General features: G+C 33.8%; 1 protein-coding gene across 3 annotated transcripts; it reads left to right on the top strand.

The window, feature by feature from the left end:
• Positions 1 to 17,493: 17,493 nt before the first annotated feature.
• Positions 17,494 to 191,053, top strand: LOC118193121 (uncharacterized). Of its 3 annotated transcripts, none has more exons than XM_085825060.1 (43): positions 17,494 to 17,734; positions 23,985 to 24,071; positions 25,699 to 25,853; positions 42,592 to 42,806; positions 43,597 to 43,874; positions 52,496 to 52,873; positions 55,951 to 56,035; positions 60,320 to 60,687; positions 63,153 to 63,382; positions 64,637 to 64,817; positions 75,630 to 76,187; positions 77,356 to 77,631; positions 81,687 to 81,850; positions 82,497 to 82,649; positions 83,634 to 83,799; positions 90,381 to 90,743; positions 93,654 to 93,786; positions 95,003 to 95,289; positions 99,290 to 99,529; positions 106,867 to 106,936; positions 113,139 to 113,392; positions 117,865 to 118,035; positions 120,242 to 120,358; positions 126,021 to 126,140; positions 127,662 to 127,784; positions 129,663 to 129,719; positions 133,995 to 134,530; positions 139,080 to 139,155; positions 143,397 to 143,549; positions 149,523 to 149,639; positions 157,711 to 157,827; positions 160,368 to 160,473; positions 162,237 to 162,305; positions 166,087 to 166,158; positions 169,788 to 169,859; positions 170,012 to 170,086; positions 173,730 to 173,801; positions 174,444 to 174,515; positions 175,218 to 175,289; positions 176,277 to 177,145; positions 179,977 to 180,150; positions 181,885 to 182,117; positions 190,647 to 191,053. In XM_085825060.1, the coding sequence occupies exons 2-43, from the start codon at positions 24,011 to 24,013 to the stop codon at positions 190,833 to 190,835; spliced, it is 8,277 nt and encodes a 2,758-aa protein (XP_085681186.1). In that variant the 5' UTR covers positions 17,494 to 17,734; positions 23,985 to 24,010; the 3' UTR covers positions 190,836 to 191,053. The 3 variants fall into 3 exon arrangements, 2 of the variants coding, with proteins under 2 accessions (XP_085681186.1, XP_085681187.1); XM_085825061.1 differs by lacking the exon at positions 17,494 to 17,734 and adding an exon at positions 17,930 to 17,992; XR_015043446.1 differs by lacking the exons at positions 179,977 to 180,150; positions 181,885 to 182,117; positions 190,647 to 191,053 and having other exon boundaries at positions 174,444 to 174,519; positions 176,277 to 176,341.
• Positions 191,054 to 234,897: the final 43,844 nt, after the last annotated feature.

The following is a 234,897-nucleotide window of genomic DNA, read 5'->3' as shown; positions in this document are numbered from 1 at the left end:
GGAAAATGCCTCTGAAACAATTGGAAAGATATCTCTCATTCTTAGTATTAAAAGCATTTTGACAAAATTCACCTGAATTGCCAAACCACTTCTCAAAATCATCTCGTCTGAGTATGATAATGTGTATGGGAAAGCTGTCATATATAAAGCGATTGATTGTCCCCTAAATAACACAGTTTAGTCCTAAAATGAAATGCTCAATCATTCATAATAAATTTGGTTAAAACAAATTGTGTAATATTTGTGATTATATGGTTTTATTCAAATAATCTCTTTCTTCTTACGTTTTTTTACCCGATTTTTCGAGTCTATTAATTTTTGACTCAGTTTGAAAAGCAAGATAAATTTGCATCTTTAGGAAACAACTCTGAATCATATGATCATTTATATTTGTTATTGTTTTTACTAATCTTACTTACCTGATGTAATCAGAGCAAGCTCACGAATTATTATCGTAACAAGGAGTGTAAGATTGCGTCTGTCTTTGGCCAGAGCCTTGAGCATCATACAGGTGACAGTCCAACTCTGTGATCTTAAAAGATAGCACCCCTTCCACTACCGCTAATCTCTTAAGAGGACTTTCGGGTGGACGATATTTTGGGTGCATGCCGCGCAGACGCTGTACATTTACAAACATCCATGCCTCCTCTGGGATTCAAACCCTGGGCATGTAATGGCAAACTGCACATTCAGTTGACCAATGCTAAACGAATTTCGCATACTGCACATTCCCAGAAGAGAATTTGGCGCAATTATGACTTTGGAATGATTTTAAAAGAAGATAAATACGGTGTGTGGTTGATATTCTGTTATCTGGGCGTAAACATTTCGGAGTTTTCAAACTTGTTAGGTTGTAAGTTGCTTCATTACTTAGAGTGTAAATATAAATTGTACAATAAGCTAGTTTTCGTTTAAAAATGATTACAAAATAGGAAACGTGATTGGATATTATTAGTTCAATCTTTATTGATAATACTTCTGAGGAATAAAAGCAATTGCGTATTTCCAAAAGTTCCATTCGTACATACTTTAACAAATTAAAGAATAAATTCAGTTAAAATTATTGAATTACAGTCAAGGATATTATTATAAATAACTGATACTAAATATGAAGTTTATGAACAAAATAAACCAAAATGAAATGAAGCAGAAGCAAATGCATTAAGCACAAACAAATTTCGGCAGTATTGCAATTGTAAACAGTCGATAAGACCTACATGATGAGCAGGCTTGTGTACGGTTGCTTATGCTTAATCGCCAGCATTTTCTCCCACACCAACGGTAGACCATTGAGCACGCGAAGTAAACGAAACTCGTTAACATTGATCAACTCAATGTGTTTTTTGCCATTACGCATCCTTCGGCTCACTTATTTTTAACCATGGATGAGAGAGGCATTCTATTTCCTAGTGTAAAACTCAAAATACATTGCCTTCAACAATGCGTATTTATAGTATATGTTTGTGCAGAGATATACGGCTTAAGATATAAGCGTCAGAGAGTTATTAAACAATAATTAATTAAAGATGGGATATAATTATTCCGTGGTTAAACATGGGATAGATAAAAAACTTGGCAGCTTGCATCAAAAAAGATTAACATACGTGGCACTGATAACTTGTAGGATTTGAATGATTAATTTGAATCCTAAGGCTACAAGACAAATCACCTATGCGTCTATTATTAGTTAGCGTAAATTTAGGGACTGCTTGTTTGGGAGGTGTAGGTGTATTTAATTCTGGCAAAGCACACGAGGGCTATCTGCCTAAGGGGAGGGATGCCTTTCGTGGAGGACTTTCTAAGGGAAACTGGCTCGTATACACGTTACACATGGGGAAAACCACGAAAACGCCCATGCAGCCAGCCCGTTCGCGGGATTCGAACCTCGGACCGAACTACCAGTGTTCAGCGACTTTACCGCTCGGCCGCTGGTGGGCGCTTGTTTGGGAGAAAACATAATAAACAAACTGCACTGTGGCCTGGAATCAAACCCAACACTTTCCAATTGCGATCTGTTGATCGCAATTCCAAAAGAACAAACTGGAAGAATGCCTTTAATTTTTACTTATTAAATTTAGTAATTCAACGCATAGTAGAAATTAATTTATGATCATAGCATGAATAAAAATGGATAATGATAAAAATACCTAATTTTGCAACGCTCATTGATTTGTTTTTTTTCTGAAACATTTTAACTTCTCAAAAATTTGTTATAGGATTTCTGAAAATTTTCTACAAATGTACTTTCATAAATTATTTGTCATTTTATAAGCATAAATAAAAGAAAGCTTTTAGTATGCGCACGCAATATATCCTTCCTATCTTAATAATATTACATTAATGAATAAATTAAACATTTTTACTCTGTTTAAATAAGAATAGTAACGTCTTAAAGCGTTATACTATATTTTATAGAAATTAGTCGTATATTGAACAAAAAAAAAATTATGTTTTTGTTAATACAGAGAATAAGCAAAACCAAAATATGTCATAAAATTAATTATTTTTTGTTTGATACGATATATTCAGATCATAAAAATTATCGGTACTTTTCCGTTTCGCCGGCGCAAATCTTGCCAAGCAGACTTTGTTGGCGACAGCATTCAGTATACACATAAAACATTTTAGTTCTAAGATTTTTTTTTTATTTTGATATGGCTTAAAATTCTGTAAAAAGCCAATAAATAAAGACAATAAATTTGTAAAAAGACATTAATTTAAGAATTTACTATGCTTTCATGGTTCAACATCCTGGTTCTCCGGTTCTTATCACGTGACCCCAAGTGATCTCATCTCACGTAAACTACGCTACAAAAATCTAATTCTCCCAGTAATTATCTACATTAATTTCAAGTTAAATCTTAATTTGGAATACAAGTTTAAATGCAAGAATTATTCAATTCTCACGAGTAGCTTACTCAGAAATTATGTAAAACCGCAGTGCTTTGCTTCGCTTGTGCATTCCATTAGAATGGATGAATTTAACCCTTGATTTTGCGTTTCTATATTTTCGCCTGTGAGTGGGGTGATTGCATCCTAATTGACTTAATTACCGCGAATGGTCTTAGGGCATAAAATTTAACTATCTTGTAAAATTACTATGTAATTGTATGCCAGTATTGAAAGAAATGTTAAGAAATGGCTGTGGCTTGTTTTGAAAATAAGGCGTAAAAGGTTACTAGCGAAGATATTCCGTTTGGCATCAGTTGTAGCATTATTGGCGACTTTATCGTTTGCGCCGGCAAAACGGAAAAGTACCAAATTATCTTATTAAAAGGCAGATAAATCACAGCTCGCAAATGATCCTTAATACAAATATGAAATATTAGAGACGTTATAGAGAAATGTTAAAATATTAATTGTCATTATGTACCCTAAATTACAGCATTAACAAAAAATTTTAATTTATATTAGGCTTGCAAACTTAAAAAATATATAAAAGGTGGCAATGATAAATACTAAAATTTTAAGAAGCATTATTATTAGAGTTAGAATCTTAATTTAATTTTAAATATGCATTTAAATTCAAATTAAGATTAAATAATTATTTAAATTTAATCTACGTCTATCAGAGTACAAAAGCTTACTCTCGATGGAACATTCTTAGAAAATCGGTTGGTATTTACTTAACACATATAAAGATAAAACCCCTATAAACTGGCTGTCCCATCAAGACCACCGAAACTCTGCACAGCCAGATTCTTCGTTTGGAATGCATAAAAATGTCCAGAAATGGTACCTGTACGATACTTTGATACTTTGTGGATAATTCTGACATGCATAGGGAGATGTGCTACTCCTGCTCTTTCCAGATTCCTGAATGAATCCCCTCAGGGTCCTGGCGTGTAATATAGTCCTAAGAAGAAGTTTTCCCAGTTGAGGTAGACCTGTAAGGAAAAAAGAGAGAAAAACTGAAGCCCTAACTTTCGATGATAAGTGTTGTGTAGAGAATTTGTCTGATAGCGTTATAAAAACTAGGTGAATGATTTTCTGATTTATGGAAATATTAATTTTATTTGATTCTGAATTATTTATTTTAATGCTTTGATTTTGGGGAAAAACAGATGCTTCTGGGAATATTATTTAGTTTAAAAGAACATATTTATTTTTCTTTTATTTGCAATTTTTGTACAAGCTTTGATTCATTGTGAAAAGAAGCAGGGAAAGGGAAGCAATTTTTGGCTAAGTCATGATTTCGCGCGCTTTGTCCTTTAGAATGTTCTAGAAGGAATTTCATTGTGTAGTTGACCTTAAGAGAGGAAGTACGTGACAAAGGGGTCAAAGGTTGCTACTTGACTTTCAATGTAAGTCATTCAGGTTTTTGGCGATTGAGGGTCCGGTTGTTGGCTAAGTGAAGAAGGGCGCGCATGCGCGATCACCCTTATTTCCGCATTCAGGGGTTGAAAACTCAAATTTTGCCAAAATTAAGGGGGCGATAAGTGAAGCCATAGTGGGAGCCCGCGTTTGTGAAGGAGACGAAGGAAATTCGAGTTGGAATCACTTACTGTTTGGCTGAACTTACTTTGGACGTTACTCTTGAAGCTTGCTCTTGGGATGATCAAGAACAGGCGAGCCGTAATTGCCTAGAAAAACGTTTCTGGCCGGGAGCTGCAAACATGCTCCCTTTCTGCGTTCTGGTAAAAAGGCGAAATTGAACCGGGCGAGTGACTTAAGACTTTCAAGACCAGGCGGATAGCCGTGCTGGGCAGCAGTGCTCCTGTTTCTGTTTTCCAGAGTTAAAATAGCTTCGTCATTATGAAAACCAGTTACCTGCGTGTTGACTTAAGACTTTCAAGACCAAGCGGATAGCCGTGCTGGGCAGCAGTGCTCCTGTTTCTGTTTTCCAGAGTTAAAATAGCTTCGTCATTATGAAAACCAGTTACCTGCGTGTGTGTTTCGCCAATAGTGCCAGGACAAGCGTCGCACGTGTCATGCACTTGCATGAGATCCGACTCATCATATCCCATTGATCTGTGAAAGGATCAATAGTGCCAGGACAGGACGATGTCTTCTGAAACTTCCATTTGTGACCGTAAAGATGAGCCCCGCCGTCGTCAACGCTTATTAGGATACGAGTCCTCCACTTCAAGACGTCCTGACCAGATAAGTCTATTTTTTGTGTTTGAACTTTAAGTAAGGTTTCAACGATTTCCTTGGAATGTAAAATAACAACGTCGAATCTTAATTTAATTCTCAGGCTTTCAATTGCTTCCCTTTCCCTTTTTAAATTACCAAGACAAACCTTAAAGATTTTTTTATATGAATTTAAATGTAAAAAAAAGTAAATGACAAATTGAAGAATTCCCCTTAGACTCTCTGATGAGGACAAGATTTTATTTTATTGGTGATGAATTCGAATAAACTGATATTTAATCTGGAAACCAATTTCAGTATGTTTCTTTATATATTTAATATGTTTTTCCTATATATCTTGTATATGTTTTCTTATGTTTACGATCCTCTCACGGCGCGGTCCCGGGATGCAATTTTTACAACGTAATGCATTAAAAATTCACTATACGATCACTAAAAGTTTGGTAATTAGAAAAATTCTTAAGAGTTTAGTTTCCTCCCTAAGAGGAAGTAGAAACCTCACGGCAAGTAGTTTCTTATTTAACAATGGTGCCGTAAAGTAGGCTTCATAACATAAGCAAACCGTATGTTCTTTAAGACCCATAGTTTTTAAAATAAATGCGAAAGAAATTATGGCGTCATATCTAGTATAGAACATCAGTATTTGCATATGTTTACATAGGAAGATGTTCAAAATGTCCTCCACTCATACCAAATGCATGTGCGTGCCACGGAATGTCTGGCTGCACACGTTCCAGCAGCACAGTGTCCACCAAAACACACACAGCCTGAAGACGAGCAATTAAGTCACTTTCTATAGTAACTAAGTCTTGATAGATTAATTCCTTCAGATGGCCTGAGAAGAAGAAAGCTAAAGCTGTCAGGTTTGACGATCGCGAAGGTTATAAAACCGGATCCCCAAGTCCATTCCAGAAGCCAGGGTATTCCATACCCAACCAATCACTCAACTGGAATACTGAAATGCGTTGGAGCTCCATTTTGCTAGAAAAATAGGCTATATGTCAGTTATACTATCCTAGGAAATTATTATATAATTAAAGATACTCTTTAAAATCTACAACAAAATAAGATACAAATTTCTAAGAATTTTTTTTTAAAATTGAAAGGTTTTGATAAATTATTAGTTAAAAATTTTTTATAAATTTTTCAAAGTGAAAATTCAAATATTATTAATATTACAACTATCAATAGTTTGAAATTCTTATTTTAATGCTTCAGATATGGAGCTTTCATGGAGCAATAATTTAAAACATTAGGAGCTGAACAACTAAAGAGTACTGAACTGACATTTCGTTCAAATCGACCTTTTTAAGAAAAGTTATTAAAAGGATAAAAGAATGAAAACTATTTCTATAAAATATTTACACTCAATCTCAAAATGAAGCAATTACGCTGAAGTAAAATCCCCTCTCAACAACAACAACTAATTTCAATTACAAAATTTAAACTGCAAATAAAACCTAGTTTAAACTCAGTTTTAAACACGTTTGTATACTGTGATAATACAACAGTTAATTTAACCGAAAAGTTTAAACTTACATAATTTTCTTAACGTAACCTATTTGCTAACCGGCTAAGATCCTAAAAACATTGTAGAAAAAAATACGTAGAAATTATGTAAGACTTTTAAATTCCATTCAAATCTACACATTAAAAGTGAAAATTGAAGAGTGCGGGAAACCTACTCGTAAACTAGAATAAAACCATAAGAAAACTTCCAGCATTTCTGAATGAAACAAAAGAAAACGATAAACTTAGCACCAAAATTAAAATGGCGCTCTTATTTTAGCTTCCGACGAAAGCTCAGGAAATGATAAGTGCAAGGTTCCCATTTCTGGTGCAAATCATTCTAGCGTTGAAATCGTCAAATTAAACAATGCAATTTGAACAAAAATCATGATAATGTAGTCTAAATAATGATGTAAGCGAAAACTTCGGCGGTCAAAAATACATATATTATATATATATTAGAATTTCCACTTTTAAATTATATATACATATGTTACAGTGAAACACCGAAATCTGGAGAATGTCGACTTTGACCGGTGAATGTCAACATTCACATAGTCGCTTGGTGTATGTCCGAAATATTTTCCAAATACTCTTATTTCTGACTTACACCGGTGAAAGTCGACATTCACCATGTACTAATGGTGAATGTTGAACATATAACAATATTATATTTCCTTCTCCGTAATTCACTCACGAAAAAACGCACTTGAGTCTCAGAATAAAAACTTAAGAACATAAGAACTTAACACACACAGTACATTCAAAATGAGAAAGGAAAATAATAGAAGTTATAAACTTACCAAATTATGTGATTCAAATCTTATTTATTGCAACAACTTAAACTATTATGACACTTTGAGTTGCACAAGAGGCCCTTGCTTTTACAACTGCATTTATTTGTGGAACACTTCCTTTTGGAATGGCAGCGTGTACATACACTCCTCTCTTTTCGACCCACACCAGAGCGTATCTGTGATTGTCAACATACACCGGTGAGGGTCCGAATGTACAAGAATGTAAAGAAATGTTCGATCTTTTACCGACGTATTTGGTGAATGTTGACATTCTCCGGTGAAAGTCGACATTTTCCAATTTCGGTCTTTCACGGTAACATGTTTACATAAACTCAAAAGTCAGTAGTCAAAGCTTCCTTATAAGATTTCTAAAACAATGTTTAAAAACTAAGAGATGATCTGTGCAACTGTTGAAGGTTCGAAAAAAATGAAACCTTTTTAAATAAAAGAAAATAGTTGGAGCTTGAATGCAAGTTCATAATTTCCATCCCATGAAGGTCTTAACCATTTTGTACCTCGAAGAAAGTTGTACCCAAAGGTAAACATTAAAATATGGAAAGCATTACATATTAAAATGAGAAAAAATTAAATATTGATCTCCTCAGGTCAACGATTCGAACAGATCTTATCAAGGGAAAAGTGTTTTGAAGCCCGGAACCAACTTGATCAATGAGTTCCGAATACAAATTTCGTTCCTCTTAGGCATTTGAAATTCAAGACCTTAAATTTTGAGATAAATTTGCAATTTAAAGTAACTTCCAATGGTTCTCAAATGCTCAGAGCTTTTCCTGACTTGGATTTGTAACTCTTAAGACAGCAAGAATTACAATACTCAAGAATAAAATTACAATACGCAAGCAGAAACAAAAAATTACAAAATTAGAATCAAAAATACATAAAAAGATTCAAATAAAAATCGCTAAAAACCGTGTGAGGCAGTAAACTGAACAACTAAAAAGCGAAAACGCCTGTAGAGGCCAAATGAACTAATTACAATCATTTACAAAAAGGGAAAACTTGAAACAAATAACAAATTAAAATTATCAGTATGTAAAACCTAAAAAATGGGCGGCTCGAAAGCTGTTAAATTAGCTTTAATCTGAATCGAAAAAAACAGATAAATCTGGAAATTAAAAGCCGCTGAGATAGCTCTTATATTTATATTAAAAGCCTAAAACGATACACAAGAAGTTACCGTGAAATACGAAGAAAGTTTTTAAAAACTAAAGAAAAGCCTCCAAGACTAAACGAAATCAAATTCAGAAGGTTGCTGAGAACCAACAAAGATTATAATCAAAAATTATACAAAACCATTTCCTAAAATTCAAGAAGAAAATCGGGGAGAACAAATGCAGTTACTTAAAAAGAATGAAGTTCCATATATAAATATATATAAGGTAAGATAAAAAAATATGTAAATTAGCTTTATAATTTAATTTAGTATTAGCCTCTTAATTTCTCATTTTTAATTTGGCTATTTTCTCTCTGTATTCTGAAAGTAGTAATAACTTTTCTGAGCTGCGCCATTTCTAGAATTAATCTATGTCACATGGCATGCGTAATGCTGATGACGTAGTTAATTCGAAACATGAACTCCAAATTTTGAGAACTGAAATCTTTTCAACCTAAACCAAAACCTTTCTTTGTAAATTTCCAAATTTCATGACTGTGCACTTAGCTTATGTCTCTCTTCTTAAAGACGCTGCTTCTGTGCTGTCTTCCTATCGAAATAGTATCAAAAATGTAAATATTCTGGAAACAGGCAGCACGATTAAAGTGCCAAGTATATTGTTGCCACAAATGTCAATTGAAATAAAGATGAATATTTAATCCTACTCGGCTGCAGAGTTTCCTAATCATTATTAGGGGCTCAATATTTTACTAATTTGAGCAATTAGAATTCTTCCTCTTCACTATGGATCTACGTTCTACGCTATCTACGTTCTGTGTTCCTACGTCTCAATGTTCGTACTTCATAATTTCTAAGTTTGTTTTTATTACATATATATAATCTAAATGTAGAAAGTCCAATTTAAGTAAGGAAGAATCGCTTAAAGCCGCTAATGTTTAGTAATCTTATTGATTGAACTTGTAAATAAGTAAAACATAAAAGTGGGCTTAGTAAATCAAACCCGCAGATACACATGCATTATTTTCAGATCTCACTACAATGAACCTTCAGTAAGATCCTTCGTTATGGATTCTGTTAAGGCTGGAATAAACTTTTATTTAGTTTGGAGAAGTCTCCAGTAGTTTTATATGTTGTCGGAACAGACATTTATGAAGATGTAGCATGGAAATCCTCAAGCGGTGGTGCCCAACCTCGTGCTCGCCGATCGTTTTGTATGAGCTCGCCAGTCCGATTAGGTACTATGACCAACAAATAGTCTAAAAATAACCCTTCATTTATATTTCTTAATTGTTAAAATATGGTAAGCATTTATAGTCATAAGAGATATATTGCAAGACGTTATAAAATAATTGATTGCTGACGGATGAACTTGATAGCGAACATGGAATCTTATTGGTTCATTCTGATGTCAGATGGCTCAGCAGGAGAAAAGTACTTCAAGGATTTGTAGAGCTTCTTTCGCCAATAAAGCAGTCTTGGGAATCCGGAAGCAAATGTTATAAAGAATTGGACGATAATAATTGGTTATCCCATCTTTATTTTCTCACGGATCAGATAAACTGAAAAAACTGAACGAAGATCTCCAGGGAAAAGAAAAAAAACCGCTTTTCAATAGACTGAAACTGTAACGGCTCTTCAGATAAAGTTAAATCTGTGGATGAATCAGATGAAAGAAAAACATTCACCCATTTTCAGAATTTATTAATCCATATTAATAACCACAAGGCACGGAAACGAATGTTATAAAGAATTGGTCAATAATAATTGGTTATCCGATTTGTATTTTCTCACGAATCAGCTAAACTGAACAAACTGAACGAAGATCTCCAGGGAAAAGAAAAAAATCCTTTTCAATTGACTGGGACTGTAACGGCTTTTCAGATAAAGTTAAATCTGCGGATGAACCAGATGAAAGAAACAAAATCACCCATTTCATAAATCACCCATAAGAATTTATCAAGCCATATTAATAACCACAAGGCAATTGAAGCAGAGAAATACTCGGAAAACCTAAATGCACTGAAAAATAATTTTGAAATCCGCTTCTCTGCTTTCCATAAAGTTCAACCAATATTATTATTCATCTCAAACTCATTTGCCGAAATTAATATTTCAGATGTATCGCATAAGATTGGAAATATGTTTAACAAAAATGTTGGTGTTTTGGAAATGTGCTCGCGTTAGGCCAAATGTTGGGCACCACTGCCCTAAAGTATCCTAACTACATTAATAACAGCAGAAACAAAGACGTGGGCCACCACTGCAGTAAATTCAATAAAATACGGAGTGATAGGGTACTATAGATAGGCTGTTGTATCTCTCAATAGAATTCTAAAAAGGTAAAAAGAAATCTCTTACCTTTTCTTTCACCCGGGAGCCGAGCTTGTTCCATTCCAAATTCTTATTCGATGAAATATCTAAATAGTTCCAAGCTTTTTCATAAAGACCGACACTTCTGTTTAAATAAAGATATTATATTTAGACACATTTATACATTTTATATACAATTATTAGGTTACATGAAAATTACTCGCTCTCCAGCTAACAGTCATTCAAGTTCGGGTTCAGAGTTCTAACTCCGTTCTTACGTAAGATTATTCTCGAGTTTAGATGTAATAGTGCTGATAGTTCGGAGTTTAGATGAGGAGACGTTGATAGTTTGGAGTTTAGATGTAACATCACCTCCCACCATTGAGATCCGACGATGCGGAGGAACTCAATACACACAGGTCCAGTCGATGAGGAGGCCGAACAACTCGTCCAGCTCTGATCATCACTCGAGGACTTGAAGCAGGTTCTGGAATACTAGCAGCCTGACCAGTTGCATGTTCGTTTCTATCTCGAGGTGCTCTGTCGGGGAACGGGTCACTGGACGAAGCAGAATTCCATTTCTTGTCTTGACCCTCGCTAGTCTAACTATTCCATCTTTACTGGGGAAAAGCTCGACTATTTTGGGTAAAGGCCAATGTATGCGTCGTCTCTGGCTGTCTTCCAATAGAACGACATCGCCTACTTGCAACTTTTGAAATTTTTCCTTCTTTATTGCCTGTTGTCTTAACTGACCAAGATATTCATTACGAAATCTGTTTCGTAGATCATGTCTTATTCTCTGTCGGTATTTGGCTCGACGGTTTAGTTCTTTGGAATCTACGTAATCCATATCAGGAACGCCTGATGAAGGCAATTCTTGCAGGAACATCATAGGGGTCAGTGGTGATGGATCTTGATTATCCTCTGATACGTATGAGATAGATCGCGAATTAATCACTTGTTCACAGTCACATAATATAGTATATAATTCTTCATAATTTAAGGACGTTCGACCTAATACTCGTCTTAAATTTTCTTTCACCATTCGCACAAGCCTCTCCCACCAACCTCCCCACCAGGCGGCGGTCGGAGGGTTGAACTTCCATCGTATCCTTTGGATAGAAGCAGCTGAACATATGGCGTTCCAATTAACTTTCTTAAGAACACTGTTAGTCCCTACAAAATTAGTTCCGTTGTCGGAATATATCACATAAGGTCTACCTCTTCTGGCAATGAATCTACGTAAAGATTGGATGAAAGTTTCTGTAGATAGAGAAGTAACTAGTTCGAGGTGAATGGCTCTATAAATGGTACACGTATACAATACTATCCACGCTTTAGACCCCTCACGGAGATAGAGAGGACCCGCTAGATCTACGCCGACGACTTCAAAAGTCGCCCCTTCTCTGACTCGATCTTCGGGTGGAAATCCTGGCTCGACTTCCACTCTTTGTGAAACAAATCTTTTACATCTTACACATTTTCTGATAATATTTCGAATACTTTTCCTGGATTTCAATATCCAAAAGTTTTCTCTAAGATTTGTCATTAAAGTGCTGACGCCAGCATGCTGGAGTTCTAGATGCTTCTCGTAAATTAGTCTCTCAACAAGAAGGTGTTTTGAAGGTAAAATGATAGGATATCGGAAATTTTCATTATCTTGACGCTGTAGGACGTTCGTTTTGGCTCTTAAAATTCCATTTTGGTCTACGATTGGTCTCAGCGCACAAATAGCGGGATCGTTTATGCCTGTAAATGATTCTTTCTGTACCAATCTACAAAGTGCCTTTTCAGCATTCTCCAATTCATCAACTGAGGCATCAGGAGTTACGTTTTTATCTTTGTTCTTTAAATTGTGATAAAACCTGAAAATCCAAGCGATCATTCTCACGGTTTTTCTATATGAAGAGAAGTATTTGTAGTACCGGTCCAAATTGTCTCCATGATCTAGAAGAGTCAGAATCGTTTTCCTTTTTTCCTTGTTTATAAGTTCCTCATCAGGCTTTTCTTCTACATGGGGCCACTCGTCTTCTGGTAAGTAAAGCCACGATGGGCCCTCCCATCATGCCAATTTCTGTAATTGCTCAGTAGTACATCCTCGCGATGGGAGATCCGCTGGGTTTAAACTTCCAGGTACATGCCTCCAGTCAGATATTCTGGTAAGCAATCTTATTTCTTGTACTCGATTATGAACAAACGTACCCCATGCTTGATCTCTTCTTATCCACCCCAAAGCTGTAGAAGAATCACTCCAGAACACTGTTCTACAATTCTTAAGTTTCAAATCTGATAGAATTGTTTTGGCAAGCCTGGCACCTATCAGACAGGAAAGAAGTTCAAGCCGTGGAATCGTAAGTTCCTTAATAGGGGCTATTCGACTTCTCGCGCTTACTAACTGAACCTTTACACCTTCGATGGTTTCAGCTCTTAAAAATGCACATGTGGCATAGGCTCTTTTACTAGCATTCGAAAAAACGTGGAGCACTACGGTATCTCCGTTTTCGTAATCAATATTTAACCAACGAGGAATTTCAATCTGAGATAGCAGAGGCAATTGGTTCAACCAAGTCCCAAACTGCTCACTTAGGGGAAGAGGAAGATCTTCATCCCACTTAATCTTCTGGTTCCATGTTTCTTGCAAAATTAGCTTAGGAATTACAGTTATCGGTGCAGTAAAGCCAATGGGATCAAAAATTTTCTGGGTAATTGACAAAACTTTTCTTTTGGTAATAGGTTCCCTCAAGTTAAATATTTCTTCGATCTTGCAACTCAAACAATCTTTTTCTAAATCCCATACTAATCCTAATACTGGGACAACTTTAGTCTTGCTCTCTATCTCATCGATTATGTCAATGCGAAAATTTGATCGCCAACATCTCAAATTGAAATGCCCTGAAGCCAAAATCAATCTTGCTTCTTGAACGAAATTTTCAGCTTCATCTATGTGATTTAAGCTAATTAACGAATTATCGAGGTAAAATGAATCCTTCAAAATATTAGAAGTTTCTACAAACTTTTCTGGGACTGTAGTTAAAAGGTGACTAAGTGTAGCGGCTAGCAGAAACGGACTTGATGTGAGTCCAAAAACAACTCGGTTATGTCTGTAAATTTTAAACTTATGTTGATTATCGAACCATAGAAACCTTAAAAAAATCTCTATCCTTTTCTGCTATTTTGATTTGACAAAAGGCCTTTTCGATATCCGATGACACTCCTATGCGATATTTTCGAAAACGATTCAATATACGTGGAATAATTTCTATTAAATTTGGTCCTTTACTCAAACAATCATTGCGAGAGGGTGAATTCTTAGAACGTGCAGATGCATTGAAAACAGGCCGTATCTTTGTAGTTTCACTAGACTCCTTTATTACAGGTCTGTGTGACAAGTAGTGCACTCCTTCCTCCTTTTCCTCCGTTACTACCTCAATAATGTCCTTCGCTTCCCACTCATCAAATATTTCTTCGTAATCTTTTCTTCTGCGTGTGCTAATTAGTTTACTTTCGCTTTTGACGAGGTGTCTTTCTGCCATAGTACAGTTACTGGATAAGACGGATTTATCTAAAATAAAGGGTAAGGTTACTTCATATCTCCCTGAACTATCTCGTTTTACACTTTTTAAGAAATGTTTTCGAGTTTCTTCTTCCAAGACACTTTTCGTTTTGTTTTCCTCGCTTGAAATCCCCAAGGTGTCTAAACGCCAAAGATTGGACAAATTTGCATCGGAAACATGTAAGGATAAAGAAAGAACGGACAGGGAACTCGACGTATTCGCATTCTCTTTAATCTTGCCCATTAATGTCCAGCCTAACTTGGTCTCAAAGGCTACGTAATCCCCCGCAAAATGTTCAATTCTTTCAGTGAACAATTGTGCTGCTGTGTCCGTTCCTAACAGCATATGAATCTCTTCCGGATTTTCTTGAAACAGACAGAGATTTCCATTCGCATGATTGTCGTTGATAAGGATTCCCCTTTTTTCCATTACTTTAATTAACTTTTCGTCTTTGGTCTTAGGTAGTGACGAACAAATTTTCCTCTGGTCTAGTGCTTCGATTTTACACCTGTACTTTCCATCTAAACTAGTTAAATCTATTTGTTAACGATTATGATCTTCCGAAACTTCTACACCCCCAAATAACCCATGTTTAATTCTTTCAGTTCCTATCTTTTCTAATTTCAACATTTTAGCAGCATATTGACTTATGTACGTGTTCTGACTTCCGGTGTCTATTAGCACTCTTAAATAACCCTTTAAGGTTTTCCCAGCTACCCCTATGACCAAAGTTTGTAAATAAACTTCAAAACGGTTGCTTTGATTCGAAAGTACTTTATTTTCAACTTCCTGGACAGTTTTGATCGTTCCCTTCCTACTCTCGGAATTAATTCTGTTGCATATAATCGTAGAATCCTTAGAGTGACAATGGGAGCAAAAAATGTTAGAATCACAAAATTTGCTGATGTGACCTTTATTTTGTAAACACCTAAAACAAGTGCTATTTTTGCGTAGTATTTCAATCTTTTCGTCATTCGTTAGTTTCTGGGCAATAGGACATTTATGGCTTGAATGGGAAAAATCTCTGCAAAAAACGCATGCCTTAATCAATTTTTCTTTAATACCTGTGGACACTAAATTAGAAGCAGAAGCTTTCGTTTCTAATTTATTGCTGTTTCCATCGCTGAAATGACGAGTGTTTATTTTCTGGACTGCATACGCAGACTGACGGCGCCCACTATTCGCTGTCGAATGCTCTGAATTCTTATTTATGACTTCCGCCCTTTCGCGTGAATCTAAACATTCAGCTATAATCAAGCACAGGCTTTTAATATTACAATACGCACTTCCATTACTCATTCTGTTAATCTCAAGCAAAATATCTTGGGGAAGTGATTTCAGAATTATTGGACATAACACACTTGATAAATTCTCGAGAGACTGACCCAAATTTTCTAAACATCTTAATTCGATAGAAATATTATCATAAAATTTTCTAAAGGCGCGAACATCATTCGAGATTTTCAACGGTTTAGTGTTCAAAATGTTATTTATGTGAGTGTAAATGAGTACATCTGTTTTCGCAAATCTTTCTTTTAGAAGATCAATTGCAGAATCGTAATTAGCAGCAGTAATCGGTAATCCTTCGACTGTATTTAAAGCAGAACCACCTAAATGAGCTTTCAAATAATTAAATTTGTCTATTTTATCTAATGAATCATTTTTATGAATGGCAGACTCGAAACTGTTCCAAAAGGTTAGCCAGTTGTTTATATCTCCGTAGAATTTCGTTAAAGTTAACTTAAGTAATTTAATTCGAACAGACTCGTTATGTTTTGGTTCGCTTTGACTGCCAGTACTGAACTGGTTATTTACTACCGTTTCAGTAGATTTTCGTTTTAATTCGTCGATTCTTTTGAAGGTACGGAAACTGCATTTAACGACCTTTTGACGATATTCTTCAGATTTTTTGGAATTCAGCATCAAATTCTTCGACTTTAAAAAGAGGTTCTAATTCTGTATCGACACTTTTAAGTGATTCGAAATTATTCTTTAATACTTCTAAATTTTCTTCCAAATCATGAATTTTTGGATCAATTTCCGAAAGCTGCGATTCTAAATCTTTAAGCGATTTCGTTACTGATGTTCGGAGAGCTGCGTGCTTCTTTTTTAATTTATTTAAAATCCCTTCAGACATGTTCTTAACAGTTCAAAAATTCAAAAAGTAATCAATAATTGTATTCTTAATCTTTATTGTCTAATTTAAATTCTTATTCTTAGCTCAGGTGTCCCGGCAGGGATGCCAAAAAATTGTTGTATCTCTCAATAGAATTCTAAAAAGGTAAAATGAAATCTCTTACCTTTTCTTTCACCCGGGAGCCGAGCTTGTTCCATTCCAAATTCTTATTCGATGAAATATCTAAATAGTTCCAAGCTTTTTCATAAAGACCGACACTTCTGTTTAAATAAAGATATTATATTTAGACACATTTATACATTTTATATACAATTATTAGGTTACATGAAAATTACGCGCTCTCCAGCTAACAGTCATTCAAGTTCGGGTTCAGAGTTCTAACTCCGTTCTTACGTAAGATTATTCTCGAGTTTAGATGTAATAGTGCTGATAGTTCGGAGTTTAGATGAGGAGACGTTGATAGTTTGGAGTTTAGATGTAACATAGGCATATTGTTTGCTGTCGAGGTATGCATCATAATCTATTGTTTAAATTAAGTTTAATCGAAATGAGAGGATATTATTTAAAACAATAATGATGATCTCGAAAAGTGGGAAAATCTAAGTTTAACAAGATTTTGACCTTTAATCGATTCCATTCATCATATCATTTTAAATGGTACATTTATACAGTTAGTACTTTCAAAGAGTTACTTTAACAACGTATTGACACAAGAGAAAATATCATTTTACGTTGAGCACGAATATCATAGTTTGGGAAATGTTTTTAAAGACAAGTTTGTGACCTTTTGACTAACGTTTTGAATTTTACTGCTCTTTATCGGCAATATATTGTTTGATTTCTTAAGTGGTGAAACACACAACACAACAGTAGTCTATCTAATCAGTGCCTGCTGATAAGCAATATTATTGGCATTCGATCTACAGACAGTGATAAGACCTCTTTTTTAGTATTGGTACAATCACTGGCATCTTGATCCAAGTTGTGAATCTCTGATACGACATTCCGGCATCTCATTTCTGTGACACAAGCTATACTCATGTTCATTTCTTGAGCCGGATGAAAACACCATTCATAACAAATAGCAAAGCAATAAATGAAAACAAATTAAGAACTAGTTTGTCTACATAGGACTTTGCGACTAGGAGCGTTCTCTTGCATGTTCCCTGCTGATACGGATTTCTTAAAGGGAAATTATAAGGTAGATATGAAACTAATTTATAATCTTTCTTTTATGTGTGAGTGAAAGAGAAATAATGAATTTGTTCATCAAAATTTATTTAATTTTTTTCCATGTTTTCTATTGTTTTAGGTAAAGCCTCTTAAGCTCCATTGCAGTTTATCACTTAATGTATTTTCATCTACGTCATTTATAGGGGATTGAATCTAGATTTAACTGAATTTCAGCTGTTTAAAAGTTTGCTGAATTTTGAGAATATAAGAATCTAAAACATTATTAGTAAGCATTTTAAAGTATTACCTTTGAAGATTATTATGTGGTAATTAATTACTATATAACATTAAGGTTAAAAAGTCCATAATATTACGAATACTTTTACGTCAGTTATGAAAAGTTACAAAAGCCAATGAAATTTTATCAATCTCATTGTTATTATAAATTTAATTTTAGTTGAACTGATTATGAGAAAATTTACATTTGAATTATGAAATATAAGAAAATATTAATAATCGAATATGAGATCTTTCGCTTAAGAGTTTTAAATCAGATCAATAATAAAACTACCAGTCCAGTTTAATTTAATAGGATTATTTTACTTCAATTCTAATTTTAATATTACAGCAAATTGTTTTTGAAAAACTACAATTTATGTTTATATGGATACTTTACTATGAAATTCTGTGCAAATTTTAAAAGTTTTAATTAAAAAAATGTAATTTTTATGAATTTATTTCGCCATATAGCAAGCATCTAAAAGGTCTGTCAAAAATTTTAAAATCTAAAAAAATACTTCTTTCTGAAGATATACTATAGACTTATCTTACTTTTCACTTATGGCGCAAATATTAAATGTTAGTAAAACCCCCAAACCTGTAAATTTAAACTTATTTCAAATCTGCATCATTTTCGGTTCATAATAAAAGGCTAATTTATTCTAACAAAAGCCTAAAAGATTTTAGTTCTTGCCCCGATAAGGAGCAGATTCAGAGATTTTTAATTTCTTTAACGTATGTGTAGTATGTGGGTGTATGCGTTATTGTTTATTTATACGTAACATTCTTATCAGGAATTTTATATTCACGCTGAATTTAAACACAGTTCCTAAAGAAACGTTTTTCACTGACATATAAGACTTTTGAGGATCAATATTTCTGCTTACATATATAATACACTAATTAATGGCAGTTTTTAAATATAGCGGATCAAATCATCTTAATTGGATACCTAAACGTCGTAGGAATTTACGTAAAAAATTTAAATTTCCAATTAGTTTTCACTGCAACACATTATGTCCGATGTTTCTCTCAATTAATTTTTCAGTTGATAGTAATTTTCCATTATCATATTTTTGAGCATATTTCTTTCTGACCATTGAAGGATAACATCTTGACCGTTAAGCCTTCCGGGCTTATATCATGATAAAATATGTTAATACGAGTATTATTTAAGAATTGGTCCGAGTGAGGAAAACAGCGCAAAAATGATAGCAGAAAATGATTTCAATGACCAGCACCAGGGCAATGATTTTCTGCTATCATAAAAATTATATAAATTTTCGGAAAGAAAACTTCCTTTATAATTTCTGCTTTTATATATGTACAGATACACACACACACAGCGATATTATATATATATATATGTGTGTAAAATATAAAAAATACGATGGCTTTGTTCTACGCGAACAGACAATCTCTAATTAACTTTCCACACTTTCAGAAACTTCCCCCTAGACCAGAACTTTTGAGAACATTCTGGCATGTTATGTAACTGCTACTATAAATGCAGAGTTCGTGCCATTTTTCGTCAGATCACACGTGACTATTGGTCACGCCCTTTACACCTCCTAGTTTGACCTCTGGACCCACTCTGAGCATTCAACTCACTGCATCGCTCGTAGTATAAGGTGATCAGATTTTAACATTGGTAAAGCGGGACACCATTGACCGGGGGGGGGAGAGATTCTTGATCTTGATTAAAAGTTTGGTCTATATGCAGCAACACAAATTTTCATAGCACGCAAAAATAGTATTGTAATATATATTTTTTTAATTTCATCATAAGTACAATTTACAAATATAATACATTAAACAATTATGTATAATATTATTTTATTCTTTGGCATACTTCTCATTTGAGTGAATTCTTTTAGTAGATTGCTGTCGTATTTTTTGTTGAATAACTTTTGGACAACTTGTGATGTGCAAGATCTGAAGGAATGATTGTTATTACCAGTATGAAAAGACATAAGTCCTTCTCCTAATGCTAATTTCTTTTCTTCGTCTCCATAAATTGTTTTCAGAAAGTCTTCCTGCATTTTGGAGGAAGATGCAGTAATATTTAAATATCTTTTATGTTTCTGTGCCCCCGTGCTTTGAAATAGCATTCTTCCAGCCGGGCGAAATAGCAAATTCGCCATTACATTTCTCACATTTTACCATGTGATTTTTTTTTTTAACAAAAATAAATTCACTTCTTAGATCATCTTTTTTAACATATTTTATTGTTAGTTTAAAAATTAATTTAATTTGTTTGCTATAAAGTAACTAAATTTTAAAAATTATTTAAATTTTTAATCCTATAATTTTTTTCTGAATAATAATAATAATAAGTAATAACTTATATTATTTTTTCTCTGAATTTGCCGTAACGTAGTCATAAGCGTCACATTCAAGACCGACGGTAGACCTTTTGCCGTCACTATAAAATATAAATAATAAGAGATGTCTGCTAAATTCAAGAAAATTTATGTGTTTGGGAAATAAACAAATAAATTACGTACCTAAATTACCTGAATAGCTGATTTGTTCACATCACTTGTTTAATTAGCACTAGAACGCAATACGATGTGTCGTCTGAGAGACAGTTACAAAATGTTTTCGTCAATGCCAATGCCAAAAAATGTCATTAAGTCCAAACAACGGTGGTCGAATTCTAACAACTGATCAACAATGCGAATTTTGATAAGCAGTTCTCAATAATCAGTTGTCAACAATTATTTGTAAGTATTAAAATTTAACATAAAATTAACAAAAAGAATATAAGACATATATCCTGGCGAAATAGCCACATGGCAGCCGAAAACCGTATTCTCTCGCAGTTCCCTAGCTGATCGTGCATTCTTTCCAAAAATCGGGACTTTTTTAAAACGTCGCAGGACGCGGGACAAATTGTTAAAAATCGGGACTGTCCCGCCAAAAGCGGGACGTCTGGTCACCTTATCGTAGTAGCAACTTATGTGACTGCAGCCGGAACAAAGCGACCAAATTTGCAAGCTACTCGCGGCTTAACACTGGAACTGCAACTAGAACTTTTTCATCAGACTGTTTTTCTCCTCTTGCCGCTATCAGACATTTGCTGCCGCTCTTCCGTTTGTCTTTTTTTGTTTGAATAGTATGACGCAGTATATTTAAAGTTAATCCTATTTAGTTTAAATGACTATTGCATATGTTATTTTTGAGAATCTAAAACAATAATGATCTGCCATTTGAACTGAATAAAGATGTGGAATCAAAACGGTTAACTTCTTCTCTGTCATCATTACATGTTAAGCTTAATTCATGTGCCCGACGGCCAAAATATGACATATATATACATCTTGGAATTGACATTCGAATAAAAATGTGTATATATAATATATATATATTGTCTTTGAATAAATATGCATATATATCTTAGAATTAACTTTTGAATAAAAAATGTAAGTCTTCGAAAGATTTGTTATATTAAAAAACAGGATTACATTAGAGCTTATTTTCCTGTTAATAGTAATAATAGTTCACATTTCTCTATTTTTATTCTGTTTGTTTAACTAATAAAGTTTATCTTTGTGCTGAGCAAATGCTTTGTATCTTCTGTGCTTGGAAAGAATATAAGAAATTAATCATCATTATTCGCTTATGGTGTTATGCTTATGGATTCATGGTGAGTACGAAAATGAGTGTTTTCAGAGTTTATAATTAATATCTCGGCTGATTAAAGTCGTACGAAGATGGGAATAGTCGAAGTGGCTTCCCAAGGATTTTTGGAATCGAGAAAAATGCATTTAATGTTTGGCCATGTTATATTTTTTCCGTTGTAAAACTTCGAAATTTGTTATTAACAAACTCTACAATTTGAAAGCGAGCTCCAGCAGTAGCGTAGCTAGGGTGCGGCAAGGGGGACATCTGTACTCGGGCGCAGCATCCAAGGGGCGACAAATTGATACTACGAAATTTTTTAATGAAATGTTTTCCATTGTTGGCACACAGAAAGGGGCGCAAATTCTTCAGTTGTTCCCGGGAGCTGGAAACTCGAGCTACGCCACTGATCTCCAGGATGCGAGACTGTTGCCACTCGGAAAAATGAGGGCGAAAATTAGCGTTTCTAATTAATATCTCTGATTTTAACTACTTTTTTTTTTGGAAAAAAGTGGACGTCGACCCTTTCCAAGACCCAGAAAAGAATTGTAGAAGTTTGGCGACGATAGCTATAGTAATGATTGTGTTACTAGCGAACAAACAAACAGATTGTCTTCTTTATATGAATAGATAAGTCTAATATAGAAAGATATATAGTTTACAGAATAGGTCTATATTGATATAATCCAAAAAGGTTAGACTAGATTTTCCATGGAAAAATGTCATGATATGGAGTTGAACAAAACAATGATCCATGTGTGTGAAGTGACATTGTATGCTTGTAAACGAGACATTACATGCTTGCGCTACGTGTTTGTGCGGAAGAACTAGTCCCGCCGCACAACATTTTCACCGCTGTACTAAGCTGTTGTTATTGTAACATTTTCCTGATAGACTCTTTTAGGCCAATCGATGCACATTATTGTTCAGTTCCTGCGACATGAAAAGATGTAGCTTGATCGACCCGCTAACATAGCATTGGACTACGAAATTTCGAATTAACCGCTACATTTCCGAAAGCTCTTCCATTGACAAATATCGTGCTTAAATATTACACCAATAAATTGCTGCTCAATTTCTCTAATAACAGACTTCTATTTCTGCGGGTGAACGGTACATTAGATTTAAATGAAATAAAGGTGAACAATTGGCTAAAGACATTTTTATAAAGCCGAATGAGATAACATAAAAATAATGAGATTTTCTTTTAAAGCTAGAATTCTACAGGAATGAAACATAAAATTTGCCTGATCATAGACATCTTCCATTTAGCCTCATCCGTGTTAAATATCTGGATGAATTTAAATGTCTGGATATTTCCAAACAAAATTTTTGAATTCTTAGCTCGTTTTGAAAAGGCCTGGGAAGATACCTCTCAGAATATTAGAACGAGCTTACTTTTGTGCAGGGCAGATGCTCTACACAAAGCCTTTTTTATTCTGTGTGTTTTAAAAGTATTTTAAAAACATCAATCTTAAAATATTCGATATAGAGCTAAACAGTGGTTTTATGTATATAACTTTAAAAATAGGCATTGAGTAAAGACGATTTTTAATGTAAAAATCATTATTCTAAAGTAATACCAATGTTGCAAAATATTTAAAATGAAAAAGATTGTAACAATCGCTTTTGCTTTGATATTTTTAAGTGAAAACTGCATTCCAAACACTGGCTACGTAAAATTTATGGCGTTTCTTAAAGAAGCCTGATTGACGAGTCCATGGAATGTATTCTTTTCAGAATAGAGAACACTGGAGTATAAGAAGATAAAAATGGAGGCATTTTAGTCAGACTGATCCAGAAATCCAGATTTTACCCATATATTTCATGTGTATTTAAAGGTTGTGTAAGTTGCAGTTCTGAGGGATTCCGTGTTTAGAGAAGTCCAAAATCATTAATTAATTTTTAAAATATGATAAACATACACTGCATCTTAAGATGAGAAACGTTCAAAAGGTGGATGCTTGTCACTTCATAAATCCGCCACTAACTTTGCTTTTGGGTGTCTACAAAGTACATAAAAGACGATTAGATCAATAATTTAATCATATTGATCCATAGTCATAATCATTATTGATACAAAGCTGTATTCTCTAGTATGCAAAAAACTGATGAAGAAAGTTGTCAAATTAATACGAAAAGAAAATTCGAAAACCAGTTGGAAACAAAAATAATTGGAAGATATTTTTTGAGGCAGGGGGTAATAAATTTATCATATGCAGCACAGTGCATATCTGTACACACTTTAAAAATTCTGAAATCACTAAACTTTTGATCACATGAAAGTATGTTAAATTACTTTTTATGATATTTGAGCTAAATAGGGGCGCATAAACACAAAAAAAATTAATTTACGTATTTTACTCTATTTTTAGAGCACATAACCATGGATAAATAGCGGATGTATGCAATGGATATATCCATCTTCTTTGGCCTTTTTATTTACCTTTTCACAGTTGTAGGTAAGTTATTGTGGTCGAAACTTAATTTATTAATGTGTGTACTTCTCCCGACTAATATATACGAGTTAGATATGTTTGATTAAAGTATAATATGAATTTTTACACTACATAGAATTTTCTTTGATGAATTTTTGTTTTCATGATTTATTCTAACACTGTGCTTTACATTAAGAATCTAATGAAGTGCGGACTAATTAGCTTCATAATTTAGTTAATTATAAAATATTATCATAATTCATAATTTAATTAATCATATCTTCTAATTAGCTTCATAATTTAGTTAATTAATTTGTCTTCTTTGACTAAAGCAAATATATCCAATGCCTTAGCTTCTTGGGACGGAATGAGTCAAAAAATATCGTTCTGAAACTGCAGATAAAATGTATTATATAGTTAAAGTGTATGAGTAAAGCAAAATCATTTACATCTTATGTATGCTTACAAGAAATGTGCAAGCGAAAAACTAGTGAAATGTTTGGTATTCTCATTTGTAAAACTGATCATTCAGTATCTAATGCGGCAATTCTTAGACTTTCACGGTTCTAGTAAAACATTTTCGCTTTAAATTCCCACAAATTTCAATCTACAAAAAGGTCTAAAGTATTTCAGTCTACAATATAGCTCTACGCAAATGATAATACTACCGGAAAGCCATGACATAAATATGGTCTGATTGAAAAGCGGAGGCTACATTTTATATAGCAAGATCGTTCTGAGGTCCAGATATATGATTCTTCAACACTTAACGATCAACTTCTAGAATCGTAAAGACATTTCGGCAGCTTATCGACCTGTCTTAAATCCTAAGTAGAGTAAAACAAGCTCGGATTAAATTTGAAAGTAAACTTTCTTATTTACTTGTCATCCTGACGATTGCACAAGCTATTCAACAACATAAAAATAAAATAAATACCATTGTCAACGGGAAAACATTGAAAAAATGTTCCAATCAAATGAAAATATTTTATTACAAAGCAACCCACTCTATTAAGCTTACCTTAGCTCATGCTAGTAAGCTTACCTAAGTTCGGCTTTAAGTTGAATATTTAATTATAACTACGCACATTCTATTTGAAATTTCCCAAGTAATATTCTTAAATCGAGTGAAGTTGGAAGCTCAAATATGCTAAAGTACTGATGACTTTTCGGGAAAATGTAGAACTTGCACTTAGACAACTGTATCAAAATAATACATATAAGGCTGCAGATATTTTTAACTTTTTCATTGGAATGTGTTAAGTTTAGTTAGAAAACGTGCACTGCAAACACCCAAAATATGATCTAATATCAATCGAGGGCATGCTGTCATTTGTTGCTTTGAAGGACATGCTATCATTTGTTGCTATGCCTAACAATTATTCAATTAAGCCTGTTGACAAGCGTGGATACCGAAAATGGATTAGCAAATACTAACGAAAACTGGCACGGTCATTAACACTGGCACGGTCTTGTAACCAGACTTGCTAGATGGGAGTTATACTGCATTGCGTTGTCATTGAATTCGGAACTACATTTGAAGTAAAACAATAAGATCGAACAGAAAGAGTGGAGTCAAAACAATAGAAATTACTTAATATGGCATTTATATCGTATGGGCTTTCTAATGTATTGCCTTGTCCTTCTATAGCTGGACGCTCGGTCCTAGAAAGAAACTGCCGTGACCTGTGGAATTACCAAAGCATCCGCCATTCAGGAAGCTACCAGATCGACGTCGATGGCGATGGTCCCCTGTCTCCCATCTGGGTCGAGTGCGAAATGGGAGATGGCAGAGATCCTCATCAGGTAAGAACAGCATAACTTTTACATACTTTTCAAGCAATTATTTTTAAATGAGAGATTTTAAACCGATCTGTATTTTACAAAGGAATTTTACTTTGTCAACACCATTACGATTATCACTAAACTTTTAATGCATTAATGATGCAAATAGTTGCATTTATTTTGCCTGCTTGTTTTTACAGAAAGTCTGCAATAGAAGTGTTTCGCAAGTCTATCAAAGTAGCATAAAAAATAATATGACATTATTTGATTATTTTTTTAAAGTTTTTTTAATAAACCGAAATCAAAATAAAAATATGTTTTCTTTAAAATCGATTTTTTTTAAATATTAAGCTAGAGCATTTTACAAAAATGTACATATAAGTAATGCATTATAAGTACATTAAAATTTTTGCATTTAAAATGTTTGTCTGCGACACATTAACCCACCGGGCGGCTCGCATTCAAATCTATTTACGTCTCGAAAACTGCAGTAAAATTTAACCATGTTTACAACTTTTTTTTCACTTAGAGTGAACCAAAATTGTCCTGAAAACGGCCTTTGTTAGATTTTCTTCCCCCCCTCCTTGTAGGGCGATCAACAAGTCGTTTCACTCAAGTGATGGCTTCCTACTGTCCTTTGATTACCGCCTAGAGGCGATTAAGCAGATGGGCTGCTTTTGCCCTTACGGAGGAAGGAACACGTTTTGTGTCCATGCTTTGGTTAGACGAAAAAAGATATTTTTTTTCTGGAAATCCAAAACAGAAAAGGAAGTTTTGTATTGCATTGTTACTAATTTTGTGCATATTTCTAATCTTAATTGCTTATCAGAGCCGTGCAAAGATATTTTTTAACCTGAGGCAGAGAGGTCAATGCGCGTCCATATAAATATAAAAATAGCTACACTTGTATTAAGCAAAAGTAATTGTATTAAATCAGAATGTCATAACTCTTATAGCATAATTATACCATAATTCTTAAAGTACTTTTTAATCGTAGTTTTATAAATTCAGAGAAATAATGTAGCCAATTATTTATAATTTTCAAATGAAAATGTTAAAAAATTCGTTTTTGATAAATAAGAAATGACACTGAAATGTATATTGCATTAATTTCCAGGTTTCCTTGCAATTTTTTTGGTTTGTTTTATTGATTTAAGTTTGACGAAGCTTATTTCCCCTAATAATTAAAGTAATTTTCGAAAGCGTATAGCCAATTTGGCGCCTCTTCTAGTGATTCACATGAGCCCGGCTTTGTTGCTTTTTAAGTATAAATGTTATTAATTTTTATTGCGTTTCGGTATTTTAATGTACGTTTATAGAATGTTAATTTGTTTTTATATGCATATTTCAGTAATATAATCTTACGACTAGTGAGACAGTGTAGTTTAACTAATTTTCTGCTTTTGATTCATGTTATCGAGCTTTAACGCTAAGAAAAAATTTATAAGAGGCTTAAAATACCTAATTCCTATTGAAAGCTACATGTAATTGTTAATTAAATTACTATTAAAATAACAAACACATGCTCAGTGTCAGTCATTTCGACATAATGTTTGTAATTCATTTTACCACAAATTTATTTCGTTTATCTTGTTTCATATTTATAAAAGGGGAATTTACCTTCATCGCATTTATTGGTTGATTGAATATTTTGAAACAAATTTCAGTTATAATAACCTTATTAAAAATTTTCTACATATAGACAAGATGTCACAGATACCTCTCAGTTTCCGAACTAAATTACATGGTTCTGAAATTCGGTGCATTTTCATATGATTATTTTTGACAGAAAGAGTTAACTTACGTAAATCACAAAAGAACATTGTTTTAATTCTTAATTAAATATAGCACTTGTATGAAATTGCTAAAATTCATTGTTAGGAAAATCTCGCTCTAAAAAATTAGACACTTTTACCTTTCAAAGTGGAATTTTTGTGGTTTTCTCTGTGTATAATGTTATCAGGTTCAATGTTTCTTCTAACCTTCTTCGGAAACGTACAATGACCTGACTAGGAACAGAGAGCTTACTAAAGCTATGTTCATTAATTGTAGTAAGTAGACAGGATACAGACGAAGGGTATACAAAACCCTTTATTTTTCTTTATATACAATGACTTCCGTACTTCGGAATACAATGACCCTCCACTCGGGGTCTAACGTAAAAGGTATAAAAATAAAACTAAACTCTAATTTAACTTTAGAATAACACACGTGGAAGATTGGCCTTATAATAACAGGAAGCGTATGTAGCACAGAGACTGTGAACACTACAATACGTTTAATTTATCAAGAGGATTAAAACCTCTGGCCTGGAAGGCAAATAGCAACTGCGTAACTTCTAAGGTAAGCGGCCTGCTTCGAACTCACTGCTTCCTCTCTCTTTCGCTTGGCAAAAAGGCCACACTTAAATACTTGGCGTTCGCCAGACAAACTTTGCATAAACTCCTTCACGCTTATAATTCTGGCCGGAAGTAGAAAATAAGAAGTGATAGTAAAGATTTAAAATAAAATAAACGTTAGTAAAACTTAAGATCCTTACATACTTCCCGCCAGAGTTAATTAGTTTGAAACTGAGGTCTAAAACGACCTTGTTGAAAACTTTTAGCTCTAGAATCTAACGCGAGGCCAACCTTTTACAACCATAACTTCTCTAGAAACTAGAAAATTTAAAAGAAAGAAATTTGTTACAATAGCAGCTCCCAGGATATACAACAATCTTTTTTTTTTCTCATCTGTACTGCATCTAACCAGGAGCTTTTATTCAATTCTGGTTCCTTCCAGAGATCTGGAAGGAAAACTAGTTTAATGAAATGTTACACAATGACATTGCAAATAACATATAGAATATACTTCTCTTAACATTCTTATTTCATTCATGACTATTTTAATTATCTCTCCCCGTGCTCTCTGACATGTGTTGTAAAAGAACACCAAACACGAATGTGTTTCTGTCTACGTGTGCCACACTTCCTCCTACAATCAAAACACTAACGTGTTAAAATTCAACATAACGAGACCTCTTAACACACCCTAATTTCAACTCTAAACCCTGAGGTACTATTCTAAAAGTGGCTAACTCTAAAGTGTAGCGTCAGAGAGCCTAACTACATCATTCAACCTTTACCACATATTCGTCATGATTTAATCTGTACAGTCACACGAATAACAAATTTTTAACATTACTTTCACTTTTACCATATCACGGTATTTCTTAACATTTAAAATAACAGTTCACATGTATATAAGAACATATCAACATGCCGTTAATTTTACACATTTGAAAACATACATTAGTAGTACATTGTTAACTTCTATTCTTTTCAAAGCAAGTGCCAATTCTTTCTACATTGAAATAATACTACATTTCAAAAAAAAAAAAAGTCTTTCAGACTAAAACTTCTTTCTTGCTAGAATGTTTTAAATAAAATTTATACAATAACTTTTTTTACAATATTTAAGTTTTTACACAACGCTATTATACATCAACTTTAGTTTTACGCGCGAGTAATTAAAAAACATAATAAGAAAATCGGTCACAACTCATTTCTCGCCCTTTTGGCGATAAAGGTAGACCTCGCATGAGGTAAAACTTCTTGAAATCTGCCACTTGCAGTAAGAATGAAAGATTAACTTAAGTTTGCAAAGTAGCATAAAATTTTACTTATCTTTGTAATATTCGGACATCCTTTTCTGGCCCCAGTCTTTAAAGGTACCGCAGACAGTAGCCTGGTTTATCCTCCTTCTTGTACGGGCTCGCCCTTCAGTGCTTTCCTCTGGAAGCTTCCGTTTTTCACCAGTACGGCCACCCTTGAACACCTTCCTTTTATCCTCTGCTTGTGGTCTTGGCCGTTTGAAGGCAGCTGGTCTTGGCGGAACCGGGAAACTTCTGTCGTGATCCTGCTTGGACCTCGTTGTTGGCCGTTCAAATTTTTCTTGTACTTTTTCCTCCGCCGCTGATGGCCCTTCCGCAGTTTGGCGACTTTTGCTGCGGAGAGTTCTGTCGGATGAGTCGATCTTCCGTTTTAAAGCCGGGTTATAGTTGCCGTCCTTTCTCCTGGTCCTCTTCACATACGTCGTCCTTCTCCCTTCTTCATTCTGGGGGTGTTCGTGAACTCTGTTTTCTGGACGGTGGAACGGCTTCTTTTTCTTTTTACCTTCAATTTTTCCGCGGGGCAATTTTCTTTTCACTTGCTTCCGTCTCTCATTGGCTTGCCCTTGTACTTGTCGTTTTCCCACCTCTGGAACTTGTACCTGCGGTGTCTGCCGTGCCGGATCCTGCAAAAGATCTGAAAAGATTTGCATTTTATTACGATCGAAGTAGGGCTTAATTTGATCAATGTTTGCGGAACAGGTTTCACCATTTCTGGCTTTTAACACTACTACAGCGTGAGTTATTTTTTCTATAACATATGGTCCTTCAAATCGTGGAAAAAATTTGGCAGTTTTATCTTCTGGTGCTGAAGAAAGTGAATGCTTAATTTTTAGTACTTCATCCCCTACTTTATAAGTTACTCCCCGTCGTTTCAAGTCATAATACAATTTTTGTTTTCTCTGTGCTACTTCAGTATTCTTCTTTGCCTCCTTAATTAGTTTTTCTATATCACCCATTTTAAATTCTGGGGCTCTTTGTTGCACATAAAATAATTTATCTAACGGTGTTATAATCTTTCTGCCTAGAAATAACTCAGCAGGAGTTTTTCCCGTTGTATCATGTTTTGCGGTCCTAAGGGCGAAAGCAAATTCATTGACATAGTTATCCCAGCTTTTATGAAAATTTTTAACATAACTACGGATAATTTTCACTATATTTCTGTTGACCCGTTCCGCTATATTTGATTGCGGCCGATACGGGACCATTTTTAAATGACGTATGCCCAGTTTTTGGCACATGTCTTCAAATATATTACTTACAAATTGAGGACCATTATCCGATATAACTTTTAGGGGCGCCCCGTATTTTAAAATATATTTATTTAAAATAGAATCAGTAACTAATTTCGCGGAGGCTCGTTTTAAGGGAACAATTTCGGTCCATTTACTAAAATGATCAACCATAACAAGGAGATAGCCACTTTTATTTAACTGACTTTTTGGGAAAGGGCCCAATAAATCGATGCCAATTATTTCATTTGGAAATTCGGATTTAATACTATTTAGAAACCCGGCCGGGCGGAAATTAATATAATTAACGGCTTGACATGTTGGGCAGGACTGGACATACGCCCTTGTTAACTTTTGCAGTTCAGGAAAGTAGACTGCCTCGCGTACGCGTTGGATAGTTTTTCGAATACCAGCATGAGAAGCTAAAGGGCTGTCATGGAGCTCTTGCAGGATATTTAATCTAAGACTAGCTGGGATAACAGGTCGAAATTCGTTGTTGGAATTCGTAGTTTTTGTGTAGAATAACAGACCATCTATTAGTTCGTAATGGGCCGCCCTATTTCTTATCGCCACAATATCTTGGTGGCTAAAATTTTCAGGATCCTTCAAATACTCATAAATACTTCCAAACTCAGGATCCTTACCCAGTTCTTTTATTACAGTTTCTCGGGAATTTATTGTACACGCTGTAAGCATTGCAACTTTTACGGTATTACTCTGTTCGTCTAATTGAATTCGTGATAGGGCATCTGCTACGATATTTTCCTTTCCGGGGGTATGCTTGATTACCAGATTAAATTCTTGCAGCTTGAGTGCCCATCTTATTAACCTTGGGGATAAATTTTTCCCTGAGTACAATCTAGTTACCGCCGCATGATCAGAATATACTGTTATCGGCGCCTTTCCAAAATAGACTCGGAACTTTTGCACTGCTAACAGAACTGCAAGTGCCTCTCTCTCGGTCGCGGAATAGTTTCTTTGTGTTTGATTTAAAGTTCGGCTAAAAAATGCCACGGGCTGCTGATTTTGCGAAAGTACCGCTCCTACCGCATAATCCGAAGCATCCGCTGAAATTTCTAAATTTTCATCCTTTTCAGGAAATTTCAACACAGGGGCTTGCGTTAATGCTTGTTTTAATTTTTCGAAAGCAATATTGGCTTCGGCCGTCCACGAGAATCTTGCCTTTTTCCTTTTTAATTTTAACAATGGCTCAGCGATAGCCGCAAAATCTTTTATAAAGGACCTATAATATGAACAAAGTCCTAGAAAAGAAGAGAGCTTCTTTGCCGTGTTTGGAGTCGGATACTTTTGTACAGCGATTATTTTTGATTCATCTGTCTCGATCCCTTTTTGCGATATTTTGTAACCTAAATATTTTAATTCAGGGGCTGCAAATTTGCACTTTTCGACATTAACTTTTAGACCGGCCTCATTTAATAAAGAAAACACCTGTCTTAAATCCTGTATATGTTGGTCGAGATTATCACTAGTAATAATGATATCGTCTAAATAGATAAATGTGGACTTTCCAAGAACAGGTCTTAACACAATGTCCATGCATCGCTGAAATGTTGCTGGGGCCCCAGAAAGGCCAAACGGCATACGCAAAAATGCATAAGTGCCAGACTTGGTTATAAAAGCAGTCTTAGGCACGTCCTCAGGCCTGACCCCTATTTGAAAATAACCATTCGTTAAGTCTAAAGTCGTCATAAATTTGGTTGATTTTATGTTCCTTAAAATTTCTTCTATGATCGGTAACGGATATACCGGATATTTCGTTATGGAATTTAATTTACGGTAATCAATAGCGAATCTCCACCTTTTTGGATGCTCCAAAGGATAATCATTATTTTTCTTACATAAAACCACCGGGCTAGCATAACTACTTGAGATGGGCGTTATGATCTTTTTACGTAGCATATCGGTAATATGCCATTCTATAATTTTTTCCTTATTCTTATCATACCGGTATGGTTTTTGACGAACTGGCAATGCATCTCCGGTGTCAATACTATGGTTAGTAACCTGAGTAAATCCTGGAATATCACTAAATAAGGAAGCAAATTCACTTACCACTTGTCGGATTCTATCTTGCTCGTCATTAGGCAGGTGGTCAAGATTTAACCTTGGCGGTTCAACCTTTTCTACACGCACTGGTTTCATTGTCAGCCTAAGGGACGCTTCATTAAAATCCAGTGTAGCTTGTGCGTCTGAAAGAAAGTCTATTCCTAGGATTAAATGTGCTTGCAAATTCTTTACTATAAAAAACATCACCTTTACTTGTTCGTCCTTGATACGGATATATAAAGGTACTTTACCTACGCACTTACATTCTTTTCCTTGCGCCGCTAATACTGTCGTATTATCCGCATTATATATGCGGTATTTGCGAAAATACTTTCTAAAAAAGACTTCTGCCACACAGGAACACTGCGCGCCGGTATCCAGGAGTGCGGTGGCCGGGATATTATTCACCAAGACTTCAATCTTCGGAAGAGTCAAATTTTTCACCATTACTGTATTTAACTTGTAGGAACAGGGGTTTTCGTGGCCTTCGGATTTCCGCACCCTCTCGTCAGCAGAAATCCGTTTTAGTTTAAATTATTTTTCCTTTCCGTGCTTTCCTTCTTTTTCCCCTGGCCTTGAGACTTTTTTCCTGGGTTGCTATTGAACTGTCGACGTTCGCCGGCTGTTTTTGAATGCTCGGGTTTCCTTGCCCACTGATTCGCTTTTTCTCCGTAGCCGTATGCTTGAGTTTGCTGTAGTCTTGGCGTACCAAATTGGTTTCGCTGTTGATATTGGCGTCTTCTTTCGACGTCCGCCGTTCTTCTACTTTCAAACTGGATTGCTAGCTCAAATAATTTTTCCAGTGTAGTCGGATTTCTCAATTCAATAAAGTCTTGCACTTGGGGTAGTAACCTCGGCAAAATCACGTGAATTATTTCAGGATCCGGACGGTTTCCATACAAGAGCTTGAAAACGTGAATTTTTCTTAAAATAAAGCTCGAGAGGTTTTCGATTCTTTGTTGATATATGCTAAAAAGTTCCGTTTCTAATTTCGCACGATCCCTTACAACAGGGAAGGCTTTTAGTAGGGCAGTCTTGAAATTTTCATAAGTATAGGTGGGACTTCCTGCTTGACCCAAGAGACTTCTTCCGATACATTTGAACCAGTTAAGCGCTTGGCCCCTCAAAGCGCTGGTAGATAAGGTAACTTTTTGAAACTCGTGCACGGGGTAGAGCATGAAGTGGTCATCCAATTTTTCCAAAAAACTGGTTACCGGTGAGTTTCCATTAAATGTTGCTTCTGGTTTCATCGAAGCGCGCATGGTCTGGACGATGTACCCAAATCCTTCCAGGGCGGCAGCTGGTATTTCTGGATTCTGAGCCGTTTCTGCAGGCAGCACAGGTTCTTCTTGAAACTCGGCCATGGTTATTCTTCTTCGTCGGGCGCCACTATCAGGTTCAATGTTTCTTCTAACCTTCTTCGGAAACATACAATGACCTGACTAGGAACAGAGAGCTTACTAAAGCTATGTTCACTAATTGTAGTAAGTAGACAGGATACAGACGAAGGGTATACAAAACCCTTTATTTTTCTTTATATACAATGACTTCCGTACTTCGGAATACAATGACCCTCCACTCGGGGTCTAACGTAAAAGGTATAAAAATAAAACTAAACTCTAATTTAACTTTAGAATAACACACGTGGAAGATTGGCCTTATAATAACAGGAAGCTTATGTAGCACAGAGACTGTGAACACTACAATACGTTTAATTTATCAAGAGGATTAAAACCTCTGGCCTGGAAGGCAAATAGCAACTGCGTAACTTCTAAGGTAAGCGGCCTGCTTCGAACTCACTGCTTCCTCTCTCTTTCGCTTGGCAAAAAGGCCACACTTAAATACTTGGCGTTCGCCAGACAAACTTTGCATAAATACCTTCACGCTTATAATTCTGGCCGGAAGTAGAAAATAAGAAGTGATAGTAAAGATTTAAAATAAAATAAACGTTAGTAAAACTTAAGATCCTTACAATGTGGGCGCGAGTAAGTTTTTCTTAGAATGTCCTCCACGGAGGCATTCCTTCCTTTAGGCAGATAGCTCTCTCTTGCTTTGAAGGAAAAATAAAGCAAACCAAAACAAAAGCTTCAAAATTGGTGTTTAAAATTTTTTTGTTTTCAAATACGCAAATTACTTAGAGATCTCAATTCACATTATCAAATGTTATTAGTTAAATAAATAAAAGCAAGCAGAGGATTTCCATTTAAATTGTTTGTTTTAAAATAAAAAATAAGAACAGTCAGTTTTGAATAAATCTTGTCAACATCAAGCAGGGACAGGAACATGCCAATGTAAAATTTAATATTAGGCCAAAAAGAAACGCTTTGACGTAGATTTTGGATAAAACTTAATCAAATTCGCAGGTAGTCAGAGACAGGCCTTTCTTCAGTAGAGAGAAAAAAATGTTTCTGAAGTATTTGTGTATTTATTACATAAATGTTTTAATGCTTCCATAGCACTGCTAATCGATAAAATTTATTTGATGAAAAGTAGGAAGTTTGTTTTTAAAATTCCGATATTTCAACCTTTTTCAGTGACATATGTGGCATCGAAAAGCACGTCTGGCCAGGAGGCAGATTAATGGCTGAAAAATTCTTAGAATTTAAAGAGGCATCGAACAAGAAAATTTAGGGATGGCGAAATTCTAAGAATTTGGCACTTGACAACGGCAAAAGTTTTAGAATGTAGAGAGCTACATAATTTAGGCAGGGCAAAATATTTTAAATTTATAGAACATCGGTCAGTAGAATTAAGATACCACAGCGATTGCACTGAGAAACAAATCGACCTGCTTCTCGATTATGCGGATGGACGCAGATTAACTTCCGAAAGCTCAGCGAAAGCAAGAGCTATACATAATGCAGCTATTTACGATTTCTGCTATAATAAACTGAAATTTAATATAATAATTTAACACTATATATCAGTTTACGAAAACATGATGATACTTTTGAGAAATTTTCTTTAATTCCCCAGTACACACACACAAAAAAAAAAAAAAAAAAAAAAAAAAAAGTACAAAATATTATATAATGATATTACTAACAAAATGATGCCGATGACGCTTTTATCTTTTTATTAATCTAAATAAATATGTCATTGAGTTTTCCATAGCTTATAGTTTTGCAAATTAAAAATGTTCAATAATATAATATGTGATTATGGTATTATCGGTATGGTACTATTCAAGGCAAAGCACACGAGGGTTATCTACCTAAATGGAGGGATGCCTTCGTGGAGGACTTTCTAAGGGAAACTGGCTCGTATACACGTTACACATGGGGAAAACCACGAAAACGACCATGCAGCCAGCCCGTTCGCGGGATTCGAACCACGGACCGAACTACCAGTGTTCAGCGTCTTTACCGCTCGGCCGCTGGTGGGTAATATGTGATTATGAAAGCTGTATAAAAGAAGAAAAATTCTTGCATATTCGTCAGGCAGCATACGATGGGCACCTGCTTGAGGAAAAGGATGCGTTTGTAGATGACTCTTTAAGGGAAACTGGTTTGGTATATTCAACCTAAAATTCACCAAAATACCAAGCAACGAACGCCTTCGCCGGAATTCAAACTTAGGCAAAACTACCAGTGTTCAGTTGCAAAAGAGAGTTAACAACATAAACAGGCAACATGTCTGAAATTAGTATTTATTGCATTCAACAGTGATATGATTTTCTGATATAATTTAATGGAATATCACTGTAAAAGAATGGGAATCTTTTTTTTTTTTTTTTTTCCTTTTGTAAAGAGATTTTTTTCCGCTCTGTTTTCAACATTTGGTTGAAATGCGAATTAAATAAATATTTACAAATGCAGAATATTGGATAGTTATTGATGATTTCGAGATTCAGTTTCTGAAATCCATTTCATGTGTCATTTCCTTAAAAAGGTGATACTGAAACCAACTTTCGAGGAGTAAAATGATTACTAGAAAAGAGTTTCCGATTTCTTTCATTCTTTTATTCCCATTATAAATTTATCCCGTAGTTCTTAGAACATTCTTCTATCCGTAAGTGATGATTTGCTTTCCGAGAAAATTTTCTGAAAGGAATAAATTACTTAGTCTTTCAAACCATGGGAAAATCTTGCCATCGCCGGTACTTAATTCCCTTCATTTACTGAGATAACCTGCTTTGTTATAAGTATGGTACTTGTTTTCTGATTTTTACTGAATTTGCATGCTCAAAGCTATCTAAATAAAGAAACGCTATTGTGAATATCAGAGTATGAGTGCGTATATGAAAGGGCTATATATTTTTCAGAATTCCCCTATGAGCTGTTTATTCTTAGGGCAGAAAGAGGAGAAAGCTTGCATACATCGCCATTCCCGGAAACTAGACAGTACCGAAAACATTACTAGACAGTCCGGTTTACCAAACAATAGAGTTTATCTGATTCCAAGTTGTAAAAGCTGACAGTTATAAATTGTTATGTTCATGGCGACCTTCAGAAGGCATCAAGTTACTTCAAAAGTTCCGCTGCTATAAATTTTCAGACTGCAATTTTTTTCCTTTAAATTTTCGAAAATACCTATTTTTTAAGTATTTTTCGGTACTTATATTAATATTGATACAAATAATACAGAAAGCACCAAACGTAGCTATGATGTATTTCAATTTGTCCTTAGTATTTTCTCACATATAAGTACTAACACTTTGTCTACACGTTTCTAATGTTTCACCATAGTAAGCCTTCTCTTTCTGAATGTATTCAGTTCTTTTTCGCTTTCGTTTTCTGCTTTTTTTTTTTTTATTTATTTATTTATTTAATGTTACCATATCCTGAGTTTTACTCTAGCTATTAGCTAGAGTAGCTACTAGGTAGCATTCATTATAGTACATTTATTATATTCATATAGCAACTAGCTAGCATTCATTATAGTACAAAAACTAATATAGCTTGTCAATATCAACACATTTTTATCTTCAATAAGTCCACTAATTCGATTGATGCTGTAAAAATTACAATTTAATACTTTAGCCAATTATTCTGATTATAGTGATTTAAATTCGATTTTAGGCAACATATGCATTCTTTCAGAAAACGCGATATATTGAGCACCGCTGTTACAAGTAAATACTGTACATTCAACCATTTCATAATATGTAAATGTAGCATAACTTCTTTTCGAGTGCTTGCACTGAGAGTCTCCTTCAAGTATACCTTAATGGAACTTTATTTCATGAAAATTAAAAGTATTATAAAAGCCTCAGAATTATTTCCATTGCAAACATTTATGAATTATGCAGAAAAATATATAAGAAAAACATCAATGAGAAACTATTATCGAATATACATTTCATGACAGTAGCAAAACATTTTTTCAGTACCGACGGTATTAAAAAGCTCAATATTGTGATAAGCTAAATAAAACGGTATTAAAAGTTTAATATTGTGATAAGTATACTAATCTATAACACTCATTTGATATTTTTGCCATTAGAACTAATTCTAACCATTAAAGTAACATTGTATTTGTATTAACTAGAATTATAATTGTAATTTCAATTAAATTTATCAGTACTCGTTGTTTCCTGCACCTTGAGGGAGACGCATTATTATTATTTTTTTTTCTATTATATAAAATACTGTCCTCAGAAAAAAATGTCTCTAGACATGATTCTGTCTCCAAAATTAATGGATGAGGTGAACAGAAATAATCTTGGAACAGCCTTTGGGCAAGTGCTGCGAGTATGCGAAATGTAAGACTGTAATTAAACTTCGACCATCCTGGAGACTACACGTTCTTAGAATATTTGCCATTCGACAAATTATAAGACCTTCCATTTATCTTTAAAGTTTAAGCTATCTGTTATTGACTGAGAAAAGCTGGTAATTCATTGTAGTTACTTTGTAGTTAAAACTACAACTAATGCAGTTATAATTGTAATTGTGCCGCCCAGATGGTATAGTGGTTAGGGAAGCCTGACTGCGATACCGAAGGGCCTGGGTTCGAATCTCGTAGAAGGCATGGCTTTCACTGTTCGTCCTTTCATAGGAGGCGATAGTGGTCCACATATTAGATGCCTCAATAATAAAGTGACTGCAACTTCTGGCCTTATATAGACTAATGGACTGTGTTGCACTGTAACTGTTCCCAATCTGCCATTGGGGAAAAAATAAAATAATAATAATAATAATTGTAATACAATGATTGTTCGAATTACAATATAACTTCAAAAGCAATTAGATTTTTCGCTCAGCAGAGTAATAAATCGTCTTTTGAATACTACTAGTTCAAATCGGATGCCCATTTTGGCAAACAATCTAAATGTTTAGATAGCTCCGTGGATTTCCTTATGTGTAACATGAATACAAATCATTTTATTTTAGAAAGTTCTCTATGAGTACATCATTCTTCTTAAACGTGTCGTTGCATTCAATTAAATAAAGATCTTTTCCTGCTTTTATTAACGGATGATGTGAACATGAGCCAGTTTCCCTTAGAAAGTCCTCTACAGAAGCATCTTTGCAGTCTTTACCGTAATCCAAATAATATGGCAATCACAAATGCATAAGAAAATTGTACTTTTATTTGTTCTTACGTGAAACAATGATGGAAAATAGTTCATGCAAGTACTTTCACTTCTAACTGAATAATACATTTTAACTATTTATGGAAAATGTGTGTTATGTTGAATAAAAGACCAGTTCGTAATTTTTTTTTTTTCCAATGGCAGGTAGTAGCCGTTTATAGACATTGATCACTACTAAGGCCGGTCATGTTATTAAGGAGGGAACTAATACGTGGGCCACCGTTGCCACCTATGAAGAGGACGAACAAATTACATTCATGCCCTATCCGGGATTCGAACCCAGGCTCTTCGGTACGGCAACCAGAGTCACGAAACGCTTCACTGTCTGGGCGGTAATTCATAATAAATGGATTTAGTAAAATGTCTAATACACACAGCAATTAAGCATACTGATTGCTGATCAGAATCCTTTTTTACCAGCTAAAGCAATAAGTTGGATAAAATTATGAGACTTAGTTTAGTCCTTGATGATCTCCTTTCTGAAAAGAAAAGGATAAATGTAATTTTTATGATTTATTTCTTGTGTAATGTAAACAAAACAGGCGTCCCGTAACAAATCCTTTGCGAAAACATCCCTTTGCACTGGCATAAACTCTTTGCTTGCTTTCCCTTAATCTAATTTAAGTTCACATGTATATCGAAGATCATAAGCATACATATTTGCTTACTAACGTTATGTGCATTTCGGTTTATATAAAATATTTCCTTTAAATAAACTCCTATTTATGCTGGTACCACAAACTACAATATATGTACGATGATTCAGAAGACATGACAGAAAATATTAATATTTTTCTTATAGGTGATTATCCCGTTGTATTATTTAAAAACTCATTATCTAAAATGCAGAAACATTTCGAATATAATATTATTGACTGTAATTTTCAAATATTATCACGATTTCCTTAGCCTATGTCAGTGAAATTATAAGGGGCAGTTGTTTTTCTGATTAAATAGTTACAATCATCTGCTGCGCAATTTTAATTAAGAGGTCATTACAATTCCATTGTAATTTTTATTAGATTATATAATTACAGTTATACTGTTTATTCAATTAGATTTCACAATTAAAATGCAATTATAATTAAAATGCATTTGAGTAAATTGTATATGTAATTAAAAATTGTTACATAGTAATTACAAGATAATTGCATAATATTATTCCAATTACTATGTGTTTTCAATTGCATTCTGCAATTACATTTGCAATTAAGATCATGATTTTCCTGGGCTACGTAACTGCTTTTATCAGAAACAATTGCTATCCTAATTACATTATTATAATTACTTACTGGAGTTACAATGACAGTGTAATTGTAATTATATTATATGTTTGAAAATGAAAATTCTCTTTACGAATATAAACATTTAAGTTTACTATAGCTGGTATAAGCACAGAACAGCTGGAAGTTTTGAACGAGCTATTTATTCCGAGCTGTTATTCAAAACCTAACGATAAAACCCATTTGCCCCTAGAGAATAGATAATATCCTAATATCCTCTCCTCAATTACCTCCCGCAGAGAAAAATTATCACCTGTCAGTTTACATTAAGAGCAGAGAGGGGAGAGCACTCTGAGACAGGCCGTATATATGCTGCTTTGCCGTTTCGTGCTAAAATTTAAGTTTACGTATATATGCTGCCTTGCCGCCATCAGGACCAAAATATTTGGACGCATATATGCTGCCTTGCCGCTATGAGAGCCATTATTTTCGAACGCATATATACGGCCTTGCCGCCTGGAGGGTTAAAGGCAATTAGCGTAACCCTAAACGTAGCTTGAAACAGTACAATGAAATTCAGAAGATAGAAACTTATTATTAACGGATATGAATAGCATTTTTATCTCTTACTTGAAAAATATTGTAGAGATAAATTATTCTCAAAAACGTAATTCTGTTAAGATTAAGTCCAATAAAAGCCTTTATATTTCCATCTATTAGTATCGCGTTTTACACCTGCAACTACACACACTGGCCAGTAGATTAGAAACCTTTGAGATTTCCATTTGAATGAGTGATAAGAATTGCCTTGGTGTTCCTCGAGGTTAAACAAACATCCATTTTTTTACGTGGATTACACGCTGTTAGAATGCTACTATAAGTAAGGTGTAAGAGGGCTTTTCACAATGAGTGTAGCAAAATGGGATAAACGACAGATCTTTCACTATTTGAAAAGGGGCTTATGGTTTGTGCCCCTTTAACAAGGGCCTCGATTCTATGACAGCAAATCTCACTGGTTTCTCAAAACCAGCCATATCAAAGGTTTTCAAAAGTTGGAATCAGAACCCACAGTCCTTCTCTAAAAGACGTAACTGCGTTTCGAGCACGGCTTTCGAAGAGAGTGATCGGCGTCATCTCCGACGAATTGTACGGCAGAACAAGGACTCTATTGTACTTCAACTGACACAGATCGTCAGACAAAGCTCTTTCCAATAGATTTCAGCTCGAACCATGCTCAGAGAATTGCAGAGGATAGGAATGCATAGTCGTGTGCCTATGAGAAAACTACTCATTTTTGCCCGACGTGCAAGAATTCGTTTGCACTAGTGTCTGGAAAGAAGACACTGGACATTTGAGGATTGGAAACGGTTAATGTGGTCAGATGAATCACTCTCCACCTTATTTTGCACTGATGGAAGACGTCGAATTTGACGAGAACTCCATGAAGCCATGGAATCATCTCGCCTTACTCGCACTGTGCAAAGGTCTGGTGGAAGTATCATATTACGGGGCATGTTTTTCTGGCACAGAAGGGAAGTGGTGCCTTGGTGTTCCTCGAGGGTAAACAAACATCCATGAGATACCTAGATATACTGGCAGATCAAGTGAACTCTGCAATGTTGCATTTTTACTCTGATGGCGGCGGATACTTTATAGACGATAATGCAGCTATACATCGTCCTAAAATGTTCCAAATTGGTTCGATGAACCTCAGTCTGACTTCCAACACCTTTCCTGGTCACCGCGGATCTTAACCCCATAGAAAATGTGTGGGATATGGTGGAAAGACGCATCCGACAGCACTCTCCTCTTCCATCTAACTTACAAGACCTAAAAGTTTGCATAGCAATGCATAAATGGACGTAAATGCACTCTAGAAGCATGTAGACTCGATGCTCAAACGAATCAGAGCACTTATCCGTGCAAAACGTGGTCCAATAAAATATTGATCCCGGGTTTCTAATTCATTGGCCAGTGTGTATGTTAAACACACAATATAATCTGACTACATTAACTGATTAAAATGATATTTCTTTACTTTTGTCGTTAGGTGCTGACAATCGTTCATCATGACGCTGAAGAACCGACAGATGTTAGGCGTTTCGAAATTGCTGGATCTTACATCCGGAATATTACATACAAAGGTGCTACAGAGGCACACCTGATGGCTCTGATTGACTTATCCTTTTCCTGTCAGCAGTACATCAAATGGGCATGTAAAGGATCTATGTTTGGATTTTGGTATCCGGGTGACCTAAATAGTTGGTAAGCTTTTAACAATCCATCAGATCTAACTGTAAATGATGAAAACAATTAAGAGTTTATTGAATTAGATGAACTCATGAAGATATACCATGTTATTAAACTGCTATTATTATTATTATTATTACTCTATTACCGTGCTGCTATTATTAATTGCTTATTCGATTCTCGAATACAGCCCAGCGCGCTGATCATTGCACCACGAAGGTATGGTAAGAAGGCGGGCGAAATACTTTATATACCCCCCTTTAAAAGAGCGACTGGGGATTAGGGGACCTAATCGCCAAATCCTGGTGGTGGAGAATCATCCTCCGCCACCTTTTTTTAGTTCGGGCGTCACTGTAGAGATATTAGGATGCTTCTAAAAGAGCGCAATCAAAAAGTGTTAGATTATGTTAAACGTAAATGAGCTTGAAACGTCAATCACAACTTAAGCTAAACGAAAAATCTTTTTATTTGAGAAAAAAGATAGATGTAAATTAGTTTTTATGTTCTCTTCGCAAAATGGTTTCGTATTATTCGTAAAAGGGTTCTTCTGTCGGTAATAATTAATCAGATATCCAATCATATAATTTTAATGAAGAATTAAAAAATCGTAAAGTGACCTATGGTTATTTTATTCAAAAACTGAGGGAACAGCTCAGTTATCAAGGCAAAAAAAAAATGCAACCTATTCAATATTCACATATATTCATTAATACTTTTAGTGATTTCTTTACGCTTATTCATTCATTTAATTCTTGTTGGTTACTTTGGTTACTTAAATTTTGTTTGTTTAAATTTGTTACTTTAGGTGGGTGGGAAGGAACTGGAAAAACCAGTATTACTGGGGTGGAGCTGAAACGGACAGCAGAAGTTGTGGATGTCATCCTTATTGTTATCCTACTCCCAGAAACAGCACTTGCAACTGTGATGCTAAGTTGAAATTAAAATGGTTGGAGGATTCAGGACTTCTTCTGGATTCTAGCCGTCTTCCAGTGCTACAATTAAGATTCGGAGATACAGGCGAACTAAGCGAAGCTGGACAACACACACTTGGACCTCTCATTTGCCGAGCTGCCGGTCATAGAGGTAAGTAAGTCTGCGTTCACACTGCGTCTTAAGTATTACTTATGTCACAGTCATAAATTCTGAGCATCATAGGAAGGTTCTCACTGACAAAGTAATCAGACATCACGGTCAAACCATGGAAAGGTATCCTCTAATTTACTTCATTCTACACAAATTTTCGTTAAATTTCAAGTCCCAGCGATCTTACATTGTCGGCTTTCCCTATGTATAAAGTGGCAGACAATTTCTCTTCGCAAAATAAAATTATTCCGTCATTTATAGTTATAAAAACAAAATAATATTTGGAGCATGTGCTTTTAAAAATGTTAAATACCAGCCAGTTTCTCTTAGAAACTCAATCATGAATGTTTTCATCTCCCATGCAGATAACCCTTGTATCCAATGTTGTATTCAAGCAAATAAAAAAATTTACCTCATCGGTAAATTACGAGTTTCCTTTTCTACTTCCTTGTACAAAGTAAAGAAAGTATTGTAGTCGCGAAAAATCCTGGGTATCATATTTTAACAAAAAAAAAAATCTATTTTCCGCTTTCGAATGAAATTTAACGATGTTTTTGCGTGACGTCTCTACGTAAGGGACAGAATAAAAGACTCTTTTACTCCAAATAAAAAAAAAAATTATAAAACTGCTTCAAAATGAATTCTGAAGAGAATTTTTCGTGGCGTCTACGTGTCTCGCATAACTCGAAAACGAGTAGCCTCAGAACGTTGAAATTTTGTATATAGGACTGTTATAACATGTAGATGTGCACCTCGTACGTTGGTTACAATCGGCCGCACCAAATGTATATAATTATATATATATAAATATCTACCCACTCTGTTAACCGGCTCAATGATCTCAGTTTCTTTACTCTTATATGTTTTTAAGCTGTGCATTTCTGGCTAAATATGAATTATGTTGTTCTTATCTTCCTGTTAAGGTTTTTATACCTTTAGTAAATCTGCACGCAATATTTGCGGAGTTATCAACAATTTAAAAGTTATTTAAGTGCAGCTAAGTCTGATTAATTTTGCGATGGTGGACGTGTTTGTTTACATTTTAAACTTGTCAAAATAGCGGATTTGTTGCCAATCTAGAGAAACAAAGCTTTGCAACAACAAAGATAACGCCTTCTTTTATCATTGCGAATTAAATCATGTTTAATCCATTCTGGAATTTATTCGAGGAAATAAGTGTTTAAGATTTGCTTCGTAATTTTAATATCTATATTTTGAGTTTTTATGTACTTTTGCCTTGTCAGGAAGTGAGAACTGAATTAATTGAATGAGAAATACTGAATCGTCTGTGAAAAACTGTTTCTTTTTTGATTTGTTAGCTTAATTTCTTTTGTACATCGTTTTAAATTTATTATAGATTTTGAATAGAACATGTGGCAACGATTAGATAATTCTTCAAATGATATAAATTTATATACATTCTGAGTTATAATATGAACGAAATGTAACGCTGTTAAGTGAACCTAGCGCCAGAGTGTCGCTATGGTAAACAAATATAGTGAATTTTAAAGAGTGCATTTATTCTATTGTGGTTTATGCGCTATTGAAGAATTAGATTTAATTCAATCCAATAAGTTCCAATGAAATGCAAGAAAAAATGCGTATAATTTAATATTCCGTGAAAGGAAGTCATGTGGCATACACATCAGATTTTTTTTGTTTAGTATAGCAGCCATATTTGATTATATTTGAAACTTAGCAGAATAGTTAATTCAGTTTCTATACCTTCAGGTGCTTTCCTGAATGGGACTAAAATTAAACTTTTAAAAATTAAATTCAAAATTTTTTAAATTAAATTCATTTTTATGCACCGATAAATCTGCCTTGTTGATGGTTGGCGGAATTGCTTGTTTTTGCATAGAAACTCTAATTTTAATGGTAAAATATTTTTGATTGTTTTAACTGTATTTGGTGTTTTTTTTTTTTTTTTTTTTTTCTATATTTTTCAATTTTTAATGAAGATATTTTGAGGTTTTATTTATTTTGCCTTGCCGCGAATTGAAAACAGAATAAATAGAGTGATAAATACAATTCTAATGAAATTCGAGAAATTAAGTTTAAACGAAATGCAGCAAAAACTGCGTATTATTTAATACACTGGGCAAGAAAGTCATGTTGTGTACACATCATATTTTTATTTTCAGTCATCTCCTGCAGTGAAATGTGTTGCTACTACAATGAATCATTATACTTTTCTATACTTTAATATAACACACATGAAAGAATTTCTATTTTAAGGGCACCGATCTTCATAAGTTAAGCATGAATTTTAAAACATATCGCTCCATAGAAATCGAAATTGATATCATTCGCTTTGCTGTGGCTGATTAAGACTGTAGACTTTGGCTTATATCAGTATTGGATTAAGCTTGGAATCTCGAAACTTTGAAACCAAACATCCGCATTTTATGATGTAACGAGGCCTTGTTGCTTAGAACCGAAGTTCTGCTTATTCCATTTGCGATACTCAGTACAAAAGCTTCCTAAAAATTTAAAATTTGCATGAAGATTTAATTCATTAATGCATGGAAAGCTATGAATGTAATAACTGCACTTGCATAACTGAATGAACAGGATTTAAATAACAGCAGAAACCGTGATTGTATTAATTAATTAATTAAATCTAAAGTAAGCTTAAACGCATATGAATGCACTTGCAAGTTGTGTACAAAAGCATAAAAGCAAATAAAATCACTTTCAAGTTTGTGCGCAAAAGCACAGTTTCAGGTGACGCTCGTGGAAAGAGTACATTAGGTGTTTGAAAAGTACATGCTCCAAAAATTGTTTTATCTTTACAACTTTAATTGACAGAATAATTTTATTAATTAAAACGATAACGGTTAGAAAACTAATTTAGATTCTAAATATCCAATTTTCAGTTTGTTTCATAATTTATTTAATTATTAATTTACGACTTCCTTTATAAAATAATAATACATTTATATAAAATAACAATATGTATATTATATTTAATATTTCTTAAGTACTTATAAAAGATTTCATTGAAACAGGGAAAATCGTTCTTCAAATAAAATCACCCATTATTTAAGTTCGGCATGTTCTACAAAATTATAATTACTTTCGACGAAGAAAACCAATCTATCAAAATTACTGAAAACGTTATTTAACAAAATTATAGGATCTGCGTCAGGTTTCAGTACCTTGATGTATTGTTTCATCAGTAGTAGTAATAAAATTTTCATTAAAAATTGGCGTGATAGCTTCTGTGTTTATAAATACATTTTCTTCAATATTCGTAAACATCTTCAATAATAAAGGAATCATTAACAGAATTCTTTGTGAGTGAATGAATTTACGAATCCTAGTATATATTGTAGCAAATGATTCTGTTACAGGTTCTCAAACGTCCGTGTGTATAGCTTATTTCTTAACGTGTTTCGTTATTTAAGCATTTAAATCTTCCCAATCCGTAATAATTATAATTAAATTGGATGTGTCGGAGGAACAATAAGTGTAAATATTCATGAGACATACAGATACTTAACCATAATAGACATAAATTTCGTCTATCCGGTTCAAAGCATCTCTTAGCACATTTTATTGTGTCTCTAGAGACATTATAAAGCTTTTCCTACAACCTAAATGTCAACAGCAATGAAACTGTTCACCTTTTCCAAGAAATATATTTATATATGTGTCATATTTTGCTGCGTAGTCGTGATGGCTGAGTGGAAAGGCAGGAAGAAAAGATTTGGAGCTTGGTGATTTCGTAATACATGCCTATGGAAAGAAACTTGCCAAGAAAAACATGGCCGGATTCAAGATAGGATTTGGTGCTTGGTGATTTCGTAATAGATGCCTATGGAAAGAAACTTGCCAAGAAAAACATGGCCGGATTCAAGATAGGATTTGGTGCTTGGTGATTTCGTAATAGATGCCTATGGAAAGAAACTTGCCAAGAAAAACATGGCCGGATTCAAGATAGGATTTGGTGCTTGGTGATTTCGTAATAGATGCCTATGGGAAGAAACTTGCCAAGAAAAAAATGGCCGAATTCAAGATAATTTTATTATTGAGGAAAGTAGTACTGGATTCGCTATGTTTGGTTCACATACGGGCGAGCGTCTTATGCGGCTCACGTTTTTGTTAGCTCAATACATATTCAGTAAACAAAGAAGGTAGCTGCAAAGCGTCTGGCCAGGAGAAAAGCTTAAGTGAAAGTGTCGCAGCAATTCAGAGGAAAAAATGAAAATGTTTCAGTTCAAATTTAAAAAGTTTTGATTTGCGATTTAGTGATTGGGCTAGAGGTATCTGCATTAAGCGTTCCGTAGGATCGCATGATTCACTCATGGACCTTATAAGAAATAGACTAACCCAAATGGGTTTTCTCCCTCGTCTGAGGCGTTGCCGGCTGTCACCTTGATCACATCCGGAGGAGTAGGGACGACTTGCAGAAATTTAACTTTGGTTGCCTATTGCAGCGTGTATAATTGTCAAGAAAAAGTTGGTTGTAGCGCCTCATTTCACAAATCAGAATTTTTACATATTTTTATTTTTGAAATTGAGATTGATTTTTAAAAATTTAGCATATTTATCAAGCATAATTAACGTTCCAAATAATTATGAAGCTATTGCATGTTTCAGGGTTGATATTTTTTTAGCTTTTCCTATGCCGTAAGGAAATTTGTGACTACTTATTTTAGAAAATAATATTTTAAATCTGAACTAATAGAAAATTTCAAACAAGCAATTTTCTCTTTCAATTTTTGTGCTTTTCATTAGTGCAAATAAGTAAAAAATATTAAATCTTTAAAAACGAATTTTAGAAAGTTTTGTTTAAATTTCTAAATTGTGCTGCTTTTTTGAAATTGTAGATGAGTATTATAGCACAATTTCTATAAAGGAATTTTATTTCAATTATATTTCATAATACATCATAGTCATAAGCACTTTTGACTCCTTAAAAATTTTTATACATTTAATTCTAATATTAAAATTGTATTTAACCGTAACAATTAATTTTGCTTGTATTTTATAGTGATTATTTTTTTTTAATTTATTTCTAGTTTTGCATAAGATATTCTTTTTTACTGTTAATTTAATTTATTAGCCCAAAGCGGCGGTAGCCTAGAAAGGCTGTTAGTTTAGAAGCGTCATTTTGCGCTGTTTTACTATAAATGTCCGTGTCTCCTTGCAAATTGTTGTTACCAAATATTATCGCCCTGTATTATATTTAAAGAAATTATATAATGAAGAATATACATGAATACATGTACGTTTCTTGCACTGTGACAAAAACGACAGTATCTAGAGCCATCAAATTTTGAATAATGTAATCCTCCACTCGAACATGGGCATCTGGACGGCCGAATTTCGAATTTGTTTTAATCTATTTCATATTTTGTAAAACTTTAACGAATTTTTGATTAACGAACTCAACGCGTTCAGAGCGAACACTGTACGGAAAATAACAATTTTATCTCCAGTGCGGAAATTCTAAAGATATTCTGTTTTCAAATGTATGTGGTTTACGGCCGAAGAGCATGATATTCAATAAATATAGGTAACACACAAAGCTTTAAAAAAGGTTCCCTTTGGGCGTAATATAAAATCTGAGTGCTTCTAAAGTTTATTTTATCCTTTTTTTTTTTTTTTTTTTTTTTTTTTTTTAACTTTATTACGCTCAGAAAATTTTATGCTCCGAATTTTATGAATTATTAAAATAACTAATCCACTTTAATGTTAATAATTTAACGATCATATATTCAAATAAATATAATCGTTTTGTACTGTTATTATAGTTTGGAAAATCACTGGCTGAAAATGTTCATTTAATTTTTAAAAAAAATTATCAGATCTTGTTTAATTTTACCTTATTTATTCCAAAGTATAACGCATTATCAATCTTATTTAATTTTACTTTATTATTACGCAAAATTAAGTTCATAAATTTTGTGCTTAGAGTTTTTACCGTTTTACCAAAGTAAAGATGTTTGTACATGAATTACGCGTGGAAAAAAAAATGCGCGAAATGCAGTAAAAAGTGCTTTAATGAAATATATTAAATCCTATTTGGAAAAAACTGTGGCTTTCATAATGTCATCACTATACAATGTATCACATTTAATAATAAGAAAAGATTTATGTGATACAAACGCCATAGGTTTCAGTGTTAAAGTAATCCAGATCGTCCCTACTCTTTCTTGCCGACATGTCGGTGACGCGTGCCCCGCCCACTGGGTTAGTCTATCTCTTATAAGGTCCATGGATTCATTTAAATGATGTAGTTTAGACTTATAGCGCTATTTTCAAGATAGGGAGAGGAAGTTCCCAAAATAGTGAAAAATAAAAGCGGTTATAGCCATTTAAAATTAGAAGTTTGGTTTCATATTTTTTACCTTACATATATATATATATATATATACTATACTCATAACTCAAGTCAAAGAAGAGACACACAGTATGTTGGTGTATAAAACTTATCCCTTGCAAAACTTCCTCCCATATCAATCCCCTTTCTGTTTCCGAAAAATTTATGCCCACTCACCATGCGATTTTATCACATTCTTACATATAATGAAACGAAAAAAGAATCGAAAAACTACTATGCACAAAAACTTTACATACCCTTAAATACGCAGTCCACATTGGAATTGAAAACTCTGCATTTAGCTATTAAATTACAGTGAAGCTCAAACCAAGAAACACTATTTTTATGTATAAATTGCATTTAATCTATTTTTTGACTAATAATTTCTCGGACAATATGTATTCATGTAATATTCAAATGTTTCTTACTACATACAGGAATATTATACTCACGTTAACAAAGCCTTCAGGCTGGATGAAAGAAAATCAGCAACCGAGTTGTTAAAAACATCAGATATGATAAACTTCAAATCCCAAATTAGGTTCCGTTTTTAATTACTGTACAAAAAATATTCCAGGAGATAGATTTTTAATAGTTCTGAAAATGGAAAAGGAAAAATAATTCATGAAAAACAGAACAAATCCATAATTAACCTCACTCACTTTCACTCTTTCTCTGAATGCATGTAAAACGAATTTTTAAAATTTCACATATAATTATTCATTTGAAAGCAATATGGTTCCAAAGATAAATTTTGTATCTTCAATCGTAGGTCAGCGACCTCCAAATTTTACGGTTGGGGTTCTTTTGATAAAGCAGTTTTTAATATCTGGTATGAGAAAAATAGCATAATAGCAGAGAATAATTATATTATTATAAGCATAATAGCAAATAATTAGATGCTATAAGGACTATCGGAACCACATAACTTTGATGAAGTTATTTTAACTTGATTTTTGAATGCAATATTACTTGCTTAAATTTCAATTAATTTTAAAATGTGGTATATATGAATACCATATTTGGGAAAAGTTTTATTTGTGGAATGCATATGTCTGAAAAATTACTTTTCATTTTCTGTCATTGCGAAGCCATGACACACCTTTTTGTTGCTGTTGTTATTTCTGTAGTTTGTAAGGATCTTAAGTTTTACTAACGTTTATCTTATTTTAAATCTTTACTATCACTTCTTATTTTCTACTTCCGGCCAGAATTAAAAGCGTTAACTTATGTATGCAAAATTTGTCTGGCGAACGCCAAGTACTTAAGTTGTGGCTTTTTGCCAAGCGAGAGAGAGGAAGGAGTTAGTCGAAGCAGGCCGCTTGCCTTAGAAGTTTTACTCGGTTGCTGTTTGCCTTCCAGGCCAGAGGTTTAATCCTCGTGATAATTTTAAACGTATCGTAGTGTTAACAGTTCTCTGTACTACATACGGCTTCCTGTTAATATCCGGCCAATCTTACACGTAGGCCCTTGTTGATTATTCCAAATTTAAGTTAGAGTTTAGTTATATTTTTATATTCTTACGTTCAGACCACAAGTAGTTGGTCTCTGTATTCCGAAGTACGGAAATTATTGTAAAGAGTGAAAAATAAAGGGTTTCGTATACCCTTCCTGTGTATCTTGTCTACTTCCCACAGTTATTGAACATAGCTTTAGTAAGCTCCCTGTTCCGAGTCAGGTCTGTGCATGTTCTCAAAGAAAGTAAGACGGAACATTGAACCTGATAAGTTATCGTGTCTACGAAGAAGCCTATTCAAATAGTGCCATTGGTAAAGATGACAGCCCTGGCAATTTACAAAATGTTATCATCGTAGAGATTCAGTTTCGTAAACAAGACCCAATTTTTAACAATTCGGCAAGGATGGCGGGACAATCAAAAATACGTGCATTTGTCAGTTCTGTGTCCAGGCAGTTATCAGAGTTCTTGTAGGTTTCCCTACTCTCTCTGCCAATTTTCAGTCCTCTGTAATCATCACTTCTAAGCCTGTGCACACCCTTTTTAATTCTAGTTTAAACACGAATAAAAGAATTTCGTATGTAAATCTAGACTTTCCATCTAATTCGACATTGATAATGTGCTACAGGAATCTGATCAACTAAGAGTTTAAGAATAGCTGGTACGTTAAACGGTAATGGAATTGTATAGTGGAAAATTACAAGTATTATTTCTATAATACTAAATAAAAATTATATTATTGTTACAATTAAAAGCGTTCCAGGCTTTTCTTATTATCAAACTCTTTTACAGTAGTATATATTGCAAATGTAATAACTGAATTTTATCTTGCAGATATCTTCATGGGCATCTTCAAGGCTCCCTACAAACTTACCACTCCTGGTTATAATGAGGGAAAATACCCCCCACCGTTCCATCGGTATACTTGGACAATAAAAATTCCTGAAGGAGAAACGATGGAACTGGTTTTTCCAGAATACGATGTAGTACATTATGGGTCTTACAATGCTGTTCCGGACTGCCGAAGTGTTGTCACTGTTCGTGCAGAAGAAGCTAACGCTAGAGAAACTGTGGTCATCATGAGGCAGAAAAGTCCTCCGTACTATGCCTCAGAAGGATCACAAACAACAGTTAATATTACTTTTACTACGTGCAATCAGGATTCAAAGATAAAAAATGGAAAAGGCTTTAAAGCGTATATTAGAAGAACTGGTAAGTAAAAAGATGCCTTGCGCACACGAATAAAATTAACGATGATTGAAGAATCAATCAAAAATTGCTTATTATTTTTCAGCAGCGAATATTCATTCAGTTATAGAAAGCGAATTTCAGTTCTAGGGAAAGTTAATTTTTATGATATTTCTAATTGTCACATTCTTGTCACTAGATGGCGGGCATCTCTTCCTTTCCTTTTTCTCTAATTGAGTTCTGAGAACGAGGCTAGATTGGAACCGCTCTGAGGAGCGTAAAGACGAAACTTCAGACTCAGAAAAACAATTAAAATGTATTGTCTTAAAATAATTATTACCTACCTTGTAAATAGTGTATATTAGTGTCTTATTTCAATAAATAAGTAAAAGACAAGATGGCCTGTTAATTCTAATAGAAATTCTTACTGGGAAACGTTATTATTAGAAGCCTGGCGTCAAGAACACCGAAGATGCAGCAGGTAAGGAATTTTACATTAATTTTATTGTAAATAGAAGAACCTGATGCAACATTTTTATGGCGCCCGAACAGGGACGCCAGGTTTTTTTGAAAAGTTCTAGTAAAGTGAATTCAAAAGCTGAATATTAAAATTGAAGATTTTAATACTTGTTCTTGAAGTATTTAGCAAAAGAATAATTTTGTTTTCTAAGTAAGAGTTAAATATTTCTTTTTCATGAGACGTATATTTTTTGTGTAAGTGTTTGAATCTAAGAAATAAAGTATAAATAAGTACATAAATTGAAAAAGAAAAGGAAGAGACGCCCGCCATCTGGTGGCAAGAATGTGACACTAATTATGTACAAAGTTATTTTAAGGAAATGCTGTCTAAAAAAAATACTTTTAAAACAATTGAAGAAGCTGCAAGTGCGTCTGCAGACTTTAAATTACAGTTTAATTCTTCGAAGAGTTTATCATTAAAATTTGGAAAAACTTTAAAATAAATTTTCAATTAAAATGCCAAAATTATAAGAGATTTACAATTTAATCTCTGTATCGAAAAGTCAATTTAACACCTGAAATAATTTTAGAAGGAAGCATTTAGAAGAATCAAAACTTAGAAAATGAAAGACATGGAACCTAAATTCTCATATGCACAATGAGCTGTTCGAAATGGCACAGTACAATGACAGAAAGAATTATTACTATATATTTCATCATAAATTAACCCAATTTGGAGATTTTCCCTCTTATTTATTATAGAATAAGCTTAATTACTCAGCAGTTAGTGCTATACTTGTGTCCCTCTGTCACTTCGGGACAAACCACCTAATAAATATTTTCCTTAAGTCACAAATATTTCTACTTTTTAAGGGTACAAAGCTATAAAAAAGAAACAGGTATTGAAGCAGTACTGAATTCAGATTCTGTGCTGGTAAATACCGTCTAGTATAACGGGTACGATATATAAGTAAATGGTTTTGGGTACGACAAATCTCTTGTCTAATGGTACGGTTAATTGTTAAAGATTACTGAGGATTTAAATAGAGATCTATGAGGGGCTGGACCTATTTGGATATTTCCACCTCCAATTCTGTGAGTCCCTTTAACCCTTTGCGGCACAGTGTGTCCGGTCTGGACAAACCTAAAAATTTCCTTTTATACAGAAACGCACAGAAAAATTGAATTAAAAAGGATTTATAGGTTACTATAGGTTACTCTGAACCTTCTTTATTTATAGTAGATGGCAGCTCAACACAAACCAGTCCATATATTTTAGCCATGTTTAGTTTTTTTAAGACCCTCATTTCTCAAAGAAATCTTCCAGATTTTTTTAGGGTATAAAAGGAATTGTTTGAAAAGAAATTTCTATGTTATTTTTTGGCTGTATGCTAATGTCCTTATTCTATATTTGTTTTGAATTTTTACCTTTAAATCTTGCCTAAAATCAAACGGCGAACCCTAGGTGCACCCAGACGGGGCTCACAGATAATCTAGGACAACTGAGAGTCTGTATTCTTTGTTTCTCCGCATCTCATCGGTCAGTTCCTTGACAACAATGCTCGCTTCAGCTCTCTTTTCGAAGCTCTATTTAATCAGTGTGCTACTTTGGGTGCACCCACAGAATTAAAACGATAAGTGCTATCTTCACAAAATTTTACTCGTGAACTCCTCTAGGCCTAATTAGACTGACTACCTTTTTTTTTTTTTTTTTAGTCCAAAGGGATTTGAATCCGGAATGACTATTAGTTTCGTTTTGTCATTTTGCGTCGGACTCATAAATGTCGGTTCACTTTTCAAACTGTTGCCACAAAATGTTAGAGTCCTGCATTATATTTGAAGAAATTAAATAATGAAAAATCTGCATAAATGTATGTATATTTCTCGTATTGTGATAAAACAACGGTACATAGAGTCATCGAATTTTGAATAACGTAATCCTCCAACGAATATGAGCATGTGGAAGACCCAATTTGAAATTTGAAATTTGTTTTATGATCGATTTCCTATTTTTTAAAACTTTGACGAATTTTTGATTAACAAACTCAAGGATTTCAAAGCGAGCAATGGCAACGTTGTGCAGAAAAAACATTTTTATCTCCAGCGCGTGAGTCTCTGTATCGGAAATTCTAAAGATATGCTCGTTTTAAAACTATTTTGCGATATTGCTGTTGCACTGGATCTTATGGTTTAAGTGCGAGGAACATGATATTTAATAAAGAAAGGTAACACACAAAATGTTAAAAAACGCCCCTTTGGACGTAATTTAAAATCTGAAACATTTCAGATTTTGTTTTTTTATGATTTTTTTTTTTTTTTATCAAGACTCTGACTTTAAAAACTAGCGCGCTGGAAAGGGTTAAACTGACGTTAGCATTTTTCTAGCCAATTTGCTGCAGCAAATTAGCAGACTTTGCATTTGTGAGTCGCTTTTGTCAAATTCAAAGTTTTAACTAAGGGGGTTAGTTTAAACCTTTTTTTGAATTTGTAGTTGTTTACATAGACGATGCGATCAGTCACCTAACAGTTTTAATAGTTAACTAAGTTAGTTAAATTAATAAGTGGGACTCTGCAATCTTTAGTATAAAAACTGTAAACTTATAATAAGTAATTGACTAAGATATTTCGTATCACCTATCTAGAATGCGCTGGATGTAATCCTGGATTAGGCCAAAATAAAGGTACTACGACCTGTACTGCAGGATGTGGAATCATTGCTTCAGAAGAGTAAGTAAAATTTTAGTTAAAAGTCTGTAAAACTTAAATTTACCACCTTTCATGTTATTATTGTTAGTTATAAGAAAAAATATAATATTTAAACCTGTTCACTTTTAAACACCTAAATTTTCTTAGTATGCACTGCTCCATTATATGTAATACTTTTAAATAAATAATAACTGCTATGTTAAGAAATAATAGACTGATCAATTAGAAAAGAAGATGAGACCAAGGCCAATTCTGAAGGCTTGTAGAAAGAACAATAAATTTCTATATTCCATGAAAAACCTTCATTATTCAGAGGTGATTTATAAAATTCAATATTAATCACTTTAAATTCAATTTTAGAAAATTTCGATGATTTTTGGGGAGTTTGAAACATCTATAGATTAGTTTTCTCATTTTTTTTATTAACTTTATGTTACGTCATTCTTCCAGTTTATTTATCATCTAGATAGGTGGCTTTATGATCAGTCTCAAGAGATCTTGCCATTCAACTTAATGTAAGATCTTAATTTATCTTTTGAATTAAAATAGTGTGTTGCCGAAATAATTGAACAAATTAAAGGAAATAAACGTACATATTAATAGTTTAATGTGTTATTTTATTTTTAACAATACGCTTATTGGATGCAATTTGTAATATCTAATCATTAATTTGATAAACATTTTCTCCACAGATGTAATTAATAAAAAGTGATTTTTATATCACCATATTATAGCAAATATAGCCTAGGTCTAAACAATGATTAAAATTCTTCTTAGCAATGAGTTCCCCCCGCTTTCATATTAATTGACAGCTCGGAAACTCTTACCTATCTAATGATTTAAATTTTAGACAGCTGTTTAGTTATAATATGAAACTCATGTATCATAAAAAATTTTAATTTATGTTTTCTTCATTTGAAAAAGAATGTAACAAGTTTTATTAGCGCAATAATATAAAGTTTTCATGACTTATATACAAGTACGTGAAGGATCAAATTAATTTTGCTCTGCTTGTTTCCATTAAAATTAGGTTCACTTCCAGTCAGTGAATATTGTTTATGCGTCATGATTCAGAATTTTTCAGCACGAATTCAATTTACCCCCCCCAAAGGAAAAAATATTTTTTCGGGATTTTCTTTCCTTATTTAAAATTGCCTATAATTTTTATTTCTTGTATTGTCGTTAAAAATGTGCTAATGCGACTAACTCTCATTTCTCGTAAAAAAACATATTTTGACATTTTATATATTATTTTATATTATGATATTATACATATTTTTAAAAAGTGTCTAATGTACGTTTAAAAACTATGTTTTAATAATTCACCACTTTTACATGGTGATATTAATTATAAAAAATCTGATGTGTACACCACATGACTTCCTTGTACGGAATATTAAAGTATACGCATTTTTTCTTGCATTTCATTTAAACTTATTAGATTGAATTAAACCTACTTCGCCGAAACCGCATAAACCACAATAGAATAAATGCATTCTTTCAAATTCACTTTGTTTACCATAGCGACACTCTGGCGCTAGGTTCACTTAACAGTATTATATTTCGTTCATATTATAACTCAGAATGCACAAAATGTATATCATTTAAAGAATTATCTAATCGTTGCCACATGTTCTATTCAAATACTATAATAAAGCTAGAACGATGTATAAAAGAAATTAAGCAAACAAAACAGAATAGAAACAGTTTTTCACTGACGATTGAGTATTTCTCATTCAATTAATTCAATTTTCACTTCTCGACAAGGCAAAAATACATAAAAACTCAAAATAACTGTATTAAAAATTACGAAGTAAATCTTAAACGCTTATTTCCTCGAAAAAATTCTAGAAAGGATTAAGCATGATTTAAATAATAAATGAAGGCGTTATCTTTGTTGTTGCGAAGCTAAGATTCTCTAAATTGGCAACAAATCCGCTATCTTGCTGTTTCAAATGTAAACAAGAGCAATGGCCGCCATCAAAAACATTATTAGGCTTAGCGGCACTTAAACAATTTTAAAATTGTTGATAATTCTAAAAATATTGCATATTTACATTTACTAAAGGCATAAAAACCTTAACCGGAAGATAAGAAAAACATAATTCAATCATTTTTAAAGCAAAAAGTGTACGATTTACAAACATAAGAGTAAAGAAACTGAGATCACTGAGCCGGGTAACAGAGTGGATATATATATAAATATATTTATATACGTTTGGTGCGGCCGATTGCAACCAAAATACGAGGTGCACATCTACATTCGTACAGACGCCACGAAAAATTCTCTTCAGAATTCATTTTAAAGTAGTTTTATAATTTTTTTGGAGGAAAAGAGAGTTTTATTCTGTCCTTACGTACATATATCACGGAAATACATCGTTAAATTGCATTTGAAAGAGGTCAAAATGGGATATTTTCGTTGAAATATGCTGCATGAAACTTTTCGCGATTACAATACTTCCTTTTTACTTCGTACAAGGAAGTAAAAAGACAGTAAATGTATCGCGGGAAAATAATAAAATCTCCACGGACCAATCGCATGAAATTTTCATGGTTTGGAATTTATGCTAATAACATTTGCTGTTCTGAAGATTCGCGCTAGCATTTCACTGGAAGAACACTAGTTTATTTCACTCTTTAATAGTAAAAATAAATAAATAAATAAATAAACAAGGGGGAAAACTTTAGAATTTCCAATAGGTAGTCTCGCGCTCTGGAAATAGAATTTTTTTTTTTTTTTTTCGTACAGTTGCTCACTTTGAAATCATTGAGTTTGTTAATTAAAAATTCGTTAAATTTTACAAAATATGAAATCGATAATAAAACAAACTCCAAATTTCAAATTTGGGATTTCAGTTGCGCATATTCACAGGAGGATTACGTTATTCAAAATTTGATGGCTCTATGTACATCTGTACGTTTTTTCACAATGTGAGAAAAATGTATAATGCAGATTCTTTATAATTTAATGTCCTTAAATATAATACAGAGCGATAATATTTGGTTGCAACAATTTAAAAAGTGATTCGCCGTGAAACGGCACAAAATGTCGTTGAGATTAATAGTCCTTCTCGGCTAACGCCTATTTGGGCTAATATATATATAAATCTGAAACCTTTTTCAGATTTTACGTTACGCCCAAAGGGGTGTTTTTTAAACGTTTCGTGTGTTACCTTTATTTATTAAAAATCATGTGCTTCACACTCAAACCATAAAATTCAGTTCAACAGCAATATCGCAAAATGATTTTAAAATGAGCATACCTTTAGAATTTCCGATACACAGTCTCGCGCGCTGGAGGTAAAAATGTTTTCTTTTCCGTAAAGTTTTGCCATTGCTCTCTTTTAAATAGTTGAGTTTGTTAATCAAAAATTCGTTAAAAGTTTACAAAATATGAAATAAGTAATGAAACAAACTCCAAATTCCAAATCTGGGCTTCCAGATGCCCATATTTGATGGAAACGTACGTTATTCAAAATTTGACAGCTCTAGGTACCGTTGTTTTATCACAGTGCGAGAAACATACATATATTTATGCAGCAGATTCCTCCTTATTTAATTTGTTTACATATAATAGGGAGCTCTAATATTTGGTGGCAACAATTTGAAAGGGAACCGACATTTATAGTGAACCAACGCAAAATGCCAAAACGAAATTAATAGTCCTTCTGGGCAAACTGCCCCTTTAGACTAAAAATACTAGTACATAACCAAAAACGCATTACATTATGTACTTTATTATCAATCAAATGCTGTTAATATAAACAGTGTCTTTGTTTGAGAACAAAATTCCCATTTTAGTGGAGGGTAACTATTTGCATACATATTGAAGTGTTTTAAATTTAGGTCAGTAATTATTTTACATAGAAGCCGTTTCTCGTAGTGAAAGGCACGGTAAGGTACTTAATGTAACTTTGAAAAAGAACCTTTTAAACATATGAAATAATATGTAACAAAATTGATGATGTCAAGAATCCATTTTCCTATTTGGATTGTGAAACACGATTATTTTGGCGAGCATTTTTCGCATAAATTCTAGGAAAAGGTAGTTTTAAGATTATTTAAATGCAAAAAATTAATCTATAAATTAAAATGGAACAGCAAACATAGCAGGAAAATTTGAAATTTTAAGATATCCTTGACATTCACAAAAAAATGGTGTTATTTGGAAACAAAATTCCCCCTGAAGATGTAAAAATATTACATGAAATTCATGTCGCAATAAAGTAACTATCCAAATTTATAAATATCTAATTCTTCATTCCTTGGGAATTACTTCATATTGCAATATTTATTCATCAGGTATCCTTTTCCGCCTCATTACTACTTTTCTTCAGAGGCTTACAGCGACTACAACCACACTTGGGTTTTGAGGGCTCTGCACACCACGAATGTGGTGGAATTGGAGTTCAGCGATTTCGACATACCAGCTGCACCAGGAACGAGGAACTGCACCCCCGACAGGGGAGTACTTTGGGTTTACAACGGAGAAGGTACATCAAGGGAGAATCTTATTGGAGGATACTGTAACTTAAATCGAGAAGGGATACTATACTCAACTACCAACATCATGACTCTATTATTTTCTACGAAGTGGCGAAAAGTGGGCAATGGAAGAGGTTTCTATGCAGTATACAGAAGTGTGTTTTCACCAACGTCGAAGAAAAATAGTATGATTTTAGTTATATTCCTTCTTCATACATAGGATAATAAAATTTGCACTTTTACTGTAAAAAATTTCAAAATCTAAACTTATCTCATTTTGTATCTAGTTGTCTACTTGAAAACATGCTTATCCAACTAAAATGAAAAATTAAACTTGAAAAATTGGAATTGTTAATCATCGTTGTCATAAGAGATGATTCAGAAATCCTTGTACGAATTTCTAAGATTGAATGGATGGCGCATGTATTACCTTCTGCTGAAGACCGCTGTTAGAGAGCGTGGTAACTGGCTATATACTATTCCAAGTTTTATAAAATAAAATTTCGTTTAAAAAATTAATTTTGTTCTCATGAAAGATCTAAATTACAATATTGCAAATGTTATCAATTAAAAAAGAAGCTAAGAGTGCTTTCGATTTTACGCATACAACAAAGACCAGAAGTGAACCTCAGAGTTGAACTAAAGTTTTTTTGCAATATTTGTAAATATGTGACTTAAATTTGCAAGATTCTAGCTAAATTAAAGTTTTTTTTTGGGGGGGGGGGGGGAAGGCTAGTTCTTGATTTAAGCTGCTTGATTTGGCGACTATTCGCTAAGTTTGCATCAGTAAATACGTAGGCAAAGGATAAAAGACCCTTGGGATCTTAAAATTTCAATTTAAGAACAGTATATACAGATGGCACTGCTAGTGCTTACGGGGCCTTGCCAATAATTTTGGCGGCAACTCAAAATAGGAAACGTAAAATCAAAACTAATCCAAGTTTGAATAAATCAGCGGAAGCTGCACAGAGATATTTAAACGCATAGTTGGCTCTGGCCTACCACCGACCTCGACTAACCGGCAATTAGTACTATTAACGGCCGTAAAATAGGAAGTGGCATAGAAACAGGGTGGTCGAAAGGCAGAACACGTTCTGTCTGAAGTAACTCAGACACTGGCTTAAAGAGTAGCTCTCTACCTTACTTTTGCATAATGCGTGAAACTGAAATCTTATTCTAGCAAGAAAGCGTGGGTTGAAAAAAGGAGTTATAGTTATTCTGTTCGATGAAAAAAACACAGTAAAAAATTGCAGCTCAATCGCTTGTCATCTTCAGGTTCCACATGAGGTAAATAAAAAAATCGATGTTAATGAAAGCATTGAACTATTTTTAATAATATTTTTTAATTATTTTTTACAGCATTTTTATTTCCTAACCCAACATATGCATTTAATTGTAAAAATATTCTAGTAAACAGGCTTCAGCTGAATCACTCGTCATCTTCAGATTCCACAAGAAAACCGAAGAAATTCATCTTGGTATCGAACTTCCTGGGACTTGATTCGAGTACATATGAATCCATCCGTGGCTTCTGCACCACGTGTAGCCAATGACGCTTCTGTCACCAGTCTCAAATGCCTCTCAACTACTTGATAATGGCAAGGAAGCTTTTCTTTTTCAAATTGAGAACCGCTTCTAATCAGTCTTGCTTTCCTCTCTGGGGTTCAAGGTAGCCGGTGGTTCCAAGGGATTGTCCCAGTGAATCATCTCAAAATAATGATTTGCTTTGAAATTCAATTTGGGAAGTTCAAACTGTCGTATTTTCCCTTTCCAGGCAGTTTTTCTTGCTTTCAGTATTCTTCTCAAGCCAAGTTCACGAATATGTGCTCATTGATCTTCCAGCATCGCCAACAAGATGTTTTCAGAGTAAGCAAAATAACAGATTCTCTGAATAATTTCGTGAACAATTTACCTTAAAATTTTCTGGCAAGAATGAATGTTCATTCTGTGAACATGACGGGCTCCATCTCCTGATATCTTGATTTTATTTATTTCAAGCCAGGATGGCACACAAACTTTTATAACATATTCGGCTAGTAGCTTCAAGTCGTCTGTTGGTTCAACGGTAGATACATAAAGGCGGAGAATTCTGTTGGCTGCAGTGAGCCATCTTGAGTGGGTTTGTTGGCTGTAGTGAGCCATTCCAGATTCTAAAAAGCAGAGGATGCAATGACAGCAGCTGACCAATCCAATATTTCCTCTCTATCACAAGCAGCAGCTAAATTTGGCATAGGTATACGCATTTAGCCTGTCTTAGAGGTTGAAGGAATTTGAGAATATGTTCCTTTCAGACGTTTGGCTTCTTTAGTAGCGAAATTGAATAAGGTTCTTGACCAACATCCTCAGAGATGTCATCTGAATGAGACAGTAAGACGGCATTCACTTCCCAGTTTGTAATCGTCATAGACAAACACGAATTGCCTTTATATGCTCTTACTTTAGAAAACTGAGTTTCCCTTCTTTGTTGTTTTTCGGCTTTTAGAAACCCAATGGCCATTTTTAGTGTATCGTGAACAGATTGCGAAAAGTTTGAGAATGTTTTTATAAATTTACAAATTATAAATTTATAAATTCTGGTATAACTCTTGATCTAGCGCTATGGTTATTTTCTATGAAGTATTGGTAATTATTGATTTTATTAATTTTTCAGTAATTAATACCGCATTCCCAAATGTCTCTGAAGGAAAACCGGCTAAACAATCTAGTACACTCAATGGTCGAAAAGCTAACTTGGGAGTTGATGGCTTAATTGACACAGCAAAGAAATCTGTTCATTGCACTGCCACTGAATTCGAAAGAGATCCTTGGTGGCAAGTGAATCTGCAGAAACGTTACCTTGTGTATGGATTTGAACTGTACAGCACCAAGAGTGAATCACAGGTATGTAGTTTATCTTTAAATATTCACAGGTTTCGTATACTTACGAGTAGTTTTATTACTAATATTATTATTTTTACTCCCCAATTATGGCTTCTACGCATAAACATAGAACTGCATTCAAAGGTGAGAATAAGACATAGATATTTTTACGTCAGTAATTTAAGCTTCAAATATTTAATTTCCTAGGGTCTGGAACAGACTTGAATTATAGCTCTTTGAATTATGGGTATATTATTTAAAGGAAATTTTCAAACGTAAAAATGTACTAAAATTGCGATGTTCACGTCATGTAGTTGAATTAAACAATATCAGAGTTATATACTAATATTGTATATCCAAGAAAATGGGTAAAAATAATTTTAAAAATATTGATAATGCAAGTTAATTTATTTCAATAAATAAGTTATATAATTAACAGTTTGATATAAATTGTAATATAACGTTGGTTGACAGCTTATTAAGCTGTAAGTTCCCTTTCACAACTGCCTTATCCTTCATACAACACTGCACAAAAATATCATGTTTTTACAGGTTTTGAGAGAAGAGCATTACTTTAAAAGTTTCAATTATGTAGCTGATATTCGAATAAGACTTTGAAGTCATTGAAGTGAGTTCAGCCGAAGAAAATTATTTTAACAAATTTAAAAAGAAATACGAAGCAATTTTGCTTACAGTACCCTCCACAGCGGCATCCCTCTCTAAGCGGATAGTTTTATTTTATTTTATTTTTTTTTTTTTTTTGTTTTTGTGTGTGTGTGATTATGAGAAAGCCTCGAGGGCTATCTGCCTAAGAGGAGGAATGCCTTCGTGGAGGACTTTCTAAGGGAAACTGGCTCGTATACACGTTACACATGGAGAAAACCACGAAAACTCTAACCGGATAGACCTTCAATGATTTGTTCTGCTCAGTTTTTAAGGTATTTTCTCCCTCCTTCCAGCGTGTCTCGTGGTGTAACTAACGGTAGCACATTTGGCGCGTATTCGAGAGGTGCTCGTTCGAGTCCCGGCCAGGGCATTGCATATCTTTAACATCTCCTGCTTCAAAATAACCCAATGACTCTCTAAGTTAAATAAAGGTACAACTCTATAAAGATGGTGTAAAGATGAATGAATTCTAATTATCGTAATTTAGATATATCCGAGTATTCTAGGACTAAATAACGTGTCCACACAAAATAATAATTATTGTTGTTAAAAAACATTGAAACGAATGTAAATGAATCAAAGTATATATCTATGTTTTCTTTTCTACAGAATAAAAACACCATAGCCAAAATGTGGCCCGATGGGCAGTATGGCTTACCCATGTCTCAGTCTGGCTGTCCTCTTGGAACAGGTTTTCACTGGAGGACAGGTTATCGCTACCATGATACGCACTATGAAACTGTTCAAGATGCCAAAGTCAATCACTGGACACCTGGAATGCTTTTGGAAGGTAAGATAATTATAATTAAATATATCCGCTTGACTCTGTTTGGAAGTAAAGCAAATGCCTGACCTCTTCGATGTACGGAAATATAAAAAGCGTTTCTTTTCAATATGTCTCTTTATAAATAATATGGAAGTAAAATTTGAAGAATATCAAAGAGTTGTATTAAAATATTTAATACGGCACAAAAATATTAAATTCAGAGAATGAAAACTTAGTACGTAAAGTTTTATTATTATTATTATTATTTTATAATTTTTGACGGTTACATAGAAAATAGGATTTGTTTAGTTCTTTCTCGTGAGTAATGAGACACCTGCTACTTTTTTATTCGAAGATATGGTTTGGTTTATTTGATTACGGAAAAACACTCGAGGGCTATCTGCCTAAGGGAAAGATGTGTGACGATCAGACATATGCACCCTCGGACTTCCAGGTACTTAATGAGAACTTCCTGTTTGTTCAGAGACAAAATGGACAGCAGAACTTTGAAGAAAGGTACAGCGGAAACCCCCTATCGTGGTTTCCGGCCATAAGGGACTAATTACTCTCTTTCCAAGTTTTTAACAAAACGAGGAGAAAGCTTTGTGTAAAAAGCTTTTGATGCTGTAAAGAGTAAAAGCAGACGCATTTTAGCGTCAAAAGACGCTGCATCAGCGGCTTTTGTTTAATTTATGGCTGTAATGATTCAATTATTTTAATATTTAATCAAGAATTTCTAATTAATTTTTTAATAAATATTTTAAAAGACAACCTGTCTTTTCTTGCACCCAACACGGGTGTTCTGACGTTACAGCTTTATTATAATGGTGGCAGCGGTTCAGATGAGAAAATCCATGCGGGGATTACAGCCCATCAGGTTCTGAATTTCCATGAAGTTACGAACACCAGTTCGAAAAAGAGAATACAGTTCATCGTTAAGTTGTGTGGATTGGAAATCCATGGAAAAGTTACGGACGCCAGTCCAGACAAAGAGGAACGACAGTCTCCTGAATATAGTTCATCTTCAACAACATAAATTACGCGATCATCTTGTGTTCGAGAAAACTTAGTGCAGAAGTGTGTGGACAAGCCTTATCCGAAGAGCATCAGATCATTGTGAATGTGTAGTGTAGTGAAAAAGTAATACGTGTATGATCATCGTTGTTACCTGAGAGATTAGTTCAGTGCAGTGTGTTCTTTGCCCGAAGATCATCAGATTATTGTGAAGATGTGAAATAGTAAAAAATGTGTGATTCATCAGCATCTATGTACTGGTGAGGCGGGTAAGTACCTTGTATTTTTATATTGAAGCAGTAAAGTAATTTAATTTATTTCTGTAATTTAGTATATAAGTTCAAATAACTGTTTTAAGCCAACTTTGTTTTCTGTAAAGCTTAAAGAAATGTGCTGTTTGGGTTGTATGTTACAATAAGGAGTATAAATTTTAGAATTTAAATCTGTGTTAATAGATTTTTTGATAGCTGAAAAGTTAATGTGTTGTGCTCAAATTAAGCTTATATAATTGAATGTGTAAGGGAGAAAAATTACTGTAACTTTGAAGGTTCTAAGGATGGGTGGAATTCTGACATTCATTTCTAAGACGTCTTGAATATTATAAATATTAGAATTTTCAGTTAAGGTGTGTCAAACATTATTTGTATAAGAACTGAGAAAAATATTTTTTTTTCCTATTGAATGAGTAAAAGAGGAATGCTAGAAATTCCAGTATTTTTCATTTTAACGGTTGTCATATTAATGTTTAGTTATGAGCATGTAGACATATGATTTTTATAACTAACCTTTGAATGCATATTTTAAAATACCTCAAATTTTGATGAAAGTATATTGCATTATCATAAGCAATTGAGTTTAACGCAACTGATTTTAAAACTTTTAAGAGGGTAATATTATCTATAGTATCATAAGTCCTCAAGTAGACAAAATTTTATTTGAACGCATAATGTGCATATTATGGTGTAAAATGTTTTGCATTTTTGTTTAAGATCTGTAAAATATGTTGTGAAAAAATTAAGGGTTCAAGTTTACTCTCTCTTTGTGAAAATGATAATTGTTTAAATCAATTTTATACATATGTAGAGTGAGGGAGCTAAAATTGTCAGGTTATTAGCATATTGTTTTATATCATGGCATTCTTAGCAAAAGTTAGGAAAAAGGATCTTAAATCCTTGGCTGAAGTGTTAGGTGGAAAAGTTAGCCCTAAACTTAGGATATTGAATTTAAGGCAGCTGATTATGGGAAATGAATCCTAAGAGGAGGAACTAGTGAAAGGCCTGTTAGAAAATATCACTTCAGAGAGGCAGAATAGAATTAGGAGGGAAGAGGAAGAAAGGCAGGAAAGAATTGGGACAGAAGAAGAAGAGAGGTAAGATAGAATTAGGAGAGAAGAAGAGAGGTAAGATAGAATTAGGAGAGAAGAAGAGAGGTAAGATAGAATTAGGAGAGAAGAAGAGAGGTAAGATAGAATTAGGAGAGAAGAAATGGTGTTTGAGTTATCGAAGTTAAGATTATTAGCCGCTAACGGAAATGACTCTGTAAATGGCGGGAATGAAGAAAACTTAAGTGGTCTTCTCATATCAAATTGACGCTCATTCTGATTCCGGAGATGTTCCTTTCTGTCAGCGGCATATCTATCTTCTCCTCCAGACTGGTGATACTTTTGCGGATCTCTTGAATTTAAATGATTTTTATTTCCCCGTTGTGACTCAGAACTATGGACAGGAGATATCTTCTTCTGGGTTTCACGTACGTTTTCATACTTTTCTAGCATTTCTGCTAATTTACCTGGAGTCGTTATCTTCGACAATAAAGTGCTGCCGCACTTCGACATTTACACGGCGCTTCATGAGATCCTTTAAAAGTTCAAAATAGGTAACTTCCAAACCTGCAATCCATTCTTCAAAATAATTCCTTAATTCAAAGGAAAAATCTCTCCAAGTGGTTCGAGTGTTTTTCGGGGATTTCGTTAAGAAAAGCGGTTACGATCTAAAAAAAATGATTCCAAAATTTGATCCTGAAGAAAACGACATTAGTTTGTATCTAGTCATGTTTGAGCGCCAAGCAAAGCGTGGGAATTTTCACCAATCAGAATGGGTTTCGGTTTTATTGACAATTTTGCCAACTGACATAATTCAGCTGATTATGAGAGAACCAGAGCAGCAGGCTTATGACTACGATTACGTAAAGAGGATATTGCTTAAAAGGTTTAAGCTTAGTCCAGAAAAATTTCGTATCAAATTTACGAAATCCCAGAAAAACACTCGAACCACTTGGAGAGATTTTTGCCTTTGAATTAAGGAATTATTTTGAAGAATGGATTGCAGGTTTGGAAGTTACCTATTTTGAACTTTTAAAGGATCTCATTAAGCGGCGTGTAAATGTCGAAGTGCGGCAGCACTTTATTGTCGAAGATAACGACTCCAGATAAATTAGCAGAAATGCTAGAAAAGTTTGCATAAAACACCCGTTTGAAAAAGACCCAATTTGTTTACCCTTTGCAAACGTTGCAATAGAAGGAACTTTTGGCCAAGTAACAACAAAAGCAGAGGTCATTCAAAATGAATTGGACCCCGGTCATTCTTTTTTAGGAAACAGAACCACCGAAAAATTAGCAGTAGATCAGCGAGAATTCTCTCCTCATTATTGAAAAAGGTGAAGTTTCGTCCGCAACAAAAGGGATGAAGGAGGCCAATTTCGCCCTGCCTGAAACCGAGGTGAATGACCTGACACTACTTACTATAGACAAGACGTGGTTGTCTGATCTACAAAAGAAAAGTGACGTTGTAAAACCATCTTTTGACTTAGTCGCGTTAGACGATCACAGTAACTCTTTGGGAAATGTGTACAAGTTAAGAATTTCCCTTTCGGTTCGGCACAAACAAGAAATTGTAGATATGCCAAATGATGTTTCGTACCAACCAGACTCAGAAGGTTTGCAAATGCCTAAAAATTCCGTAGGAGAATTTCCCAAGACATCGAGTAGTGTAAATTTACCAAGGAAAGTAGAAGAATCCCCACTTCATCATTTATCCATACTAGAACCTGATACTGAAGGGTCAAAGGGGATTAAATATAGCTACTTCATGAATGATGTAAATTCAACTTGTAATGGTGTAGTTTTTTCTGATCTTAAGCCAAATTAAATGTACATGTTTATTTTGAGGTTAAATGTAGCAGTTCTCATCCAGCTGTTGGGTTACCATTGAGAGATCAGATGTAGCGGATAACTTTGTAAAGGGAAACTGGTTCGTATACAAGCTACAAATGCAAAAAGCCATGAAAACGCCTATGCAGCTGGCCAGTTCGCCGGAAGTCGAACCCCGAAGCCAGTATTCAGCGACTTTACCTCTCGATTGCTAGTGTGCTGGTTCCTTCTTCCCTCGATGATACTCATCCTACTCATAAGAAAAATATATGTCGCAAATTTTTTACAATTCAATAACTCATTTGCATGTAGTGTTATAATTAGTGAATTCTCATATCAGTATGCCCTCATTTATGCAACTTAATTGTACTATTTATGTTGTAGAGACATTAGGTATTTTTTTCTGGAAGCAGGAGACTTAGAAAATGAGCAACGCCTTCGCCGGGAATCGAGCCACGGACCTCTGGAATACGTGACCAGCGTGCAGACCACTACACCACGAAGGCGCGTTAAGAAGGCGGGAGAAATATCTTATAATATAACCAACAAGAACAATAACTGGAGCAAAAGCCTGTGTAATCTTATCAGTTTGCTATTTATCAGTACACCCGTACTCGTGCTTTTTAAATAATGCTTATATATGTGCACCTTGTCTTTATATATTAGTATACTGTGTATTATGTATACGAATACGAACTAGAGGGGACCTGGAATTGTAGGCAATAGCGCCCCAAACCATTATTCCACGTTGTCGCGCGGTGAGGCGTTCCACAGTTACTGCTGGATGAGATCTGTCTCCACGTAAACGCCACACACGTATGCGGCGACTCTCATTGGATAAACAGAAGCGTGACTCATCTGAGAACACGACGTTTCGCCATTCTGTCATCCACATCGCTCCAGTCCGGCACCATTCTAAACGTTGTCGTCTATGCTCTGGGGTCAATGGCAGTCTTCTTAACAGATGCCGTGAGTGCATGCCACGTTCAACTAATCGACGGGAAATGGTTCTGGTCGACACGGGAACATCCAGGGTATCTTGCACATACTGCAGAATCGCGGTACAAGTGATTTGCAGGACCGCCACAGCTTGTCGGCGGATGCGCAATCCACGCGTACTGACGTCACTCTAGCTGCACCTGCACGCCTCTTTATTTCCACATTTCCTTGTACCAACCATGTTCGCCATAGCCGATGCACCGTGCTTTCATCCATGTGGGTATCAGCTGCGATTTGACGTAAGGACCACCCCTAATTCTTAGTCCGATCACCATAAGTCTCGTAAAATCGTCTATCTGCTGGAAGTGCCTTCGTTGACGGAGGCCTGGCATTCTCTCCTATTACACGTATCCTCCGGAACAAAAACCAACTTTCTTCGATAATTCGTCTAGCAGAAATAACGACACGAATATTGCCCCTTCTGCACGTTCCTTCCCTACTTCACGTGCGTCGGAGAGCTGCGCATTTCACATCATTCGCATAACTCAGTGACGTGCGACTACTCTAAAATTTTCATAAATTGCGGACCATTAAATTAGCAATCTAAATTAATTTCCCTTCTCTATTCTAAAAATAGTAACCCCTCTCTGCACTGAGTCATTTCGAGAAAAATTTATGTCATATGAATCTTACATAATTCTGAAGATGTAAACGGAACTAAAACTCTTAACAGCCAATAATAATTTTACAATTACCAAGTATTTTTTACATGATGTATCTGAGGATAGATAAAGATAAGACAATACAAAGAAAAATGAAAACGTTTCGACGCATTCTTTTTATAATATAAACGTTGATTTTACTTGCTTTACACGTGACGCTGTCATTTTATCTGGTACTTACTTAAAATTTTCACATTGTTTTATGTCTTAAAATTAGAAATTAAAGTTAATGACCTAAAACTGAAATAGTATATTGCAGTACAAGTGAAAAAATTTACAGTTTCACTTATGCGTGTGTTATGGATCAACATTGCTACGCCATCAAAATTTCCTCCTCCTGCTCCTTAAATTATTACATATATATATATATGTAATATTAAAAGCACAAGGAAAAGACGGAACACTGTAGATGCGTGATTATCCTATATTGAAGAGGAAGTAATCTGATTGCGTCGTAAGCTAATGTGTTGACTTCGTAAATAAAACTTGGCAGTAGAAGCGATTTTAATTCCATTTTTATTTCCAGTTGATATTTGTGGCCACAATCACTTGGCACTCTAGTCGTGCCTTTCCACAGAAGATTTACATTTTTGATATTGTTGGGATAGAAAGCAAGCCAGCGAAATCACATCTTAGCACAGTAGCGAGCAAAAGCTGAAGTGCTTAGTTATGCAAGATGGAGGCACGCGAAGAGAAAAGTTTTGGTTTACAAGGACAGTTTCAGTTCCCAATGATTACGCCATCAGAGCCGCGCCGATCACAGAGTGATCCAGAAATGACGCAATGCAAAGAAGTTATTACGATTTTAGAATAGAGAGGAAGAATTAATGTTTATAGTTTAATCTATAATTTTGATTCATATATTTTTATCTTACATATTCCCCCCTTCAAAAAGAAAAAGGCGTAGCGACAGAAAAGCCTTTTTAAAGATAGAGACTTAAAGCACTAGCAAATTAAAAAAATACATAAATAAATAATAAAATTTTGATCCTGTAAAGTATTATTTATAAATATCAATTTTTTTAATAAATTGTTAATTTTTAGAGTCCTATTGAATTTTTCAACATTTCAGTCCAAAAGTCTTTTTGTTTGAGAGTTCACATAAGCATAATTCATCAGGGAAGGTTCTTGTTATTACAGAATATCACAAAACTTTTACATAATCATTTCTTATAATTAAATGTAATGCACATAAATATTTATGATACTTATTTCCATACTGATAAATTATAATTTAACATCATAAATAATAGGATTAAGATTTTCAGAATTTATGGTTTCACCGTTATCATCTTTGATTTACAATTCCTGATTTTACCAAACTGGAAGCCTCGCAATACTTCTAAACAAACATATCCATCAATAGGGCTGTCCTCTTGAGCTAACCAGTGTGTTCTATGCACTGGTGGCCCAGGGTGCCTAGACAGTTACTTGAAAAGGCCTCCGTTCCTTGCATTAAGGTAACTGGCCTTTGAGAACTGCACTAATACATTCCATAATATAAAAATATAATAATAATATAAAAAAATTACAAACACTCATAAAATGAGAGCCTCCAACATTATCTTGCATGAAGAGGGTAAAAGGAACAACTGTACAGAGGCAATTACAGGCCTCTGTTGAAGGAACCAGTACACCCTCAGCATACTATACTTAACACACAATAACCAATAAATTTTAACATGCATTTACCATAATTTCATATTACTTATCTGTACTAATTTCACTTATTTTTTACACCAACTTCATTTTTAGAATAATTATAAAATTCGTATTGAAAATTCTCAACAAAATTTCAAAAACATAAAAACTTATCTTAATATTCTTCCCTATGAATAATTTAAATAGCTTAAAATTAATTACTTAATTTGCTCACACATAATTATGAAAAATTAGAAAAATTAATGAACAAGAATTTCAGATTTTCTCAAAACAAATTGCAGAAATTTTAACCAATGTTGAAATGAAAACTATAGAATCCTCAGCACATTAAATAATTTAGTTCCTGAGCTAAATTCACACGAATGTAATACACTTTGAGCTGTTGAAAAAGCAGAAGTGCAAATAATTTTCTGTCGCACACACTTGCAAACACTAACTCAGATCGACCTTGAACCCGCTGTAATGCTGAATTCCTAAACGGTAATTCACTGATGATTTAAAGCACTATTTTTCTAAATATTGTACAGATCGGCGAAGCAAATTAAATATTCCTTTTCACTAGGCATTCGAACTTCTCAATTTATCGAGAGATTACTTTCAATCTGTAAACACTACGCGTGATTATTTTTTTGAAGCACTTGCAAAACACGACAGCAGAAGAATGATCTGTTATTTTTTAAACACTGAAAAAATAAATTTGATGATTCACTTCTCTCACATTATCTTGAATTTATCACAAAACGATGATTTGAAGAGCTGAATTAAATTTTCCATTGAGGTTTCAGTCTGCAGGAAACTATCCTGCCGACTTAATTGTCATAATAAAAGCAAAGGAAATAACGGAGCAGTGTAGATGCGTGATTATCCTATATTGAAGAGGAAGTAATCTGATTGCGTCGTAAGCTAATGTGTTGACTTCGTAAATAAAACTTGGCAGTAGAAGCGATTTTAATTCCATTTTTATTTCCAGTTGATATTTGTGACCACAATCACTTGGCACTCTAGTCGTGCCTTTCCACAGAAGATTTACATTTTTGATATTGTTGGGATAGAAAGCAAGCCAGCGAAATCACATCTTAGCACAGTAGCGAGCAAAAGCTGAAGTGCTTAGTTATGCAAGATGGAGGCACGCGAAGAGAAAAGTTTTGGTTTACAAGGACAGTTTCAGTTCCCAATGATTACGCCATCAGAGCCGCGCCGATCACAGAGTGATCCAGAAATGACGCAATGCAAAGAAGTTATTACGATTTTAGAATAGAGAGGAAGAATTAATGTTTATAGTTTAATCTATAATTTTGATTCATATATTTTTATCTTACATATATATATATATATATATGCGGTTTAAGTGTATGTTTGTTGCCGATAGTTTATTGGTTGCTTGCTCAACTGTACTAGCCAATGGGGTGAAGTTGCCACGGCACAGGGTTACGCTTTTTTTTACCTGAGACTGGATTTGGACACGGTCAACCTTATGTTGCCTATTCAAGAGTTCGTGAAAGAACGGACGTAAAATTAAAAATAAGGGACGGTCCTCTGCAAGGCGAGCTTAAAAATGATGGAAAGATCTACACAAGAAATGTGCACAAAGAGATCTTTGACATGTGAATTAACATTTTATTATTTAAATCACCTTTATTTATTGATTTAGCGGTGACTCTTAAGAAATGTACCGCCAGTTGTTTCCTTCATTGCACTTTACTTTAAGCATTTAAGCAAGTAGAAGGGGAAAACCTGGTGGGGCAGTAAGCAAAGGGGCGTCCTCGCCGCCTGCGCTGGGTAATTCAGTTTGAATTACCAGACACCATTGCACAAATCATTTTAATTACAGTTTATAATATCTAGATCAGCAGTCATTTCGTATGACCGGCGGGCTTTCTAGTAATAATATAATATAGTAAAGTATATCTATAGCATATGTAAGGTGCGTATGTAAAGCATACGTATACTAAAGTACAATATGACAATTTATTCTTCCATTTTACTATTTTGTAGCAGTCCATAACTTATGCCGTACTTGTGAGAATTAGCACCGCAGTAAAACTTCTCTTCTTCATTTTGACATTTTTCTCTACTCACATTACGCTATATATCTAGCCTTAGTATAAATGGTATGAAGTTTTTCATTTTGTGACTTTGATATATGATTATTGTATATTCTTCATCAATATATATTCAATATTTGAAACCCCTCTCTGCACTGAGTCATTTATATTAAATTCTCTATATTGCGAATTTCTTTTTTTTTTCTTAAATTCAGAGTATGCTTTTTGTTTGTTTCCCTTTCTTTCTATCCCGTCATATATCAGTTAAGTATTATATGATATTAAAATATACAGGTCCAAAATATTTGTAAAAATGGAGGATTATATTATTTGTGCAATTTATTATAATTTCCTCAAAAGCTTGGTTTGGTAAAAACTGTGGCCAAATGTCATGAAGCAATGTTCCGAGCAAGTAGGCGAAAGTGTTGATGATCCAATAACCAACCATTCTAAATTACTGAAATATTAAAGATTTTTTTTTTCAATCAATACATTAGTTTTGCCTTTTGGCATGAGGCTTGTGAAGCGAATATGTTTTGGAAACTCGTCGAAAAATTTTAAAAGGAATAATCATATTAGATGAAGCTAGTGTTATTATTTTAGTTTTATTTACTTAGTTATTTTCAATAAAAGCAGAATCTGTGAAATTGATATTCTGACTTTATTTGGAAAGATTTCATTGACTGGACGCCGCTCGAGTTGGTCTCCATCTGGAGTGTGTTAGCCATATTCGATTTAGAATTCATATCGTCGGAAACTACTAGGGCCATATGTGTTCTTTGGGACTGATAGCGTATAGCTTGACAAAACTGGTTATCCATAAAGAGCATCCCATGATTTATAGGAAATTCCCACGCGCTATTCCTTGAGCAATCAGGTAAAATCAGCCAACACTGTAACAGCCCATCATAAATATTGTCACACTGCAGCTGCTCAGCTTAGTGTGTGTGCTTAGGAGGACACATGATCGAAACATGTGAGGAACTGGTAAATAAATAAACAAAGTGGGAATGTACAAAACATTAGTATTATGATAGTGACATTTTATACAAGAGACCGAAGATATAGGAATAAAAAACGCAAATAGAAATCTACAAATGTATTTATTCTTAAGGCTAATTATTCAATGATAGTTTTTATTGTTCCCTTTTAGTAATACCTATAATTGTTTCTATAATTTTCAATATTTATTGTTATTCAATTAAACAGTACTGTTATAAACTGATAATTAATGTTTCATATGTATGGCATACAGATTTTTATAAAACTAAAAACGATAGATTGTCTCATTTTTGCTTTTTATTAGGTGGTCTTCAGAGAAAATTTTCAAGTGGTGTAAATCAAAGAAGTGGCGTACTTCAACATTTCTGCATGAAAACTCAAACTCTATCATCCTCAGCTGGATCACCACGAGAATGGCCACCAGGAGAGTATTGTATCTACCAGTATGGTATTCGATGTCCACTAGGTTTCGAAAGCGGTTATATCACATTGCGAGATACCTTGGAAATGTTATCGGATAGCCGAGTTTCTGGCAGCTATCCTCGTGGTAGCTATACACAGCAAACCACTAGAATCTATTTCTGCTGCAGAAATGATGGAAGCGCGGAAAATCTTATCAAACTCCCTACAAGCGCTCCTTTCTACTTGTTTAGGTATGGAAAATCGTGCCAAAAAGTGGAAGGAATGTCAGAAATGGAGCAGTATTTTCATTTTAACGAAGATATTGCTCCATGGGCATCCTACCCTTGGGAACAGGAGGAGAAGATTGATGGCGTACCAAAATACATGGAACCTCACCCAAAGGTGGATAAAAGCGGATTTGAGAAGGGGATTGCTCTTTTTTATTGTTATTATGATATCAGTGAGTATACTTGATATTTTCATGTACTCTTTAAGTCTTCTCTGAAAGCACTTTTAATTATTTCTGAAAATGCTTTACATTTGGCAGTATGAAACGCGTACCAGGTCAAGAGGCCAACAAGAACAGACAGAGAACTAATACTGCAGTTCCACAGAAACTCATAATCTTTACAAAATGTAATAATTTAACGAGTAAGGAAGCTTATTGTTAATTTAATTTAACAGTATTCGTAATGATCCATCAAAATGCTACGAAAATATTTCATATTAGATATTTAAACATCTTTTCCTAGTGTAGAACAATTCATCTCAGAGATCTTACCAGGTACATTCTATGACCTCTTTCATCTAACTGAATTAATTATGTTTTTCATTTTGTCTTTGAGAAATTAATGCGTAGCATTAAAAGAATTCTACACTATAATTTGTTTAATGTGCATTTTTTGTATGTAATACATATAAACGTTTAAAATACTTAATGCAAATATTTTCTGAAAATTTACTACAGAGATATTCATAAATCTATCTAAAGATTTGGCTCCGTTTTCTTATATTCCCTTCAGCATGTAGTAGAGTGTGTAGCTTGTCATAAAATCTTTGCATTGATAATCAATTTTCGTTATATTCTTACTCCAATCTTAATTGCCTTGGAATCATAGAGTCCTGAAATGACGTTGTGCAAAAATAAACAATTTGGTTCTGCATATTCATGAAAAAAAAGCTTTCCTACCCGATTAATGGCCATATTGCTTAACTCTTAAGCGATGTCAAGAGTGCTCACGTGATGCTGACATTACGTTGCCAAAGAAAAAAGTAAAGGTCATAAATTTTAAGACTTCTGTAAAGCAGTATGAAATGCTTCCTGATAATTTTTTTATTTATTTATTTATAAGCATGTAATATGTTTATTTCTTTAAGCTAAGCCTGTTTTATTTTAGAAATTGATAGAAATTTATGTTCTTTATGCAAGATATGTGAAGATCGTTTCAAATCAAGAAAGGTTAAGATTAAGAATCAAATGATGTTAAAAATGATTTTAAAACATTATTTGCAATCAGAATCACTTTGCTATTATTATTCAGAATTTATTGCTTTTATTTCTGCTCCAGTAATTAAATATTGTGTGTCTATATAGTATAACTTTTTTAATGAACTTTAAATATTTTTAGCTCGGAGTTTACGGGGTTTTCGCGTAACTGTGGACGAATCAGGACTTGTAAATACCTATGCACGTTATTACGACGACTTGTCTTATGGAATTCCTCATACAGAAGTGGGTGGATTTTTGAATGCATACATGTGTTCGATATATCCTGTAATGAATCCAGAATTCTCCGTTCTAAAAGTGAATTGTTCGCAACCAATACATGGGCAATACGTCACAATACAGATGTTCAACAGATTCGATAGTCTTCAGTTCTGCGAAATGAAAGTTTTCGGAACAGGTACAAAATTTTCTTTAACAAATATTTTCCTTAATGCTCTGTACTTCATTTTTATGAGCGTATAGTATTAAGGAATTATACTACAAAACTAGAAGCGTTTAAATAAATTGTGCTGCATTTAAAAATGTTTCTTTTTCCTCCTTGCATTTTTTGTGTGAGTGTGTGTGTAGTGTGTTTCAGTACATTTCCCTCTGCCAAATCCAAATTAAACATTTATTTTTTATTATTAACAACTAAATCTAAGAAAACTAGGAATTAAACTCACTTGTGCATGAAAATTTCTCTTAGCATTCATATATTTGTCTCACCAAGCACATTAGTTAGACATAAAAGCATTTTTACTCGAGCAATTTTTACTGACTGGGGTAAATCTTGCTGAATTATTTTATTCACATTCGTTAAAAAGTAATTCAGTTATACTGCAACATTCAGACTAGCCCATAGATTCTACAGGCGGTTTTCTTAGAGAGTATTTTAAAATAATGTTCGAATATTTCGATAATTCTCTTTCTAGCTACAGGAATAGAAATGAAGTAATTCACATTATAAGTTACTACTTTAATCATTTTTATTGATTCGATGAAATATCTCTACTTTTCCTTATTATATGACAACATATATTCACACATCTATCCTTGATAAAGAATTGATTATTATTGTTTAGATTATTTATATTATTTAGTTCGCTCATTATTATAGTTTTTTTAACCATTATATAAATATTGCATTTTATAGAGTATTTTCTCATCAGTTATAATAATAGACTTGTAACAGGCTTTTAATAAAATTTCTATTTAAGAATTGACATTTTTTGCCCCAAAATATCATTTCTCCTAAAATGGCTGCTTATTTATCTAAAATAGTGGATGCTACAGTATTTCATACCATGTTTGAGAGAATATACTGTAGAGATATTAGGTATTTTTTTGGAAGCAGTAAGATGAAAAATTAGCAACGCCTTTGCAGGCAATGAAACCGCGGACCTCTGGAATACGCGCCCACCGTGCAGACCACCACACTATGAAGGCATGCCAAAGAAGCGGGAGAAATACCTTATAATACAAAGTCTAAATGTTAGGAAATTACCATTAGTTTTGCACATACAGTTCTGCTGCACAACAAAGGGATGTGTAAACCCCTTTTTAATTTTTAAAGGAAATAAGTTTAAGGAGAATTAAACTTTATTTTAAAGTTTATGACTTTTTTTATTATTTTTAAAGGAAAATGTTTAAGGAGTCAATACCTCTGCTATGCCGAAATTCTTATCCCATAATGTTAAATTAATTTAAAAATGTGTTTAAAAATAATTTTTCCAAATTACTGTTAAAGTAAGCTTCTTACAGATTTATAAATTGATATTTATAATGCACTGTATATTCTTTCTTATCTGCTCTTTCTCTAGCTTGCCTTTCAAATAACCGGCCATATTTTCAGTAAGATACTTTTCTTGAGAATCAAATTTTTGCTATCACTTTTAATAAAGTGCACATAATACGTACGCACTATAGTCAGAGATAGTATGTATTTTCGTGCATAAAGTAAAGAGTTCTACTTATCATAATTTTAATAGCTATCGAGTTGCATCTATGTATGTCAGAATCTCTTATGTCTTATGTCGGAATCTCTTACTCTACAAAAGTACTTCGTTATATCTTGATTGTTCTTTTAATTATGTTAATGTTGCGTTAATTATGCTAAAATGTTGAGTAAGCGAAAAAGAAACATGTTTACTACTGAAATGGAGAAATATACAACGGATGCTAAAATAATTTATTTTTTCTTTTATTAATAAAATTCATTATATTATATTAATTTTAAATTTTATATTACCTTTTTTTCGAAAAAATAGTATAATTATACTTTACAAAATAAATTTAAAATATTTAAAAAAATAGATTTTAACTTAATAAATATTTATGGAATATTTGCGTACGAAACCATAATACAAGCCCTTTAAATGTTTTTAAAAGCCTTCAAAGGCCACTTTCTCTTTACATTTTTGAATTAATACCTCATTTATTTATTCAGAATTAACGATTGGTTCTGCAGAAATTATCCAGCATTAAATTCGTTAATCGATAGTTTACTTTATTAATATCAAGAAAATATATTCGAATGATAAGGACATGTTCTATCCATATTACCCACATCGGTTTTGGCTTAATTTTCTATTTAATCATTTTGTTATTGTGAGGTATAATCATTATAGAACTGGTAAAACATTTAATATTATTATAACAAATACGTTGAAAAAGGTAAAAATTCTGTCAAAAATTTAATTTTGAGTTTTAAGTTGAAGATCAAGGATTTTTCGGATCGCATATTCATGATGCTCTAACCTCTCCGTACTTGAATCATTATCGAGAATTTTAAATTTAACTTCTGATGTTCATCCATTACATCTTGTTTAAACCGAAAGAAAATCCGGTAGCAACTATTTTTACTTCCTTGTACGAAGTAAAAAGGAAGTATTGTAATCGCGAAATGTTTCAGGCAGCCTATTTCAACGAAAATATCCGTTTTGACCGCTATCGAATGCAATTTAACGATGTTTTTGCGTGATACATGTACGTAAGGAAAGAATAAAACACACTTTTCCTCCAAAAAAATTATAAAACTGCTTTAAAATGAGTTCTGAAGAGAATTTTTCGTGGCGTCTGTACGAACGTATGTACGTACGTATCTCGCATAACTCAAAAACGAGTAGCCTCAGAACGTTATACATATCCACTCTGTTACCCGGCTCAGTGATCTCAGTTTCTTTACTCTTATATGTTTGTAAATTGTACATTTTTTGCTTTAAAACTGATTGAATTATGTTGTTCTTATCTTCCGGTTAAGGTTTTTATGCCTTTAGTGAATCTGTTTGCAATATTTTTAGATTTATCAACAATTTTAAAGTTGTTTAAGTGCCGCTAAGCCTAATAATTTTTTTGATGGAGGCCATTGCTTGTTTACATTTGAAAGAGCAGGATAGTGAATTTGTTGCCACTCTAGATAACTTAGCTTCGCAATAACAAAAATAACGCCTTCATTTATTATTGCGAATTAAATCATGCTTAATCCTTTCTGGAATTGTTTGGAGGAAATAAATGTTTAAGATTTACTTTGTAATTTTTTTAATACAGATATTTTAAGATTTATGTATTTTCGCCTTGTCGCGAAGTGAGAACTGAATGAATTGAATGAGAAATACGCAATCGTCTGCGAAAAACTGTTTCTTTTTTTGTTTTGTTTGCTTAATTTCTTTTATACATCGTTCTAGCTTTATTACAGTATTTGAATAGAATCTGTGGCAACGATTAGATAATTCTTTAAATGATATCAATTTTGTGCATTCTGTGTGTTATAAGTTAATCTTATAACACAAAATTATAAGCTAATTTTGTGTTATAAGATGAACGAAATATAATACTGTTAAGTGAACCTAGCGCCAGAATGTCGCTATAAACAAATAGAGTGAATTTTAAAGAATGCATTTATTCTATTGCCGTTTACGCGCTATCGGCGAAGTAGATTTAATTCAATCCAATACGTTTAAATGAAATGCAAGAAAAAAAGCGTACAATTTAATATTCCGTACAAGAAAGTCATGTGGTGTACACATCAGATTTTTAATATTATGAAATGATGCAATCCATAATTTTATGTAGCAAATTTTGGAGTAGGCAGAATCTGTAATAGACATCTGCAATTATTTTATTGAAGTTCATGAACTATAATGTGCACCAATTAATTAGGCATTTATTTAAACTACTGAATTTATACTTTTGAATTAAGGCAAAGAAATTATAAAAAATTAAATAGTTTGGTTACATGGCAAAAGAAAATAATAAAGTTAAAGACAATAACGATTAAGTCGAGGTAATAACGGATGTAAATATTTGCATAAAAATATTCAGTCTTTATAAAGTTTACATGTGGATGCCGCAGCTAAGCATGACTATTTGCTGTTTTTCAAAATACTTATTGGATTATGTTATATAATGCAAACCGTTTTCTGCTTGATTCAAAAAATATTTTTTTAATTTTTAAGTAATGCTTTTATATCTCAGAGTCGTGCGGCCAGCCTCTTGGAATGGCATCTGAAGAAATATTTGACATCCAAATCAGCGCGTCTTCTAGCGATGACTGGGATCATTATTATTACACTAATGGCAGATTAAATGCTGACCATGGATGGTGCGCAGCGTCCAATGATTCTTTAAAACAATTTACGGTAAGAAATAGTTATAGCTTTCGAATATACTGCTTTTAAAATGATAGAAGGGTATTGTAGATAAACAACAAGTCCAATTTAGGAAAAAGTGCAAAAGAGCTTTTTTTCCTGTAACAGAAACACTACATGTAAATTAAATTAAAATTGAAAATGATATTTAATGTTGCAAAAGCTTAGTTTGCATTTTTATAGTAGTTATAATCTTTTAACAAAGGGCATGTGAAATCATTTAACTTTTTTATTTTCGAATTCGAAAAATATTTTTAAACATTTTTATTAGTAAAGAATAATGCCAGCAAGAAAAAAACATGTAATTCGTTAATATGCGAAACTTATGCTTATCTGTGTTTTTCTAAATACGCCATTTATCTTCATACATTTTTCAAGGATATCCTTTTCCAAAATATAGGCATCTCTATATAAAGTTTTTAAATATCCTGCCACTTAATTTTTTTCTCAATATTTTTCTCAGTTTTGGGGCTTTTTAAATACAGAATAAAACTGTCTATCTAAATTTAAGAATATTTCGGATATTCTGCATGACCCCTTTTCTCACAATGATGAATTTTTATTTTTTAGAAAATATAAAATTAATTTCATTTAAACCATTTTCTATTGTAATAACGTCTCAATAATGAATTTTTAGGTAGACCTACAAAATATGACTGTGGTGACTGGTATTGTACTCCAAGGTGTGAATGGGGCTCCAAAACGAATTGCTGTGAAATCGTTTTACCTTTTTTTTAGTAATGATTCAATCAGTTGGAAATGGGAAGAAGAACCTGTTGGTCAGCAAAAAGTAAGAGACTCAAAAAAATGGCTATTTATATTATTACATTTAGAGTCATATTATAGTACATGCGTATATGTATGAATAAGTAAAGTAAAAACAGTTCACAATATAATCCAATTTCCAGCTGTACGCTGATAGCAGCATCCAAGTGATGACAATAATACAAAATAAAATAAAATGAAAAATGGGTTTAAATTTCACCCCATGGCCAAATTCCACAAACAAACCACATACAAATACTAAAAAACAGGCACACAATGGCAAACTTCAAGAAATGGGTGGGGGGGGAGGGGCAAAACATGCCAATATGAAAAACGAAAAACGATATTTAAATCTTTTTCTGCATCTTCATCAGAGGGCTGGTGCAACGAAAAAGGTAAATAAATAAAATTTTATGTTATTTATTTATTTAGCTTTTCGTTGCACTATGTTATTTATTTATTTACTTTTTCTTTAGTTTGTGTCTTTGTCAGCTCAGAAACAGGTCGCATGGTAACCTGTTTCTAAGCTGACAAAGACACAAACTAAAGATTAGAATTTTAAAATAACCTCAGAAAAACAATGACCTAAGAAAAATAATCAAAGTAAACTGTGTTCTTTATCAGTCCAACCCCTAACATATATACATCTGTTAACTACTCTAGTTTTTGAAAGAGACATTTGACTTCTATGTTCAGAGTATTATGATCGGAATTTCTTTGTCAGAAAAACAAATGTCTGTAAATTCATGATCATAGTCATACATGTAAAATGTGCATAATTTCATTTATTTTTAAAAAAATTTCTCGGTAAATTTCTCCCTAAAGAATGTTTTCGTATTTACATATACATATTCAATTTCTGTGTTAAAATAACGTATCAACTTCTGCGATTACAGTTACGTTCAAATATTGTGAAACAATACATGCTAAAAAAGCATCGTTCCTAGTATGCATATGTGTTTTGATCTAAGAATTATGCCACTATTTATGATTATTTTTTTAATTATAGGTGTATGTATGCGATCAATGCGAATCGACAGATGTTTACACGAATGACCTAGAGATGAGGTTTAATCTTTTAAAAGGTATACCAGCTAGAATAGTGCAAATTAAAATTTTGGAATATTATGAACAGCCATGTTTGCGTTTAGAAATTCTAGGATGCAGAGAAAAAGGTAATACCAATGTATTATATTCCAAATATTAAATATCTGATACAATATTTCATTGAGGATTAATCATGCCTGAATTTGTTAACCTTTTATTAATACACGCATTTTTTTAATGTGAGAATTTTGCTATCGTTTGTGATTCAACTTAAAAGTAATTTGAATGCATTTGATATACTCTAAGTTACATAATAGTTTTAAGAAAAATGGCTTCTGATGATAGTTAACTATAAACAAGCTGGAATCAAAAAATAACAAAAAGCTTCTAAATTGAATTTTATTGCAATTAATATAATATGTACTTAAATATAGCTATTTTGTTTAAAATAGTTATATTTAAACCATTTACGAATGTCTAAAATAGTTATATTTAAACAATGAGAAACTAAAATATTGTGCCATTGAGTGACAAAAGTTATGCGTAACTATATTAAATTAATCCTTAATTTTTAATCTAAAAATCTAAAACTACTGAAAATTGGTATAAATTATGTAATGCTGGATGCGAAATAACAGCCAGTACTAAATCAATATAAAATAAAGTAAAAAACGAATTAAGAGCTCTCTTTTAAGCTCTCATTTTTAAAGATTACTACTTCATACGTTTTGTAGTAAACTCTATTATCTCTGTTTTACTGAAATTTGTTCATCAAAAATTTATAATTTCATTTAGAAGCTAGGCATAAAATTCCATGAAGAAAAGATACTGTGATTTAATTTTGCTCACCATTTATATCATAAAATACCAACGTCTGGTGTGATTTCCAACATCAGCTTCAGAATGTTTTCTCTGTAATGGGAACCATTCACAGCAAAGTGAGGTAAAAATGATGCTTGTATTATATTTGAAATGGAGCTTCACAAATCACACAGATTGCTTTCTTACAGCTACACGATTCATACACTCACGCATATGACGTGTATACATGCAATTTTCTAACAGTCGTAAATAATCTGGGACAACTTGTTCGCAGAATCGAAATCAGCTTATGATCATTTACATGACTTTTAAATAATGTCTATTCTCGCTCTGATGGTTGCTTTCAGCGATGCTGGTATATTTTGAGTTTTTTCAGTGTTCCTTCTAAAAAAATTATATAAGAAGATTTTCACCTTTACTACAACATCTAAAGAAAAATGTGCATCTAATGTGCAATTCACAACCGCTATATATGGACGGTTTCCGGTTAATGCAAATTCTGAAGTAACTACATGAGATGTATAAAAAGCAAAATTAGTATATGCAAAGCATGGATGGCAATGCAAGGGGAAGTAGTTTTGTAAGATATTGAATATGTTTGTAAACCTAACGTAGGCGAAATAGAAATTGAATGCACAAAAACAAGATGCTTCAATGCCAATAATTTTTAACAATGAGAAACTAATTTTGTTTAAGCTACTTATTTCTTAACACAACCCTCTATCTGTCCATATACAACTATCACAAATTACACCGATGTTGTAATCCATATACCATCGTGAATGGAACTTTCAAATATAGTTACAAGTACTTCCTCAATTGTAGCCCTTGCACATAGATTTGAGTAACTCGGTGAATGAATGTAAAGTGAAGACTGCTGCATATGCTTTGATGCCAGGTAGAAAAAGGCTTTATTACAAAATCTCTCAAACTTTAAAGTGAAAATTTGGCTTAGGTTCGAAACATAATGGCTTTTGAACAACAGCAGTCATGCCCTTTGAAGATGCTTTTATTTTTCCCTACAGCCATGCAGAAAATGCTTACGACGATTTTATAGAAGTGTAACCAATCCCTTAACATAAACTGTTGGACTAACTGTGACAACAAGGCTGCCCTCTGGTGAGTAGCCAGAGAAGTACTTCAGTGAAAGCCAAGCGTCACACTTGATAGGTTGTGTCACTCTTGCTCTGTAATATTCTTAAAGTTAAATATAATGTCCGTGTGTAACTTAAACCTGTTAATAAATGCTTGTTACACTATACAAGACTCTTCTATGACCCTATCTAAAACGACCCCCACACAGAAGCACTTTTGCAGTTCTACCAAGACATTGATGTACTAAATCTGTATCGAGGAACTGGAAAAGTCTAACAAAATGTCAGAATATATATGTATCATTAGCGCATCTTTCCTCAACAAGTCGTCTATGAAAACAGCTTAATAATAGACAAACGTGGAAGAAAAATAAATTAAAATTCGTTTGAAAGAATTCGTTGGTATTTTGTCAGCCAGCTGCTGGATATGAAAATGTTCACGTGAAAATGTAAGCATGTAATAGGAAGAATTTAAAGGAATCAATATTGAAACGAAGAGAATCACAAATTTAACAAACATATGGAAGGATCTCATTTAAAAATCAGGTATTCCATTAAAACACTCAGAGAAATTTAAAAACACGACGGCTACCAAATCGATTTCGCAGATTTGAATTTTCCAGGGAAAATACAGAATAAAGAAAGGGCATTTCTGTGGAGAAAATCGAGACTCTCTTAACATGCTCAGAGGCAACAAATAATATAAAAAAGTGAGTAGAAATTGCATTACTTATCTCAAAACTGTGGTACAACTAAGAACGCACAATTTAAAAGTGAAGATTATAATCGACGTTTTGGGCTTTAAACATAAGAGACTTACTGCCTCACGATTTCAAATATATATATAAGTAACAAAACAAAAATTTAAAAAATAAAAATTGTTTTATAGACGTAGAGGAAAATCTATTGGTGATTTTTAAACAAACCAGCAATTTCAACCACAATTTTGACAGTTCGAAACCTGGATATAGGGAAAAGAGAAATTTTAAATGCTTTCATGCTAAATTTAAGGTGTAGTTAATATAATAGATATATATATATATGTATATATATATATCTATTATATTAAATATATGTATCCATATATATATATGTATATATATATACATATATATATATAGAGAGAGAGAGATTGTTGTCAAAAGCTATCCATTTACACATATCAATAGCCTAGAATTTTGCTAAAGTAAATTAATAATTAATCATTTTTCCAACTTTACAGTAAGGTAATCAAAGAATTTTTTTGTTCCATTATGTCCCACAAAATTCAAAATTAAAGAAGCTAGGGTTACGGCCCCATTAATGAGTATTTCTTCATGAGAAAATATCCCTGATTTCGATTTATGCGAAAATGTTGTGTATAATTACATCAAAATGCTGGTACTCGCTAAACGGCATGGAACACTATCTTAGAGTGCTGACGTTTAGAAGTAAAAAACATCAGTAGTAAAGATTTACTACATTTCAAATTAATGAATTGGTATTAGCATGAGTAATAGTTTTCCGTATTAAAACGTAAATTTATGTTTTACGTTTTTCGGAACAGGAAAAATGAACGGCCCCTCCCCAAGGAATTGAACTACATCTTTTCCAGTTATTCACTAAAGGTGTAAACTTGCCTCACCCAAAGAGCGCGTAAAAATGGAATGTGATTATTCCTTGCAATGTTAAATGAAACCCGTTATTTACGAAACATGGGTAATTTACCACTTTTATCATTTAAAACCAGCAAGCTCTTCAAAACTCTGTCCTCAGAATCTCGAGCTAATAAGGACCGAATTTTTTCCCATTGTTCAGAAGTCTGGTATCACAGATATCAAGTTTTCGTCCATTTGCAGTCCATTTCTTTAGGGTTTTTCTCCTTCAGGAACTTCAAAAAACTACTTTTGTGATATAAGAATGCCGTGAAATTGTTTACAATTGATTAGTCAACGGACAGCGAACTCCATAAGCTGCTTCCAAAGGTGTCCCTTGTTCTTGTTTCTTTCCACGTATTTAGATCACACAAGCGTTTTAAACATGCTTTCAAAATGTCTGTTACATTTTCTTGATAGTACATACATGAATTTCAATTGATGTATTAAAAATCCTTACTATTTCTAACAAGAAAACATCGAAAAGTATCTAATTTACATTTAACACTAAAATTATAACATGTTTTTGCATTATGTTTTTATTTATTTGGATTCTAGTAATTTTAATTCAATAAAAGGAAAGTATTTTTTTATATATAGAAGATATTCTTAACCCATTTCTCAAAATCTTTCTTCATAACCATTGACAGAAGGAAAGTGAACAGAAATTTGGAGTTTTTCCCTATAAAATAAAATATTAATTAGTTTATTTTAGAATTTCTCCTATCCGCTACGAAAACATTCTATTCTGCAAAAATAGTTCTCAAATTACTGCATCACGTTGATACTAAAAACTAATAATTACTGAGCCAGTCATACCTTAAAACGATCCATACTTGCATAACGTCCAAACGCGCATAACAGCAATAAACGCTCCTTTTTACTTCCTTGTACGAAGTAAAAAGGAATCGCAAAAAGTTTCAGGCAGCATATTTCAACGAAAATATCGATTTTGACCGCTATCGAATGAAATTTAACGATGTTTTTGCGTCATATCTGTACGTAAGGACAGAATAAAAGACACCTTTCCTTCAAAAAAAAATTATAAAACTGTTTAAAATTAATTCTGAAGAGAATTTTTCGTGGCGTCTGTACGAACGTATGTACGTACGTGCGTACGTACGTATCTCGCATAACTCAAAAACGAGTAGCCTCAGAACGTTGAAGTTTTGTATATAGGACTGCTGTAACATGTTAGATGTGCACCTCGTATTTTGGTTGCAATCGGCCGCACCAATCGTGTATAAATATATTTATATATATATCCACTCTATTACCCGGCTCAGTGATCTCAGTTTCTTTACTCTTATATGTTTGTAAATTGTACATTTTTTTCTTTAAAAATGATTGAATTATATTGTTTTTATCGTCCGGTTAATGATTTTATGCCTTTAGTAAATCTGTGTGCAATATTTTTAGAATTATCAGCAATTTTAAAGTTGTTTATTTGCCGCTAAGCCTGTTTTAATGGCGGCCATTGATGTTTACATATGAAACAGGAGATTAGTGGATTTGTTGCCAATCTAGAGAAACTTAGCTTCGCAACAACAAAGATAACGCATTAATTTATTATTGCCAATTAAATCATGCCTAATTCTTTCTGGAATTTTTTCGAGGAAATAAGCGTTTGAGATTTACTTCGTAATTTTTAATATATAGATATTTTGAGTTTTTATGTATTTTTGCCTTCTTGCGAAGTAAGAACTGAATTAATTAAATGAGAAATACTCAATCGTCTGTGAAAACTGTTTCTTTTTTGTTTTATTTGCTTAATTTCTTTTATACATAGTTCTAACTTTATTATAGTATTTGAATAGAACATGTGGCAACGATTAGATAATTCTTTAAATGATATACATTTTGTGCATTCTGAGTTATAATATGAACGAAATATAATACTGTTAAGTAAACCTAGCGCCAGAGTGTCGCTATGGTAAACAAAGTGAATTTTAAAGAATGCATCTATTCTATTGTGGTTTATGCGCTGTCGGCGAAGTAGTTTTAATTGAATCTAATAAGTTTAAATAAAATGCAAGAAAAAATGCGTATAATTTAATATTCCGTACAAAGAAGTCATGTGGTGTACACATCAGATTTTTTTTTCATTTCTGAAAAGCAAGACTATGCTGCTTACAAATTTTAGTTAATACATTTTGCCTTATTTTTAAATATTCCTTTTGCTGCATTTTATTTTCTTCAAGCATTCTCATGCAAAGTACTTTCCCAAAAATTTTTGAGTTATTTTTTCTTTACTTCTGCTTCTGAATCTGCTTTGATTTCAGAATCGTACTTTAACAAACAGTGCCTCAGATACTAGCAGAATTTTAAATGTTCCTACGCTTTTAAGTCTTTAGTGTTTCGTTTTTATTATACAGGGTAATGTTTTTCTTTTTATAGATTTTTCAAAGATAGACATTTAACTTAGACTTCACTGCATTTTTCTTGAATTTATATGTATGAATGCTTTTAGACAATTTATATATTATGTTAAGAATATCGAATTTAGTGAAATCATAATCAGGCCCAGCACCAGCATTTTTTGGCATGCAAGATGACTATTAGTTTTAGTGCCCCACATAAGTTAAATATATTTATGATTCAAAACTAAATGTATTTTTATTAACTAGTCGCTTGAGAGAAAACATTAATTGGCGCTTTCCGAAAATCAGCTCACTAGGTAGCTGCTTATGTCGCCTGTACTTAAGAATTGCCTCTCATTGTGTTGATACTATGTGTAACTCAAATCACTTCTTTGCTATTTAATATCTCATTAATATGCTAAAACTGTAGTACAGTTTGTATTTATGAGAAGTGTTATATTATTCCAAGTTTATAGGTATTGTTTGTCTTAAGTACTGTTTAAAACTTTCTTGAAAATTATCCTAAATAACCATCATAAAACCTGATTCTGGCATGCACTGTAATGATTTGTCATGTTAATTCCGATATCCAACAGCATCTGAAATACGGGAAAGGTCAACAATATTTCTGGCTAAATCGAACCAACGACTTCATAGCCATCTGATGAATGTTTTACGGGTTAATCTACTTTCGTTTTTAACTGATGTCATATTCCTTACAACTTCTATTATTATAAAAAAACATTAAACCGATTCCAAGTTAGACACAAAAAACTGACTTTTCTTAATTTACCTACAGTTCAGTGTGGAACTACCATGAGCACTCCTGAAGGGACTGTAGCATCACCGAATTATCCATATTATTATGGCCAAGATAAGTCCTGCTGGTGGTCCATTGAACCAGAACCAGGGAAGCATATCGAGTTAAATTTCATTTCCTATGATTTGGCAGAAAAAGAAGACATTTTAGAATCTAGCAAGTGCCGTGATGAACTAACTGTGTACTCTGGGTATGGGAACAGCTCAATTATAAAGTCTCCTGATGGTAATCTATTCCCTAAAAGGATCATTTCGAATGGAAAAATGAAGATTCACCTCCAGAGCTGTTTCAGATACTCTCGAAGTAGATACAGAGGATTCTTTGCTCATTATAAATCAGTAGGTAAGTGTTTCAAACTATGTAATAATTAAATATAAAACAAACGAATCTTATTACATCTAATTTCTGAGCATTACTGGTGTGAATTTAATTTTACCCAGCTTTCCGTTTATACTTATGTTGCTTAAAAATTCTTATTTGTTGATTCTCTGACTAATAGCGGAGAATATATTTCTTATTTCCCTCATTTTGGTCTTTTTTTCATACTTTAAACTTATACTAGTGTTAAAATAAAGAGCGAAATATATTTAGGACTATAACAGAGGTTTCAGTGACCCGATGTTTCTTTCAAGAATGAACAGTAGCATGGACCGTTACTGTAAAATTTATTCCTCAACTCATATAAGCATGTTTTTTAAGCATTGTATAATGTTTGTGTATAGCAAATGTATCACATTTATACATAATGCAACATTATGAAGAGAGGCTCAAAAAAATTTTAGTAAGTGGTATTTTTTAAATCTTAAATTTTTCCTAAATTTATGTAAATGAAACAGTCAGGACCTAACGAAATAGTATAGAGGAAAACAATTATTATAAAATTGCTGTTTTAGAGGTTACGTTTTCTAGTGATTTTCTAATTAGGTAAATTAAGAGTATTAATGCTGGATAACTTCATAATTCCTAATGATAAATAAGGGCTAACAATCAAATGTAATTTAAAAAGTAATATGAGAGTAGTTTGCAGAAAGTGAATTTTAAACATTTCTCGCTTCTCTTCTCGGTCTAATAAGTTTAAAATTTTATCACTGAACTATAGAAGTTAGCACGAATAAATACAAGGAACTTTTTCATGGTGACAACCTTCTGCAATGATTATCTTTCAGAATGACTACTCTTTCTGACAGCATAGTTAAATATAGTTATTGAAAATCATTTAAAGCTGAGGTGGCTAACTTTTTTATACATATGATCGGCTTTTTCTGTTAAAAATATCACGATCTACCTACTAAAATCTAGACATTTAACTCATACAAATCCATATCTCATGCACTAATAAGTGATACTGATGGTTTGGTATTAAACCAAGCTCTATTTTGTTAATAATATTTATTAATTGAAAATTATCCTCATAAAAATACAGATTAAATTTTATTTCCTTACTTTTGTCATTAATTTGAGCTTTGCGTCTGCCCGTCTCATCGAAACGTTAACAATTTTTTGTATACCCAGACAACAGTAATGGTAATAATCTTCAGCATGTAATCAGTAAATAAGTAACTATATTTATTTTTTTGATGTTTAAATATGAAACAATTTAAGAGCAGGATCTACTTATTTAGAGCATAGGTAAGTAGATCCAAAACAATAATAGATATATTCTCGATATTTCGGTGATATCTTATACATTTAAATGAAACTTCAATTGGAAGAGATGCCTTCTGAATGATGCCTCTTCCTGTATGGAATTCACAATTTTTGAACTCTGCGTCAATTTGTGTATTTAATCTTTTGCTTATACTGTTATTGATTAACACTTGTTGATGAACTATGCAACAGCAGCTCAAAACCTTTGGAAATTCGTTATAAGTATAGCACAGTTTTATTTGCTGCTGTTCTGTCTATGATTATTGAAACTAGTTTTAAAAATGATAGTTTCAAATTAGTGAGGAAGGATTAAAAAAAACAGTTAAATATATCTGAACATATTCAAAGAAAGAAAGATATCTCTTTCATAAAAATCATACTCAACGATTCTCCTGTAGATGCACAATCTTTACCTTACAGTTTTTTAAAAAGCTGTTAAATTGTGTCACTGATATCTGTCGATTCATCATATTGAAGAGAACAACATGAATATCAATTAATTTTTTATGTCAATGTTCTCTAGGATTTTCCTCATTTGTTTTCAATCCACTGCATTACAGTATTTAGGGACAATTGAAGATCTTGCAGCAATCTAATTGCAGCAATAATTTTAGTTTTTTTTTTTTTTTTTTTTTTTTCTAAAAATAATTAACAAGGAAATTTGACGTTTCCCAGAAATTTTCGATTCTAAATTTTTCATCAGAAAATGGTTTAATTGTTTTTCCTAATGGCTTAATTTCAATGATGCATCAGGCACTACACATAATTTCAACATAGGGTTTTTGAAAACATTTATTGAGCTTTTACTTAATTGAATAATAAGATCTTTAATTTAACTTTTTTTCTCAAGTCATTATTTTGTAGATCATATGCGTGATCTTTCTTATGCAGAGTTTAAAGATGACTCCACAAGTTAACCATTTTTGTAATGGTTGTATTGGCACGGCATATTAAGCAACAAAGTTTATCATTCATCATATTAAAAAAGTAAGCGAGTCTCCATTCTTCATGAAAATGTTAAGTCTTCATAAAGGTAGATCCGTTTTTGTCCAGCACTAATGTTAAGAGATATTGCCCCTTTTTCTAGAACGCTAATACAATTTTGACACTGAGCTATTTAAGTGTCCACAACTGTTTGTTTTTATGAATCACGACTAAGTTCCTTTTGTGTGTTAAAATCATATTTTTCGGCAGTGATCGAGACAAAATCACTTCGTGATCTACATGTGGCCATTCCTGACTTAAAGCACGTTCTCAAACTGATCAACAGCACAGAAAATAAAAGTCAAATTAGGGTAATCTTCGTAAGGAAGTTTCCATGCACAATGAATTTTATTGGTATCTATTTGAGCACTATGAATTTTATCGGTATATATATTACGCCTTTTGATTTTCTTTTAGGGATGACAGAAATTAAGGAATATAACATTTCTATTTTGGCTGTCTTATAACATATATCACTTCAATTTCGATTACTTAATATTAATTAATTTTTAAATAGCCAGATGAGAAAATTAGTATTTCATCATGACTTTCGTTTTAAAACTTTTTTGTTGTAATTCGGATGTTTTTGTGTTGTTAAATTCTATGAATTTCTTTTTTCAGATTGCCCGGGATGTGGAGTCGGAAATTTTCAGTGTTCTGAAATGCAGGTCTGTGAATCTACATGTGGAAAGATACTGTCTATTGGCTATCCTCTGAATTATGAAAACAATCACCGCTGTACCTGGTTAATAAAGTAGGAATACAACTCAAATTACTCATATTTTTCTATTGTTTGGTTGTTAACCGAATTTATCTGAATAAATTTTGAAGAAATTTAAATATGTATAAATCATCATTATTTATAAACGCTTCAAGTTCTTATGTAGATATAAATATAATTATTATTATAGCATTACTTTTAGCGAAATGTTAAACTTAACAAATGTGGCAGATGGCCTGAGTCATTTTTCAGGCAAAGCATCTGTTCTAAGCCACGCTGATGCGTGATTCCTGCAAATATAAACACTCTTTTCCTTTTACAGGTCATGTGACACAACGAACGTTAGTTTGGACTTGAACTCCGCGCCCGAAAATTAAAAACAACTCTTAAAAATCTCTCTTACATTTTTTTTACTTCTCGTGTGTGTGTCATTTCATTAATAAATCGGCTTTCGGCAAACTTAATAGTCTTAATTATTAGTCCCGAGATGTTTTAGTAATACTGAGAAGAAAAATATGTCATACAAGTATTTTAATATTACAAAAAAAAAAAAAAAAAAAGATGTGTGTATATTTAGCAAATTAAGAAATATACTTGCACAAAAAATTTCCGCGGGAAACATTTGCCGATCTTCGGCAAGAAATGAATCCTAAAATGAAAGCTAATTTTTAACTTAAAACACACTTTAACTTACATTAATTTTAAGTTCTCTTCTTCTTATTTCATTTTTAAGTTCAACTCACTGGCGGTGAGGAAAGGAAGTTTTATGTTAACTTTTACATTCTGTATTGCTTCTTCCTTCTGCAGTCAGATTAAGAACAGTAACTCGCCTGTACAGGCGGGGTAACGTTTGAGGGTGAGCAGTTGGTAGAAGTATTTTATAAGCTAATAAAGATTAATTTTTAGATGATGGCTTTCATAGCAGATCAATCACATACGTGACTACAACACTGAGGAAGAAAATGTTTTGACGAATTTAATTCGATGTTGTTTGCAATTTTAATTGGATTTATTGAATATTATTGGACTCATGTATATGGTCTAGCCTAATGTCTAACCATTTAGTATCAGTAACAACAACAACACTATTATAATAAATAAGTTAAATAATGAACTGTAATACAAAAATTAAAAGTATGATTGTGATAGAATTCAAGTAATTATTTGCAAATTTACTTTTAGAACGAATTGTCGTGAAAACTTTACATTACATACATAAAACTAATTTCAAATTATTCCTGTCTTTTAGGGCCGATGTTTCCCATTTCATTAACCTGACTTTCCAGGATTTTGACATAATTGGTGGAGAAAACTGCCAGTATGATTATTTAGCGGTATATGATGGGAATACGAAAGACAAATCCCATCTAATTGGTAAATTCTGCAACGCCAAGAAACCTAAAATGGAAATAGTTTCTAGCTGGAACACACTCCTGTTGGAATTTTCATCAGATGCAGAAGTTACCGGAAGAGGATTCTTTTTGAAATTTTCCTCCAATAATTTTCGAAGGCCAGCTGATGTTTATGATGTAGATGGTAAGGACGTTTACCTGAAGATTTTCGGTTACGTTCACTGGTTTCACTCTTTATGATTATAGAGCGATAAAGTATTCTAAATACATTAGTTATCATTAGTTAAGGAAAAATCACAAAAATGACGATTACCCAAAAAGTTACATGTAGAATTCAATGAAACTAACCCACAGATTACAGCATAGTAACGTTTAAAATAATATGAAAAGAAATTACCAGTCAATTATGGTGTTATAGAAATTAGCATATGTATGACATGAAGAAATCGGATGTGTCAGTTTGGCATAGAAGGATTACCTACAATATGAAGTATGCAGCACAAACAGCAGCACGTAGAGCGATGCCCCTAGACGTAATACAACACATACAACGATATGTGATGCTATCAGTTATGCGGTCTATCAGTTCCGTAAGAAGTGAGAGCCATTGCTCTTACAAAGCATTTTCAAGCGTGTCAAGCATCTGAAGAGGTGGATTGAGAGCAGCTGTACGCCTTTCTAAAGCACCCCAAATTTGCTAGATGGAACTGAAGTCAGGTGATCGGGCTTACCATTCTACGCGCCGAATTGTTTGGTGCTGAAGATAATCATCCACGATGTGCAGTCTAACGCTGTCGTCCTGTAGCAGGAAATCATCACCCGTTGTCCGGGCATAACGGCACGCATCAGGGATGCATCATAAGCATCAAGGATGCTATCTCTATAGGCCTGAGCAATCACGGTTACATGCAGAAAGACATAGAGATATGTGCGTTCACCTAAGGAGATACTACCACACACAGACATTTCCTACTTCCTATGCATCTCTTTGGTGGATAATAACGGATTACAGGTTCTCTCCCAATAAAATAACGCCTACTATTGCTTTGGAGACTAAACATAGACTCCTCCCTAAAGAAAATAGCCGTCCAGTTTTCAGCCTTTTTCTAATGGGAATATTGACGTGGCCACTTCAAACATTTTCTTCTATGACGTGGCATGCGCAGCACGCAGATGGATGGTGGCTTCATGTACAGACCTCCTTCATATACAGACAGCCTTTTGCGCACGGTTGACGTTGACACCAACTTTTCTTTAGCTGCAGCAAGGAAGGATTAAAGTAGAGTTGGAATTGCGGTTCTATTCCTTCGTATGCATGACAGCAAGTATCGACGCTCGTCATAGTGGTTAGCCGTACTTCGCTAAATCTCCTGGACGGCGAATCTGGGGTTGTAAATTTTTGCCAAAGTCCATGAACCACAGAATAACTTACATTTTACCATCATACCACTTCTGTCTGAGTTAGCCCTGCCTCTAGTTTCTCAACTCTCTTTCGCAGTTCTTCCAGCAAATAACGCCTAAACGTCATTGTTACCAGCTGTGTATTCCAGACTTCTTATCTCAGTATAGTCATTGTTATACTGAGATAAGTCACGTTATTCACATTGCTACGAAATGGGTATCCCAGATTTCTTATCTCAGTATCATAGCGAAATTTGAAGACCTGCTCCAAACCATGCAATTTTATGCTGCTCGCGGATGCTAATTTGCATACTGTAGTTTTACTGAGCAACTCTTTGACAACATATTCAAATTTTATACGGACTGGATTATTTTTGAACAATTGTCGCTATTTTTGTGATTTTTTCTTAATTTTTGAAAACTACCGTAAATATGCATTTCCTGTTATTGTTCAGCATAACTCAATCTTGTCCGTTAAGGATATGCGATTTTTTTACAGTAACTTAACTATCTCTTGCATATTACCGGACATATCTCATATTCATTGCGTACAAACTTTGGTTGCATTTTATTATTCAAGATCTTATGTGTAACATTTTTAGAAGGATGAAAATATATTTAATCCTCTACGCAATGCTTTGTTGAGTTCGAACTTATACGAACTATTAGAATATAATAGTTTTAATGATTTCTGCCTACTGCTGATTTACGTGACCAAAATGATATTTTCTCTTAATAGTTGTTGCTAAATAAATAATCATTTGCCAGACATAGTTATGTTACAATTCGGTGCGGACGTAAAACCGAAGGTACAGTCATTATTTCATTCGCAAGTTATAAGCTAAGAAATTCATCTACAGTAGATAGTTATTGTTCTACTATGCAATGTATATCCCGTTATGTACGGTAAATTTTATTTTGCATATAGAATAACCGTATATTAACAGCATTTTCGTTCTTCCCCTTATGGTAAGCAGTGAACTAATAGAAAAATTTCTTTGCTTAATGTTTTTGGTACCACGACGTTTTCTAAAATTCATAACCAAAATTATCTTAACACCTACTGACAAAAGTTCACTTTTTGTTTAATATTAAATTTAATATAGCATGTTTGTTGCAGGAATATCGAATCCTTAATATTTTCTGTTGTACAAACACATTTCAGGTTCCATAGAACAATGTATATAGTTTCGGTAAACTATAAAATATTATCCTTTGTAACACTCAGAAACGTTTTAAAGGCGGTTATGTCTGCTAACTGAACCTATTTGAGAAATTAGATATATGTTGAACAATTGAATTAGTTTAACTACCTTAATGAATAAAAATTCTTTACAGATGGAAGAAATAGAAGTCTAGCTGCACAATATTTCTATGAAAACTTTTTTTTTTTTTTTTTTTTTTTTTGCATGTGCATTTTTGAACAGAATTTATTTCTTCTAGTACATTTTTCTTAAATGAAAACGTATCTGGGAGGAAGTAAAGCACTATAATTTGTGTATAGCTTCTGTATACAGTTTGGTCTATTTTAGCAGTATAAACTAGCATCAAACTCCTAACAGACTTAAAGCGAATTTATCATTTAGTCTGAAGTAACAGCAGTCTTTAAAGGGTTTAAAACAACTTCTTTATGAAAGTCAGAACTTGAACATAAATGCACGTCTCGTGCTCACATAATCAAACCACCACTTGTAGGGATGAAATTTAAGATAACGGTCAAATCAAGTTTAAAACTAAGCCTTGTAGTCAACGATTACAAAACTGATTTAATGAGAAGTTGGCTCAAAGAAGGCAACATGAAGTTCTCAGGGGCGTAACAATTTAAATGTTAGCAACAATAATATAAAGCCAAAGAATTATAATCTTTTAAGAGCTAGAGAAACATAGTAGGGTGACCTCGAAAGGTAAAACCATGCTTTGTATTAATCCGAAATCCTCGACTTAAACAACTCTGTGATTTGCATTATTGTAAAGAAACAGAACACAGAAGGGATAGCAAAGCTGAAATTATATATAACTGTGTTCATCAAATAATAATAACCCTACATTTCAATATACGTATGCATATTCGAAAACAATTTTAAGTCCTCTATCTGGAGTGAGTGCACATCTAAAATCTCTCAATACCTAGCATCCCAATGTATCTGTGCACATACATATACTAAATGAGGTAGTAAATGAGTGATTTATAAGCCTCGTACATCCGAAACAAAAGGCTTATAATAATCGTTTGCCTAGATATTTTTGTGAATGATAGATTGCTTTTTTAACGTAGGACAGTTCGACAACTAAAACGATGCATGGAGTAGATATCAGCAGAGCTCATTACTGTTAAGAGATTAAACCAAATATTTTCTTAATGTCAGTGTAGGCTTTGGAGAGTGGAAAGGAATACCGAACAACCAAGTGAGGACACTTACAGTGAGATGCAGTCCTAGATTGATAAGCAGTCATGATACTCTTCTAGTTGATACCTTAGGGTACTGAGATAAGCTGAAAAGTATAATAACTAGGCTGATAACATGGAGAATACGTTCCCTACATTCTTACTCAGGGCAATTTCAACTCGTTTGTGTTTCAGCTGTTTTTAGAAAGCTACAGAACTTCATAAATTCTTTTTCCCGCCGAAGAGCAAAATTTATATCATTGTAGAGTATAATAAATTACTGTGGTGTCTGTAAGTCTACTCAATTTCAAACTTGTTTGTCTTAACAGTTACGCCTTATAATATATATATTTCTTAAGTGCATTAAGCCATTTATTCGCTATTCTCTACTATTTAGATGATCTCACATGCCCAAAACCTTGGAAGTACTACAATGGCTATTGTTACAATGCTTTTCACGAAAGCGAGGCCCTACAGTGGTATGAAGCGGAAGCCAAGTGTAGGAAGCTTGGTGCAAAGCTTAGTGGAGACCAGAAAACTGGACACCTTGTCAGTATATTGGACAATAAAGAAAATACCGTTGTACATCATTTCCTCACAGAGTACTGGAAAGCAAAACACAAATCCCTATACATTGGTGAGTAACAAAAGTACTGTTTTATGTCTCTGAGAAAAGGATAAATTACTAACAAAATTTAAGGTTTCAGCTTCTTATCTATATCACATAATCTAAATTATTGATGTGATGGGTTAATTCCCTGATATCTAAAAGCATAATATATGCAATGTAACAGAAAATCGCGATCATTGTAGATACGACATGCACTGTCTAGGTGAAATAAAACATATTAGAAGATGCTATTATTTTTCCTGTTGCCGTATGTTATCATAATTTTCCTGACCTTACCTTAATTTTTTATACAGGCATACCAAGGATGTAGCAAATGAGATATCTTTCTCAAGTAAGAAACTGAAAATTTATTTTTAATTAACATTTATTAAATAGTAATAATAAAATGATTATAAAAAATATTTAGGTGGAGGGAGCATTTTGATATTTGCTTCAGGTTTCAAAATCCATCAGCACATTTTTCTGTTTCATTTCCTTTTATTTTAAACAGAACAAATGCAGTATACAATTGCTTTTGGTTTTCTTGTCAGGGTATATAATACAGATACTGAGCTTTATTAATCTAACTAAATACTAAGCTTCGTTAATCTCTCAACTATATCAAACTATATTTTCAAATATATCAAGCTATATTATAACAAAAACAATATATATTTCAATATAACAATATACATCAAATATATCTAATTTATTTTCAAATATATCAAACTATAATTTGATATAGTTGAACGTCAAAAAAACAAATGCAGTATAAAATTGCTTTTGGTTTTCTTGTCAGGGCATATAATACAGATACTGAGCTTTATTAATCTAACTAAATACTAAGCTTCGTTAATCTCTCAACTGTATCAAACTATATTTTCAACTATATCAAGCTATATTATAACAAAAACAATATATATTTCAATATAACAATATATATCAAATATATCTAAATTTATTTTCAAATATATCAAACTATAATTTGATATACACTCAAGTCCATAAATTAAGGATAATTCGGAGTCACGCGGAAATCGAACTCTAAAATAAATATATCACCTGTAAAATCACTACACACATCTTCAAGAATCATATGCAAATTTCAGGAAGTAACCAGATGAAACCGATGGTAAGTTACACTGACGAGAGTGTAAGGGAATGATATATAAGGAATACAGGCAAAGAAGTAAAATTGTTCGCAGGCGCTTTATAAGCATTTCAGTGCAATAACCGAATAGTTATGACACAAAAGACGCATTTGGATGATTTTTTACGTGGCAGAATTATCGGCCGTCTGGAATGTGGGCGTACCCAACTGGAAGTATCAGACGAACTTGGAATTGCCCAGAGTGTCATCTCCAGGCTTTGACAACGTTTCCAAGATGATGGTAATGTGAGTAGACGTTACAGCACAGGTCGCCCCAGAGTTACAACGCCAAATGAGGACCGGTATTTGGCAGTACCTGCCAAAAGAAACAGGCGGAACACAGCCTCAGACCTGTCTCGTCAGCTCTCTTCAGCCACTGGTACGACAATTTCAAGGTAGACCGTGTACAGACGATTAGGGCAGATTGGTCTATATGTTCGTAGACCTGTCAGATGCGTTCCACTTACTGCAACTCACTGTCGCCTGCGGTTAGCCTGGAGTAGAGAGCATGCATTGTGGACACCGCAACAGTGGGCTTGTGTGATGTTTTCCGACGAGTCCAGGTTTAGCTTGCAGTCTGATTCTCGCCGGACTTTCACATGGAGAGCTCCAAGTACCCGTTACCACCAAGAAAACATCATTGAACGACACAGTTACGGTGGTGATGGAGTGCTCGTTTGGGGTGGAATTATTCTGGGTTCCAGAACTGACCTGCATGTTCAAATTGGAACCATGACAAGCCAAATCTATCGGGACGTCATTCTGGAACAACATGTACGTTTGTTTCGGGGTGCCATGGGCGCACAATTTCTGTTTATGGATGACAACGCCCGTCCTCACCGTGCAAACATCGTAAGCGAATGCCTTCAATAGAAAAATATCACCCGTATGGACTGGCCAGCATTCTCACCGGACGTGAATCCAGTAGAACACGTGTGGGACATGCTTGGCCGTGTTGCAGCCCGTCAACTTCCTCCTACATGTCTACCGGAACTTCGGAGAGCATTGCTTTTTGAGTGGTGTAATATCCTCCAAGATCAGATCGATAATTTGATACTCAGCATGGCTAGGTGTTGTATGGACTGTATTGCATCGTCTGGGAGACATACAATGTATTAACAATCATACCAACCATGTAATATTGGTTTTTTGTAAATAGGTTTTTCTTTGCAATTTGCTCCAGGGAGAAAAAATTGCTAATTTTTTTAATATCAAACATATAGCATCTTTTTTTGCTCTTTACCTTTTGTTTAATAAATAAGCTTTACAAATAAGTCAAATTTGTTTTGCTTCTAACTCTTCCTTTGCTTGATTTTGCATTATCCTTAATTTATGGACATGAGTGTAGTTGAAAGATTTTTCAACTATATCAAATACATCTAAATTTAGTTTCAACTATATCTAACTATATTTCAACTATTCAAAGTTTTACTCAGCCCTTTTCTCATAACTACTGAATTATCCCAAATACATATAAAATTTCCACACTAGCAACACGATTCTAAGTTTTAGAAAGACGAAATGTGTGGTGATATATAAGACAGCTTCACATGTTATTAATGTAATATATTGAAATGCTGCTTCTGAAAAGTTGATTATATAGTATAATTACAATATCGTGAAACCAGGAAGTTATCTTTTAAAGGAAGTTAGTAAATGGATTTAATATGCGCTTTAAATGCTACGATGCATCAGTAGGATACGGTTTTGATAAAAATATTTAAAGGAAAACCTTTGTTTTATGCTTTCATTATTATAATATTTCATCAAAATCATTCAAAAATCAGCTTTTCTTATAAGGACATCAGCGTGCATGCTTTCTGTATAAGAAACACGCTTGGCTGAATTTCTGTACATGTCATGCCAAAAATGAACAACAAGAATCATATTTTTAACAGCTGTGAAAGCCCTGTCTTCAAAATAAATAAATGAGGAATATCCAATACCAAGAAAGTCAACAAGTAGATCATATTTATTTGGTATATATATAACAACTAAGGAGTATTTCTAACCTTCTCCTTTCCACTCGAGGCCACTTTCGCTTCGGCGAAATGTCATCTCGAGACGATTTTCCGCATATTTGGTGAATTTCTTTCAGCTGATTTTACACGCAGTTTAAAGAAATCTGATGGTTCTTTTATATCTGAAGATACTTGTGGCCCTGCAGCTCTTTTGCCGGATACAAACAGTATTTTTTGTGATATTTCTTCTATTTCTGGGCACGTTATCTATTCTGAATTTTCTGTCTCTTCTGAGGAATCATTATCGTTTTCTCCATTCACTACCTATTACCTTAATTTTTCCTCTTCTTACGCATCTTGCTTCATCGCTGTCTTCATCACTGCTTTCCTTCTCTCAGTCGTCAAGTACGCTATACAATGATGTAATTTCGTTTTTCGTCAGTGAAAAATCGTAGTCATCTTTACTTGATGGATTCCTGCATTGTATTTCAGACTCCGCAGCTTCGAATATAATATTTCTTGTCGAATTCGAACTGACTTTGAAGATGCAGATATACCGATAAATCTAAAAAAAAAAAAAAACAGTATTTGAGATTTTAATCTCAAACAGCAGTTGCAGTTGTGTTATACGCATCATCAGATCAAGTGACTGAGAGTCACCTCTCGATTGCAAAGGGCTAACTAATTTAGTACCTGAGTAGAACTCTCATGCCTCAGTGTTATCTTAAAGGTATGATGCGAGTTATGACCTAACTAACTTCCGAAGGATAAATATACAAGAAATTGAAAACCTCTTTGACTTTGCAGTGATTAGCTCAATGCAATTCAGCTGGATACACGAAAAGGTAATCCTCGATTTAGGTGGTAGATTGGTAACCCCGAAAGTGCCGTGTAAACTGAAACTGTGCGATATGAGTTCACGATGCGCATTGAAAAGAAATACCCATGTAGTAAATTTAACAAATCACACAGTTCAAAATAGAAGCATTTTTCCAAACATGGGTAAGGGTAAATTTATTGTCAGGGTCTGCTTCATATAAATTATTTTTTTTAACATGCCCAGCCGTGTTAAAATAATTGGTACTATTCGGTTTCGAGGGCCGTAAAATAATTGCAGCGAAAATGTACGCGCAAAAGCGCCAAATCTAGCAAATGCGCCCATTTAATAGCGCGCCAAATCTAGAGTACGTGCTGATTTCAGATTGCGTAAGTTTATATAGTTCTATATTTCTTAAGACGCCATTAAAATACTAGTTTAATTTTTAAATCCTTTTGTGATTTTAAATCCTTTTTTGATATCCTATGGATTTAACAACTTGGTAATTGCCCATAACGAAAATTCAGCAATAGAATTTTGGATAAAGTGCAGAATCTCCCACTGCTTGACGCGTTTTTAAGAATTGCACATACTCGGTATCCATGTGCACATCGACCTATTTTCACTTTAAAAAAAAAGTCCTAGAACTGCACAAAAACGGCACTGCGCACACCCTTGATTTTATCTATGTACACATCGACCTATTTTCACTTAAAAAGTAAATGAAAATTGACAAAAATTCAATTGCTTTTACCCTTGTAAAAAGCGGCAAACAATGCCGCTTTTTACAAGGGTAAAGAGAGTGAGCGATTCTGCACTTTACCGAGAATATTTTCAAAGAAAAGGCATCATTCATTATAGAAAATTACCTTTGAACAACCAACGAGATGAAATTAGCGATAAGTCGGTAGCGAAATAGCGGTGCAGGCATCCATTCAGTTATGTTTAGCAATTTTTATATAAATTATAATAATGATCTGAAATAGTTATTTACTCTTACGCTTCCATTCAGTCATGTTTAGCCTTTTCATATAAATTACAATAATAAAAAAGTATTATATAAAATTAACCTTTCATCTAAATTAAAACATCAATCTTAAATAGTTATTTACTATTATACTTCCTTCTCGCCGCAGTTATTTGGGTTGCCGCAATTCTTTTTGGCAGCATTGGCATCAACAATAGTTTGGCGATTTTTTACGGCCCTCGAAACCGAATAATACCAAATACACTGGTGCGCAAAAATTAAGGACGAAGTCGAAAAATTAGCATATCAGCTTAACGAAGAGGCAGAGCGGACAGAAAGACCAATCAAGAGATTAAGTAAGGTGCATGCGCAGATATGCAGGTAGAAGTAATGGGGGAGTGTCTGAGTAGTATAAACCATGTTGTCGGTGTAAGATCAATATTTCTGGCAAAGAGATTGCACGCCGTATAGCAGTTAAAATCACACCGATTTGCTGCCTCAGCAAGAAATGGCGAATAATCAATCTGTTAGACGACATCTGGATGCTTTTACCCGAGGTCGAATCATTGGGAAGTTGGAGGAAGGCCGCAGTGTGACAAGCGTGGCTGCAGAGTTCGGAATTGCTCACAGCATCGTTTCACGACTTTGGAGACAATTTCAAACTACAGGAACAGCTATCCGGGGGTTTAGTAGTGGTTGTCCACGAGGAACCACACCCGCAGATGACCGGTATATTGCCTTACAGGCCAGAAGAAACAGGCGGCAGACAGCGGGAGAAATCGCTAGACACACGACACAGGCGACTGGACGACAGATATAGCGTTTTACCGTGGCCAGAAGACTGCACGGTGGTAGTCTGTTTGCACGACGCCCTGTACGGTGTGTACCTCTAACGCCTGCCCATCGGAGAAGGCGTTCTCTGGGATGCCGGGAACACCGGTATTGGAGAGATAATGAATGGGGACGAGTACTCTTTACAGATGAGAGCAGATGCAGTCTGAGTAGCGATTCTCATCGCATACTCATCTCGAGAGAGCGGAGAAGCCGCAATCATCCCTCGAACATCATTGAAATGGACAGGTATGGAGGTGGCAGTGTTCTCGTTTGGGGAGGCATCATGCTTGGTTGTCGTGCAGACCTTCACATCTTCGACGCAGGTTCAGTCAACGGGACCCGTTATTGTAACGAGATTCTTCTTCCATATGTGCGTCTTTTTAAAAGCGCTATGGGTCTGCAATTCCTTTTCATGGACGACAATGCACCATGTCATCGCACAGTAGCTGCCGAACAGCTCTTAGAGAGTGAGGATATTGAACGTATGGATTGGCCGGCACGATCTCCGGATCTCAATCCCATCGAGCATGTATGGCATTTTCTAGGCAGACGCTTGGCAGCTCGTACCTTACCACCAGTAACGATTCCGGAGCTTCGATTGGCGCTGCAAGACGAATGGGCAGTAATGCCTCAACAACTCATTGACACCCTCATTCTCAGCATGGGCAGACGCTGTGGAACCTGCCTAGCAGTCAGGGGAGATCATATCCCCTATTAAAGACCGGATGTTTCTTGATGGACACCCATCACAGGGATGTTTAGGCCTTCAGTCGCATTGCGCTCCATGCTACTTTTTCAATAAAGCTTCTTTTTATCCCTCTGATTTCTCTTTTAGTAAGTGTTGCTTACATTATTCATGTCCTTACGTATTGGGGATCTTACGGTATTAAATGTGTTGATTTGGAAAGCTTTTGTACAAAGTTATATTGAAAAAACCGTCTCGTCCTTAATTTTTGCACACGAGTGTAATTTTCAAGGGCGTTTAAATGGATGTTCTTCTAATTCTACAACTATGTTGAACTGATATGGTGTAAATTAATTTCTAGGTAAATTAAAAATTACCTGTCTTTGTAATCAATGCTACAGCCTCACGATCGGACAATCTAAATCTGAATCAAATTAACTTGGACTAATGTCCGGCAACTATCTCAATCAGGCAGCTGCTGTTCTTGATGCGAATCAAGCGCGGCAGCCGTTCACACAGCCAAAAATCTATTTCCTACAAGGTCAAGCGATAACGACTTTATTCTCTCAATTTATACTTTGTCACTTATCAAACTAATCTGTGCATAGGTCTTGACTGTATGTAATATCTGGAGTGTACGATTCTCTGTACTGTACGTGATCACTTAAGTACGGAACGAAGCGAGGCAAAAAAGACAGGCTTACATAAACTTTAAACTGTTCCTTAAACAAAATGTCCCAGGTATTGCTAATATTTTTATTTGATGGAAAGTCTTATTTGATACCTAATAAATAACTATGCATGAATTTGGTAAAGATATTCGTCATTTCTAATAAACAGCATTATATACAGAAGCAAGTGAGTGTTGCTAATATTTGAAAATTGCATTTCATCGTATTTATACTGGCGTCACGATGTACTTATTTATTATATACGTATTTAATTGACAGGTCTCAACGATGAACTCAAGGAAGGTGTGTACCGATGGAGTGATGGAAATCCCATGATATATACTGATTGGTAAATCTTTCTTTGATTTTGAAATTAGTAAATAAACGTTTTTAATCAATAACTTTGAAATTGGTATAGGGAAGTTAAATAATTTTGAAATTTGTAAAGGAAAGCTTATAATGATGCTGAATGTATAAAGCAAATAATGAGATTATATGAATTAAACAAGATTTAACATGACGTTATTTATTTGGGAATTGAAAGCTATTCCTTTCCCTAGAATTCTTATTAATTTTAGTCAAATTCAGTAAAAGAAGTATAGCATTATTTTGGCAATTTTTGATTTACGTTATTGTCGTCACAATGTGAAATAAAAATCGCTTTGTGCTTATGTGTGTAACTAGTTGTGTGGAGTTCAAAAACCCCTTTTCGAGATATCTTTGCAGAGAGAATTTATTTAGGAAAAATGGTTTTCATTAAGGGGACTCATACACCTTAAAACTAGCAAGACCTGCGAATATGTGACTATTGCAAGAATAGGGATACCTTATTTATTTTAAAAGCAATTACTTCCAACTTTTTACAGCTGACTACATAATATAGCTGCTTTCTGAAATAGTAATCAGAAAGTTTGTGTTGCCAAAAATATTGTAATAATTTAATCCGCTCTGTGACAAAATTTTTCGTCATGTTTCCACCTTGCGCGCACAGTTTAAAACATTCTGTTGCATAATTTAATTCTATATTTAATATATAACATTTATAACATTTGGAAACTACTGTGAACCTAAATTTCTAAAAATTTTATGTTAAATTTTTATTTTATTTTGAGTCGAGTTTATAAAATGTATTTTGTTAAAAAAAATTTGTAATGTTTTCGTCCATAAATTTTTTCAATATTAAAATATTCATCAGATTTTTGGTTCAGTTAGAAAATGGTGCCCATATAAAGAATTCCATCCAATTTCAAGGATGTACCATTAGCCATTTTTAAAATATCATGCGCGCAAGGCGGAAACATGGCGAAATATTTTGTCACAAAGAGGATTAAATTACAAAAATATTTGTGGCAACACAAACTTTCTGGTTACTAGTTTCAAAAGCAGCTATATTACGTAGTCAGCTGTAAAAGGTTGGAAGTAATTGCTTTTAAAATAAATAAAATATCCCAATTCTTGCAACAGTTGCATATTCGAAGATCATAAGGGGTTTAAGGTGTATGAGCCCCCTTAAGTGAAACTGTTTTAAACAAACTATTTTTAATTGAATTAGTTAAATTCATTTTTTTTCTTGTCTTATACATTTACGTACTATTATATCCTTTAGATGAAATTCAAATTACTTAGCTTATTTTCCCACTCCATAAAGGTTTTCTGGATTAATGTGATTGCTAACGCCGAGTCATTTATTTTACAATAATGCATCACATTCTCTTATCAGCTACATGTCAGTATCTAAATCTTAATTCCTCAATTAACTACTGTTTGTCAATTTTTCTCCCAAACATAATTTAATAGATAATAGTTAGTATTTATTATCGATATACTCGTAGTTGGATTATCATATTAACTGGTGTTTTCTAAGAAAATATGTTTCATGCTTAGTTTTGTTCTTCTCATCCTCATTTTTTGTGAAGAAAAATTTAAATAGTGTCCTTATTTTTTAACTCAAACTTGGAACTTGGTCGTATAACTGGAGTTTAGTTGATTAATCTTTAATCAGTATTTTGGAGTACTGCCCTAAGCAGTGGCGTAAATAAGGGTATGCAAGGAATGCCGTCGCATAGGGACCTGAAGGCTTAGAGGGCCCTTAAATGTCCTGCTGAACTACATTTACATGTTTAAGCTTAAAAGAAGAATTCCATTACATATATATAGAAGCTTTAATTAATTTTCCCTTGATTAGCTTGGAATTAGAATTTCAATAAAAGAAGATTAATTAATATATATATTTTTTTATCTTGTATTTTTTTCCCTTTTGCTTTTCATTTTTATTTTTAGAATTTGTACTACTATAAATTCTTATTTTAATTTTGATTTTGTGTTAAACCCCTTTTGCACGATTGTTAATATTAATATAATTGAGGAATAGCCTTCATTTGACTCCGATTTACTTTTCGCTTTAGAATCCTTAAGTATATGTAGATAATAGAATTCGTTTTCTTTTAAGTTTTTAAGGGCCCCCTACCTGTATGGTGCAGTAACGCAATTCTCTGTATGACGCAGATAGGAGGCCCTTGGAAGCACCTGAAACAGCTAAATTCAAGTGTTTGCAAAAGTTAAAATTCCAGCATTCGACTATGAAATAATAACTTCATGACCTACCCCAGTTTAGGGATAGCAGTGAGTGGAAAATAGGAAAAGTTTCTTTGTATTCTTTAGTCTCAAACGTGAAAATTATTAAAGGCGACCCCCTAAAGGAAAGGTTTCTCCTTTTGCAATCCCAAATCAAAAAGCGGTGGAAGTGGAAATTAATTGTAACTATTTATTATAAAGTACTTATTGTATGTATTAATTTGTTTCTGTATAATTCGCATTATAATCGAATAATCAGTAGAAATATTTTCTTCCTTTTCTTAATGCTATACGTCGACATGTTCCTTTTTTAATATCAACTTATTCATTTTATATAAACTTATTCATTTATTATCAGTATGCATCTCAATGAAAGGAGAGAAAACTCTGTCTCTCGCACTCACACAAAAAATCGTAAGTAACTGAATTAAAATCATCTGACGTCAAATACCCAGACTAAAGCAAATTTTCATTTCACCAGTTGGTCAAGGGAAATTATTTTCCTTTTTATTCTTTCTTCACGTTACGTATCTTTCAACTGGTTCCCTAAGAATGTGCTTTTATTTTTTAACAATTAATCCAGATGTGATCAAAATCATCATGAAACCACTGGCTCCTGGAATCGTTGATTTTTTTTTTTTTTTTTTGAATTTTCGCGTTTTTTATTTATTTATTTATTTATTTTTAAGCACATTAAATTTATTGGGATAGGGGCCCAGGAAAATTTTTTTGTATAGGGGCTCAAGAGTTCTAGTTACGCCACTGGCCCTAAGGCGGTAGCCGTTATTTGATTTTTGCACGTGCAGATGCGAGAGCATGCCGCCGATAAGACGAAAAAAAAAAATTGGTGAAGTATTTTGTGGTGTCACCATCTAGCGGCACAAAGAAGCACTATTCTCTCCTAGTGCTATCGAGTTGGGGATATAGTAACCAGCACTTATTTATCTCCTGCAAACTTTGGTTATTTCCGCTGCTTTGAAAATATAAGTTCAGAATATCTACCAGTGCAATTGACTTTCCTCAGTCCTTTTAGCACGGGCGTAATTTGATAATAGTGAAATTCATGATTGGTTGTGTTACTGTTGACGTGCTGCTCTTAAGCATATCACTATATTTCTTTCGGATCTACCAGATTGGGATTTTTTCTTCAAAATTCTTGGTCAGCACGGTAAAATTTTTCTTTGTCTGCGGCTCCTGTTTTTAGGGTTTTGGAAAGTTATAGGATACTGTTCTGCTTTAACACAGGATTCAGACATATATACGTATATATGCATGTATGGATGGATGGATGTGTTCATGCATGCATCCATATATATAAGTATGAATGCGTGTATACATATACACATATATGCACATACATACATACACGCGTACATATATTTATTTCTGAATCCTGTCTCGATAACAAACAGTACCGGTTACAGATATATTCAGAAAATTCCCTGTCACTGCGCACCTGGAGTCACTCCCCATTGGAACGGTGTCAAAACACCCAGGTGCCTGGGCCAAAGGCACTTATGGTGACTGAATAAAAATAAATATTGAGATAGAAACTAATAGGTACTGGTGACACAAGAATTTTAACAAAAATTTAAAAGAGAGAGCTTAAAATACAGACATAAATATGAGAAGCACCAACACAAGATGTAGACATAATACTAAGAAGTTCAAGTATGAGATAAATATGGTGCAAGAGCTTGACATAATATATTAGATAGATGTAAAAACACACACATATATATATATATATTATTTTTTAATAAAATAAAATATTTCTATGTTAAATTAGGAACAGTTATAGGTTGAGAATTGGTCCATTTAAGGTAACATTTTTAAGGTTTGGTATCATTACTCATGAAAATTTTCTGGAATAGATTGAAGAGAATAAACAGTTTATCAATAGAGATTTCAGTGGATTGGATTTCTGGCATTTTTGCCGATACTTTTTGAATTATGCTTAGGTAGAGAAAAACCTTTGAACATATTATACAGTTCTTCGAACAGTTTGAGGATGTCTGCAAATGCACCCATTCCTAATTCATTAGGTTCGCTGGTCTAGAATTTTGTTTTTTAATACACACTTTTGGGTTTTGAATACTGTTATTAATTGTATTAGCAGATTGTGTGACATTTGCATATGAGACTCCAGGTGTAACCCTGGAGGATTTACTAACATTTTTATCATCAGTACTGTGATTTTTGAAAAATTTTATTTTTAGCCCAAAGGGTCATTAATCAGAAAGGCTATTCGAAACGGAATTTTGCGTTGAATCACTTAAAAGCGATGTCTCATTTTTCAAATTGTTACCATCAAACATTATGACCTTGTATTATATTTAAAGAAGCTAAATAATCAAGAATCTGCATGAATGCATGTACGTTTCTCGCATTGTAAAAAAACAACAGCACCTAGAGTCATTAAATTTTGAATAACACAGTCCTCCACCCGAATATGGGCATCTGGAACCGGAATTTGTTTTATCGTCATTTCATATTTTATAAAAATTTAACGAATTTCTTTTGAAAAAACCAACAATTCCAAAGCGAGCAGTGGAAAAAACTGTTTGGAATGAGACATTTCTAACTCCAGAGCGCGAGACTCCTATCGAGCGCTGACGAAAAACGCCCGTTTGTGCGTATGTTTGTGTGCCCGTTTGTGTATATGTAAAATCTGAAGGCTTTTAAATATATCTTCTTTTTAGTACTTTTTCTCTATAAAGTATTCCAACAATAAAAATTACTGTGAACGCAATAAATAGTAAAAATAAGTGAAAGGAAAAACCAATAACTTTGCAGAAATGTTGTCTTGAACCGTAATTGACTGAAAGCAATAAACAGACAGGAATATTTCTTAATTTATTAATATTATTGTTGTTAATCAAAGCTTTTAATTTGCTCAACAAGCATAGTTAATGGATCTGTTTCAGCAATATTCAAAGAAACTATATCAACAAAATCCATAAAGCACACATTATTGATCCCTTTAAATTGCTATATGATTCCTATTGCAAGCACACAGTACACTTCAGTGAAATAAAACTGTATATGCTTTCTTACAGTCAGGTGTTCGTTTACACGTTAAGTTTTTACTTGTTAATCAAATATGCTTAGGTAGAGCATATTTGATTGTAGCTCATTTGTAGAGCATGTTACTCATCATGCTTTTCCACTGAGCCACCTTCAAGCCACTACAGTCCTCTCAGCCATCTACGCAGTGTTTATCTATCTACCTAGATATATATATATCTGTATCTGTGTTATTATATATTGACTGTACTCTTCTTCAAGTACCTTCTATGCGCATGTATATTTCTTTTTTGCATTCAATCAATGTCGTCTGCTCTGCCGGGGCGGCTCAGGGCTGCGGCCTGGTAGTTAGTGGTTAACTCCCGCTAGGTTGATAACCAATTCTCCATGGATATACCTGCGTCGGAAGCCAACTGAGCTGTTTACTTCCCCTAACAACTATACCGTCTGGGCGGCATATGAATCATTGCTGCAACCTACGTTATTGTTTTCTTTGAATTAATCTTGAACACGTAATATCACTTCAATATAACTTAAAATTTAATATCCAAAATAAGTGTGTGAAAGAAATGGCATTTTTTGTCAAGTGTTGACATGTTAAACGAATAAATTTTCATCCTTTTATATTAGATGCGATGTAAACTATTCTTCGTTCATAACAGCATCTTATCATCACCACTACACTAAAAATACGAATCTTCATGTCTTGCTGTTTTAGTGATTACCGGGTTTCTCTGAAGACAAGACAATTAAAAGATGATAAGAGGAGTACCAAACTTTTAAGTGCGTGTTTATTTAATTTTTCCATATCAAAACTTATATTCCTTTAAAGATTTCCTCATATTTGTGATCATCTCATCATGTTTCATCTTTTTTCATCATGTTTTCATCTTAAAATTAATTACCTATTTAATCGTTTTCAGCTTTAAATTTATGTATTCTATCCACAGGGCTCCCGCTGCCCGCAGCCTGCTAACTCAACCAGATGGTGGTGCATACCAAGACTGTACCATGTTGAGGGTGGATAGTGGTCATTCAACAGCCCACTGGCATGACATACCATGTTCACTAGGAAAGCTGGCTTTCCACAATTGGGATGGTATTGATTGGGGAGACCAAGATCCAAGCAAACCAGAGGGCGAAAGAGAAATTCTGTCTTCCATCAGTAGTTATATTTGCAAGATGCAAAGCGATATACCAGCTGGTAAATTTTGTATTTTGCTTTTCAGTGGCATAAAATTTCCCTATCTAATTCTGGGGTACTAATTTACAAAACCATAAACAGACATGAAACCGAAAACAAAAGTTCAATGAAATAATGGTATAATTTTTATAAGCAAAATAGTATCAAAATTTCCTTACAGTTATTCTCTGTTAATCGAAATATTTGTCGAAAACCTGTCAGTCATCATGACTACTGGAGATTTTCAACATTTATAACTCAAGCAAAATAAAATCTGCTTGATTGATGATTCTATGATGCATAGTAATATTAATTGTTCTTAAAACGCATTTTGTAATTTTAAGTTTAAAATCAACAAATCATACATCAAAAGTACCACTGCATTCCTTGAAAACTGAAAATTAATTCATGTGTTGCATATATAACTTGTAGAGATATTAGGCTATTTTGGAAGCAGAAGATGTGAAAAATGAGCATTGCCCTCGAACCTCTCCAATAATGGTCAGCACCGAGCGTGCTGACCATTACACCACGAAGGTATGCTAAGAAGGTGGGAGAAATACCTTATAACCTTTTCAACGTATTCCTGCAGAATCCTCTGATGTTTCACCTATGGTCTACTGTGATTTGGTCTCTTGAAAAAGCTCTTTCTAAACGTAAACCACCACGATTGATGGACTCTGGAAAATAATGGAAGTAAGCAATATCCTTGGCAATTTTACGAACTCTTCTATCACAAAAATTGCGATGCACACTTATAGTCTAGAAAATAGGCTATCAAATATGATATCAAACATTAAAAAATAATCTTTATATTTTAAACTTTCATTAAACGGCCCCCAAATTGCTCTAAAAATGTGTAAGATTACTCTACACTTGACAAAAGTAGGTTTACTCGTAAAATTAGTAACGCAACAACCTTGAGTTCGGCGTAGATTTAGTCAAGATCTCAATCAAAGAGGAACCTGTACCTGTTTGCCCCCGAAATCGAAGACATCTTGATTAAATCTACGCCACACTCAAGATTGTTGCGTTACTAATTTTATATTTTACTTGACGTGTTTGTCATCTGTTTTCAGGTTTACTCGTTTTCAACGTACTCATCAATATTTTGCCTTCATGATCCAGGCGTTTGTGAAGGTGATAAGACATTTTTGCAGGCACTGTAACACTGTTCATTTAGTATGGTGTTAAATTCCTTGGCGATCGCTTTAGGCCGTATGTCTTTGAAATACTATGGCTATGAACATTGTTCCTTAATGTAGTTCTACACTTCTCTAATCAGCGGTGTCAACTCCGGTTGTTCTACTAGCCTGCACATTCCAGTATCTAATGTGGTACCTCAGTACATATCTCCGCTTTTGAAACACGGCCAACTTGGTACAAAACTTTGTTTAGAAGCGAAAAGTTTTGTTTGGTTTACGATATTTCTTTGAAATACCACTGGAATGCGACGAATCACGGCACTGTAGTGCGTCAGTGCATCTGTTGTTGTTATTAAATATTCACCTGTTACTATTATTCGACCTGTTGCTGTAACTCACCTAACTGTATTATTCGATACCTATTGCTGTTACTCAATATACAACCCAAGCTAAAATTCTGAATTTCACCTGTTTCTGTGTTTTCTCGAATACATTTTTGTAAATTCATTAACATAAACTTACGAGGAGTCAAACAACGAAGAAAATAGTTAGAATCATATCAATATAGAGATGAAAAAATAAATTCTTTAAAAATATGAAGATGACATCCATATCCAATATTTGGCTACAGCATACTGTACGCCGAGAACGATGGTATATATGATGATGAAAAACATAAGCTGTATTAAATCTGCTATCTGAAAAACATAAACCGTATTAAATCTTGAACGGGAATGAAATCATTCAGAAATAGTGATCAAAGACATTAGATCATGTTCATAAATTGCTTTTAATCAGGATAACTGAATACTTATATATTTCATTCATGTACAGTTTCGTCCACTGCATTTGAAATTTAACATTAAACAATGTTATAATAACAAAAATGGGATTTTTTATTTTTACGAAAGGATTCCCTTTCCCTCTTATTTCTTATTAGAAGTTTCGTTTGGTATTCGTCCAATGATCTGGGACGAATAATTGTTGTATGCCTAGTTACCACTGCATGACGATATACACAATTTTCTGATGTGGTGTAATAAGTGGTATCCATGCGAAACTCGCCAGTTCTGCATATTAATCTTGTCTTTTGAAGTAGATCTTAATCACAAACATTCCGTTTTAAATATGTATGATATTACTTTATACCTCTTCACCATCCTTATACTCATCTTTATTTTCTGCCGCTGTTTCAGTCTTCAAAAGTTTAAGATGAAATTTGGGCAGTAACAGAAAATTCAGTAAACGATGAAACACAGATTTATGCTCGTTTAATGTGCTTTCTATGATTTCCATTTCAATGTTCACTCTTCGTAGAATAAATCCTCCTCTCTAAAAAATTAAATCAGCAGTGCATTCCGCATTTTTGTATATTCTCATCGTGCTGTAAGAGCTAATTTTGCTAAGCGATTTATTACATCGCTGAGTATTAATGTTAATACATTTTGCGCTTATTTTTAGTTAGCTATGCAGCTATTAGTTTAATCGAAATTATTATTATTATACTAAATTTGAATCAGCTCGACCAACGGCCGAGCGGTAAAGTCGCTGAACACTTGTAGCTTGGTCTGTTGTACACTTGTAGCACACTTGTAGCTGCGAATGGGTTTGGCTGCATGGGTGTTTTCGTAGTTTTCTTTTCCATGTGCAACGGGTGTATGAGACAGTTTTCCTTGTTTGCATCCCTTCCCTTAGGCAGAGAGCCCTCTTGTGCATTGCGTCATCAAATGCGCCACGCCACCTCTAATTTCAAACCCATATTCTTATTTTTGAATTCCTTCGCATTCAGTTGCCTTCAAAATTGCACTAATAAATAAATTCCATAGGGATTAATATCATCATTTATGTTAAATTACGAGAGTTACACTATTTGTCAACTATAACTGAGTTCTGAAACTAATTAATTATCGTAGTTTTCTTGTATATTGTTTTACATGCGGAAGTTCTTCATACCATTTTAAAGAAAAAGGGAAAACCTTTTTGTTTCCCAACCTTTTGCTTTGTTTTATTTTGTTTTCCTACCCAAAGAAGAATAAAAATTAAATATTTTACACTATTTCTGTTTTCAATATTATTATTTGGTATTAAAATTTGCTGCTACAGTTCTTTTTGATCGGATCAGTTACCAGTTTCGCTCTTCTGCTAACTAACTGTCCATTAAATTATTTGCTACCAAAACAACAAATTCAATGTATTCGCAAGACATACAGCGTAAATTCACATCATACATAGCACAAAACCACAAAGTAGTAACAGATAATAATATAGCACTTTGTTTTTTTTTTTTTTTTTTTTTTTATATATATATATAAAAATGGCAATACATTTTATTTCTTGCCTTGCACATACGCTCTACTAGTTGCTTGGAGACTACCTAAACAATGACTTAATTTCATCTTAAGAGTTCCTCAAATGTAAGGCTGCGATTGGTGTGTTCTTTAAGCTCAGTGGTATACTTGTCTGTTGAAAATGTCCTTAAAAGCTCACCAAGCATAGAATTTTTAAGGTGGTGTTATCAGGAGAAGGAGATGATAATTTTATCAGGCCACCACGTGCACATTTCATATTCCCAAACAAATGAGAATTTACAATATGAGAATTTACATTATCCAAATTTACAATATTCGAATATTCTAGCTCAAATGAATTTAATCATGAAAATGATTAAATTACTGAGATTTGAAAACAGTTTATTGAGAGAATATTCAAATACATAAAGAAAATCCTAATATAATGCCTAAAATGTGAGGCTGGAAAAATGGAGTTGTGAAATTATAATTTTTTACATTTTGTCCAGATGAATTGTACGGTAACAATATCTTACTTCGAATCGAGCCTGTTTCGTACATGAGAATCTATCTTATACTCGATACTTTTGATAGAAATCTTCATTTTCATTAAAGTGTAATGGGCAACCTACCTGCGCCTGCCACAATGTGATTACTTTTGGTTTTGGCGTTCGCTAATTGCACGAATTACGATACGATTTGATATTACATTCAGACTTAAGAAATTTACACAATTGTCATTTAAGTGTGAGAAAAGTTGAAGTTCCTGTATAAGTTGTCTAGAGTGAATTTTAAAATTTATTTCTTGGAAGCCCTGCATAATTACTTTTTGAAATGCTATTGAAAAATACCTTTCTTTGATGATGTTTTGTTAATTAGAATTATAGCTATCACAACAGTTGGAAAAATAACAGTGCTTTCAGTTATGATACAATAAATCAAACTCAGCTTTTGGAGAAAATTTAACACCAAAGCAGAAAGATTAAAACCAAACAAGGACGATTAAAGTTTTTCACAATTTTCATGTTCTTTAATTCATTATAGTGTTTCTTTCTTTTAGGAAAGGTAGAGAGCTTGTCAGTTCTTCGTTCCCAGAATAATACAGAAACTATCCCGGCAAACTTGAAGAAAGAAAAGTACTTTGTATGCAGAAACAAAGAAATAATATCAACGCAATTTGTATGCAACTTAGCTGAAGATTGCAGAGACGGGAGCGATGAAGAAACTTGTCGTAAGGCCATATTTTTAATATATTTACCTATTTTGTTTCCAATTTTCCACTTTTCAAATATAATTGTAAGATCCGATGATGAAATTAAAACTAGTGCGATTATCATTAAATTATTTGTTAAATTGATTATCATTTGTTAAAATCACGATTTTTGTTAAAATTTTAAAAATATCTTAGAAAGCTTCTGTACCTCAGATAACTAATACAAAATCTATGAAACTAGCTGCCATCAAGCAGATTATAACGTTAGAATTAAGAACAAACGTAAACATTATTCTTTTCATTTCACTATAAAGGCATCATAAATTTTGTTTTTTATCTTCAGTTTTTTTAACAGTTCAGGTATAATACCCCTGTGTCCGTACAACGTCCTGGTATCATAATTGCCTGGATAATCTTCCAGTGAGCATGTGGCGGTCTCGGGTGTTAGCTCGCTTGTTCTATAGCATTTACTTACTCTTCCTGTATAACCATTTATTAGCAAAGATGACAAGAGTGGCGCTATGAAACCCCCGTGTGATTGAAGAGGGTTGAACGTGGCAGAGCCGTAGCTACGTTTTTCAGCCCCCGGGTTTGACAAGAATGGAAAACACTTCATTCTAAAATTTCTTAGCATTAATTTACGCCCGCTTCCGAATGCTACGCACGAGGGAAAATGTCCACCCTTGCTTCCCCCTAACTTCGCATCTGAAACGTGGGTATATTTTGTGGAAGTTAAATCGAAATAGTGTACATATGCGATCGTCTACGATATCTGAACTGCTTTATGGTGCGAGTTCCTGATCGGCACTAGGGACCATTCTTTCCAGGGCCAAGCAAATTTGACTGTCGCGCAGAGAAAGCATTGCTCCAAATCGCTCAAATGTAGACAGAACACGTTTGGTTTGAACATCTATGCTACGGTATTCGACGTCTCGTGTTCTAAATTCGGTCTAGACAGAACACGTTTGGTTTAAGCATTTAGCAACGTCCTGGTACCTCGACGTCTCGAGTTCTAAATTCGGTCTAGACAGAATACGTTTGGTTTAAGCATTTAGCTACTCGACGTTTCGAGTTCTAAATTCGGTCTAGAGAGAACACATTTCATTTAAGCATTTAGCTACTCGACGTCTCGGGTTCTAAATTGGGTCTAGGCACAACACGTTTGGTTTAAGCATTTAGCTACTCAACGTCTCGAGTTCTAGATTCGGTCTAGACAGAACACGTTTGGTTTAAGCATTTAGCTACTCGACGTCTCGAGTTCTAAATTCGGTCTAGACAGAACACGTTTCATTTAAGCATTTAGCTACTCGACGTCTCGGGTTCTAAATTGGGTCTAGACACAACACGTTTGGTTTAAGCATTTAGCTACTCGACGTCTCGAGTTCTAGATTCGGTCCAGACAGAACACGTTTGGTTTAAGCATTTAGCTACTCGACGTCTCGAGTTCTAAATTCGGTCTAGACAGAACACGTTTAAACATTTAGCTAGTCGACGTCTCGAGTTCTCAATTCGGTAACGAAAGCGCAGCAGCAAAGACCAGGGACCCTTATAGCCGCCCTCTATTGGCGGACATCGCCATAAATACATAATAATCTTTAAACCAGAAGCAAGATCCCGAAAATGAGCAGCGACAGCATCAGCAATAACACCTCAGCAAGCAATTTTATAAAAGTATAATTAAACTCCATGACTATTAAACTCTTATATAATTCCACGATTCAATAGCGCTACATGCATTTAAATATTTTAATGTTCTGTTGAAACATCGTAAGTTATTTCTTTTTAGATAATTGGGATATTCATACGCATTAAGATCGGTATTCTGTCACAAGCAATTTTATATTTATATGTGACGAGTTTTGTTTTACTCACAGCTTTAAATGTATCAGTTTTACTCAGAATGACGTACAAAATGTATCGGTATTTAATTCTTGGTTATCACCCTTATGACTGCAGTGAATTCTATGATAAAAATATTAATTTTTCAATTAAGATACCATTCAGTGTAAAATAACTATATCTAGTCACTTGGAAAAAAATGTTTCATGTGTGTAGCGTGAAACTGAAGATCAGTTAGAAACCCATTCAAGCTCCTTTCGTGTGGCTAAAATCCTTGTAAACATTTTAAAGTTTAATTTGATTCTCTATTTTTTTTAAATATAATCTATTGCAGAAATAGAGACGATTTATTATTTTAAAGAATCATTGTTGTTGCTCTTTTCAGCTCCGCATGAATGCCTACAAAGTAGTTTTCGCTGTCATAATACGAAATGTGTCTCTATTGCTGCATATTGCGATTACAAAGATGACTGTGGTGACCTGTCTGATGAATCACGATGCGGTAAGTTTAATTATTTATTCAAAATATATATTCATCATTGATGCATATCTCCTTGTATTAGGTATATATGCTACAACTTTCATTTCAGAGTTATACATATAAAGGAAAATGGAGTTTTTGAAATATTTCCGTCTGAAAATTTAGCGTATTTTTAGTGAGCAGCGGAAAACTTTTTAAAAAATGTAGGAGATATTCCATATATATTAATGGCTATCTATTTTCTGCAACAAGCATTTGTCGATATCGTTAGTTCTATACTATACTGGTTATTTTCTCGTCTAAGAACTGCTATGCAATTTTATCATATTTCTTTTACAAGTTTTTATAAAAAATGGAATTATGGAAAAATTTTTGCTCTTGACACGCATAGTGTAACATATTTGACATTGCAATTTATTTTTGTATCATTCGTCTTTCCTGTCATTCTAAAGTGCTCAAATTGATAGCACTTGTGACGTTGACAACTAAATTTTAAATTTTATCATCAGAATGAAAAGGAGAAGAGTAAGCAAAATGTATTCGGTCTGACGTAATTTCATTCACTAACAAATACAAATTTCACGAATAAATAGTGTATTTTAAAATCTTCTTTCTGTCACTGTGAAAACTCTGAAGAAAGCTATCTGCTTATGATTCGCTCGAAGTGTGACAGCTTTCGAGGAATGCAGTTATCACCACTAGAAACTAAAGTCGCCTCGTATGTGATGAATATTGTCCGTTTTACGAAAATGTTTTAAAATACATTACACCGAATATTTAGATTATAATGTATATAATACTTAGCAATACACATTAAAAAATATTAAGGGCTCTAGAACAGTTGTTTCAAACTGGAAATCCCTCGGCGCATCTGGCCTTTGAAGAAATTTTACAAGGCCTCTGAGTACATTTCAATAATCCGTTTGTAGTAAATGCAATGCTTATAATTTTTGATTGACTACGATTATTTTCTCCTACAAAACGTGCTGAAGCAGAGGGATGTTACTGCTCTATGTAGGTTTTAGGGGATCTTATAGCTAACAGCGCACCAGTCGCTAGTTGTCCCCTGTAGATCGAGTTTACCGAAATCGAAATCGAGTCATGACCGAAAATTTTAGCAAATAAAGTTTCCAAATGTATTAACAGTTACTGAGCTCCCCTGTTTACGCGGTTTCACAATATATATCCTCACGTATAGATATATATGTAGACTCTGTGCAGCGCGGCTCGCGAGAGTAGGAGATTTTGAAAATCCCGCAATGAGCAATAATCTAGATATATAAAGAAGAATGTTTGTTTGTGTATTTTTTTGCAAAACTCAGTCACTACTATAGCTATTGTCGCCAAACCTTTTACCATTCTTTTCTGGGTCCTAGGAAAGGTCGACGTTCACTTTTTTCCAAAACAAAATAGCTAAAATCAGAGATGTTAATAAAAAAAACTCTAAAACCGCTAATTTTCGCCCTCATTTTTACGAGTGGCAACAGCGTCGCACGCTGGAGATAAAACTCTGCTTTATTTCGAAAAGTGTTGCCACTGCTCGCTTTCAAATCCTGTAGTTTGTTCATAAAATTTTTCTAAATTTTATAATAAAATAACAATAGCATTGCCAAATACACTCATGTCCATAAATTAAGGATAATTCGGAGTCACGCGGAAATCGAACTCTAAAATAAATATATCACCTGTAAAATCACTACACACATCTTCAAGAATCATATGCAAATTTCAGGAAGTAACCAGATGACACCGATGGTACTTCACAATGACGAGAGTGTAAGAGAGTGATATATAAGGAATACAGGCAAAGAAGTAAAATTGTTCGCAGGAGCTTCATAAGCATTTCAGGGCAATAACCGAATAGTTATGACACAAAGGACGCATTTGGATGATTTTTTACGTGGTAGAATTATTGGCCGTCAGGAATGTGGGCGTACCCAACTAGAAGTATCAGACGAACTTGGAATTTCCCAAAGTGTCATCTCCAGGCTTCGGCAACGATTCCAAGATGATGGTAATGTGAGTAGACGTTACAGAACAGGTCGGTCCAGAGTTACAACGCCGAATGAGGACCGGTATTTGGCAGTTACTTCCAAAAGAAACAGGCGGAGCACAGCCTCAGACCTATCTCGTCAGCTCTCTTCAGCCACTGGTACGATAATTTCAAGGCAGACCATGTACAGACGCTTAGGGCAGATTGGTCCATATGTTCGTAGACCTGTCAGATGCGTTCCAACTTACTGCAACTCACTGTCGGCTGCAGTAAGCCTGAAGTAGAGAGCATGCATTGTGGACACCGCAACAGTGGGCTTGTGTGATGTTTTCCGACGAGTCTAGGTTTAGCTTGCAGTCTGATTCTCGCCGGACTTTCATATGGAGAGCTCCAGGTACCCGTTACCACCCAGAAAACATCATTGAACGACACCGTTACGGTGGTGCAGGAGTGCTCGTTTGGGGTGGAATTATTCTGGGTTCTAGAACTGACCTGCATGTTCAAATTGGAACCATGACAAGCCAAATCTATAGGGACGTCATTCTGGAACAACATGTACGTTTGTTTCGGGGCGCCATGCGAGCACAATTTGTGTTTATGGATGAACACTTCCGTTCTCACCGTGCAAACATCGTAAGCGAATGCCTTCAATCGGAGGATATCACCCGTATGGACTGGCCAGCATTCTCACCGGACTTAAATCCAGTAGAGTACGTGTGGGACATGCTTGGCCGACGATTTGCAGCCCGTCAACCTCCTCCTAGATGTCTACCGGAACTTCGGAGAGCATTGCTTTTTGAGTGGTGTAATATCCTCCAAGATCAGATCGATAATTTGATACTCAGCATGCCTAGATGTTGTACGGACTGTATTGCATCGTCTGGGAGACATATAATGCATTGCTAATTATACCAACCATGTAATATTGTTTTTTTTGTAAATAGGTTTTTTTTTTTTTTTTTTTTTTTTTTGTAATTTGCTCCAGGGAGAGAAAATCGCTAATTTTTTTAATAATATCAAACATGTAGCATCTTTTTTTGCTCTTTACCTTTTGTTTAATAAATAAACTTTACAAATAAGTCAAATTTGTAATGCTTCTAACTCTTCCTTTGCCTGATTTTGCATTATCCTTAATTTATGGACATGAGTGTATTAAGTACATTATTCCCGATTCCAAAATTTCGTCAGAAGCTATTTCTACTGTTCCCATCATCGTACGACTTTAATCATCCGAGATATTAATTAAAAACTCTGAAAACACTAATTTTCGCACTTGTTTCTCCGAGTGAAAACAGCCTAACGCTTTAGAGATAAAAATGCTTTATTTCGAAAAGTTTTGCTACTGCTCGCTTTAGTCAAAAACTTATACAAGTTTTAAAGAATCTATATATATAAATAAGAATGTTTGTATGTTTGTTCGCGTTACTGATTTCTGATCATTATAATCAATTTTGCCACATTTAATCTACTAAAATTGGATATAGGTAAAATATTGGATGGAACTTGAGCTTTTACGACCATTTGATTAGAAAGACGAAAATCATTAAAATCTGCGTGCCATTGTTGCTGATATAATAAAAGAGAATTAGTGCATTTTTCTATCGAAAATTTTTAAGTGTATTCCATATTGCATCATACTGACAAATGTGTGACTATGAATCGTATTTTTTGCATCGTTATTACAGAAGATTTACAGGGATATCGTTCTCTCGTTGTTAAAAGCATTACTCTGAAGCTAACTTGACTGACATTGGGTGCTTACGATAGTATTATATTGTTGCGTTATTTTTCTTCGTTTACGTTACGTACGTACGGGGTTCATGCGAATTTGGAGGGAATAATGACGACAGCACTTGAAGGAATATCGAAACGCACTTTACTGGCCAGTATTTTCCAAGACAGCCAGTATTTTCCAAGACAATTTGTGCTTATGGATGAACACTCCCGTTCTCACCGTGCAAACATAGTAAGCGAATGCCTTCAATCGGAGGATATCACCCGTATGGACTGGCCAGGATTCTCACCGGACTTTCATATGGAGAGCTCCAGGTACCCGTTACCACCCAGAAAACATCATTGAACGACACCGTTACGGTGGTGCAGGAGTGCTCGTTTGGGGTGGAATTATTCTGGGTTCTAGAACTGACCTGCATGTTCAAATTGGAACCATGACAAGCCAAATCTATAGGGACGTCATTCTGGAACAACATGTACGTTTGTTTCGGGGCGCCATGCGAGCACAATTTGTGTTTATGGATGAACACTTCCGTTCTCACCGTGCAAACATCGTAAGCGAATGCCTTCAATCGGAGGATATCACCCGTATGGACTGGCCAGCATTCTCACCGGACTTAAATCCAGTAGAGTACGTGTGGGACATGCTTGGCCGACGATTTGCAGCCCGTCAACCTCCTCCTAGATGTCTACCGGAACTTCGGAGAGCATTGCTTTTTGAGTGGTGTAATATCCCCCAAGATCAGATCCATAATTTGATACTCAGTGTGCCTAGACGTTGTACGGATTGTATTGCATGGTCTGGGAGACATACAATGTATTGCTAATTATACCAACCATGTAATATTGGTTTTTTGTAAATAGGTTTTTTTTTAGTAATTTGCTCCAGGGAGGAAAAATCGCTAATTTTTTTAATAATATCAAACATGTAGCATCTTTTTTTGCTCCAAAATCACGTTTTTCAATCGCCGAAGAACTACTATAGACAAGCTGTAACAATCAGCGACACAGCTTCCAGGCTATAACGGTGGTGACAGCTTCACTGCAAAGCACCAGAGTACAGCTCTCGACTTTGCTCAGTCGTTCTTAGAACTCCTCATACTCTCGAGACTCTCCACGCTACAACTGGCGATGCACTCGACGATACACTAGAGTACAGCTGCCGACTACTCGGTACAGTCGTTCCCGGAGCTCAACACACTCTCTCAACGATGCACTAACCGCGATACACTAAGAGGCTCTTGCGGTGCACTCGGCACTCACTGACTATCAACTCGATGGACATTGCACGAACTGACTAACTAACTCTCCGCGTTCTAGCAAGGTTTATATACCCTGTAGAGTCATTAGGTAATTTTTGGAAGCTGGAGAGATGAAAACTTAGCAACGCCTTCGCCGGGAATCGAACCACGGACCTGTTTAATACCGGCCCAACGTGCCGAACCACTACACCAGGAAGGCACGCCAAGAAGGTGGGAGAAATACCTTACAACTTTTTGGCTTGTGTTCGAGAACATCCTTGTGTAACTATACCGTTAAGAATTCGTTCCAGAAGGTTTTCTATCTGTCCATGGCATATCGCCAATTTTGTCGCCAAATGTGGCAACCCTAAACCTACTTTGCGGTGAAGCCATCTTACCGCGCCTGGACGTTTTGTAACAATATATATTCTTAAGTAATTCTTGTTATAAGAATGTGCAAGGTTGCCATTTACATAAAAACAACTCACTTTTTTAAAACAACGTGCTCTAAGTGGCGTCCCTTTCTGAGGTAACGTTCTCCCATTCGAGAATGGACATTCTCATAACTTTCTACAGTTTACGTTCGCGGATTGTTTTTAATACAAAAAAATTAACATTTTTATTTTAATTAAAAGTGTTTTTAAATTTATTTCTCTCTTAAATTTCTGAAAAATCGGATAAGAGTTATAATTTATTTTTATTTCTATTAATTCAGACCACCGAGAGTGTCAACCAGGTGAATTTCAATGCATGAATGGTCAATGTATTCCTTTTGAACAACGATGTGATTTATTGAACAATTGCTTTGATAACTCAGATGAGCACAATTGCAAAGGTAAGAAAACATTTTTTTTTAAATAGAGTGATTTTCTCAGCTTTTTATTTTAAGGCTTATTCAAATACATTATCTAATAAATCTGAAGTAAAATTAAAATGAGAAATGAATTTTTAATGAAATTTAATTTTTCTATTTTTTTTTTTTTTTTTTTTTTTTTTTTCTACTTAGTAAAACTTTAAAGTTAGATCCTCTTTTGTAGTGAGATATTGTTAATTAATAGTATTCACTTTTATTCCATTACTTATAAGTTGTTCTGTATTTTCTTTTGTAGTGCTGATTTTATGGGTCTTAATTGGCATTTATAGCTTGAATTATGCTCTGCGCTACTAATGCTTTATCTATTCATCTATGACTTACCGAATGGCTATTTTTTTCCCGTTTTATCTAAACGTTAAATGATACAATAAATTTACGTTAAAAGATTATGCTTATTTGTGAAATTCGTTCACTTTAAATATTTTCATAGTAAATTTATCAGATAATACAGAATTGAGTGTATTTGTAACTGGGATATAGTTCCTGAATATTCTGATAAACTTTTTTTTAGAAATTAGTCATAGTTTTTGGAATCTTTTGTAGAGCTTTCAGATTAATATAGTCATAAAAATTCTGTTTAAAATGTTATGTAACATACAACACTAAATTAATAAATCGCTCTTGATTAGAATTTTATCTCCTTGATTGGCATATACACTATCGCAGTGAACTGTGTTCAATTTAAAAAAATTTACGTAAAAGCGCATGTATACGTATACTAAGCAGACATTTTTGGTCAATCAGTTATTTCCAGTATCAATTTTCAGACAATTTTCCACTTTCTATTGCTATTCAAGTAAATTTTTAAGGAATAAATTCTACTCACTGAAATTTTTTTGATGAATTTCCTCCTCTCTTTACTCCCTCTTTTCGACTGAAGATTTCTGAGATGAGGGGCGGGGGGCATAACAGAAAACCATATCAGAATTAGTTACATGAAGAGGCATATAAATATTACCGTATTGTCATTTACAATTAATGCTTTTAATACCATTAAAATTCAATAGTTTCAATTTCACACTGAACATTGACACCCATCGATATATTCCTTTGATGAATCAAAAGTTTCTAGATGATGAGGTAAAATTACTAAAAGGAAGATTTACAATAGTAAGTTTTCCTCTTCCTATTTGAGAAAATGAAATTTTAGTCTATTGCAAGATTTCTCGCAGTCGAACCCATTAGTTCGTTTTGTAATACAATTAGCGTGAGAGCGTACCATGAGAAAACGAATTATTTAAGAATGGATTTGCCGCCTAGCTTATGTTAACACATAGTGAATTCAAAAAAAGTTAACCTCCTCAATGTGTTACTGTATCTCAAAAACGTTTTACTTCTGAACTGTGATTTTATTCTCCCCATTTTTTTTTTTTTTCATGTATATCTGCTGCAAATAGAGGGAGCAGTAAGTCTGTATATTAATAATAATGTTGCAATGCAAAATGTGACTAAATGCATTCACCGTTCATATTACACTTGCAGGTTCTTGCAATCCCAATAGCACTTTTCAGTGTTATGATGGCACCTGCATTCCCAGGTATACTTTATGTGATGGTCACAGAGACTGCCCTGGAAAATATCACGAAGATGAACAAGTAGGATGTTGTAAGTACTTCAGAATTTATTACTAAATCGTCTAAGACTATTTCGCTGTTAAATTTAACTTGTTTGAACTTTCATAAGCCATTGCAGCCCACCAGTGGCCGAGCGGTAAAATCGCTGAACACTGGTAGTTCGGTCCGAGGTTCGAATCCCGCGAACGGGCTGGCTGCATGGGCGTTTTCGTGGTTTTCCCCATGTGTAACGTGTATACGAGCCAGTTTCCCTTAGAAAGTCCTCCACGAAAGGCATCCCTCCCCTTAGGCAGATAGCCCTAGTGTGCTTTGCCGTATTCTCACCAATACACCATAAGCCATTCAATACACCAACACCAATACACCATAAGCCATTGCAACTTAATAATGCTTTTAAAGAGGAAATAAAGATGTTTTGGGATCTAGAAACATTTTAATTACGAGTTTCAGCAAGCTTTTCCATTTAATTTACGATAGCAATTATTGTAGGTATGCTTCTATGGCTTCTTTGAAACATTTTAGCGTTTATATTACTTTCTATAACATAAAATGCTTATACAAAACTTATTTTTAACCCAATGGGGCGTTAACGCAGAAAGGCTACTAATCTCGAAACGGCATTTTGCGCTGAATTGCTAAAAGTGTTGAATCACTTTTCAAATTGTTGCCACCAAATATAATCGCCCTTTATTATATTTAAAGAAATTAAATAATGAACAATCTGAATTAATGGATGCATGTTTCTCGAATTGTGAAAAAAATAACGATACCTAAAGCCATCAAATTTTGAATAACGTAGTCCTCCACCCGAATATGAACACCTGGAAGCCTGATTCTTGAATTTCGAATTTTTATTATCTATTTCATACTTTGTGAAACTTTAATGTATTTTTGATTAAAAAAAACAATGATTTCAAAGCGATCAGTGGCAACACATTGTGCGGGATAAAATATTTTTACCTCCAGCGCGAGAGATTGTCTGCCGGAAATCTTAAAGATTTGCTGTTTTTTTTTAGTCCAAGTTCTCCCGAAACGCTTGTGCATATGTAAATGAGGAAAACGCCTCTTTGGGATATAAAATCTGAACGCTTTCAATTTTTATTATAATTTTTTATTTCTTTGGGTTCAATATTTTCGTCTAGCTATGAAAGGCAAATCGAGTTTTGCTTTCTAACGTTATTATCGCAGCGTAAGGTAATTTTCACAGCTTCTACGCAATAAAGTTTAAGAATATTTTTCTTTTTGCATTATTACTGCTACCAGCATTGCTTGTAAGAATTTTTTTTTACTTTTCCACTGCATACCGTCGAGATATAATTAGAAGCACGTCCGGCTAGCAATCCAGAGGTCCAGACCTCGAATCTCGGCCAGGGCTTTGCCTTTCTCTTTTTCAAAAACTTATATGACTCTGAAAGTGGTGTCTGAGCCAAAATGTGGTGGATGATAATTAGTGCCCGCCTGGCTGGGTCACCTTCTCCCCAGCCCAAGACGCTCTTTAAGGAAGAAGAATGTAAAGAATTTTCTTCTTTTATATAGCATGTTTTCGGAGTGTAATTGGAAGCATGGCCAGCTAGCAATCGGGAGGTCCAAATTCGGATCGCATCGAAGCCATTGCTCATTTTTCACATTTCCTGCTTCGATATAAATCTGTTTACTCTGCATGCTCATTATAACTGGTTACATAGGAAATTATATATCTATTCATCCATAAGCGAATTTCAAACAATTCAATAATTTTCATGTTACATGAAGTTAATACAGATTGATGCGAAGATAAGTTGTAGTTCTTACTATTGTTATTATTATTATTGTTATTATTATTATTGTTATTATTATCATTGGTAATGGAGACATGTTACATTCTTTCTCAATCTAAAACTTATGTATTTATCTATACTTAATATTTCAGCTCGAAGAGAAGATAGACTTGGAAGATATGAAGAAAAGAAGCTGTGTTCGAAACGAGGTTATTCAGTCATTGATAAAAATTATTATTTATTTATAATCGGTGGTATATGTTTTATTACAGATGCACTGAAAAATTTTATATAAATTGGGCTACAGTAAAAAATTTTAATTTGCATTATAGGTAGTGTTGTGAAATGAACTAAAGCCTATTTCAATACACAATTTATAGAAATATAGCAATATTTCTTCAAATTCTGCATTGAAACTATAGAGTCTGCGTATATTCTTTGGGAGGATACACTCTTAAACCTATGTCGAAGACTAAATAGCGAATTTTCGCTATGCCTTTAAGAATAAATACTGCAGATGAAAGCTGTAAATAAATAACTAAGACGCACATATAACAACCAGAATATCTGTGACTCAAATATATATAGTTGTATTAGTTTATTTATAATATAGGTTATTATATATTACAAACAGTAATTGTAGTAATTGTCAAAATTTTACCAGGTAAAATTGAGTTCTTAGAATTCTGCACTGGAAACGAATTATTTATTTCATAATTTAAATATTTAAATTGCCTGAAATAATTAAATATTTTATTTAAATTTTCAAAAGCATTAAATTCGTTCTTAGTACACTGATATCATTTGCTATAAGTGTATATTAAATATTAGATGTGTCAAGTAAAGTGTCAGTGTATTAAATACAAAATTTTAATGTAAAAAAAAGAATAAATAATAAATAGCTTGAAAATTTTTGTATCACACTTTTTAAATTGCTTAGTTAAAATTCTGAAAAACGTATAATCTATTATTGAAAATAGTAAAATTGAAGTTTAAAAAATTCTGAATAGTCCATGAATTTGAAAAAAAAAAAAAAAAAAACTAATATTTTTGTAGCATTGCTACTTGCCACAATTATTATTCTACGGCACGAGCTTTGAAGAACGTTGTTGAAGATACGAGGTGTAACACAAAAAAAAAAAGAGTGTAAGTGTGTAGCTTGAAAAAAGAGTAGAGTTGGCAACAACTGTTTTGGCGACCTCATCTCACACACCTCCTCTATCCATGCGGCCAGTTTTATTTAACTGGCTACGCAAGTTGAAAGTACTGAGTCATTGAGAGAACATGTGCAACTACACTCTGACAGAAAAAATGTCTGATTTAAAAACCAAACAGCCAATCAACATTCTTGTGAAACTTAAGAAATCAGCCACGGAAGCATTTCAAATGTTAACTGAGGCTTATGAAGATGAAGCTTTGTCTCGTGTGTTTGAACGGCATAAGCAGTTTTCAGGGGGAAGGGACAAAGCACGCAGGTCAAAACCAAATTCAAGGCAATGTTAATTATCTTCTTCGACATTAAGAGAATTGTAATGATTCCTAGTGGGTTCCTAATGGTCGGACTGTTAATCAACACTTCTACACTGAAGTACTAAAAAGACTTCGTGAAAAAAGTAGGGAAAAAAGGCTACAGTTGTGGAGTGATGGATGGGGTTTGCAGCAGGACAATGTACCCACTCACACGGCCCTATCAGTCAAGCAGTTTCTGCCCAGGAAAAATATTACTGTGATGGGGGCATCCTCCTTATCCACCTAATTTGGCTCCATGCAACTTCTTTTATTTTTAAATCTTGCTTATAGGGAAGCCATTTTATCTCAGTTGAAGAGGTTCAGTTAAAAACGGAGAATCTCCTGAAGGGCCTTCCAAAAACCTCGTTCTAGAACTCTTACAAACAATGGCAGCACCGGATGCAGAAATGCTTGAATGCTGAAGGGGAGTTCTTTGAAGGTAATAATGTCACGGGGAACTGATTCTGTAAGTACAATGATTTATTGGACCAGTCTCGTTTTTCTTGTGTCACACCTCGGATTGCATTAACCCTTTGACAGTTTAATTTTTTTCCAGAATTCGGTCAAAAAAATGTCACAATTTTGTATTGCATTTTTAAGTAAAGATATGTTATTAAAATTAACATTTCTAATATTTTTAAGCATTTATTACAACTTTTTTCTTTAATGAAAATAATCAATTTTCCCTGCAAGTTTTTTTTCCCTACATGAATGCAAAACAGGGAAGTTACATTTACAATTAAAATAGTACAATTACTTAACAGATATTTTCGATTTTAATTCAATTACATTTACTATTATGTTTTGATACAAAACATACTTACCCTTCTTTTTTTAAAGATCTGATTTAGTGTGATATATCTTAAAGCAAGGCGACAGGCACAGTCCAACATCACAGTCTGGGCAAAAATACCTTGTCTCTTTTCTAATTCTTTTGCCGTTGTCATTTTTTTTCAATGAACACACATAACACTGTCTCGCGGGTCTTAGTTGTTTCTCTGTAGGTGGAATAACCTCTAAAAAATGTCTTTCTGTTAGTCTTAGTGGAGTTGGTAAATATCCAGGACGGCCTTTTCTTTCTTCTACTGCTGCATGCCTTTCAATAAGTCGATCGATAATTTCTAATCGAAACTGTAAATTCGTATCTTTATTGCCGTGCTTTTTATACAAAACATAAGCGTTCCATAAACAGATATCTAGAAGATGAAAAAATATTTTTTGTAGTATTTCTTTCCTCGTTTCTTTATTACAGGATAATTACTTAGGTTCTGGTCCATTCGATCTACACCACCCATTGTGTTATTATACTCCATAACTACTTTAGGTTTTCGTTTAATTTCATTCGTCGAAGTAGATACTTGAACCATTTCCGGATTATGTATTGTAGATATGAGAGACACAGCTTTTTTGTCCATCCATTTCATAATGCACACTTTTCCTCTCTGGTAAGCAAGTATTTGCCCTTTTTGAAGTTTTTTTGTCAACAGTGCTTTAGGAACTCCCTTTCTTTGAAGTTTTAATGTTCTGTACATATCTGTACAGTAACTAATGAGGATATCTGCTATTTCAGGAGATGAATAAAAGTTGTCAGTTGTCAGACAGTATCCTTTATGTAAAAGTGGTTGCATAAGTGTAATAACTACCTGCGAAGATTTGCTCAAATGTTTGTAACTTTCATCAAACACAATTCCTTTTCCGGTGTATATTATCATAGACCATACATATCCAGACTTCGACTCACACAGCATGTACAATTTTATTCCGAAGCGTGATCGCTTTAGAGGAATATACTGTTTCCAACTTAGCCTTCCTTTGAACAACATAAGACTCTCGTCTGTGGTAACATCACGTTCAGGGATGATCATTTCTTCGAAACGAGTTTTTAAATGCTTTAGCACGGGCCATATTTTTGATAATTTTGGACACTCATGAGAATTTATGTCAAAATTGACATTATCTGAAAAATGCAAATAACTGTAAATTAATTGAAAGCGGCGATATGACATCACTTTTGGAAAAAATGGCGTGGATGTTGAATGCCTCTTGCTCCAATAGTGCTCAACAACTGGCTTTTTTTACAATACCTTGCAGAATATTCAAAGCAAAAAATACATGTAATTCATCTTTCGATGTTGGTGTCCATTTTTTGCTCCTGGAATGCTTACGAAGTGTACTGTTTTTTATGCATTGCTCAGCATATCTATTTGTTTCGAAAACAATCAGGTCAAGCAAATAATCGTCTATGAAAGCATAATAGAACTGAAGTTTACCTTTAGTCTCATCGATATCCAAGTTAATTTTTGGAATTCCAGTGAAAGCAAATCTAGGAGGCGGATCCGAAGGATTATCACAACTAATTTCAAAAAATTGTCTTGCTTGACTGATTTCATCTGTATCAGAGTCACTACTATCCAGGTCATCTAGTAAACTTTCGCTACTATCATTTACAGATAATTCAGTTTCTGATTCCGAGTCACAATTCGAATCACAAGAAATTAGCTCCATACGCTCTGAATTATCCATTATTTAAAAGTAAAAATATATTATTCAACACTTACATGAATACAATTATCAGGCGGCTGGTAAAATATAACCAGAAAGCTATACACTGAAAGATAACAATTCGTCTTCTGATACAAAACATGCGAAAAAACCCGCGCTCTTGAACCAATCAGACAATAAACTGCAAACTATCATTTACTGGACAACTATCGACATCTGTACGAATAATTTGTTACTAAAATTGGAAAAAATACGGCCGAAACAGTGCAAGCGAAATAGAAATCAGATTTCACGTACGCCGTACGGGCAAATCAGTAAAGGCCCGAAAGCTGTGCCCGTACGGGCAAAACAGGGAAGGGGTTAAAGTGTAATTCTTTAACACTGTAATTGTGCTCCTCTTACTGTTCATAGATACTAATAAATTAATAATTTCATGCAAGTGTTAATTTTACAAAAAATTCTGTTTTTTAAAGATCGAAAGACGTGCCTAGACTTGTACATGTTAGATAACATCCGAGCGAGCGGCTACTACATGATAGATTCAGATGGCTCTGATGGACCAATACCACCTTTCGAAGTGTTCTGCCAGATTGGTGATAGCCCGGAAGAAGTGATCACCATCATCCATCACGACTCAGAGGAAAGTATGTATGTCCGGTCAGGAAAAGACGGTCCAGGAAGTTACAGCAGGACTCTCGTCTACTCCGTGGGTATGGAAAAACTCAAAGCACTAACCAACGCATCAAAAACTTGCCGGCAGTTTATCAGTTGGCGATGTTGGGGAACAGGCTTCCACTTTGAATCTGAGAAACCTTGGAGCTGGTGGGTTTCTTGGAACGGGCAGCCTCAATACACCTGGGGAGGCGCAAAAAAGCATAGAACTTGTGGCTGTGATGTAGAAGGATGTAGAAACGTCAATAAAACTTGCAATTGTGATTCTGTCCAAAAATTTGAAGGGAGTGCAGATGAAGGATTTCTGGAGAACAAGGATACCCTACCAGTTAAAGAGGTATACGCTTCAACCACAATAAAAATCTATTTTAAACTGATCATTTAAGTATATTATGCATCTTTTAATTTTTATTTTATTATATGTTTTTTAGTTTAATCATAATGTTCATGTTAAAACATCATGTTTCGAAACTAATTCTCTTTGTTTTTTTAAACGAATGCTTTGTTCTGGGTCTAATTACTCGTTCAGCAGTAATCGCACTACAAAATACTATACAGTTTTTGTTCTTAAATTACATAGAAAAACAGTCTTTGACTGTTTTTTTTTTTTTTTTTTCAGAAGCATTTTTAGAAGAATTAAAAAGTGCTTTTTTAATTGAATTCTGGCGGCATGGTATCATCTTTGTTTAAAAGGATAGGAATTTTGCCATTTTTTAACCCTCTATAGTAAAAAATCTGATGTGTACACCACATGACTTCCTTGTACGCAATATTAAATTCTCCGCTTTTTTTCTTGCATTTCATTTAAACTTTATTGCATTGAATTAAATCAACTTCCTCGATAGCACATAAACCACAGTAGAATAAATGCACTCTTTAAAATTCGCTATATTTGTTTACCATAGCGATACTCTGGCGCTAGGTTCACTTAACAGCGTTATATTTCGGTCATATTATAACTTATGTCTTAACTTCGGGTAAGAGGCAACCGGCCTATTGCGGCCTTTACCAATATATTATTCTTGACTTTCTAAATCTTGAGGATCAAGGGAGTTGAATCCACTAGAATGGAAAGTACTTGCACACGTTCTGTGCTAGAATTCAGAGATTTTTAATGGAGACTCCAGTGCCGCCATATGTTGAGAGATAAGTAAACTTAAAAGATACGAAGGTGCTCATGTTGCTCCATCTATTTTTGAAAATGAAAAGCTTCTTAGTAGGCTGGTGCTCTGGTGGCGTTATCTCTTGTAAGTTGCATTGTGAGGCATTTTTGAAAAACATTTCATACTATTCTTTAGGTAAGCAATTATTGGCAAATGATTATATGATGAAATAGCATAGTTTGTCACATTACAAAACGGTTTACAAGAATAAAACTATATGCACACCAAAGTCGACCTGCTTTGGCAGGGACAAAATCCATAGCGCTTTGTAAAGTAATGCAGTAAGATAAAAAGTAATAATAATAGTAAAATAAAACTTAACTAAATAAGTAAAGAACGAAAAATATATCTACAATTACCACCAACTATTGTGGTAAATAGTACGGGGACTTTTGTGGCGTTGTTCTACTGTGTAATCATAATTTCCTCATATTACAACTCAGAATGCACAAAATTTATATCATTTGAAGAATTATCTAATCGTTGCCACATGTTCTGTTCAAATACTATAATAAATCTAGAGTGATGTATAAAAGAAATCAAGCAAACACAACAAAAAAGAAACAGTTTTTCACAGATGATTGAGTTTTTCTCATTCAATTAATTCAGTTCTCACTTCGCGACAGGGCAAAAATACATAAAAACTCAAAATATCTATATTAAAAATTACGAAGTAAATCTTAAGCACTTATTTCCTCGAAAAAATTCCAGAAAGGATTAAGCATGATATAATTCGCAATAATAAATTACGGCGTTATCTTTGTTGTTGCGAAGCTTAGTCTCTCTAGATTGGCAACAAATCTACTATTCTGCTGTTTCAAATTTAAACAAACATGTCCGCCATGTTATTTAAAAATTAGGCTTAACCGAACTTAAACAGCTTTTCAATTGTTGATAATTCTACAAATATTGCTTGAAGATTTACTAAAGGCATCAAAACCTTAACCCGAAGATAAGAACAACATAATTGAATCATTTTTACAAGCATATAAGAGTAAAGAAACTAAGATTACTGAGCTGGGTAACAGAGTGAATACATATGTAAATATGTACTTATATACGATTGGTGCGGCCGATTGCTACCAAAATACGAGGTGTATATCTATATGTTATAGCAGTCCTATGTACAAAATTTCAACGTTCTGAGGCTACTCATTTTTGAGTTATGCGAGATACATGCGTACGTACGTACAGACGCCACGAAAAGTTCTCTTCAGAATTCATTTGAACCTCTTCGTCGTCCGTAACGCGTGTAGCGTGTTCAAGTGAAACTTCTGCAGGGCGGACATAACGCGCCTCAAGCGTTCTTCTACATTTTAAAACTTTTAAACTTTTAAAACGCTTTCTAAATGTTTACTTGTTTTTGTTTCTTTGTTGTTTTTGTTGAGTTTTTATTTTTGTTTGTTATAATACCTCCTAGAGGGTAGCACTAATCAGGTATTGTATTTCTAATTGAATTTGTCCCCGGATGTTATGAATATTCGCGCCATTTTACATAAGATACAGGACAGTGAGAGATGGTTTCAACGTCTACTCAGCGGAAAAAGAGAAAAAATTAAGTTGTGAATTGGAAAGGCAAGAAGGATAAACTTTTGATGAGTATAGTCCATAATAACTCGATGATTGATGTTGGAACACAGAAAAAAACTGTAAAAAAAAACAATAATTGTAAAAGATTACAACAACAAAATGGGAGGAGTGGACCGCCTGGATCAGATGCTATCAAATTATCCTGCTGTTAGAAATAAGCAAAAATATTATTATTTTTCCATTATGCTTTATTTCCTTATGATTTTACTTAATATTCATTGGCATTCATCCACTACGAAAGTCATGTACGGAAAGTCATGATGTACAGAGAAAACAACATTACACGCTACGAAAAACAGACGACCGCTGGGGGGAAATTTTCGCGGACAGGAGAGGACGGCGAAAGGGTTAAAGCAGTTTTATAATTTTTTTGAGGAAAAGAATCTTTTATTTTGTCCTTACGTACAGATGTCACGCAAAAGCATCGTTAAATTTCATTCGAAGGTCAAAATGCATATTTTCGTTGAAATATGCTGCCTGGAACTTTTACCGATGACAATACTTCCTTTTTATTTTGTACAAGGAAGTAAAAATAATATAAGGCTTATTAAGTTTGGATAAACATTTTTCTACCTCAACTTATCCTATATTTCTCTAATACCAACCATTCACAGGAAAACACTTGAATTTGCAGCGCGGTTAAAGATACATATAAATTATAAAAGCATTCCCTCATAGGCTTCATGCTTGATTGATTAAGTATTACTGAGTCCCATCAAATGTATCTGCCTTATTATTGATTAGTCATGCTTTATTTTGGTAAGTGACTCACGATTTTTAGCCGTCAAATTTAACTTTTCGTAGTAGGAAGACGTAATCATTTCCGATAAGTCTGTGATTTTTATATTTAAGTTTTATTATAGAACGTCAATTTAAGTGCTGTGATAATTTATTATATTATATTTTTCTGGTAACTCGATTTCGTGCAAGTGCCATAGTGGGCATAGTGCCACAGTTTGATTTTCTCCATTCTCCATTTGCTAATTGTTTGTTCTTTCTATATTAGTTCCCTTTCTCTATTTGCTAATTGTTTGTAGATAGCCGATAAAGTTAAAACTTTTGTGTAAGAAATTTTGTGTAATTTTAACTATATGGCATTATTTCAGAAACATCGCTGGTTACACTAGTCTGCTGTTTAGTGATTACTGAATAGTAGTTTACTAGCCGTTAAAAAAATAGCCCCAAAGTTGAATGAGAAGTTGTAAATAACTTTAATAAATTCAACTACTCCCAGTTTATGCAAATCAAATTGTAAATATATAATAATTATATATTCATATAAATATATAATAGTAATCGGATAACAGAATTAAAAATAAATATTAAAACAGTTATAGGTCAGGAATATTTTAGCCACCGAATTCTATGGATGACAAATCCAAAGCGTGTTACGCTAAAACGGGGCAACGAATAGATATAATTAAATCACGAGAAGGACAAAAATAAAAAGTAGTGATTAAGCAAAATTCTCAAGAAATGTGTTACAATCTATTGCAATTTTTTATACAGCTTATGAAATGTCCTGACATTAAAAAAAAATATTTCAGTAAATTTCGTTTATGCAAATTGCTTTATTTTGGGGAGCATCATGATGCAAGTTTCATGTTAATAAATACTTCCTTGTAGAGCTATTAGGTTATTTAGTAGCAAGAGAGTTGAAAAATGAGCAACTCCTTCGCCAGGAATCGAACCACGGACCACTGGAATACACGCCCAGCGTGCAGACCACTACATCACTAAGGCACGCTAAGAAGGCGGGAGAAATATCTTATATCCTCAAGAATTAAAACTTTTATATTTTCAAAATTCTATTGTAGGTTAAGAAATAGACTTGTATAAATTTGTATAAATAGAATATGACAGTTAAAACTTTCTTTAAATTTGTCTCATTATAGCTTATATCAAGATCTTCACGTAATATGCTTTCGTAGTTTAGATTTTATGCTCACGTCATAAAACACAACTGGTTACCAACCAAAACTGTTAACGTCCACTTATGATATTTAAGAAATAATAATTCCTTTACACTTATTGTTTAATGTAAATGCTGAAAATGTTAATGAAGTGTTCCATCTTAAAGCAACGCTCTTTTTTAATTTTATAATTTTTAATAATGTATATCTTTTTGCCTAGGTAAGATTTGGTTACACATTCCGGACAGGACAATATGGTTATCACCGAATTGGACCGTTAGAATGCTTTGGAAATGGTAATAGTCTTCATAAATTATTTTATTTATTTCCTTTTATTGAAATATTGTACATATTTGGTTTTAGTACAGTTTTGTGATTCTGTAGTTGATTTTAATCCGAACTCTATTTTGCGAATGCTAATGTTGATATTGGCCCGCATATAAGATATCCTCACATAAAAGGTTTCGCTTATATTTTCAAGGTGTTTCGTTCCGCGGACTGATTTGAAGCTTGTGTAGAAGATCTGTAATAAAAAGCGAACTTGGCAGCCATGGCAGATTTAAACATTAATTTTTACTTTGATTGATACTTGTGGCCCAAATAAATTGGCAGTCTAATAGTGCCTGTTTCAAAACATTTACATTTTTGATATCTTTGTGGTAAGAAGAGAAACAGCATGCAACAGATCTAACTAGTCCGAGGATCAGAAGAAAGTGTGTTGTGTTCAGTACGAAATTTTAATTCAGATGAAGTTAGTTCCGATTTCGATTGGATAATTAATAAAACTCTGATATAATTATTGGCTGTTAGAGTTTTATTTCGCAAAATCATAACGTGAAACGATATAAATTAATCTGAAAATGACGCACTGCAAAAACGTTTATTAAATTATTACTGTCTTTAGGAAAGAAAGAAGAAATACCCAGTTTAAAATGAAAAATTAAGGAGCTATTGGAAACTTAATTTAGAATTTGGATTTGCATATTTTTTTTAATTTACACATACACACATATATTATTTGGCATTGGTCCAAACGTCCTTGCAAGAAAACTAAATCTCACACCAAAGTAGTAAGTTAGGTATTTATAAGGATGAGGAGTTAGCCAACATGCACCTGCTATACGGGGCGAGCCTGCTCCCAACCATAAACTCTTTACATAACTACACGAGACATTAGCTGAAACGAGTTCCTTCGAGAATTTCCATGAGTCAGAAACGAAATGGCATGGACTTCAGACATCAAGAACTCTTTGCAACGTCATGTCAGAGCATTCAAAGTTTAAGTACTCGCATGAAGTGGAGGTTTTTCTGTGCAGTGAATGGAGAATTCTTAGAGAAACTGAAATACATTCGTATCATGTGCAGCACGTCCGGGTACTTCAACTGGATGATCATGCACCTCAAATGGCTTTTGCACAATGATTTCTATAACAGTGCACTACAGATTCGCTTTTCCCTGTTTCTGTTTCATTCACCGATGAGGTCTGCTTTATGAGAGAAGGGATCTTTAATTTACATAGCGCCCATACGTGCACGATGGCGAACTCACGTGCGACACGAAGATGTTCAGCAAAGCCCGTTTGGCAGTAAATGTTTGGTCTGGCATTATGAGGATGACGTCATCAGATCTTATCTGCCACCTTTTTATCTTACCAGTATCAACTACTTGATATTTTTGGAGCACATGTGACCATGACTTTTGGATGACGAACAGGTTTTTGCATAGCTGGGACCTTCATTCTAGTTACAGTAAGATGAGGCCCCCACACATGCCATCCATCATGTTCATAGTACGTTAGACATTACATGTAGCCAATTACATTTGGACAACAGGGAATCGGACGTAGTACTTCGTAGTGGACCTATCAAGCCTTGATATTTCTTCTGGGGACATACGAAAATACTGATTCATGACACTCCCTATGACAGCGCTATGGTACGCATCGTTATAGCTGGTACTGAAGTAAGAAACATGCCTGGAATTCTCCAGAATATTCAGAGTTCCATATGCTGAAGATGTGAGACCTACATTTCACCTTGTGAAGGATACTTTGATCGCCATCTTTGACCTTTATTTCTTTCGTGAAAGCATATATTTTTATCAAAACAAATTTTCTATTATGTCCTCTCATTTCTGGTCTCCTATCGCATGCATATATAATTGCCGACATGATTACGAAGCATCTGGGTGCTAAATACCTCTCTTATACGTTTGTAAGTCTCGTATTGAGACACTTCGTATATTATTTGAAAGCACCTATAATGTTTAGATAATTAGATATTAGCTAATTATCTAAACATTTAAGATAAAAGTCTTAACAATGTATCGTGGTGGAGCACAATCCTTGTAGAGTGCATATGCAAGCAGTTTCTGATTTCTTTAGATAATTTTCTTAGACATACGTTTCCACTTACAGCATCTGTTAAAATAAAATAAAACAGCATTTTTAATCTAAAGGCTCTTTATATTAGCTTGATTCGCACTAAAATGTTTCAAATAAGATAATTATATGACTTCTTAACCATAAAACTCAAAAATTCCAGTTGCTGTTAAGATCTTTACATATATATATTGGCTGCTTTAGAATAAACATAAATATAAAGATATTAAAAGCAACTGCAGTTTTTGAGTGCTGTGGTCAAGAAGTCATATAATTATTTTATTTCAAACATTTTAGTGCGAATCAAGCTATTAAAAATAGCCTGTAGATTAAACATATTTTTATATTTTATTTTAAAGTTTTTTCGTTTTGAAATTTATTAAGCATCGTTTTCTGTATTGACTAAGCATCAAATGTTTATTAAGCAACTATAATTTCACTCAGTTTTAATTAAATTTTACGTAATCGATTCTTTTTGGAAATCTTAATTTTTTATTTATATTTAACATCTAATTATAATCGTTAAAACTGTAATCGATTTTTTTAATCTTTTTAATGTTTTATTTATATTTAGGTAGTAGCGCTCGCCATCTATTAATGAGACGCTACACTAATTCATTTGGGTGCTATGACACTCCAGCAAATTCGGTAGAATGTAGTTTTATGACAGAGATTTGTGCCTTATATAGCCTTTAAATTAAATGGGTAAATTCATGAAAATATTCATTGTGATTATGTGTAATTCTATAGACATAATTTATTATATTAAAGAAAAAATAATTCAATTAATAAAATTTTCAACATACTTTAGTTAAAAGCAAAACATTACATATTCTTACTTGTAAAATTTGGAGATGCATCTTTAGTATTCTGATAGTAAAACCTTTTACCTATAATAGAAGTATAAGCTTCAAATTCATTAAATAAGCCTATTTTATCCAAGACGACAGTATTAATGTCCAAAATGATACATCTAATAAAATCTCCAAATGAATATCATTATATTTTTTTTAATAATTTCTTTCTCAGTTTGTAAGGTTCAGTTCACTCAATCTCAAATTAGGCCTCAAAGCTGCAGTCGGGTTTTTACCTTACTCCTTTTGTTAACTGAAATTGATTATATTAACTATTCAAATACCTCGCATAAAATAAAACCTATCTTGCGGATCACTAACTAAGAAAATTGCAAAAGCCTTTCTTTAGCTACTTGTAAATTTTAACTTTAAGAAAAATTAGAAACTACATATTTTTCATTATAATGGATTGGAAAAGATCGAATGTTATAAAAAAACTGTACAAAGTATCACTGTTAATTCGCTTTTAATTTCTAACCATCAACAGAAAAAAACAAAACAAATTTATGTTGCAAGTATAAAGAATAGCTGATCTACGAGTATGTAGTGGAGGAGACTTCGTCTTAAGACATGGGGTCTTTAAACGTCTTAAGAGCATTTGATGTTTTTAATTGAACTGTGGGTCTTTTGAGATTTAGGTACGTGCGACACCATATATCCGTTTCTGCATGTGAAGAACCAGGTAGACATGCTCAATTTGCTTATTCTAGTAATTCCTGCACTTAAATGTAAAACTTAATTAAACTTTAGTGAAACTTGCATTGCCTGGTGAGTTGAGATGATACAAATAGTTGTGACAGAATTCAGTTGAATGAAACGGGTTAAAAGGTTAAACTCTTACAAACTTTCCCTCAAAATTCCTAAATTCTGAATTAATGATAGACACAGAAATGCAATCTAATACAATACGCTTTATTTTCATGCACCCGCGTCGCATGGATATGAAATATTTTGTTCTTAATTGATAAAGACAAATTATTTTGATATTTCGTATATGTATGAAATGTTGGATTTTCTTTTTTAAACACCTCTCCGCTCTCAATATGCAGACTCTTTCGATTCAATTCCCTACCTGCTTAAAGAAATTTATAATATGACATATATTTCTAGCATCAATATTTAATAAAATAAACCCAGCAGCCTTTTCTTTCGAATACCCAGTTTATTTTATATTAAAGTCATAAAATGTATTTTGACTGTTTCTGCTTTGTATCTAGCAGAAGCTCTTGTATCCAAATAACACTGTATTAAATATAATATTATTTCATCAGGTTTTCTAAAATTAATCATAATTATTTTCAGCTGTTGAAATTGTGGAAAGATGCACGAACAGTACGAATTACATGAAATGTTTTACTGGTCATTATGTTCCCATTTCATTCAAGTGTCTTTATGAATTCGACCAGTATGGGTATCACATAGGATGTAGAGACGTTACGCATTTGAGACACTGCGGTAAGAATTATTTTCTTTACAGTGTTACTTAATTATTTCTTTACAGTGTTTTAGAAAAAACTTCAATTTCATAACAAAGAAATATTGTTTGAAAATGCAATTCAGAAACAATGAAGAGTAACTTCAAATAAAAAGGAAGTATTTGTAAAGTGATTTATTAGAAATTTTCTTTTGTAAACGCTTCAAAGTAAAAGCATTTAGCTTGCTTTTATTGTGCGTAAGAATTTTAGAACAATTCTTGACTTCAGGAAATTTTCTTTATTTAAATACACTTCTAACATATTCTTTCTTTTTTCATACTTTAATATTTAATGTCAATAAATATTTCCTCGGGGATCGGAATTCTGATATTCTTTTATTAATTTCTAATTAAAAAATATTGCTTTTTTATATTCAGATCTATTTTACACTATTTTGATTTCTCGGCTCATTTTTTTAGTACTTTTAAAGTAGTATTGATAGTGTTTCGAAATGTCCAGCTGTGGTGAGATAACTTCTCGGCAAAGCGGGATTAAGGTTGCCAGAAACAGGCCAGATTTGGAGATAAATCGCCAATTGGCAATATTTGACGAGAAAATTGGCGATATTCCATAGACAGAGCGAGAACATTCTAGAATGTATTCTTAGCGGTTTTCTCGGAAATATTCTTGAAGGTAGGTTAAAGCTATATATACCCTGCCTGTATGGGAAGAAAATGGTGTCTTGTGTTCAGAGATTAGCTTGAGAGCGATCGACCGAGTCGGGAGCTCTAGTGCTTTGATGTGGAGTTGTTTTCAGCATTATAGCCTGAAAGCTGTGTTGCTGAGTGTTTCAGCGTGTTTGTCTTAGTTTTTCGACGAGTGTAAACGTGTCTTTCGAATTGTCCTGTGCAACACTATTACTATTTTACGTAAAAGTTTTAATTTTCACTAATTTAATTTATATATATTTATATATATAAGTATATAAGATTTGCCACGGATAATTGCTAAACATTACCTAAATAAAATAATGCAAATTATAGCGTATATTAAAATACATTTCTACGTATGTGTGATATCGTATGCCGAGGGATTCTGACCACATGTTACTTCAAAAGGATCAATAGACATAAAAGTTATTCTTTTTACAAAAATAAAAATATGGTTAAAATCTCTTTAATAAGATTAAAGAGAATGCTAGAAGCGAGTGGATGCAATTTTAAAGATTAGATTGGATTGGATTACTCAGTTATGGTAAAGCACACAAGGGCTATCTGCCTAAAGGGAGTGATGCTTTCTAAGGGAAACCGGCTCGTATACACGTTACACATGGGAGAAACCACGAAAATGCCCATGCAGCCAGCCCGTTCGCGGGATTCGGACGTCGAACCGAACTACCAGTGTTCAGCGTCTTTACCGCTCGGCCGCTGGTGGGCGCAAATTTAAAGAAGAATCGACGGTACGAAAACAAAAAGAAATAAGTTAATTGTTCTTTGAAATATCTGATAATCTCCACCTGGCTTCTGGTTCTGTATGTAAATCATATGCTTCTAGAATAAAATGTAATTTATTTTTTAAACCATTTAATTAAAATTATATATACATATATATAAAGAAGAAAATTTGTGTGTTTGTCCTATAATAACTGAGTCACTACTATTGCTATCGTCGCCAAACTTTCTACGATTCTTTTCTGTGTCCTGGAAAAAATCGACGTCCACTTTCTTCCAAAAACAAAAAGTAGCTAAAGTCAGAGATATTAATTAAAAACTTGGAAAAACGATAATTTTCGCCCTCATTTTCCCCAGTGGCAACAGTCTCGCAAGCTGGAGATGAAAATCTACTAAGAACATATAATGAATTTGAGTTTCAGAAAGCAGCGCCTCCTTTTACTCTGCATCACGTGAAGAACATCAGTAAAATTAAAAGATGAAAGTAAAAGCCAGGTGGCCGCCATCAGTCGATGAAAAAGGTGAGTTTCTGATCGAAGGTCCAAATATGAAGAATCTAGTATGAGTAAAAAATGTTAAGGATGGAGAATGTCAGATGGATACTTATGTTTTTCTCTGGGAAGTGGAGAACATCTAAGAGAGTTGATGCAGTTGTTAGGATGAGTGAGAACTGAATAGGAGAAATTTCTAGGAACTTTTTGAATATAATCTTGAATTGTTAATCTTGAATTGAATAACTTTGAGATCACGGTGGATATACGAATTTGGAATGAACCATGGCGCGTTGATAATCTCTTCGAGTGCTTTGTTTTGAAGAACTTGAATGTGGTGAAGGTGAGTTTTGGCAGCGTGGCTCCAGACAAGACTAGCATAGAGTAATGCTGGTCGAAGTATAGATTTATATAAGAGGAGTTTATTAGAAAGGGACATATGACTTCTTCTGCTAAGAAGTGGGCGCAAGCATGATAGTTCCAAGCGTGATATTAATTCTTTTCACAGTTTCCGCGAGATGTTTCTGAAAAGTCATTTTTTTTTATAAAGAATGACTCCTAGTCAATTTCCTAGTCAACTTCGTCAAGCCAGTCAATTTCTTCATCAAACAGAAGAGGTCTAGATGGAGTGAAATTTATTTGGCCTTTGCGAAAAATTATTGCTTTTGATTTTTCGGTATTAACCGGAATCCTCCAAAGAGTGAGCAATTTTCTAGATGATTGAGGTAATGTTGAAGAAGGAGCTGGACAACAGTAACAATAGAAGTTTAGGTCATAATTGCAGTACCATCAGAGATGAAAATCTGTTTTATTTGGAAACTTGTTGCCACTGCTCGCTTTCAAATCGTAGAGTTTATTAATAAAAAATTTGTAAGTTTTACGATGAAATTAAAATAGCATTGCCAAACATTAAATACATTATTCCCGATTCCAAAAATTCGTGGGAAGCCATTTCGACTATTCCGATCTTCGTACGACTTTAATCAGCCGAAATATTAATTAAAAACTCTGAAAGCGCTAATTTTCGCACTCATTTCTCCGAGTGGCAACAGTTTCGGTCTCACTTTTCTCATTTTCAATTTTCTATTCTAATAGAATCCTGTGACAGCTATAAAAACTCTTATTGAAACTTTTTTGAACTGATGGAATCGGTTTTGCACATTTTTTTCCTCTTCGTTTACGATAATTAATTAACCCTTTTTTTGCAATCATTTTGGTAAAACCGTGCGTCATCAAGGGTAATTAATGTATTTCCATTTATCTTCCGCTAAATAGTTTTATACAGGGTTCTACAAGCTGTTCTTCATTGAGCCACAGGCCATGCCAAAAGCCAATGAACATTATGTTATTAGGTTTTTGAAGTTGTAAATCTTGGTTTATTTTATTTACCGCTGCTGGAGTTGTATTTAAAGACTTTGCTATTGATTTCTGCGTCAGCGGGTTTTCTTTTATTACCAACAATTTAACTTTAGAAATATTAAAAACGGTGTTTACATTTTCTGGGTATTCGTTTGAAGTCTTCTTTTCATGTAGAAATCGTGATTGATGGTTTTTCCCTTTCCGATTAAAAATGTTGATTTTTTTCACTTAGAAATTTTAATACTTTGTGTTTCACAATGTTTTTGAATTATAAAATACGTATATTTATTTCTGTTTGGAAAGCGCAAATCATATCCTTCAATCAGATTACATCTTAAGCTTTTTAACATGTGACATTTTGAAACAAGAATAAATTTAGAAGTGGGAGACGGTATTTCTTATTTCAAATAATAAGAAGTTAAAACAGGCAAATCGACAACCTTGTATTCGGCGTATATTTTGTAAAATCCCAAACCAATAAATGTAAACGAAAGAAGAAACTCACCAACTTCGAAAAGAAGAAATCCAACAACTACGTGGGTTTGAAAAACAAAATGGCGCAAGTGGGTAAACGATCCAAACAGGAATAAATTTCTCAAAAATGCCGGTTGGTAGCAAAATCAAGATACAAGGAAAACACGTCGACGTGTAAAATAAAACAGACAAATCTGCTTTTGTCTAATTCTTTATAGAAATTCTAAAAATGTGCAAACATCCTCTCTAGTCGTCAGCATTGAGTAGACTCCCGGTCACGGTACTAGACAGAGTTATTAACTACTCATCGGAATGATCTTCTTCCATCCAAACCACAGCAAAGGGTTTGCATTATCATTTTGAAATAAAAAGTTACTATATAATTATTACAGAAAAATATTAATTTCTGCGAATTATATGAATTACGCGCTCTTAATTTCTGATCTTTGTTCGAGATATCATTAAACGAAATAAAAAATACATTTGAAGAAAATATATTTCTAGTAAGTAAGAAAAATGTAACCTAATATCTTTAACTTAGTATAAATATTCCTGCTTTAATAAAAAGTTACTATATAATTAGATACTTCTTAGAGACTATATATTATATATATATATAATATATATATATATTAAGACTATATATTATATTATATTAAGACTATATATTATATATATATATAATATATATATATATTATATTAAGACTATATATTATATTAAGACTATATATTATATATATATATAATATATATATATATTAAGACTATATATATATACTCTAAGAAGACTATATATTATATAGTATAATATATAGTCTTCTTAGAGACTATATATTATACTATATAATTAGATACTTACACGCTGGGCGTGTAAATCCACTAATACACAGGCAGCCTTAACAACTATTTAACTATTTAATTCAAGCAACATTTTTAAAATTAAAACCCAAATAAAATTTGTTCAGTCACGCTTGATAATTTTCAACCGAAATACGACACGAACTAAATTGATGATTTGTAATAGAAAATTGTGGTGTTAAACTAAGAAGGCACTGTTTGCCCTGTACTCCTAGTACGAGTCTTTGCATAAAAAAAAAATTAATCCAAAGCTTCTGGCCATTAGTACTTACCAGCACAAATACAAATGGTTCAAAGTATACCTTGGCCTGTAGCCAAAGCACCTGGTCAACCTGCACGACAGCTTAAATCACTTACCACCAATACAGCTACTTAAGGGGACTCATACAGCTTAAAACCCATAAGATGTTCGAAAATTGGGATAACTTATTTATTTTAAAAGCAATTACTACCAACTTTTTACAGCTGACTACATAATATAGCTGCTTTCTGAAATAGTAATCAGAACGTTTATGTTGACACAACTATTTTTATAATTTAATCCGCTTTGTGACAACATTTTTCGTCATGTTTCCAACTTGCGCGCACAGTTTAAAACATTATGTTTCATAATTTAATTCCATATTTAATATATAGCTTTTATAACATTTGGAAACTACTGTGAACCTAAAATTCTAAAAATTTCATGTTAAATTTTTATTTTATTTGGAGTTGAGTTTATAAAATGTATTTTATTAACAAAATTTGTAATGTTTTCGTCCATAAAATTTTTCAATATTAAAATATTCATCAGATTGTTGGTTCAGTTAGAAAATAGTGCCCATATAAAGACTTCCATCAAATTTCAAGTATGTACCATTAGCCATTTTTAAAATATCGTGCGCGCAAGGTGGAAACATGGCGAAATATTTTGTCACAAAGAGGATTAAATTACAAAAGTATTTGTGGCAACACAAACTTTCTGGTTATTAGTTTACAAAGCAACTATATTATGTAGTCAGCTGTAAAAAGTTGGAAGTAATTGCTTTTAAAATAAATAAAATATCCCAATTCTTGCAACAGTCACATATTTGAACATCATGAGGGGTTTAAGGTGTATGAGTCCCCTTAACCTTAGGCCTACAACCGATGCAGCAGGAACGAGAGCTAGAAACCACGAAGGTTATGAGTCAAACTCTCTAATACGGCTTAGTTAAGGTTGAAATCCTACTTTAAAATTCTGTCGCAAGCTTTAAAATTTGAATAACTTTCTCGTCTGAGAGAAAATTGTTGCATGAGCCAAGAAAGCTAGAATAGAGTTTTAATTATAATTTAAATTTAACTGTTAGTAAAATTTAATAATTCTCAAAAAATAAATACTATTTTCTTTCATCTACAGAAGATTTTGTTTGTCCTAAGGATTACATAAAATGCCCAGAATCTTACTGCATACCGACGAGTTATGTTTGTAATGGGAAATGGGACTGCATTGGTGGAAAAGATGAGGAAGAATGTGGTAAGTACATGTTACTTATTTTCGTTTAAGAACAATCTTGTTAATAGATATACAAAACGAGCATTCTAAACTAAATATCAGCAGCTAGTAAAATATAAATTCTTGGAAGTTTACGAGTCTTTGCATTTCGATCAACTGCAAAGAGACATCCTAAGATTTCCTCCTTTGAAACTAAATATTATTTTTAATTTTCATTGAACGGAATATTACTTTAATTTGTCATAATTAAAGTGGAAAGGTTCGTAAAAGCTAACAAGATGTTTCTAATAGTTGTACTTTGTTCAAAATTGTAATTATATATTTCTATACAAGAATTTTAGTTTCTTCTGGAATACTTTGCTTTTCATTGAATTCGATAAAAGATAATTTTAAATATCTCTTCACTAATTTGCAAATAATGAATATATTCTATGCTATGAGGGTTGCTATTTATATTTCTGGCCTAGTAAATAAAGAAAACGTTTATAATCGAAAATGCTTTTATTGATTTTTAAAATATCCTCGATGAAGATCAATACACTTTTGCATGCGTTCGAACCACTTTTCGAAGCACCTTTTCCACTCCGATTGAAGTAACTCCAAAGCATGCATTTTGAATGCATAAACCGCTCCTTCTGGCGTCACAAATCGCTGACCAAGTGGTTTAATTTTGATGTGCGGAAAATAAAAAAAAGCCATTGGGTGCCAAATCAAGGCTGTACGGCGGATAACCCATCAATTCGATGTTTCGGCGTGTCAAAAATTCCTTTGTTTGAGCCGATGTGTAAGAGTTTGCATTGTCATGATGAAGAATGATTTGCCTCTTCTTTTTTCGAATTTCTCCGATGACTTCTGACAAACAAATACTCGTGTACCATTCGAAATTGACCGTCCCTGCGATGCTCTAACGCCACTGTCGCGACGTGACCGGTAATGCCGAAGAAACAGACAACCTTCGATGGTGCTCCTTCCGCGAACAACATTTGTTGGATTTGGCTCGTCTCAGAAGACCCATTGTTCTATTAAACTTAATATGTTTCACAAACTATAATCAATCAACAAATGGACTGTATTCCTACACTTTTATTAAATTACACTTGTCAGCGATGCAAAATAATTGATACAAAATAAGCGAGCCATTCTACATGGCTATCACAAACACAATTCTATCAATCAATTATCTTGTTGCCACACATAAAGTTCAAAACTAAAAGAAGAAAAACAAAAGGAATTTACGCTGTTTGCAACAATAAAATGAAGCAAACGATACTCACATAAACATTCTGGCCCTCGTTGAAATCCCAGGGGATTTCAACAGTTGGAGCATTTTGAAACTTCTTAGTCTGTAATAAAGATAAACATAAGAAAAAATAATACAAAATATTATATGCGAAGCAGTTCATAGTTTTTTAGTCTGAATAGGAAGAGGACACAATTTCACGACTGGTCGTTTTATGACACCATGACCAGTTTTAATACTAGCAACTCTGACTCTTTGATCTGAGTCCGGATGAACAGCAATTATTCTCCCTAACCTCCATTTAAGAGGCGGAAGGTTGTCTTCTTTGATGAGGACTAAGTCATTGACTTCTAAATTGTTTTGACTTTTTTGCCATTTAGGTCTTTGTTGAAGCTGAGACAGGTATTCTCGACTCCATCTTTTCCAGAAGTGCTGAAAAATAAACTGTCTCACATGCCATCTGTCAATGTGATTGAAGGAACTATAATTTAGGTCTGGTTCAGGTATGGCAGTTAAAGACGTTCCTATTAGGAAATGACCAGGTGTTAATGCAGTTAAATCATTTGGATCAGCCGATGTTGGACACAATGGCCTAGAGTTGAGACAAGCCTCAACCTGCGCTATCAAGGTCTGAAATTCCGGATAGGTCAGCACAGTATCACCAACAGTCCTTTTTAGATGTAATTTCATTGACTTTACTGCCGATTCCCATAGTCCACCAAAATGGGGAGATGATGGCGGGTTGAATATCCATTTTATTTCCTCTAAAGACAAAAATTTGTGAATTTCTTGATTTTGCTTACATTGCAAAAAACATTTTCTGATTTCTTTGTCTGCACCTTTAAAGTTAGTACCGCAGTCACTATAAATCTCAAATGGTTTCCCTCTTCTTGCAATAAATCGTTTCAATGCACTTAAAAATGCCTTTGTTGACAAATCTTCTACCACTTCAAGATGAACTGCCTTGATTACAAAACACACAAATAAGCATACGTAATATTTAAATGATTTTTGTCCACGTCCTGCACGATGTTTAATCATGAACGATCCAGAAAAATCTATTCCAGTTCGATGAAATGGTCGTGATTGTGTTACTCTAGATTCCGGTAGATCAGCCATTATTTGACTTGCAGTTTTAGCTCTAAGTTTGCAACACGTGATACAAGATTTTACTACTTTTCGGATAGCAGATCTAGCAGCTATGATCCAAAATTGCTGTCTAATTAAAGATAGAAGAAGTTCCGGTGCTGCATGCAGATATTTGACATGAAAGTGTCTAATTATGATTTCTGTCAGATTGTGTTTTGAAGGTAATAAGATTGGATGTTTTTCATTTTCTGATAGTTGCGCATTTTTCAGTCTTCCTCCTACACGTAACACTTTGTTGTCATCTAAAATTGGACACAAGCTAAGGAGGTTGCTGTTTGTAGGTAAGTCCTTTCCCAACTCCAAACATTGAATTTCTTTAAAAAAAGTGAAATCGCTGTATTATTCGGACAATACAGAAAGTTGCAGCTCGAATTTCATTACTAGATAAAAAAGACGTATTTCTTTCTAGATATGCTACTTTAGAATTCGATATGAATCTTAATATCCAAGCAAATATGCGTTGTAACTTTGGAAATGAAGATATATTTGATATAATAGCAAGTTCCTGTACAGGTTCAGAAACTACAAATGAGACTGTTTTACGTGCATCTGGTAATGCCTCTTCATCTATAAGAATATTTTTAGATAAGGCAATCTCACTGCACTTTAACCAAGAAAGACCATTCCACCACAATTGATGAGATAATAGTTCTGCAGGAAATAATCCACGTGAAGCACAATCAGCTGGATTTTCCTTTCCATCAACATGACTCCAGTTCTCAGGTGGTAAGATGGATTGTATTTCAGAAACTCTATTGGATACGAATACTTGCCATTTTTTAGGATGTGACCTTAGCCATGACAACACGATTTGTGAATCACTCCAAGCTTGCACTAAATCAAAATTTATAACTAATGCAGCTTTTACAGACTGAATTAAGCGTGCCAATAACACTGCTGCACATAATTCCAGTCTTGGAATCGTAATAGATTTTAATGGTGCTACACGAGTTTTAGCTGTTACGAGTTTAACATTAATGTCAGAGTTATTGCAAGTTTTGATATAAATAACTGCTGCATAACCTCTTTCAGACGCATCACAAAATCCGTGAAGTTCACATCAAAAATAATCAGGTAGCAGAATTTTCCTAGGTATATTTATAGAATTCAAAAGTTTAACTTCTCTACATAGATTTCTCCAATTTCGATCAATCTCTTCTGTTACAGGATCATCCCATGATAACTGTAATTTCCACAATTGCTGAAGGATCATTTTAGCGAGAATTACAAACGGAGCTATCCACCCCAATGGATCGAATAGTTTTGCTACGAATGACAAAATAATTCTTTTAGTCGGAACACTTTGATTCTCTATTACACCGACATTACATTTGAATTCATCATTGTCCGGATGCCATTCCAATCCCAGAACTTTCAATGGTTTGTCTTCTATTACACGATGAATATTGTCACTATCTGTGTTTGTTAAGCCAGAGGTTTTTAACAATGACGGTTCACTTGTCGACCATTTGTGAAGCTCAAAGCCACCACTTTTTAGCAGATGTTGCAATTCGTCTATCAATGCAATACCTTCAGAACTATCTTTTACACCAGTTAACATATCATCAACATAAAAATCTCTTAAAACTATATTCTTTGCCTTTGGAAAGTTCAATCCTTCATCAATCGCTAACTGACTCAACACTTTGGTTGCAAGATATGGAGCAGCTGCAGTTCCATATGTAACTGTTTTCAAACGACAAACTTGTATTTGCTTATATGGGCTATCTCTCCATAATATTCTCTGAAAATCTCTATCTTTTTCATGAACCTTTATCTGTCTGTACATCATTTTAATATCAGCGGTTATTGCAATGTTATGAAGTCTAAATCTTATTAAAATACAAATTAAGTCATCTTGTATTTTTGGGCCTATCATTAGTGTATCATTTAAAGAAACACCTGTGGTTGTTTTAGCGCTCGCATCGAAAACAACTCTCAATTTTGTTGTTAAGCTAGAGTCCTTCAACACAAAGTGATGTGGGATATAATAGTGTTTATTCTCTAATTCATAATCTGTGTCTGGCACTAATTCTACGTGTTCTAGTGAAAAGTACTCTTTCATAAACTGAATATACTGGTTGTAAATTTCTTTCATAGATAACAGCCTCTTCTCCAAGTATTGAAATCTTCTGTACGCCACTTCACGGGAGTCACCTAGAATATCTCTATTATGTTTGAATGGTAATGCAACTGAATAACGACCTGATGTGTCTCTAAAATGCGAGTTTTTAAAATGTTCTTCACAAAGTTTTTCTTCATTTGTTAAAGGTTGTACATTTGGAAACTTTTCTAACTCCCAGAAAGAATTTACTAACTCATCTGTGTTTGTATTCAGATGATTTACATATACTGGCTCAAAATTTGTAGTACCCGAAATTATCCATCCCAACCTCGAATTTAGAGCAAATGGTAGATCAGGACCACGTTTGACAATTTCTCCCGTCATTAAATGCAGAAATACATTTACTGGTTAACTGGTTGTGACTTGTAAAGTAATGGATCAGCTAATTGTAAATCACTGAAGTTATCGAAGATGATTGATGGCAAAGATACATAGGGAATGTTATCTGTCACCTTGTCCAGTACAAACGCTGATGTTGATACACGAATATCACTTTTAAAATGAGAAGTGAATACTAAATCGACTTCCCCATTACTTATAGTATTAAATTCTCCTAAGCATGATACAGAAATGGAATTATCTTTCACTCGTAATCCTAATTTCTTCACACAATCCCTTGAAATAAATGATCTCTGAGATCCAGTGTCACATAAACATCTACACTTCACAAATTGTTGCTTAGAATTTTGAACTTTTATTAAAGCAGTACACAATAAAATGTGACTGGTTTGATTACCTTTTGCATTCGAATCATAATGAGAGGCACAAACTGTGGCTGAAACGTCCTTAGGACTCGTTAATTTATCTCTTTTAATGATAGATTGCGTAGGCGGAGATATACTGTTTAACTGAATTTTATTCTTTGAATTATTTACAATGTGCAAAATACTGTGATGCTTCTTAGAGCAATGTTGACATGTATTTAAACTCTTGCATTTTTTGAGCAAGTGCATATTAGATAAACAATTAAAACAGTAACGATTAGATTTTACAAATTCTATCCTTTTCTGAACCGATAAATTTAGAAATTTCGAACATTTGGCTAAACTATGATCTTCTTTACAATAACCACAACCCAAAGTAGCAACCATAACATTATTCTTATTTTGAAACACAGATTTAGGTACCTTATTACTTGTTGATTTGCTATTTTGAAGTTTTCTTGCATAGTTTTTTAGGAATTCAATTAAAGTCGTAAGTTTTGGAATTTCATTAGATTTTAACTGACGTTCCCACCATAATTTTGTAGCAGGGTCTAATTTTTGCAAAATTAAATAAGTCATTAAAGTGTCACCAAAGTTATCAATGGTTTGATTCAATACTTCTAAAGAACGAATTATTTCATTAATATTGTCAACTAAATTTAAAATAGCAAATGCTGATTCATTTTGAATAGTTGGTAAACTTAAAAAACGTTTAATATATGCAAAAATTTGTTCTCTCTTATTTGAATATCTTTCGTCTAACAGATTCCATGCTATTTCAAAATTACAATCCGAAATTTGAATGGTTTGAATAATGCGATATGCTTCACCTTTCAACGAAGCCTTCAAATACTGCAATTTTTGAGCATTAGATAAATTTGTATTATTTCTTACACAAGCACTGAAAAGATCTTTAAAAGCTATCCATTCTGTAATATTACCACCAAAAGTCGGTAATGTTAACTTGGGTAAATTAATATTGTCAAGAACCTGTTCTGAAATTACACTATTAGAATTATTTTTATTATTTTGATTTTTTAATATTTTTTCACCTTTAAATTTCCACAAATAAATTTTATCTGTGTACTCCTGAACATTATCTATTTCGTTTTCTAATTCTTTAGTATCTGTAATTAAACTTTCGATTTCAGAATCAAGCTTCCTTAACTCAGTTTCTTTTTGTTTCAATAATTCGACACATTCCTCTAGTTCTATTAAATTAATTTCATCTGCAGTTAAAATAGTTTCAATTTTCTTTACATAATTAGTAACACTCCTGCGTAAGACCGCTCTTTTTGTTTTAAAAGTTATAAGTTCACTCATAATTGATCAATTCAGAAACAGAAATTGTTCTTAAATCACTTAACACTATTATTAAAATGAAATCGAATTCTATGTTGTATTACAACATTGTTCTTAAAATTTAACAACAAATTAAACGAATTTTTGTTCAAAATCCACTTACCTCACAAAGTGGATAATTTTCACAAACCATCTGCATATTTGCGTTGTTAGAATACACTTAGAACAGTCACTATCTTCACTAGCTCTCCGGCTCGACGGACCAACAATATGTGTTCTATTAAACTTAATATGTTTCACAAACTATAATCAATCAACAAATGGACTGTATTCCTACACTTTTATTAAATTACACTTGTCAGCGATGCAAAATAATTGATACAAAATAAGCGAGCCATTCTACATGGCTGTCACAAACACAATTCTATTAATCAATTATCTTGTTGCCACACATAAAGTTCAAAACTAAAAGAAGAAAAACAAAAGGAATTTACGCTGTTTGCAACAATAAAATGAAGCAAACGATACTCACATAAACACCCATATAGTAGACTTTTGTTTTGTTTCGAACTCATATGCGTAGATCCATGATTTATCACATGTGTAGATGTTATACATAGCCTTTGATGTACCTTGAACGTATTTTTCCAATATTCCCTTGCACCAATCAACACGAGCCTCTTTTTGAGCGTTTATCAGATTATGCGGGATGCAACGCGAACAAATCTTTCTTACAGCCAAATATTCATGTAATATCTTATGGATGTTTGTCATAACTAATACCCAAAGATGCCTCAATTTCATGATATGTCAGATGACGATTTTGCTTCTCAGTTCACTCACAGCTTTGATATTTTCTGGCACAACAACCAATTTTGGGCGACCTTCACGGAATTCGTCCTGGAGGGAACGTCGACCGCGATTGAATTCGTTAACCAGTTTTTTTACAGTGATGTAAGATGGTGCTTTATCGCTGTGTAAAGAATTAGGTTCATCGAAGCACTCTTGTCGTGATATTCCAAGTCGAAAGTTGTGAAAAATAATCGCTCGAAAATATTCACAAGTCAATTCCAGTTTTTGCCCGAGATGAATTTTTCAATTTACTGTAAGCAACGCAAATTACGCTAAAATGCCAAAATGTTCTAAAGAAGCTATGGTCAAAAATATCAAACTTGCGATAAGAATCATCTGCGGCCGCCTAGCAAAACTTACTGTTGCCAAGGCTAGAAATATAAATAGCAACCTTCATAGAAATGTACAAATGGTGACAATCATGATGATCATATCAGAATACACTTGCTATGTGCGATCAGATAAGCGATCCATCTTTCAAACAGACGAATCCAAACTTAGCGATGGATAAAGGCAATGCAATATTATAAAGGAGTTTTCCTCTCTTGTGAATCTGATTATAACGGTTCCTTTGTTCTAGCTTATTTATCGCAGGAATAGGTAATACATATAATGCATAAAATAAGGGTTAAATTATTAATGTAAGGTAAAGCTTTCTGTCACAAAAAAAATTTCCTATTAAAAAATGCAAACATCTTAAAAGAGGGTAAATTGTTTCAGATTCGTACAATTGCCCCGGTCAGTACAAGTGTTACAACAGAAGTTCATGCTTGCCTTTAGGAAAACTGTGCGATGGAGTCAGAAACTGTCCCCACGGTGATGATGAGCTGTTATGCGGTATGTATACGAACTATTGCTTGTAAGAAATAACTTATATGTGAAGTGACAGCAAATACCTCTGCTCCATGGAACATTTCTATAATTTCGTCTAGAGCCTAGATGGCGTAAATTCACCCATCAAAGTTATATAATTCACATAATTAAAGCCACAAAAAGTTCTGTTTCATTTTAATAAGGAAATCACAAATGATAGAATTTTGATTTCAACATCCACTTTCAAAATTAGGATATCTATAGCGCATTATAAAACAGACAGAATGACGATATTGTTACTGGAGAATGTCGACATTCTCCGAAGAATATCAACATTCACCGAGTGGGTGTATGTCCGAAAAATTTGCTGAATAACTGTATCTCCCCCTTACACTGGCAAATATCGACATTCGAAGTTCAAGAAAATTATTTTAGTTTCGTTTATAAATCATGCTTTATTATTAAAACATATTATGATATATATGAAAATAGGATAAAGCTTGTAGCAGCACATGTTGAACTGTTGAACGTAAAACGAACAATACATTCTAAATGAGAAAAGAAAATAACGCCAATAATAAACTTATGATTGATGTTATTATTGCAATAATAATCGGGGAAGGTTCGAATGTATAAAAATATAACCAAATATTCGGTCTTTTACCGACGTATTTGAAGAATGTCGACATTCTCCAACGTCGGTCTTTCACGCAACAATATCAATGATAAGGTTTGAATTTTCAGCTTTTAGAAAGAGGTTATCCTTTCCCAAAACTGCTAATGAAGTCATAAAGCCTTAAAAATAGTTAGAAATCAGATGCTTCGAATCTCAAGAATTGAAATTTTTCAACTGAATCCCTAGTAGCCGCGAAATTGAAAATAAAGATGAAAACTGTTAAATATTTTATAATAAAAATTTCTTGAATATGGTGTGATTATTAAAGAATAGAATTTTACTTAACTCCGAAATATCACACTTGCAAAGAATAGTGGCGTTCATTCCTAAGGCCACAGAAGATATGACACACACGGGCAAATCAGGTTACGCAAAAAAAAAAAAAAAAGTTGCTGGTGTCATGTACGAGCAAAACTACTAAGCGGTTAAAAATTTCTTTTTGTCCAAACATTGTATTTAGAATATCGTGATTTTCAAAAACTACCGAAAGACTCTCATAGAGCATCGCGGTTAGTGCATCATCGAGAGAGCGTGTTGAGCTCCGGAAACAACTGAACGGAGAATCAGGAGCTGTGCTCTGTGTGTCGTCAAGTGCATATCGAGTTGTAGCGTGGAGAGTCTCGAGAGTACGTGGAGTTCCGAGAACGACCAAGCAGAGTCGGGAGCTGTACTCCGGAAAGCAGAGTCGGGTGCTTTGCAGGAAGCTGTCTCCACCGTGATAGCCTGAAAATCTGAAGGCTGTGACGCTGATTGTTCCAGCGTGTGTATAGTAGATCTTCGACTACTGTAAAAAGTGTTATTGGAGTTGTCCTGATTATTATTGGCTAAATAAAGTGTTTTTCGATACTTCATCAAGTGTCGTCGTTATTCACTCCAAATCTACGAACCCCGTACGAACGTGAAGGAAGAAAATAACGTAACAACTGGTGTCAGAAGAAGATAAAAACGCAACAATATTTATCTTGCAAAACTGAATCAAACTGTTGTGGATTAAATAACTAAGCTATTTGAAAGCAACAGATGCAGTTCTAAAGAATATTCGCTTCTTTCTTTTAGGTCGAACTGATTTAAGTAATAAAAATGCATTTAATCCATGATTTATCTAATTAAAATATTAAGTATTTTCATAGAATAACGTTATATATTTTCTTATTCTTTATTTCATATTTTGTAAAATTTAAATGAATTTTTAATTAACAAACTCAGTAATTTGAAAGCTAACAATGGTAAAACTGTACTGGCTGCAGCAGGCGAGACTGTCTATGGGAAATTCTACAAATATTAGTTTTTAAATATTTTGTGATTTTGTAGTTGAATTTTACGTAGTGTAACTGCCACATAAGCAACATAATATTTGATAAATACACTTAACACATAAAATGTTGATAATAAACAAACAAACAAACAAAAAAGATTTGTAAGCCATCTTACTAAGAAAACTGAAGACATATGATGAACTGAGAAAATATTGCAATAAATAAAAAAATGTATGCCACACTGCGTTGTGTATCCTAAACATTTGCTGCTATCTGCTTTTAAGACTTTTGTGATTTTGCTATTTAATTGTGTATGCCATTTAGTGAGAAGAAAACGATGCTTAATAATAAAGCTAAAATGACAAAAAAAAAAATGGTTAGAAGGAGTGAGTGCGACAGCAGACTGATAGACTGCGAGTTCAGCGAGTGCTTAAAACCTTAATAAACCCTTTTTGCTACCGTTAAAATTTGAAACCTTTTTTTTTCTGGTATATTCTCTATCATCACTTATCTTTAATGTATAATTGTTATTCATAGGCGTGAATACTATGATTCTTTTCGTGTTTGATATGCATTGTTTTCTATTTATCCTGCCAATTTTTAGTAATATTTGCTCATATTTAATGTTAAAGATCTGGTTTGCCCCGAAAACTGCATGTGCGTCGGCTTATTTATTTCGTGTATGCGTCAGAATGCATCCGTGCTACCAAGTAATCTACCTCATGAAGTTCGAAAACTGTAAGTTGCCAGACAATTGTATCATTCAGTATTATTTTAATAATTTCATTGTTTTATTATATAAAAGTAATTGCAAATGTCGTTTTACATATAAATATAATATTTAATGATACTAATAGAGAATTGTTTTCAATATTATTATTATTAATCAATTATATCTAATCTATATGATTATAGTTATCAGTCAGTTACATCTAATGCAGAATACGAGTAAAACAGTTTTAATATAATTCTATAAATATGAAATCAGAACAACGAACTACATTAGAATATCGGCTATAATAAACCCACAGTTGAAATATTACTTAAAACGAAGCATATTCGAACAACTACCTCAGTACTATATTTAGAAATTTCATTATAGCGGAACAAAATGTATAATTACTTAGATAATTAGTAAAGAGCTATTCTCAAATTATAAATTTGGAAAATAAGATAATTTAACCAAAAACATTGAGTATCATTTTTTTTATTAATCATACAAATATTTATTGATCAAACTATTTCCTTTCAATAAAATATAATTTCCATAAATAGATATAATGTTTTGCGAATATCACCATTCTGAAATCTGTCAAGTGAGAAGGATACATTTTTAAAGGTTAAAAACCTTTGAAACTGGCAAAAGTCTTGAACTAGAGCTAATGGACATCCGAAATATTTATATTTAATTATAAGCAGCAATATATATTAATTCGAAATCTCTTAATTATAAATAGCATAACACAGGAATTTTTATTTTTACGAAGAAATCTGTTTTTTATGTTTAACATTCATAATATTTTAAGCAGTTCATTTATCAGAGCTTGTAGGGTTTTTCTTATTTTGCATAACAAATTTATTTGAAGTTTGGTTCCTATTCTAAACTTCTCAACTTCCCCTCACATTCTCTCGCCAGGATGTAAATTTAAAGTTAAGTGAAGTGCTTATTTTACACGTGTGAATATCTCAGTTTATTCAGAGCGTGTTTCGCTAGCCAAGCGCACGTTTCGTTGTTATTTCGCTGTTACAACAGTAAGCCTTCTGGCCTTATCAGATTTAGCCTCACGCCGATTAGGTTCTTGTGAGTCCACTTCTTAGGCGTAACTTAAGTGCTATTTCCTACTATTTATTTCAGGTTTGACTTACATTATATGTTTAGTTTCCACCGCAAGTTGACCGTTAGTACGCACTACGTTATGTTAGTACGCACTACGTTATGTTAGTAACGCACATAGACCGTGTCTTTTTCTGTTAACTATTTTGAATTAATAAAGGGTTATTTTTACCCGTCGTCTGAGTCAGTACTTTTATTCACGCTTGTGCGAGAATTCGCCAGGTCATTATAGGATCTGTTCTAGTTTATGTGGAATAAGAGAGACAGACTCTATAAGCTGAAGTCCCGGAAAAGAATCAAACTATGACAGTTAGGTCCCAGGATACATGTCCTTATGCAGAACCAGAGAATGACGGTAATACCCCCGTATTACCGTCATTCTCTGGATCTGCACAATTTATAATTCTACCTCTAGCTCAATAGAGGGGTACCTCTAGCTTTGTATACTCTTTAAGTGTTTTGAACCAGGTACTCTCATCATACCATGACTAGACTGCTGTCTTCTCAGAATTGCCACATTGCAATGCATGATTCTTCAAATGGGGTATTCTCTTAATTTAAAAAAATAATAATTACTTTAAGTTGACTTTGGAATTTAATGCCTTTAAAATCGAATTTACTGATGATTCATTTTAAAATGAAATTTATTGGATGTGTTCTCTTCCAGAGATTTCAGTTTCAATCGTCTTGATTTACATAAAACGGACTTTTCCAATTACTGGACACTTGGAGAACTGTAAGACATTTTTATTTTTCTGCTAATTCATTGTACATGCTTATACACGTAGTTTGGAAGTTTTATTTTTCGCTAAATATTATACATTTTTAAGACTCCGATGCAAAAGGCAACTGCATTTAATTTTATGGAGGTAAATGTCAGTGCTAAGTCATTATATTCTATTTTAACGTAGCATAATTTTTCTTTTAATTTCGTTTTTCCCCTGACAGCTAGTTATGTTGAATTTCTACATATATTCATGTTTTTGAAAATTGCAACTGCATGAAGGAACTAATAGAATAAAATAAAACATATAGGAGAAGTAAACCTGACACCGACGAATACGATTATAAATGTAACATAAATTCGAATACCTGAATGCCATCTGAGAACTCTGCCGTCTGAATGCCATCAAGTCTAAAATGCCATCTGAGAACTCTGCCGTCTGAATGCCATCAAGTCTAAAATGCCATCTGAGAACTGTTGAGAATACAGATAAGTGTATCGTTCATCATTGACTTAAAAAATATCCTATAAGAGGCAGTATACCTCGTCAGTATTAAAAGCACCATGAAAATAATTAAAAATTTTAAAGGGATCCACAAATCATCCGCCTGCGAAATGTAGATTTTCACTCCATAAAACTGCTTGTCCCTGAAGGTGTAGTGATAACTAACAGAACCAGGGGATCGAAGAAAGTTGTATTGCTCAGAATTTAAGCAGAGATCCATGGTATGTGGCAGTCCAGCAGGACTTTACACATCTCATCCGCAATGCAAACGAATCGTGCAGCTTTATTGATAGTGTTGACACAGTATTAGAACACTACTACAGGTACTGCATTATCTGTTTTCACGATTCGACAGCATCTGTTTCTCGCCGATTTTCTGCAGATATTCCTTTGTTGAGAGTTCTTTTAACCGTTACGATATCGACGTTTCGGGCTAGAGCAGGCACATGCACGTAAACACTTCTGTGTAAATCAACAACAGACTACCTTTTCTGATAAGCTTCGCTTTAACTTGAATTGCAATGGTCCGCGACACATACCAGGGCTTTTTTCCGTCATGCGTTTTAAGATCGTCATATTAATCGGAAGACCAAAATATCGTGAGAGAAGCTCTTCTTTAACATTACCGATCACAGTTGCTAAAAATTTCAATAACAATCGGTATATCAGTAAGTGAGGCTAAGGTTTTACACTTCAAGTCAGTACCCCTGATAAAAATGTCCCATAGAAACAAATAAAATTCTCTACTGGTACCAGCATATTTCTATTAGATTCTACTTAATTGTATTTGTTTCTCTTATTCTGTATTGTTTTTTCTTACTGGTATCAATAGAATTTTAGTGAATATAGCAGCTGTTTCAAATTCTGTCATCAACTTGATATGTTCAAAGCAATTTAGCAGGCTGCACTTTAGAACAATATCAAAAGCCTATTTGCTTAGATGCCAACGATGTATAGAATCTCTTCTAAAATATTGATTTTGTGCTAGAAGTGCAGTTTTGTTGGTCTGAATTTTTAATAACTGTTAAGTGCCATAAATTTCGTTCTAATTTCATTATACTTTTCTGGAGTGGTAATTTTCGAAAACGGAAATACATGTGAAGACCGAAACAGTTTTTCATTTTTGGCGGCATTACTGAATGGAATTTTTAACTAGGAGTGGTAATTTTATTGTAGACATGATTTATAATCAGTTTAGTGTATAAATATTAATCTCCTCTTTTCCAATAGATGTCATCAGTAGAAGCGCTTGCATGTAGGTACACCTGTATTTAAACAGACTCAAAGCAACCTGTACAAATAGTACCTGATATCTGTCTAGAACATAAACTAACACTAAGCACAAATAAACGTCAACAAACAACACAGTAAAGCACAAATAAATATAATTATTTTAACCTTAGTATAAAAGTCAAGTTTTGTGCCTCAAAACAGCATTTAAGTGAAGTTTCACTTCATCATTTTATTGGAAAGAAAACTGATGCAGAAACGTATCCTTAACAGATAGAATTTTATGGTGACTTGCTTCATTGAATAAGAGCACAGTTTGCAAAACATAGTTTCGACAGCTTTAAAATAATGTTTTGAACTCGCATGTGAAATAGCGTGGAAACAAACCAAAGCATTTCAACTGCTGCAACTTTGTTCGACCAATGTTAAACGTTGCAGACAACAGTCTGAATGATGCACTGAAGTGGAAACGTCTAGAATATGCCGAGGTGACAGGATTCCTTTCCAGAATGACAAGTGCGAAGCCAGTCAAGGAAACTTTAGAAGCTCTTCGCTCAGATGTGTTTCCTCCATGGGTATCTCCTTTGGTTGCCCCACTTGATGTTGTTCCTTCAGATTACCACTTATTTCGATCCGTGCACATTGGCCTTACGGGCAGCAACTTGGCTCTTATCAAGATATCAAAAATTGGCTTGATGACTGAAAAAAAAAAAAAAAAAAACAGACGACCTCCTTCATGGAATCAGTCTGATGTCTGATAGATCTGATAGACTGTCTAGCAGCAGTTTCAGGCAGCATACTATCTATGAGGCAGTCTGCCTGATTACGCGCTTTGCCTAAAAATGCCAGGACCACTTCACGTTAAAATGGAGTACATATTTTCCTGGTACATATAATGAAATGCAGCAAAGTGAAGTTGGGCATTTTCTGAACAACCTGTCGAACCTAAAATGTTCATCATCGGTAAACTGCGTAAGAAAACTAGCGAAAAGAAATTTTAATATCACTGAAAGACGAGGCAGATTGAAGTTGCAGTTAGAGCTTAAATATGAAGCTCATTTATCACCGACGAGATCTTTAGGCCATAGATTTTTAATTTTTATTTGTTTCTACTTCTAATATACACATTTTTTCTTGTATTTTTTAGAGGCAGATTAAAAATTAGAAATATCATGTATATTTCTAATTGTTTGTAAGGAAGTAGTGTAAGTTAAGCATTTAGTTTATGGTCTAGAACATAAGACTGGCTTAGCTTAGATGCTTAATATTCTCTCAATTATTGTAGACCCGCAGATATTTAGTTTCTGTTAATTTTGTACTAGCTTAAATGCTCAATCATCTATATAAAGTTTTAATTATATATATGTTTTAGATATACGTAAAGTATTTCATAAATCTTAAAAACCTGTGAATACGAAAATAAATCCTTATCAAAACAAACTTATCAAAACTTATCAAAACTTACAAATAAATATAATTATTTTAACCTTAGTATAAAAGTCAAGTTTTGTGCCTCAAAACTTAAAAATCTAAATGTTCCTCCTTTTCACATACATGCATTTTCAACTTAGGATCTTAATGGAATCCTTAAAGTATTTGGATTATTAAATTATGTTACTTAGGGCTACCAACCATCTATTATACATCCGCCGGTAAGGTGTTGCCACCTGTGCGAAACACAAATCCTTTGAAATTTTAAATTAATTTTACTTGAAACAAAGATTTTTCAGATTCGTTAATTTGGAGTTTATAATATGATGGCGAGATATGACAACAGTTTCCCTCAAATTATCTTCATATCTCTTTCTCCATTTCATAAAAAAATGCAGCAGTCTTTCTACCATATAAAACAACTTTTCAGCAATCTTTCATCAGTACAGTAATCTTCTCTTCTGCAAAACAATATTTTTGCAAAGAAAAGATAAGTTCTATTTAGTTGACCATTTAAAATAATTAACAAAGATGTATTTTACTTCACAAATGAAATTTGGCGGGTTACTTTTCAATGTGCGATGTTTTTTTAATAATGTATTAATAAAAGTTTTCTTTTATTTGCAGGATACTACAATATAACCATCTAAATTCTATCCCAGCAAAACGATTTGTGCCTCTGAGGAATTTGTACAAATTGTAAGGAGCTTTAAATAATCTGTATTTTACCATGTATTTCTACATCATCCATCAATGTTTATATGTTCTACGTATTTTTCAGTTTTTATATATTTACATATGATTCATATTGAATTTTAGTATCGAAATAATTTCTACTGCAGCGAAATTGAAAACCTGTCCACATCAAGTAAATATCTTATTGTAAACTGAATTGCGTTTGTAATAATTATACTGTCTAGATTTTACTTTGCTGGGTGTCAGTGCAGGAGTACTGTCAATATAGATATACACCATCTGTCGTCTAACGGTCATATTATGTCTGTATCAGTGTTCTGTTTAAGTTGTTAAAATATGTCGTTTCCGGAAAAGTTTTCGGAATATTTTATTGTTGAATTGTACTTTGTTTTTGTTAGCACAATGCACCCAGACATAAATATACAGTTTATGGGCAACAGTATTAATCAGAAAGAAAACCAACGTCAGTCATTACTTCTACATGTAAAGAAAATTTCAAACGAATACCCGAAAAAGGGACGTATACTTGATTTGTAAAGTTATATCGTTGGTAAAAAAAGAAATTACTCCGACGCAAAAGTCAATTGCAGAGTACTTAAATATATCTGTAGCAGCAATAAATAAAATAATAAAACAAGATTTACACATTAGGAAAACCAAAAAAACATAATGTTCATGTGCTTTTGCCGAGGCATGCGGCTTATCGCAGAATGATTTATAGAACTCGGTATGAAAACTAATTAGCATTAGATAAATTGGAATGCATTGTTACACTGACGTCACAATACATTGTGACCCTCGATGAAGCATGGGTTTACTTAAAGAACTGCAACAAGAAAGGTCTGTTTATTATCGAAAACAAAGAGAAAAATATGTACGAACCCAGGTTCGTCAATACAAAGAAAGTTTCAGTAAGGCGCTTATGATTGCTTGCAATAGAGGAAAGGGGGAAAGCTAAACTCAATGTACTATTAGACAAAAGTTTTACGTCCCATACTTACAGAAAAAATTCCATTTCTTTCTCCCAGTGACTTTCAAATAGTGAAACATCATCAAGACACATCAAGTCAGACTTCGAAAAGTACCGCTGCATTTCTTTAAAAAATGAATACTGATACATATATTGCCCTTTCAACTTATTCCTGTAAAGTCCTCTGGAGTTTCGCCTATGGACTATTATGGCTTTTTTTTAATGGCAGATTGTGGACAATTACAAATGTAACCCAGTCCATTAATCTATACAAGGCCAGATGTGGTGGTCTGTTTGTTATGGAGGCACCTAATAAGTGGGCCACCAGCGCCTTTCCTATGAAGGGGCGGACAGTTACAACCATGCTTTCTCCGGGATTCGAACCCAGGCCCTTCGGCATCGCAGTCAGCTTCCCTGACCACTATACCGATTGGGCTATTATGGCTTTGGTCTTTGGAAAAGTGCTCTTTCTAAGCACAAACCCATTACGAAGGACACTGGAAAGTTTTGGAAGAGCAATGGTAATTAAGTAAAGATTACTTGTACTTGCTTTCTGTGATGGGCGCAATTTTTCTATTATCCTTGTAACACGTACAGAATAATGAGAACACAAGCAGCAGAGCCTGGTTTATCTGTACTAATCGTGCCGGCACCATTTGTAATAACACATGTAAGGATTATGTTAATTTTATTAACAGTTAAATGTTGATTTAACGTTCCTTTCCTGTCGATTCTTAACTTCAGATTACTACTTCCGGCCAGAACGTAGTTTTAGAATCACGTCTGAATACATAATGAGGATGAGCGGTATTTAACCGCGAAGTTCTTCGGTCTTAGAGAGAGAGATACCAGGTATTCTGGCTGCATGCGTCTGCCTTTTTAGGCTACTCTCTTGTAAGCTATTATTATGCTCTTCCTTACTTTAGGCCCTTGATAGCTTCGCAGTCTATTAACATTAAGGGGCCAACTCTAGTAGAATCTTGATAGCTTCGGCTATACCTCTTTAGTTTAGATTAGTTTAGTATTAGTCTTAGTCTCTTAAGTTCAAAGCCCAAGTGTCGGCTTTATTGTACACTTCAAGATGGAGTTTTGTTTAACTTTATTTGGGATAATAAAGAGCTAGTTTACCCTTCTGTCGTGTTGTTTCCTGTCACACGAACTCAAGAGATTTTTCGCTTATCAGTTCTTAAGATTCTTCACTTACAACAGTAACTCAGCATTACACTGTGAAGAATCCTACACACTTATATTAAATCCATAGTAGTAACAATAAATGCTAAATAAAATAAATGTACTGGTAAATAACAGTATTATTATATAGTATGTAAATAACAGTATTATTATATAGCATGTAAATGACTATATTGCAATACATGTAGTATGTACCAACGTTTTCTTCTTTAGCCATAGTTTCCACTACGTTATACATTATTTAAAAAATCTGAGTATAAATTTGTAGATAAATTATTATGTTTCATGTTCAAAAATCCCACTTTTTAAATGTAGTGTCAACATAAGCGGCTGAATTTACATTATATACTCATATATTTCTTCACAAAATGGCAAAAATTCACTGCGGATGTTTCATAACTCTAGCAGTAGAATTCAGTGGTACTATTAGTAGATACTAGATAGAATTGTAGTACTGTTTAGTAGAATCTTTAATGTTTCCCTTTCTGGTAGTTTAGAAGTCTCAGATCAGTCTCTTAGTTCTACACAGTTTTTAACTAGCCCATAGTCCACCAATGGATATGAGTACGTAAACGTTACGAGATAAAAAGAAGTTTATCTATCTGCTTACACAAAATACTTTGATATTGTTTGTTACCATTCAGAAATATGTATTTATCGCTAATAAATGAAACAATGAAAAACGTTATTTTAAAACAAAGTAAGGTTAACTACTTTTTTATTCATTTTATTCAATATCGTTTCCTCTAATGGTTCGGTTAGCTCGATTCTGTTTAACGTTAAATGAGATTGCATAAATGGATTTTCTAAACATTTTACAAAACCGTACATAAATAACGCGATATTTTCTTACAGATACCTTTGTAAAACACAGGGGATATATTCAATACTATTTTCAGTGTTTGATAACTCGCTCACTTTGAACGAATTACCTGTGTCGTCTTTTTCGTAGTTTTAACTCAAGATGTTTTGCCTTTCATTTAAATATTTGCTGGTAATTCTATAAAAGGGTAGAAAAGAGATATCTAAAATTCCGAAATATGAATAATTAAGCTTTGTAATATTTAATTTGTAATATTAATTTGTACTTGAAGCTTCATGTGATGAATGCATTATTTGGTATTATCTAATGCATGGAATTTAAAAAAGATCAGTTCAAAGTTTAAAATCAGTGTATTATTAACGTCTTCTTAATATCGAGGTAAGGAACAACTAAAATAAGGAATGTAAATATATGCCCCAAAATGATATTATTACCTTTTATCAAATGCTTATGTTTTATGTTCTCGAACAGCTAATGAGTTAGAAGAATATAATCTTGCTTTAGAATATGATCTTTTAATTATTTGAATTTTAGAAGAACATAATCTTTTAATTAGCGTAATATAATCTTGCTTTCTGAGTTCTAAAATAGTACAAGCAAGTAAATCATAACATTTATAAAAAAATCATTTTTCTTTTAAATTTTTAGGGATCTCAGCAATAATAGAATAACATTTATCGAAGCGTCAGCTTTTGAAGGACTTACGAATGTTCGATTACTGTAAGTATTTTGCAATTCACAGAGTTTTAAGTTTTCAGTTCTCATTTAAATTTAGATAGAACGCAAATAATAAATTTATATATATATATTTAACTATAAAAAATATTTAAAGTGTTGTTATAAATATAAAATTTATGTAATTATTTTAATAGGGTCCTTGAAAATAATCCCACTCTCACAGAAATTGAAGCGGAAGCTTTCAATGGTCTGACTAACTTACCTACTCTGTAAGATGCTTTATTTACATTTTTATGGAGAACTTTTGTTTTCTTGTACTGTCTTGCAGTTTTATTTCCTAGCGATTAATTAGCAAATTGTATTTTAAACAATTATACAAACATTACTTTTTAGGTAAGAGTAAAATACATTTTGATGACTTAGTTTCTTAAAATTGGAGAATATGCGAGATAAATATAGTCTAACTATTTTGTATTTTGTAAGCGATCTAAAAGACAGCAAGTTTTGTAAATGTAATCATTTTGTAAATCACTATAGATATTCACAAAATTAGTATAGAGTGTTTCACTAATTTAATTAACTTCTTCGTCGTCCGTAACGCGATTAGCTCGTTCAAGTGAACCTTCCGCAGGGCGGCCGTAACGCGCCTGAAGCGTTCTTCTGCAGTGAGAGATGGCTTCAACGTCTACTCAGCAGAAAAAGAGAAAAAACGTTTGATGAAAAAGGATATACGTTTGATGTGTACAGTCCATAATAACTCAATGATTGATGTTGGAACACGAAAAAGAACTGTAAAAAAACCAATAATTGTAAAAGATTACAACAACAAAGTGGGAGGAGTGGACCGCCTGGATCAGATGTTATCAAATTATCCTGCTGTTAGAAATTAGCAGAGATATTATTATTTTTTCATTATGCTTTATTTCCTTATAATATTCATTGACATTCATCCACTACGAAAGTCATGTATGGAAAGTTATGATGTACAGAGAAAACAACATTACACGCTACGAAAAACAGACGGCCTCTGGGGATGAGGAATTTTCGCGGATAGGAGAGGTCGGCGAAAGGGTTAAATGCATTTTTTAGGAAAATTATGTTTAATAGATCGCAGCTGGCATGAAATAGTATGCGCATTCATTCACAAATCAAAATAGTATGTGCATGAAGATACTGAATTTTGCAGGGTCTATTTTCAATGCTTTCCAACAGTCTAGTGTGATGAGCTAGTTCTATTAAACCTCCAGGACAGTTATTTTTCTACATTTATTGATGGACTAATCTATGTCCAAATATTCTGCGACTGTTGTTGTTGTCGCCATTTTTTCACTTCGTGAGTGATCTTTCAAAAAATCTTAAACTTTTTTAATTAGTTTCTTCCTAAAACATTCCATCTACAACATTTCATACGACTCTAATTCATAGAAAGACCCGAAAACTGCATTTTTCTTGTTAAAATAAGTACAGAATATAATGTTTTATTAAGGGGGCTTATACACCTTAAAGCCCTCATGATCTTCGAATATGTGACTGTTGCAAGAATTGGGATATTTTATTCATTTTAAAAGCAATTACTTCCAACCTTTTACAGCTGACTACATAATATAGCTGCTTTGGAAACTAGTAACCAGAAAGTTTGTGTCGCCACAAATATTTTTGTAATTTAATCCTCTTTGTGACAAAATATTTCGCCCTGTTTCCGCCTTGCGCGCATGATATTTTAAAAATGGCTAATGGTACGTACTTGAAATTGGATGGAATTCTTTTTATGAGCCCTATCTTCTAACTGAACCGAAAATCTGATAAATATTTTAATATTAAAAAATTTTATGGACGGAAATCTTACAAATTTTTTAATAAAATACATTTTATAAACTCAAACTCCAAATAAAATAAAAATTTAACATGAATTTTTTAGAATTTTAGGTTCACAGTAGTTTCCAAATGTTATAAAATCTATATATTAAATATGGAATTAAATTATGCGGCAGAATATTTTAAACTGTGCGCACAAGGTGGGAATATGACGAAAAATGTTGTCACAAAGCGGATTAAATTATAAAAATATCTGTCGCAACACAAACTTTCTGATGACTATTTCAGAAAGCAGCTATATTATGTAGTCAGCTGTAAAAAGTTGGAAGTAATTGCTTTTAATATAAATAAGTTATCCCAATTCTTGCAGCAGTCACCTATTCGAAGATCTTATGGGTTTTAAGGTGTATGAGTCCCCTTAAGGGAACTTTATTTTGAAAACAGTGTATCTGTTACAACATCTTGTCCTATCTTTGCAATTCCTGTCACAGCTATCACTTTTGTGTCAGCTACTTATGCATTACTCTCTACTAAATATAATTGTAATTAATTACGTACATAATAAACTTCTTGAGGAACTGTCTTTGATTTCTTGCACATCACTCCTAACTGAGATATTATCCATTACACATTCACAGAAATACAAATGTTTTAATGTCACTTTATCAGGTTCAGTGTTCCTTCTTACTTGCTTTGGGAACATTAAATGACCTGACTCGGAACAGGGAGCTTACTAAAGCTATGTTCAATAAATGTGGGAAGTAGACAATACACACAAGAAGGGTATACGAAACCCTTTATTTTTCTCTCTTTACAATGATTTCCGGACTTCGGAATACAGAGACCAACCACTTGTGGTCTGAACGTAAGAATATAAAATATTAACTAAACTAACTTTGGATTAATAAACAAGTGCCTACTTGAAGATTGGCCGTATATTAACTGAAAGCCGTATGTAGTACAGAGAACTGCTAACACTACAATACGTTTAAAATTATCAAGAGGATTAAACCTCTGGCCTTGAAGGCAACCAGCAACCGAGTAAAACTGCTATGGCAAGCGGCCTGCTCCTAATCACTCCTTCATCTCTCTTGCTTGGCAAAAAGCCACAACTTAAGTACTTGGCGTTCGCAAGACAAATTTGCATAAATAAGTTAAAGCTTTTAATTCCGGCCGGAAGTGGAAAATAAGAAGCGATAGTAAAGATTTAAAATAAAATAAACGTTAGTAAAACTTAAGATCCTTACAACTTTACTCCTTCAACTGGACAGCTGGTCTGCATGGCAGTTGGGCTTATTCACTGTTAAAACAGCCCCATCAACAGCTCTAATTTCAACCTATTATGTTCTCAAGAAGCTGTTATTGTCGGTATAGTGGTATAGTAGCATTGCCTGTATAGTAGTAGTTAGGGGAGCCAACTACGGTACCGAAAACCTAGTTTCGAATCCCGGAGAAACCATGGTTGTTTGTAAATGTATACTGTCGGTGCGGCATGGCGGCACTCTAAATATGTGGAGAGCCGAAAGTCCTCTCGTGTGGATGGTAGAAACAAAATTGTGACCAACAACTAAAACAAAAATTGTATTCTTCCTGCCACTGTCTCCGTTGCCCCTGGATTTATATCACTGATCCCGGCATTGGAACTTGCTCTCATGTGTGAGCTTTGTACGAAATATGCATTGTACACCTTGCACAAAAAAAAAAAAAAAAGGAGACAGTTCTATATCTCCCGTTCTACTGAACCATTTATTCAAATTTAACTTGCGTTTTCCATGTCTCGAAAGCACGATTTGGGATATATATTAGATTTATATACAACATTGTTCTAACGTAGGTATTTTAACATACAATCGGGCGTTTATGCAGTAACATACGAATTTCTTTGCGTATTATACAATTTTGCAGATTATACAATTTTGAAGATTTGCAATTTTGCAGATTAAAATATGATAGCAATACCTGAAGCTCCAAAATATTTCAGTTTTTATTCATTTAAATATTACATCAACCAGACAGCCGATTTGACTTAAGTATGAATCTAATACATTTAGCAAAGTTTAAAATTTTACAGTTACAATAAATATTTTATTTTAACAGGAATCTGACCGGAATATCTCTTAGAATTTTGAGAAGGAGTACTTTTAACGGAATGTCCAGCCTTAGAACTTTGTGAGTAATCTTTAACGTACATATTTTTATTTGTTGTCGAACAAATCCATGAGAAAATAACCAGGAGAAATGCTTTTAAATTTATTTGCAACGTCTAATTAACCTCTTTTAAGGAAAAATTATTAGCTATTAAAATCAAAATAAAATTAACACCGAAATGCTTAGCTAGTAGGTAAGAGGAAGTGCCTGAATTTTAGGTAGGGTGATACTGTCTGAAATATTTTTAAGTCCTTAATGAACAATCTATAGCTTTAGGTAAAATTTTTCATTATCTTTTATCTCGGTTTGAATGTACTCAATGTAGTCAAAATTTCCGACAAGGTAAATAAAACTTCAGAGCTTTTAATGACGATTATTTTATTTCAATAATTTTAAAAATAATTTTCTCTTTATACATTCTAATTATATTGAAATATATATTATTCATTAGGAACCTTTTACCTTACTTTCTGTATTTTTAAAGAAAACTTTTTCATCTTCTTCTCACATTCCTTCTTCTGTATTTAGTTTTAAAAGCTTCGCTGGGATATTTTTTCCCATTGTTAATTACCTAGCTTTTGTAAAGTGCTTCAATATCATTTTCATGGTTATTCACGTGTATTTAATATGCATGTAATAAATAACTTAAAATTTTCATTCTAGAAACCTACAGAATAATAACATAGAAAAAGTTGAAACTGGTGCTTTTGTAGGACTTCACTCTGTAACAGTCTTGTAAGTAAGTTAATGTTTATTACAGAAGTAAATTAAATTATTATTCTAAATATCTGTAATAATATCTTTCACAGAACTTCAAAGCTGTTCAATGTAAACTAAATTTCGATTCTTATTGATTCAATTAATTAATATCTTTATTTTTAAGATTTTTCTCAAATTATAAGAGAAACACGCCAATCTAAAACTCAAAATTAGGCAAAATCACAACCTTCTTTTGGCTTAGATTTTTGAACGAATTCTATATCGGTTTTGGCAGAATTATTTTTGCTTCTTAAAACAGGAACCTATGTCTGATTGCCTTAGAAACCGATAGTTTTTGTTCAAAATTTACACCAAAATAAGGTAGCTGCTTTACCTAATTTTAATGCATAAAACATTGATCAATAAAATTTACCTAATTTTAATGCATAAAACATTGATCAATAAAATTTACCTAATTTTAATGCATAAAACATTGATCAATAAAATTTACCTAATTTTAATGCATAAAACATTGATCAATAAAATTTACCTAATTTTAATGCATAAAACATTGATCAATAAAATTTACCTAATTTTAATGCATAAAACATTGATCAATAAAATTTACCTAATTTTAATGCATAAAACATTGATCAATAAAATTGGATATTATGAGTGTTATATCCAAACAAAAATATTTTTGTTTATATGTTCTGAACTGCTGAAAATTTATTTCAGAGATATCAAAGGAAACGACATTGTAGACTTTACATCTCACATCTTCACTGGGTTGAAATCTTTAGAATACTTGTAAGTATTAAGTGAAATTCATCCATCTAATAATTTCTGTTTATTGGGATAAGTTGTAATATTTACATATTTTATCTACTTCTTATTCAGTTATTTCAGTGTTTTCGCTTTGAGTTGTAAAATATTTCTTCGATTAATTTTATTAATTAATCAAGCAAATTTTCATTTACACTTCTCAGAAAATACATTTTTATACATCCGTTTTGTAGAAAGTTTTAGGGTTTTAAAAATTTTATAAATATTAAATAACTAATAACAAAAGGTTTCTGATTTTTTATTTCATTATTTCTAATTATAATATTAGGTTTTCTTAGTTATACTGCTTAACAGTAAATTCTGATCACTGCTTAAGCCCATAAGATTATACCTTGAATCACATTTTTAGTTGGACGGTAAATCATCCTATAATCTTCATAATCCTGTTTTCTTTCGAAAAATCAAGCACGAAAAGAGAGCATTGACGGTCTTTAAAAAACTCTGTTCCTAGGCTCCTAGGCTCCCAAGCACCCTTAATCAGATTGTGTAAGTAAGCTAGATATTAAAAAAGGATAGCTATATTTTTAGTTGAGTGAAATATTTTCAAGAACATTTGATGCGTAAATTGTGCATCTAATCAAATACTTGCTCATAAAGTCAGTAGATAATACTAAAATTTCGATCTAATAAAACGTTTTGAACGTACAATATTTGAGCTTCAACTTTCTTAAGGCGACCATCTGCTTTCAAAATATTATGGTTGGTGTTCGCTTTAGAAAACATGACTTTCTGATTATGTTCAATTCCGTTAACCAGCGCTTTTTCAGAATGTATATTTTCAATAATGGGCATTTTAGAAAACAGTCATCTTGATAAATTTCATGATATGTAGGTTTAAAATAAAAATTATGTAATTTCTTTCTTCTGTAATTAAAAAGCATTAATTTTGAAACCTTTTCTCAGCTTTATTTTTAGAATAAAATAGTTTTATTTAAATACTGTTTGTTTTAGGTACACTGATTCATACACATTCTGTTGTATGGCATCTTCTCTAGTATCACTACAGAACTGTCACCCTCCTCCAGATGAGATTTCATCCTGTGAAGACCTGATGAGCAGTCCTGTGCAAAGATCCTTCTTGTGGGTGCTGGGAATCATTGCCTTGGTTGGTAATCTTTTCGTCATCATCTGGCGTTCGAAGACCAAGGATTCAAGTAGAATAAGTTCAACCCTTATCCTCAGTCTGGGCTGCGCAGATTTTCTCATGGGAATATACCTCATTATCATTGCTAGTGTGGATGTTTATTACAGAAGTATTTACATTGAAAACTCTGACAAATGGAAGAGAAGTACCCTCTGCAAAATTTGCGGCTTCCTGTCAACTGTGTCCACAGAAGTTTCGGTGCTTACTCTTGCCTTCATCACACTAGATAGACTAATTTGTCTTTGCTTTCCACTCTCCCAGAGGAGGTTCAGTCTCCAGTTTACATACAGACTAATCGCTTCATCATGGATTATAGCTGGTGTTATGGCAGCCATACCTCTGGTAGTAGAACCGTATTTTCAGGGAAGATTCTATGCACGCTCTGGCGTTTGCTTGGCTTTACACATCACAAATCACAGACCAGCAGGCTGGGAATATTCAGTAGCTATATTTTTCTGCCTGAATTCAATAGCATTCATAATAATCGTTTTGGCATATCTTTACATGTACATTACCATCAGGCAGTCGTATCAGAACATGAGTCGACTTATGTCTCGGCAAACAAGGGAAAACAAGATTGGACGACAAATGGCATTGATCGTTTTGACTAATTCCATGTGTTGGTTTCCTATTATTGTTATGGGAATGTTGGCCATGTCTGGAATCAATATAACAGGTAACAATTATTTTAATTACTTCGTTTCTGTTAATACATCGACATCTATGTGATCCGTGCAGATAATTCTATATTGTGTTTCACACATGAATACATATTTTGTTTTAGCATTCTTCTCTATTATTTTAACAATATTCTTCAGGCATATAAACTACGTTATGCAATTGAGAAGGAATCTTACTACAGCAATTTTCTGCTAAAATTCAGTATTGTATTAAGAACACTACAAAGCTATTAGAAACATGAAAATTGTAAAATTTGAAGCTAATAAAAAGTATGGCTTAAACTTATACACGTAAATACCGCATAAGCTCTACATGATGAGAATTCTCTTCTGATTAGTTTAAAAATGTGCTCAAAAGATTAAAATATTATATATCTACATTCTATAGTTTTAAAGAGAAGAAATTAGTAAAAATATATGCTATAGTTATGTCAGATGACAAACTGAATACATTCAAAACTCTCCTTCAGCAAAAATAAATAAATAAAAAAAAACGCAGGCTACTTTGAATTCATAGTTTTGGAGGAAATAAAATGAATCATACTCTATTTATAATTTCACCACCAATCGAAGAATGCCATTTACAATGGGTATAGGTACAGGTTTAAGCAAGGCAGGCACCTATGCCTCCATCTGAGCATATTAGGCCCTTGCTAATTGCTAAGCCTCCTCCTTGGATAGAATTCCAAGGGAGAACATCAAGGCCGTGGTCTTAGGGTTTCCCAGTCTTCTTCCTTAGCCAGCGATCTGTCGAGAGGATTTTGGCTCGTCGTGAATTTTGAACGGCCCTTTACCATACAGACACTATACGCTTATAACCACCCATACTTTCCCAGGAATTTGAACCGAAACCCTTCAGTACGTCATTCATCGTCACTGCGGACCGTCTGAGGAGGCCTTATTGGGTACAACTGACAAGAGGTAAATTTTCCACAAAGATAAATATCAAGGAATGAATTCGTTTTCTGAGAATAAGTAATGCAATAAATACAATTGACACTTGTTATAATGACCCCCCTCACACTAAAGAAAACAGGAGAATGAACTTGATACCAAATGATCGCTATATAAAAGTAAAATTAGTATATGGTCATCAAATGCGGACCTTTTGTTCTGGTCGTTATGAAAGGACTGTAGCTATACTGAGCAGTCTTTATAACGACCGTCAACTCTAGTGTGACATTGTTAGGCATTTTAATAAAAAATTTATAATTCATTCAAAAGTGCGTGAAATTATTTAACTAAGATTAAATTTGAAACATTTTAGCTAAGATTAAAATAAAATCTTCTGATAACAACTGACTTGAGAAAGGAAGGGTAGTACAGTTTTGTTGAGTTTTATGTTCTATATACTCTCGTGAATGTTTACGGAAAGGAATATCATTATTTATTTTATGAAACACATTGTAATAAGAGACTGGAATTATTAAAATTTTAGATAATTTCAGTAGACAGAATGCGCAGAAATTACAACCCAGATTATTCTCTTCTACCAGTAATAGAAGCTGTTGTAGCCTGGATGTAGAGTAGAAAAGACTTGTTATAGCTATTACGAGTACTGTAACGGTTTATTTATGCTTCAAAAGGTCTCGCGTTGATTTCTTCGATGGTGCAGCAAAGGATGTACGAAGGTATGATACAGACATAGGCATTATAACCTCAGCAATGTAATTGTGGCTTGTCAAAGTACCAGATATGGGGAATGGAGGTGAACAGGATATATACTTAACAGCACCAACACAGCATAAATCCAGGTGCTAAGTCGGTATCATGAAGGAGAAGGTTATGTCTTTGTTGGCCTCAGTGCTTCCATACTCATATGTGGCCTTCATCATGCTGTAAAAATAAAGCAGCATGATGAAGTATGCTGTATTTCTTAGGGGAAAACGATGTTACGTCATCCATGCGTCCATATGTGAGTAGCTGAACCCACTATTGCAAGCATTTATTTCTGTGCTATAGCGTCAGGTGAAGTCGAAGCAAAGGTTTCCTTGCTGACAATCCTTAACGATGCAGATGTTGTCGTACTATACCAAGTAGATCCTTGATGCTGTGCAACAGTCTAGTTTTTTGACCCAGGACACGTAATGTGATTATACGATCGCTAATAGCGACGAGAGAAAGATGTCTATCATCTCGGTGCTTAATGGGGAGTGTTGATAATCCACACGTTAGTCTGTTTGGTGTTTGTTCTTTCTGAATCCTTTGATTAAAAATGATCATAACAATCAGCAGTTGCTCCGAAGGATATCCTGCAGTCTTGGTAGGCTATGATTCTACTGTAATCGAAGTTTGATCACTTCCAATACAACTGCCGACCAGGAAACGAGCTTTCTGAAAGAAAAATCAGCATTTCAGTCTGAGATTTTCCTTTGAGAACTCGTTAATTTTGCCCGTATTAAGCACACAAAGTGAAAATCTATTCATTTAAATACCTCAGAATTTTCTTTTGTTTTTGTATAAACTTTTATTGCCTGTTTCCTTCATTTTACAGCAATTTTAATGACTAGTAGCGTAGTATCTTACTCCTGAAAATTTGTAAAAACGCTATGTCATTCTTTTCCAATTTCCATTCGTTATATTTTCTGTTATATCTATATGTTGGACGTCAGTTTTAAACCTTTCATTATTAATAAATATAAATTATATCAGAAAATCAGGAAGGACTTATTATTTATTACTAAGGCTAAGACATAATTTTAGACGTATTAATATAAACAATAGTTTTAGATGTACGTATACTATAAACCTCTTGCATAGATTAATTACATGTTATGAATTATTTATTGATATGCCGTATTGATTGATTGAGTTTCTTCCAATTCAGGAGAAGCATATTCATGGACAGCCATTTTCGTTTTGCCGTTGAATTCTGCCACGAATCCATTGATTTACACCATATCTTCTCTTCATTTCCATACGCGTTTATTATCGAGGTTTGGCTTAACTTCAAAGGACGCAAAGGGCTTATACGTCAGCAGACTAACTAGTTCAAATCGAAGTAAGTACACACAGGAAATACAATTATATTATTATGCGAAAAATTATACAATAAACAAAATAAATTAACACTAAGGTAATTAAAATTTGAAGAAGGATTCCATTACTTGCTGAAAGACTAATTTGTAATTTATTTCTATGAGCTGTTCCTCATTTCTCACTGACACTGAGAACTTGTTCACCATGCCATACGTCAATCTTTAATTTTGTTTTTGTTTGCTGAATTCTCTAAACCAAGTATATGAAACTCGCTTTTAAATCATCAGTCTGCGGGTCCATTAGATATCGTTATTTATTTAAAATTTCAATTTATGTCTGCCTATTATGATTGTGTAAAAGATGTAGGTAGTGCTAAGCCTTTAGCATTTTATTTATTACCAAAGATTTAAACTTCGGAGTATAGATTCTATTTCTATTTTCTATAAAGTTTAATTTCGTTTTAAATCTTTTGAGAATTCTTACGTAAAATTCAGCTTCTCAGCCAGCACTCTTTTTAATAGGCGAAGAAATGAAAAAACTGGATGCATTTGAAATGCAAGGGCGCCTAGTGGACAAATATCTAAAGATGCGGAGCGTTGATACTTGGATCATGGATTCAGTTTTTCCTCTCCTGGACTAGCTAGGGGGACGTTTTCGCTGTTTTTCCTATACGGAATAAGCGAAACGGGCTCGTACTTGATATAATTATCACAAATTCATATCCCCTTGGCAGACAGTGCATGAGATATTCTCCACTATCAACTGGTAGTAGGTTGGTAATCTCCACTATCAATGAAACTTGCCTAGGTAACTAAAGTAGCCTGAAAGCTGCATAAAACAGTTACAATTTAGTATTCCTATTGTCCATATTCTATAAGTGGCATTCTTAAATATATGCACTAGCCACCAATAGATTAATAAAACGTTTGATGATATAGTCGATGTGTTGCTGATTGAACATGTACTTAAATTCTTGCCTAGGGACCATATAGACATGTGGAAATGTTCAAGCAAAACATTTTGAATTGATCCAAATTCTCAAATCTCTTCATTTAAGCTGTATACGCTTTAAACAGCTGCCACATTTTAGGATCTGCGTTCTGCTATTTTATTTCTTTTCGCAGTCGTCGATGTTTTAATATAAAGTAAAGTTAAATTATGCAAACAGATTACGTTAATCTAATTTGATGTATTTTAATGATATTTTGTGTTTTGGATGAAATGTTATTATTAATTGCGAATATTCAATAATAACTGTTAGTTAATATTTTAAGAAAACAAATCATGAACGTGAATTTAAAATTTCTAAAAATAAAATTTTTCTGAAACTAAGAACTGTCCGTTTATATATCAGTTTCTGTCTGCCTGTGTGCTTAAATTACAGAAATAACATTCAGTTAAAATATTAATTTCCTTACTTTTTATCTAATACTCATCCCATCTACCTTATACTATATAAAAGTATTTTCTCCCTTATTTCCACTTGCCTTCGTGATGCAACTGGAAGCACTTTCGACGCGTATTCGGGAGGTCCGGAGTTCGAGTCCCAGTGGGGAGGGGGTGTAGCAGGTTTGTTTAGTTTTCTGTCATCAAAAATGCTAAGTGTGACGCTACAGTCTGCTTCCATCTTCAAAACAAAAGTACTCACTTTATTTATAAATATAAAACTTCAATTTCATGACTTTCAGTGCGAACACACTGAAACGATGTTAGAACTCAACTAGTAAAATAACTAAAACATGTATTTTATTTTCAGAGTCAGATAAATCTGAGCGTATGATGTTAAGAGATCAACTGAACTCTCGTCCTTTCAAACCCCCTCATGGGTACATCTCTCTTCTGCAATATTTAAGAACAGTCCCGGGGCTTAGACCTCGCCACCTTTTGAAAATAGCAACAGCTATCTGTAAAATGTTGACAGAACTGCACGCAGGCAGTTATGCATTGGGAGGTATTGATGTGAACGCTGTTTTCGTAAGCGAGAGCTCGGTAAGTTTTTATTTACATTTGTCTACTTCTCAAGCTATATAGTCTTTAATATAGTTTACGCCAGAGGAAAAAATGCAATATTATTAAAAACTTTTTACAAAAAAGGTTTCAGACCTTACTAAAAAATTAATCTCCCGAAACCAAATTGGTTTTAATTTAAATAATAACATGGGCCAATTGATTACATGAAGTCTGTTAAGAAGCGAGCCACCAATAGATCAATAAAATTTTTGATGATATAGTCAATGTGTTGCTGGTTCAACATGTACTTAAATTCTTGCCTAGGAACCATATAGACATGTGGAAATGTTCAAGCAGAACATTTTTAATTGATCCAAATTCTCAAATCTCTTCATTGTAAGAGCATTAGACAACACTCATTGGATAAACAATCATATCTGATAGATTCTCCAATGTTGAAAGATTTGGGGAGATCGTACATTGTGGTGTTGAAACAATTTCGTTAACACTTTCTAAGGAATGCTTGCTAATATTAGCTATGCTTTGCCATGCTGTATTTTATTGAGAAATTGTATAAGTCCAAAATCTGTGGTAGCTTATCGGTTTACCTCCAGTGAAGCTGTCATGCATATTAGAAGATGATAATTTGATTTTAACATTTTAAATCATAATATCAACCCAAACACATTAATGAGAAGTATGTCATGTAACAGTGGTGAAAATGTCAAGTTAATTGCCGAGTCTACAGAATTTCTCCGTGTGATTATCGTTATTGAGAAAGGATCGATTTGAACACTGAAATATTTCTCTTATTCATCATCTCTAACAGCTCTACTGCGGCATCTACAAATATTCATGCGATGATCAAAACCGTGAAAAACAACCTTATATTTAGCGTAGGTATAATGAAACACTCAATCGATTTCGAGGGCAGCTAAAGGTCCCTCCTCATCAGGAGAAAGAAATACATAGAAAGAAGAAAATAGGAATCACAGAAACACGTGGTGCTTATCAGCACTGCACGTCGTTATAACTAGATTTTTAATCAGAGTTGCACTGGCCGCCTACTTTTACTGAGCCAGGCTGTCTGATCAAGCATAAAGAAATATTAGCGAAGTTAAAATAGGGAGCGAGGGGCAAATGCACATTACGCTCAAAATCTGAACTTCAAATAATGGAAATCAACCACTGAACGGATTTTTATACCCTCTGGTAGTACCAAGTGCGAGGAGGTAACGCCATCTATCGGCAAAAATAATTGAATTAAGACAGTAGAATTTTAAAGGCATTAGGAAGGACTGGATTGGACTTCAAATCATTAACTAAACTTTCTAAATCTTTGTGAATGTGAAAAGCCTCAAGAAAATCCAATTCGCCTATGGAAGAAGCCTTTTGGATGATTTTTGCAGACCCAAAATCAAAATTATGGTTAAAAGTCCAGCTATGATACGCTATTGAAGACTTGTTAATTTCCCCTTTTTTGACATAAGATTCATGTTCCTTGATACGAAACTTCAACGCTCTTTTTGTTTGGCCAATATATCTTAAACCACACTGACATGATATACTATAAATTCCCCAAGAATTCAAGACAGAAACGCAATCTTTTAGAATCGAAGGGTGAATTTTATTAATAGGGGAGAAACCGACTTGAAAATTGAATTTCTGGAGAATCCGTGCAATTTTATAGCTAACAGAAGGATAAAATGGAAGCACGACAAGGTCATTGATATTATTTCTAACAGTGGAATGTCTTCTTTGATGGGAATCTGAAAATTTTTTGACGGCTTTATCAATAATCACGGGAGAAAATCCACGGTCAATCGCAACTGCTCTCAAATAATTAAGTTCATTGGTAAGCAAAGATTCAGAGGAACAAACTTTTAGCGCGCGGAAAACATAATAGTAAAAAGAAGCCATTTTTTGCTTAACAGGGTGGCATGACTTGGCATGGGGTGGTAAACAAACTGCAAAGGGTTTACGGTACACAGTGGTGCTAAAATCGGTTTCATTGCGGATTATAAGAATATCGAGGAAGGGGAGGGAATTGTTGGATTCAATTTCAAGAGTGAATTGGATGGCTGGATCAATTGAATTCATAATAGATAGAATCTCGGATAAATCCTCTTTATAACCGTCAAAAAGTGCGAAAGTCTCGTCAACATACCGAATCCAAAGACGAAAAGATAATTTATCAAATAATTTCATCTCAAAATAGTGCATATAAATGTCAGCAAGTACCGGACAGAGAGGATTACCCATAGCCAATCCTTCAACTTGACGAAAATATGCATTTTGGAAAACAAAGTGGGTTTGACTTAGAGAAACTTTAGTAAGCGAAACCAACTCATTAATTTCAGTATGTGTGAAGTGAAATTCCCGAAGCCTAGTTTCAAGACAATTTAGTGCTCCTTCGACCGGAACATTAGTAAACAATGATTTGACAACAAATGAAACCATAATGGAACGAAGTGGGGAAATATTTTTAAGTTTATCAATGACTTCAACAGAATTTTTTACAGTGTGAATATTGTTATCAAGTAGAGGAGAAAATCTGGAAACTAAATATTTGGCCAAAGGATATGAAGCAGTACCTATGTTGGAAACAATTGGTCGAAAAGGAATACCGGTTTTGTGGACTTTTGGAAGAGCATAAAGTCTAGCGCAATTAGTAATAGGCGGAATAAGTGATTTCTTCAACTGAGTTGGCAGAATGTGGGAAGATTTAATAGCACTTTTTACTTTCATGAGGTCCGAAGTTGAAGGATATTTAGGGATCGAGCAGTATGGGCCTTCATTTATCAATTTAGAGACTCCAGTAATATATGTGTGTTTGTCCATAACAACGATCTGTCCGCCCTTATCAGCTTTAGAGATAATGATATTAGTATCAGAACTAATTTCACGTAAGATCTCATTTTCCTTTTTGCTAAGATTAGAACCCAAAGATTTATTGTTAAAATTAACGTTATGAGTAATTAGGTGGCGGATTGTATCCTTCTGCGTTTCCGAAATTTTGGAGAATTTAAAGGCTTTCTCTATAGGGGCGATGATTTGAGGAATTGAAGGTTTAGATGTCTTTGAAAAGTTGAAATTATATTTTAATACTTTTAACTGATCCTCCGAAAGATTCCTATTGGAGATATTAACGATGGAGTTAACGTTTACAGTGGGAAGATCAGCTAGATAATTGGGACTATCCGACTGGTGTGTGAGTTTTTGGAATTTAGAAATGAGCACATTTTTATGCCGTTGACAAACGGTATCGGTTCTAGACCAGGATGTATGTTCAAATGAGGAAAAATTTTCAGTGGAATTAGCAATTTTTAAATGGAGGTAATATAATTCAAATTCAATTTTAGATAAACGTTTGCGTGTGTCCCTTATAATGTGACGAAGAAGTGCCAATTTGAATTTATGCAAAATTTTTGAAACGTGAACGGAAGCTTTAAGGCTACATTTCACATGTATAAATTTGGGAATGAAATTTTGATGTTTGCATTTAAGTAGAAACTGTAGATGATTCAAGAATTTCGTACGCTTAAGGCGTAACTTACAAAATCGGTTCCTGTCAGTGGACATATTGTGAAAAGGGCACAAGCAAGAAACAAGTGAACAAAAGAAATGTAATTCCGAAAGTCCAAACAAGTAATTACTTATAACATGAAAAAAAAACACCAATAAATAATGAAGACAATTTTCATCAACAAATGACAAAAACATTCCAAAAGGAGAGAAACATCCAATACTGAAAAACCAATAGCCACGTGGAAAGAAGCAACGAAAGTCAAAATCGTGCACGTGGTAAACCGAAAAAATATAGAATTACCTCGAAAATGCCGGTTGATAGCATAAACCAAATCCGAAAAAATGATGGCCACGTGGAAAGAAGTAAATAAAATGGTGCACGTGGTAAAACAATAAACAGTAAAATATTCTCGAAAATGCCGGTTGATAGCACAAACTAGACTAGAAGAGAAACACGCTAATGTGACAATCAAAACCGTGAAAAACAACCTTATATTTAGCGTAGGTATAATGAAACACTCAATCGATTTCGAGGGCAGCTAAAGGTCCCTCCTCATCAGGAGAAAGAAATACATAGAAAGAAGAAAATAGGAATCACAGAAACACGTGGTGCTTATCAGCACTGCACGTCGTTATAACTAGATTTTTAATCAGAGTTGCGCTGGCCGCCTACTTTTACTGAGCCAGGCTGTCTGATCAAGCATAAAGAAATATTAGCGAAGTTAAAATAGGGAGCGAGGGGCAAATGCACATTACGCTCAAAATCTGAACTTCAAATAATGGAAATCAACCACTGAACGGATTTTTATACCCTCTGGTAGTACCAAGTGCGAGGAGGTAACGCCATCTATCGGCAAAAATAATTGAATTAAGACAGTAGAATTTTAAAGGCATTAGGAAGGACTGGATTGGACTTCAAATCATTAACTAAACTTTCTAAATCTTTGTGAATGTGAAAAGCCTCAAGAAAATCCAATTCGCCTATGGAAGAAGCCTTTTGGGAACATGAATCTTATGTCAAAAAAGGGGAAATTAACAAGTCTTCAATAGCGTATCATAGCTGGACTTTTAACCATAATTTTGATTTTGGGTCTGCAAAAATCATCCAAAAGGCTTCTGCCATAGGCGAATTGGATTTTCTTGAGGCTTTTCACATTCACAAAGATTTAGAAAGTTTAGTTAATGATTTGAAGTCCAATCCAGTCCTTCCTAATGCCTTTAAAATTCTACTGTCTTAATTCAATTATTTTTGCCGATAGATGGCGTTACCTCCTCGCACTTGGTACTACCAGAGGGTATAAAAATCCGTTCAGTGGTTGATTTCCATTATTTGAAGTTCAGATTTTGAGCGTAATGTGCATTTGCCCCTCGCTCCCTATTTTAACTTCGCTAATATTTCTTTATGCTTGATCAGACAGCCTGGCTCAGTAAAAGTAGGCGGCCAGTGCAACTCTGATTAAAAATCTAGTTATAACGACGTGCAGTGCTGATAAGCACCACGTGTTTCTGTGATTCCTATTTTCTTCTTTCTATGTATTTCTTTCTCCTGATGAGGAGGGACCTTTAGCTGCCCTCGAAATCGATTGAGTGTTTCATTATACCTACGCTAAATATAAGGTTGTTTTTCACGGTTTTGATTGTCACATTAGCGTGTTTCTCTTCTAGTCTATTCATGCGATGGTTTAGTGTTAACAGCAGCCCTTAGCAAAATATGGCTTGGCCGCAAAATTGCCTCAGTATCGACACCGGTATTCTAAAATCTCTCAGCATACTAAAATTATTTACAGCTGTAGATCCTGATACTGCATAACAAATGTGTCGATCTGTGCATTTTTACTTGGTCTCATGATTTCAGAAGACAAGCTAGTTATTCATAGACTGGGACTAAAGCATTAGGAAACTCAATTCATTTACTGACCTATAAAGCAGCCAAAAAAATATTTCCATATCCTTAACAAATTATTCAAAATTTAATTTCTTTACCGCTTAGAACATACATTCGGAAAAAGGCATTGAAAAAAAGCTTTAAAATTGACATTATTTGCTTAATATACTGAAAATTTCATGGTGCTGCGACAAAAGTTTCGTGGTGTTAGGGTTTCTTTCTAAAGTGGTACAACATAGATATACAATGAAAGAAATAATAAAATTAAAAACGTTAACGATATATGTTAGCTATATATGAATTTAGTCATGTCTGAGAAAAGTGCAGCTTTAAGAAAAAATAATTCTAAAAATTTTCATCATTATTTTATATTTTTATTAATTATTAGTAATGTCAATGTAAATAAATTATTAAAGCTTCAGATCAGTACGATTATATTTATGGGTAAAATCAGTATTTTTCGAAGCCATAACCATCGAAATAAGAGGTTCTATACATTGTGGTGTTGAAACAAAAAGGCTTTGGATATATTTCAGTGGTATTACCTGTTAAGTTCCTTCGATCTTAATCCGCAATTATTTAATGCTGTCTGTTTGGAAAAAATGAGTGCGTTAAACAACAGTATCCCTTACAGGTTCAATCGATACTCTGCTCGGAATAGATCAAAAAATAGGTATCTGTTGCGCTGTGAAAAAAACTTGAATATTCCAAACAAAAAGCGGTGGGGTGCCTATTTATTAAAATACATCGCTAGGAGTTCGCTAAAGGAAGTATATGACGTCAGATTTTACAACTTTCGTAATAAAGTAGTCGCTGTTGAGAATATCTGCAGTTCAATGGATCCGGAATTGCTTAAAATAACGAAAAGTAGCCTGCAAAATCACATCTATCGTTCATCCAATATTAACACTCTAAAATGCATGCTGGAAGATGGCGCGCATCGTATTACTGTCTAATGTGTATGCGGTGGTAAGTGTAGTCCACGTTAGAGCGTAATTCTTTAGATAATACGACGTTTGTTGTCTTCACGCCATTCAACGAGCCCATACGCCCACAGTAGCCTGAGACGGTGATTGTGTTGTTAGTCAAGAAAATCCTCTGCAAAGATACACTAGCAAGCAGACCTCTGCGCAACAAGCATCAGATGCCGCTAAAATGGGGGATGCCGCGGAGCGGACACCATCATATTGAATAGTGTCTGATCTAAGACACACTAGCAAGCAGACCTCTGTGCAACAAGCATCAGATGCCGCTAAAATGGGGGAAGCCGCGGAGCGGACACCATCATATTGAATAGTGTCTGATCTAAGACACACTAGCAAGCAGACCTCTGTGCAACAAGCATCAGATGCCGCTAAAATGGGGAAAGCCGCGGAGCGGACACCATCATATTGAATAGTGTCTGATCTAAGACACACTAGCAAGCAGACCTCTGTGCAACAAGCATCAGATGCCGCTAAAATGGGGAAAGCCGCGGAGCGGACACCATCATATTGAATAGTGTCTGATCTAAGACACACTAGCAAGCAGACCTCTGTGCAACAAGCATCAGATGCCGCTAAAATGGGGAAAGCCGCGGAGCGGACACCATCATATTGAATAGTGTCTGATCTAAGACACACTAGCAAGCAGACCTCTGTGCAACAAGCATCAGATGCCGCTAAAATGGGGAAAGCCGCGGAGCGGACACCATCATATTGAATAGTGTCTGATCTAAGACACACTAGCAAGCAGACCTCTGTGCAACAAGCATCAGATGCCGCTAAAATGGGGAAAGCCGCGGAGCGGACACCATCATATTGAATAGTGTCTGATCTAAGACACACTAGCAAGCAGACCTCTGTGCAACAAGCATCAGATGCCGCTAAAATGGGGAAAGCCGCGGAGCGGACACCATCATATTGAATAGTGTCTGATCTGCTATTGCCATGCTTACAGTAGAGGAAGCTGTACTGTTCGTCATTGCAATCTGTTCGTCATTGAGATATCTATCACTCCGCGGAGTTATCCCATTTCGAAGTCCACTACCGAAATTTTGATTTTCCTCTTTCGTTTGAGTTTCTTTATTCCAAACTCGTATCACTATTATGGCGTCACGTCCCCTGCGATTAGCAAGTGCCACGGGGCTAAATTCATCCATCATGTAAGCCGGTATTTCATCGTCCTGAAACATTCAGATTCCCTTTGCCATCACTGAGCTATAATGATTACACATAGACCTTTAAAGACCCTTTAAAATGCATTACTGCGCTTTTTAAGTTTTAAGCCTTCAAATTAATTTCAAGTTAAAGAAGACGCAGAGAACATTTGGTAAAGCAACAAGTTTAACAAATTTCAGTATCAGATTCAGTTTCAGATTTCAGTAACATTGTTAAAAGTTTTACAATTTCCGATGTCATTACTCTCGGTTTCATAGAGATTATTCCACTGCCTTCGTAACGAAAAAGGGCTTTGAATCACATATGTATTTGCGAGCATTAATACACTTCGAACGAAACCGCTCATTTCAAAATATTTTCCTCTTAGCGCTTGTTTTTATAAATTAATGTCCATCTTTTCTCTTGAGATACTACATTTCAGAATACACAGTGTCCTGACCGTTGTCAGGAAACAATATATGAAAATATGCACAGACCAAAATAATTAATAAATTCTGCTAAGTCGCCACGAATTCCATTTATCCCCCTTTGATGTAGATAACTAATGGAGAGAGCAGTACAACTGAAATAAATTTTTGCTACTTAATTTCCATGATGATTCTAACTGATACTGTAAGAGGTTTCTCATATGAGATTCTAAATTGGCAAAATGTCATTCACCTCTAAACCGGTATAATCCCAACATTTTCTGCGTATCATCTAAAAGGAACAAATTTCTCTCTGCGTCAATATCAGTCATAATAAACAATAATTATGAAATTATTATGAAAAGGTAATGTTACAGAAATTATTTTACTCCATAATTCATTTTCATTTTAATGTATTTCCATACTGTACAGAAATAATACTCCACACTTTCATAAAAGTTTATAAATATTATAGTAATATATCCATCAGAGCAAAATATCTAGTATCATAAAAAATTAATAATTATTTGTTTTGACGGACAAATCTACAATTATCTTACTAAATTAATTTTTTTAATATTGCTTTTAGGACGGGGATGAAATTCATGTTTATGTGCCAGACTTCAATGCTTATAAAATAGTATCAACACCTATAAGTGGTATGCCAGATGATACAGCAGTGGATATGGAAGAATTTGGACTTTTGGTAAAGAAAATGCTCAGAGTTTACCATGTGATATCAAGGTCGAATGACCCCATGCAAGGCACTGCTTGTTAATGATGTAAGAAGTATCCATCTCTTCAGGGAAGAAAGCCAACAAGATAAGCTGTCGAATTCCGTTGATGACATACTTGTGACTCTTGTTTTATCTGTAGAAATATTGTCTTCTCTGTGTATATAAGAAAACTCTGTGCAAATGTTGTGAAAGAATGTGGTTTTATAAGAAAGAAGAATCTTTCACTTTTTTATTTTATAAAAGTAAAAGAAGAACATAATTAATTGGTATTAAATAGTGTATTCACTTACACTGCCTATCAAAATGCTTTCAATACACTGGAGATTGGCTACGTTTAGTCTCTCAATTCACAGCGTAAGTCTGTGATGTCAATATTTGTTAATTATCGCATTGTATAAATGGGAACATCTTACAGCTTGGATGTTGTTGAGAACCTAAAATACTTTTATAAAGAATAAGCAACAGTGTGAGTCCTGATTGCGAGGAAACGCTTTTGATTTTGAGTTTTCAGAATTTCCAGACTGTAATTTATAACTTACAGCTAATTCATTTTTAAGCTTTTGAAGACGGGATGGCTATTATAGTGGCCTTTGAAAAGACGGTGTTGTCCACTTTAGTGGACTTTTGTCTTTTTCCCCCATTTTCCAGGCTGAAAAGTGGGGTGAAATGTCAAATTTGACGTCCCTGGGGTTTTAACCACTTATCTCTTTCAAAGGTCTTCCTTTTGCGACATAGATGCACCCCTCTGAGAATCCATTAAACTACACACAAGAATCTTTGTTGCAAATAGGAGGGGATTTCTTAAAGGGGGAAAGCATTCGGTTCAAGATTCCCCGTCCTTTGGTAGCTTTTACAGCTAACAAAGCCTCGGCCTCAAAAGGTTAATATTAGAACTAGAAACTGAAAGCATTTTAGTAAAATGATAAGGTACACGCTGAATGATATTCCTTAAAGTTTCAGCAATTAAAACTTAATTGAAAAGGATTAGACAAATGTTGCCATTATTTTTATTTTCGATATACATTTTGATTAATGGTTTTGATTATAAATGAATAAAGTTGAAATCATTCCTTTTCACCCTTAATCACGTGTTACAAAATGCCATATGTTATGCCAAATGCTCTGTGCCGTAAGCCATGTGGCGTTTATTATGAACGCTAATAGTTTTTATTCCTTGCAGATGAGTAGCCAAAGTGTTGTGATTTAACCACAATATTACCTAAAAGTATTAATATTATTCTAATGTGTAAAAGTAAGTAAATTTCCGATTAATAACTAATACAATTACGTAAAAATAAAGATATTTTCTCATGATAGAATGTAAGAAAAAGTAAACATATATACATCATGTATGCCAACAACTCGCATTACTAACATGCCATTTCTAGCAAGCAAAAATAGTATATGCGCCCAGCATTAACACACTGTATTAGATATACCTTTAACTCTTGTCCGGCAAGACCGTATGTATACGGGCTATAATATTTTTGTGATGTCTGTAAGAATGTATATATACGGCCTAGAATGTTTTTTTGATGTCTGCAAGAACATAGTATGTATACGTGTATCTTGAAATATGTTCAAGAAAATAATGCAATATGTGAAAATACATAAGTTAAGCTATAAAATACAAGGGGCATTATGGCATTAAAATCAAGAACATATCTCTTACTTATGGTAGTTTTCGGAAATATGGGTTTCGTGAAACCCCATGCAGGTCAGAGGGTTTTAATTACTTATGTAAATGGATTGAATTTTCTACTGATTTACTTATTAGATCAAAGGGGCAATTTGCCCAGAAGGACTATTAATATCCTTTTGGCATTTTGCGTTAATTCACTATAAGCGTTGTTTCACTTTTCAAATTGTTGCTACCAAATATTATCGCCCTATATTATATTTAAAGAAATTAAATAATGAAGAATCTGCATAAATGTATGCATGTTTCTCGCATTGTAATAAAACAACGGTACCTAGAGCCATCAAATTTTGAATAACGTAATCCTTCTGAAAATATGGGAATCTGAAAGCCCATATTTGAAATTTGGAGTTTGTTTTATTATCGATTTCATATTCTGTAAAACTTTAATGAATTTTTGATTAACAAACGCAAAGATTTCAAAGCGAGCAATGGCAACGTTGTACAGAAAAAACATTTTTATCTCCAGTGCGAAGAACATGATATTTAATAAATAAAGGTAACACACAAAATGTTAAAGAAACGCCCCTTTGGACGTAATTTAAGATCTGAAACCTTTCAGATATTTTTTTTCAGTTTGTAATCATAAGAAGAATAGTAAATGTAAAAATGTCATGTATATAAAATGTAAATACTCTTTTTTAAATATTTTCATTGCTATTCTTTTTATTACTCGAAAATATGTGTGCCTGCAAATATTCCAAACCTAGAATTTTATAAGGAGAGTTTCATAATATTTGTTTTCATTTCAGCTACAAATCAGCTGCATCTTTCAAGAGAATTATTCTCTTAGGTTTGGTAATGTTGCCTGTAAACGAAATAAACAAGATTTTACACATTGCTTGCTGATGACATGTGGCTGAGTAAAATGCCGTATCTTTCCCAAAAACTCAATATGTAACGTAATATGTTGCTTGCATATATATGTGATGTATCCGCTTTAGTCGTAGCTTAAATAATCAGACGATAAGTTTAAAAAACAGGATCCATTTATTATTATTTAGGAGAAATAGCAGTTACAAAAATCAGATATCCGGAGTAAATAAAAAGAATTACTAATAACTTTTTGTATGAAGTTTACTGCATCGTTACATTTAAGAAAAAGCCCCGATATTCCTTTTGCGAGTCTTTTTATAGCCTCTGGAAAGGCGGAGCTTCCAAGAAATGACGTCAGCCTCGTCAGCCAATCCAATTCGCTTTAAATACCTCCAGAACATTCTAAAATTGTACTTGTACAAAAGGCGGGAAAAACAACTTGACTACGGGGCTGTGAATTTAATTCCACGAACTTTCAAATAAGAGGACGTCGCCATTAAAAATGAAAAGAACATACAGTTAGAATTTTAAGTGTATTCTCGACTATGGAATTTTATTATTACAAATATATACTTATAATATATATTATGTAACTCCTGAGATTAGAAATAATATGTAACTCAATGTATTTTCCAAAAATTCAAATGTGTGTTGTAATATGCAGAATCTTATTCTGAAATGCTATTCTAAATTTCATTTATTTTATTATAAATATTATTTCACTTACATGTCTTTTCTTATGTTCTAACACTGTATATATAAGTGTATATATGTGTGTGTATATACTAACACTTGTCTGAAATCAGAGTTTACTCAGAATTTTACAATAGTTCATGATAAATGTTCTGTATATATTCTTTCTGTCGGCAGGAAATATCTAAATAATGCACAAAAAATGGCGGAAGATTCCTCTGCGTACATAAATGCTGACATACATATTCAAACATCAAATGCTAAATAACTGTAAAACGTGTTTTGAAATATAAAAATACAATTGTATTTGACTACTTAAAAAAAGCGCTATCATGCGGTTTAAAAGTATTCAATGTTCAAGTCCTGCCCAATGTTGACCGAAAGTTCACTTTTGGCTGTCAAATCTTCATGTTTAACCATTTTTCTGAATTACTTACAGGAACTAAATTTCTAATTTTACTTTAATTTAGTAATTAATAATAATCTAATTTTCTAATTTTAACTAATATTATTGCTCTATAAAGCACGAAATGAGCTTATTTTACTTTTCCTAAAACACTTTTAAACTAAGGCTTGGTTAACTAAAGCCCTTTTTATATAATCCTGAATCTTTTTTAACTTTCAAAAATATATAAAATATTTTTCTTCTCTTTTCTTTGAAACTTAAAGGAAAGAAGAGTTTTAAATAGTTTTGATAGATGTTCTCAAAGCCCCTGAAAAATCTCTCTTTTTTTTTCTCTGGGTCATGCGTATCACAGTTTAAGAGCTTCCGCTTTGTGAAATATTGACCAAGAAATATATCCTTGATATCATAAGTTCCGATTTAATTGATGTATCCTACGTGGCGATCATTGTCCTCCGTATAGTCTGAATTCATTGTTTTACAAAAGAGGGAACGTGATATGACTACCTGTTATAATGGTCAATGTCAGGAACATTGCGTAGATTGTAACATATACCCTACCAGGTCAACTGATTACCACCATACACGTTAGTTGATGTTCAAGTTCATTGTTAACAATAAGCCATTGTTTGAGAACATTCGTTTCAATCTTTCTGGTAGTCTTATAAGGTATTTTCTCCCTACTTCCAGCATGCCTTCGTGGTGCAACGGTAACACACTCGGCGCGTATTCGAGACGTCCAGGTTCGAGTCCTGGGGAAGGCATTGCTCATTTTTCATGTCTCCTGCTTCAAATTAACGTAATGACTCTACAGTGGTGGCCGAACTAAAAGGTGGTGGACATTAATTAGTCACCACCAGGATTTGGCGACTGGGTCCCCTAATCAGTCGCCCTTTAAAAAGGGGAGTATGCAAAGTATTTTCTGTCTCCTTCCAGCATGCCTTTGTGGTGTAACGGTATCACACTCGCCGAGTATTCAACAGGTCCAGGTCCGAGTCCCTGTCCAGGGCGAAGGCGTTGTTCATTTTTCTTGTCTCTTGCTTCAAAATAACCTAATGACCCTACAGTCTTTGTTATTATGCTGACGATATACAGCAGTCTGGCTTGGTATAGCAAAGTGAGAATTCAGTGCACACTACAGGTTCCTGTGCTCAAAGAAACTTATATCACAATAAAATCACAGTTTCTCATGAATATTAGAATTTCATTTTTACTTAAATATCAGATCTTTTTACATTATATTACATTACATCAATTGCATGATTATAATTATACAGATGTAGGAAACAAAAGGAAGTGAATCCTTTGCTTGTTAATAATATATTAAATGCAGGAGTGAAAAGTGGATTCATTATATAAAAATGCTAAACTGTTTATTGTGTCAAATTAAATATCCCTGTAGTCAGAGTTTAATTTATATTGTGCACACAGATTTGAAAAATAACGTTTTTTATACTGTTCTAGAAAAATAAGTCTGTAACTTTTCTCTCTGTTAGGGTTACTATTTTATCTTGAAATTACAATTCAAGGCAATTTTTGTAGAAGTAAAAGCTTTTTCTCCTTACTAATGTTATTAAACTGTTCATATCAATATCATTTTTACGGAATTACGAATTCAGAGCAGCCACGCTCTACCTGAATTTCGCATCAACTTTATTTGTGGCTTTGTTTCCAGTTTCCTTTTCCGGCATTTCCGAATCGTCAAGACCGACCATTCGATTATTAGCACAGCAGTTTCTATCACATCACAGATGGCAACTAATGAAATTCCTAACCAAAGACCCAGGTATCCTCCAACATACGAAAATAACGAAACACTCTAAAAAAAGAGAAAGAAATCTAAATAAGCACAACCGAATACAATATAATGAATAGATATTTTATATGAATAAAGCTTTGAAGCATTTAATACATTTTCTTAGCAGTTCTTTAATTATTGATGGTAATAAAATCAAGTACAAAACTGTATCTAATCATAGTATTAAAAAAGCTGTTGTGTACACCACACGACTTCCTTGTGCGGAATATTAAATTATACGTTTTTTCCTGCATTTAATTTTAACTTATTTCCTAATTTCATTAGAGATATATTTCACATTCAATTAATTCAGTTCTCAATTGGCAGTGAGGCAAAAATACACAAAACCTCAAAATATTTTCAATAAAAATTGAAAGATATAGAAAAACGTAAAACACCAAATGCAATTAAAACAATTAAAAACAATTTTTATAATTAAAATTACAGTTTCTACGCAAAAACAAGAAATTCGGCCAACGGGATGAAGGCAAATTTTTCGGTGCACAAAATTAAAAGTTTTCTTTTGGTCCCACTCGGCAGAAAGAGATTGAACGAGCAGAAGGAATTAATTCCGCATTCTGCTAAGTTTCAAATATGACAGCTACGGTAAAATAGTTAGGCTTAGCCGAACTTAAGCAACTTTTAAATTGTTGATAATTCTACAAATATTGCATGCAGATTGCCTAAAGTCATAAAAACCTTAACCGGAAGATAAGAATAACATAATTTAATCATTTTTAAAGCAAAAAATGCACAATTTACCAACACATAAGAATAAAAAACTGAGCTCACGGAGCCGAGTAACAGAGTAGATATGTATATATATACTTTTAGTGCTGCCGATTGCAACCAAAATTCGAGGTGCACAACTACATGTTATAGCAGTCCTATATACAAAATTTCAAAGTTTTGAGGCTACTCATTCTCGAGTTTTTGAGATACATGCATACATACGTACGTACGTACAGACGTCACGAAACAATTTCGGTAAAAGTATAGTTTAGGGTACCACTTGGTGAAACTTGGCGATTTTTGGCGGTACGTAGATACCGATTTTGTGCACTTCTTTGACTCGTTATTTTGGCTTGCGAAGCGGCGAATCCCCGAATTGCACAAAAATGGCATTGCGCACTCTTAACTTTAGCCATGGTCGACCTATTCTCATTTAAAAAAATCCCAGAATTGCATAAACTTGCATTGCGCACTCCCTTTACTTTGTCCATGTACACATTGATATATTTTCACTTAAAAAGTCAAAGGAGCACCAAATTCTGCAATATAGGCAAACAAAAAATACATAATCTCAATAAAATACATTTGAAACCAAACAATAAAATAACATAAACAAAGAAAAACATGTTATACATTTAAGCACTACCAAAAGCAAATATTCACTTACCATGATTTTCGAGTTCGCTTCGTACACCCAGAGCCACGTAAAAATCAAAATATCAATCATACTCAAATGACTTTTTTCAAACCAGGTACTCTTTCTGATCGAACGCTTCACATAGTGACCATCTGAAACTTTTCTTCCTACAAACCCATTCAAATCCATCTAAACGGTTTTTACGTTCGACTAGACACATATCCTTCCAACATACAGGACACTTATAATGGCTACTAAGTAAACCTTCATTTACACACCAGTCAATTAAAGCTCTTTTCCCCTTTCGCTCCAAATCGTACAGAAACTTCAAATTAATCTTACTACATTCGGCCATTCTACCGCTTAAAGAATCAAACCAACACACACCACAAAAACGCTTACAAAACATCCCATGATTCAAAATTTCCCAGAATCATGCACCCGATTATGTCACAATAGGGTTTCGATAACATTCAACTGCTCAGGCTACCATAAATGAAACAACAACTTGGCTATAAATCAAACAACAACTTGGCGATAAATTAAACAACAACTTCGCCATAATACAAGGGGTACCTTAAAGTCTACTCTACCCAAAATCGCTTCTGAATCCATTTTAAATCAGTTTTATAATTCGTTTTTGGGAAAAGAGTCCTTTATTCTGTCCTTACGTACAGATTTCACGCAAAAATATCGTTAAATTGCATTCGATAGTGCTCAAAATGGATATTTTCGTTGAAATATGGTACTCGGAATTTTTCGTGATAACGATACTTCCCTTACTTTATACAAGTAAGTAAAAAGGAAAGCTGTAGAAAGATAGATGAAATATTGATGCAGAAAGGGAAACAAGAAAATAGGATGTTTTTTTTTTTTTTTTCAAATACTGCTATAGGTTATCAATTCTCATTATTTCATAATTGACAAATACTAAGAGAAAATATTAATGTTAAAATACTAGATTTGCAATATTCTAAGTCTTTTTAATTTCGTTATACAGGGATGTTTAAAATTCCTGAGCTTCAAAGTTCACATTACTTTTTGATTTCGCCTTTCAGAATGTTCCGTATGTTTTCAAGGCCTACTCACGGCGAATATGTCCGCCGAGCGCTGATAATTCGTTTTATGGTAAAATTTAAGGAAAGAGGTTGGCTTTCGTGGTGTCCCCGTCTTTAAAGTAAAGAACAAGTTTCTCTCCTTTAAAAACTCCTCCAAGGTGTCTATCTCCTTTGCACTCTTCAATACTTTGTCATTTGCAAATTGGTGCCTTTCCACTTCCTTGTACGAAGTATTGTAATTGTGTAAAATTTCTGTTATCATATTTTAATGGAAATATCCATTTCAACCGTTGCCGATCCATTTGGACGATTATTTTTCGAGAGGGGGAGGGGATCTTGAAGTTTATATATACGGACAAAATAAATTACTCTTTTTTCCAAAATGCATTGGAAAATGGGTTCAAAAGCTATTTTTTTCGTAAAGTCTGTACTTACGTATATATGTATCTTGTATAACACAAAAGAGTTAGCCGCAGTATGTTGAAATTTTGTACATGGCACTGCTATAACATCTAGTTGTGCACCTCCCTTTTTTTGTTATAATCGGCAGTATGAAACGTATATATATATATACTCAACCCCTTCTACGGTTTTAAAGTCCTTGTCGTTTCCCAGCCTTTATTTTCGCAATCGTTGGTCGTAATCATATATTTGTAGTTACAAAATTGTTTTAATTGATGAAAATATTCATGTTTTGGCAACGTCAAATTTAAAAAATCAATTTGCTGCAAATAACGAAATCTAGCTTTTGATGCGATCTTCCGCTTCCTCTATTTATATTCGGGAAATTTTTATATTCGTTATAAAAATTTGACCCCCCAGTACGACAAACACTGAGTGGAATATTTAATTTAAAAATTTGCAGATTTTGATGTCATTTTCAGTTTGTCTTGAGGGAACGATTAATCAAGTTAGAATAATTCGTGGATATAAAGGGAAATGGAAATGCAGAAAAAAAAATGTATGTAATTTTATAGTATTTAAAAGGAAATAATGTGGTGTCCACATCAGATTTTTGTTTAACGGATGGCCGTTATAATATTCCGTTTGTGTTTTTTATTTTTAAAGTTTCCCAATAGCTCCTGTAGAATTGCGTTTCTTTTTCATATTTCTATAAAAAGAGGGAAAATAAATCGACAAATAATATCAAAACTCTGTTTGGTAAAAGATAACATATTCAAAACCACTCTCCCCGTTTCTGTTTCGTTAACCCAACACAGATTTTTAAATCAGACAAACATTTCCATACGAAGGGAGTATTTAAGAAACCATGATTTAACGCGCTTCAAAACTCACTGTATGTAGTTGAATATTAGAAGCCCTAATCATTCGATTGCTAAGTGAATTTATTCAAAATTGCACACTAAAAATAAAATTACGAAATTTTAATTTACCTCATATTTCGGTGAGTAGCTGTACTTTATTACTTCCATTTTATTGAAAGAAATAGTAATCACCGAGAAGCATCTGAAAAATAAGATTTAAAGGTAAGTAACTGCTGTGTTATTTATGTGTACTTTTATTAACTGAAGGTTTTTCTTAATGATTGTATATACAATTCGGTCTTCCATCATTTCAGAACGCAATGCACAGTCCTCGTTTTAGAGGAAAGTTCTATCGAAAAACCTCTTACTGAAGAACTCTTAAGTAAAATTAGCATTTGAAAATTACTTTATTCTGAAGTCTTAAAAAGGAAACAAGCCATGCTTTTAAAAATGATCACATGAGTTACTAGCATAATGTTAAAGTTATTTATATGTCTACTAATGCGTAAAGTTAGCAAATTTAAATAAAACATTGTATGGCAGATGAAATAGATGTGCCAGGAAACCCTCACTGCTACTTAAATTTCTTGTTGTTTTACTTCAACTGAACCAGTTAATTTCAATATTTAAGAAGGAGTACTAAAATCACAAATAGTTCTGACAAAAATTCAGTTTAAAGTAAATATAAAGTTATAAAAAATATACCAAAAATAATATAAATATATATAAGGTAACTTTCACAGGAAAAAAGTATAAAATTTGGATTATACTAAACTTCAGAGGTGGCCCACCAGTGACGAGTTTTAGAATTTCTGAGCACTGATAGTTCCACCCAAGCTCAAATCCTTGTGAACAGACTAGCTGCATACCCATAGGAAGGTAGCCTTCATGTGCTTTGTCTTAATCCAAATATCATACATTAAAATGACGCGACGCTCACAAATCCCAGAGAAAAAGTTTGCCACAGGTGATCAAAAGCTCTCTTTTATCAGCCCAAAAGGAAATCTTAGCCTCGAAATGAGATTTTGCGTTGTTTCACTATTACCACTCTTCAAATTATTGCTACCAAATATTATTTCCTTGTATTATTTTTAAGGAAATGAAATAATGACGAATCTGCATATATGCATGCATGATCTCGCACTGTGAAAAAATGACGCGACCTAGAGCCATCAAATATGAATAACGTAGTCCTCCACCCGAACGTGTGTACCTGAAAGCCCAAATTTTGAGTTTCGAATTTTTTCTTTCATATTTTGTAATTATCAATAGAGATGGCCCAGGTGAAATAACAAAATATTTTATAGATACTAGATGAATATACATTTAAACTAACATGGGTACATTATACACCTTCTGTATATATGAAAAGGGAAAAAACTTATAACGTAATTCTGTAAAAATATTTAATGTTTTGGAGCTACTCTTATATGCACCCTCAGGTCGCCAAATTTCTCGCGAAGCATTTTTGGCGAGAAACTCCACGGTGCCATATCACTATCTAAATTTTTTGTCTACATTTCAAACTTTAAGCCTAAAATGTCTCCAAACACGCGGTTTTCGCACATGCAAAAAATGTTTCTAACCAAAAATATTTGACAAGAATCCATGTACACAGCGATGTGTTTTAACTTAAAAAAACATCTACGAATTGCACATTCATTCTAGGCAGCGAAGGAATCTACGAACTACGCACATCTCTCTTCAATAAATGAACATAACAACAATAAATTTCAAAGAATACCATATACACAGCATTCTGTTTAAACTTTAAAAAAAAATATCTACGAATTGCACAATCTAGGCATAGCGCACAAATCAACCAAATAAACTAAACTAAATTACAAACAATTCAAAAAACAACAATAACGACAGAAATGCATAGTAAAAAAACAATGAACATAACATTGTACAAAATAAAAACGGTAAAATAAAATGCACTTAACATAATACATTCCTGAATAAAATTTCGCCAGTCACACAACGTCTCTGAACAAAAGTGCCACGATTTTGCTGTATTACATGTCTTTCTGAGATTCAAAATTTCGAAAGTAACGATGAAAACTTCCTCGAAAGTTAACTTACTACACCAAAACCACAATCCAAATCTTAAACTCCGCTGACAGCCACATATTTTACCAGCAACATTTGACTGCAAATCTACACAAGAACTATCAGAAACGCCTTTCTTCGTCCAAGTTCTCATAGCAGCACCGCATTTTGGACTCCGTTCTGTTTTAAATGTCCCACAGAAACTCCAAAAATACACTTCGATCCTCATAAACACAACCACGTCTATCATTGCAACATAGGCCATTTCGAAACACGTACGACACGAACCAACGAGCAATTAAACCACTCCAGCAAAAGATTTTTCCGTCAACAGGGTTGCCATACAACACGCAACCGCGCCAAAAACCAGCGCAGATCGCCACATCTGGTGATATTAGGGCGCATATAAGAGTAGAGCCGGGCTTTCTGCCTAGGGGGAGGGATGCCTTCATGAAGGACTTTCTAAGGGAAACTGGTTCGTATACATGTTATACATGGAGAAAACCACGAAAACAACCATGAAGCCAGCCCGTTCGAGGGACTGAAACCTCGGACCGAACTACCAGGGTCAGCAACTTTATCGCTCGGCCGCTGAGCGATAAAAAAAAGGTGGCTTGTAGAGAATCAGTCGACATTACATCAAACGAAATTGCAGATGCTAGTCAAGCCAGGCTTACCCATAACTGCCGCTAAATAACCAGCCAGGCTTACCCATAACTGTTTTGGTCAGAGAATTGCTTGCAAAATATTTAAGAGACCTTATACACGAAACTGTTGAACAATCTGGTTACAACATAATGTCTTTTACCGAATTATATGATTTACTTAGTACTAATAGTTAACAAAATCATATCTCAAAATATGCAAAAACAAAAGCGTTTCGTCGACTTTTTTATTAAGCCCTCCGATTTTACCGGAAGCTGTGATAAGAATGCTATGACAGCAAACTTTTTGCAGGTGATTGCTTCAGTCTGTTACTGTTTTATAGGCCAAATCCAGCTGTTCTTTTCCCCGTTCAACAAATACTAATTCTCACAAAGTTGTAAATTAACCTGATTACAGTCAAAATATGAGGCTACAGCCCTCAAACTGCCTTTTTTTCAATATCAATAATAATAAATCAAACCAAATAAAATAAGACATAAAATATAACAACAGTTGTTTTATATCGTTTTCATAAAAAAAAAAAGGTGGCTTATAAAGAATCAGTTGGCATTACATCAAACGAAATTGCAGATGCTAGTCAAGCCAGGCTTACCTGGCTTGATTAACTGCCGCTAAATCCCGCTGCTTGGCGACAGTTTTACGGTCTACAGGAAAATACGTAAGTACTACAAGATCTCATGTTTTAAACAACTAACAAGTTATTACATTTTTAAGGATTACTGTTACTTAGAAATTAAATAAAGCTAGAATTCTTCTAGCTATTCATCTAGAATGTTTAAAATCTACTTACTCATTTGATTTAGCTTTTCCATACTGAAAGACAAAAATCGAAAGCATTATATTATATTTCATTTGACGTTTCAAAATTTAATTGTAAAAAAAGTAAACATGAACATTTTTTAACTTTACCTTTAACGCCATATGAGCATGCTCTTGAATGTCAACATTAATATCTTCCCGACTATAATAAAGGTATATATTTATATGATATATTAAAGGTATATATTCACATAATAAGACACTCATTTTAATTTTTAAGCGAATACTTCAAAAACTATTTTCTGTTTGTTATGAAACTCTTATTCATGTGAGCTTAGTAATATTAAAATGTATAAAATTAATGCTAAAGATCTTTAACAAAATTTTTAGCACCATTTCCGATTCTCATAAGGATATAAATTAAAATAATAAGGTCTAAAAGTCATTATTGTTTGTTAACTTTGAATAAAAAGTCACAACTAATTAAATCAGAATCCATACAGAAAATCTGAATTCTGAGAAGTAAAAACAAAAGACTTAAGAGAAGAAAAAAAACCTGAGAAGTAAAAAAAAAAAAAAAAAAAAAAAAGGAATCTAAATAGCCAATAATTCTTAAACAAAAAATCTGATGTGTACACCACATGACTTTCTTGTACAGAATATTAAATTATACGCATTTTTTCTCGCATTTTTTTTAAACTTATTAGATTTAATTAAGCCTACTTCGCCGACAGCGCATAAACCACAATAGAATAAATGTATTCTTTAAAATTCACTTTGTTTACCCTAGCGACACTCTGGCGCTAGGTTTACTTAACAGTATTATATTTCGTTCATATTATAACTGAGAATGCACAAAATTTATATCATTTAAAGAATTATCTATGTTCTATTCAAATACTATAATAAAGCTAGAACTATGCATAAAAGAAATTAAGCAAACAAAACAAAAAAGAACAGTCTTCCACAGACGATTGAGTATTTCTCATTCAATTAATTCAGTTTTTCACTTCGCGAGAAGGCAAAAATACATAAAAGCTCAAAATATCTGTATTAAAAATTACGAAGTAAATCTCAAACGCTTATTTCCTCGAAAAAATTCCAGAAAGAATTAAGCATGATTTAATTGGCAATAATAAATGAATGCGTTATCTTCGTTGTTGCGAAGCTAAGTTTCTCTAGATTGGCAACAAATCCACTAGTCTCCTGTTTCAAATGTAAACATCAATGGCCGCCATTAAATACAGGCTTAGCGGCACTTAAACAACTTTAAAATTGCTGATAATTCTAAAAATATTGCACACAGATTTACTAAAGGCATAAAATCATTAACCGGAAGATAAAAACAATATAATTCAATCATTTTTAAAGAAAAAAAAATGTACAATTTACAAATATATAAGAATAAAGAAACTGAGATCACTGAGCCGGGTAATAGAGTGGATATATATATAAATATATTTAAATACGTTTGGTGCGGCCGACTGCAACCAAAATGCGAGGTGCACATCTACATGTTACAGCAATCCTATATACAAAATTTCAACGTTCTGAGGCTACTCGTTTTTGAGTTATGCGAGATACGTACGTACGCACGAACGTACGTACATACGTTCGTACAGACGCCACGAAAAATTCTCTTCAGAATTAATTTTAAAGCAGTTTTATAATTTTTTTGGAGGAAAAGAGTATTTTATTCGGTCGTTACGTACAGATATCGCTCAAAAACATCGTTAAATTGCATTCGATAGCGGTCAAAATGGATATTTTCGTTGAAATATGCTGCCTGAAACTTTTCGCGATTACAATACTTCCTTTTTACTTCGTACAAGGAAGTAAAAAGGGGGGTTCTCTTAACGTACACTTTTTTACTTCGTTGTACGAAGTAAAGGAAGTATTGTAAGAAAACCCCCTAAAAAAAAAATCTCAGAAGATGACTGCATTATGTTATTTCAATGAAAATATCCGTTTTATTGCTCTCGAATCCATTTGAACGACGTTTTTGCGTAACATCTGTATGTACGGACAGAATAAAGGTCTCTTTTCCTAAAAACGGATTAAAAAATGGATTTTAAATGGATTCAGAAGAGACTTTTTTTCGCGTCGTCTGTACGTACGTACGTAACTAAAAACGCGTAGTCTCAGAACATTGAAATTTTTCATATTGAACTACTATAACATGTAGCATGTATATATATATATATATATATATATATATATATAATTAAAAAACAATTTATTTTAAAAACAAAATACAAACATGCCTAGTATTTTCTCGTATTAAGCTGCTGAAAAGTAATCATTAAAGACATAAAGTAAGAAATTTAATACTAATATTTTACAAAGACCAAAAATTAGAATTCATAATAATCCAATAAATGCGACAAAGTATTTTAAAAGCGTTGAAACCAAAACTTTCCAAACAAGCAAAACCCCATTTAAAAAAATTAATGAAACTTAAAAGAAAAATTAACACAACAGAAGAGGAATTCAATCAATTTCAATGCCACTTCGTGAAGGGGGAGGAACATTGAAATCATTCGAAATCTCTCTTCTACAAAAATCTTTGTTTTTCTGTATCCAGAATTAGCCAACTGAAATTTATTAATTATGCATTTTTTGCTTTAAAGGTGACTGAATTATGTTGTTCTTATATTCCGATTAAGGTTTTAATGCCTTTAGTTAGTCTGCATGCAATAGTTTTAGAATTATCAACAATTTAAAAGTTGTTTATATTCTACTAAGCCTAACGGAGCAGCGATTTGTTTACATTTGAAACTTAGCAGAATAGTGAATTAAGTCAGTTTCTGCAACTTCAGAGTCTTTTTGCCGGAGTGGGACGAAAAGTAAACTCTGTTTTGTGGACGAAAAATCTACCTTCTTGTACGCTGGCCGAATTGCTTGGTTTTGCGTAGAAAATGTAATTTTAGTTGTAAAAATTGTATTTTTAACTGTTTTAACCGCATTTGATATTTTGCTTTTCTATATTTTTCCGTTTTAATGAAGATATTTTGAGTTTTTACATTTCGCCTTACCGCGAAGGGATAACTAAATTAATTCAAATGTATCTCTCATGAAATTCGAGGAAATAAATTTAAATGAAATGTAGCAAAAGATGCGTATAATTTAATAAGCCGTACCAGGAAATCATATGTTGCCCACATCAGATTATTTTCATAAATTTCCTGAAAACTCCTATTCTCTTTCTAGCGGGCCCTTTTTTTCTACCCCCTTTTGTTTTCTTTTCTTTCTAGCCTTTTCTTACCCTCAAATGTATATCTTCGAAAAACAAACAAAACAAATACTTTAATTTGCCTATACTTTGAGAATGTCTGTACGTTGAGCACAATCTGTACGCTGCCTATACAGAAAATGTTTATATGCGGAACTTCTGGGTATTATTTACTATTTAAGACATAAATTCAATTACACAGCTCTATTAAAATTATTTGAATGATGACAGTAGCAGAATGCTAGAAGTATGCAAGCACAACTTAAAGCAAAAATCCTATGGCATGTCGTGATAACATATGTGTTGGGCATTTAAACTCGCTTTAAACAGTAGCACCCAAAACATGAATGTGCAGTCTAAAGGTATTCAAATATTCTTATTCATTTAACATTTCAACATTTTTCCGCATGCTGTGGTTGAGTAAACAGGAAGGATGAGTTTCAGGTCAGATGGGAAAAAATAAGAAACCAAAATTTATTAAAACTTTTTATACATATGTAGCCAATAAGCTTTAGACGCAGTTTTGAAATCATTTAGTTTATAATTTTGAAAACAGTGATGATATTTGAATCTGGTGAAAATCTGGAATACTTTAAAACGTTGCCTCTAAAATATAGTAAATAGATATGCGATTTAATTCGAATACATTTGATGCTATTTTATAAAACGATTTTACTATTGCCCAAATGCATGACTACATGCCTCTTTTTTAAACATGCTTCTATAATCAAATCACAATATAAAGTAAAGCTTTGTAACACCTTCACATATATAGGCATTCCTAACATTAGATCCAATGTATATATATGATAATTTGGGCATGACGCAGAGCCCGTTATAGAACGTAACTTTTACATTTTTAATGTGGTTGCAATAAGAAGATAGCAGCAAGCAGCAGTCTAGCTAAGCCGAGGCGCAGAAAGCAAGTGCGTAATTATTCAATATACAAATTTAATTTAAGGAAAAGGTTTCGGTTCTGAAAATTGTAAATTCTGAATTAGCTACGCCGTCATTGTTATGTAAAACGTCATATGATATGGATTAATCCAGAATTGACGCAGTCTAGGAAAATGTTGTTCTAAGCAATTTCTGTTTTTAGAATAAAGAGGGGAAATGCCCAAATTAAAATTACGAATTAAGAGGTTATTGCTCATATAAATTATAATTATGTTTCAACTGATTTTTATCTTACACATATATACAAGCAAGAAGAATAGTAGTCAAGCCACTATCCTATCAGATACTGAATCCACGTTGCTTTTCATATTCAAAATTTACTTCGAACAATTTTATGGCATAATGATTTTTTAGTGTTTTAGAAATGTTATTCTTTTATTTTATATCAATACCCAATTTAACTTGAGTAAAATTAGACAAATTAACAAGCTTAAACTAGTGTAAAATTTGCATATAACCGCATCAGTTATAAGAGCGATCAGACATAAATTTTTCTCCTTTTGTAGAAAATTATTTCGTTCTTAAATCACAAAATAATACATCAGGAGAATTAAAAATGAAATGAGAAACTCACTAGCTTTCGAGAATGAAAATATCCTCAATCAAAGAAATATGGCGATCCAAATAGTAAAATGGCGTAAGACTTGAAGGCAGACTATAAAACAACAAAAAGGTTTTCCCAAAGGCAGGTTGATAGCCAAAAAATCTAATTGGAAGAGGAACAAGGCAATGTAAAATTTAATAGCAAAGAATAAAAAAAACTTTGCACAAATTTTTAGTTTTAAATATTAAATTCTTTACTCTTGATGAAGAGTGACCTATGTCTAATCGCTCTCGACATCTATAAAAGCTGTGATATGGCTATATTGCAGTTTTAAAATTTCATATTAATAAATATTTGATTATTCATACTCACTAACATGCTTGTGGACAGACATTTTTACAATCTTTATATATTTCCGAATTCATGGGCTCTGCAAAATAAAAAGATGCATTTTTTCATATTCATTCGAAATAGTCTTAAGAATAATTTCATGGTTCTTAAGTTTACTGTTGAGAACTCTGAAATTTCTGCGTTACAAGTGATCATATGATTTTTTTTTTTTTTTTTTTTTTCTAAATCGGTGCAAAACAGAGAAACATAAATTTTTAAACAATTTAATAAACTTTTTTAAAGCATTTTTTTTTAAATATTTGCTGAAATATTTCAAAAGAACTTGAGTCACTTATCTAAATGATTAAGTTTCATTCCTATCCTAAAAGGAAAAATTTTTACTACATAAATTTAATTCTTTTTATTCATTAAATGCTGAATATCATCAAACAGAGATTTAAGTTCTAATTTGCAAGAGAAAATAGTTGAAATAGTGTATCATCTAAGTGATTGCTTCATCAATAAAGAAGAAAACAACAAACTAACATTTATCAATTCAGAAGTCAAACAACAAAAATCAGCGTTATATTTACAAAATTTTCACAGGACTAGTTTCGATGGTTTTACCGAACCACCATCTTCAGCTGCAAAACCGCAAATGAACAAGATAGGAAATAATGATTAGATAAGATAAGAAAGCCTGGACAAGAATAAGCAAGTGGCGCCATCTGTTGGTGAAACCAGAACTAAAACATAATTTCTTTAAAGGCCGAAGGCAAATTGGCAAATTTGGATTGGAATTAGGATCGTTAACTAGAACAGAAAGATTTTTATGAATGTGAAATGCCTCTAGAAAATCCAGTTCTCCAATGGAAGATGTCGAACACTAGAACACTAGAACCATCGAAACTAGTCCTGTGAAAATTTTGTAAATATAACGCTGAATTTTGTTGTTTGACTTCTGAATTAGTATTTATTCGGCGGGTCATTGTGTCTTAACATTTATCAATCAACATTTATCATTTCTGTAGAAAGAAATTCAACTTTTGAATAAGAGAATGTGACAGTAAAGAACACTAAATCTGTGCAAAAGAGAATACTTTTCAATACCTTGAATTCTTTTGTCTTTATGTGGTTACAAAATTATTTCTTAAGAATGCGAAAGGTCATGTACAAGAATCACGAATTGCGCAAATGGTCAGTTATAATGTTGGGGGGGGGGAGAATTAGTACTTTCATACTGAATACAAAAACTTTATTTAAGAATAAAAAAAAGGAGTTCCTAGCACATATGTTTTTCCCTGTATTGCTTTATTTTAAATTTTACTTTTCAATGTTATTTTTTAAACTAAATCTTTAATTAAATAAAAATTGTTTTTATTTTCGTGATTTTTTTTTTATTAGTAACTCTTATATTTAAATCTACTGCCCAAATTGGAAACTAGTTAGTGATTCTGATTGCCGTACCGAAGGGTCCGAGCTCAAATCCTGGGAAGGCATGGATGTAAATTGTCTGTCGGCATGTTAGTGTCTGTATGATGGTACCGAGTACATGAACACTCTAAAGTAACTAACCTATTCAAAGCTACTATATATGAAAAATGCACCAGGGTATCTTATGTGTGTTTATTTATTTATGCATATAAGTATATATCATTGTAGAACTGGCCTGTAACCAAGAGTAAAATGTTTAATTATTGGTGTGGATTTTTTTATGTACGTGCAATAAACGTACGCATGTGCAAAACAAATATTATTGTAACAATTTATTCCCAGTGCTTAAACCTAGGTGGACATAAAATGCACCGCAGTAATGTTTAATTATTAATGTATAATATTTATGCAACAGCTGCAGTGTGTGCATCAGTATACAATTATTGTATTGTAAATTACAATTATTGTCAAATGTTTAAATATCAGTTTAAAATACCAAAATTTCAATATACAGCACCAACAAAAGTTTCTATTAAGCTCCTTACGCCGGGCTTATGGGGCGCCAAAGACTTATCGCGTTGTACAGTTGCGGATTCCGGAGGATACCCGAATAGTCCTAGTACGCCGCCCGGGTGTCAGGATCCGCACTCACCTGTCACCTACACTGGTGTGCAAAAATTAAGTACGAAGTCGAAAAATTAGCATATCAGCTGACCGAAGAGGCAGAGCGGACAGAAAGACCAATCAGGAGATTAAGTAAGGTGATGTACGGTAGCACATGCGCAGATATGCAGGTAGACGTAATGGGGGAGTGTCTGAGTAGTATAAAGCATGTTGTCGGTGTAAGATCAGTATTTCTGGCAAAGAGATTGCACGCCGTATAGCAATTAAAATCACACCGAGTTGCTGCCTCAGCGAGAAATGGCGAATAATCAATCTGTTAGACGACATCTGGATGCTTTTACCCGAGGTCGAATCATTGGGAAGTTGGAGGAAGGCCGCAGTGTGACAAGTGTGGCTGCAGAGTTCGGAATTGCTCACAGCATCGTTTCACGACTTTGGAGACAATTTCAAACTACAGGAACAGCTATCCGGAGGTTTAGTAGTGGTCGTCCACGAGGAACCACACCCGCAGATGACAGGTATATTGCCTTACAGGCCAGAAGAAACAGGCGGCAGACAGCGGGAGAAATCGCTAGACACACGACACAGGCGACTGGACGACAGATATCGCGTTTTACCATGGCCAGAAGACTGCACGGTGGTGGTCTGTTTGCCCGACGCCCTGTACGGTGTGTACCTCTAACGCCTGCCCATCGGAGAAGGCGTTCTCTGGGGTGCCGGGAACACCGGTATTGGAGAGACAATGAATGGGGACGAGTACTCTTTACAGATGAGAGCAGATTCAGTCTGAGTAGCGATTCTCATCACATACTCATCTGGAGAGAGCGGGAAAGCCGCAATCATCCCTCGAACATCATTGAAAGGGACAGGTATGGAGGTGGCGGTGTTCTCGTTTGGGGAGGCATCATGCTTGGTAGTCGTACAGACCTTCACATCTTCGACACAGGTTCAGTCAAGGGGACCCGTTATTGTAACGAGATTCTTCTTCCATATGTGCCTCTTTTTAGAGGCGCTATGTATCCGCAGTTCCTTTTCATGGACGACAATGCACCATGTCATCGCACAGTAGCTGCCGAACAGCTCTTAGAGAGTGAGGATATTGAACGTATGCATTGGCCGGCACGATCTCCGGATCTCAATTCCATCGAGCATGTATGGCATTTTCTAGACAGACGCTTGGCAGCTCGTACCTTACCACCAGTAACGATTCCGGAGCTTCGTTTGGCGCTGCAAGACGAATGGGCAGCAATGCCTCAACAACTCATTCACACCCTCATTCTCAGCATGGGCAGACGCTGTGAACCTGCCTAGTAGTCAGGGGAGATCATATCCCCTATTAAAGACCGGATGTTTCTTGATGGACACCCATCACAGGGATGTTTAGGCCTTCAGTCGCATTGCGCTCCATGCTAGTTTATCAATAAAGCTTCTTTTTATCCCTCTGATTTCTCTTTTACTAAGTGTTGCTTACATTACTCATGTCCTTACGTATTGGGGATCTTACGGTATTAAATGTATTGATTTGGAAAGCTTTTGTACAAAGTTATATTGAAAAAACCGTCTCGTCCTTAATTTTTGCACACCAGTGTATTTCTTCATAGGAGGCAACGGTGACTCGCTCATTAGATGTCTCCCTAATAACGTGACAGTCACTTCCGCCCTTAGTAATGGACAACGTCTAGAACGGCTAATGTCGGCCATTGCGGGGGAGGGGAATATTTAAATGCTTTCATTAAATCTGTTTTCACACAAAATACTTTTTACTTTTTTATTTACTTGCAATTTTAACAGAATACCTTTCGTGTAAGAATTAATAGCTGAGAATTTTTTTTTTAAATCGAATGGCACGCACTTGCCTTTTTTTTTTTTTTTTCCAAGCATTTCCCACTCCCAAGGCCAGAAGCGGTGACCATTTTATTGTGGAGGCACCTAATAGGTGGGCACCATTGCCTCCTATCAGGGGACAGACAGTTTTACATCCAATGCCGTCTCCGTGATTCAAACCCGGTCCCTTCGATCGCAGTCGGCTCCCCTCACCCTTATACCGTCTGGGCGGCAATAGCTGAGGCAATAGCCGTCTGAGCGGCAGTTGTTTTAGTACTGAGAAAAGCATATTACTAAACAAATTATATGTTATTATAAGCAATCTTTTGCCTTATGTACTCTGAAAATATAAACACTTTTTAGTTTTAATTTGAAAAATAACTGAGTGTTTTTAAATAGCTTGCGAAAGTCCAAACAATAAATACCCAAGTATAGTAATTTGAATCAAAGAAAAAAATTTAAATGTGTTTTCACAAAGCTTGATATAACGCACCAATCTCAGAAATTTAAATTTTGATATAAAATAAAAAAATTAAAAACAATTCATTTATTTTAAATTTAATTTTTTTTTTTTTGAATATAATAAAAACTTCACACCAAAGAAGTTTTGTGTTTATAGGCTTAGATAAGTATTTTGAAAAGCATTCTAAAAATCTGACATTATAAGCATAAATTTTGTTCCAAAACTAAAACTTCATATTTAAAACTTCTACTTCAGCTAGTATATAATTACTTTTTGATTAATGTTTGTCAATCTTCAGCTTCTCAAACAACTGCTAATTCCTACAAATACGAGGCGTATTCGGAAACTAAGTACCGTTTTGAAAAAAAAATAGTAAAACAATTTTTTCGAATCCAATTTTATTTTTACATGAAAATACATGTCTTAAACTATTTTTCAACATAGTTTCCGCCAATGATCAAACACTTGTCATAGCGGATGACCAGTTTTTGTATACCATCGTCAAAGAAACTTCCCGCCAGTTTCGATAACCACGACTCCACAGCATTTTTTGTGTCATCGTCAGATCCAAAGGGCTTGCCACCAAGCTCGCGCTTCATGTGCAGGAACAAGTGATAGTCGGACGGCGCCAAGTCCGGGCTGTACGGCGGGTGATCGAACTGCTCCCAATGAAACTGTCGAATGAACGATTGAGTGTCACCAGCAGTATGGGGCCGAGCATTGCAATTGAGCAACACAATTCCTTTACTGAGCTTTCCTCTTCGTTTGTTTTGAATGGCACGCCTTAGTTTTTTTAAAGTCTCACAATATCGTGCCGCATTAATGGTTTCACCTCTGGAAAGAAATTCAGTAAGCAAAACGGATTTCCTATCCCAGAAGACAGTGCACATGATTTTTTGTGATGACATTGTCACTTTGAACTTTTGTTTTTTCGGAGAATGAGTATGTCTCCACTCCATCGATTATTGTTTCGATTCTGGTGTGAAATGACACAACCAAGTTTCATCACCTGTCACAATTTCGTTTAAAAAGTTTTCTCCCTCATCACTGTACCGCGTAAGAAATGCCAAGGCACTACCAAGTCGCTTTGTTTTGTGAACATCAGTGAGCATTTTTGGAACCCATCGGGAACACAGTTTGCGATAATTCAAGCGGCCAGACACAGTTTCGAACAAAACAGTACGTGAAATTTGTGGAGATGCCTCTGAAAGATTTGTCATTGCGAAGCGTCTGTTCTCATGAATTGCTTCATCAACTTTCCTTACCAAATCATCGGTGACAACAGAAAGCCGACCACTCCATGCCTCGGCGTGGACATTTGTTCGACCTGCATTAAACATTCTTACCCACTTTCTCACCATTCCATCACTTATCGCGTATTCACCGTAAACTTCTGTCACTTGACGATAAATTTCGGCCGGTTTAACATTCCTCGCGCTCAAAAATTTAATCACGGCACGAATCTCACAGTCAGGGGAAGAACTAATTGTCTTAAACATTTTGAATGTGCACAGCAAACTGAAAACACAACATAGAGCAACCAAAATGGCGACAATTGAAAGTCAGTGAACAAGAAAGACTAGTGCGCATGCGAGGGACGCCTACCACAGCGCTGCGACGGCGCTAGAATGAAACGGTACTTAGTTTCCGAATACGCTACGTATGTAAGGCTCAATTAATAAAAACATACCTGTAGTACATATCTTCTCCATGTTCGGGTATGTAATAAAAAATGGATCCACGCATCCTAAATACTCAACGGATTTGTTCAAAAGGCACTCTTCCAAACACAGCTGCAATATTAAAATTTTAAAATACATTATGTGTAATCACTTAATTTAAAGCACCGTTTTTATAATTAGCGCAGAAAGTAAAAGAGACTTGTATCATTATAAAACGCTTCGTAACATTTTAACTGGCAAGTATAATAGGAGAAAGGGCAATTATAATAACTGCCCTGATGGAGACTGGGCCTGATTTGAAATGCTTTCATTATTAGCTGAAATGGACACAGCAAATAATGAAAGCATTTCAAATCCCGCCTAATCTTTATATAAATAGCGCGAAGCACCTAAACACACCAGCAACTCAACGAATGAATATGAGTAAATCACAAATGCTATAAAAATCAAAGTGCGCTGAACAATAACCAAAGTATCTAAGGAATTAAGTACATGGATTGTATCTATAAGCGATGAATAGCTAGGTATGATGAACATGCGGATAAATACTCCACCAGAGAAAGTAGATCTGGGCCTCCAATGTGACGGACAACCGGTGACACCGCCAGCGGTGGCAGAGTTTGCGATGTTGGTTTCACCAGACAACAGTAGTACCTTGGCACCAGAATAGTACCGTGGGCCCTAGGAAGGCGTTGCTAATTTGGATAGCTAGTGTAAGAGATCTATACTTACTTAAACTAAATAATAGGTGGCCTCTGTATTTAACTTAACCTAACCTAACTCCCTGATCGCAGGGTCATTGAATGAAATGTAAGCCGAGGTTTTTGCCCCTATTGTGATCTGATAAAGCATGTTTTATATTAAAAGAACGATAATAGTAACAAATAATGCCTAAAGTTCTAATTCCATTCATTAGAGCAATTTGAGCTGATTTTACTTTTAATCAGCTCAAATTCAGACATTCAGACAATTACGTAGGGAAATCAGAATAATACATGGGCGTGCCTGCCTTCTGTCTTGCTCATAATAATCATCGTTAATCGTAAAGATCTCTCGTTAAATGTTTTTATTTTACAATTTTAGAAAGAAAAAGTTATATTATTTTATATTAAATAAATATTATCTATGTATTAAAAATAAATTTATATTGAAATTTAAATTAATCTTCTTACAAATACTCTTTATGAAAGTAGCAGCAGGTCGAAAGATTTATTTTTAAAAATCAAAAAAGGATGATATCATTTGAAACTAGCTACTACATGACTAGAAGAGAAACACGCTAATGTGACAATTAAAATCGTAAAAACAACCTTGTATTTAGCGTAAGTATATTGAAACACTCAATCGATTTCGAGGGCAGCTAAAGGTCCCTCCTCATCAGGAGAAAGAAATACCTAGAAAGAAGAAAAATAAAGGGGAAGGAGTCTCAGAAACACGTGGTCCTTATCAGCACTGCACGTGTTTATAAACGGATTTTTAATCAGAGTTACACTGGCCGCTTACTTTTACTGAGCCAGTCTATCTGATCAAACATGTAACACAAAGGACAAGAAAAATTAGCGAAGTTAAAAATAGAATGCGAGGGGCAACTGCACCTTCCCGCTCAAAATTTGAACTTCGAATTAATTCGAAGTTCAGATTTTGAACTTCAGATTCGAACTTCGAATTAATTCGAGCGTGAAGGTGCAGTTGCCCCATCGCTCCCTATTTTTAACTTCGCTAATTTTTCTTGGCCTTTGTGTTACATGTTTGATCAGATAGCCTGGCTCAGTAAAAGTAGGCGGCCAGTGTAACTCTGAATAAAAATCCGGTTATAACCACGTGCAGTGCTGATAAGGACCACGTATTTCTGAGACTCCTTCCCCTTTATTTTTCTTCTTTCTAGGTATTTCTTTCTCCTGATGAGGAGGGACCTTTAGCTGCCCTCGAAATCGATTGAGTGTTTCAATATACTTACGCTAAATACAAGGTTGTGTTTACGATTTTAATTAGCTACTACATCGTTATACAAAGGCTACTTGCATATTTTTAGACGACTTTTATTGTATTTGCAGAAATGATTTACCCCAAATCTTTGTGTTTTAAATTTTCTATTTGATAACCCTTATTCTTCACTATCTTTCTTCACCGTAATTTCCAAGACAATAAAACCTTTTATAGTATCGCAAGATGTTGTCCCATTCCTTCTGAACAACTTTTCAGGAAGTCCATGGAAGGTTCTAGGTCGACGTTGGACAATACTCTTTCTAAAAGTTCAAAGCGCAAAAATCCGTGGATGATACATCAGGAGATTTGTGGCCTTAATAACCGGTTTGAAAGAGTTCTACTGATTGGTAGCACTGTGAGTAAAGAGAAGGTATTTTATAATTGAAAATTGGGTATAAAACATTTTCCTGATAATTTGTGGAGTTGATCATAACTTTTTTCACCATTCTCTTTACTTTTAATTTACCGTTATTTGAAAAACAAACAGCAATCATAAATCCCTTTAAAAAACTTCTTTTTCCATGTTTTAAGATTTTTCTCCTCTTTGATGATAATAAATGGATCCCTTTTGATTCAAGTAATTTACATACATCCTAGATTCCTCTATTGTATCAACATTTTTCGATTTTTATCCAGATAAATGTTTCTTATAACGTGTTCTGCAGCGTGTTATGCGTTGGGCGATATGCTGCGGAGGAAGACGATGTACACTGCGCAAGAAAAAAAATGGGACAGTTCTATATCTCCCCGTTTTACAGGGCCGATTGACAAAATGCAAACTGCGTTTTTCACGTCTCGAAAGCGCGACTTAGGATATACATTAGATTTATATGTAGCAGTGTTCTAACATAGGTATTTTGACACGAAATAGGACTTTTTCTGAAATAACATCCGGATTTTCTTTTTCATATTTCGATTCTACGACTCAAATTATGCCTAGATATTAAATTTTGTGAAATTTGGTGCGAAATTTACGGAAAAATTCAAAAATTTATCTTGGTCCAATTTTTTTAGTTTGCGCCAAGAATACTTCACTTGGCGAACTTCTTAATATGTGGCAACCAATTTTCCTTTCCCTTCCGTTATGCCGGAGAGGAAAAAAAGTCACTTCGTTCCTACCTTTTTACATTGCGCATGAGCAGGAAAAAGTCACATCTTTTCTACTTCCAAATAATTTTAGCAAAATGTCTAAACCACATTTGATGTTTTATCGCTTTCAACAAATATGCCAAATTTCAAAACGCGCCGATATATATATAAATTCACGTATATCTTCGAAAATTTTGAATACAAAAGTGTAATTTTTTCCAGGTATGCTTAGAAATACGTCTACTTTAAGATGATGGTAAAAATTTTATAGATTATGACACAAAAATGTATTGAAAAACTTTTTTAAATTATTTTAAAATACAAATTTTAAAAATAAATGATAAAAAATAGGTGAATTTTATTTGGATTGAACCTAAATTTCAAGATGTAAAAGGAATAATAAAAAATGTTTAATAAAAATATATTATACCAAACTTAATTAACATTGAGGAGCTAAAACTTTGAGAGCTAACGTTTTAAAAACAACTCGTGCGATTTTTATAAAACTTGGTAGTTTGGCATAATTTGAGTCGTAGAATTTAAATAGGGAAAAAATTCAGAATAAATTCAGAAAAAGTCTGATTTTGTGTCAAAATACCTAAATTAGAACAATGCTATATATAAATCTAATACAAATCCTGAGTCGTGCTTTCGAGATGTGAAAAAAGCAAGTTGAATTTCGTCAATCGGCCCAGTAGAATGGAAGATATAAAACTCACATTTTTTTTTTTTTTTTCGCAGGGGTGCATTATGTTTTTCGTTGTTTTTAAGACTTCTATCAGCATTATTCACTTTGTTTACAGTTGAAACTAGCATTTTAATGATTTTGCAACAGTTCTTTCACTTGACATTTTCTTTTAATGTTAACGATCTTACCTTTGTAACCAGCCGAAACGTTCTGTTTTTGGAACATTTTTCCCTCTTAAAGCCAAACTTTTTCCCTTTCTTTCTCGTGATAGTATCTGTCGTAGCTTTAGATGTCGAAAAACCACGACTTTCACAACGTTTTTTAATAACTAGATTCGAATAATTTTCTTCTGAAAAAGCGCCAACATAGCCTTCCATCCATTGCTTCTTTAAAAGCTACATTTTGCATGAAAACAGAACTGTTAAGTAGCAGACGATACTTTATACTTTCAAAAATATAGTTGCAGTTAAAAGACTAATTTTTCTATAAGCAATTTTTATAGTAAATCAAAATCGTCTAAAACTGGGCGAACAGGCTCTGTCGATAACCCAGAAATGATTTATTTATGATCAAAATTTTGATCTCCAACTTTCTGACAAAATTTGATAGCATTTTGAAATTTTAAAATTTTGAACAAGAACTGTACATTGCCAAATATTCAAATACTTACATATTTTAAGCGTTAATAAAATGCATTTATTTTGTAGCTAACTCTTTAAACATGAATACTTCTAAATAAGCCGAAATGTTAACAAATTTTTGCGTATTTCCTTGCATATTGGTGGAATTTATAATATTATACTTGATCCAAATAATTTCTCTATTTTATCGAAACTACTTTTTGAATGTTTTGCCAAATTTGTAGTTATATTTTAACGCAAAATTCTTAAATTATATAGACTTTATTTAGATCAGTGGCAGTTAAATATTTATAATTTACACATATCTGCACGAAAACAATCTATTGTTATAGCTGATTTTCATTGCTATTCGAAATGCAGTTTTTGAAAAATCCTCACCTTTGCAATTTCATTCTGTTCGATATATATAAATTATTGTTTTGTTTCTATCTGCTTTATTATACAGTTAATTTTAAGTAGCGTACAGATTGCTAAATGAAACTGTTATCACTTGTAGAAGCCAAAGTTATAAGCACCTTCCTATAGGAAGATTATTTTTTTTAACTCTTTAAAGGCCAAAACACCTTCAAGCAACCACAACCGCCCGAAACGGTCGAGACGGCAATGTTGTTTTCTTCCCTCCCCCTAAGGTATGTAGTAGCAGGTGCAGTTTCCCCAAATGCATTGTATCAGTTTATTGCAGACAGCTTGTTCTAAAAGACTAATAGAAGCTTTTTTGTTAGGAAGTAGAAAGGATGTAAACTGAAATCTTCACACATCTTTGTGCGTTAATAGCCGGAGAGGAAACAGACGGGACGAATAATGAACGAGGACGGGCATTTCGGTATCTTAGGCGTGCAGGTTAGGAAAGGCTTCGGTTTTCTAAGGGTTAAAACTTTGCTGAATTCCGACTTCATTTTTCATATCTTTTCTGAACTAACTACCTTTTCTAAGCTTCTATTATCTATCTTTTCTAAACTTATTAACTTTTATTGACTGAATTAATATACTGTGAAGTACTAGAGTTGGCACATAAAATCCTAAGGCGGGATCAGAAACAGCATTGTTTTTTCTTTTCCTAAAATTTAAAATCTTCAAGCTCTCCAAGTATCTTTTATAACCTTTATTCGAACGCTAAAATTATATTTCGGCTGGTCGTAATTAGAAACGAAATAATATTTTGAGTTTACACTGTAAACTTCATTGATTTAAAAAATTCTATAAATCACCTATTATAATTCTTCTTAAACTTTTTGTAAAGATATACTTACCCTTTTCGTTTGAGGCATTTTCCCTGAACGCTCCATCCACATAGCTCTATAATCTTTGCAAGCGCTGGTGTAAGGTAATGGTAGAAGCTCATTTACTTGCTAGGAAATAATGGTAAATATTTAACTCTACAAAGAAAATGCTTATGAATTATATGTTTATTTCATATAAATGTAATTAATTAGGTTAATAAACTTATACACTCATAAAATATGCATTTTCAGCGTGCTTTCAAAAGTCGTATTTTGTATCTGAAACTTAAACATAAATCTTTTATTAGCATTGAATTTCTAAAATGTTATAAATGCGTGCTCTTTCATATTTCTTTATTTATTGATTAATTAATTTATTTGTCTCGCTGTTTTAACGAGCTTTTAACATTTTCAATGTCCAGAATTCCTTTATCTTATAAGCAATGGATCTAGTTTCTTTGTTTATCCAAAAAATACTCTATTTTGAAAATTATAAATTAGATACTTATTACCATAAGTGTCTGCCTTACCATAAGTATCTAATATACACTCATGTCCATAAATTAAGTATAATTCGGAGTCACGCGAAAATCGAACTCTAAAATTAATATATCACCTGTAAAATCACTACACACATCTTCAAGAATCATTTGCAAATTTCAAGAAGTAACCAGATGACACCGATGGTACGTCACAATGACGAGAGTGTAAGAGAGTGATATATAAGGAATACAGGCAAAGACGTAAAATTGTTCGCAGGAGTTTCATAAGCATTTCAGTGCAATAACCGAATAGTTATGACACAAATGACGCATTTGGATGATTTTTTACGTGGTAGAATTATCGGCCGTCTGGAAAGTGGACGTACCCACCTGGAAGTATCAGACGAACTTGGAATTGCCCAGTGTCATCTCCAGGCTTTGGTAACGATTCCAAGATGATGGTAATGTGAGTAGACGTTACAGCACAGGTCGGCCCAGAGTTACAACGCCGAATGAGGACCGGTATTTGGCAGTTACTTCCAAAAGAAACAGGCGGAGCACAGCCTCAGACCTATCTCATCAGCTCTCTTCAGCCACTGTATCAGGTTCAATGTTTCTTCTTACCTTCTTCGGAAACATACAATGACCTGACTAGAACAGAGAGCTTACTAAAGCTATGTTCACTAATTGTAGTAAGTAGACAGGATACAGACGAAGGGTATACAAAACCCTTTATTTTTTTCTTTATATACAATGACTTCCGTACTTCGGAATACAATGACCCTCCACTCGGGGTCTAACTTAAAAGATATCAAAATAAAACTAAACTCTAATTTAACTTTAGAATAAGATTGGCCTTATAATAACAGGAAGCGTATGTAGCACAGAGACTGTGAACACTACAATACGTTTAATTTATCAAGAGGATTAAAACCTCTGGCCTGGAAGGCAAAGTAGCAACTGCGTAACTTCTAAGGTAAGCGGCCTGCTTCGAACTCACGGCTTCCTCTCTTCTGCTTGGCAAAAAGGCCACACTTAAATACTTGGCGTTCGCCAGACAACTTTGCATAAACTCCTTCACGCTTATAATTCTGGCCGGAAGTAGAAAATAAGAAGTGATAGTAAAGATTTAAAATAAAATAAACGTTAGTAAAACTTAAGATCCTTACATACTTCCCGCCAGAGTTAATTAGTTTGAAACTGAGGTCTAAAACGACCTTGTTGAAAACTTTTAGCTCTAGAAACTAACGCGAGGCCAACCTTTAACAAAAAATGCTTCGCTAGAAACTAGAAAAATTTAAAAGAAAGAAATTTGTTACAATAGCAGCTCCCGGAATATACAACAATCTTTTTTCTTTTTCATCTGTACTGCATCAAAACAGGAGCTTTATTCAATTCTGGTTCCTTCCAGAGATCTGGAAGGAAAACTAGTTTAATGAAATGTTACAGAATGACATTGCAAATAACATATAGAATATACTTTTCTTAACATTCTTATTTCATTCATGACTATTTTAATTATCTCTCCCCGTGCTCTCTGACATGTGTTGTAAAAACACCAAACACGAATGTGTTTCTGTCTATGTGTTCAACACTTCCTCCTACAATCAAAACACTAACGTGTTAAAATTCAACATACGAGACCTCTTAACACACCCTAATTTCAACTCTAGACCCTGAGGTACTATTCTGAAAGTGGCTAACTCTAAAGTGTAGCGTCAGAGAGCCTAACTACATCATTCAACCTTTAACACATATTCACCATGATTTAATCTTTACAGTCACACGAATAACAAATTTTTTAACATTACTTTCACTTTTACCATATCACGGTATTTCTAAACATTCAAAATAACAGTTCACATGTATACAAGAACATATCAAGATGCCGTTAATTTTACACATTTGAAAACATACATTAGTAGTACATTGTTAACTTCTATTCTTTTCAAAGCAAGTGCCAATTCTTTCTACATAGTACATTTCAAAAAGTCTTTCAGACTAAAACTTCTTTCTTGTTAGAATGTTTTAAATAAAATTTATACAATAACTTTTTACAATATTTAAGTCTTTATACAACGCTATTATACATCAACTTTAGTTTTACGCGCGAGTAATTGAAAAACATAATAAGAAAATCGGTCACAACTCATTTCTCGCCCTTTTGGCGATAAAGGTAGACCTCGCATGAGGTAAAACTTCTTCAAATCTGCCACTTGCAGTAAGAATGAAAGATTAACTTAAGTTTGTAAAGTAACACAAAATTTTACTTATCTTTGTAATATTCAGACATCCTTTTCTGGGCCCAGTCTTTAAAGGTGCTGCAAACCGTAGCTTGGTTGATCCTCCTTCTTGTACGGGCTCGCCCTTCAGTGCTTTCCTCTGGAAGCTTCCGTTTTTCACCACTACGGCCACCCTTGAACATCTTCCTTCTGTCCTCTGCTTGTGGTCTTGGCCGTTTGAAGGCAGCTGGTCTTGGTGGAACCGGGAAACTTCTGTCGTGATCCTGCTTGGACCTCGTTGTTGGCCGTTCAAATTTTTCTTGTACTTTTTCCTCCGCCGCTGATGGCCCTTCCGCAGTTCGGCGACTTTTGCTGCGGAGAGTTCTGTCGGATGAGTCAATCTTCCGTTTCACAGCCGGGTTATAGTTGCCGTCCTTTCTCCCGGTCTTTTCCACATACGTCGTCCTTCTCCCTTCTTCATTCTGGGGGTGTTCGTGAACTCTGTTTTTTGGACGGTGGAACGACTTCTTTTTCTTTGTACCTTCAATTTTTCCGCGGGGCAATTTTCTTTTCACTTGCTTCTGTCTCTCATTGGCTTGCCCTTGTACTTGTCGTTTTCCCACCTCTGGAACTTGTACCTGCGGTGTCTGCCGTACCGGATCCTGCAAAAGATCTGAAAAGATTTGCATTTTATTACGGTCATAGAATGGTTTTATCTGGTCAATGTTTGCGGAACAGGTTTCGCCATTTCTTGCCTTTAATACTACAACAGCGTGAGTTATTTTTTCTATAACATATGGTCCTTCAAAGCGTGGGAAAAATTTGGCAGTTTTATCTTCTGGTGCTGAAGAAAGTGAATGCTTAATTTTTAGTACTTCATCCCCTACTTTATAAGTTACTCCCCGTCGTTTCAAATCATAATAGAGCTTCTGTTTTCTTTGTGCTACTTCCGTATTCTTCTTTGCTTCTTTTATTAGTTTTTCTATATCACCCATTTTAAATTCTGGGGCTCTTTGTTGCACATAAAATAGTTTATCTAACGGTGTTATAATCTTTCTGCCTAGAAATAACTCAGCAGGAGTTTTTCCCGTTGTATCATGTTTTGCGGTCCTAAGGGCGAAAGCAAATTCATTGACATAGTTATCCCAGCTTTTATGAAAATTTTTAACATAACTACGGATAATTTTCACTATATTTCTGTTGACCCGTTCCGCTATATTTGATTGCGGCCGATACGGGACCATTTTTAAATGACGTATGCCCAGTTTTTGGCACATGTCTTCAAATATATTACTTACAAATTGAGGACCATTATCCGATATAACTTTTAGGGGCGCCCCGTATTTTAAAATATATTTATTTAAAATAGAATCGGTAACTAATTTCGCGGAGGCTCGTTTTAAGGGAACAATTTCGGTCCATTTACTAAAATGATCAACTATAACAAGGAGATAGCGACTTTTGTTTAACTGACTTTTTGGGAAAGGGCCCAATAAATCGATGCCGATTATTTCATTTGGAAATTCGGATTTAATACTATTTAGAAACCCGGCCGGGCGGAAATTAATATAATTAACGGCTTGACATGTTGGGCAGGACTGGACATACGCCCTTGTTAACTTTTGCAGTTCAGGAAAGTAGACTGCCTCGCGTACGCGTTGAGTAGTTTTTCGAATACCAGCATGAGAAGCTAAAGGGCTGTCATGGAGCTCTTGCAGGATATTTAATCTAAGACTAGCTGGGATAACAGGTCGAAATTCGTTGTTGGAATTCGTAGTTTTTGTATAAAATAATAGACCATCTATTAGTTCGTAATGGGCCGCCCTATTTCTTATCGCCACAATATCTTGGTGGCTAAAATTTTCAGGATCCTTCAAATACTCATAAATACTTCCAAACTCAGGATCCTTACCCAGTTCGGTTATTACAGTTTCTCGGGAATTTATTGTACACGCTGTCAGCATTGCAACTTTTACGGTATTACCCTGTTCGTCTAATTTAATTCGTGACAGGGCATCTGCTACGATATTTTCCTTTCCGGGGGTATGCTTGATTACCAGATTATATTCTTGCAGCTTGAGTGCCCATCTTATTAACCTTGGGGATAAATTTTTTCCAGAGTACAATCTAGTTACCGCCGCATGATCAGAATATACTGTTATCGGCGCCTTTCCAAAATAGACTCGGAACTTTTGCACTGCTAACAGAACTGCAAGTGCCTCTCTCTCGGTCGCGGAATAGTTTCTTTGTGTTTGATTTAAAGTTCGGCTAAAAAATGCTACTGGCTGCTGATTTTGCGAAAGTACCGCTCCTACCGCATAATCCGAAGCATCCGCTGAAATTTCTAAATTTTCATCCTTTTCAGGAAATTTCAACACAGGGGCTTGCGTTAATGCTTGTTTTAATTTTTCGAAAGCACTATTGGCTTCGGCCGTCCACGAGAATCTTGCCTTTTTCCTTTTTAATTTTAACAATGGCTCAGCGATAGCCGCAAAATCTTTTATAAAGGACCTATAATATGAACAAAGTCCTAGAAAAGAAGAGAGCTTCTTTGCCGTGTTTGGAGTGGGATACTTTTGTACCGCGATTATTTTTGATTCATCTGTCTCGATCCCTTTTTGCGATATTTTGTAACCTAAATATTTTAATTCAGGGGCTGCAAATTTGCATTTTTCGACATTAACTTTTAGACCGGCCTCATTTAATAAAGAAAACACCTGTCTTAAATCCTGTACATGTTGGTCTAGATTATCACTAGTAATAATGATATCGTCTAAATAGATAAATGTGGACTTTCCGAGAACAGGTCTTAACACAATGTCCATGCATCGGTGAAATGTTGCTGGGGCGCCTGAAAGGCCAAACGGCATTCGCAAAAATGCATAAGTGCCAGACTTGGTTATAAAAGCAGTCTTAGGCACGTCCTCAGGCCTGATCCCTATTTGAAAATAACCATTCGTTAAGTCTAAAGTTGTCATAAATTTGGTTGATTTTATGTTCCTTAAAATTTCTTCTATAATCGGTAACGGATATACCGGATATTTCGTTATGGAATTTAATTTACGGTAATCAATAGCGAATCTCCACCTTTTTGGATGCTCCAAAGGATAATCATTATTTTTCTTACATAAAACCACCGGACTAGCATAACTACTTGAGATAGGCGTTACGATCTTTTTACGTAGCATATCGGTAATATGCCATTCTATAATTTTTTCCTTATTCTTATCATACCGGTATGGTTTTTGACGAACCGGCAATGCATCTCCGGTGTCAATACTATGGTTAGTAACCTGGGTAAATCCTGGAATATCACTAAATAAGGAAGCAAATTCACTTACCACTTGTCGGATTCTATCTTGCTCGTCATTAGGCAGGTGGTCGAGATTTACCCTTGGCGGTTCAACCTTTTCTACACACACTGGTTGCATCGTCAGCTTAAGAGACGCTTCATTAAAATCCAGTGTAGCTTGTGCGTCTGAAAGAAAGTCTATTCCTAGTATTAAGTGTGCTTGCAAATTCTTTACTATAAAAAACATCACCTTTACTTGTTCGTCCTTGATACGGATGTACAAAGGTACTTTACCTACGCACTTACATTGTTCTCCTTGCGCCGCTAATACTGTTGTATTATCCGCATTATATATGCGGTATTTGCGAAAATACTTTCTAAAAAAGACTTCTGCCACACAGGAACACTGCGCGCCGGTATCCAGGAGTGCGGTGGCCGGGATATTATTTACCAAGACTTCAATCTTCGGAAGAGTTAAATTTTTCACCATTACTGTATTTAACTTGTAGGAAGAGGGGTTTTCGTGGCCTTCGGATTTCCGCACCCTCTCGTCAGCAGAAATCCGTTTTAGTTTAAATTATTTTTTCTTTCGGTGCTTTCCTTCTTTCTCCACTGGCCTTGAGACTTTTTTTCTGGGTTGCTATTGAACTGTCGACGTTCGCCGGCTGTTTTTGAATGCTCGGGTTTCCTTGCCCACTGATTCGCTTTTTCTCCGTAGCCATGTGCTTGAGTTTGCTGTAGTCTTGGCGTACCAAATTGGTTTCGCTGTTGATATTGGCGTCTTCTTTCGACGTCCGCCGTTCTTCTACTTTCAAACTGGATTGCTAGCTCAAATAATTTTTCCAGTGTAGTCGGATTTCTCAATTCAATAAAGTCTTGCACTTGGGGTAGTAACCTCGGCAAAATCACTTGAATTATTTCAGGATCCGGACGGTTTCCATACAAGAGCTTGAAAACGTGAATTTTTCTTAAAATAAACCTGGAGAGGTTTTCCATTCTTTGTTGATATATACTGAAAAGTTCTGTTTCTAATTTCGCACGATCCCTTACAACAGGGAAGGCTTTTAGTAGGGCAGTCTTGAAATTTTCGTAGGTATAGGTGGGACTTCCTGCTTGACCCAAGAGACTTCTGCCGATACATTTGAACCAGTTAAGCGCTTGGCCCCTCAAAGCGCTGGTAGCTAAGGTAACTTTTTGAAACTCGTGCACGGGGTAGAGCATGAAGTGGTCATCCAATTTTTCCAAAAAACTGGTTACCTGTGAGTTTCCATTAAACGTTGCTTCTGGTTTCATCGAAGCGCGCATGGTCTGGACAATATACCCAAATCCTTCCAGGGCGGCAGCTGGCATTTCTGGATTCTGAGCTGTTTCTGCAGGCAGCACAGGTTCTTCTTGAAACTCGGCCATGGTTATTCTTCGTCGGGCGCCACTATCAGGTTCCATGTTTCTTCTTACCTTCTTCGGAAACATACAATGACCTGACTAGAACAGAGAGCTTACTAAAGCTATGTTCACTAATTGTAGTAAGTAGACAGGATACAGACGAAGGGTATACAAAACCCTTTATTTTTTTCTTTATATACAATGACTTCCGTACTTCGGAATACAATGACCCTCCACTCGGGGTCTAACTTAAAAGATATCAAAATAAAACTAAACTCTAATTTAACTTTAGAATAAGATTGGCCTTATAATAACAGGAAGCGTATGTAGCACAGAGACTGTGAACACTACAATACGTTTAATTTATCAAGAGGATTAAAACCTCTGGCCTGGAAGGCAAAGTAGCAACTGCGTAACTTCTAAGGTAAGCGGCCTGCTTCGAACTCACGGCTTCCTCTCTTCTGCTTGGCAAAAAGGCCACACTTAAATACTTGGCGTTCGCCAGACAACTTTGCATAAACTCCTTCACGCTTATAATTCTGGCCGGAAGTAGAAAATAAGAAGTGATAGTAAAGATTTAAAATAAAATAAACGTTAGTAAAACTTAAGATCCTTACAACTGGTACGATAATTTCAAGGCAGACCGTGTACAGACGCTTAGTGAAGATTGGTCTATATGTTCGTAGACCTGTCAGATGCGTTCCACTTACTGCAACTCACTGTCGGCTGCGGTTAGCCTGAAGTAGAGCGTATGCATTGTGGACACCGCAACAATGGGCTTGTGTGATGTTTTCCGACGAGTCTAGGTTTAACTTGCAGTCTGATTCTCGCCGGACTTTCATATGGAGAGCTCCAGGTACCCGTTACCACCAAGAAACCATCATTGAACGACACCGTTACGGTGGTGCAGGAGTGCTCGTTTGGGGTGGAATTATTCTGGGTTCCAGAACTGACCTGCATGTTCAAATTGGAACCATGGCCAAATCTATAGGGACGTCATTCTGGAACAACATGTACGTTTGTTTCGGGGCGCCATGAGCGCACAATTTGTGTTTATGGATGACAACGCCCGTCCTCACCGTGCAAACATCGTAAGCGAATGCCTTCAATCGGAGGATATCACCCGTATGGACTTGCCAGCATTCTCACCGGACTTTAATCCAGTAGAGCACGTGTGGGACATGCATGGCCGACGAGTTGCAGCCCGTCAACCTCCTCCTACATGTCTACCGGAACTTCGGAGAGCATTGCTTTTTGAGTGGTGTAATATCCCCCAAGATCAGATCGATAATTTGATACTTAGCATGCCTAGGCGTTGTACGGACTGTATTGCATCGTCTGGGAGACATACAATGTATTAACAAGCATACCAACCATGTAATATTGCTCTTTTGTAAATAGTTTTTTTTTTTTTTTTTTTTTTTTTTTAATTTGCTCCAGGGAGAAATCATTTCTAATTTTTTTAATAATATCAAACATATAGCATCTTTTTTTGCTCTTTACCTTTTGTTTAATAAATAAGCTTTACAAATAAGTCAAATTTCTTTTGCTTCTAACTCTTCCTTTGCCTGATTTTGCATTATCCTTGTATTTTGTATTTATACATTAGATACTTATGGTAATACTACTTAAATTAAAATTATAAATTATGTAAATTATAATTATAACTATAACTATAATTATAATTATAAATTAATCTAATGTATTTTGTATCTATGTATTTTGATGAAATTATTTAAATGTGAACAATAGGAAATTTTTAAATATTTATAACATTGCTTAGTCACAAAGCTTCTACAAAATTTAGAATTTAGTATAAAACTTGAAAATATGCTTGTCAACAAGAACACAAAATATTTCTTACTTTTGTAGGAAATATATAATAATTGGAACAGGGCTTTATAGAAAAGCCATTGCTGAACGGATTAAGAACTGTGTAAGGATCGTGAAGTGATAATTGCATAGCGAAAGGTGATGCAGAATAAAACTGATTCGTTTGAGTCCTTTCTGATTTTAGAGTGAGAACTAGAACTGTAAAGAAAAAGATGAATAAATATATTTTTTACCATATAATAATATATTAAGAGAATGAAATAACTATTTAATATGAACAAAAATAGAAAAAATTAATCAAATATAAACGTTTTCCATCAATTTTAACTTACGTGTTTTTGTTTTGATACTTTTAGCTCCTTTCGTCTGACCCCACAGGCTGTTGTATGAATAACAGTTGGTAGGAAGACCCATTGTATCAAAAACATTCACCATTTGATAATCTTTTCTATAAAATATTATAATATTTATGCATTTTTAACTAGTGTTACACAAGTGCTTTTAAGATACCTGGATACTTAAAAAGTCATAATATTTAAACTTACTTATTTCTGTTAAATGCGGGTTTATATAAGGGTTTCTATACATCTTGATGCTAAAATTTATTTAAAATTTACTTTCTAAAACAATAATGATCTCATAAGGAAATATTTGGGCATAAAAAAGGGTTTAGGTTTAGTTTGATTTACTTGATTGTGACAAAGCACTCAAAGGCTATCTCGCCTAAAGGGAGAGATGTGTTCAAGGAGGACTTTCTAAAGGAAACTGGCTCTTTTACACGCTACACATGTGAAAAACCACGTAAAGCAACCAGCCCATTCTCGAGATTCGGACCTCGAACTGAACTACCATTGTTCAGCGATTTTACCGCTCGGGCGCTGGTGGGCTTAGGAATTAAAAAAAAAATAATAAATAGAAAATTTAAATTTAAATTTTTAAAAAAATCTTAAAACTTTCAGATTTTAAATTACGCCTAAAGGGGTGTTTGTTTAACATTTTGCGTGTTTTTTGCGTTTTGCGAGATACAATTTTTTTTTCGTACACTGTTGCCATTGCTCGCTTTGAAATCGTTGAGTTTGTTATTAAAAAATTCGTTAAAGCTTTACAAAATATGAAACAGATAAAAAAACCAAATTCCATATTCCAAATTTGGGCTTCCAGATGCCCATATTCGAGTGGAGGACTATATTATTCAAAATTTGATATCTTTATGTAGCGTTCCTTTTTCACAATGCGAGAAACACACATTCGTGCAGATTCTTCATTATTTAATTTCTTTAAATATAATGTAGAGCTCTAAATTTTGGTGGCAACAATTTGAAAAGTGAAACGCCGTTGTATAGTGGACGATGCCAAATGCCAAAACAAATTAATAGCCCTTCTGGGCAAATTGTCCCTTTGGGCTAATAAAAAAATAATTTAATTTTTTATACTAATGACCATGCGTAGACTATTATAAAATGTAAAATTTGTATTGTAACACTACCGGTAGTTTTAATAAGAAAAATTCAAAGATGCTTCGAATTATATTCATGACCATGTTGTCCAAATAAAAATACATCTACTATTATTAATTAATTTTGTCCTTAATCTAATTATCATTATCTAATAGGTCTAATAGGTACAGCTCCAATTATAATTATCTAGTAGGGGTTAGTGTAGATGTGACTTTGGTCGAATGAGTAGGCTTGCTCTTATAAAATTTGAAGCGGTTCTGGTTTGAAATTTACCAGAACCTGACCGATGGTGAATGAAAACTTACTCAGATGTCTTACAATGAGAGTCAGATGTCTTCCAATCAAAGTCGACCATTAAGTCGTTAGGTAACCAATACTTTATATAGAGGCCCAATAGCGGCCGAGCGATAAAGTCGCTGAACACCGGTATTTCGGTCTGAGGTTCGAATCACGCGAACGCGCTGTTTTCATAGCCGTTTTCGTGGTTTTCCCTCATGTGTAACGTGTATACGCGACAGTTTACTTTAGAAAGTCCTCGAAGAAGGCACCCCTCTCTTTAGACAGATAACTCTCGAAGCTTTGCCATAATCACATATACGCCAATCGTTTATGTACTGATTACAAAAGAAAATTAATAGGAAATCTTGCATAATATAAAGCAACCATCAGATGCATATTCGCAGAATTGACACCTACATTTGGGTTATATGTGTTATTTTTCTTCTGTTACCAATAAATGTTTCTGTATCTGTGATTTTACATTGATATAAAATAAGCGTTATAAACTCACGTGCAATCCTGGAGTCGGGGTGACTCGTATATCAAGCATTGCGTCACTAAATCTCCCGCTTTCATTCCCATTTCTCGGTATTCAGAGCGAGGTAGAGGAGGTAATTCTCTGGGTGTAACTGTTGGGAACTGAAAACAAAGTTGAAATAATTAGCTTCGGATTACTTGCACAGCTTGTTTCGAAAAGGGAGATTAAATATAACAATAATTTTCAGAGTCATCTATAGACCATTGTCAATAACACTGCGTGAAGGAAGCTTTATTACAGCACAATATTTTCAAAATCAAAATTACTTATTCCTTGTTAAGTCAGATTAACATAGCACGGTTTAATTGTATATTAAAATAAGTTTAATATTACGAACAGTTTTCATCTTGACGTTCAGAAATACTATTATCGTACTGTTGTTGAATGATGCCACTGGCTTTAGGTTATTTTTAGTAAATCATATATTTATATTGTATATTAAAATAAGTTTAATTTTATGAACAGTTTTCATCTTGACGTTCATAAATACTATTATCGTACTGTTGTTGAATGATGCCACTGGCTTTAGGTTATTTTTAGTAAATCATATATTTATATCTAGCATTTTTCCAGTCTTTTTACTTCCTTGTACTTTATTCTTTAAGTAAAAAGGAAGTACTGTAATCGCGAAAAGTTTCAGGCAGCATATTTCAAAGAAAATATCCATTTTGACCGCTATCGAATGCGATTTAACAATGTTTTTGCATGATATCTGTACTTAACGACAGAATAAAAGACTCGTTTCCTCAAAAAAAATTATAAAACTGCTTTAAAATTAATTCTGAAGAGAATTTTTCGTGGCGTCTGTACGAACGTATGTACGTACGTATCTCGCATAACTCAAAAACGAGTAGCAATTTTGTACATAGGACTGCTATAACATGTAGATGTGCACCTCGTATTTTGGTTGCAATCGGCTGCACCAAACGTATATAAATATATTTATATATATATCCACTCTGTTACCCGGCTCAGTGATCTCAGTTTCTTTACTCGTATATGTTTGTAAATTGTACATTTTTTTGCTTTAAAAATGATTGAATTATGTTGTTTTTATCTTGCTGTTAAGGTTTTTATGCTTTTAGTAAATCTGTATGCAATATTTTTAGAATTATCAACAATTTTAAAGTTGTTTAAGTGCCGCTAAGCCTTTTTTTTTATGGCGGCCATTGATTGTTAGATTTGAAACAGCAGACTAGTGGATTTGTTGCCAATCTAGAGAAACTTAGCTTCGAAACAACAAAGATAACGCCTTCATTTATTATTGCCAATTAAATCATGCTTAATCCTTTCTGGAATTTTTTCGAGGAAATAAGTGTTTAAGATTTACTTCGTAATTTTTAGTATAGATACTTTGAGTTTTTATGTATTTTTGCCTTCTTGCGAAGTGAGAACTGAATTAATTGAATGAGAAATAATCGTCTGTGAAAAACTATTCCTTTTTTGTTTTGTTTGCTTAATTTCTTTTATACATCATTCTAGCTTTATTATAATATTTGAATAGAACATGTGGCAACGATTAGATAATTTTATTCTTTAAATGATATAAGTTTTGTGCATTATGAGTTATAATATGAACGAAATATAATACTGTTAAGTGAATCTAGCGCCAGAGTGTCGCTATGGTAAACAAATACTAGAGTGAATTTTAAAGAATACATTTATTATGTTGCGGTTTATGCGCTGTCGGCGAAGTAAATTTAATTTAATCCAATAAGTTTAAATGAAATGCAAGAAAAAATGCATATAATTTAATATTCCGTACAAGGAAGTCATGTGGTGTACACATCAGACTCTTTTCATTAATTTCTCTATTTTAACGATATATTGATGTTTCCGATTGCTTATCTTTAACAAGAGAACAACTTTCTTGCTTTTCTTTTTCAATTTTTACATATTTTTCTTAATAAAACTAGACAAATATAAGATATATATGATTCTAAGAAGATTTTTACTCTCCAGATATCCAAATATAATAATTAGAATTATATTTGTTAGAAATTACTTTTCTTGCTCAGCAAGAAAAGGGGAAAAAATCTATGTATTGCTTACTGATTCATTTTCTTGCACATAATTGTTTATGTCGCACAAATTGCTGTGTTTCCTGCAAAATTCCTCTAAACTGCTGTTTGGGGAACACAGATTTGGAAATCTTCTACAGAAAAGTCCAGACTTTATGCTAAAAAAATGAAAGATCATCCATTGAAAAATGAAAACCATCCATTGAAAATGAAAGATCATTGAACACTTTATACTTACCGTGAATCTTTCTCATATTTTAAAAAATGTAATAAAACTATTTCTAGTTTTCTAGGAACGTGTCTTCTCGAATAATTTCCCCTTATCTTTCGTCAAAATTTTAATACGATTATTTTCATTATCTTTAGCGTATTTCATAATAAAGAATACATAATCAGGTAACTTCGTGAAAACATACACATCCGTAACACAATTTAAATATCAGTGTCTGCCATACGCTGTTTACTTATAGCTATGAAATGAAAACAAACCAATCAACAATCTTTAGTCTTTTTTGGGGAAAACATTAATTTTTTTCATCGAAAAATATTGCATTATATGCATTTATTTTAAAAGCTTAACAAATTAGGTGTATTGAGGAGCCGATTGAGTAATGATGTATCATGTAAAATAAAAGCATTACTTACCCGTTGTAGCTACAAACAGACACGGCTGGTAGGTCAAAATAATCTGGAAAATAATACTGGACATCAACCACAGTCGGATATGTCCAATAAACAGCCAAAAAAGATAGCGTTTGCCAGAAGAATCCAAAAATACAACAAAGAAAAACTATCATTTTCAAGAATTTTCTGCTAGCATTTCTGGTCACTATTATTTGAGGTATGCCAGTAATAACGGAATTCTTCAACAACCTTTTGAAACGATTCCAAAACTTCATTTTACCTAAAATTAAAAACTTACGTTTCAGAATAAAAATAAGCATTTATCAACTTAAATAAACTTAATACAACATGATAAAACCCTATCTATCATATTTTGAAAGAACGAATAATGTTTTAAACAGTATAAACTTAAATTTCTCAGCCAAGATTAATTCAATGAAAATTTATATATATATATATATATATATATAATGATATTTTTAAAGCAATTGATTAAACTAAATTCTATTAATATTGCTTAATAATGTGTTGGCGATTCTCTACCTAAATTGCATCCCTGTTCCTAAATTTTGGCGAAATCCTTTCTTTAGTATAAAATATATTAACCTGTTGGCGCCCGCCAAATAGCCAAACTCATAAATCTGTCATATTACATAAAGTACTTAAGAACACTCCTGATG

Source organism: Stegodyphus dumicola, chromosome 10, assembly GCF_044657685.1.
Source record: "Stegodyphus dumicola isolate Sdum_Otavi_A_Nest chromosome 10, ASM4465768v1".
Taxonomy (NCBI): domain Eukaryota; kingdom Metazoa; phylum Arthropoda; class Arachnida; order Araneae; family Eresidae; genus Stegodyphus; species Stegodyphus dumicola.
The sequence above is the reverse complement of the archived record's forward strand: the minus strand, read 5'-3'. Positions and strand labels throughout refer to the sequence as shown.

Bases quoted from the DNA above. Each gene is read 5' to 3' on its own strand.
- LOC118193121 (XM_085825060.1), top strand. From the start codon at position 24,011: ATGTATGCAATGGATATATCCATCTTCTTTGGCCTTTTTATTTACCTT. The intron at 77,632-81,686 runs GTACAAAATTTT...TTTATATCTCAG, and splicing joins AATGAAAGTTTTCGGAACAG to AGTCGTGCGGCCAGCCTCTT. The intron at 81,851-82,496 runs GTAAGAAATAGT...ATGAATTTTTAG, and splicing joins ATTCTTTAAAACAATTTACG to GTAGACCTACAAAATATGAC.